The 285,572-nt window shown below is 37.1% G+C and overlaps 26 protein-coding genes, 3 long non-coding RNA genes and 1 other non-coding gene across 41 annotated transcripts; 15 read left to right on the top strand and 15 right to left on the bottom strand.

Annotated features, from left to right (window-relative positions):
- The first annotated feature begins 7,460 nt into the window (after window positions 1-7,460).
- On the top strand, window positions 7,461-10,508 carry LOC110855618. The gene is made up of 6 exons (XM_022104027.2): window positions 7,461-7,654; window positions 7,728-7,864; window positions 8,018-8,803; window positions 9,155-9,638; window positions 9,716-9,857; window positions 9,938-10,508. Exons 2-5 carry the CDS (start codon window positions 7,772-7,774, stop codon window positions 9,850-9,852), a joined length of 1,500 nt encoding a protein of 499 aa, XP_021959719.1. The 5' UTR covers window positions 7,461-7,654; window positions 7,728-7,771; the 3' UTR covers window positions 9,853-9,857; window positions 9,938-10,508.
- A 370-nt stretch (window positions 10,509-10,878) lies between these two features.
- Window positions 10,879-11,606, bottom strand: LOC110855728. Its single transcript, XM_022104137.2, has 2 exons — window positions 11,457-11,606; window positions 10,879-11,257 (listed from the first exon to the last, which is right to left on the bottom strand). Exons 1-2 carry the CDS (start codon window positions 11,512-11,514, stop codon window positions 11,013-11,015), a joined length of 303 nt encoding a protein of 100 aa, XP_021959829.1. The 5' UTR covers window positions 11,515-11,606; the 3' UTR covers window positions 10,879-11,012.
- A 5,460-nt stretch (window positions 11,607-17,066) lies between these two features.
- LOC110855606 (glutamate receptor ionotropic, delta-1) lies at window positions 17,067-20,343 on the bottom strand. The gene is made up of 5 exons (XM_022104016.1): window positions 19,884-20,343; window positions 19,739-19,807; window positions 19,022-19,412; window positions 18,067-18,397; window positions 17,067-17,450 (listed from the first exon to the last, which is right to left on the bottom strand). The coding sequence occupies exons 1-5, from the start codon at window positions 20,341-20,343 to the stop codon at window positions 17,067-17,069; spliced, it is 1,635 nt and encodes a 544-aa protein (XP_021959708.1).
- A 59,394-nt stretch (window positions 20,344-79,737) lies between these two features.
- LOC110855764 (putative nuclease HARBI1) lies at window positions 79,738-82,972 on the bottom strand. The gene is made up of 7 exons (XM_035856484.1): window positions 82,786-82,972; window positions 82,212-82,308; window positions 81,937-82,053; window positions 80,797-81,872; window positions 80,522-80,732; window positions 80,238-80,441; window positions 79,738-80,166 (listed from the first exon to the last, which is right to left on the bottom strand). The coding sequence occupies exons 4-7, from the start codon at window positions 81,265-81,267 to the stop codon at window positions 79,859-79,861; spliced, it is 1,194 nt and encodes a 397-aa protein (XP_035712377.1). The 5' UTR covers window positions 81,268-81,872; window positions 81,937-82,053; window positions 82,212-82,308; window positions 82,786-82,972; the 3' UTR covers window positions 79,738-79,858.
- A 1,477-nt stretch (window positions 82,973-84,449) lies between these two features.
- Window positions 84,450-86,584, top strand: LOC118437523. The gene is made up of 4 exons (XM_035856580.1): window positions 84,450-84,525; window positions 84,861-84,941; window positions 85,025-85,477; window positions 85,625-86,584. Exons 3-4 carry the CDS (start codon window positions 85,028-85,030, stop codon window positions 86,468-86,470), a joined length of 1,296 nt encoding a protein of 431 aa, XP_035712473.1. The 5' UTR covers window positions 84,450-84,525; window positions 84,861-84,941; window positions 85,025-85,027; the 3' UTR covers window positions 86,471-86,584.
- A 3,694-nt stretch (window positions 86,585-90,278) lies between these two features.
- Window positions 90,279-93,295, top strand: LOC110855628. Its single transcript, XM_022104037.2, has 6 exons — window positions 90,279-90,541; window positions 90,693-90,795; window positions 90,912-91,697; window positions 91,771-92,299; window positions 92,373-92,512; window positions 92,588-93,295. The coding sequence occupies exons 2-6, from the start codon at window positions 90,694-90,696 to the stop codon at window positions 92,660-92,662; spliced, it is 1,632 nt and encodes a 543-aa protein (XP_021959729.1). The 5' UTR covers window positions 90,279-90,541; window position 90,693; the 3' UTR covers window positions 92,663-93,295.
- LOC110855607 (anaphase-promoting complex subunit 7) lies at window positions 93,021-103,289 on the bottom strand. Of its 3 annotated transcripts, XM_035856268.1 has the most exons (14): window positions 103,044-103,289; window positions 101,153-101,232; window positions 100,988-101,073; window positions 100,715-100,922; window positions 100,382-100,563; window positions 99,955-100,067; window positions 99,625-99,808; window positions 99,118-99,265; window positions 98,985-99,046; window positions 96,946-97,191; window positions 96,193-96,321; window positions 95,968-96,116; window positions 93,438-93,579; window positions 93,021-93,369 (listed from the first exon to the last, which is right to left on the bottom strand). In XM_035856268.1, the coding sequence occupies exons 2-14, from the start codon at window positions 101,157-101,159 to the stop codon at window positions 93,319-93,321; spliced, it is 1,707 nt and encodes a 568-aa protein (XP_035712161.1). In that variant the 5' UTR covers window positions 101,160-101,232; window positions 103,044-103,289; the 3' UTR covers window positions 93,021-93,318. The 3 variants fall into 3 exon arrangements, with proteins under 3 accessions (XP_035712161.1, XP_021959709.2, XP_035712162.1); XM_022104017.2 differs by lacking the exon at window positions 103,044-103,289 and having other exon boundaries at window positions 101,153-101,699; XM_035856269.1 differs by lacking the exons at window positions 96,946-97,191; window positions 103,044-103,289 and having other exon boundaries at window positions 101,153-101,703.
- On the top strand, window positions 101,811-107,004 carry LOC118437322. Of its 2 annotated transcripts, XM_035856271.1 has the most exons (3): window positions 101,811-102,059; window positions 103,586-104,144; window positions 105,923-107,004. In XM_035856271.1, exons 2-3 carry the CDS (start codon window positions 103,777-103,779, stop codon window positions 106,347-106,349), a joined length of 795 nt encoding a protein of 264 aa, XP_035712164.1. In that variant the 5' UTR covers window positions 101,811-102,059; window positions 103,586-103,776; the 3' UTR covers window positions 106,350-107,004. The 2 variants fall into 2 exon arrangements, with proteins under 2 accessions (XP_035712164.1, XP_035712165.1); XM_035856272.1 differs by lacking the exon at window positions 101,811-102,059 and having other exon boundaries at window positions 103,564-104,144.
- On the bottom strand, window positions 107,004-116,135 carry LOC110855547 (exportin-1). 2 transcript variants are annotated; one of them, XM_022103952.2, is made up of 12 exons: window positions 115,886-116,132; window positions 115,521-115,805; window positions 114,818-115,168; window positions 111,790-112,178; window positions 111,170-111,473; window positions 110,548-110,842; window positions 109,746-109,981; window positions 109,520-109,657; window positions 108,726-109,160; window positions 108,035-108,371; window positions 107,249-107,424; window positions 107,004-107,176 (listed from the first exon to the last, which is right to left on the bottom strand). In XM_022103952.2, exons 1-12 carry the CDS (start codon window positions 115,994-115,996, stop codon window positions 107,036-107,038), a joined length of 3,198 nt encoding a protein of 1,065 aa, XP_021959644.1. In that variant the 5' UTR covers window positions 115,997-116,132; the 3' UTR covers window positions 107,004-107,035. The 2 variants fall into 2 exon arrangements, with proteins under 2 accessions (XP_021959644.1, XP_035712160.1); XM_035856267.1 differs by lacking the exons at window positions 107,004-107,176; window positions 107,249-107,424 and adding exons at window positions 107,532-107,719; window positions 107,787-107,809 and having other exon boundaries at window positions 115,886-116,135.
- Window positions 116,136-116,528: 393 nt separating this feature from the next.
- LOC110855687 lies at window positions 116,529-119,694 on the bottom strand. 2 transcript variants are annotated; one of them, XM_022104100.2, is made up of 5 exons: window positions 119,531-119,694; window positions 119,316-119,398; window positions 119,097-119,146; window positions 118,492-119,003; window positions 116,529-118,061 (listed from the first exon to the last, which is right to left on the bottom strand). In XM_022104100.2, the coding sequence occupies exons 4-5, from the start codon at window positions 118,993-118,995 to the stop codon at window positions 117,087-117,089; spliced, it is 1,479 nt and encodes a 492-aa protein (XP_021959792.1). In that variant the 5' UTR covers window positions 118,996-119,003; window positions 119,097-119,146; window positions 119,316-119,398; window positions 119,531-119,694; the 3' UTR covers window positions 116,529-117,086. The 2 variants fall into 2 exon arrangements, with proteins under 2 accessions (XP_021959792.1, XP_035712319.1); XM_035856426.1 differs by having other exon boundaries at window positions 119,316-119,413.
- Window positions 119,695-119,841: 147 nt separating this feature from the next.
- LOC110855650 lies at window positions 119,842-122,188 on the bottom strand. The gene is made up of 5 exons (XM_022104061.2): window positions 122,028-122,188; window positions 121,837-121,934; window positions 121,610-121,682; window positions 121,029-121,516; window positions 119,842-120,780 (listed from the first exon to the last, which is right to left on the bottom strand). The coding sequence occupies exons 4-5, from the start codon at window positions 121,506-121,508 to the stop codon at window positions 120,019-120,021; spliced, it is 1,242 nt and encodes a 413-aa protein (XP_021959753.1). The 5' UTR covers window positions 121,509-121,516; window positions 121,610-121,682; window positions 121,837-121,934; window positions 122,028-122,188; the 3' UTR covers window positions 119,842-120,018.
- A 729-nt stretch (window positions 122,189-122,917) lies between these two features.
- Window positions 122,918-128,945, bottom strand: LOC118437308 (muscle M-line assembly protein unc-89-like). The gene is made up of 4 exons (XM_035856247.1): window positions 128,587-128,945; window positions 124,757-124,822; window positions 124,141-124,663; window positions 122,918-124,047 (listed from the first exon to the last, which is right to left on the bottom strand). Exon 4 carries the CDS (start codon window positions 124,041-124,043, stop codon window positions 123,003-123,005), a length of 1,041 nt encoding a protein of 346 aa, XP_035712140.1. The 5' UTR covers window positions 124,044-124,047; window positions 124,141-124,663; window positions 124,757-124,822; window positions 128,587-128,945; the 3' UTR covers window positions 122,918-123,002.
- A 7,681-nt stretch (window positions 128,946-136,626) lies between these two features.
- Window positions 136,627-138,828, bottom strand: LOC118437424. Its single transcript, XM_035856417.1, has 3 exons — window positions 138,110-138,828; window positions 136,910-137,420; window positions 136,627-136,849 (listed from the first exon to the last, which is right to left on the bottom strand). The coding sequence occupies exons 1-3, from the start codon at window positions 138,191-138,193 to the stop codon at window positions 136,782-136,784; spliced, it is 663 nt and encodes a 220-aa protein (XP_035712310.1). The 5' UTR covers window positions 138,194-138,828; the 3' UTR covers window positions 136,627-136,781.
- Window positions 138,829-141,499: 2,671 nt separating this feature from the next.
- On the top strand, window positions 141,500-144,992 carry LOC118437313 (zinc finger BED domain-containing protein RICESLEEPER 2-like). The gene is made up of 8 exons (XM_035856254.1): window positions 141,500-141,511; window positions 141,584-141,745; window positions 141,805-141,969; window positions 142,034-142,132; window positions 142,243-142,495; window positions 143,092-143,167; window positions 143,234-143,432; window positions 143,500-144,992. Exons 1-6 carry the CDS (start codon window positions 141,500-141,502, stop codon window positions 143,118-143,120), a joined length of 720 nt encoding a protein of 239 aa, XP_035712147.1. The 3' UTR covers window positions 143,121-143,167; window positions 143,234-143,432; window positions 143,500-144,992.
- A 5,605-nt stretch (window positions 144,993-150,597) lies between these two features.
- On the bottom strand, window positions 150,598-151,215 carry LOC118437513. The gene is made up of 3 exons (XR_004836139.1): window positions 151,076-151,215; window positions 150,875-150,955; window positions 150,598-150,757 (listed from the first exon to the last, which is right to left on the bottom strand). It is a non-coding gene; the product is annotated as an uncharacterized LOC118437513 (long non-coding RNA).
- A 5,571-nt stretch (window positions 151,216-156,786) lies between these two features.
- LOC118437427 lies at window positions 156,787-159,882 on the bottom strand. The gene is made up of 3 exons (XM_035856420.1): window positions 159,346-159,882; window positions 158,644-158,762; window positions 156,787-156,910 (listed from the first exon to the last, which is right to left on the bottom strand). The coding sequence occupies exons 1-3, from the start codon at window positions 159,809-159,811 to the stop codon at window positions 156,815-156,817; spliced, it is 681 nt and encodes a 226-aa protein (XP_035712313.1). The 5' UTR covers window positions 159,812-159,882; the 3' UTR covers window positions 156,787-156,814.
- A 2,892-nt stretch (window positions 159,883-162,774) lies between these two features.
- LOC118437398 lies at window positions 162,775-164,695 on the bottom strand. The gene is made up of 4 exons (XM_035856368.1): window positions 164,496-164,695; window positions 164,091-164,203; window positions 163,922-163,977; window positions 162,775-163,569 (listed from the first exon to the last, which is right to left on the bottom strand). The coding sequence occupies exons 2-4, from the start codon at window positions 164,173-164,175 to the stop codon at window positions 162,781-162,783; spliced, it is 930 nt and encodes a 309-aa protein (XP_035712261.1). The 5' UTR covers window positions 164,176-164,203; window positions 164,496-164,695; the 3' UTR covers window positions 162,775-162,780.
- A 5,783-nt stretch (window positions 164,696-170,478) lies between these two features.
- On the top strand, window positions 170,479-170,615 carry LOC118437529. The gene has a single exon (XR_004836149.1). It is a non-coding gene; the product is annotated as a U2 spliceosomal RNA (small nuclear RNA).
- A 9,845-nt stretch (window positions 170,616-180,460) lies between these two features.
- Window positions 180,461-182,469, top strand: LOC118437314. The gene is made up of 4 exons (XM_035856255.1): window positions 180,461-180,962; window positions 181,044-181,357; window positions 181,420-181,662; window positions 181,969-182,469. Exons 2-4 carry the CDS (start codon window positions 181,208-181,210, stop codon window positions 182,467-182,469), a joined length of 894 nt encoding a protein of 297 aa, XP_035712148.1. The 5' UTR covers window positions 180,461-180,962; window positions 181,044-181,207.
- A 13,951-nt stretch (window positions 182,470-196,420) lies between these two features.
- On the top strand, window positions 196,421-199,996 carry LOC118437356. 2 transcript variants are annotated; one of them, XM_035856308.1, is made up of 4 exons: window positions 196,421-196,558; window positions 198,253-198,317; window positions 198,420-198,871; window positions 198,951-199,996. In XM_035856308.1, exons 3-4 carry the CDS (start codon window positions 198,425-198,427, stop codon window positions 199,767-199,769), a joined length of 1,266 nt encoding a protein of 421 aa, XP_035712201.1. In that variant the 5' UTR covers window positions 196,421-196,558; window positions 198,253-198,317; window positions 198,420-198,424; the 3' UTR covers window positions 199,770-199,996. The 2 variants fall into 2 exon arrangements, with proteins under 2 accessions (XP_035712201.1, XP_035712200.1); XM_035856307.1 differs by lacking the exon at window positions 196,421-196,558 and adding an exon at window positions 197,561-198,117.
- Window positions 199,997-200,199: 203 nt separating this feature from the next.
- On the top strand, window positions 200,200-202,859 carry LOC118437353. The gene is made up of 6 exons (XM_035856303.1): window positions 200,200-200,317; window positions 200,453-200,580; window positions 200,700-201,467; window positions 201,529-202,039; window positions 202,097-202,227; window positions 202,298-202,859. Exons 2-6 carry the CDS (start codon window positions 200,479-200,481, stop codon window positions 202,370-202,372), a joined length of 1,587 nt encoding a protein of 528 aa, XP_035712196.1. The 5' UTR covers window positions 200,200-200,317; window positions 200,453-200,478; the 3' UTR covers window positions 202,373-202,859.
- Window positions 202,860-202,946: 87 nt separating this feature from the next.
- LOC118437354 lies at window positions 202,947-208,484 on the top strand. Its single transcript, XM_035856304.1, has 6 exons — window positions 202,947-203,124; window positions 204,468-204,559; window positions 204,738-204,793; window positions 204,899-205,143; window positions 205,348-205,532; window positions 205,652-208,484. The coding sequence occupies exons 4-6, from the start codon at window positions 204,906-204,908 to the stop codon at window positions 206,570-206,572; spliced, it is 1,344 nt and encodes a 447-aa protein (XP_035712197.1). The 5' UTR covers window positions 202,947-203,124; window positions 204,468-204,559; window positions 204,738-204,793; window positions 204,899-204,905; the 3' UTR covers window positions 206,573-208,484.
- On the bottom strand, window positions 208,479-212,371 carry LOC118437355. Of its 6 annotated transcripts, XR_004836047.1 has the most exons (8): window positions 212,198-212,370; window positions 211,968-212,060; window positions 211,595-211,898; window positions 210,984-211,490; window positions 209,222-209,772; window positions 209,118-209,150; window positions 208,889-209,013; window positions 208,746-208,757 (listed from the first exon to the last, which is right to left on the bottom strand). XR_004836047.1 is itself a non-coding variant. In XM_035856306.1 (7 exons), exons 3-7 carry the CDS (start codon window positions 211,754-211,756, stop codon window positions 208,689-208,691), a joined length of 1,335 nt encoding a protein of 444 aa, XP_035712199.1. In that variant the 5' UTR covers window positions 211,757-211,898; window positions 211,968-212,060; window positions 212,198-212,367; the 3' UTR covers window positions 208,479-208,688. The 6 variants fall into 6 exon arrangements, 1 of the variants encoding a protein (XP_035712199.1); XM_035856306.1 differs by lacking the exon at window positions 209,118-209,150 and having other exon boundaries at window positions 208,479-208,757; window positions 209,301-209,772; window positions 212,198-212,367; XR_004836045.1 differs by having other exon boundaries at window positions 209,118-209,772.
- Window positions 212,372-216,766: 4,395 nt separating this feature from the next.
- LOC110855608 lies at window positions 216,767-220,462 on the bottom strand. The gene is made up of 9 exons (XM_022104018.2): window positions 220,304-220,462; window positions 220,149-220,205; window positions 220,016-220,078; window positions 219,876-219,944; window positions 219,470-219,775; window positions 218,663-219,151; window positions 217,538-218,009; window positions 217,147-217,271; window positions 216,767-217,080 (listed from the first exon to the last, which is right to left on the bottom strand). Exons 2-9 carry the CDS (start codon window positions 220,194-220,196, stop codon window positions 217,012-217,014), a joined length of 1,641 nt encoding a protein of 546 aa, XP_021959710.1. The 5' UTR covers window positions 220,197-220,205; window positions 220,304-220,462; the 3' UTR covers window positions 216,767-217,011.
- Window positions 220,463-230,219: 9,757 nt separating this feature from the next.
- On the top strand, window positions 230,220-232,501 carry LOC110855609. The gene is made up of 7 exons (XM_022104019.2): window positions 230,220-230,357; window positions 230,429-230,461; window positions 230,532-230,551; window positions 230,618-230,812; window positions 231,285-231,408; window positions 231,494-231,840; window positions 232,288-232,501. The coding sequence occupies exons 1-7, from the start codon at window positions 230,306-230,308 to the stop codon at window positions 232,423-232,425; spliced, it is 909 nt and encodes a 302-aa protein (XP_021959711.1). The 5' UTR covers window positions 230,220-230,305; the 3' UTR covers window positions 232,426-232,501.
- An 871-nt stretch (window positions 232,502-233,372) lies between these two features.
- Window positions 233,373-234,062, top strand: LOC118437426. Its single transcript, XR_004836102.1, has 3 exons — window positions 233,373-233,442; window positions 233,547-233,867; window positions 233,937-234,062. It is a non-coding gene; the product is annotated as an uncharacterized LOC118437426 (long non-coding RNA).
- Window positions 234,063-248,992: 14,930 nt separating this feature from the next.
- On the top strand, window positions 248,993-258,328 carry LOC118437315. Its single transcript, XM_035856257.1, has 5 exons — window positions 248,993-249,107; window positions 255,785-255,962; window positions 256,482-256,964; window positions 257,301-257,601; window positions 258,131-258,328. The coding sequence occupies exons 1-5, from the start codon at window positions 248,993-248,995 to the stop codon at window positions 258,326-258,328; spliced, it is 1,275 nt and encodes a 424-aa protein (XP_035712150.1).
- A 1,444-nt stretch (window positions 258,329-259,772) lies between these two features.
- LOC118437417 lies at window positions 259,773-260,758 on the bottom strand. The gene is made up of 3 exons (XR_004836098.1): window positions 260,361-260,758; window positions 260,186-260,299; window positions 259,773-260,082 (listed from the first exon to the last, which is right to left on the bottom strand). It is a non-coding gene; the product is annotated as an uncharacterized LOC118437417 (long non-coding RNA).
- Window positions 260,759-260,997: 239 nt separating this feature from the next.
- LOC110855673 lies at window positions 260,998-262,971 on the top strand. The gene is made up of 5 exons (XM_022104084.2): window positions 260,998-261,150; window positions 261,221-261,438; window positions 261,501-261,681; window positions 262,003-262,189; window positions 262,259-262,971. Exons 1-5 carry the CDS (start codon window positions 261,064-261,066, stop codon window positions 262,720-262,722), a joined length of 1,137 nt encoding a protein of 378 aa, XP_021959776.1. The 5' UTR covers window positions 260,998-261,063; the 3' UTR covers window positions 262,723-262,971.
- Window positions 262,972-271,718: 8,747 nt separating this feature from the next.
- LOC118437350 lies at window positions 271,719-273,944 on the top strand. The gene is made up of 3 exons (XM_035856300.1): window positions 271,719-271,784; window positions 271,862-271,914; window positions 273,204-273,944. Exon 3 carries the CDS (start codon window positions 273,228-273,230, stop codon window positions 273,897-273,899), a length of 672 nt encoding a protein of 223 aa, XP_035712193.1. The 5' UTR covers window positions 271,719-271,784; window positions 271,862-271,914; window positions 273,204-273,227; the 3' UTR covers window positions 273,900-273,944.
- Window positions 273,945-285,572: the final 11,628 nt, after the last annotated feature.

Genomic DNA, 285,572 nt, shown 5'->3' on the forward strand with positions numbered 1-285,572 from the left:
GAAAATAAGCGGAAAAAATTGTTAGCCAATTTTGACATAGATTATTTCATACCAGTTGGGCTACTAATTTGGGTTAAACTGGTTTTGGGACTTATTAATTAGCATCAATTGATGCAAAAAACTCGTGAACACACGGACGGACAGGAGGAATTCAATAGCTCTCATGCTACGCAGGGTGAGCTAATAAGGATAATAATTGGATTATGAAAAACTTGAAGTTAAAAAATGCGTTTTTGGTTTTCACACGATCTTCTTGATATGGAATATATTTTCACCTATTAAACTTTTAGATTAACAAATATTTTTTTTTTAGCTACAACATTTTAAGTATTGACTGACTAACTACATTTTCGTTCGCGCTAAATGGGACTTACAGTAGTCTAATTTCACCTAGATCAGATGAATTATCAAAGACTACCAAAATTTGTTAATACGCACTTATTGAATTCAGTTAAAAATCATTTTATGGATCTAAATCTTCCAATCTCCACAAGCAATGATATGGTAGAGAGTATCAAACAAATCCCATAAATATAAAAACCTGGTGTTATTTTAGAATCAAAATCTAATCTTGAAACAGCCTCGAGTTTTGGGTGTGACCAATTAGCGTAGTAATTCAATAACTTTTTCGGCCTCCACAGATTGTAAATAAATTCCCAATGCGCGAAAATTCCTGACGATATCATCAGTTTAAGACGCTCTTCCACATAACTATATCGAGCGGGAAATATTGTCCAGCCTCTAATTTCATTAAATAAATCATCATCTCCTTTAACGTATGTTATCTTTTTCTGATTATCATTTAGGAAATTTGTGATTGTCGCAATATTCTCCTTCGAATCCATCAACGCTACTTTCCCACAAGTAGACAAACTTTTAATTATTTCGAACGTGTCCCCCTTGTCGTACTTTACTGGGTGAATGGGGTAATCCTGTAATGCACTTTGATTGTACGGAGGCGGGTTGCCTACTAAAGGTGCAAATATCCCGCGCTCGCCCTTCTTGCTTATTTCGAAGTGAGGCAGGAGCATATCATATAGCTTTCTAGCAGTAATCGCATGAGCTATTAGACGCTTATGTGCTACATTTTCCTGTGACTTTTCTAAACAGCGAAAATAAAGTCTAATATAAAAGTTTTTGTAGAGAAAATATTTTGCTCGATCTACCATTTGAGAATCATATTGGTCTTGAAGACTAAAAGGCATGAGGATTCGAATCCCTTCGACATCCGTTACACTCGTCCATGGTGACTCATAAATTCTGGGAACAATCATTTCTATCGTAAAGCAACTTTTATACCAATTGGTTAAAATCGTTCCTACCAAAATCATCCATAGGCCTACAATGGTGTAAAGTCCTATCGACTCGTGTTTATTCCCGAAAAATCTAGCCTCGAAAATCCTACGCGAAAGCAACACTGAGCTTTCCATTGTTAACCCAGCCACGAGAAATATACTATCAGAGAAAACTGAATTACTACAATTAGATACAACTGAGGTTAAAATTGCGACGACCGTAATGCAGCATATTCCTAGAAGTGTCCAACTGGCTCTATCGAACGGACTAGTAAGCGTATTCAGGATACCTGAATTCGAACTTACTTTGTAACACGAAACATAACTGTACGAATGAAGATCATAAATAATAAAATTTATTCCCCTATGGTTATCAGGGCTTAGTCGACGAATTGGTGTGAAGTAGTGGAGTGGCGTGTAATTTGTAAAGTTATGGTCTACCACATCCTGTAAGATCCAAAAGGAAAGGAAACCGTGAAACGAGGTTAAATTCGCTAAACGACGATACTCATCATGAGTAGAAAGCTGAATACTTCCGATATCAGTGTGACCAAATAAATCGCGGACGTTACGTGTGTTTCTACCATCAAAACTGCTGTAGGTATACCAGGAATATTTGTTCAGCCTGGAGACATTTTTTCCTATCTCAGTTAACTGCTTAAAGCAGTCGGATGGTAAGCAATCTATTTGGTACCATGGTTCAGAATAGTCTATTCCAACGGAGGGACTCATAGTGTAGTATATATTATAATAATTCATGTCTAACTTTTGTCCGTTGCCCACGAAGTGGGTGATATCAACAATGATGACTTCTTTTAGGCTGAGACGAGATAAAACGAATTCAGATTTTACATACTTCTGAATAGCACTCGGTACATTTGTAACCAGAATGAAATATTGTGACCATATATTAAAGTCAATGAAACACCGCTGGAGTCCAATGAAATCGGGGTGTTTTCTATTTTGAGTGAAGTATTCGTTTTCGGGAAGAATGGTAGAAGTTGCCCAACAATGCGGAGCGAAATTTCGTCGCCTTTGGAGTGAAAATTTGCGATAGATTATGCTTCCTAAGCGCGACGTTCTTCTCGTGTCGTAATTAAGGAATATAATTGGCGCGGATGAGGCTTTGTTGGTAACTTCCCAGACGAAATTTTTACTAGTGAAAAGCATCGTAGTACAGTTCTGAAATGGATATAGATACCTGAGATTATAAGTCTCAACACGAATTTGGTCTCTTTCAGTATGAAAAATCCTTTGCCTTTGTTCATCTGCTCCTCCATGTATTACAGCAAGTTGGATAAGAATATGGACGACAGGATCGAACAAATGGAGAGAAGTCATCTTAATGATCTTTGTAGTATGAACATGTATTATCTTATGAGCATTTGATTACTGACATTGATGTCTATTGACGTACATACATAAATAATCTATATTATAAGCTGGAAATGTTTGTCTGCAACGGAAGTGAAAGTAATTTTCTGTGACGGAAGTAAAAACGGAGAAAGTGTCACTTCCCTACCCAACAGGCATTTCTAGCTAATTATATAGTGAAAAATGATTTGCTGGAATTATGAACAATCCGACTTAATTTTCACGAAAATTAAATAAGCTCTCGCCCGGGCTTATACGCTAGTTATGTATATTAATAAATTATACTGCTATCTCGATAAATATTTATATCAATGTTACCCGTAAATATATAAACTCCGCATAGGTTTTTCATTACCTATCACAATCTGGTTTATTTATATTGGTATACAGATATCTATAACAATCGTTCTTTATAGAAAGCATTACAAGGGCCTCAATAACCAGTACTTTTTTTAAAAACTAACGCTATTATTGTAGATCAATGTGATAGATTTAATTCCAACAAATTTATCGGTGGATTGCGCGTTATTAAATTTCTGGACGTGGTTGTGTATGTACTATAACAAATTTAATACAGTTATGAGACAATAATTGCTCCGCGGATGAAGATAACAAGGATAATACTTGATTCATTTATTACTATTTAAATTTACTTTCCTTTTTCCCTCAATCAACGCACAATAAAACCATTTGGTCTGAGGAACTTGGCTAAGGTTTATACAACGTATCAAGTGTCCCCATAAAGAAAGTGTCAAGTTTCCCCTTATTTTTTCAACCATTTACAAATTAATTTTGGATATGTAAAAAATAAGCAAAATTGGCAAATTTTATAAGCTTTCTAAAACTGAAAGCAGAATTTGATTATCTCTGTTCGTTAAAAAATGACAGCATAAAATTTGGAGGAAGTGGAAAAATTATTTTGCCACTCGTGCGAAAAAGTGATTTTTTCGGATCGGAAAAAAACTCGTGACCACTTCATTCTTCGATGGATGCCCCGGACAAAATTAGTCATACATTCGACATATCTAAGGATCGTGAAAATGCAAAATGTAAAATTTTTCCTTGTCTACCTGTCCGCCAGGAGACCAATATACTCACGCGAAACGTGAAAAAAAATTTTTGATGCAACCCCAACATACCCGTGAGGGTTGCACTCAGACAACTAAAAATTTCAAAAATCTATCTTCGCAAGATCAAAGCCAATAAGATGGGCTTCAAAATCTACAACACTAAAACCGCGCCAAAATACAACGAAGATAGAAAATTAGGGACTAAAACAGTTTGCGGAAAACTTGTTGAGAAAATGTTAAAATCGACTCCCAGAAGTTTCTCGTCGTGGATCATGAAAACTACTGCTCCGTTGACCTCGAAGCGTCAATGGTGTAATGTTCTACTCATGTTGAAGTAAAACTGACGTTCGTTCGAATTATAAATTCAAAGCCAAGCTAAATTTCCAGTCATATACATAAAATGGCTGTGGACGGACGAAAATGAGAGCACCTGCAATACATTCGCTTCAACCATGAATATGAACTTTGCACTTTATTTGAAAGAGTGTATCATCAAGAGATTGACCCCATCTATCAAAAACCAACACGTTTTATTTTGACCTGACATGACTACGTGCCAGAATGCCAAAATAGTGACAGGGTACCATCGAGTCAAAAAAACTGATTTCGTCGAGAAAAAAGACATCGCTCCAAACGTACCTTAATGTCGGTCCATTGAAAGATTTTGGGCACTAATTGCGTAACAATATACTTAGAAAAAAAGCACACCAAGAAATTTCAAAAAACTTCCACGGGCTATGGAGAAAGTCATCATAGAAGTTGATGAAACGAGTGGCAAAGCGCTCATTAGAGGTGCTCGACAAAGTCGGCTCTCCACCGGCATCTAAGATGTATTTTGACCATTGAAAGACAAAAAAACTTCGGTATACTCATCATTAGTATAACACAAAAGTTTCATTAAATTTGATGCAAGCATTCATTTTTACTGGTCGAAAACGTTCTGACACTTTCTTTCTGGGGACACTTAATAGATCGTCGAAAAACAAAAATATTTGCCAAATTATTAGCTGCACGTGCAGCGCGTGGGCCAGATAATTATATACATGTTTACGTACATATAATCGCTTTATAAAATTTGCATTCTAAACAATTTATGCAAAATTGTTGTTGTTCGTTTCATACAAAATACGTAGGTTGACTATGGGGTATTAGGTATTATGGAAACAAATTTGTGTGAAGGTCAATATGTAAGAGCTAGGCATGTTTAAAAAAATAAAATTACACCAAAATAATTTACTTTGAGCTAAACAAAATTTACACATGTTCACGAAAATTTACACTGCATGAAGCAATTCAATGTGGAAGATGTTGAAATTTGAATTTCCTCCTGAATTAGTCTCGGACCAAATATGTATGTATGTAAGTAATAAATATGTTCGTAAGTAACATAAATGTGCAAAAATTAACCTACATGTAAATACGTATACATTTGCACATGTCTACACATCTTTACAATTCTGTAAAATTTCTACCTTTCCAAGGTATGCGTTCCACGGCAGTGTTTAACCAATTCGCCAAACCTGACGAATTTTTCTCCACAGAAGTAACACACGTGTTTCCCTGGACTGTGTCTTCACGTGAAGTGCTAAATAATCTTTCGAATGGCTCTCGTATTCGCACTTATCACAAGAATAAATTAATTTCTTGTTCTCGTATGTCTCGACGCTACGTGACGTGTCATGCAGTGTTTCGTGTCTTGCGGGTTTTTCTCATTTTTTGCACTGCAAACCAAGAAACGCAAGAAATGCAAGGTGCAAGAAATGGAAGAAAGTGCAAGAAACACAGCGCCATCTAGCGACGCGCCTACAGAACTATGGCGGCGGGAAGGAGTTTCTTGCACTTTGCATTTCTTGCGAGTAAAAACAGCTGCAAGAAACCAATTTCTTGCGGTTATTTCGTGCAGGTGGTTACTTGCACCCGAAACACTGGTTTCATGCTGGTCAATATGGAGAATCATTTGTCACAAAATGTGCATGCGTACTCGTTCAGATTTTCATGAATGAAGCGAACGTGCTTCTGTAGGCCGAATCGACTTACGAAAACCTGAGGACAAAGGTGACAGTCGAAAACTTTGCGGGAAGCTTTCTCCAATGCGTTCCCTGTAAGTATTCGTTAAATTATGGCGTAATTTACACACATATAATTTTGATTGTATTTAAAATAGTTGGCCAGACATTGCTTTTGCGTTGTATGTAAAAAATGATAGACTAGAAAACTCGAAACCGTTTTGGATAATTGTGAAATAATGTGAGAGATTGTCAGCAGGGTTTCGTTTTTCCCGTCAAAAACGTCCCGTATTGAAATTTGCATATGTTGTACTCAGATAGTCAAGGAACAGTTTGCAGTACAACGCGTAGTTCTGTGCACCAACATACCCCCACACCCCCCCCCCCCCCCAGATGAATTGTACCATAAAAAATTGTTAACAAACTGGCGAAGTGGCGAATTCAATGCCAGTCACACCCATATTTCCAGTGTATTAAATGACACTAGCATAAAGAGGCAGGGACCGCTGGCTGGAGTTCCACGTCCATTAAAGTGGCGTCTAAGATCAGCCAGGATCGAGGATGAGTTATACTAAATTGCAAATTTCATCAGTAAGGAACATCCGTCACCACAGAAAAGTATTCAAAATGTTGGGGGTGAGTCAGGCAAATAGGCAATAGTTTTTAGGGTCAGTCACTCTGACCTAAATAGACTAACGCGGAGGAGGCTATCCCTCTTACATCAAGAATTTCAACTTATCTTCGCGAAAACTTTATGAAAAATACTTTTCCAGAAATAAATTTTAAACTGAAATTACTCTTGACGAGTCGCCTGACATTATTAGGATAGCTTATTTCGGATTTGAGTACTTGCTACAGAGATTTTCAAGCGGATCGTTCCGGGGCTAAATGGGTTTTGGAAAACTTTTCACGGACGGGTGGAACAAAATCACTCCAAAAAAGTGTCTAACGTGATAATGGTGTGGAAAAAGCGATTGCACCTCGTTAGACAAACTAATAGGCTACACATTGAAGCAATTGACAAAATTTTCCAACGAAAAATAAAGCTTTAATAAAATAAATAAAAGTGAGTTTTGTATCTTGAAAAACCCTCTGTACATTACAAGTTGGTGTTATTTTATGTGCCCCTCTTTTGTTTGTATAAGAGATTCAAATAAAGGTTGACAAAATTTTACAAATTACTGTATTAAGTTCCATATGCTTTACGAATTTTCCCATCACTTTCCCTTGCTTCTTAAACTTACGTACATATTTATCTATTTAACATATGTACTTATACATAGATGCGTATGTACAAAACTTGTATTACAACTTGTAATTTACAAGTTTCCATCTCCTCATTATATAAATACCTCCCACCCCTATCCTATGTTAATGTCCCCAGATGTCCCCAAAACTTCCGCAGTTTGTTATTTAAATTAACATATTTGCAAACAAAAAGACAAAATGCATCATAAACTTGACAAATTTTACACTGTCAAAATTGTCTGCTCTTCATATGCAAATATCTCTCTCTGTCAAATCTTATCATTGGCAGATCTTATTTTTTGTAAATTTCATAAAATCATAAAATTCATCAAAATCATTTCATTTAATTAAATTTGTGATCGATTGAGACTAATTTGTCTTAAAAATCGGAGAGCTGAGCGACCTCCACCGGCAGATTCTCACCTGCCCCGTGCGTATGCGGAAACTTCATCCCTTTCTCTTCCCTTGTTTACGTACAGCACGAGGCAGGCAAGGGTGAAATCGCCAGAGTGTGATTATATTTTAGCTTGAAATTAATTAGAAAAGCCCAATTAATTGATATAATTAATTACAATCGGTTCCACCCACATGGCTGATTGTCTATTGGACTGAAAAAAAGTCGAATCCAGATCCACAGGTGACTTACAAAGGTAGAAATAAGGTGAGTTTAGTTTTCAATTTACAAATATTTAATTACTTATAATTTGTACTTTATTAATTATTAAACACTTTAGACAGCAGCTGGGCGTACAATTAATTATTGGAATTGTTGATTACGATGGAGGCTACTATGGCGACGACAAAAGTGGAGAATATCGATCTTATCGGCGACCTGGACAAATTGAGGATGCGGGCTTTAATGAACCCGTTCGTAAGTAGCTAAATTGCTATATTATTAGTAGTTATATTAATTTACGCATGATTTTATGACAATTTGTTTATAAAAAAGGTGTCAAAATTCGACACAAAATGACGAAACTAATTATTTCCATACAAATTCAAAATTTCAAAATATTGATTTCAGATCCTGGACAAAGTATTCTCCGCTTTAAAGGACACATCTTCTTTAAAAGCGTCCCGCCTCGTGTGCACCACGTGGTCCGACGTCGCGACCGGATATCTCGGAAGGCGCGGATCCCTCCTCTTTTCCTCCAAGCCGACCAAAGAGTTGGCCTCGTTCGACCACCAACTGGCCAAAAACGTCACATTATACATGAAATGCTGCTGCTATGAAGTATGTGCCTGCTCCTCCAACATCCATCTAGCCCTTCCCACCAATTTCGAACCCGTCCTGCCCAAAATCTGTGGGTCTCTCAAAACCATCCAGTTCATCGTCGGCATCGGATTCAAGCCCCGTCTTCACGACATGTGGCTGGACTATCAGTTTCCCAACTTGACTCGGATTTCCATTTTCGCGTCCCAAATCGGGAGCGAAGAAGATGACATCAAACTTGACAAATTCCATCCCCTCCCGAACCTCAAAATCATCTCGTTCAGGATTCTTCCGGGTTATAAGATGTTCTCCAGTACGAAAGCTGGACTTTCCTTGATTTGTCAGAAGCTGCTAAACGCCGCGACAAACTTGGACGAGCTCAGTCTTCAGACCAATTTCTATTTGGATTTGAACAAGTGTCGAAAGTTGAAGAAGTTTGGATTTGAATATCAAGAAAGTCGCGACGTCTTTACGAGGGATGTGGTGCAGTTCGATCACTTCGAGATGGACAGGATGTTGAAGAGTTGTAGAAATTCTTTGGAAAGGCTCAGCCTGAATTATTCTACGAGGAGGTGGCATGCGATCGAGTACATTAAGGTAACTATTAAAATTACTTAATTACTCGTTTAAAAAAATAGGGACAAAAGAATCTGAGAGGTTAAATGGCAGAATTTGTTTAGAAAACGTTAAGTTTAAAAAATTTGAGGACTCTACTTTTTTAAAGAACAATTTCCATTACAATTTTCGTTAAAAAAAGTAGTCCGAAGGTAAAATCTGCGATGTTATATGGCGTTCTGAGTTTAGTTTGTTTAGAAAAAAATAATTTAGAAAAGTTAATGACTTTTGTAAATTATTATCTATTTTTTTAACAAACCAGGTCAATTACGATTTTTTTAGTGTAAATTTAAATTTTCTAATTACAATTTTAATTAATTTATCCATAACCAGCTCAACTTCGACTTCCCGAATCTCACCGAACTCAAAATCGGAGCCTCCGACGTCTTCAAGGTCGACGATTGCCTAAACATAATTGATCTACCTAACTTGACCCATCTCTTCCTGGACACTTCGGATTCGACCGATCTTCCCGACATTGTAGGAACCCTGCATCTGCCCCACGACGGGATTACCTCGCTCCACGTGGTCACCATCCACGATGGGGAAGTTGGGGAAGAAGATGTTGCCAAACTGGGGAAATTGTACCCCTCCGTTACCCAATTCAAATTGGACCTGAGTGTCGAGTTCATCCCCCATTTGGACGAAAACTTTGACTCGTTAAAGAAAATGTTCGAGTCCTTTGGCCAGTGGGGATTGACGAGCGGACAGATCAGCGTGAGACACGCTTTGCCCCCAGTGATTGGAAGATATCGTGAGCGCGAGTTTGATTCCGATATTGTGTTCGCCGTGCTCGAGGGGATGAAGGAGTGGAAAGGTTCGAATTTAAGAAATAAAAACTCAGATTTGTATAAATTTTAGAATTGTATTTTCAAAATTGTATCGGTATTTTAGGACTGTCCAACACGTGTCTCGACTTCTTGGGGGATTATGACAACATTTCGTTCAAATTGTCAGACCGGTTACGAAATGCGGTGGAGTCTTGCAGTGCTATTCGAAACTTGGCGACACGTGGGTATTCCTGGTATTAATTAAGGTATTAATTAATTACATATTCACATTTTTATATTTTTGTACGGGATTGTTTTTGTAAAATGTATGATTTCCTTTTTTTAGATTGACGAAAAAACGACGAAATATTTGACGAACTTCAAGCGTTTATGGGGAGAGATTAAAAAATAATTGACGAAGTAGTGTCACTAATTAATGTTAGAATTGTTTTAGTTTTTGATTAGTAAAGTAGTTAATTATCTACTATATTTATGTATCTAATTGCAATACATACATACTTATCAAGTACAAATTTGAATGCCTTTCAGACAGGAATTAAGACTGACTTTGTTGTTATTAATTATATAACAAGCCTAATTATAGTTAACCTGACTTGGTAATTAACTTTGTTTAAAATGGTTGAGGTGTTAGTTAGTTGACAAATTTTGATTTGTTGTAGTAAGTAGTTTACTAATTAGTTTATCTAGTTTAGTTTAGTTTACTTAAATGACTACCATTTGCGTAATTAGACCCATTTAAACTATCCATGTATTGCTTTATTGATAGTTAATGCTTGTTTCTATGAAATATTTTTGTTACTACTTTTGATTGTTAGATTAAATTCTAACTTTAATGTGACCTACTTAATTAAATTTACCTGTGATTAAAAGTAAGAGAAAATGTTTTAATTCTAAAATTACAAGGTTCACTGAACATAAAATGTGTTAAAATTACTACAAACAATTAAGTACAATGATTTACAATTTAGTCATCCTTACAATTTTCCATCCTTAAGGAATAAATCCATATTTTTGTAGTTCTCTTAATTTTTGGACTGTCTGGACTTCCTAACTTTCGCCGAGATGCACTGCGCACTGGTTTTTAAGTAGAAATTTATCAAATTTCTGGAACCGTTGAAAAAAATTCTGTACTGAATATTAAATTTCCAATATGCACTTAAGACAATTCAAATTTTTAAAATTTCCTAGTATAGAAATTAAAGTTTCTGGTAATTTTATACATAGCTGAGGATGGCACCCAATTACGCTAAGATTGTCTACACATAATTTTGCTGAGATAAATAATTACTTTTTTATTACTGATTAGTACAATTTGGTAGAAAGAATTTGCAAATTTGAAATTTTGAAACCAATTTTTTATCTACTTAGGTGGGTGGCCCTTTTACAAAGTTTTGCTGAATTTAAATGGTGCAGGATGACTTCTGTTTGGGGAGGGTGGCGATGCACTGGTCGGCTTTGGCGATGTCGGCAATTTCTGAAGCGGTGTACATGGGGTCGTAAGTCCAGAGCGTGGTTTTGGTGCTCTCGTACGCCGTACAGAGCGACACCGGAATCGGCTTCCCTTGGGAGCACAGCTCCAAAATGTTCCGGATCGCGTTGGACTGGTACTTCACTTGCATGTTGGTCGTATAATCGGTGGACAAGTCTGGAATGAAATTTTAAATAAATTATATTTTTCAGAAACTTAATTTTGAAAAGAAAGTATCTGTAAAAAGCGTAAAATGATTTAGGATTGCGGCTAATGCAATGGCACAAAAATTTTTGATTAGATTGCAAAATTATGAATTTTAAAAATTTCTAAAGTCACGTTACTAAAAATACTTAAATTAAGAAATATAACTTACTTGCACTTGCGAAACCAACGAAGACCAAGATTGCCAGAGCAAGAGACAAGTTTGCCATTATGTTGGTTTGAAGAAGGTTGGATTTTTGCAAATTACTTCGTAAAAGGTTAATTTGATCGAGTTATGAATGAAATCTGACTCCAATTAGGCATCTTTTTATACCCAAAGATTGAATAATTACTCCAAAAACATGAATGAAAGTTTAATTTGAAAGTCAATTTGGTAACCTTGTCCATCATTGTGCAAAATTTTTGACATATGGTGGCCAGAATGGGGTGCTCAAATTAGCTTTTCGTACCGGACGAATATGTAATGTTACCAAAAAATCCTAACAATAAAGTGTGACAACTTCATAAACATTTTATGTCCACCTGTCATTTAAATATTTATGAAACATAATTTGTTAAGACGATTAATTCACAAAAAATTATTTGCACAATTCGGTGACAATTAATGTGCACAAAATAAAATCTTTCATTTCATGCAAATTGCAGACGCGATTTCCAGGGAAAACCAGTCCAAACTAAATTTGGTCGTTATGCGTTCACAAATTTATGAATGGATAACCTAATCGACTTTAAAATCAGGATTTCATTCATAAACTCGCAAAGCTATGTACATATGTAGGTATTGCTAGGATTTCGCAAAAAGATGAAAAAAAATCTGCTTAGTATATGTTTTAGCATTTTGCATTATAAATTATTCATAAGGTGATGAGCCAATCTGCGCAGATATCCATTCATTTTTTGGATGAAATAAATTTGGATGCATTCCATCTAATTTTACAATTGAGACAAACTTTAACTTTTATTTATTTGTCCTGAATTTCTTTCTTTCTTTATTACGAGACCTTTAATTTTGCACTTTCACACAAATATTATTACGAAAATGACTCCAATTTATTTTCTCGACGAATACAAATCGTGCCTTATTTCACCTTCCGACTTAAATTTCACTTAAATTTGGCCGTGGAAGGGTGGGCCCATGCGTTGTTATAAAGTCCCTATCATCTCCCCATGTTAAAAATAAAATCCGTCCCTCCCATCTCCTACAATGCTAATGTCCCCACAACTCCGGCGGCCACTGACTGCATAAAACAAGCGTCACACAAATTATCTATATCTTCTCCAAGGTATGAATGAGACCGCAGTGACTGACCAAACTATGGAAAAAGGTGAATTTCTTCGCACAAAAGTAACATTCATGATTCTGAGCACCGTGCCGTCTTCTATGCATGGCAAAATTGCGCTTTGAGTGACTCCTGTACTCGCATCTGTCGCAGGAATGGATCTTCTCCTTGCTCGCGGGGTGTACCGCGTCGACGTGGCGATTCAAGTGATTCGAGGTCGAGAACCCTTTGCCACAATGTGAACAGTCGTACTTTTTAAGATTTTCATGAAAAAACCGGACATGCCGGTGTAACCCGTTACTAGTAAAGAAAGTCAGGGGACAAAGTTTGCACTTGGAAAGTTTTCGCCCACATTTTTGCAAATGGGTCAACTGAAAATTAAAAAGATAAACTTGCATAAATACATAAATATCTAAATCAGGGGCAGTTCATAAATTATGTAAGGCAAAAATCGCGATTTTCTTAAGTCACGTAGGCACGATTCATACTTATTTATCAACGAAGCCTGAGCCCATTTCCTTTTTTGTACATAATTTGTGAACAGCCCCAATATTCCATTGAATATATTTACATATTTATGTACCTCGTGTAGTTTCAAGGGTTGCAAAAGTGCGAATCGCTTCCCACAAGTGGCACAATTGTGCGGCTTCTCGGTCGTGTGAGTGAAAATGTGACGTTCAAGGTCTGTCCTGCGTTTAAATTCTTTGTCGCAAAGTGTACACGGAAATCGGACCGGGTTTTCGGAATGTTCGGATTTTACATGTCGCGAAACATGGCCCTGAGTCAGGTAGGTTTTTTCACAGCTGGGAAAAGTACATAGGAAACGGGGTCGTTCCCTCGACCCGTGTACGACGTCCATGTGTCTCCGCAAAGTGCCGGAAGTGGAAAACGTCCAGTGACAAACATCGCAAGTGGGGCGTTCTCGATGGGTGTGAATTCTTGCCATGTGGGTGGCCATGGTGCCCGGGTTTTTTAAAACTTTCCTGCACATCTACATTTGTAAACTTTGAATTTTAATAGTAGACTTTGTATGTAAGTTCAGGGCCCGTGAGAGGGGCGGGCAAGCCGGGCAGTTGCCCGGGGCGCTGAGGCGCAGAGGGGCGCCGAAGGGCGCCAACAATTATATGATATGATGCGAAGTAATTTATTAGCAATTTATTAGAAATTTATAAGCGTAGTAAATAAATTTTTGGACCTGATTGATGTAAAATTCACCTTTCGAATATTCTCTACAGCAATAAGTAATATTTTTCAGTTGCCTTTGAGTAAGTCATCACTGGTTTTTGTGACTTAGATTTCTGTGGTTCTTGTTATCAGATCCCTGAAAACCCCTAAAGCTTATTCGGGATTTTGCTTTTGTGGGATTTGTGTATGGTTTGAGGCAAATTAAAATAAACTTCTTTAAACTATTACTTTAATCTTAATCAGTGATAATTAAACGTTCGGACTCAGTATGGAATTTTGAACATTTTCATGCGTGACTTGAATTTTTTATACCATTAACATGTTCTCAAATCCTAAATTCTTGAATAAATTCTTGAATAAATCATCAAATTTATTAACCCTGGGGTAGTGGTTTTTAGAAAAACCCCGATTCTTTACGAATGTTGCCTTTCAGTTTAATATAGAAATAGTCTCGACACTAGGGCTGCCAAATCCGTTCTGAATTTTCAAATCCGGATTTCGGATTATCCGGTTTTGTCTGGCCCAAATCCGGATTTAATTCCGGATTTGAATTATTTATTGATATTATTCACTTCATTGATATTTGAACGAGTTTGATAGATGTCCAATACTTCATTACCATATTTAACCGGAATTTAAGCTTTTCACTATGGTTTTTAATTTTTGAATATGTAGATAATTTCTGGGTATATTTTTAAGTTGATGTACTAAAAAAATGTGAAATTTTAAAAAGGTGAGGTTGATGTTGAAAATGACACATAAACTATCTGGAATGAATGGCACGTACGCATTTTAAAAAACTCACGCTTTTCCCAACAATTTGTATGTTAATTTGCATAATAAATGAAAATTAGTTTTAAAATTAAGGAAATCCGGATTCATTCCAAAATGAAACCCGGATTTCGGATACTTCGAAATCCGAAAATCCGGATTTTTCGAATTCGAAGTATCCGGATTTGGCAGCCCTACTCGACACCTTTCTACGAAAGTGTGTGTGCGGAAATTTAAATTTTTTCCCCACTCACAATGCGACACTTTAAAATATAAAATTCAGATTTACATTGGATGAATTTTATTTTATCGAGGTACGAATTTTAAAAGGGTTTCCAGTCAACACCTCGGGGTTTTCAAAAGCCTTGAACTTTTCGAATATTACTGCGTGTTGAAAAGTTAAAACATATTTTTGTAAGTTTATGAAATCTCTAAAAGCAAACTCCAGTGAACTTTTAAATTTCCAAATAATATTGCTGATGAATTTCTAGTACCAAAGTCAAGTAACCAATCAACATTTTTCGAAATTTTCAAACTGGAAAAGTTCCAAAATTTAAAAAGGCGCATTTTTTTGGCTAGAAAACAATTTAAAATGAAAGTATTGGCCTCAAATTAGTGAATTCTGAACGGCAAACAAATTGGAAATGCTTACTTTTCTTGTGAAAAAAGTAAAATTGGTCCCATGTGCTTCTGGATTTTAATATATAAAAGCGTACATTTTAATTTCTATCGATGTGCTCGTTAAAAATCGAATTATTAGTTCTTGGATAATTTTAAAATATGATTACAGCTTTTCACGCCTCGGAAAATTATTTGCATAAAATATAAGAACCATATGAGAAAAATGTGAGAAAAATATGAGGAAAATGTGAGAAAAATATGCGGAAAATGTGAGAAAAACATGAGAAAAATAGGGAAAAAATATGAGAAAAGTTAGGGGCGCTCAAATATATTTTGCCCAGGTAAATATTTGGGGTCGCACGGGCACTGTGTAAGTTACATAATGCAAATCTTGTAAAGTTACAATGGAGGTCTCCCAACGTATTTATGCTCACAGATTTGGACCAAACTAGAGTCAATCGATCACAAATATAAGTAGTACAAAATTTGCAAATGGCACTATCTGCCAATGCTTATAAGTTTAGCGGAGATATTTGCATAAAAAGAGGAGAAAGGCTAACAAATTTGTCATTTTCCAAATTTGCTGCACATTTTTCTCGCTTTGGATGCAATGCAAATATCTCCGCCAAACCTGCGCATTAGCAGATAGTACCATTTGCAAATTTCATACTAATTATATTTATGATGCATTGACGCTAGTTTGGTCCAAATCCGTGAGCATACGTTGGGACTATTTGTAGCGAATTTATTGTTCAAATTTTCACTCGCTAAAAATCCTTTCTCTCAACAAAAATTCGAACCGTACCTCTCGTCGTGCATTACACTGATTTACAACTAATAAGAGTTTTCCTAATGAGTAGCGAATTTACCTGGCTTTTTTTCTTAAAATAACCAGCCAAATTTTGTACGTCGAGGGACCGTTCAAAAATTACGTAACATGAAAATTGCGATTTTCCCAACAGCCCGTCATGCACAATATCATTGGAACGTCCCCATTCTCCCGTTAAATAATTTATGAAGGGTCCCCCAGTTTAAGTGGGCTGTCCACTTTTGGAAGAATTTAGACCCTCACCCCAGGCGGTGAACGGTTTGCTTGACGGTAAAATTTACATGGAAAGGGTTTAATCCTTCATTCTATGCGACCACACATCGCATCCTTTTTTCTGGATTCATTTATACATAGTTTAGAAATTATATTTCATGTTTTATATCACGCGAGTTTATTCACATTTGGCAAATACACATGCATGTACCTAACGTAAAGGGATAAATTTATGCATTAAATATTAGTACGAAAGTGCAGTTCATGGCATTTTTGAGTACATACACTTCATAATAAAACATAAACTGAAACAAGACTGGTAGATTTCGAACAAAATAAACCTGTTTACCCTCATTCATTTCACAGATTATGATAGTGAATGATAACGAATGAAAATGAGTTTGCTGTCATTTGATTTAACATGACTGAAAACTATTCCGTCATTTTTTCAGTTGCATGACTGTGAATCAAAGATTTTTTCACTGCTTTCTTTCTCCATCATCTGCTTAATATATGGGGCCAAGTAAGAAATGACGTAAAATAAACTGAATTTGAACGAAAATTACTGAGTGTGAATGAAAATCTTCACTTCGAAATCGGGATAACTGACTTTTGAATGTAAGGTAAATTTTTGAACGGGTACATATGGAAGGAATATGAGTCTTTTTCCAATTGCATATCTTTCCCGTCCCTAATTCCACAAGAAATGAATTTTTAAAATACTTTTTTCGCTAGCTTCATAATTTTGCTATGGGAATGTTCATAAATTATGTAACGCGAGACTTCAAAGACCTCCCTGTAATTTCGCGAACCCTTACTGAATACCCCCATTTTTCCACAAAGATTAAAAAAAACATTGTTCTCAAATTATAAAAGATTCTTGACGTTCCGGAATTATTATTCGAATCAGCGGAACAATTTTCCTCTTCATTCTTGCCATGTAGTGGAACGCGACTAATTCCTGGATGAAGACGACACCCGAAAAGACGAGACATGCGCCTAGAGCGTAAAAAGCGCCGGAAATATGCTTCAGGGTTAGGTCATCGCTCTCACCGGGGTCGGAACGTTCCAATTTGTCCGTTTGATTCGTCGATAGCCACCAAGCTCTTTTTGGAAGGCGGACGTTGTAATGCATGTCGTACGCCTCCCAGAAATCCGCGAGATGAAATGGTCTCACCCAGGACAGCCAGAAATCAAAGGATTCCTTGTAGATAGACCCTGGTTCGAGGGCGGCACCCAAAAAGACCTAAATTTCAGAGATAAAAAAGGAAGTCCGAGAATTTAGGAAATTCATGAAAACAGGATAATAAATATTCTTAAAAAGAAATTCGACCAATTATCATCGACCAACTATTCGATCAACGGACTCAAATTTAAGGAGTGTTAACCAGAGTTGGTAAAACTCCGGATTAAACATTGTTGATTATTAATATTGGGATGAAGAATTAGCGATTATTAATTGGTATTATGGATTACTGATTATCAGTTCGGATTAAAAATTGGCGATTATTAATTGGGATTACGGATTGCCGATTATTAGTCCAGATTAGAACTATCTACTTAATCCTAAAGCTTTAATCCGATGAAGTCAAAATTTTAGCCTATTCCTTAATCCTCAATTTAATCCTTTCCAAACTAATACAATGTACATGCTAAACGTAAATATTTATTATCAAGGAAATGGAATATGTACATATCAATAATTGTTATGAATTTTAATGAATGAATATGTAAATTTGAATAATGAATGAATAAATGAATGAATATGTAAATTTGAATAATGAATGAATAAATGAATGAAAATGCAAAAAATGAATGAAATATGAAAAATGAATGAATAATATGAATAAATTTTGGCTAACCACATAGGTTTTCTCCGGAGAATACATCAATTTCCTCGTGTCCGAATCTGACAGGTTTCCATACAGCAGATAAAGCGTTGAAATAGTGAAGGCAAGGCAGGCATATTTCTTTTCAACGACGTTTTCCAGACATTCCAATCCGACTCCGGTGATGATTTCCATGTCCTTCACGAGCTTCACGTACACCGGATCAGTGGATGCTTTCATCGTGTTGTACGCTCCATCGCCATGCTTTATAAACCCCACGGTGTAGTCGGATTCCACCAATTCTTCAAAAGTTGTCGGAATTTTTTCCAAAACGGGGAAAGCTAGAAGGCTGACCATCTTCGATCTGTAAGCGAAACACGGTCAGCAGATGTAAATATCTGTCACGGGAGGTTATGGCACACTTAAAAAGAGGGTTATACTTTTGAAAAGTAAATACAGTCTAAACTCTAAATTAAGTAACTTACTAAACCCAGATTAACTTTAACTTAATAAAGAGCAAAGTTTGCTCTGGCTTTAGTGTACCTTACTTAAGAATATGGGGTGTATTTTCTTTTTCCAAAAGGGTAGCCTTGTCTGCAACACAGCCCGCAATAAAATGGTCCATGGTCCATCGATGGATCTTTTTTTTTGTGGTCCATGATCCATAATGGACCATTTTGGTCCAGCGGACCATGGACCATTGCGAGCTATAATCTGCAACAGGGCATGGCTAAATACTGAGGAATTTCGAAAACGCAGGAATCGAATGTTATTTTTTTGCACCAAGGTCACATTTGGTGCATTTTGGTGCAAGAAATTGCCATAAGCGTGGTAAAATCCATGCAAGAAATGTGATTCAAAAAATGGGATTCACCCTTTGTATTACATATATCGTATTGTAGGGATTATACGCTCTGTTGGACTTATTTTGCAAATTTCTGAATAAACTAATATACCGTGTCTCATAGCTTCTTCTTTTGATCCTCACCTGTACACTGTTGTCACAATCAGTACGAAAAACAACCACATTGCAACGAAACATCGGAGCGGGGTGTACGTCGGGAGGACGCAGTCCTGATCCAGGTAACTGTTGATGACGAAAAATATCTGGTGCTCGATCCTCCAACTTTCCTTGCTGATGATCCCCCTATGAGCAAAAGTCATCCTTTCGCCGCCATCCATTCCAAGCACGGTCATAGATTTTGTGATCAGTTTGAAGACGATGAACGCTCCCAGAGTGGAGGCCCCAATGCAGGTCCACATAAGGAGATCGAACGACCAAAGGAGCGTCGCAGGGGAGAAGATTCGGACCCCGTTGGTTGTTATAAAGTGTAAGTAGCTCACGTCGAAGAAGGATTTGGTGAAAGAAACTTGTTGATCTAGGAGAATAATAAGTTGAAAAGATTAAGATGTTGAGGATTAGAGATGAAAAAGTAAGGGTGCATACTATGTATTCTAAATTTTGGAATCTTTCAAAATGTTCCGTCGAAAAAGGGGTACTAAAAATGCGGTAAATGCCAAGAAAGAATGACGGTTAATGTCAATAAATGACGATGAACACAATAAATTTCAGAAAATGCCACTCTAATTTCGCACTAAAAAAGGTTTGATTGCTTATATTCTAAAATGTTCTCTGTTACAAAAATGATACATTTTGACCTGAAACCCCCAAATGAATCTTGATTTAGGTAAGTGGATAAATTACTTCGTTTATTAGTATTTCCCGTCATGATGGCCATGTCCGCTTTACCAGAGACAACGTCCCCTACAGTGCCTAAGATACAAAATTTCCATCTTAATTTTGTTTAAAAACTACAATAACTCTCGCACATATATGTTTTTAAAATTACCTATCCAAGTCCCATTCGGAAGTTCCAACCCGGTCCCTCCCCCACCCGTGGAGAGGAACATGTTATACGTAAAATTCAGCTTTACCATTAAATACTGATCAAAAAGAGTCTTCAGCATGCCCCGATTAGCGTTATTGACCCCTTTGTACGGCGGGGTCGCTTCGATTCTCGCCTTCACGGCGGGAAACGATATCCGCAACGTTTTGCCCATCAGGTTCAGAACAAAGTTGGGAAAATAGTTAAAACTGGGGGGTCCTTCGGGAGGGAAATCGACGATCTGAGGCAGCCCTTCGGCACAGAAGAAGCAAACTGATCGGACCACGAGGTCACTGGATGGGGTGAAACTGAGACCAAGCTTGTACTTGGTCTTGGCTGGGAAGAAGTCAGACAAGAGGAGGCGTTCCAGTTGGGATGGTTGTGGCGTTATCCAGATCCAGAAGTCAGACTCTTTCTTAACCATGGGGAGATAGATGGGGGATATGGAGCTGAATGGGAAAAATATTAAGGTTTCATTGTGGTCTCCTTTTCATACAGTAAATTATGAATTGCTAATTTAAATGCGCTCAAAAATAAATGTACGGCACCAAAAATTAGTAAAATCTTCACCACATGACTATTATGGTGAAGTTTCAATTTTTAAATTCAAATTCTAGGGGAAACACGGTGAGCTTTCCGTCATAGGACACCTTTAAATTAAATAGTCCCTTCCCAATTTATGTGGATAAATTCGCAATATTTTCCCAAAAGAAAATTTTGTCCACTCGAATCTCGATATCATGTACCCCACTGTGCAAATCTGGAAAAAATGCTTTGCTTCTATGCGGATATTTTGTAAATGGCGTCCTATTTAAAAGCTACCACGATAAGTAAAAACTGCCAATTTCATACCGTTTAATCCACTCGAAAAACTCCGACCGGAAATGATCCACCACGACCACGGAAATCTTACACCCTTTACTCTTCCTGTTCCAATTTGCCACTGAGGAAGAGTCAAATCTAATCCTGGTCAAATTCCCCCCATTTGACAAACTTTCATGAAAGACAGCATTATAATGTGCCGTCACTTTAACTCCTTTCACAACATTTGACACCAAATTATTCCCCGTCTCACTTTCCCCACTTTGTCTCACGAAGAACAGGGCGCAGTCTGGATACCGATTAACGACAAGGTCAACAAGGAATACTTCTTCCGCCTTTTTAGTTAAGACGCTTCCTTCCCCCATGAATGGGTGGAAACACGTCAAAATCAAGATACCCCAACCCTTACACGGCTCCATTTATTGGAGATTCACGTGTCCAGACATGCGAACAATTTTGGGACAAATAGCACCAGAAATATCGTCGCAGTAAGAATTTATCGTGTTATCTGTACACTCTTAGAAAACTGCTGGTACATAAATCCGTACCAACCGGATAACATATGTACATACTTATCTGACTCTACCAACCCTGGTAATAACTTTCAGCAATGTCGTGGTAATGAAAATTTTACCACTCATAATGGAGGTCTCCTCACGTGTGCTCACAGATTTGGACCTAATCCATCACAAATTTGATTAGCATAAAATTTGAAAATGACACTATCTGCAAATTCCCATATTTGCATCCGAGGAGGAGAAAACGCCCAGTGAATTTGGAAAGTGTAAAATTTGTCAACCTTGGGACCCTTTTTTCCTCCTTTTTGCAAATATCCCAAACCTATGAATTTGCAGAAAGTGACATTTTCAAATTTCATACTAATTATAGTTATGATCGATTGACACCGGTTTCGTCCAAATCCGTGAGCACGCGTTGGGAGACCTCCATTGTCAAACTATTACCAATCCGGTAGGAAGTTATTACCAAATCAGGAGTGTGTATTACTTCCCCACATTTTTCAGTGCACATGACACCATAATCGTTCCCAATCAAGTCACCCTCAATAATTTTTAAAAATTCATGAGAGATTTCTGCAATTCCGCATCGCATAACAGAGTTAACGAACACGCGATGCCAATCTTTGGTGTTGTCTGTTGTAAATAAGTGAAAGTTAGTGCTATCCTGTTGAAGGTTGGAAATTTTAAATAGTAAAAACCATTACACTTCGGGTTAGCAGGTTCCTTGCACAATTTGTTATATATGTAAGACGAATTGAATGTGCCTAAATCAGTGTAATTTTTGGGGGTCGTTCATAAATTATGTAATGCGAGAGTGGGTCTAAGGCTCCAACAATATCGTGCCATGTGACACATCTTAAACGGGGGAGTCCTTTAGAAAACGGGGATTTTTGCGTTACATAATTTCTGAACGGCCCCTCCGCCAGGTGTAAATCTTGCATATTTCAAGTTACGTTGCGTCCGTGGCCGTTGCGACGTTGGAGAATAAATTGTAAATAAGTCACGTCCCGACTATTGACGGAATTTTAGACACACATTGTCTGTCTGCATATTGGAATGGCTGGTGAAGCGTTAAAGAAATCAACAACTTTCCCCGGAAAAGCTTGACGATAAGGGTTGCATACGTATAAATAAGTAAGCATGCACACAAGTTACATATGTGGGTTACGTAAGACTACCGAATACATAAATTAAACAGGCACGAGACACGCACGTACACAGAAAGTTTACTAGGCGGTTGAGAATGGGTGAATTTGTGTATGTATTCCGAGGTGACTGAGTACATCGTTACTACAATTATTTGGTAAAGGAAGGAATGATGGACTCATTACCCCCACTTTCCTTTGACAAGCTGCTGGCGCAAAATGCACTGCTTATATAACAAAAATGATGAAATTGAGCAGTATTAATACAGATAAATATTTTCCACTATGAATTGTGAACTATCGCTAATTTATGTGTGTTAGGAACCTTTATTCAAAATATTTTGCGAACATTCACACATGGAATAGGTACAAGTCCGACCTAAATTTTAGTGTTATGCATACAACTTTTATATATGTGTCCAAGTATTTATGATTGCATATCTTGCTTTCATGAAATTATAAAACTAGGCATGTTTCTGAAAATTTTTGAAACTATGAATAGAATACTTGTAAATAAATTACAAACGAGCAAGAAATGAAATACATAAAGTGCATGAGGTATTTGAATTCAATAAATGAAGTTCTAAAACCATGGGAAAAAATGGTAAATTTTTAAATACCTATTTTTTAATTGTTTATTAGATTTTGAAAAAAAAAACTGTTCAAAAAGCTTGTATTTTAATTTTACATTTTAATCATTTTAAGCAACAAACTTGTTATACATTTTTGTATAAATACTATCAGCGAAATAATTGACAACAAAATAATCCCACCTCCTCCCACTACCGGGAGTAGTGAAATTGCGAAATGAAAAATTTCCACATTCCCAGCTCCAAGGTTAAGACAATTTAATTTAACAATTCAATTTAACAGGGGAAACGTTATTACCAAATCAATACCAGCTTGGCGACTTCAGCACATTTTTAACTGTGCATAATAAATGATCAATTGCATCTTATCAATTCAAGTTGCCAAAATTTCATGAACCTTAACTTTCTTCCGATCCTGCGCTATCATACATAATTATCATCACTTTCTCATCACTTATTCCTCCGGACATAAATTCTACTTTGAATTTTTTTATCACACCAGAATTGTATTTTAGTGAATCGTACCCAAATTAATGTCCCCCTCTTGACGATATTTGCCCACTTATATTTCACATACTCGAATACCAAGAAGCTGAAACATGCCGCCAGACACGTGACAAGTAGAATGAAAACAGTTTGAATACTCCCGCCTAGCTTGACCACTTGGAATGAGCTCGTTTCATACCGCAATTTCCAATTTTCCCCACTTTTAAGCTCCCTTTCGCGTAACACTGTGTCATTCAGGCTAACCTGATTAGACACGTGATTGTAAATCCCTGAGCTCATAAACAGCCTAAAATATTGCAGCATCCGTGATTCCCGCCAAACACGAAAGATAAATCCGACCTGCCTTGTAAAAATTGTTTTCTCTCCGCGGTACCATTTTTTAGCGGGGTAATTTCTCTTCAAATGTTCATAATAAGTGTTAACCTCGCCTGAAGGTCCACCATAAGCGGATCTCTCACACTGCAAGATTTCCTCCTCAATCATCTGATTGAATTCCTTGTTGGTTATATTTCCCTCTAAAAGTCCAAATTTCTCCGGCCACCAGCGAATCCTTGGATCGACCATGAAATAAAGTAATCGAAGTAAATGCTGTGAATAATTAAAAAGATGAAAAAAATCGCGAACATTGTCATGAAAGAATTCGGGAAATTTATAATTTAGATGGCAATTCTTTCTTCCCCAGGCTGCTGTGAAGCGAGATAAAATTGTGTAGCAGGGTCCCCCCAAATCCTTCTCAATCGAGCTAAACCCCGCGGTGTGGTCGCGGTCAGTTTGAACCAACCCAGTCATTCTGGCCACGACTCTCCAAGGGTCTAACTTTGCTTTAATGGTCTCCAGACATGAAATTGCTTCATATGTGTCGCGTCTCTCCCCGGGAAGGGGTGAGTTTAAATTGGTGATTAACAGACTCAGGTAGCAATTAGTGATCACTATGGAGACAAGTAGCCATGCAATACTTAGAACTTCAAAGGGAAGGAAAGTACTCAGTTTTTTCGTCAGCTTGTCCACCTCGTCGATGAGGAGACCGAAAAAGTATAAGAATAGTTTAAGCGGGTAGAATTCTTTGTTCAAACAGTAAAATCCTAGCGAAACGAGGAAACTTGTTAAGATCAACGTGATAACTGTGACGATCCATACGATTGTATCGTACGGAGCTAAATACAGGGAAAATGAAAGCCCCCTCGAGAAATGGGAGCAAGAAAAAAATGAGAAGCCGGGGCATTTTGTGATAACAATTTGGAAATTATAGTAATGTTCGGTAAGAAAATCTCGACTTTCGTAAAAATACACCGGGTAGAAGCAAGCTTCCGTGAGAATCGGGTAGCAAGGGTCGGTCGTTCTACTCAAGGTGTGTCGTGTTGCGTTAAGTTTACTTAATCCCGTGGTAAACAGGATTTCTGAGATTTTATGTTTTAAAACAGAATTCTCGATGCAATGCTGTTCCAATTTTGCCGGGTAGTTTAATGGAGTCAATAAAATTGTTTTATCATCACTTAAAGTTGTGCAAACAAAATTTTGAAGAGTTGGAACAGTACCCTTTTGGTAACAGATTTTCACCCTATTTTTAGGGAGAAATAGTAAGACTGCCATTTTCACGGGTAGTTGAAGGGTAAACTTTAATGGTTGCGAGTATAAGGGGAAATCCAGATAGGATTCCAATATTTTGGGACTATTTGGAATTAAGATAAAGTTAAAAAAATCTGGGTAAACTTGATTCATATTAATTTGCTCGTTTACGCTGATATAATATCGGCTGTGAACAGAAATCCAATATCCTAACGATTTTTGATGATCTTTTGTATAATTTGGCGAATTTAAGGTGACAAAGAGAATGACAATTTCGCAAAGCCAGTCTTTGTTGCGGAGAATGCTGAGTGTTGGGCGGACAGTGGTTGGGTCGAGGTAAGGAATGAAATCGTCCGAGAAGGATCTTTTGGTCAGTGTAAGGGGGACATCAGTGGTAGTTGGAAGGTCTGAAGTGGACATATTGTTAAAGATGAGGTGATATCGACAAAACGTGTTGAGCGATAGAACAGATGGTAAATTTATGACAGCCACGGAAGCTGAACATGCGGTGAATAACGTTACGAACGCTGTTGCGTAGAAATAATTTGGGTTGGTCATGTTTCCGATGTCAAAAATTGTTCGGAAGTTTATGGTGGCATTGTATACGGGTTTTTAGTTTTAATTGTTGTATCTCAACTTTCCTTTCTTCCATATATGCAAATGGCGACTTTAAAACCTATTCATCGCGATGCGTTTTTAGCCCGAACCAGGGCTTATGTAATCATCATGTCCGTCCGTCTGTCCGTCCTTAAATACTTAAAAATATTACCATATGAATTTCTCCTGGTTCGGGCTAAGCAAAGCTGTATTGATAGGTTTTTACAATATGAAAATTTTAATGAACCTAAATTTCTATAATTTTTAGTTCTACAAAGTTAGGAGGGTAGAACCTTGTTTTTTTTTACTCCACGAGAATATAAATGCAGAATGGACGAAAAATAGGAATTAAAAATTCAGTATTTTCTCATTCATGCTCATTTTCAATATAACCATTTAATTAAGAAAGGAAATTTGAGACTCGACAATTTAAAGTCAAAACCCGCGTACAATGTAAAGTTAAGAGAAGGATTCGGTAGGAAATCTATTGAAATTGATTAATTGATGTACGACAGAAGAAGATCAAATCGAAAGGTGAAATTTACTAAATTTGATGAGAAATGTCGAAATAAATACATACATATTTAGAAGTATGTATGAAAATTTTCCACTAATTCACTAGTTTCTCACCTCACATATATTGAACATTCAGTATTGAGAGCATAGTCCACATCGTGCAGGTATTCAGTTGCGGAACAAATGATGAAGTCCCACCTACATACATAAATCAACTGTGTGTAATTAATGCAAATATTACATTCATGGATTGTGTACGTCACAAAACTCTGTTATCAGAACAAAATTTTCTTGATGTGCCATTTGCCAAAATTAAGGATGTGAACGTTTATGTTTGTCGGTCCGAAATGTATGCCAGCACATAAATATGGGGATATTATCATGTTGTCGCAAGCGCTAAAATTGAGGATGTAAAAGTAATTATCTACATAAAATATGTCATAAGTAAATACTTATTTATTTATCAAACTTGGAAACATAACTCATTCCACCTGTAATCTACATAATTACATATCTACCTACATATGCATGTGTACATACATCTTCTACATACATATTTCTCCCGTTTCAAAAATTTACCTGAAGAAACTCCACTCGATAAATGTGTTTCATTTGTTCAGGGTGTTCCTAGTTTTAGAAAATAACAATGCAGATTCAACGGGCCAACTGAAATTGGTACATAGATATCACCTGGGTGGAAAACAACCTGGTTTTTATTAAGGGGTGAAAGCCCTTTATAAGATCGTTATGTCCGTCCGTCCGTCTGTCTGTCCGTCTGTCCGTCTGTCCGTTGGTCCGATAACTTTTGAACGAAAAGACATAGAGACTTGAAATTTTGAACGTTAACTCCTAACGTCAAAAGACAGGACGAGTTCGAAGATGGATACTGTGACATCGTCACCTGCGACGATGACGTCGTCACAGTGACGAAAAAGTGTCACTTTTCAGTTTTGACATGTAACACATCATTTTTAACTCTTTTTCAACGTCGAATTCAATGGCGACCTCCATTTTGACCTCAAAGGTCATGTAAAGGTCACATAAGGGTTATCAACTGTTAAATTTGACACAAATAAGACAAAACACGTCAGAAGTGTCAATCTTAACAAATTTTCGAACAATTTGATATTCACTTGACGTATGACACACTCCTTTCACCCCTTGGTTACATGCGTTGTAACGGTTTATTCCATATTAGCTCACACATAAATACATATGGACATACATGTACATCAAAACATTCAGCTGCGAATTATATTTTTGAATATTATTTACATATTTTCGTGAAAAATTTGCCACGACATAATTTATTAAATAATAGCAAACATAAGCCCAACAATTCGAATATTTGCTTTAATAAGAAATTCGCTACTCACTATCAGACACAAACTGCTATAGAATGTACAAATCGGGTAGCAGGTTATTACCAAATCAATACCAGTGTGGAGTATGTACATGACCTCAGATTTTTAACAGTTTAAAATTAGGGAAGCGTCTGCAAGAAATTAAACTTCTATAAGTATATATGTACACATGAAATTTATTCATAAATTGTAACTTGTAGGCACAGAATCTTAAACTTGGTCAAATTTGGCGAATTTAAATCTTGTTTTCTCCTATTCAGATGCAAATATCTTTTTCATGACGCAAACTGTTTACAAACTTTACACACACAAATTTAATACTAAAATATTTAATTATAAACAAACTAGTATCAGTTATTTCTAGTAGTAACATCACGAAAAAATGCGTAGACACTCCTGGCCCCCCCAAGAACAAGATAAACAAGACCAACAGCCAAAAAGCGACCGCCACTGGTAAAAGCATTGGCGACAGGCCCACTCCAACTACCCACTTCAAGTTTACAACATTTTTCACATTTTGTTCTTCAGTAAATATAAATCTTAGAAATATAGCGAAGCACAGGGCTACGTGTAATTGTAAAATGACAAATAAAATTAACCACGCGAAGACATCATTGCTCAAGAAAAGCTCTTCCGTCCAAAACTTGGTCGGGTAGAGGGCTCTCGAACCCATCATTTTGATCATGACCGCCCCCACGAGGCACATAACTAAGCACCAGCTCGACAAAAATAGGAGCCCTGTCACGTAACAGAGATTGCTGTTAATTCCGTTAAACCCGAATGCCCACGTGGCGCAGCGGCCCATCCAAATAAATATGACGACACAAACGGTCACTTTAAGCCACTCGTCGTCCACTTTAGGCCGAGTGAAAATGACGTAGACGAACGAGGAAATGGAAACCAGGGTGAAGATGAGGTACAATCCGATAGGGATACGTGTTTTGCATGGGGGAAGGTGCGATTCTGAATCGATGATGTCGGTCTTCGAGGCTTGATTCTCAATATCCATTTTAGCGCCGGAGTTATGCTAAAAGAAAATAGTAATATTTTAGTAGCATGGCCAACATACTGAAATAAATTATGGACATTATTACTTTATTTCTTACAAATCAATGAATGGACATTATGCACGAGAGTACGAATAATCACAGTTCCAGAAACACAAAGATCCGATTCTGTTAAAACTTGCACCGTTTGCAGACTGATTTATATGAGTGCAACGGTGCCAATAATTCGGCTCTAAATACACCGCTGCTTTCCCGAGGGGGCAGAAAGTGGGAGAAACCGAAATCGGGGCAGCGGATTTCTCGATGATTAACGAAATGGTACAAAAACCAAAAGATTCGCTATTCGTGATTCGCGTTTTTGGAAATTCTAAAAACTAAACACATAAAAACTATACTCATACATAGAAATTGTACACAACTTAACCTGGAGGCGTAAACTAACTACACAATTTTGAGCACGGGTTAAGATACATATAGTTAATTTCAAGTTTAGTGAAGTTTCCTAATTTGTGCATAATGTTGGGGCTTATTCTTTCGTGCAGACAACTCGTAACCAACTAAATGTTAATGCGTATTTATTAAGCAAGTAGAGAACCATTAGTCAGACTGGATCATTAACACCCAAAGACTTTGATATTTAATTACCAGACTGACCAGGATACCGACTTGACTTTATCCAATTAAATAGGTTACGTATTTATATTTGCGTATGTATGTATGTAAATATTTATTTACCTAAGCATATTCTTAAGCATGCATGGTAATTATGTATGCAGATATACATACACATAAAGATCTGGTTGAGTCACATATTTACAAAGTATGTACTCCTTACTGGTATTGATATCATAATAATTTCTACCGCATTTGGTAGTACATAGTTTGCTTCTGCTTGGCAAACTCTTCAAAACATGCTCAACGGTAATGCCCGTTATTTCTAGTCTTCGCAGAGCCAAATATTTACTCCAATTAGTAATGGATTAAGTACCAGTTTTCCACCAGTGTACACAAGTGGTGACTACATGCATCATGCAAAAGATTAGAGGTGAATAATCTTGACATTATTTTAGCACAAATCTGCAACGGAATCTGCAAAAAAATTATATGCAGTAGTGGCCAAATACAGATAGATTCCCTGGAAAGAGCAACCATTTTAGCTTCACAAATTATTAAATGTTTACAGTAAAGGTTGTGCAGGTTACAAATTTGTCATAGCAAATATGTAAATCATTAACGAGTGAGTATATACATAAATAATCAACTTTTTAGCCTGTGCATGTATGCCATGCTAAAAATGCTTAGTTGCTTATAAGTTTAAATGTGACATCACACATTTTATAAAGAAGTTGCGTCATATTGTAGATACAAACTGTAAATTTTCGGTACGGTATCGTAAAAAAAATTATCCCCACATTGTGGTCGTCGCCTTAATTAACACGGCATATGTTGAATGTAACCAACGGTTTGAGCTGCTTCAGTGTTCAATTAAGACTGCAGGCTGTTTAACGTAATAATACCGTGAGTAATGGAACGTTCGTTAACTTCGTAACCAAAATTATTGCATTTTTTTGACAGCAACCCCCCCTCCCCCGTTTAACATGTGCCACATAGGCACGATCTTATTGGGCCCCTTACCGCCCTTCCACCACTCCTCGCACAAACGTCCCCTAACTTACGAACCATAAATTTAAATATGTAATAAATACGTAAGTCTAACCGGTTGGCACGACCACGACGTAACCGGTGTGCTTACTTGCGAGATACATATCTATTAATGAAAGCATATTTTTCTGACAGTCTCCTTGTACAAGGGCAATTAATTTATTCCGAACATAAAAAAGTACCCGTATAGGAAGATATGTATGTCGTTGATAGGTTATGTATGCATGTATGTGTACAAGTTTTGCAGTTAAGGAAATCCATACGAGTATCGGCAGGGGCCTTTGAGATTGTAATAATCAAACCGATAAAATTTACGTCGCTGACCAGCTCATCTTAATCTTACACTCTTAGAAAATGGTATTCAATCATTACTGACCGGAGAACATATTTATGTATGAATTTTCGAAATATGCACACGGTGCACATGTTTTTTTATTAGAAAAAATATTCTAAAATTTGAATGATGATTTAAATTTATGTATGTAGCTCGTATGTATTTAAATTTCGTCATGAAAAACTAGTTCCTGCGAGGACTCTAACTGAACCACAGTTAGAGTTCCTGGAAAGTGTATTTGAAAAAAAGCACACGTAAAACAGATGAAAAAGTGAGATTTTGGGAGCATACACGATTTCGTGTTTTCTGCCAAACGTGGTGGCTGCAACTCTCACCACCACTACCGCTCATCCCCACATATCCTGGCATCAAAAAATGACGTTGGAATCACATAGATGGCGTCGGCACCCCTATTTCTGAGTCGCGTCTCCCCAAATTTTAGGTTCTACGATCGTGTGCGCTGTTCAGAAATGGCGGTGCAGACGCCACCTAGGTGCTTCCAACGTAACTTTTTTGATGCCAAGGATATGTGGGGATTGGTGGTGGTGGGGGTGAGGCAGGGTGGTGCACCATCGTCGTGGAGTGAAGCACACACTGCTTGGGCGTGCAGCAGCCACCACGCGCTGCGTGAATACTACTGATTAAGGGGGAAAAATGAACCCTCTATCGATGCGTTTTTCCTTATGCACTTTCCGCGAACCTTTTCTCCAAACCCGCACCCGCACCCGCACCCGAACCCGCACCTCCAAATCTCAAATGCCAGTTGGGTTCGCCGCGTGAACTAATGAAAAACCACACGACAAATATTTTCTGACAAACCATCTTTGTTCATATATATACGCATTGTATAATTACACGAGAAAGTACACATGTATGTACGTACCCATTGCAGCCCAACCTAGGTTACCTGGTTAAAAACGGAAGTTGAGGATACCATCTGTTCCCTTTGTTCGTCACCATGGCATATTTTCATCAGCATCACAAACCCTGCGAGATCCGCTTTTTGTCCGTTTCATCTCGCATTACTACTTCACCCTCTCCCCTGGGAAAGGAGGTTGGGAGAGGGTTAAATTTACATATTTAAACCTGTTCTCCGAGTGAAGTATTTTGACATATTTTTGTTCCCTTGTTTCTGTGTTACAAATACATATGTAAGTACGTCGTTCCAGTAAAGATTCGTGTTATTATTGTGAACACTAATTTTGGACAGGACGAATAAGAGTTGTTTAAATTGGCTAATTGTAAATCTGAAAATCTTTTGGAACACACGTAACTTTGTTTGTACGTAAGTAAATATTTTCTACATTAGTAACTCCTATTATTTTAATGCGACGACGGATCATCTGTCTCGCTCCGATTTTGATGAAACCACGATAATTATGAAGCCTTTGATAAATAAATATGCACGTGTTTCAGGATGTTTCCTAAATTTGGAATTTAAAATAAATTGAAAATATTGTTTCAGAATTCAAATTCCAGGAATCCATACCAATTGGCACTGCAAACATGGGAATGAACTAATTTCATGAGGGTAAGCAGATTTTTAGTTATAACAGGGGCCGCGGAAGCCTAGGTACAGATGGACAATAATGTCCTCATGGTTTTTCGATGTCCACATCATCTGCTAACCCGTCCCTCCCTTATCCTTCAATATTTATGTCCCCAAATGTCCCCACGGCTTCCGCGGCTACTCAGTTTAAACCCAACTATGAAATAAATATATGTATGTACATGCATACATATGTACATTCGTAATGACTTGATATTTACCACCTGGAAGATAATTTAAGGCATGTCCCAGGTTTGGTTTGACAGTTGGATTATATAGTATACTGAGCAAATCGTCGGGATTGTTGCTAAGCTATCCTCATTTTTCGAAACGCAATTTCAAGGGCTTCCAGCAGATGTAAAGCATTTTTTATTAAAACGACGAAATTCAATAGAAATAGGGGTCAAAGTGAGAGCTTTGCAAATCGAGTTTTTCACAATTAAAGAATTGTCCCTTGACGTGACTCGAACATGACGTGGCAGTACTTCAACGCTGAAAGGTGTCACAAAACGGCAAGCTACTTTTATATTTCGAAGTATGAGGATGCCAAAAAGTGCAATTTTTAAAAATTTCCAGGCCACCTCCTTTGATAGCCAGCGATCAAATCTCAAAAGACGTAAAGACACTTTTCGGCACTAACTCTTCCACGTAAATTCGTCGCGCTGCTCGGTTACTGCTATTTTCAAAATCTTTGTTCCACAACATTTAAGTTCATAAACTGAGGATTACGAAAAAAATAAACAAAGTCTCCCAAAGAACGTTAAAGACCACAAAAGCAAAGTACAAAAAAATTATTAAAAATATTGTCGATAAATGTCATTAAAAATTATCGATATTTATGACGGACACTACGGCAAAGTTGATCACTCAGAGACTCCGGGATTGAAATCTTTCGCTCCGCCAACCCCTCGGATGTGGAATATCAACGTGAGTTTAAAGTGAAAACCAAATTCCTTGTGAAATTCCAAGTTTGGCTACGGCCTAGCAGTTTTGGCAACATTTTGCCAGCTTATATTTGAAAAGGTACCATAAATACAAAAGTTAACAAAAACGAATTTTTGAATCGGTCACAGCTCTGGATAAGGAAACTTCATAATCGGAATGAAATTTGATTTTTTCCGGACCTCGTAACCGCCTATTACGGCAAAATTTGAACCGCGTACTTCGGGGCTCAAAGAGTCGATTTTGTGCTTTAAAAAGATTACCCCTCAAATGTCCCTCAATTGTAACCAGTCGAAAACTTTTATGCCTTTTGCAAAACAACATACTCTAACCTAAACTCCAATGCAGAAAAGCTGGAAGAATTCAAACGCTAACGGCGAAAAATCAGCAAGACCATTTGGAAAGCGAGGGAAAATTGCAAATTTGAGGGTTGTTGCGGAAATTCGGATTGGTGGCTAGGAATGGATTAAGAAAAATCCTCCGGTACAAAAACTGGTTCGTAGGATTCCCACCTACACCACCCCAAAGGTTTTATAAAAATATTTTAATCACGTCAAATTTCACAGCTCATGGATCATTGTCTAACCTACCCTGGGACACGGTATATATAACTGAAGAAATAAAAGTTGTAAAGGGGTATGTTTTCATAATATGAACTGAAAACAATTAGAAAATTTGTGAGTTGCACTTTTTCAGAGTTTTTTCATAATGACTTGAATTGTTACAGATTGTAACATTGTAGCAACTTATTTCAACTCAAAATTTTCGAATCATTTTCAGTTTCATACATACATACAGTCAGGTGCAAATCTTTACAGCCACCCTAATTTTCGTCATCAATTTTGATCGCGTCATCAAAAAATTACCAAATTGGGATAAAATATGTAGAATACTATCCTATACAATTGACAGGAGCCATGAAGTCGAAATATACCGCGCACTATGTTTTTCCTAGTAAATGTAAAAAAATAGGTGGTGCAAAACTTTACAGCCACCTGGAAAATTTGGCTATTAAATACATTTATCAGTTTAGGACAGATTACAACACGAAGGTTTGATATCTAGAACTTCGTTACACTTCAGTTCTTTGATATAAATCCACAGATTCCATTCAGCATGAAGTCAGCACACTTTTTTCACCTCTTTCCCAACACAACAAGAAATTTCATGTTTCAAGTGGTTCTCGACGTCGGGTCAGCTTAACTTCAATTTAGATTATCTTAGCAATTCCGTGTAATGACTGTGGATTGAATTGAAGCCAGTCGACGTTCTCACACAGCCCCCTAAATGGGTTTTATTGTCATCGAAACGTTTTTTGTCTTTAATGGACAAATAATATTGCGCTATATTGTTGCAAAACAAGATTCGTTAACCAATTTTGCTATGATTCGTCACAATTTGAGCTTGGCAAACTTTGTTACCACCTTCCGATACCACTATACCCCAAACAAGCTTCACATACCTTGTAATATATGTTGCCCGCGACACTCAAATCCTTATATAATCCTCCACCGCTCTGTTCTATTAGAAACCAGTGGTATCGCACTAAAATCGTGATAAAATAGAAGCAGACCGTCGCAGGCATCTATTCAGAAGTATTTCCTATTTTTGCAGAAGACTGGTTGGACGAAACCCTATACCCATTAGCGCACTCTGGGACATTGCTTTGTCAATGTTGGTTAATCGAGGTTTGTTACCTTATCTTCGTGAACTCGAGGGAAGGCGTTAGTTTCCAAACTTCTGCAGCAATCTTCTTAGAGTGTGGAAGTTGAATTGTGTACTTGTGAGACAATCTTGTTGATTGCTGCTATGAAATATATTAATTACCCATGTGGTTCGAGCTTAGACCTCATCCACCCCCTACTGTTTTACCATAATCTTGTCTAAACGTTCCACAATTCTGCATATACTAGGAATTCTGAACCATTTGTTATGAAATCTGGTGTGCGAGAGTACCAGGTGACTTTAAACCCGATATTTGGGTCGCATCATATTGAGTTAGTCATCATTGCGCTCCAGTGTTGACATTATTGCGGGAAAAAATTTAGTTCTCCCAAAATGCATGCCAGTAGGCTTAGAAACTCGTACTATACTAGTTAAAAATGCCAACTCATCAATCTCGTTCCCATATTACAAAACAAAGAATAAATCTGAAATATAAACCAGGTGGCTGTAAAGGTTTGCACCGCCTATGTTTTACATTTTGTACGAAAAAAATTGTGTGCGGTGTATTTCGACTTTATGGCTTCTGTCAATTGTGTATGATAGCGGTTTACATATTACATCTCAATATGGTAATTTTTTGATGACGCGATCAAAATGGAGGATGAAAATTAGGGTGGCTGTAAAGATTTGCACCTGACTGTACATGCGTACACTTTTTCAGAGTTTTTTCGTAATGACGTGACTTGTTAAAGATTTTAACATTTCACGTCACTATGAAAATTTTGTGTCGATATTGAATACTCGCTAAAATGTATGTAAATAGGTGCAAATTAAGATGTACCGAATAATACTCGATTTCTGTAGTTAAGAAATTTAAAATTTGACAAATTTCATATTACAAATTTTTGGGAAATAAATAATTAAAAGTTTTTCCCTCATGCAAAAAGTTTCAAACGGTTTACTCAATTTTTTTTAAACTGCTCTGAAGGAATTTTTTTGTAACTATATGCATTTCCCAAAAATGAAATTTGAAATATAATCTCACGAAAAATGTTAGCCAATTTATGAATTTATAATTTCCTACTTTTCTTTTAGGAACGAAGGCTTATTTGCAATTGGAGTTGTCTGATGTCAAGAAGAATCCTGACATCCTGGCAAAGATATGTACATACGTAGGTGTTTTATTATTAATTTTCAAAAGGTATGTTCGGCACTGTTTCTGACCAAAATTGTGATGAAATAACAAACTTCAAATACATTTAGGAGGCTGTGATTTTTTTCAGTTCTTAAGGTTAGCGTCAACACTAGCAATAAATCGGCAAACTTTACCTCGACGGAAAAAATGCTAGATTTGCAAATTAAATATCGTAGTGTAATTTAATTTTTAATGCTGGATGGGCAATACGTGTCGCAGATTTATGGTTGAATGCTTAAAATGTACAATGAAAACTGCCCAACACAAAACACAAATTCAATTGGGTCAATAATTTTTAATGATGGCGAAACGAGGTCTCGGGCAAAAAGTCGCCACGACGCTCAAAATCCGCTTCTTCCACAGAAAGGCTCCGGAAACTAGAGGAACCAAGAATGAGAGATCCGCGATTGAAACTGTCCTATATAGCAGATGAGATGGGTGTTCCAAAACCAGCAATTTGTTCCATGTTAACTGAAGACTTAGGTATGAAAATGGTTTCCGTCCGTTGGGTACCAAAATTGCTTTCGGCATCTCAAAAACATGATCGAGTCGACTTTTGCAATGCCAATTTTAATCTATTAAATGAAGACTTGAACCTGCTCAATATTTTATTAGCTGCATATGGTACTTGGGTTTACTATTATGACCCGGTGACCAAATAATAATTCCCTCATTGGAAGCACGAGGGGTTGCCACCGCCCGTGAATTGAAAAGTGCAAAAATCTGACAAAAAAATTGATGATGACCATTTTCAAGGATACCAAAGGTCCCCTCCTTATAAAATTTATTGCTGGTAATACTGCAATAAATGGGGCCGTGTATGCAGGAACCCCGAAGGAGCTGCGTCCTCCGGTTGAAAAGAAACGTGGGGTCAAAATAAAGAGTTGGCCTTTTTTTAGACGACAACGCGCCACCTAATACCTGGCTTTTTGCGAGGGTTAGTGCAGACGAAAATCGCTTTACCTGCACAAACCACGCCCCGTGCAGTCCAGACTTGTCCCTTAGTGATTATTATTCGTTTCGAAACTTAAAGAAAAACATCAGGGGAAAACGGTTTTCGGATGATAATGAAATCAAGTCGTAAATTTTGGCATATTTTCGAGGTAAATTTTAATGAGTTATTGCTAGTGTTAATGTTAACCTACAGAACTGAAAAAAATCACAGCATCCTAAAAGTATTTGAAGTTTGTTATTTCATCAAAAGTTTGGTCAGAAACAGTGCGGAACATACCTTTTGAAAATTAATAATAAAACACCCACGTAATAACATTACGGATAAAGGATGTTTTGGCGATAACCGGAAATGCGTCGCGGAAATATGTATTTTACACCGGAGGAAGTCAAAGCCTCGGATGTTACGCCGACGCACTCTATATTAAATAAACTAGGTATATCTACTAAACCTCAAGGAAAATTACTTTTCTAAATATTTTTAAGGTTAGACATACCAATTTTCATAAAATGTAAGAACCCGTCCATAAATTATGTCACGGAAAAATACCGATTGTTTAGACCCTCTCCCCCAGTCTTATGCGTTACACACAAGTTTATTCAGGTGTGGCACAAGTCGAACTGTCGAGCAGAACTTTTACCCATTCACCCCCCTCCGCCGTGACATAATTTATGGATGTCCCTTAGATAGAGTTTATTTTTGCTTTTCCTTACCCTAGCTTAAAATAACATGGCGCATTACAGTTTTAAGAAGTTGACTATTGTTGGATAAAATGATCTAATACTAGGTATTTAGGTTAGCTATTTCAAGTAGCTTTTCATAACGGATGTTTATGGCACCGACTTTATTGGACCTCTGTACAGTGTCAGCTCATTCTTAGCATTCCCATTCTTGGGAGTAGGATTTAGCACTTCCTTTCTATTTAGGTCAGACCCTTTGGAAAGCGTCGTGAGGAACAGTTTCATACATTTATTAATACATATTTTATTACTCATGATGTCTATATAATCATGTTGCATGTTGACAATAAATAATCAGTCGATTGGCAACCGTCGTGTTGTATCGTTGTTCATTATTTACCACAACTATGATTTGCATATGCTTAAAAACTAATGACGTGAAAGAAACTAAATACTTGATTTCATGAAAATGCTTACCTATATGGTTTCTGAGACATTAGTCTTGTCTTTTTTACGTATCTTTATGTATTTCTTGTATCTCATGCCGACAAGTATTATTCCTTACCTGTTGTAGAGACTGATATAAAGCTATCTGTGATGATATGAATAATTTCAACTTCGATTGGATTTATGATTGTTTATTAAAACAACTTTCACTCCAATTTTACGTAATTCCTAAGATATGGTTAGAATTTCAACCTTTGCAATTGTAACGCCAAGGGTGAATAGATTTCAATAATCGTAAGCGTAATTCCAATATCGTCGATTGAGGTACTGAGTGCAGTCGAATCGTGTTTTTTCACCACTAACGCAAGATATACAAAGCATGACGACGGGTCGAGATAATCGGTTGAACCCGACACAGTAAACGATATATTTGAGAATGTATCTCGAAATGCATTTTTTGGCAAAATCTGATATAATTTAAATTTACGGTGCCTACGTTTGTTGAGGGTAAACTAAAAATACCTACATTGCTGTTATAGCCAAATAGAGAGGAGGAGTTATCCATTGTGAAAACTATCAACGTTTTTTACCACTTTCTTTGGTTGTTTTATTCCTCCTTCTCTTCTGCCCGACGACTTGAGATTTAGTTTTGGGTTTCTTGCTCCTCTTCCGCCTACTTCGTAATTGGATCAACTTTCTCTGGACACTGGTCTTCTTTCTCTTACAGACACTTCTTGTCTTTATTGTCCCTATGACAATTTGACCACCACAACCACCTGATTTTTTGATAGTGTTGGCTGAAGGGAGCTTCCTAGGTGGCTTTATTATTCTTCTATTTTTCTTGGGGGAAATGGATTGACGTTTACTTGCGAATTATCAATTACGTACGCCTTCTCGTTTCCCATGGCTACATGTAATTGCTCTGATAATATTATACCTTTATATCTTGGGTGTCCATGTAGACGCGGACAATTTGTCCATGCCAACTAAATAGGGAAAGCACCTCATAGCCAGCAGCTTCTAGTGATCGGGTGGCTGCCTCAGGCAAGTATGTAATGTATGTAATGCAATGTATGCTATTTTTCATATACGACATATGGGGCCGTGGGCGCACCCCCAGCTGTGGTAGGTGGTAAGTGGTGCGTGATTAGTAGTGGGTAGTTTATGGTAAGTGGTTGCTCTCCAAGAGGAAGTGGGTGACGCAATCCACCCATATGTAATGTATGCATGAAATTTATGCAATGTATGCAATATTGTATATGGGGGCGATAGCCGCACCCTCTGGTGCCCCCAGCCAGCCGCGGTGGCTCTCTTCCCAGAGAAAATTACGTCACCCAATCAACGAAGTGGATCAATTCTGATCAGGCCGTTTTCTACGTACACCTATCTATAGACTTCTTTCTGTCATACATTTCAGGGTAGTCATCTGATTGCATGGTTGTCATCTAAAATTTCCAGTAAACTGGCTCCCCATCTTTCTACCCACATTTTGATTCTCATTGTAACCAATAAATTACTTAATTATTAATTTAATTTCAAAATGATTACAATGATTGTTGTATTGTAACATTTGTATGATGTAATTAATACTATAATAATTAATATAGGTAATTAATAATTTAGATAAGTAGTTAATACAGATAAATATATACGTAAATCTGTGCAACATACATATTCACAGGAATAAATCAAGAATGTAAATATGATTATCTAGAAACAAATATTATAACAATTAAGAAATTATGCAGCCAATAAAAATCAACCTGACCAATAGTTTTCACTTTTATTTGGATTAATCTCGTTCACCGCAAAAAGAGTATCTAGCCCAATCACCTGGCGGAGCGCTGTAAATTTAAGCAAATAAGAATGGGCTACTCTCTGTAATCATAACGAAAACTTGTCGCAATAATAAACTTGTCTACACATAGTTGAGACCACACTCTAAATTAAAGGTGTGCTAAATTTATCGAGGGTCGAGTAAAAAAAGAGAATAACCCAATTTGGTAAAATTGGTCCAAACATTTCATGAATTTTACCCAATTGTTGTGTCATCCTATTTTTTACCTACCTTGCATAAATTTAGCACAACTTTTATTTAGAGTGCATGAATAGTAACTAGTGCAATGCGATAGAGGGGCATATATAAGTACATATTTACGCTCTCGTTGTAAACTAATTAATAGTAGGTGAGCATTCCGCGCGTTTAATTTTAATATAGCATAGCTTAATAATTTATTTTAAATCCTAAATTCATTTCACAAAAATAAATTTATAAAGAAAATGAGTCCGCTATTGTAATAAATATCGTCTTTATAGTTTTTGAATTCTACTCTTCATAACCGTTTGACGGTCATTTTAAATTTCAACATTAAAGGATAGAATGTCATAACAGAAATAAATATAGTAAAAATAATTACATAAATAAAGTCAAAATTACTCAGTAACGCCAAGTAAAATGGTATGCATTTAAAGCCTCTCCAATTAAATGGGGAGTACCCTCCAAATATTTCAGAGCTACCCTTCATGGACACCCGCCTTTTAAAGTTATATTGGAATTAGGATTTTGGTGGCAAACGACCTCTTAAAATAATGTACTTATCCATAAGCCTTAATTTTAGCATTTTATATTAAAAGCGTATCATTCTGGCCAGTAAATATATTAAGTTTAATTTTATTTGAATTTTAAGGGTTCACATTACATTAGAACTAAATCCATGGAATAATCCAACATAGACTTGAAAACAAAAATTTCCCTATCTCTGCTCATTGAGAAGAGAGTTATCTCCCCAATTCCAACAGCTAGCGTAAATATCTGCAAACTTTTAGCACGTCTCACCATTTCCTTCCTCTTCCTCACATTTTCAACCGTTGCCAGCCCTTCTTTATATTTTTGCAACAGCATTTTACCCTTGTCATCAATGTATGCGCTGTAATTGCAAGTTACCAACTGAACGTAGCCAGTAATGAAGATTCCCAATACGCACAGTAGCACGAAAGTGGTCGGCATTATGGAACGCATTCGTACCACGACATACACAAAACCGACAAAGAATGCACCAACAATCGTAATCCCGATACAAGAGCCCAATCTGTTTATCTCGGCGGCAAGTCGGCACAGAATCATGACGTGCTGATGGACTTTGAAATGTTGCATGTCACCTTGTTTACCGTGCGATTGCACGCGGTCGCAGTACGCGTCCGCCAAGTCGATAATGTTTGTGTAGAATTGGACCGCCATGATGGCCACAATCGCGAGGAAGATGAAACAACGGAATAGATCCATTTCGAGAATACTTGCAAGACATAACTGACAAGAAATCCAGCTAGTCTAATGCCCGCGATACAGATAGATGGTAACCAGGTGTACATCCAAGAGAATTTCGAATCTATGAAGCTAGCCAGGATCATATTTGGTCCTGTTCCGAGTAGGGATAAGATCATAATTACTGGAGGAGGAACTACATAGCCAACCCAGACGAGCAGTCGGAGGGTGTAGTTGAGCAGGTCGGGACGACGGATTATCTTTCGTTGGGCGGGTACAGCTGGAAATATTAAATTTTCAGCTTTGGTGAGTAAGTTCGTATTATGTTGTTGCGGCAATGCATAAGAATATTAGTGACTATTATGCTTCAAATAGTTAAATTTATATGAAATGAAATCCAAAATTTTTGAAGGGTAATAAAATAAAACCGCCAGTTGATAACGCACAATAGAAATATCAATTTAGCATGTTAGAAATATAATAGTTGTAAGAAAAACAAAATAAATAACTCACATTCCCCCAATTGTTCTACGTACTGGTCGGTCAAGTTACAAATTGACATCATTATGTCGTTATATCCCAAAAGTTGCATTAAAAACAAGAAGAAATAAATCCCATACATGACAATGCTCCACCGTAAGCCCATAATCATGAACAGATCGAAAGCAGTGAGTACGGGATTTCGCATTATCACTAATATTGCAAACCCGAGAAGCATCACTCCCACGAATGAGTGGACAAACGGAATCATCGTGTGAGCAAGTTTTCCCGATTTTTTTATATGGAGATTGTTCCCATTTGTGATGAGTTGCATTGGGAGTCCATACCAGAAAAACAGCTTCGAATTATATAAGCGGTTAAATAATCGAACAGTTTCTGTCTGATAAGGTTTCATTTTGAATTTGGGTTAAGAAATTATCAAAATACGAATTTGTGGGGGCTATGGCACCTTCCAAAAATATGGTTAAACGAAGTGCTTAATGTCAAACAATAAAGTTTGTATTAACGGCTTCTATGGAATATATTTTAAAAAACTCAATTTCAATATCGCGATAAATTTAATTTTGATAAATTTTCTACGATACGCACATATGTACGGAAATTATGGAAAATATATACTTACTTCTACAATAATTTTAACTAAATATGCTGCTTGGTTAAGGTATTTCTTAAATTTAATTAAGTATGAATTGAACAACAAACAGGCAGGCCAACTTGGTCAGAATATATACCTTAAAAACTCTAGTATTTGTCGTTGTTCAAACAGTAGCCTTGCGTTATTTCATAATTTAATAAATAGTGACCTTGCTCAAAGAGTAGCCCTATATAATAAATAGTACCCTTATTCGAATTATAACCTTGCGCTAACTTACAATGCACAACCACAAATCTCTTCGCTCATTCAAGTAATTCAAGTATTTACAATCCAATTATGAAATTGAGCTGATCGAATAAATTGATTAAGAGCAGGCCTAAGGGATTCTAGGGGAGAAATTTGTGCTCTTAATATTACAATTTAATTTGGGCTTGATTCTGGAATAAAAAGTTCATATGTTCATAGGTGCAAATAGGAGCCGCCCATCGATTCTTAATTTTATACCTAGTGACCTCCCCCAAATAGTAGCCTTGCTCAAATACTAGCCTGGTCCCAGCCACCGATTTTGTAAATAGTAGCCCCGGCTACTATTTGAGTTTTTACGGTATCTAAATACGCTGAGACAATTGAAGACAAATATTGTGGAGAAAATACTTTGCCCTAACGAAATTAAAGGAATTACTAAATAGAATTACGGAATATGTAGAACCTTCTACATGAAAATGGAGGGTCCTCAAAACTTAAATTTATTCATTTGAAGCTTTTAAATATCATTTTATCCAATAAAACTACATTATCTAGCAAAGTCTTGATTTTTATAAATTCTTTCGCTTGGTCGTCATTTAATGTTAAATTATTCATGCCGTCTACCTCTATAATTACTAATTCCTCTAATACACGAATTTTTCCTAAACAAATATTTCGATGAAGATTTCCACATTGGGACATGCTTTCATCCCAACTTGCCAAATTATTGTATATTTACATCTACATATTTATAATATACATAAATATGTTCACAGAAGGGCGAAATGCTTAAAAATGTGCGGATTTTTAGACCTGTGACGTCACAGGCGCTGAGTCACCTAATCAAGCGTTAAGGAGAGGAGATAGTTGAAAAAATATGTGGTTAACGTCCCGGTAAATATGGAACACCCCCACAACCAATTCATACTGAGTTAAAACCCGCCGCCCTTTACATTGATAAATACCTTGAAATTCGTGAACAACTAGATCAAAATCCATATTTCTGACTTCATTTTCACTTTAAGTTTGACCTGGGATTTTCGAACCGAAATCGATATCACCCAAAATACTGATTAAAGTGAAGGAAAAGGTCCGTTCTTAGCCCCATATAATCGTCAGGGTCACAAGACATTTCTTACCCTGGAATGGCCCATTCCGAATGGGACACTTTGTCAATAAATGTTGTTTGTGCCGGGGTGGGTGCTTGTCGTTCGCGGCATCAAAAATTTATTGGCACTAGGGGATCAAATTTTGAAGTGTGACACATGTGACAAGGATATCATCGTCGTAACATACCTAAAATAAGTATACTTATTGCTATTTATTATGAAAAAGCAGGAATTCCAGTGCATCCCCATGCACACGTCCAACCATAATTTAAGGCTCGCGACCCCTCGTTCAATAAAAATTTCGAAAATATATATAGTACTTCGCAAGGGTTTTATTTGTTATGACTGTACTGTACTGAACAATTTATTCAAATTGAATAATTTCGATAATTAACCTCTCTCTCCGCCTGGCATCAGTGGCATCCCTCCTATCAGCCCATACGGTCCACTTAAGTCATTAACACCCCTGTTCCCGCTATTGTACCAATTTTGTCCATATTTACTGTAAGGGGAGCTGTACAAAAGAACAAAGATTTTATAAAATGCTTACAGTTTTTCTATATTTGTATGCTCATCTGTTTTTGCCATAACTACCTACATAATTACGTAATTAAGATAAATACGTAAATACGTAATTATGGCGAGGGGAAAACTATTCTTGAAGTGAAATTAATCTTATAAAGAACATATATTACGTCATCAAAAACCGCAGATTTTTACACCATTCACCCAACCCTTCCACATCCTACTCTTGTTAAGATGAGTAAGATAAGCGACACAAATTACCCACCCACCTTTTTGATGACATAATATGTGAACGTTACCTACGTATGTGCATATTTATATTTGCTTCGCACATGTGTCGGTGGGGTTAAGGGTGTGACTAAAATTTACGTGTTTACTCACCACCCGCCATAAATGATGAAGGGCATGTTGTCCATTTGTCGACCCTTCCTCGCTGTTGGCAACGATTTCAGCTTCCCTTCGCTTGACTGTGACATAAAACAAGAATAATTTGGAAAGGATTACACTACTAATCAGATAAAGAATAGCCACTTGATGTGTGTGTATGTGTGTGTGTGTATCTGCTTTTTTGACTCCCACACAACTGGGGGCAGGTTGAGATTGGCCGACGGGCTTATAAAAATGGTTCGCAAATGCGAGCTAAACTACTCGTTTGGGGATAAAGTCTAGTTGTCATGATGGGGTTTTCACGAGAAAAAGTTTGTGGCTATCCATATATTACAGTAAGCAAAAGAATAGATCGTACCTTTACCGTGGCGAAATTCATAGAATTGAAATATACAAAAACATATAAACATCAAATATATGTGTTTGTATAAATATTTAAATTCTTTTAATTTTGCCACGGTCACGATTTTAGCCGTCAAAAGTGTCCATGGCGAAAAATTCCGGTGGGCGTCAAAAAAATCGTACACGGTCGTAGGATAGCTCATTTTCTTCGTGAGGCCTTGCCACATTCAAGAAAAAATGTTGGAAAGTCCAAAAAAAATTATCCATGAAGTTTTTATTTTGGCCTCTCATTTTTAATTGCTGAAAAAATTCTGACCTTTGACCGTGAGGTGACCTTAAAAATCGGCAACGAGGAATTAATCGCCTATGAGTTTATACAACAGCGTGCAGAGCACCGAAGCTCTAACAAGGGAACATACCGAGGTGTCCAACGAGTTAAGGGTCGACACCTATACGAAAATGACCACGATACATGACTTGTTAGACAAACTGAAGGAATTTCCGTGTAAAATTCACTTTTCGTCACGTTGTGACGATATTTGTGACGAGCGCATGACCATCGGGCTGTTAGCGGGAGAGGTCGGCCGCTGAACGATCAGGTGGACCACAGACCAGAGAAGCGTCGTCGTCTTCCCGTCGTCTTCAGAGATTTCGAATTCTTTGAAATTTTTAAGAAATTTTGAAAACATTTTGAAATTGTGAAAAACTTTTTTGAAATTTTGAAGAAAATTCGAAATTTCGAAAAATTTTGAAATTTTTCGAAATTGACGACGCTTCTCTGTGATCGACCTGACCGTTCAGCGGCCGACCTCTCCCGCTGGCAACCCGATGGTCATGCGCTCGTCACAAATATCGTCACAACGTGACGAAAAGTGAATTTTACACGGAAATTCCTTCAGTTTGTCTAACAAGTCATGTATCGTGGTCATTTTGGTATAGGTGTCGACCCTTAACTCGTTGGACACCTCGGTATGTTCCCTTGTAAGTGCGTTGTTTCATATAGCAATTAAAAATACGTAAAGGTACAATCTATTCTTTTGCTTACTGTATGTCATCAAAAATTCTTGATTTTAGTATGAGTACACTCAATGTACGCTCAAAACAAAACGGTGTCAATATATGACTTAACCGCCTTGGTTACAATTGTGATTCCGAGTAGAAATGAATTTTTTCCGTCCGGTCATAACATTATAACTATCGGTATCAAAATCTTCATAACTCGGATTCAACATTTTAACCAAGGCGGTTAAGTCATATATTAACACCGGCGGTGTTGATTCGACAAATTTTTGTTTTGAGTGTATAGATGAAGGGGACAGGGAATGTTAACCTGGGAAAGATAAAACCTAATCGACCCACTCACTAAAATTATGACGCAATATATGGACGTTCCCTTTAGCAGAAACGAGACTATGAAACTTATAAGTATGTATCATTTTGCAATTGATTTAAATTTCTATGAATTCACGTATTCCGTTACAGGCGTAATTTAAAACAAAGCGAAAAATCCGTCCTGACTACCAGAGTTAAACGTACCAAGTTGGTTTCCGTGATTGGTGGAGCGACAAAGTTTTTGGGTGGCCTTATCAAATCTGGAATCTAGCAGAAATACAGATAAATCATAAATATTTACTGTATCAATCGCAACCCTATGAATTCACTATTTTTAAAAAATATCCTGCGATTACTATGTAAGGAATTTAGAGAATCCCCGATTCCGGCGGATGGCTTCCCGTCCAGGTAATCCGTTCCGGGAAGGAGTGGAGATCCCAAATTGCATGGGACCAATGTTACGAGCCAAATTTGCAGAATGATCTGAATTAAGGGAGAAAATGAGAGCAAATTAAATTAAAAAGGTTGATTAAATTGCAATCCGCACAAGCTATTTTTGATTGTGTAAAATCAATCGAGTGCTACAGTTTGAGTTTTCCAAATTTGTACTATTTTGAAAAATTATTTTAAGAAGTTTGTGTATGCGTATAATATGTATGAACACAATCACAACTACGATTAGTGCATACTGATCCGTAAAAGCGCAAAAAAATTGTTATCGGGTAGACTTTCCTGGTTAACGCGTAAAATCCGATGGATAGGAGAAAAGTGGATAAGAGAAGTAGGATAACGATCAAAATCCACATAAGGCTTGGGAATGGTGATAAATACAAAGAGAACGAAACCCTACCCGAACTCTCGTAACACGAGAAGAAATAAATGCCGGGAAAATGTGTGACAACGTGTTGGTTATCGAGCACCACAGCGATAAGGTCTTCATGCTTAAACTCCGGGTAGAGACAGGCTTCCGTGAGAACTGGATCTTCGCATTCGTCGTAAAGTTTGATACGGGTGGTTGCATTAAGCTTTTGTAATGCGATGGAAATTACCATTTTGGATAGTTGAGTCTTTGTAGCAAAGCCGAAAGTCGTATCTGCCCAGTTAAATTCTGGAGTTGACGGGTAGTTGGATGGGTCGAGTTTAGGCGTATCTACCCCAAAAGTGGTCGAGATGCAGGAAAACTTTTGTAGCACTGGGAGACTCACGATACTTCTTTGGCGACAAAACATCAATTTTTCTTCAGTGTGGAATAAAATCACGGAGAATTTGACGGGTAGTATTTTCTCCCGAAGGTAAGGTTGCGTGTAAAGAGGCAAATTAACATTTGACAATAATAGGTCTGCGTCACTAGGAATTAAGAGGAAGTAAAAGTTATCGGGATAAACGCTCAAATTGTCGTCATAATTAACTCTGAAGTAATATCTGCTTTGTGTCGTGATCCAATATCCTAATTGAGCTTGGTCAGATTCCGTAAAATTTGAGTTGACGAATAGAATCACAATTTCGCAGAGCCACCCTTTATTGTGGAGAATGTCGAGTTGGAATGATTTCACGGATTTGGGAGTTGCTAAATAGAAATACTGACTATAAGATTGTGGATAAGACAAGGGACGCTTATGCAGTGTGATTGGGATATCGCGGGTAGTTGGAAGGTCGGAGGTGGAAATATTGTTGAAAACGAGGTTATACCGACAGGAAGTGTGCGGTGTTAAAACGGAGGCTAAATTTATGGCAGATTCTGCTAAGACAAGAGTCCAATAAAACAGAAGCAAAGTCGACGTGTAGATTGATTTATGCATTTTTTAGTAAGTAAATTTTTGGATATACATACATATATTGGTGAGTTGTTTCAGTAGGAAAATGAGATTTGGTTCTAGTTATTCAAATTAGTTAGGAGGAAATATACAGGAATTTGGCACATGTTTAAATAACTTTAAATTAAAGCTTATTGGCTCGGTTTACCCACCAGGTTATATACCTAAATGCGTGTCGATTTGCGAAATTGTTGGATTCCTTTTTCCTTCACGTATGTAGGGCCTACCTTACAGTTTTAAACTTTTGTTAAAACCACCCTGGACATGCCCTATCTTCCGTTTTCCTTAATAAAATAAAAATTTTACCAAATACGATTATGTATGTACATGATGTTTTCGGGAAAATCGATTCACACAAAGTAGGAAAAACTAGATTTGTTTTTGTTTAGAGGAAACACAAAGCTTTTAATCCCCCCATCATAAAACTAATAATAACAAATCGAATGATTTCAAATGCCAGTTTAACTGAAGTACATAACCATAGTATTTCCAGTAACTGGAATCCAGTTGGTCAGATAAAATTGAATTATATGGATTAGATAACCTGCATGTCTCCATACGCACTAAAATTGTACGAAGGTAAGCCAGGGAATGGGTCGCTTCGGAAAACGAAAGGTTTAGCACAATATCCATGCAGCAGGAAGAAGGTTAGGTTATAATTGTAATTAATGCAAGGCCCGCAATTTATTCAAGTCTATATATGTATAACAATACTCAATTTTACACGTGTGCTTATTTATGCTAATTACCCATGTATGTATCCACGTGTAGTGTATAGAATGAAATTTTGTGTTCGACTCTTTTGTTAGGCATTATATTTATTTAAATTAATGATAATCGGCGTCCGAAACTTTCCTGCGAAATGATGACATATCCGTTCCAAACTTTACTACTTTTTAATGGGACAGATATACTGGTATTTCATGTAATTAGGGTCATAATTTAAGGGGTACTTGTTTTCATCACATGGGCTGACGCACAACTTTTTCTCGAACATCTCGACTGTTGGCAGAAATTCAAAAATTTAAATGTAAAATTCTCGATTTCTTTAAAACATATTTTTTAAATGACAAAATTATGCTAACTGTCAATTCGTAATCCGACTTACTAACAAACTCTCACAATTCCATGTTTTTGCAGAAAATGAAGCATGGAATCCAACATTCTGTGCATATTTCACATGTTCAAAAACCGCCACACAAAAACATCCCACCAGAGATGTGACTGGCATGACGAAAACTGTTTGAACACTGTCGCCAAGCTGGACTTCCTTAATGGGCGTTGTGTACTAAAATTTCCTCCCCTTTGGTTTGGCCTTCCTTTTGCGAGACAAGGTCGAATTTAGGTTAGTCCGATTAGGCCGCCTTGTGCATCACCTTAGTTTCAATTCTTTCATAAATCTTAGCAACTGCCACCATTTCATGGGGCAATTCTACAGAACCAGTTCATGCATAAAATATTTTACATTTAGCAACGCCGATCGCATCGTTTCATACCTTGATTTCCATTCTTTCACAAATCTTGCCCAAATTATTCCAACAGTCAACGCAATGTTTATCCAATTGTATCTTAGATTTTCAAAAACTGCTACACAAAAACATCCCGCCAGGCATATGCCTAACGCGATGAAAACTGTTTGAATGCTGTCACAAAGTCGCACCGCTTTAAAATACATTTTATAACGAAATTTCTCACTTTCCTCTCTCGCCTTGACCTTCCTTTCGCGAAACAACGTCGCATTCCTATTAATCTGATCAGAAACGTGGCGATAAATCCCCGACTCCAAAAATTACTTGATATACCGAATCATCCTCGATTCCTGCCAAACTTTGAAAGAAAATCCGATCGACCAATGAAGCATGGTTTTCTGGACGCGATACCACCTCTTGGTGGGATAATGTCTCTTCAGATATTCGTAGTATGAATCGGTCTCCCTCGACGCTCCGATATAGGCGGATCTGTCACACTGTAAAATTTCTTCCTCGATAAGATCGTTTACTTCACGGGTAGTTGTATTCTGCCACAAAAATCTCAGCCTTTCCGGATACCACCGTATCCTTGGGTTAAAGTGGGTATACGTGAAATATTCTTTTTCTGCAGGAAACTTGATAGTTTGATATAAAAAATTGGAGTAAACCTTTGAAAATTTGTAACTATTGAGGGAAAACTCTTTTGAATGAAATGGTACGAATTCAGACAAAAGTGTGTAACAGAATCCCCCAGACGTTGCAGGACAGGGTGAGCGGCAAAGTTTGAAATATTTTTGGTAATCTCAAGCATCCCTAGATCATATCTGTGCATCAGGTGTGCCACATTCAATTTTAGGCTTATCTTGACAAGATATTTTCTGAAATGTATCGAATCTTTCACCGGGAAATGGTGAGTTTAAATTTCTAATAAGGATACTCAGGTAGCAATTACTTAGCAGCATTCCGACCAGAAGCCAGGGAATACTTAAGACTTCGAATGAAAGCAAAGTGCGCAATTTTGCTGGGACTCTGCTCACTTCGTCGATCAGTGATCCATAAAAGTACAAACAAATTCTTATCGGGTAGAGTTTTCTGGTCAACGTGTAAAATCCGAGTGATAAGACGAACGTCGATAAGAGTAGCATGATAACTTCAAAAATCCACACGCTACTTTGGAAGGGTTGTAAATACAAGGAGAACGTCACTCTACCCGACACCTCGTAGCACGAGAAGAAATAAATGTCAGGAAAAGTGGTGACAACGATTTGATTTCCACGAATCGCATCGATCAGATCTTCATGACTAACCTTCGGGTAGAGACAAGCTTCCATCCTGATAGGAGGTCGGCATTCACGGTTAGACTCGGTGCGACTGGTGGCATTATGTGTATCTAATGCCATGCTAATTAAAGTTTGTGATAACTGCGACTTTGTAGTAAAGCTGAAAGTTTCCTCTATCCAATTAAGTTCTGAAGATGGCGGATAGTTGGATGGGTTGAATAGTGGTTTATCTCGCAGAGATTGGGTAGAGGAACAGGAAAACTTTTGTAAAATTGGCGAAGTCACTATACTTTTTTGGTGACACAGTAGCATTCCATCTTCCGGGAGGGCTAAGAGGACAGAAAATTTGACGGGTAGTAGCTTCTGAATTGTGTAGGGTTGCGTATACAGGGGTAAGTTAGGATTTGACAATAATAAGTCTAACAATGCGATGGTGTGAAGTGTAACCCTCCGATTTGGCTGACATTTTGAAATTAGGTGGTCCAAGTCAATACAACCAACGTTTCTTCAGCCAGTTTGTGCGATGGTTGTAGTTACTCAAAATATTTGAGGTCAAAGTTGAAAAAACGGCCGACTTTTTTAGGCGGAGTGAGAAAACTCCACTTCCATTCTCTTCTCCTCGCATTGATTTTCACTCCGAAAAATAATTCATTTCATCACTTTTAAGTTTAATTTGTTATAGAAAAATATTAATGATTCATTGAACCTGGGTCTTCGACTTTGTTTTCAAATGAATTGGAAATCAGAATAACCAACGGTTTCGAAATGGAAAGTAAGTTAAGTTTTTCCATGTTTATTTGCCTTTAATGAATTTATAAATTAATATTTGTATGAATTTTTAATGCAAAGAAGTAAAAATCTCACTTATTCAATTATGAATTAAATTAAGTGAGTACTAGGCGTGTTAATTCCTATTTAATAATGTTTTATTTTGGTTATTTTGCATCACTGCTTACGCTTGTGTATGAAGGCGTATTTGTGAGAAACCTGAATAAAATCAATGCGATTATAACTTCAAATAAACATGGAAAAACTTAACTTATTTTCCATTTAGAAAATGGAAAAATGGTTATTCTAATTTTCAATTCATTTGAAAACAACGACCAAGACCCAGGTGCAGTGAATAATTAATGCTTTTCTATAATAAATTAAATTTAAAAGTGATGAAAGGAATTATTTTTCGGAGTGAAAATCAACGCGAGAAGAGAATGGAAGTGGAGTTTTCTCACTCCGCCTGAAAAAGTCGGCCGTTTTTTCAACTTTGACCTCAAATATTTTGAGTAACTCCAACCATCGCACAAACTGGCTGAAGAAACGTTAGTTGTATTGACTTGGACCACCTAATTTCAAAATTTCAGCCAAATCGGAGGGTTACACTTCACAGCATCGCATTGTAAGTTAGTAGGAATTAGGAGGAAGTGAAAGTTATCTGGATAAACGTCCAAATTTTCTTTGTAATTCACTCGGAAATAATATCTGCTTTGTGTCATGATCCAATATCCTAACTGTGCTTTGTCAGATTTTGAAAAATTTGAGGTGACGAATAGAACCACAATTTCGCAGAGCCACCCTTTATTGTGTAGAATGTCGAGTTGGAATGATTTAACGGATTTGACATTTGCTACGTAGTTATGTTTAGAAAATTTTTCTGATAAGGAACGTTTATGCAGTGTGAGGGGAATATCACGGGTAGTTGGGAGGTCGGAGGTGGAAAGTTTATTGAAGACGAGGTTGTATCGACAAGCAGTTCGCGGTGTTAAGACGGAGGCTAAATTTATGCTACATTGTACAACATGTGCGGCGACAAAAGTGTAATACAACACGAGAAAGGTATAGTTGTAGATTGATTTTGGCATTGTTGAGGTGCCTATGTAAAAATTGTTCAGAGTTACACGGATGAGATTTTGCGGTAGAAAATTTAGTTTGGCATCTAATTGTTGAAGATATTCAAAATTCTTACGAGGAAATGTACAAGAATTGTGAATTTGTATAACTGTAAAGGTTATCGGCGCGATTTACCTACCACGTTATAAATATTCGTATCACTTTGTGATATTACGAGTACCTTGTGCATGGAATACCTGCCTTTTAGTTTTAAACTGTTCAGACCTGCCCTATCTACAATTTTAAAAACATGATTTAGATGCATAATGTTTTGCGCAAAATCGATTCACACAAAGTATAGCAAAGTATACATATATAGCAAAAACTAGATTTGAATTTGTGTGGTATTTATGTACACTCACACGGCAAAAAATAAGTTAGTATGCATCCGTACTAAAATGTTAACAGATACATCCGCACTGTTTGTTAGTATAGTATAGTATTTATTGATATATGGCCAGCAGCCCTCATCAACATTAAATATTACAGAGTTAGATATGTAAATGTGAATATAATCGTAAATGTAATGTAGAGAGTAGTCAGAGGAATAGTGGGAAAACCTAGCTAGGATGGAGAGCTAGGAAAACCACTATCACCTCTGGGAATGTGGCCCAGAGGTCCATTCGGCTCTGACTACAAAGACACCCAGGCAGGACAAATGAGTGATAGAGATCATAGGTAGATCTCACGGGAGAGTGGTGATATCCAAATGAGGACGGCACCGTGAAGGCGGAAGCAAGACGAATGAAGGTTGTTGGGCGGGGCGTCCACCGACCACAAAATACCCTAGCGCCCTTTCGGGCTCGGGCTAAGTGTCCCCATATGGCCTCAGCCGGGGCCGATCGACACTACCCACTTGCCCCTTCATCCCTTACAGCACAACCGGGTCATGGGACCCCCGTAGCCCCGACTACGCTGCCCACCGCCATGCACGACCCCGCTCCCACTCTTCCACCAACCACCCCCCCCATGGTCACCACCCCGACATATCAAACAATGACCTACCTGGGGGAGTCCTCCTGGCGTAGATCCTCCCGTGCACTGAGTCCGGCGAGATCCGTCTTCGCCTGATGGCTCAGCTTGTCGTTGCTGGGACGGGTGTGGCAGGGGGTGTTACCAGGCACGCAGGTGGGAGGTGTGAGTGGACGAGGCTCACATGGCGAAATGGCCTTGGGACACACTTTACTAGCCCTGGCACACCCGCGACCCAGATGGAAGAGGATTCAGTTGCAGAGCGAGAGAGAGACACGTCGTGCACGGTTGGATGCCAAAGAGGAACTCACTGTTTGTACATCCGCACTGTTTGTTAGTAATAGTGCAGCATTCTATGTATTCAAATTAAATTAACGTTGCGTATTGAAATTCATGTTTCCAAAATATTGCATTCCCACTTAATTTAAGTACGCATACGCGACACATCTTATTGTTGCTGTATGTATTTATTCTCAATGACAAGGTTGAGTGCCCGTACTGCCCATCCGTACTAAAACTAAATGAGAAATACCCAAATAAGAAGTGGCGGTTTGGATTTACTTGCCACTCTCTTTTTGTTGAAGCAAGCCTTTCATTGTCCCTCTCACTTTAATCATTTTTTAAAAATTGTCTTAAAAATGGAACTGCAAAATTTCAACGTAATAGATAACGTGCTCGAGGGATTAAACCTAGGACAGTACAAGGAAGTGCTAAAAGGTGAGCAACTATTTAATTATTACATTTTCATGCATAAAATTTTTCTAAACATTTCATTCCTAATTTCCTATAGAAAATTCTATTGATCACTCCCTTCTCAAAATATTACATCAGTCGGGGACATTAGTTGCCAATTTGATTGAAATAATTCCGTCTTTTGGACATCGCCTCCAGATACTAGGGGCTCTGAACAACCAATTTGTCGACCCACAATTTGAAATTATTCTTGACCCTGAAACCTTGCCAGCAACTAATTCTGCGTCAGAAAATAATTCGGTAAAGTGCACTATTTGCTTTTCTGAATGAACTAAGGATTGGGATTCCATTTGGAATCATTTAAAATATAAACATTTACTTTTGCAAAAATATACTAATTGGAAATGCCCAATTTGTGATTCAATTCTGTACAGATTTTTAAATTTTAGAGATCATGTTAGGAAACACTTACAAAAAGATTTTAAGTGGCAGGTTGAAGTGAAACATCTTCAGGATGAAAATAAGTCAACTTTAGAATCAACGCATGACAGCGAAAAGGAGTCAAATTTAGAATCAATTCATGATAATGGAAATGAGCCAACTTTAGAACATGACATTAAAACAATGAACAATTTAGATCCAAATAACCAGATCCCTAACGACAATTTCGACATTTCTAGTCAAGAAATGTATGAATTCAGAAAAAAAGTGCCGAGTTTGTAGTAAAACTAAAAAGTAATGGAAAGTTATCTTTAGCTACATGTAATGAGATTATTAATTCAGTCTCAAAGCTTTTCAATGAAGCTTTAGACTTGATAGCTAAGATTGTGAAACAGCCGGATCCAAAGTCAAGTATTTTTGAGGAACAAATCAATCAACTCAAAGATCCATTTGCTATTGTTAAGACTGATTATTTATTAAAGAAATATTTAACAGAGATGGATTTTTATATCCCCCCTAAGGAAATTATCTTGGGTTCCCAAGTCATTAGCAGGCCAGGGTCAGTTCTGCAGTTTGATAAATTTTATTACGTTCCCATTAAACGTGTTCTGGAGAAAGTATTATGTCTCCCAGGAGTTATGGAACACATCTTGGAAGTAAATCAGAACATTCCAAATAAACTATTTGTTTCGCCAGCATGTGGAAACTTATTTAAATCGCAAATTCAAAATAGTAACATCCCTATTGTGTTCATTCTTTTTTACTATGATGAAGTCGAAGTTTGTAATCCTTTAGGCTCAAGACATGGGGTACATAAATTGGGAAATTGTTATTATTCAATTTTAAATGCTGGTTCTAACTTTGGATCTAAATTGGAAAATATTTTTCTTTGTTGCTCGTTTGAGACTTATTTGCTTAAAAGATATACCATATCTGAATTATTAAGGCCTGCAATTTCAGAGTTGTCTGATTTGTCCCATAATACTCTTTTTATTGAATCTCCGTCATATACAGGGGAAACAAAAATTGTATTGGGTCAAGTTACCGGTGATAATCTCGGACTTCACCAGCTTTTTGGTTTTACTGAATCGTTTGTGTCAAATTTTCCTTGCCGTTTTTGCAAGTTGCCTCGATACCGTTGTTTGATTGAATCAAGAGAAAACCCATTAATGAGAAGGACTAGAACCAATTATGAGTCAGACCTTGTACTTCCAAATTTAGCAGCGACCGGAGTAAAAGCCCAATCTGTTTTCAATGATATTCCAAATTATCACATTACTCAAAATTATTGTCCGGATATAATGCATGACATTTTAGAAGGGGTTGGACCCATCAATCTTAAAGTCATGCTAAATTACTTAGTGAAGGAAAAACAAATGTCTGTTGAACAAATAAATTTCAAAATATCTTCCTTCAACTACCGTCACATAAAAAAAGACCGACCATCTTTTATTTCATTAAAGTCCATTGAAAATTTTGATACTTTGTTGGGACAGTCTGCAGGTCAAACTTTCTGTCTTATACAAAGCTTCGCCTTGATTTTTGCCAATGAGTTTCAAGAGAAAGATTCGCACTGGGAACTATTTTTAGTGTTTTTAAAGATAATGGACATTATTATGAGCCCAATTGTTTCTGATAGTGAGATTAATCAATTAAAATATTTAATTGAAGATCATCATATTTTGTATCAGAAATTAACGAAAAAAGGCTTACGTCCTAAGCATCATCACATGCTCCATTATCCGGAAGCATTAAGACAGGTTGGGCCTCTCCATAATTATTGGGCGATGCGATTCGAAGCTCGTCACAAATTTTTCAAACACGTTGCTAAAATTGGTTCCAACTATAAAAATGTCACAAAGTTTGTAGCTACCAGATATCAATTGCTATTAAGTTACAGATTTATTTCTAATGTTGGAATTATTGATATAAGCCCCTCGTCTGATTGTCGTGATGTTAAAATTGACATTGCAGGCATACATAATTCCAGTTCAATATTTTTTAAATTTATCAAATGCTGTAGAATTCACATCAGTAAGTTTTAAAGGTACGAAGCTTGTCGTTGGAGACATTTTAATGGTAAATTCTAATGAAGGCGAACTTCCAAATTTTGGTAAAATTAAGCAAGTTTTAAAAGTTGAGGATGAGTTTTATTTTTTATTCCAAATGTTCACAACGATGTCATTCTGTAATCATTTTCATGCATATAGTGTTAAGAAAGCAAGTGTAGTTAACCTCATCAAACTTGATTACGTCGATTTACTTAAACCATTGCTATACACTGAAAATCCAAACCTGTACATAGTCCTCCCGTTGATTTAAATTATTTTATGAGATCAATATTTGGCTTGATGTTTCATTTATTTTCAGCCACCATACAACCCAGCTTTCAATCTGACCGACTTCACGACTCCATCTACTTCGCTTCCCGTCGAGAAGAGGTCGCGAAAAAGGAAACTAATCCAAGACACAGATCCTCATATCTTAGTAATTAATATATATTTTGATTTGTAATACTAATTGAAAATTTGAATCAATTTTAATTTGACCCCTATTTTTATTTAAAGGATATCAAATCCATCCTGAAAAAGTCCGACATTGACAGCCACACTACCTACGGTCACCAAATTATTAATGCCACAGACTCTCGGCAGCCAATTTCATATTCTCTTCGTAAAAAATTAGTGTCAGTTTCCTGTACGTCGCTGATGAATAAAATAAATTCTGCGCGACCAAGCACAGATCACAGACGTCAGTTAGCGGAATGCGTCATCGATCAACTATTTCACTTCATGCCAGAAGCCGAAAGTAACAATTTAAAGGTACTTCCAAGTAGTAATAAAGTATTAATCTCTCATATTGAATATGAATTATAAATTCAATTTTACTTTAGGACGCATATTTTACGCCTTCTTCAACCTATCTTGGCCCGGAAAAAAATTAGCAAAAGGCCATCTGGATATATACAATCGTATTTTGTTAATTTTTGGGCGTCAAATAAGCCAATCAACCAGAAATCGACGAATGACGAGGATTATCACGATTTGATAGGTAATTATGATGCAAAGAATAAGTCTATCACAGCAAATGTTATATCATTTTTTGTTTCAATTTCTGGTGATCATTTATTGTAGATGAGATTGGAGAAGAGGAAATCAAGGCCATAAAAGAGTGGCTGAAATCTAATCGTGGGCCGCCGTCAAAAGTATTTGAAAAATTAAATCAATCAGCCACCGCCCGCTTGAAATATGCACGTTCCGGAGTAGCGTTTTCTGAAATCATAAGCAATTGGCCTAGATTGTTTGATGTTCATGGAGCCGTAAGTATTATTGCTTCTTGTAATTGAGTTCAACAACTGGTAAATAATTCAAGTAATTAATTTAAATGCGTTCTAGATACAGAATGATTTTAATCATTTGTACCCACTAGCCGCTGACAATTTGTTTTCAAAGTGGGACAATATCTCGGAGAAAATGATGCAATATGGTCAACTAATTAAAAGGACGGTTGAGGGACTAAATATTTCTTCCACGGAAGCTGAGTGTGAGAAATTTAAATTAATATATTAAAACAACCATAAACCATTTATGATCCCGATTTACAGCGAAGCCAATGATTGCTGCTTTCTTTCTACTTTCATTTTTGATTCGACCTAAAAATCGACGAGCATCGCTACTGGATTCAGTGGATTCGTTTATTAAAGTAATTGTCAACTAATTTCAAAAGAATTTATCATAGTTTTCTTATATATTTAATTAATGTATTTTTATTAATAGGTTAGAAAGGAGCATGAGTATCAAGACTTTATGTAACAGAAGGAGGACGATTATCCCCAAATATATTTAGTAGGTAGACGAGAAGATCTACATTTTACAGATTTCTTAGTTATTTTTACTGGCAGAATTGTCAAATGCTCGAGTCTATTAGAAGCAGTTGATATTGCGTTCAAATCGTTTTATATTTTCAACATTGAATTCCCAAAATCTTGTTTCGGAGCTTGGCAGTTTTTGGATTTTGTCATCTATAAGATGAAACCAACGTGTCCAATCATGTCCACAGTCAAAGAGTTAGCAGCATTTATGTAGATCATTAGCTTAGTTTGAATTAAATATTGTAACTACTCCAATTAAGAGTTCAAAATATGTTATCCATAAAGGCTTTTATATGAATTAATAAATGTATTTGATTTACCTGGATTTAATTGTAGTACAATCAATACCACCAATTAAATATATATGCATATTAAAATTCAGTACGCATGATAATTAAGCTTACTACGTAGTGTGCTCAGAATTAGTGAGCATACAGGCAATGGGCATCAGTATGTGATGAACCTTTATTTATGACGCATACGTACCGCTTCCTAGTGGGAATTTCATTATTCCGTTTTAGTACGCATTATGTACTTTAATTAAATGGGGACCGCTCGCAATGTTAAATTTGATACGTACGTACTCAAATTTGAGTACGTCCGCACTGGTTTACCGACGGGAGTTTTTGCCGTGCAGAACAAAACGGTGTCAATATATGACTTAACCGCCTTGGTTACAATTGTGATTCCGAGTATTGCAGAATAACTGGCTGAATAGGATAAAAAATCTTCCGCTCTACTCAACCTGCTGATCACGTGACAGAGCCGAGAAACCAGCGCCGTAATGATGCCGAATTATCCTATTATTTTACGCTCGTTTATTTTGTTTTGGCATTTAAATTATTCAATTCTTGTCAAGAATTTAGGTAATTGAATGATTTTTACGCCAAAATAAAATAAACTGGTGTTAAATGGTGCAAAAAATTTTATTTGTGATAACGTGCGCTACGGCGCTGTTCTGAAAATCTCATAATCACCCGTAATAAAGTTGAAAGCGGTCAGATTTTGAATTTAAGTCTATTTTAGTTTAATATTTTGAGTGTAGTTTAGAGGAAAAACAAAACTCTTAATGAAAAAGTGAATGATTTCCCCTGTAAGATGAAATAAAGTAACTATTTCAAGTTGGAAGGATTGAATGTTTTGATGTTGTCGATTCGGATCAACCTGCATACACATCAAAATCGAGCGAAGGTACATATGTACATACATATGTACGACAGGGAATGGTTCGTTTCGAAAACAAAACATTTATCATGTTAGGTACATAGATATGTGATAGAAAGTAGGTTAGTTCGTATTCTAATTAATGCAGGGTCTGCAATTTATTTAATTATATGTTTTAAAATACCCAAATTTATACGTGCTCCTATGTTGCTAATTTCATACATGCTTACAACTTATGCATATATGTAGTAGCAGCTTTTTATGTTCCATTTTTTCGATTGGCATTTTCATTAAATTATTGATAATCGGCGTCCCAAACTTTCCTGCGAAATGATGACATGTCCGTTCCCAATTTTTCTACTTTTTAATGGGACATACACCTACTGATATTTTTCTGTATCTAATTTCAGTAATGATTGTCTTAACCACATTGGATGACGCGCAACTTGTTCCCTCATTTTCCCACAGGGAATGCCTGTCCTCGTTCTGCGTCATGAGGGTAAAATACTTATGTACATAAATGACAACAATAATTACGGGTTTAACATGCAGGCGGCGGCGGCGCGCCACAGCTCGGCGGCGGCGCGCCACAGCTCGGCGGCGGCGCGCCACAGCGCGCCGATGTTTCTGCCTCAGTTTACCAGTCAGTGATCATAACTGACCTCTTTATTTAGCTTTCTAATACATAGTAATGTATTTCGCTTGCTAATTTTAATTGGTTCAGCGAAAAAATAAGCCGACCATTTTTTAATTCGTGTTAATTCGAGTTATCTGCATCACATAATTTCAAAAATATTTCTCGACTAAACCCATCAGCCTTATGTAATAGTCATGTAACTCGATTCTTGACGGAAATTCGAAAATTTAAAAGTTTGCTTGATTTTTTAATAAAATGGAATGTTTGAAATCTTTCTAATTGATGGTGTCCGTACCAAATAGGTAAGCTTCAGCAGCCGGATTTTTGATTTTCGAATTTCTATCAAAAATAGTTCGTAGGGCATGAAATTAGTGTAATGGAGTCAAAATTTTGAAAAGAGGTTTCCCCAACCATCCGCTATAGCCATTTTTGTGAGTTTTGGAAGGGGTTCGTAGTACAAAGATTTCTTCGTCATCTTTTGAGTTAGGAAGCTGAAATTTCGGATTCTGCACCACCTTGAGTGTCTCTAGGCGGCGTTTTTCGGCCTTAAGGTCTCATGTCGCAAATGACCTTAAAACAGGTCACTTTTCGCCATCCTGATTTTCTCATGTTGTAATAAGTATAACGTCAAGTCTCACATCCATAGTGGGGTCATAAGTTCTCGTGAATGCCTTTCCGTTGATAAATCCCAAAGTATTAGAGCTATCTGTTCGAAATTTTTATGGATTAAGAAGGTGTTAATATTGTTTAGAAATCATAACTTCTTTCTCAAGATTTCGTCCAAGGGCTTTTAGACCAGACATAACTCGTGACGCCCACTACTCGATTGTGGTACGCGCCAATTGTCGTGCCAAAAGTATTTCAGACTTTTCACCGTTGGCGAAAAATTTAATAGAAAAAACGGCCAGATATTTGTTCTACGAAAGTCTGACATCCGTTTAAGTATGCCGAAGTCAATACGAAGTCACCACCGAGGTGTGAATGGGAGCAAGTTGGCCGGAAAAACCAAATCTCTGTTTTTTACCGCAAAGGGTAAAAGTTGGAGCCAAGAATTATTTTCAAAGTGTCCTAGAGCTAAACGTTAATAATCTGAACCCTGGACCCTCCGAAAATCAACATTGGACCTTTCAACAAGACTCTGCTCCTGCGCAAGGTGCAAAATTGTCCAAAACTGGCTTTAGACGAATTTTCATGACCTTTTTTTATCCATAGAACGGCGCTCAGCATTTGCAGACCTTAATCCCCTAAATTATGACTGGTGGTCAAAATTATAGGTGCAAGTACGCTCTAAATCTCACCCCAGTGTGGAAGGACTGAGGTCACACTTACTAAAGATCTGGGCGCTTTTCCCTCGAAATCCGTGCGTGCCGCGATCGAGCAGTTTCCGCCATGACTTATGTCTTGTGTACAAGCCCGTGGAGGAAATTGTGAAAAAGAAGTTATGATTTCTAAACAAGATTAATACCTTGTTCATCCACAAAAATTTCTATCAGATAGCTCTAATACTTTGCGATTTATCACTGGAAATGCATTCACGGGAACTTATGGTCGGACTATGTAGCCCCATAAATGGTACATATATATATCGTTGGAATAAAAATATATCGTTGGAAAGTCCTTGATGAAAAGATTCAGAAAATATATACTTTATGGCATCTGGGACCACCCCCTGATTAGTTAGAGGCCGATGATTATTGTGGAGTTTTCGTGGGTAGTTTGATATGTTAGCTATCAATCTACTGCTGTGTTAAATTTTGTATACCAAAACTCATAACATTCTTTGATTTATGGAAAATCAGGGGGTGGTCTCAGACCCTACAAAGTATATATTTTCTGAATCTACTTGCCGAGACCTTTCTCATGATACCCCATTCATGGGGCTATGTGAGATTTGGCATTGTACTTATTATAACATTGGAAAATTGGTGTGGCGAAAAGAGACCAGTTTAAGGTTATTTACCACCTAAGACCTTAACGCCGGAAAATGCCGCCAAGAGAAACTCACGACGGTGTCGAATCCTAAATTTCAGCTTCCTAACTCAAAAAACGACGAAGAAATCTCTGTACTACGAACCCTATCTTAAACTCACAAAAATGGCCATAGCGGATGGTTCGGGCAACTTTTTTTCAAAATTGTTCCTCCATTACACTAATTTCATGGTCTAGGACCTATTTTTGATGGATATTGAAAAATCAAAAATCCAGCTGCCGAAGCTTACCTATTTGGTACGGACACCGTCAATTGTAAGTTTTAAAAAACCACAGGACTAATCAAAATGTCAGATTCTCAAAAAACAGCGATTTCGAAAAGTTAGGCTATTTATGTACTCAATTTGTATTGCCTAAAATATCATATTTTATATACGTTATCGATTCTTTAAGTGGCGTCAAAATTTGAACTGATCTCTAATTAAAAATGCATATCGGGAAAAAACTATTCATTTTCTCAATGTCAATCACAATCACAAACGAAACCGTTAAAACCCCAAATTTCGACATTTTTTCTCGTTTTAACTGGTTTTAATTGTACGAAATATCTTTTTACTCGGCGGCGCGCCGGCACTTATGTGGCGGCGGCGCGCCGATGAATTTCCTCCGCGGCGGCGGCGTGTCAAATCGGGTCTGCGTCGGCGGCGGGTCGGCGTCGGCGGCGCGCCGGCGAAAAATCGGCGGCGTGGAGCTCTGCTTGGAAATTGCATATCTTCGATACCTTGTATTTCACATGTTCAAAAACCGCCACACAAAAGCATCCAGCTAGACATATGGCCAACATTATGAAAACTGTCTGAACACTATCGCCAAGCTGGACTTGCTTAAAGGTCGTTGTATACCGAAATTTCTCATTACCCCCTCTTGCTTTGTCCTTCCTTTCACGGGATAGCGTTGCATTAAGGTTAACCAGATCAGAAACGTAGCGATAAATCCCCGCCTCCATAAACAATTTGGTGTAGAGAACCATCCTTGATTTCCGCCAAACCTTGAAGGTAAACCCTATCGGCCTTTCTAGAATGTTTTTCCGCACGCGATACCAATTTTTGGTGGGATAATGCCTTCTCAGATACTCGTAGTAGGAATCGATCTCCCTCGATGCTCCGATGTAGGCGGATCTGTCACACTGCAAAATTTCCTCCTCGATAAGCTCGTTTACTTGGGGGATAGTTATATTCATATCTATTCAGATAAAATTTTTTCATTAAAAATACATTCAACTCAAAAATTTAAACAAATTATTCATTCATTACATTCATTATTTCTCAAAATTAAAAAAATAATAATTATTTCTTATATGTTATTCATTTCATGTATTTAATAAATTTCTCAATATACCCCCGGTATTAACTTTAGGGTAAAAAATGAATAACGGATACAATTGTTCATTAAGTCTTCATCAATAATCTGACATAGGCGAGTATTTGTTAATTCATTAATAACTTTGAACACAAATATTCAATAATTAATTTATCGAGTAATGTATGAATGAATAATTTATTCATTGTCCATTGAATAAATGAAGATGAACACGTATGCTTCCATTACCCCACAAATGTCTCAACTTGTCCGGATACCACCGAATCCTTGGGTTGAAGTACCTATGCCACATGTATTCTTTGCCGACCGGAAATTTTATAGTCTGATACAAAAAATTGGCATAAACCTTTGAAAATTTGTAGCTACGTAGGTAAAACTTTTCTCCATAAAACGGTTCGAATTCAGACAATACTGTGTAACAGAATCCTCCCAGACGTTTCATGGTAGGATGTGACGTAAAATTTCCAATGTTCTGTTGTAGAGCCAGGTTTCCGAGCTCAGATCTGCCCATGAGTTTCGTCGTATCTAGTTCACTTTTGGGTTTGTCTTGACAAGAAATTTTTTGATAGGTATCGAACCGCTCCCCGGGAAGCGGTGAGTTTAAATTTGTAATGAAAATACTCAGGTAACAATTACTCAGCAACATTCCGACCAAAAGCCAGGGAACACTTAAGAGCTTGAATGAAAGCAAAGTGCTCAATTCTTCCGGGACAGTGCCCACCTCGTCGACCAGAGATCCGTAGAAGTGTAGGAGGATTGTCATCAAGGAGATGTTTTTAGTCAACGCGTAGTACCCGAGAGATAAGATAGAAGTCGATAAGAGAAGCATGATAATTGTTGCAATCCACACTATGGGTTGGAAGGGAGGCAGATACAGGGAAAACGTGACACCGCCCGATACCTCGAAACACGAAAAGAAATAAATGTCCGGAAAAGTTGTGACGACATTTTGATTCCCGAGAATCGCAGCGATTAGAACCTCATGATTAAACTCAGGGTACAGACAGGTTTCCGTCAAGACGGGATTTTCACACTCATCGTACCGTTGGACACGGCTGGTTGCATTCATTTTTCTTAATGCTATGGCAATTAAAGTTTGTGCTAATTGAGTCTTTTTATCACCGCTATAAGTTGTATCTGCCCAGTTAGTTTCTGGGGTTGACGGGTAGTTGGATGGGTCGAAAATCGGTGAATCCCCTCCCAAAGGGGAAGAAGTGCAGGAAAACTTTTCTAAAATTGGAAGACTCACTATATTTTTTTGCAAACACAATAACACCCTATTTTCTGGGAGAAATAAAAGAATAGATAATTTGACGGGTAGTAGTTTCTCGCGGGTGTATGGTTGCGTGTACAGGGGTGAGTTAGGATTTGACAGCAATATGTTTGGACTATGCGGAATTAAGAGGAAGAAAAAGTTATCTGGATAAACGTTCAAATTGTCGTCATAATTCACTCTGAAATAATATCTGCTCTGTGTCGTGATCCAGTATCCTAGCTGAGCTTTGTCATATTCCTTAAAATTTGAGGTGACGAATAGAATCACAATTTCGCAGAGCCACCCTTTATTGTGGAGAATGTCGAGTTGGAACGATTTCACGGATTTGGCAGTATTTAGGTAGAAATACTTATTATAAGAGTTAGGATAAGCCAAGGGACGTTTGTGCAGTGTGACGGGGATATCACGGGTAGTTGGGAGGTCCGAGGTGGAAATATTGTTGAAGACAAGGTTATATCGACAAGAAGTGTGTGGTGTTAAAACGGAGGCTAAATTGATAGTAGATTCCGCTACGACTAATGTGTAATAAAACGCGAGTGAGGCCAAGGGTAGGATAGATTTGAACATTTTTCTGCTGTCCATGGATTTACGAGGACACAAAGATTAATTATTTGTTGGTACTATAAGATACTGAGATATAAGATATTGAGATTTGTTGGTATTATATTTACAGATAAAAGATTACAATTACAAGAAAGTTATTAAGTTTACAGGAAAATGCAACAATTTTCAAGTTTGACGTATCTGTTACATGGTTGGGGGAAAAGTCAAAAATCTTAAGTTTCGCCGATATCCCAGTGTGTTGGTTCAGATTAAGCTGCATGTTTTCCAGGCACACTAAAACTTAATGAAATTACGACACTGAATTAATCGTTTCGAAAAACAAAACGATTATCATATGTAACACATATCGGACGTAGTAGATGAGAAGTATGTATTTATACATCTACATAAGAAGAGTACGTACTTTATAATTCCAATTCATGCAATTTATTTAATTACGTGTTTAAGAATACTCAATTTTACACGTGTACGATTTTTTTGATTACCTGAATGAATATGCAAGTAGAAAGAAATTTGTGCTTCATTCATTCGGATAAGCGTTTAATTTAAATTGATGATAATCGATGTCCAAAACTTCGATGCGAGGGCGAAGAAAATACATCCGTCCCGAAGTTTGCTTATTTTTTGTTATGTGGGGCATACGTGGGTTTAAGCAATTTTAAAGAAATGCCATACTTACCACATAAACAATGCATGATTATGGCAAGAAATATATGTATTTATATAATTGGATCGCTTCCTCTTAAGAAATACGTACATGAATAAGACTCTACTTTTAGGTCACAAACCAGGGCTGTTCAATTACCGATGGATGTAATTAATTCTTAATTCTTAATTACTCCGTCTGCGAAAATTGGAATTAAGTACTAATTACAAATACTTCTTTGTCCAGTAATTGAACTTAATTATCAATTACAATTACTTCGCAAGCATGTAATTGATTTTCAATTACCAATTACTTATTAGTAATTGAAAGTCAATTACTTAATTACTAATTACTTAATCCTCATACTTAAAATTAATTATAGGCTAACTTTCGACCAAAAAATTCATTTCCGAATAGGATAGAACTTTTATTAATATCTTGGTACAGCAAACAGTTCACCTACTTATATGATCCAGAAGTTTAAAATTGCTGTAAGTCTTTACTCCAGATAGATAATGGCCTTTTCTTCCCACAATTACAACATTAAAATTGCTAAGGCGTACATTTCTATCTATTGTATTTTACCTAACTCTGACTATCGAGATTGCGTAGGTAATTTTTGCAATCCATGGAACACAGCCAGTTGAAACAATTGTAATATAAAATTGCAATAAGCTTGCAAAAGCGGAATGGGAATGAAGACCAAACCGTTCAGAACAAAGATATTTACATAATTCGAGTTCTTCGGGAGAGGGAGACTTGTCATATTTCATTTTAAGTATGTTCGATTAAGTAATTGATCAAAGTAATTGAGTATTCAATTACTAATTACTACTTGGCCAAGTAATTAAGTACTTCCAATTTTAATTACTCCAGGTCCTTCAAGTACTTAAGTACTTAATTACTTTGACAAATACCGGAGTAATTGAAATCAATTATCAATTACTAATTACTTCAAGTTCGGTAATTAAGTAAGTAATTAAGTACAAAAGTAATTAAGTACCACAGCCCTGTCACAAACCATAAAAACCTATCTACACAGACTCCCACCTCAAATGATAACAATGTTCAAAATTTATTTCTCTATTATGGAGGCATAAATTTAAATCTGTATTTAAACTCTGTAATATATTTTATGAATATTCATAACATCTAAATAGTTATACAACGACACTTTTTGCATAATTAACGTACATTTGGTGCTTCCCACTGGAAAGTTTCCATCCATTAAAATGAAATGTTGCAAACCAAACGAACGTGGAATATACTATCCATATTTCTTGTGAGATATTTAGATCCAAGACAAATTCGGAGATTTCGGAAGATAGATCCGTATTTCGGATTTTCGATATTTTCTTCCCTACACTGAATTTGATATGCTCAAAAACCATCACACAAGAACATAACGCCAGACATGTGACTAACATGATGAAAATCGTTTGAATACTGTCGCCAAGCTCAACTTCCTTAAAGGGCGTTGTATATCGAAATTTATCATTTTCCCCTCTTGCTTTAGCCTTCCTTTCGCGAAATATCGTTGCATTACGGTTAACCAGGTCAGAAACATGGCGATAAATTCCCGCCTGCATAAGCAATTTAATATATAGAACCAGTCTTGATTCCCGCCAAACTCTGAACGTAAATCCGATCGGCCTTTCAAGCATGGTTTTCTGGACCTGATACCACTTTTTGGCGGGATAATTTCTCTTCAGATACTCGTAGTAGGAATCAATCTCTCTCGACGCCCCGATATAGGCGGATCTTTCACACTGCAAAAGTTCCTCTTCGATAAGCCCATTTACTTCTAGGGTAGTTACGTCCATATCTATTCAGAAAATATTTCTTCATTCAAATTTCATTCTTCTTAACAATTAAAAACTGCATTCATTTATCAAAATTTGAAAATATCTATTCATTGTTCATCTCTATAATTTCAAATTCGCTGTATTAGAAGGGTTTCTCAATCCACCCTATGTATTAGGCTTACCCTAAATAATTAGTAAGGAATTAAATTATTTTATAATCATTACATAACTATTCATTCAAAAATTTTGAGAAGATTCTCTCATTCACTCATTATTAAAGACTTTATTGAATAAAAAATGAATAATTTATGCACTGAATATGAACGGGTCATTATTTATGAACAATTATTATATTATGGTCACATTACCCCACAAAGACCTCAGCTTTTCCGGATACCACCGAATCCTCGGGTTAAACAAGCCATACCAAATGCGCCTTTCCTCCGCAGGAAATTTAACCGTCTGATATAAAAAGCCGGTGTTAAGCTTCATAAATTTATAACTTTCCAGGTAAAACTTTTGTTTACTGAATGGTACAAATTCGGACAATATTGTATAACAGAATCCTCCCAGACGTTTCACGGTCGGGTGTGCCGTATAATTTCAAACGTTCTCATTTGCAGTTAGAATCCCCATGTAAGCATTATCCAACAGGTTTGTCTTGTTTAGTTCAATTTTAGGTTTGTCTTGCCAAGAAATTTTTTGATAGGTATCAAACCGTTCCCCGGGAAGCGGAGAGTTTAAATTTGTAATGAAAATACTCAGGTAACAATTACTCAGCAACATTCCGACCAAAAGCCAGGGAACACTTAAGAGCTTGAATGAAAGCAAACTGCTCAATTTTGTCGGGACAGTGCCCACCTCGTCGACCAGAGATCCATAGAAGTGTAGGAAAATTGTTATCAAGTAGTTTTTTGTAGTCAACGCGTAAAATCCGAGTGATAATATAAAAGTCGATAAGAGCAGCATGATAACCGTAACAATCCACACCATGGGTTCGAGGGGTAATAAATACAAGGAAAACGTGACCCCACCCGATACTTCGTAACAAGAGAAGAAATAAATGTCCGGGAAAGTTGTGACAACGATTTGAGTTCCGAGAATCTCAGCGATCAGATTTTCCTGAATAATCTGCGGGTAGAGACAAATTTCTGTAAGGACGGGGTTTCTGCACTCATCGTAAAGTTCAATACGGCTGGTTGCATTAAGCTTTTTCAATGCGATGGAGATTAAAATTTGGGACAATTGAGTCTCTGGAAAACCGGTGAAGGTGGTATCTGCCCAGTTAATTTCTGAAGTTGGCGGGTAGTTGCATGGGTCGAATATTGGTGAATCTTCCGTAGCAAGGGTAGAAGTGCAGGAAAACTTTTGTAAAACTGGGGGACTCACTATACTATTTTGCAGACACAATAACACTTTATCTTCCGGAAGGAATAAGAGTACGGACAATTTGACGGGTAGTAGTTTCTCGCGGGTGTAAGGTTTCGTATAAAGTGGTGAGGTAGTTTTTGATAATAAAACTTCTGACTTTGCAGGAATTAAGAGAAAGTAAAAATTGTCTGGGTAAATGTTCAAATTGTCGTCATAATTTACTCTGAAGTAATATCTGCTCTGTGTCGAGATCCAATATCCTAATTGAGCTTGGTCAGATTACGTAAAATTTGAGGTGACGAATAGAATCACAATTTCACAGAACCACCCTTTATTGTGGAGAATGTCGAGTTGGAACGATTTCACGGATTTGGCAGATGCCAAGTAGAAATATTCATTATAAGACTTAGGATAAGACAAGGGACGTTTGTGAAGTGTGAGGGGAATATTGTGGGTAGTTGACAGGTCGGTGGTGGAAATATTGTTGAATACGAGGTTATATCGACAAGGATTGTGCGGTGTTAAAACGGAGGCTAAATTTATGGCAGACTCTGCTACGTCGAATGTGTAATAAAACACGAATAACCATGAAGTGTAGATAAATTTCGACATTTTTCAAGTGCCCAAAAATTTACGGGAACGTTAAAATTAGTTTTTATAGTACGAAGGTTTAAAGATTACAATGAACGCGTTATTATAAATTATTAGGAACGTTTTTTAGCTTTACATAAAAATGCAATAGGTCTCAATTTTGACGTTGAGTTGTGAGGAAAGATAAGAAATCTTAGGTTAATAACTTTTGCGGTTAGAGGAACTTATGTGCGTAAGTATCCTTTTCCTGTAATTAGATGGTTTGTGAAAAGTTGGATATCCCAAGTTAGTAAATTCTGATTAACCTGCATGTTTTCCAGATGCACTGAAATTGAGTTAAGTTACGACAACAAATTACTCGTTTTGAAAAATAAAACGATTATCATACTTAATAGCAGATATCGTAGATGAGCAGTTAAGTAAGTGGATTAGTTTTAAATCTAATTCATGCAATTTATTCAATTATATGTTTACGAATACTTAATTTTACACTGGTACGAATTTTTACTGATGACATAAATATGCAGATGTATTATGTATTTAAGTAGAAAGAAATTTCTGTATCATTCATTCGGATAAGCGTTTAACTTAAATTCATGGTAATCGCTGTCCGAAACTTAAATATATACGAGGGCCAAGAAAATGATTCCACTTCCGTTCAAACTTTTCTTTTTTTGTGACATACATGTATTTTTCTCTGCAATTTTACGTAATGATCGCATTTACCACATAAGACGGGAGAGCCTTGATACATATCCATACATAAGAACTCATATTAAGTATCTAACTAAATATGTATATACTGTAAGGGTAGCAAGAAAATTCGACCATCGAGTACCAACTAATTACCAACCTATAACCGATAGCAGGGTTATTTGGTCGTGGAAATAATCCTGCAATTCTTTGCACATGTATTCTTCCCCCATGATCGGATTTGAATATCTTGATATTTTTTGCTACTTTGGTTCTTGACCATTTTCAAAAAGCTGATGATGTTAGCAGCGACATGAGTCTTCTTTTTCAGGAAACACACCTGCCGAAATCCTGTCTTTCATCCAAAGTAGTTCGACCCCTGTAGAGACGTGGTAGAATCCTTGCCCGAGAGATCTGCGTGGATGGAATCCCTCAACTGCAGGTTTTTATTTCTATTCCCCTCTGGATACAGCTGTCGTGTCTCTTTCTCCAGGTGAAAGTACGAGCAGTGAAAGTCCGACGTAAGATCTTCCCCCTTAATCCTTTCATCTGCCCCAACTTCCACTGCATTTTTGATGCACGTTTACATTTTTACGTGGGCCAGTCGCTCATGCCACAATTTCTCCTTATTGATGGTGGACGAGTATGCAGTTTTTCGGGATGCGGAAACCCATGACATAGTTTCTATGTATCCACCAAGCTTGAGGTCCTTGCTGTCTCTTCAAATAGTAGGTAGTTTTCCCGTTTTCTGTTACGATCTTGAACACTTTCTGGTCCAATCCTTGGGGAAGTTGCTCCTGATGCTGACAGGGCTGTTTGAACTCTTTGTAGTCCGTGAGCCAATCCTTATCCCAATCTTTATTCCCGTTATATGGAACGATGTACACTGTCACTGATCTGTCGGGTATTCCTGATGCAACAGAATGGATCATGACATGAAGATTTATTCATAATTTGCATATTATTTCCTTATACATATTTCCTCATTCCGGGTTTCGGTATCATTATTATTTGCTGTACATAATATATCATCTACGCATGAAATCACAGCACTGATTTCATCCCCTTACCACATAAACATAATTATAGGTAAATATTTACTTGTATTATTTCCGGGTGTGTATGTATATAAAGGCACCAAATTTGATAAATAGATCAGTAACAAACTACTCATCCGTGTACACATTTCTCATACATTCCTCTCATCGCTAGTGCAACCTCTGACTCCGGTAGTGCTGCGTGATGGATCAGAGTGGGTCACAAGCAACCCGTGCACTGTTGCGTACATACGTCCGCAGTATCTTCCACCACCACCATCCGCACAGATAGCCAATTATCTGTACATGTGACACATACACATACACAGGACAGTAACCCATTAGTGTCCAGTTCCCCTCTTCTGTTTCTTGTCAACCAAGGAATGCTTGACAACCTCTGGAACCCTCATTTTGGTTTTTGTTATTTTCCAGGTTCTGCTTGCGGTTAGAGTTATTGTTGTTGTTCTTCTTAACATCATCCCCCTTTTCTTTCTTGGATTTACGACACTTCCTCGACCAATGGCCGTCAATACCGCAGTTGCGACACGTTCTCTGTCGCTTTTGGGTTGCTGCTGCTGGTTAGACTTTCCTTTTTGGAATTATTGGTTGCGACGCTGCCCCAGACCCTTTCCAATGTTTAAAATTTTGACTCAGGGAGAGACGATATGTATAGTATAGTACCAACGAGCTATCGCCAGCTCCTCCAGTTAACCTCAGGCTTCCACCGCAGATTGATTTTCCGAAATCTTAAACTTGTAGAACCTAGTGATTTGTGAATCGGGAGATTTTAGGGAGTTTAAAAGCTTCTTCCATAGCTGCAATGTCAAACATTTTAAATTTAAATTGATGCAAAAATGCACAATTTGTTCGGAAATACATATCTTAGTGATTTACTTAGGGATTAAAATGAAGATAATAAGATGTTCAAGACCACTTAGGAGGGGAGCTTCACCACCTGCCCCTCTCAGATCTTGATGTGCTTTGGATATGTGTTAGGGTCGTATGAGTGTACTAAAACCCTGAAGTGGTTTGACTCCATGGCCACAGTTACGCCCGCCACACCCACTCAAAGGCGGCAAAAATATGAAAAAAGCCCTGTTTTCACTTGTTCAAACCCTCGCCAAAAATCCAATTTTGCTCGGATTTTAGTAAAATTTACATTTTTGTAATCCCAGATACTTGTTTGATCATATCCAGTAGCAATCTCAACTTTTTTGAAATTTTGAATTTTTTCGAATAATTCATCAGCCCGAAAATGCCCGAAAATTTCGAGAATTTCAAAAAACTTGAGATTGCTACTGGATATGATCAAGCAAGTATCTGGGAGTACAAAAATGTAAATTTGACCAACATCCGAGCAAAATTGGATTTTTGGTGGATTTTTGAAGTTGGTAACTTTAGTGGTTTTCATCCCTTTGAGTGGATGTGGCGGGCGTAAATGTGGCCATGGAGTCAAACCACTTCAGGGTTCTTGTTCATTCATGGGACACTACAACATATCCAAAGGACATCGAGATCCGGGAGTTGATAGTACACAACCTCCCCTCCTAAGAATCCTCCCCTCCTAAGGGCATCGAAATCTGTGAAGGGCAGGTGGTGAAGCTCTCGTCCTTAGGGTATCGAAATAAAAGTAAGACCATCGACAAACATTTAATACATTTGAAACTGATGAGAACTCAAACTTATCTGTTAATTTTTATAGGGGAGTTTTTAGACCAACAGAAAGAGAATAAAATGATAAAGGTCCCTTTATCATTATTTGATAAATTATTTTGCATGCATTTTAGAAATTTTGTGGCTCCATGTACAATATTGTGAAAGCTATTACAGTAATCAATATATTGGTCTGATTTTTGAAATTCTCATTGAATTAGCATTAGGCTCGATATGTTCTATAATTATGACAAATTTCCAGAATGCACGCTACGATTTATGTGGTGACTGCGAAAGGCCCACTCAATAATTTTGCTAGCTATACATACATATATAGGCGGAGTGCCGACGTAAAACAAGTATGTTAATGGTTTTATTTTATTTCGATTAGTTTATTTATTTAAATCTAGATATGTGCTTACCGATATACATTCTGTAAATAATTCACAAATTTTATTGAAGAGGCTACAGAGGTACGTTTTTTGTACTTGTGATTTTGAACCTAACTAACTCAAGCACACAAAAAAAATATTGCGCAACCTCTCTGTTATTATTTTTTACCAAATCCTTAAAAACTAAGCAATACATGAATCGTAAAATCCACCATGATTTTATTCACAGTCACTCTTTCCTTATCCAGCATGTGAAAAGCTCCACACTGAATTCCAGTTCTCCTCAGGGAACGAAACAGTTTCCTCTCATACCTCGAAACGCACCTTCCTCCAAGAAAACGCATAAAATCCTTCCCCGTTTCATACACATTGCCCGCCGCGGGTAACACGATTAAGATAAAAGCCCCCCCAACCAAATTTTCCAGGGGCAGGATGAAATAAACCGAGAAAGGTAGCACGTCGTGGAGACGAATGGTCCCATAATTCGCCAAAATAAAAATACCCAGCCCAAAAAAGATTAGTGGGGGGACCACAAAATAGAAGAGGACCTCGTTCCCGTACTCGTTCCAAATTTGCACCTGTCTGTAAAATCTGATTATACAGATTCCCTTCGTTCCTTGAACTCTGATTAGTTGCCGCATTGCGGGCGTGCATTCTCCAAGCACGATTAACATCAGGGTTAAGATGCAGGCAACGGATTTCAGAAGTTCGACCCATAAAGAGGCTAATGTTCCAGTTCTAAGGAAAATTGTGATAACGTTTGATACCCTGTTTTTAGGGCTGAATCCGATAAGATGGATCGGTATTCGCATTGGGTCGAGGTTAAGAAATATTAATCCTGGAATCAGGACGGGCAGGATTAGTATAATGTACTTAACGAAACTGATGACGAAAAATTCTAGGATTTTGTTCCGCTCTTGATTTCTGGTAGTTTGGCGAGGGCTAGAATTATAAAGATGTATATGTATTTACGTATGTAATTTTTAAATACTTCCATGGGGGGAATGTCCATGGTCTTCGTATCTTTCCCATGTTATAATTCCTTATCTCGTAATGTATACGTTGGGTGGGTGGTTAATAAGATCAAGACTGGTAGTGATAAGTTTTAGCTCAATTTTTGCAATAGTCAACTTTCCCATAGGACTTGCTGTCCTTCTTTGACACTTTTTAACATACATGTACAAATCTGAGAATCACAGTTTGTGAGAAGAAAACAAAGGTTTCAAAATTAAGATTTTCTCTGCAGTTAAAGAAATATTTTGAGGGACATATAATTGCTTTAAAATTTCCTTGCATAGGCGTTGGGGTTATTATCCACTAGATGGACAGAAAATGCATGCGATCAAAGCTATTTTTCAGAAGCTGTTAATTGATTATACAAACTTAATTTATTATGGTAAACGTCTTGTGAATATTTGTGTAATCCTTTAATTTTAATTGGGTGTAATTTAGATAAATGTGTCGGCCTAATGGCAAAATCAGACAAAACCTACAAAAGCTTTCCTCAGTTCCACTCTTCTAAAGTATGACGACGACAGTGTGTCACCAAACTTGAAAAGTAGCCAAACTGCTTCTGGCAGAAGTAGCACTCTCGTCGATTCGCAGGATTGTGACGCCTCGCGTGATTGGCTAAATTCCCTTTCGAGTGGCTCCTGTACTCGCATTTGTCGCAGGAATAATTTTTCTCCTTATTCGTGGGATGTTTTGCCTCCTGGTGAGTTCTCATATTTGTAGGTGTCAAAAACCTTTTGTCACAAGATGGACACGGATGATTCTTCAGATTTTCATGTAAAGCTTTGACATGCGTTAGCAAGTTGGATTTACTTAAAAAAATCCGAACACAAAGTCCACATTTGACAATCCTCCGGGTAGACTTTTCTAAATGGGTGGCCTGTAAAATCAGCAAATATTCGAGTCGCTAAATTTCATTTTATCCAACAATAATGCGATGGTGTGAAATGTAACCCTCCGATTTGGTTGAAATTTCGAAATTATGTGGTCCATGTAAATACAACCAACGTTTCTTCAACGGTTTGTGCGTTGGTCAAAATTTGCAAAAATATTTAAATTTTGCAATTTTTTGCACGGGAAGAGCATTGAAGTTGAGTTTGCTTCCTCCGCCTGGTAAAAAGCGCCTGTTTTCACCTTTGACCTCAAATATTTTGCCAAATTCTGACCATCGCACAAACTGCCTCAAGAAACGTTGGTTGTCTTGACATGCACCGCATAATTTCGAAATTTCAACCAAATCGGAGATTTACACTTCACACCATCGCATTGTAAGTAAATTGATTCGTACCTCATGTACTTTCATTCCCGTTTGTTGAGCGAAGCTCCTCCCACAAGTGGAACAAGTGTAGGCCTTCTCCGTCGTGTGGGTGGAAATGTGCGATTCGAGGTCTCGTCTGGTCCTAAATTCCTTACCGCAAAGTATGCAAGGAAATCGGGTCGGGTTCTCGGTATGTTCAGTTTTTACGTGTTTCGATACAGTTTCAGGGTTTAAGTAGGTTTTTCCGCATCCGGGAAATCCGCATGGAAAACGAGGTCGTTCCATCGTGTTATGAGCCGTATAAATGTGTCCCTGCAAAGTTCTCTGCGTGAAAAATACACGGTGACAGGTGTCACACGTGGGTCGGTCCCGGATTGTGTGAAGCATTTTTATGTGTATGGATAAGGTTTTCGGATTTTTCGAAATTTTCCCACAGATCTAAAGAGTTATGTATGTATTCAAAACTAAAAACTAATTTACATACTCTCTATTCGCACACAGTAGAACTATTACAGAAATTGAGATTTCTGAGAAACTACGGCACTGTGAGTCTCAAATTCCCTCAAATTATGCTGACGGGGTACTTTGAGATTGGCAGTGCCGTAGTTTCTCAGAAATCTCAATTTCTGTAATAGTTCTAATGTGTGCGAATGGAGAGTATGTGGTTTGTCAAGGTGTAAAATAAGTTCCTAATGTCATAAATAAATTTAGAGGATTACCTCACATTTCACCTTTGCATCGGGGTCATGCGTGAACATGTGATACCTTAAATTGTCCTTTGTGCTGAACGTTTTTAAGCACGTGGAACATGTCATTCCACATCCTAGCAATGGATCCATTTCGAAATTTTGTTTGAAAAAATAGCTTAAACGTTATTTCACACTGGATAAAATGTTAAACAAGTAAATATTTTTGCGTCAAAAATTAAGAAATAACATTTTGTGAAATCGAATTTAGTAACTAAACCCACACTACACTTTTCCGTAATGGTTTGTTTAAAATTCTTGCAGGGAATCGGAAATACGTATACGGATTTCCGTATTTCTCTACCTAAATAAGTTTCTGTTGCCTCAAAGCCAACCTTATTGTTCTCACAGAATTTCAAAACTGGAGAGAAAGTAGGTCGAATTGGCTGGTTTTATTTTATGTAGAATGGAATGGTGACTTATAAATATATATATTCATATGTACTTAACACAAACTCTCTCCACTCACACAATAAATATACTGTATTTTCATTCAGAGAAGGGTCACTGACTACGAAATTAACTGGGCACTGGGCCTGGCAAAATTCCTGCGAGGCTATGAATATATGTATTTAGTTCGGTTTAAATCAAGGGCACACTCTAAGAAACCCGGTAACTAAGTTATTACCAGACGGAGTATCTATGTGACTCTACCGCATGGTAATTAATTTATTATTGAGTGGTAGACATTTTGTTACCAAACCGGTAATAACCCCGGTCGCGAAGTTTAAAAATATTACCAGTTGGTAACTAATTTTCTACCACTCAATAATAAATTAATTACCATGCGGTAGAGTCACATATGTGACTCTACCGCATTCTTAGAGTGCACCGTCTCCTAAAAACCTTTCTGTCAACTATCACATTTTTACCACCAGTCAACCTGTGGACAAAAATAACTGCACTCTAAATAAAAATGAGTAAAATTTACCCAAGGTTGGGTAAAAAAGAGGATGACACAACAAAATGGTAAAATTTACCCAACATTGGGCAAATTTTACACAACTTTGGATAAATTTTGCACAACGTTGGACAAATTTTACCTTCTAGTTGTGTCATCCCCTTTTTTACCCAACCTTGAGTAAATTTTACTCATTTTTGTTTAGAGTGTGTTGAAGAGGGTCATTCAAATCTATTAGTGTATTCTGTAAACTCTTTTTACCCTCTTATTTCCTCAATTAAAATAGGTATGTATTTATGTGGATCATTTCAAGTATTGCTTAGATAGATACTTCTACTTCATTCGCAGGGTTTCTGATGATGCCCACGTAATTATTGGAAGCTCCTTGTGTGTGCTTGCATCGTTCTAAAAATAACTACCTATGTACATATGCACATGCACAATTTGTTAGTGTGGCCATAAAACAAAATTGTGCTTTCCTTAAAGAAAATAACGATCTACATGATCGTAGGCAAATATTTATTTGCTTTAATCCTACCCAGTTTTTTTATTAAACATACAAAATATTTGCATCAACCGATTTTTCCTCAAATATTGGGGGACCTCAGACATCGCTAAAAAATTTCGCTTACTTCGCTCGCTTAAAAATTTCGCTTGCGTTAACTACGGTGCGCATGAAACAGCCAATCAAAGTGGTGGATTTTAAGCGAACCCAAATTCTTGTAAGCGACGGTTCAGAGTAGGGTTAGAGTCGCTCATTCGTGGGTTTATTGCTCAGCTGATGTTATTTCTCACTTACAAATCTCGTTCAAATTTTATAAAATTTGAATTTTTCATTTACAAATAATTAAATAATGCCTCCAAAGGCAAATAAAAGTAAAAACGTAGTAGGTGACGGTCGACGAGAATGGCCAGACCACGAAAAAAAAGTAACTCTACAGTACCTCATTGACAGTATTCAATCGGGATTAATAATTGAAGTGAGCACTTTCACCAAATAAATTTCATTTAAACTCAGAATTTCTAACTAATTTCTAAATCATAAATTATATTTTAGAAACCAACTGCATCCATTTACTACGCAAAACTGCAAGATAAAATTGGGTTAAAAGATGTAACACCAACACAAATCAAAAATGTTGTGAAAAACTTGAAGAAATCGTATGATTCGATAATTGCCTGGCGGAATAAGACTGGAGAAGGAATCGTGGACGAGTCCTATGTTAGAGGTATACCAATCTTTAAAGTTTTATTATTTTAGATAAGATAATTGTTAACTCGACAAATGCTTTATATTTCAGAGTATATTTTGAAAAAGTGCCCATTGTTCGATCTTTTGGATGAAATTTATGGAACCCGAGCCAGCGTATCGCCGCCATTTCTTCACGAAACAAATGATGAAGATAATAGTGAAAGGACGGTAACTGAGGATGATTCAGTAATCATTACAGAGGAGGATCTTCTGGATGTCAATGGAGGGATTTCGAGCAGATCCGTAATAGAAGAGAGTGAATCACCTCCTCCAAGAGACGAAGTTATGACTCCAACGCTCCCATCGACCACTAAAATTGCAAAACGTGAACCAGTAATTTTAAAACGGAAGGCTCCAATTACTACAAGTATGGGACTAATTGCGGCTGCATCTAAACAACGATCGGATCTAGCTGTGCAGCGATTAGAATTTGAACGAGAAGCTTTTGACCGAAAGGAGAAAATGGACTTGCAATCATTGGACCTGCAGAAAGAAGAGATGCAGCTGAAAAAAGAAATTGAGTTGGGAAAATTGGACATCGAACGAGAGAAAAATAAAAGTCAACACGAAGTCAACATGAAGCAGCTATCAATTCAGGAACAGAAATTGAAAAATGAAGAAATGAAGTTGCAACTAGAACTTCTGAAATATTCAAATATCAATAAGTAATGTAATGTTCTAAAACTTCAATTCCTTAATAGTAAGAAGTCATAAAGGTTTTCATACAAATTTGTTGTGGTATTTTATTTAGTTCGTTAAATTTATTTAAAGTTTGATACATGTTGGTCTAAAAAATGGAAAATATAAGTATTTCCAGTATTTCCTAATAGGAACAAAAACATCCTGTTGGCATTAATTATTTACAACAAAATTGAATATTTCATCTCGTTTTTCTATCGCTGACGCTGGGACATGATTAGTTGAATTAATACCACTATCATCATCAAGCATGTCTTCTGAAATAGGATACTCTTCTAAAGATTCTAAAATAATATTGTAAAGAATACAACACGAAGTTATCCACTGCACTGCATATTCATGTCCAGACTGGAAATTTACTCTCATTCTTAGCTCTTTTAAACTTGAGAATGTTTCCTTAAGGTTGCCGAACACCTGCTCAATTTTCACTCTAAAATTACAGAAGACTTTGTTGAACTTTTCTGAAACAACCGTAAAAATAATAAGTTGGCATATTAATTAAAATTCATAAAAACTTAAAAACCAGTAGTACCTCTTTGACATTGTGTTCCAATAGTTGAATTTGTTCTTAGAGTTGTTAGCATAAATGGGGTTAACTTGTAAGCTGAGTCACCTGCGATCCACTGATTTAAGTTAAAATAATTTTGCGGGTTTTTTGCAACTTCTGAATTTGAAAAAACTTTAGCATCGTGGACAGATCCGGGGTAGCCTACTAAAATGTGGCGAAGACGAAATTCTACGAAAGCAAAGTATTTAGGTTTGCATACTTTAAACATTTTAGAAATATTTATATACTTATTATGTAACTAGACCCACCGGCGTCACAAATTCCCTGTAAATGAATTGCATATCGCATTTTCCTTGAAAAGTATGACTGTGGGTCATCAATTGGAGCTTCTTCCAGGTTGATATGAGATCCATCCACAATTGCAATGCACCCTGGGAGTTGTGGACAAAGTTTTGCTAAGCGGCTTCGTTCAATTTCACCAGGCCAATAAATCCATTCTTTCTCTATCGATAATATAGCCTGCGAGAAGAAGATAATCAGCATTTACTGTTTAATTTGTATGTTAACATGTATTTCATATTACCCGTATAACTCGTTTGGTGATGGCGTCTACTGTACCGTTTCCAATACCAAATTTCTGAGCTAATTTGGAGTGAGATGACCCTGTACCGTTTACACCAAATCGAAAAAGTGTAAGGGCTAATTGAACAGGTATGGGGAACTGTTTTCCTTCTCCAACATGGTTAAACTCGGAGCTCGTCGAAATGATGTTCAGAATTCTTCCAAAATCTACACGACTCACTCGCAAATTTTCTTTAAATTCTCGTTCACCATAATTAGGCAACACATTGTAGAACCAGTCCTTAGATTTTGGAGTTTTAATTATTCTCGAGGTCGCATACCGCCGACTTAATACTTCAAAAATATCGTTTTCAAAATTGTCAAAAACTCTTTCAATTTCTGCGTCGTCGTCACTTTCTATATAATCAATTGCAATGACTGCGTTAATTGCCAATGTGTCTATTAAATCCGTCTTTGTTGACTTCTTAGGCATTTTAACAATAGAATTATCAATTTGAGTCAAAGTCTTTGACTACTCAAGTAGAGGTAAATGAAGTGAAAGTAAATGTAAACAACTCCATATGAAATTCCCGCGATGTCTGGGAGTATCAGCTTAATTAAGCAAAATTTGTGGGCGAAAGGACTTCAGACAAATTTATGTCGCTTGCTCGCTTAAGGGAGCGAAATTTTTAAGCGAGCGAAGTAAGCGAAATTTTTTAGCGATGTCTGAGGTCCCCCATTAATAAAAACAAATTCACCCATCTAACAAATTATATGTGCATACGCTCACGCGCCCATAATTCTTGATCATTCGCAGAAACGTTATACATACATATATTACGTATCCACTCGTCGGTAACGAAACTAAAAAAACTCCTGCACCACCATGTAAATAGTTAAATATTTACGTGGTGATATAATATTATTAAATAAATATTTAAATATTTATTTAAATATTACGTATTTGATTTCTAGTTAAATATGTATTAATCATTTACAACATAAATACAAGCGATTCTTAATCATAATTTAAAAAATCCTGATACATATGTAACATCGTGAAGCTTGGGATCAATTTCCTCAGAGTTGTTACGCGATCTAAAAAATATATTAATTAACTACTTGAATTGTTGAAAGTACGATAAATAATTACGCAACTCACAGTTTCAAAAATTATTAGCGAACCCGATTCAAATATTTTCATGGAAATGTGACGCAACCATGGTACGCTGAAACCATGCCGGGGGGACAAAGGTGTGGCAGGATGCGGGGGACTTGACTGGAATAGAGGAAGCGAAATCTTTTTTGAAAATTATGAAAACAATTCCTTCGCTGTACGTATTTTTAAGTGTGCAAAATGGACATTTCGCAAATGCTTTCTCCCATCGTATTTGTAGAACTTTGCACAGTTTACAGAGTGTGAGGTTATCAACTTACTAGTAATTTTGTCTCCGTCCAGTACTCCAGTCCCACGCGGAGGGTTGGGTTTCTTCCGTCTGGCCGGGAAGAGGAAGTTGGACGTAGTGACGACGCCCTAGTCGAAATCATGAAAACAGATGCACATAAATTATTCCGGGTATTTTTAACTTTTTTTATTTGCAATTTTTTTTTGCAAAAGTCGTTGCATAATTGCAACCTACAATTTATTTGTGAATGTTTGACAAACATAATTAAGACTAAATAAATGCGAAAAACTTATCGTGCTAAAAAAATATCGTGTTCAGGATAGATTTTCCGGTTAAAAATCTATAAAATTCTTAAAATTCGTAAACTTATAAACTTTAACAAAACTTTTCAAATACTTCCAATCAAACTTAGCTCAAAAATTTCCCTCAGCTCGAAGGCGTCTTTTTTTGTTTTGTTTGTAAAATTATTTTACAAAATGTACGCATTCTACAAAGTCACCAAGGGACTGTGTGAATTACCTCAATATTTCTCATTTCTTGATTAGAAATCAAGATTAAAATTTGAAATAAGGAAATCGTTCTAATAAAAAATTCATCCGACTTACCCGAGCTAAAAGCTTCACTGCGCCCAAACCAGCAAAACACCACCACCAAAACCGAGATAATAACGAACTTTGTCATGATGTCTCCCTTGTCCAAATGTAGGAATAAGATTGAGCAGAAAATTGCCTTTATTTTATAAGTATTTAGATTGCACTCTGTCCTTGTCAAAGTGTGCATAAAATATGTGCACAACTTTAATATCAATAACGAGCGTTCATACAAATACAACTTCGCACTGCCCGAGCGATTCTGTACAACGTACTGCAAACCTATAGGAAAAAATGTGCTTTACTATTTTCTCATACTGCAGCCTAGATTCCCGAGCTTACATATTTAATTCAGGTAAAATTTCCCAATTCACAAGTTTAAAATCCGACTCGTACATACATTCATATATTTTGCTGAAAAGACAGACGAACGTGAAGTATAGGTGCACAAGCCTCATCTCCGGCTAGAGATTATGTATGTACAACCTTTATGTACTTCACAAGGCAGCACGATTATGCATAAGTAATAAAAAAAAGTGAGTGAATTTTTTGAGAATTTGCTTTTCTATTGTCTCAACTGAACCACGATGAATTAGCGAAATCCCATCTGCATAACTCAACCGCATCTCAATCAAGTCAAGTCAAGTCAAAGTAAATTGTGAGTTGTGGTATCAGTCTCACTTTCATGACGGTCCGTGCATGAGGCATGTCGTAGAATTGAGTATTTAAGCATGTCACCCTTCCACATTATTATTACAAAAGTACACTCTTAATAATCTGGCGTGGTATTTATTTCTCGGTGTTAAATAATTTGCTACCGCTTGGTATTAAAATTATATACCGGTCCGTAAAAATTTGCTCTACCAATATGGTAAAACTTTAATACCGAGGAGCTATAGCTATTACTACGCGATGTTGCTTGTCCACTTTGGTAGAGTCAAACACATATCAATACCGCGGTTTATATTATTTTATTACCAGATTTTACGAGTGTATGAGATGAGACACCTTAAATAAATTGCATGAGTCAAAACTTCAAAAAAATTCCATCACATTCTTCACGCAGGGTCTCCCTCTCTCTAATTTGCAACATTGATCCGTACATGTAGCACTTTAAAACGTGACGAGAATTCACAAAAAATTGGATTAAATGCAACAATTTACAAGTTTAGTCAACCTTATGAATAAATTATGTGTGCATGTTATTCTTATTGTGATACAAGATTTAAAAAGGTCACGTGCATACTTATAAACAAACTTGGGGCTGGAAGTTATGACTTTTACCTTACATTTTTATTTAAGTAAGGCTGAACAAAATTCGTTTAATTGTTGTGCTGTTTATTTACTATCTGACTGACGAGCAGTGGCCGCGGAAGGTTTGGGGACATTTGGGGACGTTAACCTTGTAGGATAGGGGAGGGAGGGGTTTATATAACATGGAGAGAAGATGAGGACATGAACAACCGTGGGGACATGACATACATATTGCCCCCCTGTCTCCACGCTTCCGCGGACACTGTTGACGAGTAAATTTTCAGGTACCGAGATTATGTACTTAAACAAAGCCAGCACTGCATAGTTATTTACATCAAGAGCGTATTAGTTTGTAACCTTCGCAAAAAATTTGGGCTTTATGTGCGAAAAAATTGCACATCCCCCCCCCCTATGCACAGGCTACAATGGGGACGCAAATCATGCTCAACCCAGATTACAAGTTGTAATTTACAACGTTGCATAAAATGTAAATTTCATCGGGTAAGTTTTACACAAAATTTTACACACGTATGTAAATTTTCATCAAATATACAAGAGTGCATATTAATTTTAACTGCCAATTAATAATTGGGAACTAGAGAAAGAGTAACACGATCTTTTTTCTTAGAATACCCCTGATGCTGTGGCAAACTTAGTTTTTTTTTAACTGACAACACGCAACTACAAACTGACATTTTGGAGTAAATAAAAAAAACTTGAAAATTTGAAATTACTAATTTTGAATCTTACTCTGCTCCATTTCTAAAAAAAGGTAGATCACGATCTGCTCGAGACCAAAATTCTATCTAACAATATATTTTTTCCCATTTTTTCAGGTAAATCCTTTCGACTCGAGGGGATCGAATTCTAAAATACTTAAACCCCGCCTGACAATTCGTCACCTCGACTTAAATAAGGTAAAATTAACTACTTAAATAAATTATTCGCATATTTTTCTCCTAAGAATTTCTTGATTAATTCACACCTTTACTTTTCCTAGAAGATGGACCATTCCAACCCATATTTGGCCTTTATGAAGACCTTAAACGACCTGATGGCTCCGCCAACACCGTCGTCACCACCAAATGACGCCAAATCAAACTTCCAAACCTTTATCTTCTTGCGACGAGATTTTCGAGACGCCTTCGCCACCCGTGTTCTTCAACCGGTCCATGTCGCCCCCCGAATTGACGTCATGGTCACCGCGGCGACCAATGCTGTGTTGGAGGACACGAAAAAACGAAATATTACTTCGATTCTGGGCCCACTTTGCAATGATGGTAGTGGGCAGCCGCAGCTGTTAGATGCCGCTGAAGCGCTGGCTTTCCTTTGGGTCTATGTCGGCACGGCGGAGGCGGTGACGAGGAGGAGTGGACCAATTTGGGTCACCCAGTCGCTCGACGGCCATTTAGGGTTCCTATTCAAACAAGCAGTCTCCCTAGATAAGGAAAAGGTACATGTATGGTTGCACTCTTAAAATGGTTGCACTCATGATTTTTAAGAGTGTGCATGCATAAATTATTATTGTAAGAATCCTATATATAGGTACTTGATGATAAATTATCAAATTACGAGAAACTTTTTTCATATTTTCTTAAAGAACTTACCTCACGTGGCCCACTTGTGGAGGAAAGTACGACAATGTCATCCCCCCAAGGGAAAGTTTCCTTCCGTCACCAACATTTTTAAGGTGGCTTATGGTGACCTGGATTTGGACATGGTGCCGACCCTGGAGGCAGGAATGGAACTGCTTTTTGAAGAAATGTCGTCATTTTATGGCAACTTGAAGAATCCATCCATGAATGCAGAGATGAATGACAAATCAATTCAGCAGGAAATTGACAATTGTTTCCTGAAGATACCGCAATACCGAGGTCAACAATCGGACAAAGATCTTCCTCCAAAAGCAATTATGACACCATCTTCATCAACTTTTGGTTCTGCTCATTCTCCACAAAAAGCTGTCCCCGTCGGCAAAGCAGAAGAAAAGTCGATCGTCGTCCCTGCCTTTAAACTGGAAACGTCATCATCATCTGAACAAACACATCGTCCAAGAAGTGGATCCTATTTTGTCCAGCAAATTAGACAACTATTGAACAATAATGATGCTCCTGTCCCCCTGGATAACCAGTTTCTCCGCTTCCTCACAAATCCGGGTGAGTACGTCAGACTGAATCCGTCCGTGTTTCCTGAGGATAATGTCAATTGGTCCGCTAGAAAATTACTCTCCGACCAACCAAATGAAATTCCGGAAGTCGTTCCTCAAACTCCGGTCGACTGTACGGAAACGCTGCTGAGGGTGGATTTTACGGCGGAGGAGTACATCGACCAGACCACGGCGTCCAATTATTATGCTCAAGGGGTCAAAATTGTCGATGGGGTGAGAAGGGTCGTCTTATTCCATGAGAAGATAAATTTTTTCGGCATTAATAAGGACCAGGTTTAAATTAATGTGGAGTTATCTATATAAATGTGATGGTCAACTTATCATTATACGTACCAATTAATTATTGATGAATTATACCATAAAAATTTCACTAAAACTTGTCCAATTCTCAAAGATTGTTTTTTAAAATGTGTCACCCCGTTTATTTATTCGCATCAACATCAATCTATATTATAAGCTGGAAATGTCTTTCTGCAACGGAAGTGAAAGTGGAGAAAGTGATTTGCATATCAGCTGCGTTGGTACGAGCGGTTGGAAAGTCGATAAGTCAGTTATCCTTGGTTTTATCGTTTTGAAGGGAAGATAACGCAAACTCATAATTGTGGTTATCTGGTCGCTGGGGGGAGTGGGAGGGCGTGCCCCCCTCGGATATGGTTATCGCTCTGCTGGGGGGAGTGGGAGGGCGTGCCCCCCTCGGATATGGTTATCGCTCTGCTGGGGGGAGTGGGAGGGCGTGCCCCCCTCGGATATGGTTATCGCTCTGCTGGGGGGAGTGGGAGGGCGTGCCCCCCTCGGATATGGTTATCGCTCTGCTGGGGGGAGTGGGAGGGCGTGCCCCCTCGGATATGGTTATCGCTCTGCTGGGGGGAGTGGGAGGGCGTGCCCCCTCGGATATGGTTATCGCTCTGCTGGGGGGAGTGGGAGGGCGTGCCCCCTCGGATATGGTTATCGCTCTGCTGGGGGGAGTGGGAGGGCGTGTCCCTCTGGGATATCGTTATCGCTCTGCTGGGGGAACTGGGAGGGGTGCCCCCCTGGAATATGGTTACCGACGTTCCGTTCAGTTCCATTCATTCAGGCCCGTTTCCAAACCAGTGATATGCCTGAATGATGGGAGGGAGAACGGATTCCGTTCCCTTCATGGGTACCCCATATTTACATTGGATTGTTTAAATTACAAGATAGATTTACTTAGCTTACACATAAGGGAATGGGATTCCCTTCCTCTTCCATTCCCTTTGGATATACTTCAGGCGAAGTAGGGAATCTTCACATCAAGGGAAGGGAAAGGGAATGGATTTCCCTTCCCTTTGGATATACTTCAGATGAAGTGTGAAATCTTCGCATCAAGGGAAGGGAAGGGGAATGGATTTCACTTCCCTTTGGATATACTTCAGATGAAGTGTGAAATCTTCGCATCAAGGGAAGGGAAGGGGAATGGATTTCACTTCCCTTTGGATATACTTCAGATGAAGTGTGAAATCTTCGCATCAAGGGAAGGGAAGGGGAATGGATTTCACTTCCCTTTGGATATACTTCAGGCGAAGTAGGGAATCTTCACATCAAGGGAAGGGAAAGGGAATGGATTTCCCTTCCCTTTGGATATACTTCAGATGAAGTAGTGAAATCTTCGCATCAAGGGAAGGGAAGGGGAATGGATTTCACTTCCCTTTGGATATACTTCTGGCGAAGTAGGGAATCTTCACATCAAGGGAAGGGAAAGGGAATGGATTTCCCTTCCCTTTGGATATACTTCAGATGAAGTGTGAAATCTTCGCATCAAGGGAAGGGAAGGGGAATGGATTCCGTTCCCTTCATGTGTGGAATAAAGTTACCGCTATGCTGGAAGTAATAGAGGGGTGCCCGACATTGGCTGGGGTTTGTCTATCGAAAGTTGTTACACCCCCAGTGTTGCGTGGTGTTGCGATCTGTTGGTGGGGTCACTCACCAATAAATGACCTCAGCTATTTAATATTTTTTCAAGACTGTTTTGCAGGTCTCACTGCAGTTTCACATAAAGAGCATGTCCGCCCCCAACACCAGAAAAAATATACATTAGCCGCGGAAGGGTGGGTGGGGACAGAGGGACAATGTCCTCATGGTTATTCGATGTTCCTATCGGCTGCCCATGTTATACACATTCCATTCCCTTCATGTGCAGACAACGTAGATTAAAGAAATGGAATCGATTTCCTTCATGCAGACCTCCGATGAATTAGTCAAATCTTCTATTGAACAGATTTTGAACGCTGCGTATGAATATGTATGATATCATATGTACTTTCACATGCCACACACCAGTGACCGTGTGGACCAAGTCAAAGGTCATATATGAACACACGTCAAATATATCTATGTCAGATTTTGAACCGGGTATAGCAATATGATACTCATTTTGCTTTAATTCATAGTATCCATTCGTTGTGACCGTATATTTACGACCACATAGTATGGCGTGAAAATTGTTTAGATTTCTTAAATATTTTAGTTTTCCTACTATTGAGGTTCAGCGAGGTCAACTGAATTGATTTGATTTCAATTTCAGCCCGCCTCCAATGTTAATAAAGTGGGCATGTGATTTTGTCGCGTAGAAATTCTGTGCGGTTGACTTCGATGCACTGTAACATTAATCTCAATCAACTAATATCATCACTTTCACGTTCATTACAAATTCCTTTGACTTACGTCGACGACAGAGAATTTCAGCTTATAATATAGATTAAAATATTTAATTGGTTAGAGTTTTGCAAAATTCCACTCAATTTTCATGAAAATCAAATAAGCTCTCGCCCGGCGGGTGACGGGCTTATACGCTAGTATAAAATACTTTGTTAACTCAAATATTTCGTCAGCCAATTTCGACTTCCATTGCATTAGTAAATTTAAGCAAGCTAATCCCAAGTATATTTAGTTATATTGTATGTCAATTAAAAAGTTATAGCAAGTCAATTAACCCTTCAAACATTTCAGATTTTAAAAATTATTTCGCACTATTTCATTCAAGGGGCCGTCCATAAATTACGTAACGCAAAAATCGTCATTTTTTAGACCCCCCTCCCCCCTCGTAACGGCATCGTAACGCTTCTCGACTACCCCCCCTCCCCCTTCGTAACGTAACATAAATTTGATTTCACCGCAGATGATTTACTTAGCACTCGCAATGCATTGTGCGGAATTTTGGGGCGGCACCGATGAAAGGAAAGGGGGTATCGCTCATTCTGTTACCACAAAATAGAGCCAAAAATCCAGTTTATTTTTACTTATACAACCAGATCATTTCGGTTACTCCATTTTGAGATATTTAAGGTCAAAGTTTGACCGCAAACTTTTGCAAATGAATTGATCTGGTTGTACATATCTATGTAAAAATAAAAATAAACTAGATTTTTTCGTATATTTCTTGGTAACAGAACGAACGATGGACTCGTTACCCCCCCCCCCCTTCCTTGACCGGTTCCGCCCTAAAATTCCCCACTGTAATGCAACCTTTTCTCAATTTACACTAATGAAAACTAATGAAAAATGTATATTTACTACATGCGTACACTGAAACCTTTTGGATGACATGAATTCAATATGCTCGGCGTATCATATTTGGCGAATTTTAGTCCAGTTTATAAAATGTGTTACGTAACAAATTTTTTATACCCCCCACCCCCTTCATAACAATTCGTAACGCACTTCCCATGACCCCCCCTCCCCCCTCTTGTGTTACGTAATTTATGGACGGCCCCCAAACAAAGTGTTCAAGTCAATTTAAACCAGAGTTTATTAATTATAAATGTGTCAAAACTTAAAATTGGTCAATTATCTAAGTAAGCACACATTAATAAACAAGGGGTTGTTTTAAATACAAAAAATTGACGCATTTTTTGAAGAAAATAAATTTTACTTGAATAAGTATACGAATATTCTTTTTCTACATGAATTTAGAGACGTTCAAGCAGGCAAGAAGTGTTCATTTAATTCGTAAAATTACTAAAAAATTAGGAAAGTTATTTTTTTATAAAATGTACCCGTTTATCTACATTTTTTCATGAATTATGAAAAAAAACAATAATTTCATTCAGGACAAGTGAGTGAGACGTAGAAGAAAAACCGGGAGAATATGCGTATTTATTTAATCAGCCGGTAGAATTTCATATTTCGTAAATTTTTCCTCTCCTGGTTTATAATTTTTAAATTATAAATATTTAACAGTTTTGAATTAGGTTGAACAATTATCATTGGTCGTAGTACATTTTCGTTAGTTAGAATTAATTACCAATTTTGAAATTCACTTCAATCCCTGTCTAAAAAAAGGTGAACCAAGATCTGTTCGTAGTTCGTGGTTTACGGATAAAAATTAATAAGGTCTGGCTTGGAATTGATTTTCATTATTTGTTTTGTTCTTGCAATGAATTACTGTCAATATTATGGCTTAACATTGAATACTTGTTTTCTATTCACTATTAAACAATCTCTGAGAATTTGTAATTAATAGCTTGTTATAATTGGTGGACAGAATGCAGACCGAGGTTGATCAAGCGGCCACACAATTGGAGAATTTTGACCTTGTCGATGACATCGATGTTGACGTGGCGACGAAGGCTTTGCTCAATCCGCTGGTATTTAATTAACTACTTCAAAATTTATCCAACGTTGAATAGTTTGTCCATTTAATTGATTCAACTTATAATTTTCCATATTGGAAATCAACTTCAGACACAATTTGTTATTCCAGATCCTGCACAAGGTCTTGCGCTCCTTGGACGTCCCTACTTTAAAGTCCGTTCGGCTCGTGTGCACCCTTTGGGCCGACGTGGGCGCCACTTATCTCGGGAAGAAGGGTTGCCTCGCAATTGTGTCATGTAGGGATGTGTCAACGCCAGTATCCATAAAATGTGAACAGCAGTTGATTTTATCCAATCATGACCTGGCCAAAAGCATACGATTAATATACAACAGATACTGTGACTGCATCGTTATTTGCACATGTTCTTATTTGACCTGTCTACCCTCCAACCTGGTCCGAATTTTGCCCGAGATATCTGACAAGTTGGAAACATTCGAATTCTGCGGTGTCATGGCGTTTGGACCCCTACAAGAACTTTGGAGTACTTACGATTTCCCAAACCTGACTCACATCTATATCGACGCCGAGGGAGATGAGTTCGATAAAATGGCAACGCCATCGAAAATGCCTCAATTTCTACTCCTCCCAAATCTCAAAGTATTTACATTGCATATGTCGCCCAACTGTAGCAATGATCTGCCGAGGGCCATGATGTCCATCATGTGCCAAAACCTGGTCAACTTGGCCCCCAACTTGGAAGAAGTCGACCTTACCGCAGGTTTCTACTTGGATTTGGCGATATGCGAAAAACTGAAAAAGTTAAGATTCCATTATTATCCTTGGGGTTTTGAAATCGACATCTCTAAGGTTGAGAAAATGCTGGAAAGTTGTCGAAATTCTGTGGAAAATTTGTCCTTGGAATATCTTGGCTGGAGTTATGATTACCCGGTCGAGGTACATAAAATCCGTACATAAAATTTGTTTTTAATTTTATCCAAGTCTAACAAATTATCACCTTTATTTTTAGCTGAATTTCCACTTCCCCAATCTCACCCACCTCGGACTTCTTGCTGCCGACGTGTATTTCATCAAGAACTCGCTGAACATCACCAATCTCCCAAAATTGACACGTTTATCCATAGAGACCAACAGCACTGAATTCCACGATGACGTTGATCTTGACTCCGTGCGTGACATTTCTGCACTGCTTGAGGGCTACCATTCGCGCCACGGTGGGATAACATCGCTCGATATTCGTTGCGCCCATCATCCCCAATTTAACAACGTGGATGAACAGGCTCCCCGCATACTGGTGTATCTCTTCCCAGCCGTGAAGGAATTGAAATTAAACTTGAGGGTTGAATTCCAAAGCGATTACGACCAATATTTTTTGTCGCTGGTGGAAACGATGCGATCGTTCAACGATTGGGAGTTGACCTGTGGGCAGGTTCAGTTTGACATTGCGACGTCTTATCGGACTCCTGCAACAATTTATGACCATGAATTTGGTTCCTTACTGGTCATTGCGGTATTGGGAGGAGTGACGGGATGGAGAGGTTATAATTCCACACAATTTAATAATGATGATTAATATAATGTGATAATGATGATTAAAAATTAAATGTGTAGGTTTGTCGAATACGTCACTTCAATTTACTGGACATCGGCGTGACCGGCATCGTCACGCAGAGTTTAGACTGTTGGACGAGATGCGAGATGCCCTTCTGTCATGCAGGGCGGCTCGAAGCGTGACTATTGCTGGATTTCTGGTACGATTTTGTAAACTTGGGGTTGAAAAGGTGTAAAAGTATGTACATAAGTTTTTATTTTACTAATTTGCACAGATGGATCAGGAGACGAAGGACAATTTTCAGACGTTTATTCGGGAGAATAATTTGCCAATTAGTGTCAGGGATTAAATAATGCTGCAAGTATGTATTAAGCGGGTAGATTACTTGAATTGTAAAAATATCGTCACTTCTTTATCAGTCCACTTTTGTTTGTTCATTTATTGCGTTAAAATATGTCCTAAACATTACTAAAATGTGGAATTTAATTAGCCGTGTATTACGTAAAGTTTTTTCCATGTTTTAATTAATAATTCACGTTTTTTGTGTATTTAATATTTTATGCAAGAAAGAACTTCTTTGTGCCTTTGCTTACTTATTAATAAGCTTATGTCATCCTACGATTTTTAAAAATATGTGTCACTGTCACGACGTTTATTTATTCGCATCAGAATCAATATAAAATTCTTTGTTAACTCAAACACTTCTATTTTGTCAAGCTATTAAGTTTAGTTATATTGTTTGTTAATCAAAAAACATACAAAGTTATTTACCAAGCCTATAAAAATTTCAGATGTTGCAAATTATTTCGCACTCTTTCAAACAACAAGTCAATTTAAACCAGAGTTTATTAATTATAAATGTGTCGAAACTTAAAATTTGTCAATTATCTAAGTAAGCACAAATTAATAGACAATGTATTCTTTAAAGTATGAAAATGTGACGTATATTTTTTTTGACAAATAAATTGTACTTGAATAAATATACGATTATTTTTCCTCACTAATTTAGAGACGTTCGCCGACAGCAAATTGGTTTAGTGGAACCCACCCTGGCTCCTAGAAAAAATTAATAAAGTCGTTTCTCACTTATAAAAAATCTAGTTCGTAGATAATTAATTAATTACCTCTTGGTAATCGTCATCGATGTTGAAGGGACTCACGCCGATATCGCGTGAGGTCACTTCAGTCTCCTCCTCTTTCACCATGATGGTCCTAAAGTCGAGACGGTCGAGACCTTCGAGAGCGTCGCGATTGTTCGGATCCAGTCTGTTTATTAAATAAAAAAAACAATGGTGTGAAATGGATTCAGAAGTAATACTAACAAGGGAACCACTTCTACTGTCCTATCTCGATTTCCTTCTGAATAGCCTTAATCGACAGATAATTTAATGAAACAAAAACTTTGTCATAGAACATGCGGTGCAAAATCGCGTTTTCGCGAAATATTTGGCTAGAGCTGCACCAAAACCTGCCATTTTCCTAATGTTTTTAGCATAGCCACCAGCCTTTCGAACGATGAAATGAACTTAATGGAATATTGAAAAATTATATACGTACATGTCCGCGTAATTTCAGCCCGATCACGAATATTCAAAAAGTGATGCAAGCTTTTGCCAATTTTTTGCAAATTGCGAAAATCGGAAAAATTTCGCAAATTGAATTCTTCGTTCCTTTAAATTCAACAAAATTTACAAGTTTAACTAATGTAAAATACGATTTTCTTATTGCAAAAAATTTGCAAAAATTGAAGTTCGCAATTTTTCAATTTTTCATTGTCATTTTATAAAAACTAAACAAGTATCATTTACATACATATGTACGAATCAAGGAGCAGCTAATTTGTAGAACAACTAAAAAATCACGACATAAATTGCAATTTTATTGCAATTTGCAAAAATAAATATTGCAAATAATTTCGAAAAATGAGTAAAAATAGACTAGAATTAGTTATTTTAACTAATTTTCATGAAAAATTGCGAATTTCAATATTTGCAAATTTTTGCAAATTTTTTGCAATAACAAAAGGTATTTTATATTAGTCAAACTTTGCAACTTATGTTGAATTTAAAGGAACGAAAAATTCAAATTTGCGAAATTTTTCCGATTTTCGCGATTTGCAAAAAATTGGCAAAAGCTTGCATCACTTTTTGTATATTCGTGATCGTGCTGAAATTACGCGGACATGTACATATATAATTTTTCAATATTCCATAAAGTTCATTTCATCGTTCGAAAGGCTGGTGGCTATGTTAAAAGCATTGGGAAAATGGCAGGTTTTGGTGAAGCTCTCGCCAAATATTTCGCGAAAACGCGATTTTGCACCGCATGTTCTATGACAAAGTTTTAGTTTCACTAAATTATCTGTCGATTATGGCTATTCCGAAGGAAATCGAGATGGGACAGTAGAAGTGGTTCCCTTGTAAGATTGAAAAAGGGTTAATTTTGGACTTACAATGCGATGGTGTGAAGTGTAACCTTCCGATTTGGCTTAAATTTTAAAATTAGGTGGTCCAAGCCAATACAACTAACGTTTCTTCAGGCAGTTTGTGCGATGGTGAGAGTTACTCAAAATATTTGAGGTCAAAGTTCAAAAAACGGCCGACTTTTTTCAGGCGGAGTGAGAAAACTCCACTTCCAGTCTCTTCCCTTCGCTTTGATTTTCACTCCGAAAAATAATTCATTTCAACAATTTTAAATTTAATTTTTTTTGTAGAAAAATATTAATTATTCATTGTACATGTGACCATATGATTATTTTCATAAAAGTCCACAAAACAATACGATAAACTGCACCAGCTGAATTTGATGAATGTGGGATTGCCACAATTCAGGTCGCAACTAATATTTTTTTTCTCTAAAACAAACGTCGTTTACATTTTTAAACTCGGGCTTTTCGTCATCACCCCATAATCCGCTCGAGTACCAACAATATCGAATCATTGGAACAAACACAGGAGCACTTAAAATACAAATTAATTGGAATAACCAACGCGTTCGAAATGGAAAGCAAGTTACGTTTTTCCATGTTTATTTGCCGTTGGCGAATTTATAAATTAACTTTATGTAAATTTGTACTAGAAATAAGTAAAAATCGCACTTATTTAATTATGAATTAAATTATGTAGAATGCGTATTAATTGCTTTTTAAGCTGTAGTTAATAATTTTTATTTTTTATTATTTTGCATCAAAGCCTGTGCTTGTGCATGAAGGCGTATGCGTGAGCGAGACACCTGCAAATCAAAGCGAGGGGAAGAGACTGGAAGTGGAGTTTTCTCACTCCGCCTGAAAAAAGTCGGCCGTTTTTTGAACTTTGACCTCAAATATTTTGAGTAACTCTCACCATCGCACAAACTGCCTGAAGAAACGTTAGTTGTATTGGCTTGGACCACCTAATTTTAAAATTTAAGCCAAATCGGAGGGTTACACTTCACACCATCGCATTGTGAGATACGTAAAATGATAAGGATTACGACAAAGATAAAGGACTCAAAGAAATGATCTGCAGGTAAAACTACCGCGTAAAATATACCTGACTAAACCAAATGTTTCCACATTTTTAGGACTTTTTTAGGACCAATTTTTGAAAATTTCCACACAGTTAAAACTTAGGATTAGTTCCTTATTAATTTTTACATCTGTAATGACCAACTTACCTTAAAGTGATTGCGTAATGGTCAGCAGCCTCGTCGTTGGAACGCATTTTGCTTAAAAGGTGAGCCATTCTGAGATGAAATCGCACCCGGGTCGGTCCACCGTCCGCGTATTCTTGCAGTTTCTGAACCGCGACATCGTAGTGGCCCTCCTGCCAGGAAAAATTAAATAATTGTGTTAAAATTTAACTGGACCTATTTCAAATTTTAAAGATGGCTTTGTTTTACCTCTTCCAAAATCTGGGTCAGAGTGAGCACCGCGGGCCAATGGCGCTTATTCAATTGGAGCGCTTTATCCAGACAAGATTTGGCTTTGGAGAAATTCAGCGGCTCTTTACTCAACGGTTGGGCACACATCTGTAGGAATAATAAAATTGTCATAATTTGTAAAACTGGAAAATCAACCTTCATCTTCACCGTAATTTTAAAAACAGTGCAAATTTCATGACCTAATTAAAGGACGCAAGGCTTGCAAAATTTACTTTGTATTCAATAGTGAGTCTTTCTGAATGAAGATGTTCCTTCACATTCGTTAAACTTCATTTTATAAAATTCCAGACTTTCTTGACTCTTTCTCAAAATTTTGTGATATCTGAATCGCCACGAAGTAGATATTGTGGACAATTTTTTAGCCTAAAATGTCCCGGTTTAAGTCACCCTAAAATTTTTAGGTCCCTTCATTTGACTTCATTTCTTACTGCACCCCATGTATTCAACATAGCGTGAAAAATTCATTCATTCCCAATCATTCATCTGAAATGACTTTTAATCTTTCACTCATTTCCATTCAAATGACAAGAAACTCATTGTCGTTCGTCATCATTCACTATCATAATCAGTCAAATGAATGAAAGTGAACAGGAATGAAATGAAAATGTATCTCCTTTGAAGTTCCCTTGTTTTATGGTCTATTTAACACTTTTCTTTATCAATCTTTACTTTACACGGCTACAAGTTTTGGTGTTAAATATTATGCCATACCGTCAACACGCGTGGCGTCTGTCCTAATTTTTTCATAGCACCGTTTGCCACCGTGGAGGCATCTCGATACCGCTGGAGCTCCAAGTAACACCTCACAAGACCGTTGTGTGGTTCAAAGCGGTTGCCACAAAGTTGGCTCGCCTCTCTAAAACATTCCAGAGCCTCTTGGGCTTTCTTATTTCCCAGGAGGAGATAACCCTTGCAGACGAGGGCTTCATATGACTTGGTCCCCGTGCAAGTTAGCGCCTAAACATGTCAAAATATTGAATGTCATGCACTAGCGGAACTATAAATTTGGGGCCGGTAGGCACAGGTTCGCTGGGGGCCCCTGTCCCTGACAGATTTGACGAGACTTTTGAAAATAGAAAAATTTTGTGGTTTTTTGGCAACCATAAATTTGATTCAATGCAAGGTAATTGTGTGCTATCTGGTTAAACGACAAGGGCTTAATTAAAATATCGTTTCAACAATATCACGATTTCAACAATTGAATATAGAACTGGCAGATTACACCCACAATGAGAAGATTCAAGCGGTCTCGCTCCAATTTTGACGAAACCTTGCTAGTTAGGGAACCCTGGGTAAATAATTAAACACGTGTTTCAGGATTTTTCATAGTGCTCAATTTACGGAATCAATGAGCGAGAATTTCCGTTTTTATCCCGAATTATTTCTCGGGAGGGACAAAAATACAGATTCTCGCTTACAGAGTTCATCATAATTAAGTGGACATGAATCGTTTTTTTTCCGGTTTTAAATTTTCTCGCACACTGAAACTAGCGTTCTTTAGCCTTTTCATAAAGGCGGGTGTTTTCTGAATTTTTAATACATTTTCAATCAAAATTAGGATTTCTCATAACGTTATAAATTTTGCTGTTTTGATGCTATTTTAAACGCGAAAGAACATAAAAATGATTCCATAAAACTTCCACGATGCTTCCAAGAACTCAAAATTACTTCCATAAAAGTGTAGAAATAGTTTTCTAAAAACTTTTAAAGTAACAAACAATCAATTTTGAAAAATTTTTGGTAAGTACCGATTTAACATAAATTAATTTAATTCTGCGCAAAAACGTTTTTCCATTTTTGAAATCGGATAAAAATTAGAAAATTTACAATATTTTGGAAATTCATTATTTTTGATGACAATTTTTTCAAAATTCCGCCACGGGAAAACATGGTGAAAATACGTTGAGGAAAATGGAAAAATACGGCGTATTTCCTTGTGTGAACAATTTCAAATTTGTCTGGTCAAAATCGAAAAAACACTTCATGTTAGGTTACACGAAAAAACCATGCATTTTAAGTTTAAGCAAAATCATGATGGATTACATAAGCGAGAATCTGTATTTTTCTCGCGAGGGAGAAAAATATCATGGCAAACATGGAAATTTCACGCATAGATTCTGTCATAATTTCGTTTAAACTGAGCACTATGAAAAATTCTTAAGCATGTGTTTAATTATTTATCTAAGGTTATCTAATTATCATTGTTTCTTCAAAATCGGAGCGAGGCCCCTGGCGTCATTGCATTGAGTTTCAGGTTTTGCAATTTCTTTACGACTAATTGAGTTAAATGACCAAAGTAAATTTATCATTTTTAAACCAGCTATAATCAACGCCAGGATCATCCTGATATGTGTCATTTCCTCGTCGTATCGGGTTGAATTTGCTACATTTAAAATATTTAAAACTATTGATAAAGTTCGGAGATGCGCGCAAAGCCTGTAGAAAAATAATTAGCTAATTTCATAGTAGTGAACCCCATCTCAGCATTTTTAAACTGAAAATTATAAAATAAAATTTGGCAGAATTTCTTCACATAATTTGAACTAGTTAAGATTTTTTTAATGATCTTCTGCAACGCTTGCCCCTAGCTTCGTTACTGCTTGACACGTAAAAAATTTTAAAAAATTCGGGGCAGCAGCTGGGCCCCCACGGAGTGGGGGCCCCTAGGCAATGCCTACCCTGCCTACCCCTAGTTTCGCTAGTGATGTCATGCTATTCATTCTTTAGCTAGTTGTATTTTCAAAACTCACCCTCTCCGCAAAACTGAGTCCCTTCTGTGTCGGTTCCATTAGCAGTGAATAGTAGCCAAGCGCTGTTATATTCATGTTTGAAAATTAGTAATAATTTACCAACCACAGTTATCACAAATCAAGATAACCATACCGATCCAAGCTTCGGGACGATTTTCGTTATAGTTCACGTCTGATAAACGGTTCGCTAAACTTTGCAATGTGAGTAGTTTCTTCTTCGACCATAGAAGAAAAGCCAGCAGGTCCATGCCGTACATGTTGCCGGGTTCTAGGCGATGGCACTGGGAAGAAGCAATAAGTACTCACAATGTAACCTTTTTCACGCTGATTGTCTAACGAGTTATATTAAAAAATTAAGCCAAAAATTGGGAATAACGTGAAGCTTAACTTTCCATTGAATGACTCCTTTTAAGAAAAATATTGGGGGTAAAGTACCCACGAGCGCCTTGGTTATGGAGGGAAAGGGACAGAAAATTTACTAAAAAATTAAACTTTGCTGCCAATATTTTTCTTAAAAGGGGCCATTCAACGGAATGATAAGTGCCTCGTGACCCCTAATTTTTGGCTTGATTCGTTGGTATAACTCGTTGGACAATCCCGGTGTAGTTTGAATTAATTAAGTTTGTTTATTATCAAGTACCAGTAACAATGGTCCGATCGCCTCCTCATAATTCCCTTCCAGCGTATACGCCAAGGATAAGGTGTGAAGCATGTAGCGGTTATGTTTCAGGGGAGTGTGGTCCGTCAGGGTATTCAGGGTTTGCAGCGCGCTCGGATAATCGCGCAAAAACAGCTGTTGCAGAGCTCGAATCCAGTTGTGGAACCTGGATGGAAATTGGCAGATACATATGTTTCAAATTAAAAATTTCTGTCATTAATTATAATCTGTAATTTTCGTATCGCGACAAAATTATGGGAAATTTAATCCATCCAACGGAATATTTCTTGAAATGCTGCAAACTTTACTCACCACTCAGAATATGGCATCTTGTTCAACTTGTGATTGAAAAATACTTGTAAATCGGTATCCCCAAGCCCCAAAGAGATTAATGATTCGATAGCTTCCATAGAAGTGGGACATTCCTAAATTATATTGGTAATATAAAGATAAATGAATTTCGTATGAATTTTGAATGAAAATGAATTAAGGATTCCTTCATTTCATTTATGAAATGAAAGGATTTTTCACTCATTTCATCTTTTCACCCTATACTTAATACATGAGGCGAAGTAAGAAATGAAGTCCGATGAAGTAAAATGAAATTAATTTGAACGAAACTAATTGAATGTGAATGAAAATCTTCAGTCAGCAGAAAGCAGGATGACTGACTTTTGAATGAAGTTTGAACAGGAACACATGCTTAAAAAATATCAATTTCGCCAATATTCCTTCTCACCTTGAGTACTTCTTTGAAAGCCGTGATGGCGGCGCGCTCCATCCCATTTTGCTTGTACAACTTGCCTAACGCCATATTCGTCCGGACCGCGCGCCCCTTTGCTGGGATACTTTGGAGCATGTTGAGCGCTTCTTCTGGCTTTTTACACTGCATCAGACAAAGGTACAGCTTGTACTTGATGTCTGCAAATAAATATAACAAAAACATGGCATAAATCATCACGAGACTTTTGCGAAAACATCATAAAAGTAAGATTCACAGAAAAATTTGCAAGTTTCCTTCAAGAATTTCGCAAATTCTCCCACCCTGACAACAATAATCAAATCAACGAACCATTGTTGTCTTCTGGGACGCACTCCTTCGACGTTGACCCTTTCGACAAGGACTTGCCAAGTTGGAGGGCCTTCCGATAAAAGGATTCCGCCTGGACGTAGTCATGCGTGAAATAGGCGGAATCACCGCACATGATCAGGATCGTGACCTGCTGCGCCTCGCTGACATGTTCGGGATACCGTTCTCCCAAATTCAAGGCCACACTTCCCTACAAATTTAAGTACGACATTAATTAAAACAAACAAAAAACAAATATGCCCCCGACCGACTCACAAATGAAAGAACGCTGGAGTAAAGCTGTTCCTTAAACATGACCGTGATCTGATCCAAATAAAACGTTTTCGACGATTTTAGGAACGCTGGAGTCACCATGGAAAAAGAATAATTAGTCTTCCTAAAATTATTACGATGATAATTATAATTTTAAGAAACTCTCACCCATCATTATTCCAGAAAGATTCCGACTTATCAGATTACTTTAGACTGCAAATTTGTCACTTTTTCTATCCCCAATCCCCCTGGTTAAAGATAATGTCAAAATAACTTATAAAATTTTAAGTAGTTGTCCAAAATAATTAAAACGTAAAATTTGCAACGTCAAATGGAGAGTGTTGAGAGAAAAATGTCAACCAGCGCGGTCCGCGAGCAGAATGACGGGCAGGAGAGAACTTGGATGAAATTTTATGTTTTTTCATGAAAAATAAAAATTTTCATAATTTCTATCAAAAATTGTTTTTATGATGTGGTTTCATTTCATCGTGATCAGTATGGATTAAATGAGTATCGTGGCTACATTATTTTAAAAACGAGTCTAGTTTTAGATTATATTTCCAATTCATTAACTTATTAACTAGCTTATCTATCTCACATCCTGAGTCAGTTGAGGACAGTTGAGGTATGTAGATAAGCAAAATATGCAGACTGTCCACCTCACTTCATCTCAAACTTGCCTTTCGTTCTGTTCAACTTTGTGTATCCGGCTTAGGATTAGTGAAAGGCATTATTTAATGGATTACTTATTTACTGGATGATGAATGAATGATATCTAATTCCACTAAGACTTGTCCAATTCTCAAGAATTTTATTTTTCAGTCTGTTCAGTTCATTCTTCCTCTCAAATTCTTTTACCTTAATTTTTTTGGGGACAAAATTTCCCCTAAAATCTACCAAGTTTTACTATAAATTTACTAAAACCGAGTCGGATTTTTACCTCAAGTTCAAAATTTGGGACACAATTTATCCCTAAATTTACAATTTAGTCTTGTCAATTGAATCTATAGAGCTTTTTTCCTTGCCTAGATATATTCTTATTAATAAGCTTATCTCTCATCCTGGGTCAGTTCAGGTATGTCAGTCTGGTTCAAGTGCCGGGGGATTGGAACTTAGTACCTGGGAAACGTCACCCAAAAGTTCCGATCCCCTGGACATTTTAGTTATGCAAGTTACAGGGAAACGTAACCCACTTGTCGCAGGATTTAGCGGGCTTCGATTCCCCGGTACCCTCTTACGCAAAAGTTACGATTCCCCGGAACCCAACATTTTTCTTTAATTTTTCATAAATTGGATATATTTCCAAGAAAAAATTTTATTGTCTCAAATTAACCTCCCACCAATGAAGAACATTGGATAAAAAAATTAGAATTTTTTATAGTGGCGTTTTTCCTAAAATCGCAAATATCTGACAAATTTGAGGAGCGGCAAGTCCAAAAAGGTACGGGGAATCGTCACCCAACAATTATTTTCAAGGAAAAATACAATTATTTTACTGTTATTGTTACAATTATTACGTTATAATTGTGTCACAATTATCTTTCTCTCAAAATAATTGTATTTTTCCTTGAAAATAATTGTTGGGTGACGATTCCCCGTACCTTTTTGGACTTGCCGCTCCTCAAATTTGTCAGATATTTGCGATTTTAGGAAAAACGCCACTATAAAAAATTCTAATTTTTTTATCCAATGTTCTTCATTGGTGGGAGGTTAATTTGAGACAATAAAATTTTTTCTTGGAAATATATCCAATTTATGAAAAATTAAAGAAAAATGTTGGGTACCGGGGAATCGAAGCCCGCTAAATCCTGCGACAAGTGGGTTCCGTTTCCCTGTAACCTACATAACTAAAATGTCCAGGGGATCGGAACTTTTGGGTGACGTTTCCCAGGTACTAAGTTCCAATCCCCCGGCACTTGAACCAGACTGTATGTAAATAGATATGCAAATTATGCAGACTGTCCTCCTCACGATATCTCAACCTTCCCTTTCATTCTGTTCACCTTTGTGTTATGGATCCGGCTGAGGATGAGCGAGAGGCATTATGATAAGTACTTACCTATGATTGACTAAATATGTCGATGCGACGAACGAATGATATGTAAAAATTCCACTCTAACTTGTCAAATTCTTAAAAATTTCAAGATTTCGGACAGAATTTCTAAAAAAAATCGCCCAAACTTGCCTATTTTACCCACACGGAGTCGAATTCTTACCTCAAGTTCAAAATTTGGGACACAACTTCTCCCCAAATTTACAATTGTATAAATTCTATACCAAGTTTTTTCTCGCTTGTATCCTTATCAAACTTATTAACAGACTTATTTATCTCTTATCCTTCCAGTCAGTTCAGGTATGTAGACATGCAAATTAGGCAGACTGTCCTCCTCCGCACGTTATCTCGATCTTGCCTTTCATTCTCTTCGCCTTTGTGTCATGCATCCGGCTGAGAATGAGTGAGAGTCTCTCTCATTGTGAGACGCATTATGAATGATATGTGCATATCTATCTATTTACTTATTATTGACTAGATGATAATAAACGATATCTAAAAATTCCATTAAAATTTGTCCAATTCTTAAAGATTTTATTTTCTTTCAGTTCAGTTCATTCTTCCTGGCGAGTTCTCAAATTCTTCCCTGAACTTACCTTTGGGACACAATTTCTCCTAAAATCGTCCAAATTAAGTTATCACCACCGAGTCGAATTCTTACCTCAAGTTTAAAATTTTGGACATAATTTTTCGAAAAAGTTTTCCATCTTTGTTTTTATAAATTTACAAAAGTGTGATCATGTCCCTCAACGGCGCAATTTCCGTCCTCCAAGACTTTAACTACATGGCGGAACTGTTAATAAATCTATGGGTAGTTTTCTTCCTTTGGGTTGCCTTCTTGACCTTCATGTACTTCAAAGTGGTTCGAGTCCTGGTCCGATATGGTTTTTGTTTCGGGCCGGATGTGAATCCTGCCGGGGTGGGGGAGCACGTGGCGCCCGCGTGGGTCCGAGTCTACCTCCCCTCGCCCACCGACCAACCCAATTTCGGCAGGGACATGGCCATCGTCCGGGACAAGTTTGGCATCAAGTGGAGAAACGACTTTGACCGGTTGCAAGAGACGGGAATCTTGTCGGAAACGACGACGCCGGGGTCGGAGGATGAGAGGTAAATTATGCATATTTATTTAAAGATAAGATGAGAGGGTGGGGTAGATTTTTTGGAGATTTTAGGCATTTTTAAGGGGGTTTTCAAACTTTTCGTATTTTCATGATCTTATTAGCCGGACCACGTAAGAGCAGGACAGCGAGCAGACAAATGTGCAGTAGAAACCGCTTACCTCCCGTAAGAAATACATGGGAAGCCGATGGCGGTGGTGCACCACTGGCCTCCCATGTCTTTCTTACGGACGGTTAATATATAGAAAATATTAATTTTTGCATGCGAAAAGATAAGACGAGGTGGATTACATATTTTACATTTTAGTTCTCAAAATAATTTTGCTGAATTTTCATGACTTTAGAAAATACCAATTTATGCGAAAAGATGAGGTGGATGGATTTTTGTGGATTATGTTTTTTTTAATTTTGGGGATTTTTCAAATTTTTCGTATGCATTTTCATCACCCTACTTTCAAAGAGGAATTTTGTTAGGTTTTTCATCGACTTTTAAAGTGAAATTAATTTATGTACAGAGCTGAACCAGCCCAACCGTTTCACAAACGCAGTTTCCATTATTTAGCGAAAGGCAGAGTGAGACTCGGATTCTGGTGGACCACCACCGCTGACTGTCGTTGCCAGTGCCGTATGGTGGTCCGTCTCACTTCTCACTCTCTTCAAATTGTTTACCGGGATTATGAACCAACTCGTGTTGAGATGCTTTTCATCTCTTACACGAGTTGGTTCAGTTGATAAATCGTTGAGCTTAAGTTTTAAATTTGGGGCGAATTGGACAAACTAAATTTGCTTATCTTAAAAACTGATAAGCGCAGTGATAAGCCCGATAGCGTTTATTTTCGAGTGGATACTACCATTATATATTCAGATAAGCTTAAGTTTTAAATTTGGGGAGATTTGGACAAACTAAATTTGCTTATCTTAAAAACTGATAAGCGCAGTGATAAGCCCGATAGCGTTTATTTTCGAATGCATATCATCATTATAAATTCAGAAAAGCTTAAGTTTTAAGTTTGGGGCGATTTGGATAAACTAAATTTGCTTATCTGAAAAATTGATAACTTCGTTGATAAGCCTCATAGCGTTAATTTTCGAATGCATATCATCATTATAAATTCAGAAAAGCTTAAGTTTTAAATTTGGGGCGATTTGAGGCTGTTTTAATAGCTTCTATGTAATTACCTTTATGTATATCATAAATACCTATACATTGTTACGGCTCCTGCCGTATAAGCCCCTCCCTCAGAAACTTTGACCCCAAAAAAGTCATGGTAGCGGTCATTTCGCAGCGGACAACAAAAGCGGAAAATGTGGCACTTCTGACGAAGAAAAATCTGGCATCAGGTTGTCAGCCGCGAAATGACCGCTAAGGTCACTTTTTTAACGATTTATATGTAGGTCGAAAAACCGCCAATTTTCGAATTTTGAAAGTCTTGATGCATCAAAATGTTCATATTCATGAGGGAAGTCAAATGTCAAATGCAAGTTGGTATCTACTTCCGAGTGTACATTGACCTTCTCATTTTTCCCAATTTTCTTCCCCAATTTTTGAAGGGGGTGTGGTTGAATATAATTCAAAAACAGCTATGCTATATTAATCCCCCCACCCAAAACTGAATTTGTAATTTTTTATGTGCAATTTGGTGAAATCGATGCGAAAAAGACTTGCACTTTTGGCTCATTTTGTACCTACATATTTATTATTTATTATTTATTATAAAATACTACCGATTTTTTTTCAAAAATGTACCCTTATTTTATTTTTTATAGGAGGATTTTTGCCCAAACAAATCCTTCAGCTAGCGACATTCCTCAATCCGCTTACAGTGGCGCGACCCTCCTGAAACTTCCGGACTGTCCGCCGTGGTCATTCCCATCCAGACTCGATATTGATAAGCGATGGCCTGCTTATCACCACACCTACGACATGACCCTCCCCCCGACCGTCAGACAGCAACTCTTCGCTCCGCCAAGCTCCATGCGAAACAGGAGCAGCTATCTCATCCACCGAATCAACGTGACGGGCGGACTGAGGAGACCACCCCGACCGCCCCCACCACCCCCCAAACTGTCGTGGGCTGCCTCCGCCTGGAAATGGGCTACCACGCCGAATAGGGGACTTGAAATTCAAGATAAAATGTTGGCGAAGCTAATTTCCTTGTGCGAATATATGCTTGATTTGCCGAACAAAATTTAGAATTTTTTCATAAGGGTCGATTTCCTACATATTTTTTTTTAAGTTTACTTACAAAATGTTCCAAAGTTGTGTACCTATTATTTCTATTTGTTTTATATTTATAAGCTGGTAAATTTTAGTCAAATAAGGTAAAGTTTACTGAATTAAAATGTTCCATAAATCAAAAATTTTAGGTATTATTTTCAATTTATTGTGTATTTATAAGTTGCTAAAATTTAGTCAAACTAGGTCAAAATTAACTAGGAAACATTTATCTTTAACGAACTACCTTAATTTATACGAATTTGGGATATAGTATTAAGTAAAAAAAAAAATAACAACGAAGGGTCAAAAATATCGTGAATTCAATGTTTTAGGTATTACTTAAATTTTGTAAATTAGTCAAACGAGGTCAAAATTAACTAGGAAACATTTATCTTTAACGAACTACCTTAATTTGTACGAATTTGGGATATATTATTAAGTAAAAAAAATAGTAACGAGGGGTCAAAAAGTTTTGTGAATTCAAAATTTTAACTATTACTTAAATTTTGTATATTAGTCAAACGAGGTCAAAATTAACTAGGAAACATTTAGTTTTAAGTAACATAACTAATTCGATATAACTTGTCATACATTTAGTAAAAAACAAATAAACTAATAAAGGGTCAAAAAGTAAATATTATGTAAATTGTCAAATATGTAAATTAATTAGGAACGTCTTCCCCTTCCGGATTCAAACAGCCATTCTCGGCCATGTAAAATGGACCCTTTTCCGCCTCAATTTTCTGCAATGTGGCTTCACGCTCCTCCAAATAAAGGTCTGATTCGTCGTTGCCAGTAATTTCCTAAAATAAGAAACAAAATTGGTTACGAAATTTGTATACATTTTCAGAATTTGAATAAATAAATAAACTCACTTTAATCTGTACTAAAAAGTCGCTCAAATGGTCCCTAAATCTGGTCACGTCCTGGTTAAGCGAGAACATGCCGAGCACCGTGACCTTGACCTGGTTGTCCGTCAAGTGGGGAAACTCACGCTTAAGGAGATCCATCACGTGGGTCTGCACCAACACCGCCACGCCGCCACTGACCCCTGTAGCAATTAAGTGATTCGCAATTAGCAAATAATTAACAAATGTAATTGCAGTTTTAAAAATGATGCTACCATTTTGAAAAGTAAATGCACTCTTATATATTTATATTGACGTAGAGTTCGATGTTCGATGTTATCGCCAAAATCAGCACATTTTTAAATTCTTTTTTCGGTTCTTGGAATTTATTTAATTCTGCCCTACAAATTTGAACAAGAAGTCATTTTCAATCTTTTTTTTAAATATGCACTCCAGATGTTGACCGTTCTTGAAGGAAGAGATCTCAAATTTTAGAAGCTTTCAGAAAAATTGGAATTCATTAAAACTGGCTAAAACATCACCGACATTCTATTAATCAACTTACTGACTGAGTCACAAAGTTGTCGCCTAAAATTTTCAAATAAATTATCAGTGTCAAGAAGTGATTAAAAATGTTTCGATTTTGACGATTCATCGAGTCCTACGTAAAGTAAACTATACTAAATCCAGAGCAAACTTTATCAAGTCAGCGTTACCCAGGATTTAGTTTAGTTTACTGAATTTTGAATGCATTTACTTTTCAAAAGGATAACATTATTTTTAAGTGGGTACGCATTTATTAATTTAATTTACCCTCAGCCCCTGGTAGCTGAACAAGTCCCATTTCCACGATGGAGAAGAGGTACGCCAAGATGGTGGCATGCATGGAGAGAGCGCCCACGTGGGAGGAGTCCGTCACGATGGATAGCACGTGCTCGAGAATATCGAGGAAATAGGTTTCATGAAAGGATCGGGAAATCTCTACGGGTTGAACGGATATCTTCTGCAGAAGGGTATACAAAATATCCAGTCCGATATCCGCCACGGCGCGCATGGTATGTTTTAGCGCCCAAATTATCGAGTCCAGGACCAGTTTGAATTGAGGAGGTGGGATGGTCAAGTAGGCTGAGAAACAGTGGGTCGTCACGGCCTAAAAATAGTGGAATAATGATTAAATTAGAACACATAAAAGCGAAGGATGTTTGAAAAATGTGGTTTTTAAAATTTTGGTAAAACCGGTTTCGATTTACTCTAAAAAACTGATGTTTAAAATTTTACCGAAGCCGAATTACAACATTTTGAAAAACCGATTTCCAACATTTTAGCCAAACCGGTTTTCGATTAGTAGAATTTACAATGCAACAAAGATTTGACCTTATTTTAAGCTAAGAAATATTTTACAACAAATCGTAAATCCGAAACAATTTTAGTTATTAAATAAAATCAAAACTTGGGTTTTACGATAATATTTAATGACATCCACAACCCCTCTAAATTTCAATACCTTAACCAATTCAAAAAATCCAACTCGATGTTCAGGAAACTCTTGAAAGTCTTTCGTAATCATGCCGAGCGTGCATTCGAACACGGCATCAAATATTTTGGGCACTTGGGGTGTTATCCTGGCCTCCAATTTATTGACAATTGTCGCCATGGTGGTCAGCACTTCCGGTTCGCGGGCCGATGGGACGGAGCAGATTTGATAGTCGAGCAGGACTGCGTTCAGCAAGGCGGGGATTAAGTGGTCGAGAACCATTTCTGGATTCTCAGAGCGCTTGATCCAGGTCGAAATTAATTTTAGACTTTCCTTCTTCACGACGCGCATCCCTTTAATGACCGGCTGCTTCGTGACGGACTCGCCGTACGTGCCGATGGCGGACGTGATGTTGTCTGACGTGACTTTGTAAACGTTCAGCATGTCGAGATAGATCCGACCGAGCTGGAAATTAGATAATATAAATGCAAATAATTATTTACTGATCTATTTGAGCAGAAATTATGAATTTATACCGATTACAATTTATTGAATAAAAGAAGAACAATTAATTAATTAATTAATGCAAATTTACAACTTTGCAAGCTCAGAGTGTCCAATTTATGGCGATAAAGATTGCGAATTTTACAAAGCTTACATACGTTTAAAAACTTGCGATGCTTATTCGATAATCAATTAAAATTAGAACGGCTTGCAAAATTTAAGCACATTTAAAAAGCACATTTAAAAATCTCAGTTCATGGAAATTATGCACCCAATAAAATTTACACAATTACAAAAAAATCACCGACAGCTAAATTTACCTGTCCCACATAAACATGTCCCAAAGACTTGGCCGCTCGTACATTCGTCTTTAAAATACACGCCAATTGATGCACGCAATCGATCTCTTTGAGGACCTCCACATTCCGAGCGGCCTGACTCATAATGGCATCCCAAGCCTGGAACCCCACAATTCAAATTATATGATCCAAATCCTCATTTACTATTTACATACCTCAATTATAAATCTATTAATTAGTTAATTACCCTATTCGGCAACGTCATCAACCTCTCGATCAAATTATCTCGCAGTAAGTTATCCTCCTCTACCGCGATCATGTAGCCAACGGCTTCATAAAATGTTTGCACCTGCCCCGGCGTCAGGTCGGAAATTATGGTCGGCAATCTTGTCAAAATCTCCTCGATGAAGGGATGATTCCCTCCGTTTTGAACAGTGAACCGTGAACATTGAACAGTCACGAAGAGGTGTGAACAATGCTGACCTGTATAATTAATTAATTATACATTCAATCAAGCAATTCACGCCTAACATCGTAAAACCGTAAATTTTGCAAAATTTTACAAAAATTCCTACGGAAAATTAGCTTATAATTTTTTGTAAATTTGCTCAGATCGCGGGCGTCTTTTTATTTTGTAAAAGTAACAAACTATTGAGGAAGGAATATGTTTTCCAAAAATCCAATCTACATTTTTGTTTAGTTAAAAATTTAGAATCCTTTGTAAAAGCTTGTCAAATTATTATAAAGGTTGACGCATTTTACAAGTTACTAATGACTGCGTGAATTTCCTAAGTATTTATCACTTAAACTTATTCAGTTTTGAAAACCTGTCTCAAAAATGTTCTTTTTTGAAATTTCTTTCCAAAGAAATTTCTCCCTCTGTTTTTTTTTCTTTACAAAAATTTGCAAGCTAATTTTTCTTGGAAATATTTGCAAAATTTTGGAATAGTTTACCAGTTTTCGGATTGTACAAGTAACCAATGACTGCGTTAATTTCCTCATTAATTACTTACACGTTAAATTAATAATTAATTATTCAGAACAATTACCAATCTTCACTAAAGTATCGCACGCCATGTCTTGTACTCCTTCCTGGGTCAGGTGCATATTGTCGAAGAGGAGTCTGACGAAAATTTTCAGAAATTCTGGATGTGCCCGGAGGAACTGGGGGTATTGGGCGACCAGGTACATGAAGGATATTTTAAACGTGATCACCCCCTTTTCGTCATTTTCCTTCTTTTTCTGGGATGACAACACGAACAAATCTTCCATCACGGTCAGGATAAAGGGCAACTCGTCATCGTCACCCATGGCGCCGGAAATGGAGCCGATTGCCCAGCAGAGCTGGAAATACAGTAATAAAATTAGTTAAGTTAATGCTAGTTAATTTTGTTATTAAATAAACTTCAGCAACAGATTTAACGAAATAAGGGAAGCTAATTGCTGAAAATTTGGCGTTTACACTTCAATTGCCACGAAATGCAAAATTTTGACCTCGCGCTGTGACCTTTTGACCTACGAGACCAGTTAACTAACGTAGTCCGTCTTAACTTTAAAATTAGATATCAATATCTAAAAACAGAGCTCAAAAAGTCGAGATTTATCATCTTTAGCGACGGACAAATCGATCGCATTAAATTATTCACTGCCTACCGCTACTTAATTACTCACCGTGTTCAAATTTTGACAGCTCCACTCGCTCCCATCCACCTGATTCTTTAGTCTTTCCTTCATAATCTTAACCGTGCTCTGGCAGTCCAAGTGGGTCAATGAGATCAGTGTTTCCTTCATAGTTCTGTACAAATTAATAGAATCCGTGTCCCGCATGAATTCACGGACCACTTCTCCATTCTCGTTTTCCACGACGAGGATTTCTTCCGGTTTCACCATCCGGGTGATCAGAACGAATCGCACCATGGAGAGGAGTGGGCCGTAGAAGAGGTTCCGGTTGGAGTGAGAGTAGAAGAAGATTTCACTGCAAGATAAAAATTAGCGTCATAATTTTCAGTAAAATTATATATTTACGAGGTTTATGTACAAATTATGCAAAAATTATGAGACATAACTTTTTAATAAAAAGTTATCAACAGTTATAAAGGGTTATTTGCATATAAATCCTACCAACTTTATTAAAAAACACGTAATAAAATTGTCCTGAGAAATAACTTTTTTAACTGCAAATAAATAGGGGAAATTGTCTCCTAATTGTTCCTGAATTCATCTTAAATTTTCCAACTTTACAAAATTTGCAGTTAGGTATTAATAAAATCTCCACAAAAATATTGTCTTACCTCTGAAGGCTATAAGCTAGGTCGTTCCAATATTCTAGGCAAATCTTCAAAATTTCCACATCCTCCACCTCCGAAATAAGGGCGAGGTATTGTAACCCTTTGAAAAGCAGGTGTGGCACGTGTCGGGCCACGAGACTTTCATGTTTCCTCAGAAACGTGGATAAAAACATGGCCAGATTTTGGATGAACTGCTGTTCGTCGTCCCCACCGCGGGAGTAGGCATCGCGGAGGTCGATCGGAAGGGGGATCATCACCTCCAGCTGGGACAGGGTTTGGCTGAACAGCTGGAGGAATTTGGTGGGGTAGTATTTTGTAAAGGGCGTCGTGAGGGGGGCGATTTCCGTGAGACATTTCAAAGTCGCGTTGCGAAACGGGGGAACGGCGAGGAACTGAAAATTAATTATTTATTAGTTTTGGATAGTTACAAGGGGATTACGGATTAATTGATTAGTTAATTAACAAGGGAGTAGATTGACTAGTTAGTTAACAAAGACATTAATTGAGCAGATTCATTAATTAATTAACCAGTTGCCTCCCAAGCACATGAATGTCATGTGCTGCACAAAACGTCGCTAAGGGCCCAAGTACATCAAAGTCATGTAATTCTTGTACGGTAACCATGCGCCCAAGTACATCAATGTCGTGTGATTTCAAAAACAAAATCTATCGCCCGAGCACATCAAAGTCGTGTAATTCCAAAAACCTACAGTGCAGCTTTGCTTAGCCCGAGCCAGGGTGGGTACAACTAGAATTTGTTTACCAATCTTTACGCCAAAATTCAGCTTAATTGAGTGATTTTGCAAAATCAGTATGGGTCACCCCACCGGGTTCCTCTGGGTCAAAATTTTCAAAATTGTACATCATAAACTCCCATTATAAGCTGCTATCGACTTCCATACCAAATTTCAGCTTAATTGGACGATTTTGAAAAATCAGTTTGAGTGACCCCATAGGGTCCCTCCAGATAAAAATTTTCGCAAATTCACTTCATATCTTTTCATTAGAAGCCATTAGTTACATATTTACCAAATTTCAGCTTTCTACAACAATTTTGAAAATTTGATGCATAATAACCCCACCACCCATATGGCCCCCACCGGCCAACCACTTGACCGATTCGGCTCATCTTCGAACTTGATTTGTCTTTTGGGTAGATATAGATGTGGTAAAAATTTCAAGTCGATCGGTTGAGTTTGAAGAGAGTTATCGCGAAGACAGACGGACGGACGGACAGACAGACAGACATAACGGGTACATAAGCCCGGGCTAAAACACAATTTTCCGCCCGAGCACATCAAAGTCGTGTAAATTTTTTTAGCCCGAAAAAGGGCTTATGAGATCGTCATGTCCGTCATGTCCGTTTGTCTTTCGGTAACTTTCGAACGAGTTGGCCGATTTTAACCAAATTTGGTGCAGACATGTATATGCAACGACCGAGTTCGAAGATGGGGTTCGATGAGAAAAGATTTGGACCGGTGGGGTATTATGCACCTAAATTTCAAAATTGTGATAGAAAACTGAAATTTGGCATGGAGCGTGCTAATGGTTCCTAATGAAAGAATGTAACGTGAAATTGGAAAATTTGTCAACCGGAGGGACCCGAGATGGTGACCCATACCGATATTTCCAAATTATCCAATCCAGCTGAAATTTTGTATAAAGGCTCCTTATGGTCCCTAATGGAAGAATATGAAGTGAAATTGGTAAAATTTTCATAGTCCAGGATCCGTTGGGGTGACCCATACCGATTTTCAGAAATTGTCGTAACAAGCTAAAATTCGGCACAGTGATACGTAATGGCTTCTCATGAAATAATATAAAGTCAAATACGAACAAAAAGTAACCATAAATAAAAGTCACCCCAGCGAGGGTGACCCATACCGATTTTTATGAGTTTATATATTCAGGTGAAATTTGGTATGTAGTTGAAAAATAAGTTAGGGTTAGAATTCAGCAGGGTTGAATTTCGAAATTTCTGGTCATACTAATTGGAAGTAGTTAGGGAGAAGGAACAGGATTTTTAGAATTAGAAGTATGTAATACTAAGAACATATGCTCGTTACTGTAAGAATTAGTGCAAAATAGTAGCACAATTTTATAGAAAATTCTGACAAGCATGAGTTTGCTAATCAATCCTGGTTCGGGCAAACAGATAGTTTTTAATTTCCGTAAATAATCTCTATAAAGCTGGAGTTTTTTGGGGGCTAGTATATTACGATAAAGTATTTATTATCAATAGCAAATATTTGACCTAAACTTTTCTCAAACTTATAAACATGTGCAGATAGTGAAGAAGTCAAGCGTTCTCTGGGCCAGTGTAGTGTTTTATTGTGAAATAAACCTACAGTGCAGACTCCATATAGCCCGAGTCACCCACTCCGATGACCACATCGGTCAACCACTTGACCGATTTCGCCCATCTTCGAACTCGTTTCCTAACTTTGTCCAATATGCATATGGTAAAAATTTCAAGTCAATCGGTTCAGCCTTTTTGGCTCTATCGTGCCGGACAGACAGACAGACAGACGGACGGACATGATGGTTCCATAAGCCCTGACTCGGGCTAAAAATTGCTTTGGTAAATAAGCAATGATAAGTAAAATAATTTGTATATGTCAAATTATCAGTATCAACTCTGCATTAATTTGGGCGCTAGCGTACGTGTCAGCATTGCATATCCTGGGCCGCATTGGAAATGATTGTCCAAGAAAAATGGTACCAGGATCGCGAAATTCGAAGTGTTATATTGGGGGCTTAGCAACTATCTTATGCCTTTTAATGTGGCAGGCAACTGGTTAATGAACGAGGAGATTAATCGATTAGTTAATTCGCAAGAAAATTAGCTGGTTTTATAAATTCAGTAGTTAAATAATGATAATTAATTAAAAAAGGGATTAATTGATTCCTTAATTAACGAGGGGATGAAAAGTAGTTTATTAAATGATACGGTTAATTAGTAAGTGAGCGGATAAATTACCTGATTAATTAATTATTAATGATGGGATTAATTAACTAATTAATTACCCACCTTCCCCGTCAGTACGTTGATTAACTCCGTTTCGAACACATACTCCAAAGGGATCCAGTTCAGAAATCTTAACAAGGTTTCCAACGTGGCCAAAATAAGGTGGGGACTGGTCGTGTTTTCCATGACGAATTGACAGAGGTTGAAAATTTCCGAGAATTCTGTGTGCATCGTCTCCTTCAGTTTGTCCACCTTCACCTGAACCATTTGACCCGATGAGAAGTCAAACACTTCTTCGGAGAGGAGTTTCAAAATCGTCATGTTATTTTGACACATAGATTCGTTGGTTTTCGAGGCACCGACAATATCGGGAATGAAGGTAGACCAGTTCTTGGGCCATTCACGCTTCAGTATCTGGACAAAGTTAATCAGCAATTAATTAACTTATTAGTAAAATTGAAACACTGCCTCCAGAATTCAGACTGATTTGGACATTTGTCAAAATCAGCGTTAATTTAAATTAATCAGGAATTAATTACGTGTATAATTATTAATCAGTTTACAAATTTGTGAATAAAACTTTGCTTCCAGGATTTTGATTGTTAAATTATGCAAGTAATTAATAGACAAATTGGCAAGAAATTAATTATTTAGCGAAATTTAGTGCAATTTTGGAGACAAAATGACAAACTGCATAAATTATTCCTCCGTAATTTTCCCAACTAACCAAATATTAGCCTAATTAAGTAATTAATTGCTTCCTTACCTGAACTAATATCACATTTAGCTTGTTAATATACACCTTCTCATCGCCTTGCAGCGCGCCCGGCGCCGAACTCGTCTTGATGATGAGGGCGACGATAAACTTCTTAATTCCGTCGCACTGCGCCCTCGGGAGCGCCTTCCACCTCTTTTTGATAACCTGCTCCAGGATCTGCAGTCCAAAATACTTTGTCTCCTTGTGATTTGAAAATTCTAAAATAGCGTCGACGCGAGTCCAGGATTCGGCGTGATTTGTTAACATTGATAATATTTCTTGGGCTAGTTTTTGCTAGAATAAAACACAAAATACAATTAATTAATTAAAGTGTTATTTAACTAATTAACGACTGATTAAATTAATTGACTCACCTGTTCCCCCGTCTCCTTGTACACGACGGATACGACCCGGTCTAACAAATCAATGTCGAAACGTGTCGAAAAATCGAGCAATCTCGCCCCCGCGTCGGAAGGGATGCTCATCTTGGGGGTGGAGTCAATTAGAGAATTTGCAATTTGTAAATTTGCGAAATTTTGTGCAAAAATATTACGTTCCTCATCAGAGTAAAAACTGACTGCAAATCACACATGCTGCGTAGTGAGTGAATTTGTTAAAATGAATGAAACGTATTTTTGTGTAAAAAGTGAGTTCGTGTCTTGACGTGAATCGACCGGACGAATCTTGTTTCGGGGTAGGCAGGGAAAGATTGTGAGACTTTTGTGAAGGTGAGACATGAATTTTTGGGGTATTTGAGATTATGAGACGAAAGTTGTGAATTTGTGTAAATAACCTTCAGTAATTAATGTAATTTCCCTATAATTATGGAAATATAGTAGAATTATAAATTACCATGTAGGTGTTTACTATTTACGAAATATGTAAGAAAAAACTAAGCATTTTCGTCAAATTTGTAGTTTTCAACATAATGCAAAATTTTACTCAATTAAAACTTTACGGTACAGCATTATCTGCAAAATTGGGTTTGAACAAAGCAAAATATGCACAAAAATATCACTAATAATTTATCAGTCACTTTATTATTATAGCTTGAGTCAAAATATATTTGTAACAAAATATACAGATAAATATTTTCAATACGTCATTATAAATACATAATAATGATCCAAATCATATTTATTATGAATCGTAATTAAATAGATAATTACTTTAAGCGATAAATTGACCACCACATTTACCTTGATAACTTGAGTTATCAAGGTACACATTTAAATTAATGTTGAGCAACATTAATTTAAATGTGTTCTTTCTTCATATACCTATTCTGTCATCTATGATAGAATATGACCCTTCTCACCCTATCGATTACTTTATTAATCACCTACGTAAATATTCCTTTACATACGTTTCCTTAATATTTATTACTAAATCATGTATCGTAATTAATAACTTAATAACGTTCGATATAAATTCGTAATAAGTGAAAAATTGACAATCACACCACATCACATTTACATCAGTGACAAATTGTCACTGCCAATCACATTTAATCGTTACAGCGATAAGTTGAAAACCACATTTACATACATAGTTCATAGATAAGTCAAGATTAATTTAAACTGGTTCTTTCTTAATGGCCGAGGGATTTATCATCTTATGATAGAAGACGACCCTTTTCACCCCGTCGACAATTTTGACCCCTTGAGCATAATAATTGGACGCCGTGGTCTGATCGACGTACTCATCCGGCGTAAAATCCACGCTGAGCAACGTTTCCGTACAGTCGGCAGGAGTTTGAGTGACTTCCGGTTCCGGGACGGGATCATTCACCGGATTTGGTTTCTTCCGTTTTGGGGGTTGATCCGGAAGTAACTTCCTGGCAGACCAAGTGGCATCACTTGATGGAAACAAGGACGGATTCAATCTGATGTACTCCCTCGGATTTGTGAGGAAGAGAAGAAAATCGTTATCCATAGTTTCCGGGGCGAGATTCTTTTTCTTTTTCGAAGGTTTTCTAACTTCCTGGACTGATGGACCTGATTTTGATGCCGACGCCGTCTCAACGTTCCCCTGCTTGATTGATTTGCCATCATCCCTTTCTCGATAAGATTTTACCTTGACGGGGGCAACTTTTTGTTGAGCATGGACAGAACTAAAGGTCGATGAGGATGGTTTCATAATCGCTTTTGGAGTAAGATCTTGGACTAACTTTTGACTAATTTTTTGAAGATCACTTCGGAATTGGTGCGGTTTCTTGAGGAAAGAAGTGTCAATTTCTTGCTGGACTGGAGGACGATTTGGTTTGTCCTTTATCTCTGTTTTCACGGATGCAACTGGTATTTCCTTGACAGGGGGTGTGTCGACTTCCCAACCTTCATCTTCCTCGTGCAAGAAGGAGAACGGATTCCCCGATTTGTCGGATATTTCCAAAAAAAGCTTTTCCATTCTTGTCTCCGGAGTGGGCACCATGTCCAAATCCTCGCGACCATAAGCGTTCTTAAAAATTTGCGCATATGAATGGAACTCAGACGACGGTGGTGGGTGACATTTTTGCACCTTCTTCCACAAAAGGGCGACGTGTAGCATGTTCTTCAAAAAAGAAAAATTGCAAAGTTGAGACATGATTTTATAATTTGACAACTCATCAATGACAAGTGCGATTAATTAGAATAAATCAATAATGAGGATATTCACGTCATTTGGTTAGCAACTTTGCCGTGATTTCGAAATCGGTGTCGTTGTTTTAATCAAAATACATAGGTACATACAAAAACTGAAAATTAGAGAAGAAATGCAACCACCGCTTGGCGAGTTTGCTAAAAATATGCGATCGACGTAATTAATTACGTCGATCGCATATTTCGAAAAAATTATGGATTCTGATTGATCGTCGCATCACAGCTTTTCACAAACGTTGCAAAATTGTGAATAGTTTTTCGAAGCGAGGTTTATGAAGTTGGCGTGAATACCCACCCACCATAATAATTTACGCACTCCACATACATATTTATGTACATACCTTCTTCTTATCGAGGGAGACTGCTTGTTTAAACAAAAACACTAATTGGCCGTTGAGCCCCCCGGTGCAAGGGGTTGGTCCATTTCTCGCCGTCACCGCCTCCATCATGCCGACATAGACCCAAATGAAAGCCAGCGCTTCCGCGGTACTGAACGGTTTTAATCTACCGTCTTTGCAAAGTTCACTTAAAATCGCGTTAATATTTCGTTTTTTCGCGTCTTCTAAGATAGCATTTGTCGCCGCGGTGACCATGGCGTGAATTCGGGGGGCAAAATGGCCAGGTTTGAGAACACCGGAGGCGAAGGCGTTTCGAAAATTTTTTCGCAAGTCGATAAAGGATTGAAAGTTGTTTCGCTTTGGTTTTTGCTTCGATGGCTGATTTTGACCCGTCGACGCCTGTTTTGGTTGACTAGGACACGATTGTTTCGGAGTGACCGGTTTCTTCAAACCTTGGACGAAGGCCAAATATGCTGGGCTGAAACGTTGCTGCTGACTGTAGTTCATCTTAACAACTAAATTAGTGAAGAAATTTCTATTAATTTAGCATAAAATTGGAATATTTCGTAAATAATAAATGTTATCAGGAGAATGTCTATAAGCGAAACCTTAATTTTATTTGACGAGTCGTCTGGCCTTAAGTATTTTAGAATTCGACCTGGAACAAAAATTGGGAAAATATTATTCATGAGATTATTTAGCATATTTCAAATTATTTAATAACGAGTAGACAATTGATTTCAAAATCTTGTTAGTAAATTGTCCAGAAACGGCTTATGAATTAATGTAAATGATATGAAGGAAAATTTTTATACTTTCAGACTTACTGCTTTCTAGAGCTGAAAAATCTTCCAAACGACTAGATTTGCAAACGTTCCGCTGGTTTAAATTACTCGAATATTAAAAGGGCCTGGAATGTAATGATCTGACAAAATTAATTAATTAACCAGAAATATCAAATTAAAAATTTTATTAGTTAATATAATTAAAAAAACGAAGTCAGGTTACATTATTCATCCGTACAAAATTACGTTTTTCTCACCTTTTTGACTAAACAGATAATGCGTGACTACTTTATAACGATAATCACCTTATTTAGTTCAAAACTTTAAACTTGGAAATATTTATTAACGAAACAGAGACGAAAAAATTGACGAAATTCCACCTGTTGATTGCTGATTACAGGTGACTCTCGCGGTTTTTCTTCCTGAGACAAACTCATGGATGTATAAGACAAACTTCGATTTACGTTTACATGCAGTTTTTATTCTTTTCATTTTATACGCTCCGATTTGCTTCATATTCACAGAGCTGGGTAATTAATATGCATGAAAATGAATATACCAACTTTAATATACTTTGCTATTTTATGTAGTTTATTTCAATTATAACAAAGATGAATAAATATTTCCAGGAGGTCATAATAATTCATAAAAGTATTCATACTTTTGTTAATCTATAAGTATAAATTCACACTTGTTTTAACTGATGTGTATGTAAATTGACCATTATCATTGCAGACTCATTAATTTAAATCGGTTCTTTCTTAATGTACGAGGAATTTATCATCTTATGATAGAAGACGACCCTTCTCACCCCATCGACAATTTTGACCCCTTGAGCATAATAATTGGGCGCCGTGGTCTGATCGACGTACTCCTCCGGCGTAAAATCCACCCTCAGCAAAGTTTCCGTACAGTCGGCCGGAGTTTGAGCGACTTCCGGTTCCGGAACGGGATCATTCACAGGGTTTGGTTTGTTCCGTTTTGTCGGTGGTTCCGGAAGTAATTTTCTGGCAGACCAAGTGACATCTTTACTGGATGGAAACAAGGACGGGTTTAGTCCGATGTACTCAGCCGGATTTGTGAGGAAGAGTAGAGCATCGCTATCCGTAGTTATCAGGGGGAGATTAGCAGCAGCAGGATTATTGCTGGTTAATTCTTGTATATTTTGCTGGACAAAATCTGATCTTGGACGCGGTTTCGATGTCGATGATCTTTCTAGGTTGACTGATTTATCGTCCTTCCTCGCTAAGGTTGGTTTCATAATCGTTTTTGGAGTAGCATCTTTGCCCGATTGTTGCTCGTTGTTCGAGGACGGATTTCTCCAGACCCCGTTAACTGACAATATCTCTCCAAAAAACTGTTCCATTCCTTTCTCCGGTGTCCACACCACGTCCAAATCCACGCCACCATAAGCGTTCTTAAAAGTGTTCCCATGTGAAGGAAACTCCTCCGAGGGGGGGTTGCATTTTCGAACCTTCTTCCACAAGTAGGCGACGTGCTGCATGTTCTTTAAGAAATACAAATATTTGTGAGCGTTATAAAGTTGTTGTAATTTCGTAAATACATTGTTAATTTGAAAGGTGCGATTAATAATCCCGGATTATGTAAATTTATTATGTAAATTTGACAGGTGGGAGGTGGGATTATTTACACTTTTGATGTAAATTTTAAAGGTTGGATTGTGTAAATTTGAAAATTGAGATTATGTAAATTATTACAAAGGTGGAATTATGTAAATTTATACACCCTACATACCTTTCCCTTATCTACGGCGACTGCTTGTCTAAACAAATACTCTAATTGATAGCTGAGCACTCCGCGGCAAAAAATTGGTCCACTTCGCCTCGTCACCTCCTCCACCGTGCCGACGTAGACCCAAAGGAAAGCCAGCGCTTCCGCCACACTGAACGGCTTTAGTTTACCGTCTTTACAAAGTTCGCCCAAAATCGCGTTAATATTTCGTTTTTTCGCATCCTCCAAGATAGCAATTGTCGCAGCAGTGACCATGGCTTGAATTCGATGGGCGAAATCGTCCGGTCGGAGAACACCGGATGCAAAGGCGTTTCGAAAATTTTGTCGCACGAGAATAAAAGTTTGAAAGTTGTTCTGTTTTGGTTGACCTTTCGACGACTGATTTTGTTGACCCGATGTCGACGACTGTTTTGGAGCCACGGGTTTGTTCAAGCCCTTCAGAAAGGCCAAAAGTGTGGGGCTCAAGAGTTGCCTGTTGTTCATCTTTAAAACTAAATTAGTGAAGAAATTCTTATTAAAAATTTAGCATAAAATTGAAACGTTTAAGGAAGAAGTTTTATTTTATGAATTTCCATAATCTAAACCTTTATTTGATGCAAAGAACCGCAAGTATTTTAGAATTCGTTCCCCCCGAGTCAAAACTTTAAAGGTTTTTACCTGAAAAAAAATGTAAAAATGGGGGCAATATATGTATTAGTTATTGATTACACTTAATAACTTTATATTTCAAAACCTTGCAAGCAAATTTACCGGAAAATGTTCTGCTAACTTATCAATTTATGTGAAGGATATATTTTTAATTTAAACTTACTGGTTTCAATAAAGACTTCTGAACTTAAAAAAATATTCCACGTGACTAGATTGGAAATCTTGTTAGTGAGTTGAAATTCGAGAATATTGAAGACGCGGCTGTAATGTAACGATAAGAAAATTAAACCAGAAACATAATAGGTTAATTTTATTTAAAACAATGAACAAAGCATGGTAAAAAAATTTTCTCACCTTTGTACTCGTCTTATCTACTTTGTAATGATAATCACTGCTTATTAATCAGTGTATTTAATTCAAAACTTCAAACTTGAAATATTTATTAACGAAACAGAGGCGAAAAAATTGACGAAATATGAAATTCCACCTGCTGATTGACGAAATAAAATAGCACTCGCGGTCTTTCTGAGTGATCTTGAGACTGCTTTCGGTCAGAAGGGAACGTCCATATATTACGTCATCAGAAAAATGAAATTTTTAGACCAACGAGCCACCCACCACTTCCCTCTCCTAGTCATGTCAAGCTTAACACAAGTAAGATAAGCGACCGATAACTACTCACCCACCTTTTTCAAGACGTAATATATGGTCGTCCGTAATTAATGGTCTTATAAGTCTTAACCTGATCAAAATTTTATTGCATGCAATTATAACATTATGATAGAACATTATCTGCAAATTGCTTAGTTATGAAGCAATATGCTCGAAAATATTAAGTATGCAGAATGATGCGAAATAAAAAGTATGAAAATCCGTCTCTCATCCTCAGAAGAAATAGGCCCAAAATGCGAAATCGGTATAAAAATTTAAAAATCATGTACAAATAAAGCTTCGAAAATAATTTAAACCCCCATTATATCACTACAATTTAGTTATGAGTCGTTGTATTATTTAATTACGTACTTATGTAGGAGGCAAAATACATTTGTAGAAAAAAATATTCAAGTATTTTAAACACATCGTTATACGTAGGCACTGTGTATAATGTACATAATAATGAACTAATTAATATTTATATTTATAAGTATTTATATGTAAGTATTAAATAAGACTTCTCAACTTTAAATACATATTTTATAATCATTAATAAACATTTACCAAGTACATATTTATTATTAAATCGTGACTCGTAATTACATTGATAAATAATTACTGTAAGTGATAAATTGAACATCACATTGATCTACCCTCATAACTCATAACATTAATTTAAACTGGTTCTTTCTTAATGGCTGAGAGATCAATCATTTTATGATAGAAGACGACCCTTCTCACCCCGTCGACAATTTTGACCCCTTGAGCATAATAATTGGGCGCCGTGGTCAGGTCGACGTACTCCTCCGGTGTAAAATCCACCCTCAACAGCGTTTCCGTACAGTCGGCCAGAGTTTGAGTGACTTCCGGTTCCGGAACGGGATCATTCACGGGATTTGGTTTCTTCCGCTTTGTCGGTTGATCCGGAAGTAATTTTTTAGCAGACCAGGTGGCATCACTCGAAGGAAATAAGGACGGATTCAGTCTGATGTACTCACTTGGATTTGTGAGGAAGAGAAGAAAATCTGTACCCATTGTTTCCGGGGGATTCTTTTTCTTTTTCGACGGTTGCCTAATTTCCTGGATGGATGGGCGAGATTTCGACATATCCTCATCCCTAGTTTTCAAGGGAGGCTTAGCCACGGGATTTTTCAATGGTTTGTGGACAAAATCTGATCTTGGACGCGGTTTCGATGTCGACGCCGCTTCATAGTTTCTCGGCTTGTTTGATTTGTCTTTAGTCCCATCTCGATAAGGTGCGTTGACAGGGGCAACTGTTACTTTACTTCTCGGCTTGATTGATTGGTCATCATCCCTCTCTCGATAAGGTGCCTTGACAGGGACAACTGTTACTTTTTGTTGAGCATGGGCTGAACCAAAAGTGGATGAAGAGGGTTTCATAATCACTTTGGGAATAACATATCTGCCCGATTTCTCACTAATTTTGTGAGGATCACCATCATTCATTTCTATTTTCTTGGCAGGGGGTGCTGTGTCTACCTCCCAATCCTCCTCCACTTCGTCCACGAATGGGGCATCCCCATAAAACGACGACATATTTCCAAAAAGCTGTTCCATTCTTGTCTCCGGAGTCGGCACCATGTCCAAATTCAAGCCATCATAAGCCTTCTTAAAAGTTTTCCCATGTGAACGAAACTTTTTCGGGGGGGGCTTACATTCTCGAACCTTTTTCCACAAGTAGGCGACGTGCTGCATGTTCCTTAGGAGGAAACAAAAATATGTGTGAGTGTCATAAATATGTCGTAATTATGTAAATTTGAAAGGTGAGATTATGTAAATTTATGCACCGTACCTTTTCCTTATCTACGGCGACGGCTTGTTTAAATAAATACACTAATTGGCCATGGACCTCCCCGTGGCAAGTAATTGGTCCACTTCGCCTCGTCACTTCCTCCACGGTGCCGACATAGACCCAAAGCCAAACCAGCGCTTCCGCCGGACTGAACGGCGTTGATTTTCCGCCACCTTTACAGAGATCGGTTAAGATCGAGTTAAGGTTTTGTTTATGCGCATCCTCCAAAATAGCATCTGCCGCAGCGGTGATCATCGAGTCGATGCGGGGGGCGATATAGGCCGGGCGGAGGACACGGGAGGCGAAGGCGGTTCGAAAATCTTCCCGTAAATTGCTAAAGATTTGAAAGTTCATGGTGGGGTTTGGTGGAACTTTTGACGACGGATTTGCTTGGCGTTTCGATAACGGGTTTCGTTTACGTTTCGACGGCTGATTCGGAACGACGGGTTTCTTCAAGCGGCGGTCGAGGAAGGCCAAATATTCGGGGCTGAAACGTTGCTCCGGACTGTAGTTCATGTTAAAACTAAATTAGTGAAGAGATTTGTATCAGAAATTTAGTATACAGACGGAATCTTTAATAAATACAGTTTATCACAAAAATTTCTATAATCCGAACCTTTACGAAGAGCCTTAAGTACTTTAGAATTCGCTGCCCCCGAGACAAAAACTTAGAAGGTTTTACCTGGAAAAAGAGTGTAAAAATGGGGGGAAATATTAGTTATTTATTATTGCTTACGTTATTTAAATTCAATAACAAGTTAACTTTACATCTGTCTTTCAAAACCTTGCTAGCAAATTTTCCAAAAAAAGTTAATTTAATAAAAACAACGAAGTCAGGTTGCTTTACATGGGAACCATGGGAGTGGGCTACGGCCCTGAGAGCATGTTGTTCTTGCTCCGCCATTTTGTAATTTTTAGAAATTTAATATTTTAACAATAATTAGTGACCCAATTTTATAAACTTTGGTCACAAGTTGACACTATACGCCCCTCTTATCATCTTATTGTAAATTAGTGTCCATCTCTCATCTCACGGTTAGATAAGAGACAGTGACGAAATCTTACATAATTGTGCCTTGTAACACATTACAAATTTAACACAGTACATTTCAAACTCAGTACATTTCAAACACACTACGTACTTTTTTAATTCTACTGAATGTTTACTACTACACACGGTGCTCGGGGGATTTTTGGATTAAGACAGATTTCAAACGACTCACTGGAACGGACCTGTCCTGGTCATGACGACTTTCTAGTTTCTTCCCAATCCCAGTCTCTTCCATTGGATAAAAAAGTCTTGCCTCTTTGAGGGCCAAATCTCGAGCATTCGAGATTTTACGAGGTCTATTTTTCCAATTTTCATCATTGTATTATTCTTTATTAATGGAATAATGCCTGTGCAGACACGGCGACAAAAACGACTCATCACTGATAGTGGAGCACCTGACAATTCCATTCACTTCTCAGGGAATCTTGCTCTTCAACAACTTCCATTTACTGGTCTTTCGACACAAAATGAAGACACATTATCACTACAAGACGACGACGACTCAAGACTTTTACATTCGTCGCACCATCGTCCGGATCATCTTCAACTTCAACTTCCGGATCGTCCTCAACTTGCCAAATTAAGTAAAGCTAAAGGTCTAAAATTTTGCCATCAGAATCTAAATAGTTTGAATAACAAATTTGATGATGTGGTTAGTTTTATGTCACATTGTAACCCAGATTTGTACGGAGTCACAGAATCAAAACTGAAACCTAGTAGGAATAAGGACGGTATGTATGTTATCGATGGTTATAATTTTGTAAGGTCAGATCGTACTTATAATGAAGGTGGAGGTATTATTATCTACATCAAGTCAAGTCTAGTGTTCGAACAGATAGACTGTCCAATCCAACCTTATCGTAACTCAGAATTTCAAGTAATCAAAATTGGGTTGAAAAGTTCAAAGCCAATTTTAGTTACAATCCTATATAGCCACCCTTCCACTCCAATTAATAAGTTAGTTGATTTCTTTCATGAACTTAATACTTTTCTTTTATCCTTTGACACTGAATATTATACTTTAGGAGATTTTAATGTTGACTTATTAAAACACAAAGAGTCTTCTCCACTTTTTAATGTTTGTAGAGAATTTCGTTTGAGTCAACATATGGTAGGTCCCACTCGCAATGGGAAAACTTTGCTGGATCACATTTATTCCAGTAATAAAATTAATGTTAGTTTAACTGGTCACTTTCCCTTAACCAGCTCTGACCATGACTTGACATTTATAGTAAGGAAATGTAATTCACTCAAATTCCAGCCAAAAATTATAGAATATAGATGTTATAGAACCTGCGATTTCAAGATTTTCAATGAAAAACTCTCAAAATTCACATTTAATCCGGATTCAGATCCTGATCATGAATTTTATAGATATAACAGCTTCTTTATGTCGTTACTGGACATACACGCTCCACTTAAGAGAAGGCAGATTAGACCGAAGTTAAACAAATGGTATACCTCTAATTTAGCCTTATTACGTAAGAACAGGGATAAGTTAAGAGTGCGTGCAGATAAGACGCAATTTCCCTCGGATAATGTAAATTATACTAAAGCTGGAAACAAATACAACACCTGTTTATCAAACGCGAAAAAATACTATTTTAAGAAATCCTTTGTAGAGTCCATCAGTAATACGAGTAATTTGTGGCAAAATGTAAAACTTCTGACAGGCTATCGCAAATGTAATAGAACTCCGATCACAAGACTAAATAATACAGTAACAAATGAAATATATGACACAGAACTCACAATTAATGATACATTAGCTTCTCAATTTGTAATTAATACTGATAATGTAATACCAATTGATTCATTAGCAGATAGTATTTCAAAATACGAAATAGAGTACTCATCTCTTGACACAGCAGAAGATTTTCAATTAGTCACAGTGGAAGAAGTCAACACAGCGATTAATGATGTAAAAAAAGATTGTTCGTCACTATTTTATGTACCACTTGTTATTTTAAAACGTTGTGTTGATATTGTGGCTTTTCAACTTGCAATTTTTGTTTAATCTAATATTAGTTAATTGTGTAGTTCCGCAGCCTTTTAAGATCACAAATGTAACCCCATTGTTTAAGGGAAAAGGATCAAGATTTAATCCGACAAATTATAGACCGATTAGTGGTATTATTGTTTACTGCAAAATATTTGAACGGGTATTATACCATAGATTACAAACTAGAATAGATGCAAAATTATGTAATGAACAGCATGGTTTTAGGAATAATCGGTCTTGTCACACTGCAATAGTGGAATTATCCAATTATATTTATAAAGCCTTGGACCAGACGAAAGGCAAATGTGTAGTTGTATATTTTGACGCAAAGTCAGCGTTCAATAGTATAGATCGATCGTTATTAATTAAAAAACTAATGGATCAGTATAAGTTACACCCTATTTATGTTAAAACTTTGTATTTTGAAAGCCCAGATAAAATTAATACAAGAATGGTATGAAAAAAATAATATGGTCATTAATTATACAAAAACCAAATATCAAATATTCCACAAAGCTAATGATAAAATCCCAGAAGAGTATGTACATGTACCTCTGTTACTTGAAAATGGTTATGCAATTGAGCAAGTTTCTACATTTAAGTATTTAGGTATTGAGCTTGATTCCACGCTAAGTTTCAAGGATCACTTTGAACAAGTCCAAAAAAAGGTTTCTAATAGTATTGGTTTTTTGTATGGTATAAAACGTTATTTAACAGATAAGGTTATGATTTTATTACTTAATTGTTATGTACATTCAATAATCGATTATGGTATAACTATATGGGCCACTCTCTCAGACTCGCAACTTGGTAGATTACAACGTAAAATAGATCAATATCTTGTAAACTTCTACCTTCCAATAATTGCCAAAAAACAACGTGCGCGGAAGGCAAGTAGATATAAAGAGTTAAGAAATAAGATAGATGCAGTCCAACTAAGAGAAAAGTGTGGTATTCTCCCAATTTTAGAACGTAGAGATTTATATTTACTTAAATATGCTTTTAAATATCTGAGAGAAAGTGAGAGTTCTTCGAGGTCACAGCGTAGTTTCCCACTCCTTAAAGTGCCAAGTGTTCGCACTTCTATAGCAAAAAATTCAATTAATTTTTGTGCCATAAAATTATGGAACTCTCTTCCACGTAATTGGGAAAGTAATTTAACTTTTCCTAAATTCGTACAGCATTGTAAAGAATTGCTTTTGTCAAGAAACAAGAATTGTTACATTTATTATTAATTTATAGATGATTAGATTAGTGCTTTTAAATTATAGCATTTCTGTCATGAATTGGAAACCAGCTTATATTAGCTGATATTTGTTGACAGTTGAATAAAGGTTTACAATACAATACAATACAACAATTTACATATCACGTACAATTACAGTTTTCTCACCTTTTTAATAAAATACACAGATACTGTGTGTCCTCTTTGTAATGATAATCAGTGTATTTAATTCAAAACTTCAAACCTGGAAATATTTATTAACGAAACGGGGAAAAAGTTGACAAAGTGTTAATTTCCACTTGCTGATTGAGTAAACAAAATAAATACCATGTGTTCGAAACGCTCGCGGTTTTTCTTCTACGTCTCACTTTTGTCCAAGATTCTCATGCAAAATTTTGATTTACGCACATTACACAAGTCGTATTTTCATTTTTCATTGGTTCCATTTGAGTTTTTTTACCAATACAAAGTTGCATGCAAAAAAATTTTCTTAATTTGCTAAAAAATTGCTGAAAGCTTGCAAAGTGGTCAGGAAGAAATTACATAACTCAGTTTATGCAATCTTGCATGGAAACTGTGATAGAAGGGATTGGTGTACATTGCATTTACAAGGTAAAAAAAACTCAAGTTGAATTATAAATCCTTAATTTACTTACATATTTACATATGTAGATACATATTTATATGGACAATCATGTGCAATAATTTAAAACAAAATGTAAATACGCATCCGTTTTTAAAATGTGGCAAGAAAAAATACATATGTACTCTCCATTCGCACACAGTTGAACTTTTGCAGAAATTGAGAAATCTGAGAAACTACGCCACTGTCAGTCGCAAATTACCCCATCATCACTATTTGAGGGAATATGGGAGTGACAGTGCCGTAGTTTCTCAGATTTCTCAATTTCTGTAAAAGTTCAACTGTATGCGAATGGAGAGTATGTACGTAATTTAAAGTGGAAGATATGCAAAAATTCCGTGTGATGCATCACTCATCACAACATCTCGATGTCGTGTCCAAAGTGTGTGACCAGACTGGCGATGTGAAGTATGTATGTATGTAGGGCGTAGGCATTTAATGGCACTCCGGCCTGATGAAATTCAGTGACCACGGAAAAAGTCACGAGGACATGAAAATTAGATTTAAAAGGACAGACCTACTTATGTACATATTTATTTAAAGGGTGGGGATATTAATGGATTTAATGTTTTCCTCGGCGAATGCTCAAGTGGACGTTTGTTTGCATGTCACAAAATTACATAAATAAGCGTGTCTCGCGTCTTATCACACGATAAGAAATGTAGCTTTGTTAGATAGATAGCCCGATTTGCCAAAACTAGAGGCGGTGCACCGCCCTTTCCAACACTTAACACCAGAGCGTCCACACAGAAAAGTGTGCATCATATTACAATACAACAAATGATCTGAACGAAAATCATTCATTTTATGGGTTATAATTTAATCAAAATAGCGGAAATAAGTTTTCAATTTTTTCACGGCGGTCTCGAAAAATAAAAAAGTTGTCAATTTTTGAAATTTGGTATAGAAATTATGGTAAAATTGCAGTATAGCGGCCTATCTCGGATTTGACTGAAATTTTTTGTGTGAATACCCTAAGGTCCCATATGCATAAAAATATCTATTTTCGCGGCGGTTTAAAAAAACAAAATTTCTAGAAATTTTTGAAATTTTTTATAAAAATTATTTTTCTCTAGATTTTCATGAAAATGGCTTTTGAAAAATGAGAGCTAGCTAGTAGTGCTACCTAGGAGAGCTAGCTAGTAGTGCTGCCTAGGAGAGCTAGCTAGTAGTGCTACCTAGGAGAGCTAGCTAGTAGTGCTGCCTAGGAGAGCTAGCAAGTAGTGCTACCTAGGAGAGCTAGCTAGTAGTGCTACCTAGGAGAGCTAGCTAGTAGTGCTACCTAGGAGAGCTGGAAACTAGAAATCTCATCTTACCCCGAAAATCTGATTTTACCACAAAATATTCCCATTGTGGGGGAAACTGAGACAAAGTTTTGAAATTCTCTGGAACATCCAAGAAAAATTTCTATACAAAATTTCAATAATTTATAACCTTTTTACTATTGAATGTTTTTAAAAAAAATCCTTCATATTCTTGTTCAGCATAGTTTAATTAGTCTATAAAATCATTTTCATGAAAATCTGAGGCAAAAAATAATTTTTGTACAAAATTTCGAAGCTTTCTAGAAATTTTCATTTTCGAGACCACCGCAAAAAGTATTTTCTTGCTTAGGGGACCACAATAGGGTTACTCCACCAGTTATGGTAATGGACCTGATGTGGAAATCGATTTTTTTGAAATCCTTCAAGTATGTGATAGAGGACCTTAAACTATGCAGAAAAATCATTTTCCCCGAATTTTTGAGGTTTCGATGTGGCTGCTAGGAGGGGGTGTGGCTTCCGTTGAGATACCACCTTTTCGCAGCCGCTATTGCACGCACGGACTCCAAATTTCACACCAAGTTACCATTGGCCACTTGCGGGTCTTTTTCTCTTTTTTGGAAATTTGGTCATGGTAACCGTTTTTAGGTCAAAATGTGCGTTATGTCGAATTTTTTCGTAAATCATCTCACATAACCCCATAAATTGGGCATCGTTAGATAGGTCTAGGCAAGAGGATTCAGAATATATATACTTTGTCCGGCATACAGCTGCCCCCTGACCTTCCAGAAGCAGTAGAATGAGAATTTTCATTGCTTCCAGATTTTAACACAGTAGCAGATTGGCGAGCTAACATAGAAACAGATGGGACAAACTTAAAAATATTTCTCAGCCTCAGGAAGACTGGGGACTGGTCGTACACCCTACAAAGTATATATATTCTTAATCCTCTTGCCGAGACCTTTCCAACGATACCCTAGTTATGGGGTGATTTGAGACTTTGGCTTTTCAGAGAAATTTGACGTGTTGTGAATCTTGACCTAAAAACGGTCACCGTGACCTAATTTCCAAAAAAGAGAAAAAGACCCGCAATTGTATTGGCCCATGGTAGCTTGATGTGAAATTTGGAGTCCCTGCGTGCAATAGCGGCTGCGAAAAGGTGGTACCTCAACGGAAGCCACACCCCCTCCTAGCAGCCACATTGAAACCTCAAAAATTCGGGGAAAATGATTTTTCTGCATATTTTAAGGTCCTCTAACACATGCTTGAAGGATTTCAAAAAAATCGATTTTTGACATCAGGTCCATTACCATAACTCATGGAGTAACCCAATAGGTATTTACACAAAAAATATCAGCCAAATCCACTAGCCCTCCGGAGGAAATCAGAGTAGTCCACTGAAATAAATCCGAGCTAGGCCGTGATAATGCAATTTTACCAAAAATAATTTACAAAATTCACTTCCAAATCACTACTGAAGAGAATAAGAACCCGTTCAAAATAATAAATTAGAGAAGGAAGGTTGAAGTTTATTAATTATTTGGAACATTTTTTATAGTTTATAATTAATTCAATAGTATAATTATTCGACTTGAGTAAACAAGAGGAGAGAAAAACAGAACGAGAGTGGGCATGGATGAGTGTTCAAAAGTTGTTTCCCTATTCCAAAAAACATCCTCACGAAATGAGCAGTCTAAGGAGAGGCCATGGAGTCAAACTACTTCAGGGTTTTAGTACACTCATGGGTCCCTACCACATATCCAAAGGGCACCAAGATCTGTTATTATCAACCTCGCAAGCTCCCCTCCTAAGGGAAGGTATATCTCTTGTCGTGTGGCGTCTTATAACTTTACGTGGTGGTTGGGTTTGCTAAATTATTAAGAAATTTTTACACTTTAAAAAGTAATGTTATACCCTTTTGAAATGTAAATTACTCTGAAATCTATACGATGTTCCTATACGATGTCCCATACGAAGTACACATATGTATTTGCATAGTATTTTATTTTCCGTTACTGCATAATTTTCCCCCGAAATTGTAAAATCTCTCTTAAAAATTAACATGAAAAAGTAATAATATTTAACAAATGACTATACATATTTTTACAATTAAACTAAATGAGCTGCCTAATTTGTGACACTAATTAGAAAATTATGCTCTCGAATAAATGCCTGAAAATTGCCTTTCGTCTCGTCGTCCATCTGTGCAAAATATTTAAAAACTCATACAAGCAGTGCTATAATGACCGTGGACATTTTGAATTGGCCACGCCACGGGGTCAGACGTTGTCGTTTAGCGACTGGGGTGTGGCATGGTCGGAGACGGGGAAACGGGTGGTGTGCTCGTTGTCGGAATGACGATACGATCTGAACCGTGTCGGTTTAAAATATATAAATTTGATCTGCTTATCGTTATCTGCGAATTAACGTGTCGATTTAAAAATATAGGTTTATGCAGGTGGTGCATGCACTCAATAAAATTCAGTTTGCAGGTGTGCTCCAGCAAAGTAGTGGTTTAAATCAAAGCAATTATGTTTAGATACAGAGCTTGTGGGTTGCATTGACAAAAAGTTGAGGGCCATGTCAGGACTAGAATTAAAAGTAAAATTGACTGGCTTTGATTTAAATCAAAATGAGATGCAGTTATTCTATCCTTGTGTAATTAACATGCACCCTAGTTCTCATCAGTGCACATAACAAACAAAACCTTACAAAACGCACTGAGCCTGCTGAGCACCTGGCTCAAGCGAGCAGGGGTGAGGTGGTCAATCTTTCGAATCAATCTTGCCCGTTGGTAAATGTATGGAGTGATTTGGCGTCCTTCCTCCCCACTGGCTACCTACTTCAATACCAGAGAAAGGGTTAAGTCCTTGACTTCTAACCGCCGGTATAAAATGCATGGACGGCGAGACTCGGCGTCACTTTTCTCTTAACGTCCAAAGTTGTTGTTTGTTCAATGGAGACCAGGTCTAAGAAGAGCTTGTCTAACAAACCTTTCCGGCCTCTTAATTAAAAAAACAGTCAAATACACGAAAAAACCTTAATTATTTACTAAAGACTTCAAATTAAATCAGAGCACAAGTGCTCCTGTACGTGTAGACACTTTTCCTGGAATTTTCATTTTTAGTCGTGCACATCTTCTGGTCCCACACTCACCGTAACTAAATTAAACGAAAAATTTGTGTACTTTTTAAATTACTACGACAAAAGTTTAAAAACCTCTGTTGGACCTCGCTGGAAGTTTTGTGAACCTCCCGAAGTTCTTCAGACAATAGAATATGAAGAGGAGGATGGATATGAATAAGATACAACTACATATATTCCGCCACTACCAAGTAGCCCAGTCACCCATCAGTGAAAGTGGGTATGAAAGTGACAACGATGATGGCGAAACAACAACCAGAGCAGCTCATAAATTAGTCACCACTTCTTCGCCTCCCCCATCCTCTCGCCGCCGACCCGAACTGTTCCTGTTCCATTTCCTCCTCCAGAACGCAAACCCCCTTGAAACTGCACCTCAGTTGCACACTGCTACGCGCAAACCATCTTCCGCCGCAGAATTTTTGGAACTTTCTCCATTAATAGCTCACCATCTACCACAACTACTACAACCACGACTACAAAGTCGACCACTACGACGGCCACTACTAAACCAATAAACCACCCCCACTTTCTCCCAGTTACAATTGACACACCACTTTTTACAGCTGGAATCGACCGCAGACAATTCATCTGTACAGAATCCTCCTCTTTCCACAATTAGGACAACGATTCACGAGACACGACACAATTCGATAACTACTAATTCTACAACTGCACATTCTCCACCAGTTTTGCCAACTTTTTCACCTTCCCCAATTGACATTTTGCATGGGTTTATCTGTGAATTTGAGAATGGCAAATTTTTGGAGATGGAGTAGGAAAAGCTTGAACGAATACTATTTAGATCGTACTCTGTTACTCACAAGCTTACGCTGATGTTCAAAAATATTCCTCTTCGAAATTGGAATAACTTCTCGCCGATGAAAATGAGGTTTTTAATGAAGATGTTCAAATTCTGCAAAAAACAACAGCACTTCGTACATCGTGAACGTTGAAATCTTTACAAATTTGTACATATACATACACAGATTTCTTATTTCGTATCATTCTGAATCTCCTGTCCGCACACGTCGTAACCTTGGTCAAACTGGTATTCTGGCAATTCTTTATCTATAAATTTTGCAAATTTTGTATTTTGATTTGACGAATTTTATAATTTGATTATAAATAAATAACAATATGTAATAAACTTACCAAAAGTTTTTTCGCTCTGTTATAATGCTGTGCTTCAATTTCTTTTGATTTATCCTTTAGAACTCGTACAAGGTCCTTCACAATTAAGGCGGGAAGACTTATTAACGACGGACCAATCGAAGGCCTTCCACCACGTGTGACCTTTTTGGGGCTACAAATTCGGATAAAGTACGCTCTCCATTGTCCCGATATTGCATAATTTTTAGATTATAAATTTCGAGGCAATGCTGGCTTGACCAAAACAACTCGCCGTCCTTGTCCGCTATCCCATCATATGGCGATGAAGCTAGCCGAGAAACTAATTCTCGGAATGGTGTATTTTCGATTTCTTCAACTAACAATTCAAAAATGAATATGAAACTATACAGTTCAAAGTCGCTTACATGAATGTATGAAGGTTCTTGTTCCATGTCCCCAAAAGGGTTTTGCATCATGATCAACACACATTTTTGAGATTTTGACTTAGCGTGATTGGTGCTACTTCTCGTCAACTTTGATAACAATTTATTCCTGCTAGTTCCATTTTGGAAGCAAACAGTGCAAGACTCTTACTGAATCATAATAACACGACTCCGAAAGAAAGTTGATCATGAACTACATATCCTCCCAGTCCACAGTAGGCTATGGAGTGGCGGCATAGGACAAAGGAAAGGGGGGGTAACGAGTCCAGCGCCGATTCCTGTACCAAAAGATAGTTCAGAGAATCTAGATTATTTTAAATATAACAACTTGATAATTTCGTGTGCCCAATTCCGAGATATTTGAGTTCAAAGCTTTTACAATTTTTCCAAGGCGAGCCAAATAAGTGTTCACGATGCCCCATATCATATGGTGGAAGTTGAAATAAAACTTTTTTGGCTAGCCTTGGAAAAATTATAAAAGCTTTGAACTCAAATATCTCGGAATGGGGCAGACGAAATTACCAAGTTGTTATATTTAAAATAATCTAGATTTTCTGAACTATCTTTTCGTACAGGAATCAGCGCTGGACTCGTTACCCCTCATTTCCTTTGTCCTATACCGCCGCTCCATAGCCTACTGTGGCGCTCGCGGTTTTATGGACCCCAACGTCTCACTCTTATCCAAGTCGGATTCTCAGGATTCATGAGAATCATAAAAAAGTTTGATTTATTTACATGTACATGATTTTCATTAGAAAGTTGTATTTTCATGAAAATTCGGACTTCATTAAAAAATTTCACTGCGGATTTTCATTTAAATTAAACATTGAAATGGAATTAAAAACTTGCAAGCATATTATCGGTAGTGGCGCAAAAATTCCCACTGTTCAGTGGAAATTAAAAAATAATAATCAGTTCTACCCAGGAAAATAGGTAAATTAAAGTGGATAGTGATATGCAGAAATTCCTTATGATACATCACTCATCACAACATCTCAATGTCATGTCCATGAGTTGTGACCAGCCTGACGATGTGAAGTACATACATATTTAGGCATTTAATGTCACTCCGGCCAAATGAAATTCAGTGACCACGGAAGAAGTCGTGAGGACATGAGAATGATTAAAGAAGACAGACCTACTTATGTATGTACATATTTATTTAAAGGGTGGGGATATTAATGCATATTTTCCTCGGCGAATGTTCAAGTAGAGGTTTTTTTGCATGTGGCAAAATTATATAAATAAAGAAGCGTGTCACGTCCACGTCCTTACTTTGCGTGGTGGTTGGGTTTGCTAAATTATTAGCAAGAAATTTTTACACTTTAAAAAATAATGTACCCTTTTGTAAAGTAAATTCACTCTGAACTTTATAAGTTTTAACCTATGTTCAACCCATGTCAAAAGTTAGTTATAAGGAAAACCAGAACTCCGTAACCAAATTAATGATTAAAATTGTAATCCTTATATCTTACGTGGGATCATGGCCCGAGGAAAGATTAGTTTCAATAAATAAGTCAAAATCAAATCAAATCAATGTAAACTACATTAAATTCAGAGTAAACTTTATTTACTAAATAGAATTCAGAGTGCATTTGCTGTTTAAACGGGTGGGGTCATTTTTAAGAGTGTATTCCTTGTTGTGTTAGGACGCAAATAGTATTCAAGGTCACATTCACTTGTCTTTACAACGTAGAATAATATTTGTCTAGTCCTCAAGCTTAAGTTTGGGTGGTCTCGAAAAATTCAGTTGGGCTTTATTTATTTGTTGTTGTTATTTGTTGTGTTTATCTGATGACCAATAAATTTCAGTGACGTCTTCGCCAAACCTATAAATTTGTATTCTTCAATGTTTATAATTACAATAATTAATTGCGTGAAATGATAACCTCTCCAATTCGCCATTCCTGCTAATACGGCAATGACCAGTGCCGAGCCAAAGTCGAGATCGCGAGGGCCCTTGTACTCGGATGCAAAGAAATGTGGGACCATCTCGACGTCTATCTCCCCACATGTCAAATCCCAGCCGCCCAAAGATGCCATCATTTCCGTCAAGGCCACAAATTTGTGAGCATAATCGGAGAGGAATGAAGTCTTAAACGTCAATTTAAATTTATTGACGCCCGAGAAACAACTGACCAAGGTTAAGGCGGGTTCTTCTTCGTCGGCTACGTCATCCCGAATAGGGGAGCAACACAGATCCACCGACCTTACCCCACCGTGCCGCACATTGTGGTTTTCCATAAATTTAGAAATCCTGTTAACGGCGGTAAGGTTGATGAAGGAGATTGAGAACTGCGCCAATTTTGGTAGGTTTGTTTCCTTGACCAAGTCCTTGAAAATTTTCATGTCGCAAGCATATAGAATTAGCTGCGTGAGATTCGGCAGGTGCAAGTCCAGCTTGAAATAAAATACGGTATGACATTTTTAATCTTGAATAAACCGTTACAACGAATGTAACCAAGGGGTGAAAGAAGTGTTTCGTACGTTAAAATGATTATCATATTGTTTTTGCCCGTTCAAAATTTTTAAAACGGTCACTGAGGTCTCACACGTCAAAAATTTCAGCGTTCAAAATCTGTTAAATTGATACATATCTAACGTCTTTTCGACATTTTTGGCAGTTTAACATTTGTTAACCGTTTTGTGACCTTTAGAGGTCAAAACGGAGGTCACCATTGAATTCACCGCGGCAAATTAAAAACTGACACGCGACACTTTTTCGTCACTTTTCGTCACTGGGACGACGTCATCGTCACAGGTGACGTCCAATCGCAAAATGACATGAATTTTGGAATTCGTCGTTGAAAAATAGTTAAAAATGATGTGTCACTGCCAAAACTGACACGCGACACTTTTTCACCACTTTTCGTCACTGTGACGACGTCGACGTCATTGTCAATGTCACAGTGCCCATCTTCGAACTCATCCTGTCCATTGACGTTAGGAGTTTGCGTTTAAAATTTAAAGTCTCCATGTCTTTCCATTCAAAAGTTATCGGAGCTACGGACAGACGGACGGACGGACGGATATAACGATCTTATAAAGTGCTTTCATCCCTTAATAAAAATTGAGAGAATTGTTTTTACCTGTCTGGGGTTCGTATTGCAGGCAAAATGTTCTAAGGACAAACTTTCCAAGGAATTTCGACAACTATCTAGCATCCTCGTCATCTCTAAAATTTCCAATTGTGAACCACATCGACTCTTAGACCCCAACTTTTTAATTTTTTCACACGCCGTCAAGTCCAAATAGGAATTTTGATCCAGGTCCACTTCTTCAGGTTGGAGGCCGACTTGACCAGGTTGTCGCAAATGGCAGCCATCCAAGCCTTTGACTGCGAATTTATATTTGAAGGCGACATTTCTAAGCAGAATGACTTCAGACTTGGGAGTGGTCGAAATTGAGCAATTTCCTGTGGTGGTGGCGCCTGCCTATCGCCAGGGTTAATATTGGCGATGATCGAGATCTTGGTGAGGCGTGGGAAATCATAAGTGGTCCAAATGTCCTGTAGTGGCTTAGACGCTTTGACCCCAGAGAACTCGAGTGTTTCCAACTTGTCGTGAATATGGGGCAAAATGTTTTCAAAATTTTTGGGCATATTTGTTGAACATGAACAAGCATCGATGCACGAACAAGACGGGTCTCTTAAAAACTCTATTTTCACGTTCCTAGCTAGGTGGAGATCGAATGAGGCCAACTCTTCACGATTTGCGCGGTTTGGCGGTTGCGAAAAAGTTATCCGAACTAGCTTGCCGAGGAAATTGGCACCCATTTTCGCCCAATCTTGACACACGCCGCGAGCTAACTTCAGTGGCGCGATTTCCAAATAGTGTAGGACTTTTTCCAGCACCTGAAATAATATTTGCACCCATTTTATACATATTTATTTATTTTGCCCATAATATCCAAGATTGAAAGTTATATATAAGTTGGGTAAAATTAGTTCCTGCGAGGACTCTAACTGAACCACAGTTAGAGTTCCTGGAAAGTGTATTTGAAAAAAAGCACACGTAAAACAGATGAAAAAGTGAGATTTTTGGAGCACACACGATTTCGTTCCAGCTGCCAAACGTGGTGGCTGCAACTCTCACCGCCACCACCACCAATCCCCACATATTCTGGCATCAAAAATGACGTTGAAGTCACATAGGTGGCGTCGGCACCGCCATTTAGAGCATCGAATTTGGGGAGACGCGACTCCGACATTCGAGAGAATATGCTCAAATTGGGGTGTCCACGCCACCTATGTGGCTTCAACGTCATTTTTTGAAGCCAGGATATGTGGGGATTGGTGGTGGTGGCGGTGAGACACGGTGGTGCACCACCGTCGTGGGCCGAAGCACGCACTGCTTGGCCGGGCATCAGCCATCACGCGCTGCGTGAATACTATCGATTAAGCAGAGGGTATCCGTCCATAAGGCTAGGTGTGGAGGTGTCCACAGGCCGGACCGCAGGTCCGGCCGTACCAGGATCCGGTTAAATAGTAGCGTCGCCGGACAATAGAAATATCGAAGAAACTTAAAATACCTAGAGGTGCCACTTCAACTCAGCTTGACTCGGCTTATTGAGTGAGTCGAGTCAAGCCGAGTCGAGTTGACCGTAAGTAAGCCGTCAACTCAATAAGCCGGCTTATTGAGTTGTGAGTTCTGAGTGAGTTGAACTCGGCTTGACTCGACTCACTCAGTAAGCCGGCTGGCTCAGCCTCCTCGTACTTACATATATTTATTCACTTCGTTCCACACCACTTTTTTTAAATTTTATCCATATTTGCAATTGTGGAGAACATTATGATGATGTGTCTCACTCATGAAGGCCCGGGTAACGTAAACCGCTAATATTCGCGTACAACATTAAGTCAGCTGCTGATTATTTTCATCCTGGTGAAAAATTTAATTAAAATGGGTGACTTGTTACACTAAATTTAGCTATAAATATTTTAAATCGACAGTATAATCCTCATAATTATTAACCCATTTGATATTTTGCAAACAGAGCATGACGATGCGTCCCGATCGTCTAACGAGTCCAGTCCGGCTTCAAATTCTGTCGGTGATCGAGAATCGGATTTTGGAAATCGGAGGCAAAGGTCGGAGATGTATGATCACTTTTTTTTAACGTCGAACAAAACCCAATATTCATGCAAATATTGCTTGTAAGTCTATATAGAATTTAAGCTGAATATGTAAATCATGTGTTCAACATCAAGTTTCCATGATTGTTTTTCTATTTTTATGCAGGAAACCTTTATACAAAAACAGCGATGGAGTAACCTCAAATATGAAAAGGCACATGTTATCGGATCACCCATCAGAGCTACAAAAATCAGAGAGTCTAAATTCGATTAAACGACCTCGTAATTCCTCTCCTTCCAACCGACCAGTAAAATAATTACACAATATTAGATTGTGGCATTTCAAATAAAACTGACTTCCGTTTAATTATCTTGGTTAGGAATTAACTCAAGAAATTCTTGTCAACGCCTTAACCGAATTTGTTCTGGAGACGGACCAAGCATTTAGCATTGTGGAAGAACCATCATTTCGACGACTTTTGGATTTGCTGAAGCCCGAAATAAAAATTCCTGGTCGGACTACTATACGTTCAAAAATATCGAAGAGATATCAGAAGGAAAAACAGCGGATCGCGTCCAAACTACATGTAAATTTTGCAAATTGTTATATATCTTTTAACATCCAATTTATTAATTGACAATAGTCTTGAAAACTAATTCCTGAATGGTTAATGGAGATCACATTTATATCACACAAAGATTTAACCCTTTAACTCGTAGCTAAGGCAATTGTCGTTTTGTCAGAAATGGTTTAATTCGGGAGAAAGACAAAAGTCTTCCTGAAAAATCGTGGTCATGGCGCGGTAGGAAGACAATTGTCGTTTTAAGGAGGTCATTGATTTTCACCATTTTCTCTCCGCGACATAAGATTTGTTGGAATTTTGAGGGATTTCTCCTATACCAACACAATGCTAAATTTGAAAATTTTCTTACCAAAAATTTGGATATTTCCCAATCAAATGCAATGTTAGATTTTTGATTTTTTAGTTTTTTCGAGTTTTATCAAAACTCGTGAATTCCTCCTCCCGCACCATGACCACAACATACTTACAACGTCCCCGAATTAATGTATTTTCTTGTAGTAAATCATACTCGTTAAAGGGTTAAACATTTTTCCACTCGTTCCAGGAGATTCCAGGAAGGCTTTCCTTCGTCCTTGATTGCTGGACATCTTCCAATCAATATGCATTCCAGGGGATAATTGTTCAAGGCATATCAAAAGATTGGCAACTCTTGTCGCTGCCCCTTGATTTAACAATCCTCCATGGGTCTCACACCGGCGAAAATTTAGCCACCCAATTTTTTAAAGTCCTGGAGGAATTTGACTTATTAAATAGGAGTGCACTCCATAACAAGCGACAACGCTTCCAATATGACAACTTTTTTTACCCATTTTAAGAGACTTATGTTGGAAAAGGTACGAATAATGTAATCTCATTTTTAGTTGAATAGAAGTAATTACATGTTCTAATTAATTTCATTTCCTTAGAATATTGACTTCAGTGTCGAAGATTTCCGTGTCCGCTGCCTCGCACATATTCTAAATCTTGTTTGCCAAACTGCGCTGGATAGTTTACGGGACATATCTGGCACAAATATTGATGACATTGACCCCGCATCAGATGGGACCATGGTTCCTGTTCTCACTAAGGTAGATCCGCAAAATTCAAGAATTGGGCAATTATTTATATTCGAATTTTCATATTTTAGCTTGACAAATGTGTCGCATTCGTTCGAGCTTCGCCTCAGCGACGTGAACAATTTAGAAGTCAATGCAAAATTTTCGGACTTGAAGAGAAGGAATTACTTTTGGATGTTCGTACCAGATGGAACTCTACTCTTTTAATGATGGAGAGAGCATTTGAATATCAAAAGGTAGAAATGCCAAATTATTAGAAATGGAAAATATGCAGATAAATAATTACGGATATAATTCTAGCCGTTAGAGTGCACTCTTCGGATGGAGTCAAAATTAATCGGTTGGATTCTTACTCAAGAACAGTGGAAAATGGTCCATAATATGACCTGTTTCTTGCAGGTTTGGCTAGAAATTTGTGCATTGAATTTGACCCAGTTACTGGGTACATGTATGTATGTGTATATGCATGGGAACATAGTTCTAAATGCATTTTATAAATTAATATTTAGCCCTTCAAAGCCATGACAGAACTTATGTCAAAACAGGATTTCCCGACTATCTCCTTCTGCTCACTGGTTTACTCCAAAATTTTCTTACATTTGGAAAAATACCGCGTGGACGCCAAACGTAAGTTAAAAGCGATTGATCCAAAAACCGGGAGACCATTTCCCACGTGGGTCCGGATCGCGGCAAAGGAAGTTCATGAAAAACTGGACAAATATTATCCATCATCAGATGGACTGGCTTACGTAGTTGGGACAGGTTATGATTAGCTTTTCGGCGAATTTAATTACTTTTATGTTCAAATCACTTAAAATGGAACCTTTTTTTTAAAGCCACGAGAGATTGTCTTTAAAGGGCCATTCAACGAAATAATGAGCGCCATGTAATTCCTAATTTTTGATTTCATTTTTTGATACAACTATTTGGACAACCCCAGTGTAGGTTAAAAAGGTTCCATTAGAAGTTAGAAGTTCCGTTAGAAGTTCCCGACTGCTCATCTAGTCCAGGGTATCTCCTGTTTTTTCTATATTCATTTTGTTCCCTAGATCAAGGATTTTTCATACTTCCGTAGACATATCTGGCGCAGCGCCATACTTTAAAACCTGAATCTTCCACCTCATTAATTTTTGCTAGTCACGTGGGATTTACAGCAAAAAGAAATAAAATTATGAATCTTTACCTTTTTCAATTTGCTTAGAATTTTCCTCCGAAACCCCATTTTCATGAAAATTAAGAAATTTTGGAAATAATTTAAAACTATTTGCAAAATTAAATAATTACATACATAATTAATTACGTACATACATAATTAAATTCTTTAATAAATTTGGTTTTAAAAACTTTGTCTCCCATAGTGCTGGACCCGCGATGCAAAACTGAGTGATTTTCATCAGTTGGATTCTGTTCTAGTGCTATTGAGAAATACAGGAGGTAAGTTCAACACAAAATATTTTAATGTGCACCTACATTGTAATTTATTATGTAATTTGATAATAGTCGAATCAAAAGTTATTGGACATCCTCATACGCAAATGAACAGGAGATTAGCTCGGAGCCGTTAGATGAATCGGATGAGAACGATTTGTTTATGCAACTGCATAGACGTCATAATTCTAATGATGAGATTACAAGATACCTATTGCAGCCAACGATAAGCCCGAACGCACTGGACACCGGTGCGCTAGGATGGTGGAAGGTAAATATTAACCAGTTACATAAGTTAAAATACAATGTGGTGAAAATCTAACTTTTTATATTTTTAGAACCACGAGTCAGATTTCCCAACACTCTCAAAAATTGCAAGGGATTTCTTGACTGCAGCCGGGGCAGGAGTTCCAGTAGAGCGTTTAGTTTCCTCTGGATCAACTCTATTAACCCCCAAGAGGCAAAAAATGTCGCCATCAACAATACAGGAGTGTATTTGTACGAAGGGCTGGATAAAAGCCAATTACCAAGAAATATTTAAACATGATCTTTGTGTCGCAGTGGCTAACAAAATGGGAGGAGGGGAATAATATTAATATGTGGCAACATCATTTATTAACTTACTCTCCAATATCCAAATAAGACAACTTTCCAATTTGTCGTTTATTTCAATTGAATAATTATTTCATTAAAAGTCAAGAAAGGTGTTAGTTTTTTGTGCTCAACGAAACACACAAGTTAACATATTTTATATAAATTTATTGTAAGAAATAGTTTGACCTATTTAATCACTTAAATTGAGGATGTATTAAAATTAGAAGCTTAATTTGATCATTAAAAATGTTAAATGGCAAATAACTAAACACCAATATATGTAAATAACCAAATAATCCTAAATGAAAAATACTTCACACATTTTTTCTTCCGAAGCGCACACAAAAATGCAAATTTAACGCAGAATATTTAACCGTGTCAAGCTACACTGGTGGATGTCAAGGGTTTTTTTTGGCCAGAAATGGCTTAGAATCTCACAGCTGAAAATGTGAAAGGTAATGAACCCAAGAAAATTAAATGGTTTCGTTTTATGTTCAATTTTCAGAGCTTACAAGGTTTATGTAAAAATCGAGAAAATTTATTGAGCTAATTCACGCATTTTCATTCGTCATTTTCGACAGTCGTGTAAAATCCGTAATTTCTTAAAATAATTTTACAAACGTTTAAAAAATAAAAAGACAAGCTAGATTTGACTACGTTTACAAAAGTTTGAAACCTAATTTTCCCTAGAAATAGTTACACACATTGGCAAGTTTACAGAAATTACGTATTAAAATACATTATTAAAATACATTGCTACCAAGGCCATAATTGGTCTTCATTCTAAAATCCAAATTAATTTAAATTGACAAATTGAGAAAAAGGTTGGATAAAAAAGTGGAAACTTAACAAATTGTCCAAGTGTCAAATATTACTACGTGCGTAAAAACATTTGCATTAGCCCTTAGTAAACTCGGCAGTAATAATTAGTTACGAACTTTAATTTAAGAATCGTTACTATAAGCACACTTAATGCACGCGCATACTTATCCGCGTATTAATAAGCAGACTTGACTCACTCGACTCACTCGGCTTGGCTTGGTTCTTAATGAGTCGAGTCAAGCCAAGCCGGCTTGCTTCTAACTCGGCTTGCTTGGACTCACAACTCAATAAGCCGGCTTGGATTGACTCACAACTCAATAAGCCGGCTTGCTGGCAACTCTAAAAATACCTATGCATTTTCTGTTCCAAAGTGGTTACACGTGTATATTTAACGTGTGTATTTAAACGCATATATGCAAACGTATATTTCAGTTTTCGATTTTTCACGGCGGAAGCGACTTCAAACATTGTTATATGTCTTTTGCCCTCCAAAATTTTTTCAGAAGAAAATGTTCTGAATCTTGGCCTATCGGTTACATTAAAAATCCCCTGGAAATTGAAGGAAAGAAATTGTCCGCACATACTTTTGGCTTATGTGGCTAAAAAATTGCGGTTAAAAAATTGCAGTTACAAAATTGCGGGATCATGTATAAACAAAAATTGTGTCCTCGTAGAATTCAATTAGCCGCACTAACAATTCATGAAGTTGTATTCACCTATTTTGATTTGACCAATTTTAAATTTTTCATAAAGAAATAAACTGAATCGAATTTTTGCATTTTCTTAATTGCGCGTGATTTCGCCTGTCGGAATTTTTACATAAATTGTAGGCCAAATTAGAATTTTTCACAACGGCTTAACGTTTCAAAGTCTAAACTGATGTCAAGCATCAAAGAACACGTTTCCTCAGAATTACATTTATCTTATTTACAGAACAATTAAAACATGTACTTTAGAAATTATTTTATTAAAAATTCTTTTTTGCATTATTTAGTTGTTATCAAAATTTCGCGATAGCGTCAAATGTTAAAGTTTGAAAATTTTCGGAACCGTATGTTTATAATTCTATAGAAGTAGCTCAGGGACTCACGTTAGTTGATAAGTGTAAAAGCTATAGACGGTGTCCATACCAAACCTTGAAGCCTTGGCAGCTGGATTTTTTATTTTTGAATTTCCATCAAAAATAGGTCACAGCCTATGAAATTAGTGTAACAAGAAAAATTTTGGAAAAAAGTTGCTACAACCCTCCGTAATGACCATTTTTGTGATCTAGAGTAGGGTTCGTAGTCGATTTTTTCGCCATTGTTTGACCTAGAAAGCTGAAATTTCGGATTCTACACCGTCTTGACTGTCCCCAGGCGAGACTTTTTCGTTTTTAGGGCTAATGTCGAAAATGACCTCAAAACCGGTCACTTTTCGACATGCACATTTTCCCATGGTTTTATAAATATGATGTCAAGTCTCACATAACCCCATAAATGGGGTATCGTGAGAAAGATCTCGGCAAGTGGATTCAGAATATATATACTTTGTAGGGTCTGCGACCACCCCCTGATTAGAGGCCAATGAGTAATGTTGAGTTTTCGTCGGTCTTTTGCTATGTTGGCTCTCAATCTACTGCTGTGTTAAATGCTGTATGCCCAAATTCGTAACATTCTTTGATTTTTAGAAAATCAGGGGGTGGTCCCAGACCCCACAAAGTATATATATTCTGAATGTTGTAGCAACTTTTTTCCAAAATTTTTCTTCTCTTGCACTAATTTCATGGACTGTGACCTATTTTTGATGGAAATTCAAAAATAAAAAATCCAGCTGCCAAGGCTTCAAGGTTTGGTGTGGACACCGTCTATAGCGTTTTGAAAAATCCTGATTTATACTGAAAATTTATTAAAGGGTTTCGCTTTCACAAAAATAAACACATTCCAGAAACAAAATATGGTCTGGCTACTTTCTTTGTGTGAGAAATTTTAAATTAGTCCCGTTAGAAATCGGAGAAAATAACTTCATGCGTAAATAAGCATTGGAACACCTTAATAGAAAATCCAATTTTCCTCGGATTTTCACAATTTTTGTAATTTCTTTAAATGCTTGTGAAACTGGCCTCGAAATTGGAGTAGACAAAGATTAGTTTAAAATTATTTTAAAAATTATTTGGTCCAATTTGGGTAAAAATTTCTCAAAATTTTCAAAAAAAATTGCACCATTGGGCCTTTAGCTCAGACACTGGTCAGGTGGTTCTTAAATATTAATACGGGTTATTTATCTACTAAAATGACACATTTGAAGCTGTCATTGATCATAATCGCAATTGCGAAAATCTCACTGACTATTTTTTTCCGCCTGGGACCCCCTTTTGGACTTTATTTTTTAATTTGAATGAAACCTCGAAAATCGTGTTCAGCATACTTGAATTAGTGGGTTTAGACCAATTTTGGGTCTCAAAAATTTTTTATTTGGCGCAAATGGGCGGTAGTTAGTTCGTGAAGGGGGTTGACATCTCCCTGTTTTCTGAGATAACCACTGGACCGATTTTGTCCAAAATCGTATATAATTTTGAATTCCAGCCTGAAACAATTTGTTTGGTGCAAATTACATCTAACTATGACCTTTGTAATGCAAACAGCAGCATGTCGAAGGTCAAGAAAAACTTCAAGTTTTTATGCATAAATATCACAATACTTGTGCACATCATCATAACTTGAGCTTAGTGTGACGAAATTTTGCTCGTGTGCATTTTACCCCATTTGGCAAGAAAATTAAACACTTCAAACGCGCATTCGATGAATTTAAAGATTTTTCAATATTTTAAAAATTGGCCGGGAATGGGATCAGCGTAACGGTTCTTTTTGTATTCACACTAAGACAATGAAAATATCTAAGGTAGTAATAACCGAATATCATCAAAAGGATTATGTTGGTGCGAAAGCACATGTTTATCTGCTGCTTAATTTTATCACCGTCGAAAGGACGCACACTTTTGAACCTTTCGTCAAAACTTCACAAACTTTTTAGCCTAATCCTTCCCGAATACTCCCTATTTGTTTATTCAATGATGTAATGCGAATTTACAAGATCAATATCAACTGTTCCAACTTCGGGTGGTTGAATTTCGTAGCACACGAATTGTTATTTATTTGTTTAAAACGGCGTCAGACGACATATTCATTGAGAAATATTTATTATATTGCGCCTATCCGGATGAAGTAAAGGTTTTCCCGACCTACAACATGAGTCAACTCCCCAAACCAACTAACTAGGGATACCCTTTTTATGATAGTTGAAAAATTAGTTCTAATTCAACTTTTTGCATGCACCAAGATATGTTTTGATTGCAAAGTGCAAAAATTTTTCTGCAAAACCAATTTGCTAATTTTTTAATAGCCTTCAAAGTTGGCGAAAATGGGGGGGGGGAATAGGTGGAGTGGGAGCGGGTGGAGATGGGGGCGGTCGTGCCCCCCACTATACACTAACCACCTGTGACGGTCATTATTATCTGTGTGACCCAAGGAAATCCATCAGTAACTTATGTTTGATAAATTTAGTAACTTATGTATGTTTACTTGAAATTTAATTAATTGTAAGAAAATTTAGTTAAGTGAATGAAAAAAATTGATGCATGTTGAAGGCATTGTGCGCAGTGGTAAGATCAGTTTGCCCAGTTTGCGCACCAAATACTTAAATCCTATTGTTATTTTAGTCATCTGCTCTTTCTCTTTTGTTAAAAATTCTCTGAAAATTGTTCAATTAAGTAATCATATTAGCAATTACCACTCTAAATATGGCGAAAATCATTAAAGTGTGCCAATTGTTACTAGAATTAGTAAAACTAAAATATGACACCGCTGGAGTACCCGCTGGATAATTGACAGTGGCTTAAATCTTAACGACTTAGCAAGTGAAGGACTGATTTTAATCAAAAATTTACTTAATTTTTCAACCAGTACATGTGAAACGCTCGATGCATTGGAAATTTCCAGTGACGATGAAATTGACATTTACGGTGACAGTGCAGCTCAAACCGACGCAATTTCCGAAGAATCGTCATCGCAGGAATGGGAGGTTGAAAGTATCGAACATAATAATTATAATCTCGAAGAAATGATAAAGATTTAAAGTTTTACGACAGTGTTAAGTCAAATAAATTGTTTAAAACTAGACGACGTTTCCCTAAAATATCAACTTATGCAACAATTTCTCGGATGAACACGTACATCGACCAGAATGGCAACAAACTGAAGAAGTTAAAAGATATAGAAGATTTTGTGTTCGAAAGATTTAATTTTGCAAGAGAATCTGTAATACACATTGGTGAAGTGGATTTAAAACGCTGGGGAATTATAAAATCTAAAGAATTATCTTTGCCATTCAAACCTAGTTCAACTTGGGTCCATAATTTTAAGATTAAACATTGAATTGTGTCGCGAAAAATAACCAGATCATAATGACCGTAACAGGTGGTGGTAGTGTATAGCGAGGGATACGACCGCCCCCATCTCCACACACTCCCACTCTGCCTATTCCACCCCCACTTTCGCCAACTTTGAAGGCTATTAAAAAATTAGCAAATTGGTTTTGCAGAAAAATTTTTGCACTTTGTAATCAAAACATATCATGGTGCATACGAAAAGTTAAATTAGAACTCATTTTTCAACTATCATAGAAAAGGTATCCCTAGTAAGTGTATTTCATATTTATCAATTTTTATGTTAACAAAGTCTCCGTGTTATTATCAAATTGCAAGCTTTCGACTATACATGCAGTTATTCATTATCATCAGGTCAAGTATAGTCGACAAACTAAACATCATGCCAAGTTCTGAATTCATTGTTGAAAATGTGGAAAATTGTATATTGTTACATGGTTATAATGATGGTTAATATAATTTTAATTTGTCGTTGAGGACTACTGATGTGGATATTGTTGTAAAAATCAAAATCAAAATTATTGCAAAAGCAGATAACCAAATGGGACTGACTCCAACTCATTTTTTAAGAGCTTATTTTGCTATCAATGCGTCTGATGTATAATATATTTCCTTGTGAAGAATTGCTTAGGTTCATATTGTCCTGAACAATGGGCGTTTGTGTGAGCGTTTGGTTCGAATTTTGGGTTTGAAGTGTTTAATTTTCTTGCCAAATGGGGTAAAATGCACACGAGCAAAATTTCGTCACACTAAGCTCAAGTTATGATGATGTGCACAAGTATTGTGATATTTATGCATAAAAACTTAAAGTTTTTCTTGACCTTCGACATGCTGCTGTTTGCATTACAAAGGTCATAGTTAGATGTAATTTGCACCAAACAAATTGTTTCAGGCTGGAATTCAAAATTATATACGATTTTAACGTGATTTGCAACAAATTCAAAATAGGTCAAAATTAGGTCATCTAGGTCACGGATCAGTACCATCTCCAGGACCACTCAGGAGGAAGTATTTGTGATCATTTTAAGCCCCAGTTGGACAAAATCGGTCCAGTGGTTATCTCAGAAAACAGGGAGATGTCAACCCCCTTCACGAACTAACTACCGCCCATTTGCGCCAAATAAAAAATTTTTGAGACCCAAAATTGGTCTAAACCCACTAATTCAAGTATGCTGAACACGATTTTCGAGGTTTCATTCAAATTAAAAAATAAAGTCCAAAAGGGGGTCCCAGGCGGAAAAAAATAGTCCATTACATATATCATTATGTACTTCTGTACTAATAACTTTGTAAATACACATACTCATACATATGCATATATGTAGCACTGTAAAGACATATGTACACTCGAAGAAACTCGGTAACTAAGTTATTACCAGGCGGAGTATCTACGTGACTCGACCCCATCGTAATTAATTTGATATTGAGTGGTAGACATTTTGTTACCAAACCCGTAACAACCTCGGTCGCGAAATTTGAAAATATTACCAGTTGGTAACTAATTTTCTACCACTCAATAATAAATTAATTACCATGCATAAAATGAATGTATATACACCATACTTAAAATATCACCTATATGTAAAACACACCGGCCGTACTTTTGGAAATTCCACAGGCCGTACAAATCCTAGGATACCCACTGCGATTAAGGGGGAAAAATGAACCCTCTATCCATGCGTTTTTCCTTATGCACTTTCCGCGAACCCTTTCTGGCTCACTCCAATAAAAAAAGCCAGTTGGGTTCGCCGCGTGAACTAGGGTAAAATGGTGGGAATTTCGCATTGCAAAATTATGTACTAACTTTGCAATGTGAAATTAAATTAATAATTAAATACCACAGTAGTGAGCAAAACATGTGTCGTCACTGCGACCTTGGCGTCGTCATCGTCATTATTTTCTAATCGGGTGTCGGCTTGGTCAACTTCGGCCTTCATCGTGGTGTCCCCGCTTGGCTGTTCACAAAACATGACAAATTATTAGGAATAAATTGAACGAGTTTGTTCATAAAAAAGAAATGCTATAAAACTTCGTATGCATTTTTATTGGAGAGAAAACAATTTTCCAGGTCAGACCTTGTGAATAATTCCTCCTTAAATCGCGAGCAGGTCTCGATTAAACTGTTTTTAGACATAAGCTAAAGTTTCAAAATTGGTACTTAATTTCGCTTTAAATTAAAAAAAATAAAATAAACATTTACTGGCAGCTGTGCGAAACGAAACAAAAGAAAGGACGAAATTGAGTTGGCCGCATGTGCCCTATGTATGTTTTGAGATGAAGTTCAGCTACTTAAATACATACAAATTTCATGATACATAAATATGCCAGTAAAGTAATTTATCAATCGTGATAAGTCAAACCCACGAGTTGTAGAAAAATATTTTTCATATCGGCATAGAAATTTAGATAACTGACTCTTACCATCGGTTGGCATGGTAGGAAAATATAAAATTTCTTAAAAACATGAGATTTTCTGCATGGATTCCATTTCCTTCATTTGTATGCATTTTTGTGGATTTCCATGCAACTATTTGCCGACAAATTGCAACTAAATGATGCCACATTGCTTTTAAGTTTCTGAAAAAATTTTCTGAAAGTTTCTGAAAAAATCGTAGGTAACGCACACGGTACGGTCACACGGTACGGTTACACAGTACGGTCATAAGTTTCCGCACAATGGCTTATGCTTTGAATTCTGGCGCCAAATCTTGCAGACAGCGCCCGATCTTGGAAATTTGCTCCCGGGGCAAGTTCTCGACGGCGCCCCTATGGTGGAATTTTTCACGTGGTATCCACTTTAAATGCATTTTTCGCCAACACTTTGTTAAAGCGATTTAAGTTTTCCACGCTAATGCAGAGTTAATTTTTTAAAACGATTTGTATATTGCTACATATATTTATTAAAACGAAGGTGCCTTTTCGGGGATCTAGCAGTAATTATGGTTGTGCCGTTCCCTGCTCCCAGGGAATGTTGGGAATTTTGGAATTCCCAAAATTACCAATTTTCCGGGAATTTATTTTCCTGGGAACTTTGGAAATTCTTTTTTTCGGGCAATTTTGAGAAATTAATTGCGAGATTTGAATTTTCAAATGCACATTTTCACAACTGTACAAGTCTCTCACTTTCACAGAATGTTTGCTTTTAAACGGAAACTGCTCTAAGATCGTTTCAATGTGCTCCAATTTCAGAATTTTATGTAAATTTCTGTTATAGTAAAATTATTCCACCTCATAAAAGTAAGCATTAGTATGTTAAGGATTAAGTTAGTTAGCTATTATTTTTCAGCAATCCGCTGTGAATGTATTCTCATTAAATCCAGTAAATATATAGCCTTTGAGTATTTGTCCGATATAAGAGTTTTCGGAGAACGATGGACGTGGCTTGAATAATGACTCTCCAGATTGTTTGTAACAATATCTCCCGTCGCTGCTTGTTGAAAATGCTTTTTAATGGGATAAAAATTTGGAAGTAATGTGACAATCCCACAATCCAGAGCAACAATTTTCGAGTCGTCATATTTTAATCACCACGGCTTGAGTTTTGCTTCCAGTTGGCTATCCGAAACGTTAGATGGGCATTCCGAACTTGTGCCAAAAGGAATTGCCTGAAATTGGTTTTGGCTAAATTGTAAATTGGAACAGTGTGCATAAGTGGAACGTCAGGATAATTTTGCCTCCTTTGGTTGCCGGAAGTTTCGACGGCGAAACTTTTTAGCAAGTTTTGCAATTCTCTTTAGCCTGGGAACATGTTTTGAAGTATTCTTCCAAAAATTGTTATCGTTTATAGAAAATAACTCCTCAATTAAAAGATTATTTGCAAGGTTGCTTGACACTTTATCATAATACAAAATAATACTAAAGTAATACTAAAGTTGTCAAGCAACCTTGGATTATTTGTAACCAAGTAAGTATAACATGAGCGCATTTATTTATAGTGCGAATAATATTCTCAATTTGCCTCAAAACTCCCAATATTCCCTCCAAAATTCAGGGAATATAATTGTTTGGGAATATATGTATGTATGTATGTATGCATGTATAATTTATTTACTGAACTTTTTCGGGCGCATCGCCCATAAAGTTACATGAAAAAATAAAAGTTTGGCTTATCAATAAATTATTGAATATACTATTGGAGTCCGGGTAACCTAAAAATTTTGCATGCGTATATTTAAAAATTATATATAGTTTTTAACCTACAATACATTAAAGTAATAAAATAAATGCCACTTCTTTCATTCATCCTGTGTAGATTTTTTTTAAAGCATGACATTATTGAACTACATATGTTTGGGAATATATGTAGTGAACAGGGAATTTATTGGGACGATTGGGAGCGAGGCAAAGTACGGGAATTTATTCGGAGGGAGCGGGAATTGTACAACCATAGCAGTAATTGCTTCTTTCAGAAGTCAAACTATGAGGAATTAACTACAGTGTCGGACACAATTGAATGTCCAGTTTATAATGCCGCGCCAACATTAGCAACTGAAGTTACCACCATGTTTAATAAAAAAGTTAGTCCCCGTACCATCCAAAGAGCCCTAAACACGGAAAATCTTCGGTCGCATCCTGCAGTTCTGAAGCCCCTCATCTCAAAACGGAACGCCACCAAGAGAGTCAAGTTCGCCCGGGAGCATATTTCGAAGGACAATGCCTTCTGGAACTCTATTTTATGGAGCGATGAGTCAAAATTTAACGTATTTGGATCTGATGGACGATGTCGAGTATGGAGATATCCAAATGAAGCCTTGAAACCAAAAAATTTAAATCCAACTGTAAAGCATGGAGGTGGCTCGGTCATGGTGTGGGGTTGCATGGCTTCGAATTCCATGGTTGGTACCATGGAATTTGTCGAAGGAATAATCGACCAATATAAGTACCAGGGAATACTTGACCGCAACGTGAAGGAATCAGCCAGAAAATTGGGACTCGGTCGAAGATATACCTTCCAACAAGATAATGATCCAAAGCACTCTGCAAAATCCACCATGGAATATTTCAAGAAAAATAAAATTGTGAAGCTAGATTGGCCCCCACAGAGCCCCGACCCGAATCCCATTGAGCATCTGTGGGAGCGTATTGAGAGAGAAATTCGAAAAGTAGGATTTTCTGGAAAAAATGGCCTCAAAAGTCGGATTCTAAAAGTTTGGAACGAGATCCCGACAAACGTGACAAAAAATTTAGTAAACTCAATGCACCGACGTCTTGAAGCAGTGTTATCGGCTAAAGGAGGCCCAACAAAGTATTAGAATATACATTTGTTTATAAGATTGCTAGAGTTGTCAAATAAATCGTTGGTTTGCATAAATGGACGTACAATTTTGACGCGATAATTTGCACCTTACACTGTTCATGATTTGTTTTCTCATATTTCCCCAGTGGAAATATAATAACTAATTATTGATTTCGAAAGAATATTAAAGGAGCTACAATTTGATATCAAATATAGTTTGATTGTGTGAACAGTTCAGATACTATGCAAATTTTGGTGCGGCATCATAAGCTGGACGTTCATTTCTGTCCGACACTGTAAATCAATATTAGAAAGAAAACTTCGGGTTACATATAAAGCTTCAAGCTCAGTAAGGCTAAAAATTTAAAATGAGGACATAATAAATTTGTGTCTTGTTTTAGTCTAGTGTCATTTTTCGATTCCAAAATATCCTTGTACATCTGTATTTATGTATGTATCCAGAAATGCATGTTTTCGAGCTAATTGAATTGTTTTTATAATTTCTAAATTTGTAAATTTGGGCAACTACATTAACATCAATGATTTAAAACTGACAAGCTTTCAGTCAAATTACAGAGAATAATGATAAAATACATATTTGCATTAAGGGTCGCATTTAATGGCGACCCTAAGTGACTGAATGGGATACCCTAAGAACTAAACCCTACGGTGGACTGAATGGCCTTCCCTAACAGGTCGAAAATAATAGCTAATAACTGAATCTCGACCCTAAAGTTCTCGGGGTTAAAAATCGTTTTATTTATTTTTGTTTAGTGTGTATAATTTAGTTAAATAAAATATATTGGGAAATTAGGGGAAAGTTTAAGATAACTAGGGATGGTTATTGGCCAGTTAGGGAAGGCCATTCAGTCCACCATAGGGTTTAGTTCTTAGGAGGGGAGGTTGTGTACTATCAACTCCCGGATCTCGATGTCCTTTGGATATGTTGTAGTGTCCCATGAATGAACAAGAACCCTGAAGTGGTTTGATTCCATGGCCACATTTGCGCCCGCCACACCCACTCAAAGGTGCCCAAAAATCGCTTTCACTCCAGCTTTCACTCATTCAAAACCACGCCAAAAATCCAATTTTAATCGGATTTTCAAATTTCTTTCACCATTATATTCCCAGATAGTTGCTTTCTTATTTCCAACATCGTCATGTCCGTCTGTCCGTCTACCTTTCGATAACTCTCGAACGAGTTGACCGATTTTTACCAAATTTGGTACAGACATGTATCTGGGCAATGCAACGACCGAGTTCGAAGATGGGTTCAATCAAACAAGTTTTGGACCGGTGGGGGTCATATAAGTGGGTGGGGTATTATTCAATAAAATTTCAAACTTGTGATAGAAAGTTGAAATTTGGCATGGAGCGTGCTAATGGGTCCTAATGAAAGAATATGAAGCAAAATTGGAAAATTTTTGAACCGGAGGTACCCTATGGGGGTGACCCATGCCGATTTTTCAAAATCATCCAATCTGGCGATCATCCAACGATTTCCTCCATTTATGGAATTGATGCGGATGTTAGAATTAATTAAATCCAAAATGAGAAAACCGACGACATGTAGAACCACTTTGCATGATAAAAGGAGTAGGGTCTTTTTTTGGGTGCTGGGGGGCCACGGGTTTTTATTTTTAAAATTTGAAGGTTAGGATATAGTAATAATAAATAACTTACCAAAAGTTACTTCCAACCACTTTTGGGGCTTGAAAACCGAAGATCTCGACACCTGGATTTTGTTAGGGCTTCTGGGGCTAATATTTCCACAACGGTTACAAATCGCTGAATACAACCAATTTGAAAAATGAAGGTACTTGCATACGGTTGATAAAAAACCCAATCCGAATCCATCATCTCATTGGGGAAGCAAAATATTTAAACATATGCCAAATTTATTTGGTTATTTTAACTTGTTTATTGATTTACTTTGAGATTTATGGTTCAAAAACTGTGGAACCCCCCATTTGGGTTATTATTTTACTCGACGTACACGGGTAGTAGGTGCGCCAGGAAGTCAATAGTTAAGCCCGAATCGAGTGCAAAAAGATTCGTGGCCCACCAGCCCCCAAAAAGGACTCTACTCCTTCTCACACGTTATTTCATACAGGCCCAGAAGGGGTCCTGTCGACCTGTGCGTCCGTATCTGACTCGACTCGGTTCACCACCCAATAAGCAGTCATTATTTTTTATATATTCGGAGTTCAGATTAATTCATATTTAAATTACTCCAGATATGTACAAAATGACATGGGTTTTACCCGAAGTTGCAACAATGCATCGAAGTTACACATTATGACTTGTCATTGAAAGATATGCACTTCAAAGTAAAACAATGTTTTCGGGAAAATACTTATTAGTGTTGGAGCTGGAAATCGCTTTAAGCACTTTTGCAAAGTTTATCCTTTCGTAAATGCGTGCATGAAAATTTTATAATTTTAATTTTACGAAGGTTTTATTCGTGTGTTACACAATGTGGTTATGACAGAGTTACAGATAGTAGAAAAATTAAGTGAAATGAAATGGTTGTATTATAGAATCCCCACTTAGTTTTTATGTATCTAATCTCATCCTCTCATCCTCTCACCTTGTGAACCACGCCTCCCGTAAAATGAATGGGTGCACCACTCGCTTCAAAAATGGGTCGTATTCGCTCCACGATTTCCGGTTCCTGAATTATTAGAAAAGAGAAGAACTTACACAGTATACCCCGTTTGAGTCTAAGGTACCCCCTATGTTTTTTTGTAATCTAGGGTCATCTAGGGTCCACTGGGACCGTAGATGAAGGATCCATTCGTTTCTCCGTGTAAAACTGATAAGTGACGCTGTGACGTGGCGTCAAACCTAAAAATCTTAGGTTGAGATGTCTTTACGAATTTTACGGGAACCCCGATGAATATGTATAAGAAAATTGTAATGTCTGGCAAAAAATTAAGAACTTAAATATTTTGAAAATTTTTTTAACTACGAAAGTTTAACTCCTTGCCTTCATATTCGAAAAAACTTGGTCTAGAATTTCAAAGGTTATGGCGGTTTTAAAACTATTTATAAACATTCAAGTTTAGCGAATGTGGCGCCACCTCATAGAGGCTATGAGTTTTACACGGAAATATAAATGAATCCTTTATCTAAGGTTCCCGTAGATTTTTAAAAAATAGTGGGTACCCTGGACTTAAATGACAGGTCGTGAGAATACTTTGTCAGCAGGGATGGTCAAAATACATTTTTTTCATAAACAAGGCCCCAAAAAATGGGAAATCTTAGTGAGTCAGTGCAATCACAGGTAATAAATAAAATTAGATTGAATAACTTTTGCATCGCCGCTCTCGGTTTCATCTTTCCTGGAAGCATTAATTAATCATTGAGAATAATTGCCCCCCCTCAAAGGGTCTGGAGATTTCATCAGAATAGGAATTAATAGGATATCCAAATTTATATATCGAAATTGTAGACCTGTAACTCTTTCTAAATTTAAAATTCCCAGTTCCCAATTATATTTCATATCGATTAATTTAGCAAACTTCTCGTTCAATAGTAAAACGTCATCTTGTAATCTCAATTAATTTAATGAATGCAAGAGTTCATGCGTATGCAAAACTAAATTTACAGTGGACCCAGTAAAAATGAAACCGAGAGCGGTGATGCAAAAGTTATTCAATCTAATTTTATTTATTACCTGTGATTGCACTGACTCACTAAGATTTCCCATTTTTTTGGGGCCTTGTTTATTTAAAACTTGTGATTGGTTGTCCATGACATTATTTTTACTGCACAACCGCCGTTATTATCGGCACCCTGAATATTTTTATTAAATTTTTGATTTTCAAACTTGAATAACGCCGTTATTTCTCAACCGATTTAGGTCATTTTGCGTTTAAAATGTCCGGAATGACTTTGACTAAAATATTTGCGATAAGCGAGCATGCTGGGATACACCAGTTATGTATGAATCATAAAAATAAATATGTTTTCAGGGGAAAATTTTTGCACATTTTGGCACATAACTTGGGTAAAAATCAAAAATTCGCCAAGTCGACTAGCACATCTTTTCTAAATTACCTAACAATGATCTGTGCAAAATTTCATCAAAATCGGTTGAGAAATGGCCGAGAAATCGACTTATGTCACTTTTTTTGGTTGGGGTAAATGCATGCTTAGCAAATTTTTTTCGTTGTCAGGTATTTGCCTCACTAAGAAAAATACAAAATAAAAAATACACCTTAGAGCACAAAATACATTTGTATAGTATTTTCAAAATACTTTGATTATTTTGTATTTAAATACAGAATACAAAGTACGTATTTTGTATTTTCCAAATAAAATTGTATTTAAAATACACATATTTTGACCATCCCTGCCTGTTACGAAGACACAAAATGTATGGCTGAAAGTTATTTTGCTCACCTCCCGTCCCGAGATTTCTACGCTCTTAAATCCTTCACAGTGCAAGATGAGATTTTGAATGTAGGGGAAAAAGTCATCCTCCGTCACGCAAAGGTACGAGAAATGGACAGTTTTAAAGCCTGAAATCATTTATTAAATAATATTATCAATATAGGGCCGTCAATACATTATGGCGGGTAAAAAATCGCCAATTCCTAGACCCGCTCCTCCCCCATTAACATGTGTCACATCATATCATTGGATCCTTGGACGCTACCCCCTCATCCTCTCGTGTGACACAATTTATGGACTTCCCTAAGGTACAAAATGAGCCAAAAGTGTAACCCCTTTTCCCATCGATGTCACGGAATTCTACATAAACAGTCGCAACTTTATTTTTGCATAGAAGGATCAATATAGCATAGCCATTTTTGAATTATATGCAACCACACCAGCTTCAAAAATTGGGGAAAATGAGAAAGTAAATGTACACTCGGTAAAAAAAGAATCATACCCAAAGTTGCATTTGACACTTGACTTCCCCTTGAATACGGACATTTTGATGCATCAAGAGTTTCAAAATTCGAAAATTGGCGGTTTCTTACGTAAACATAAATCATTAAAAAAGTCATCGTAGCGGCCATTTCTGATTTTTCTTCGTGAGAAGAGCTATATTTTCAGCTTTGGTTGTCCGACTCAAAATGAGCTGAGTGTATTATTTACCTTTCCAAACCAAAATAGGTGTCAGGACTTGAATCATCGTGGAGGATTGTCCCACATTTTTCGCGAGAACGTTGGCCCGTTTCAAACGCCACATTCCGAACGGGCTCAGCATCCGGCTTAAATCGGGAGTGTAATTAAACTCCATAACGAAATCGAATTCCTTAACCGCAGGAAATAAGCGGATGATTGTGTCACTGAATTCCATGTCCACCTCCTCTCTGAAATCCATGGTCAACGCGAGAGATTGAACTCCTCTGTGGCGCCTCCAGAAAATAAGATGGGTTATCAAGCGCGACTCTAGCATTCCGTTGTGGAAAGAGAGGGTTTTTAATTTTGGAAAGTGGTCCTCATCAAAGCAGCCACGAATTCGGTACGCGTCCATGGGATAGATGGAGAGCCTGGTTAGTTTCGACATGATAGGAAGCTCCTCCACAGTAAACTGTGATACGTACATGTAGAAATACATTTTTTAAATTATTTACTGAACTCATCATCTTCAAAAAAATCGGAAAGAGTGTAAAGACCCCACCCGATCTGTTTTTTGGAATCTCAAGAAGATTTGATCCAATCCGTTTTTTTAATTAACAGAGGGTGTGGGTCTGACGTTTTTTTTATTTATTTTCAAAAAAGTCGGAAAATTAGAAACATCACATCCAGCCCATTGACTTAGGGATATACATATTACTAGCGTATAAGCCCGTCTTCCGCCAGGTGAGAGTTGACTTAATACTCGAAATTCCACCAATTATAGTTTGTTCTAGATGTTAATTAAATGAAAGTCTTTGTCGCCACTCGCCAACGGAAGGAAAGCAATTGTGCACATATGGAAGTAGCTTCAGCGAGGTATTTGATAAGATAATTCTCGTTATATGTAAGTATTTAATTTCCACAAAAAATTAACTCGACCCCAGCAATATTCAATTCTACTATTACTATTCAATATTCAATTTATTAGCATTTGATATGGCCATGAGCCCTCATCAATAGAAATTACAGAGCTAGATATGTAAATGTAAATAAAGTAAAGTAAAGTAGTCAGAGGAATAGTGGGAAAACCTGGCTATGGTGTAGAGCCAGGAAAACCACTATCACCTCTGGGAATGTGGCCCAGAGGTCCATTCGGCTCTGACTACATCACCCAGGCAGGACAAATGAGTGATAGGGATCATAGGCAGATTCCGCGAGGAACTGCTGATATCCAAATGAGGACGGCGTCGTGACGGCGGAAGCAAGGTGAGTGAAGGTTGTTGGGCGGGGCGTCCACGGACCACGAAATACCTTAGCGCCCTCACGGGCACGGGCTACGTGTCCCCTTCACGGTCACACAGTGTGACCAGGGCCGAGCGACACTACCCACTTGCCCCTTCACCCCTCACAGCACAACCGGGCCATGGGACCCCCGTAGGCCCGACTACACTGCCCACCGCCATGCACGACCCCGTCCCCACTCTTCTACCAACCGCCCCCACGGTCACCACCCCGATATACCAAACAATGACCTACCTGGGGGGAGTCCTCCATGGCGTAGATCCTCCCGTGCACTTGGTCCGGCGACTCCATCTTCGCCTGATGGCTCGGCTTGTCGTTGCTGGGACGGGTGTGGCAGGGGGTGTCACCAGGCACGCAGTTGGGGGGTGTGAGTGGACGAGGCTCATAGGGCGAAAAGCCTGGGACACACTTCACTTGCCCTGGCACACCCGCGACCCAGATGGAAGAGAGAAAATCCAGTTGCAGAGCGAGAGAGAGACACGTCGTGCACGGTTGGAAGCCAAAGAGGATCTCCAACTCGACCCCAGCAATCGAGATTTATTCTACTATCTAATTTCTCGCCAGCCATCGATTTTACTTTGTCTCACTTCCTCTAGCAATCGACTTCTTTTATCTATGTACCTTCTCCACAGTAATCAATTTTATTTTATCTCAATTCACTTCTGTCATCGATTTTGTTTTATCTCATTTCCCCATAGCCCTCGATTTGTCACATGTTGCTTCTCAGCGATCAATTTAATTTTATCTCATTTCACCCCTGACATCGGTTTTGTTTTATCTCATTTCACCCCAACCACGAGTATGACAGCGTGGGTACACTTAATTTAACTGTATTTCATATACTCTAAATCCACGCAGGATTGAAAATTTACAGAAATTGAGAAATCTGAGAAACTACGCCACTGCTAGTCTCAAAGTTCCCCGACAACATGATTTGAGGGTATTTGAGACTGACAGTGGCGTAGTTTCTCAAATTTATCAATTTCTGTAAATGTTCAATTTTGCGTGGATTTAGAGTATATATTCAATTGTTATAAAAATCTCAGGTTACCCCGGCCACACCCCTGACGCCCAGGGGTGACGTCCGGCTTCCCCAAAAAGTTGATATGATCCTCCCTGTATGATGCCGCAAACCTATTTCGATTATCTCCATCCGTGCACTGCACCCGATCATATATAGTTCGTATTTGTGTCATAGCATGTACATACATATACATCTACATATGTACATCCCTTATAGATACATATTGATTCCTCGTTGTACCCTGAGTGTGCAAGGGCAAAAAGGCATGCCGTGCCTAAAATGCCTTTTTGCCTATTAGGCACGTGAATTTTGGCCATGCCCGATTGCCCGAAATGCCTTTTTGCCTTTTTGGTAAAATCGGGGCAATGTGATAATACGATTCCATGATTAGTTAGTTTTAATCTTTCACAATTCGCAATTCACTTTCACTTTGATAATTCACTATTAATCCGATTTGGATGATCGTCGACACCACAAAAAAAATTATGCACATCTTTAGGTGTACAATTACTCACAAATACTCTAAATTATCATGACCATAACTGCGTATATAAGGAAGTAATGTTGTGGATTAATTGTGCAGAACTGTAAGGTTGGTAACATTTAGAACAACCGAAATGTAAAGCCAATTACATTGTTGTCACACTTTTTTGTCCATAGAAAAATTTGTAAAATGGTTCAGGCAATACCAAATAGAAACACACGCAAAAAGGCAAAAAGGCATCAAACGGGCAAAAAGGCATTGAAACGGGCAAACCGGCAAAAAGGCATGAATTTTTTCCCAAAAAGGCGCCTTTTTGCATACTATGGTTGTACCCGTAGCCATTGAAACGATGGGAGTGTAGGGCAAAGAGGACCTGTCCCTTATCAAGGAAATCGGATCAAGAACCACGATCGCCACGGAGGAGAAGAGGACATCTTTTCTCCTGCAAAGGATGATGAGAATTGTAGTGCAACGTGGAAATGTTTATGCAATTTTGGGATCTCATCCAGCCGGACGAGAGCTGCATCAGATATTTTTACTTTAGTGTACACTGTACACGAAACTATAGGTTATGGCTTTTTTAAATTTCAGGTATATCCCTTTATCCACTTGAAAAAGGTAACCTTATTTTTAAAAGCGTGCTTACATATATTCCATACTAAACCTTTACCTGGCCCATGGATTCGTACTGAGGCAACCAATTTCCCAATTCCAGCTCGATCAAGGAATCCTTCACCTGTCCAAGCATCTTGGTCACGTTCCTCAAATAGAGGCTGCCCAAATCCCCAAAGTGTGTCATTAATCTAAATTTCAGCACTTTGAGATTTTTGCACCCCTCCAAATTTGGATAAAGAAACGCCATGGCGTCCAAAGTGGTTAAATTGGGGGCAGAATCGATCCAGATTTGGAGTAGGGGTTGAATGTCGGGAGACCTCGGGGATCTCCGACAGCTTGAATGAATAATGCACTTGAGCGAGGTCAAGCCGGGTTGGGGCGGGAGTTTTTGAAACGCCTCGGCTGGAATTGTGTTTAGCTTAGTTTGGTCACAGTGGATGCTTATTTTTTCGATTTTCGTGCACCTCAACGCCCTAAATCCTTCCAGGTAAATGGGGACAAGTTCAGTCTGCCGGGTGACAAAATTAATTTCCTGAATTAATCGAGACACTTTAGTTAGTTGGGAAAACGTTTTTGTAAAAACTTCAGCCTTCTTATCGAGTGACGGAATGGACGAGTGGCAATTATCCGAGAGGAGGACACGTCGCATCAGTTTGTCGTTGATGGGGGGCATCTCATCGAAGTTGGGCTCCGTGTAGGTAAAAATCTCGTTGAGCCGGAAGATCGTCCGTTTTCCTAGAAAAGTCGCACCCACGTCGGCCCAGTCTTGGCAGACGGGGCGACACGTTTTCAAATCAGGGACATCGAGCTTGGCAAAGATGACGTCGAGAATCTAGTGGAAAATTCAAACTTGTGGGATTATATAAATATGTACATATATATATGTAGATAATTGAATATCTAAATTTCTAAAAGAGAATAAGAGCATTTCTTTGATATGTACATATGTTATGCAAAATTCGAGGGTAGAAGGATGATTTTTTGACATTTTTCTTTTCAGGTATTACAATTTTCCCAACCAATCCAAAAAAGTGGTTTTGTAAACCACCGAAAATGACCAATATTGATCTTTTGTCGGAAATCATTAACATTTTAGTTGATTGAAAACATATGTAGTTATGAAAGAGGGCACCGGAGAGAAATTTTATAACAAGAATCAGTAGTAATGAGTTAAGTTAACTGACCAACGTATTCCTGAAAATTTTCGACATAGCTTCGTTCACATTTTTCGAGTCTGGAACTACATAAACGGAGTGAATTTGAAAAATTAATACTTATGTATCTCACGTAATAAAGAAAAGTTTTCGATAAGCATATGCTTATCGATTAATATGTATTAATTGCGGCATTTACTAAAATTTGGAGAACTCATCTCCTCTGGGGAAAAAGTTGACCGCAACTCCACGTTGTGTCGATTTTTGTCGCTGAAATTCTCCATGTTGTCGGCAAATTTTCAGTATCTGAACCTAGAATTAACAGTGTCAACACCAAATATGAAAATTAAAATCTGATTCTTAATAAAAAATACGTAGTTAAATTATGGAAGAGTAAAAACTTAAAATACTTGTAATTTAGTTAAATAGACAAGTAATCATTTATTCATCGAAACCATATAAAATTGCACAAGTTTTTAAAATGATAATGATTGCAGGCTTTTAGCCGCTGTCGACTTTACGATGAAATCCAAATTAAATATGAGTCAAGCTTCGTAAAAATCGTAACCTTTGTATAATGCGATTTTTAGTGATAAAATATTACCACGCTTGCAAAATCTCGTAACCGTCGTAACTTAAGTTTCGATTACTAAGGATACGAAGGAATAATGAACTCCCTCATTATTTGATTATTCGATTATTTGCACATACACATAATTACACTTACAAGTGTAATTATCTAAAACGTTGTTTCAAAGATATTTCAGTAACTATTATTTATTTTCGACACACACCCAAATACGTTTGTCCTCATTTAGAAAGGGTTAAGCAAGGACAGAAAAAGTGTATATAAATATGTATGTCTATGCAAATATGTAGGACTGGCAGCGTCCCTTTCTATTTAGTAGGACATCCAGGTATTTCGTGGCTTATGCTTCTCAGTTTATCTTCTTGGCAGTATCTTGGTTTTTCTGGAATACTTATATTCCTGTATTATTTATTTCCTTATGCAATTCCGATTATCAGATACGATTACTAGTGAAAATGATATATTAATAACATGTTCCTTGCACGATGTCACATTTTACTTGTTTTTAGGCCGGAATTTGGCCTCAGGTTATAAGATGAGAATAGAATATGGAGGATTATTTAATATTGGGCAGGAAAGGGTTTGTGCAAGTCTCCTTAGGTCATTCCTTATGTAAGTATCACAACTTCATGGTACTCCGTATGTACACAGACAGATATGTAAATATACATATGTACATACAGTCAATGGAAAAAGTATTGGCAACCCCCACGCCAGCTAAATAAAATTGGCTGTAGCCATGGAATGCATTATACAATTGGCATGAAAATTTGTACGCATTTAGCAAATATAATGTAGTTTTCGATTATAGTCATGTTTTATTGATTAAAATTAGATTAACACAGTTTTTAAACAATTTGTTGGAAAATTTGCAAAATTAACCCGCAAAAAGTATTGGCAACCCTTACCTTAAAAAATTATAAATCAATAAAACGCAAATTTTATTGCGACAAACTGCTTCTAGTAATACATATCACCTCCCCTCGACACAATAAGAGCAGAAATACGCATTGTAATTGATTGGAAAAATCTTTTTGTAACGCTTTTTAACATGTCTGCCTAATCTTCGTTTGAAATTTTGTCCAGCTCGTTTTTTGACGAGTGGTTTTCCATCAGTCTCTCCTTTCTCAACCCAGACAATCAGATTCACATCGGTAGACTGTGCAACCAACGAGAGAAGCTTAACCTCGTAGATCCCCAAAAACTTGCATTGCTAATTTGGCTACATGTTTGGGGTCACTGCATTTTTGGAACATTAAATTCCTTCTTAGGTCAGGTTTTTGCAAAATAATTTTAAATTATCGCTTGGAATGCAAGGTTGCTAGACAACTTTAGTAATAATAATTACAAGGTTGCGACAATTGCTTCGACGATGAAAAAACTTCAATTTTCGAAAACCCTGGTACCTTTGGCACCAGTGTGCGTCGCACAAACTGTCGCCCAGAAACAAACCGCACAAAAATTCTCAACACTTTGAGAAGTTCAGGGTTTCCCTGCGCGACACTAATTTTTACTTTGCATCATCGCAGCAATTTTTTAGGCAATTTCACCAGCAATCAAGAACAAGTATTGTGTTTGTTTCCTCTCATAGCAGTGAAAGCAGTTATCTCACATCAGTTGCAATGGTTCAGTGCGCAGTGGTTGGATGCAAGAATCGCCCGGAAGTACAACGGAACCTGAAGTTTCACCGCTTTCCTTTGAGGAATCTCCCTTTAGCCTTGAAGTGGAACTCAATTTGTGTCCCCAATACCCCAAGCAATTTGAGCGGAGCCAAAAATCGTAGAATCTGTAGCAGGCATTTTCGGGATGAGGATTATCGAACCATCTCTGGGATAAGAAGCCTTATCGCGACAGCGGTCCCATCGCTTCATTTTTCTGCCGGTTTGCAAACAAATATTAATATTTAGGCCAAACTTATATTTAAGTAATACGGCTTAAACTAGATGTCAACAATCCTCTTCTCACTCCATCACACGTTGTAAACGTCGAGGTCAAGCTTGGAAGTGCTCCGTTTGTGTTCGTTGCTGTGAACCATTTTATCATAAGGGTCAAGTAATTGTAAAACATATGAGTAACTATTTCACATGCGGTCATAAATTACTAATCATACTAATAATTGCAGCTTTACAAATACCCAAAATGACGTTAACGATCGAATCTTCAGAGCCACAGCAATTGTTAGCCACCAGGAGACCCCACCTCTACAGGATATCCAAGCTCAGCGTGATCTCCAGGAGGAAAAAATAAAGAACCTGCGTGGACAAGTAATGTACTGGAAGGGAAGATCTTCAATAAATCGAAATAAGAAGATGAATGTTGCAAAAACCTACAAGTCCGCAATTGCAACGAATCGACGGAGGACTCAGATGGCGAAGAAAACATGGCGAGCTAAATACATAAAGACTCTATTCGCTGCAAATGGTTACCGTAAAGCACTGGAGAAACTCTTCGCCCAAAATCAAATCCAAATGCTGGTGTCTGGACGAAAACACATTTTGTGGAACAATGAAGAAATAGGAAAATGTATAACTCTACGGTATCGGGCCAACATGTACGAGTCTCTCCGTTCTATGATCTACCCGTTTCCTTCGACAAGAACTCTTCAGAGGCAGACTCACAAAATTCAGTTTCGGCCAGGAATCATCATGCCTGTCATTAATCTATTAAAGAACTACTTTCAGAATGAACCTGAATTCAAACGCCAATGCGCCTTCGTATTCGACGAAATGTCGTTGGATGGATCCTACGCCTATTGCCCAGACGAGGACAAAGTTTATGCTCCAACTGTAAACATTAATGTTTATTTTGTCAGAGGACTCTTCTCAGAGTGGAAACAGCCTATCGGGTACGAGTTTGACGACGAATTCAAAGTCGAGAAAATATTGGAAATGATTAAAGTGGTCCAAGGTGCCGGTTTGAAGGTGCGAACGGTGACGAGTGACTTAGGAGGGAAGAACCGTGGACTAATGAACAAGTTTGGGGTGATGGTACGGAAGAATCAGTGCTCAATATATAAGACAAGCTCGTCATTCCAGAATCCTATGTTTGAAGATGACAAGATCTGGTGGTTTGCTTATGCGCCACATTTAATCAAACTTCTGAGAAATAATGTTTTGAAGCACGGCGTAACTATATCCGGTGGTTTCAAGATAACTAAGCAGGATTGTTGGTGATGGATAATGGAGAGCTCAGGTCAAACTGCAAATTAACCCCTCACCTTTTAAACCTTAGTGGACAAGAAAAAATGAAAGTTAGATATGCAGTAGTACTCTTTTCTACAACCACGGCCGCGCTCTGGCGCAAAGTTTACCTCAATCGCCCAAAAGAAGCGGAATTCATTTTGCTGATCAATGACTGGTTTGACCTCTTCAATTCAAGAACAGTCAAGGAAGCCAAAAAAACTAAGGTACCCTTTGGACTAAACTTAGCTCAACAACTAGACCTGCTAGATAGGACAGAGTCGGCGATTTTGGAGTTACGAGTAGGAGACGCCAAATATCTGTATCCTTTCCAGCGAGGCTTCTTGATCTCCATCAGCTCAATGAGAGGCCTTTTCCAGGAGCTTTCTGGAAGTCATCTGCGGATAAGCTACATACTGACTCATCGTGTGAATCAAGATTTGGCCGAAAACGCCTTCAGCGTAATCAGAAAACTCGGAGCCGGACATGTCAAGCCTTCTGCCGTAGACGCAAAAAGGAGGCTCAAATTGCTGTGCCTAACGTGGGGAGCAAATACATTCAAGACCTCTTCCGTGGAAGCTGAAGATAATGAGCCATGCTTGTCAGCCAGGATGATACATTCTCTAACCACTGTGCAATCAAATGATGCTGATAATTCGTCACCAAGAATAATTCTCCCTGAGGTGGAGATTAACATCAAGGACCTGAATGAAACCAATGCCGACGAAGTACTTCAATCAATGGGGATGCCAGAAAGTTGTGAACATGGAGGGAAAGAGTTTATTGCTGGATTTGTTGCCTCCAAGTTGTGCAATATTCTGCCTGGTTTGAAAGCATCACCGGAAGAAGTGGACATGCTGAATCAGAACAGCTGGGTCAAATCCTTGGGTAAAGAGCATCTCACAGTACCATCGTTGAAGTGGCTAAATTGGGTGGAATTATTAGAACAAGAGTTTAGAACATACCATCGTACTGGAGATAAATACAAGATCAACGGAAACCCTGGCGTACTGAAAGGATTCTGCGAAGCCCTATCGAACAAGTACCAAGAAATACCTGTCAAAGCTCTGGAAAAGTACATCAAGACGAGACTTTTCATTAGGATCAAGAACAGGAACAAATTAATTGTGGAGGAAAGAAGGCAAGCTGCCAAGTTGAGAGCCGATCGTTGGACTCAGTACCAGGTTCGCATCAGTACGTCTACGCCACGCGAAGACGAGACGGATGAAGAATCATACTCTGATGACGACGACGAGTTTGAAAGGGAAGAATTTGAAAGGGAATAAGGTGGAAGATGTATTTTGTTGTCTTTTTTATTGCATCAATTTAAATAAAATGCTTTTAAATCGTTACGTCACTTCTTGTGTTAGCGTTACAAAATCTTCCAATTTTACTTTTAACATTGTGTTAGCATTACAAAATCTTCCCACTTGACTTTTAACGTTGTGTTAGCATTACAAAATCTTCCAATTTTACTTTTAACATTGTGTTAGCATTACAAAATCTTCCCACTTCACTTTTAACATTGTGTTAGCGTTACAATATCTTCCCACTTCACTTTTAGCATTGTGTTAGCATTGCAAAATCTTCCCACTTTACTTTTAACATTGTGTTAGCGTTACAATATCTTCCCACTTCACTTTTAGCATTGTGTTAGCATTGCAAAATCTTCCCACTTTACTATTAACATTGTGTTAGCATTGCAAAATCTTCCCACTTGACTTTTAACATTGTGTTAGCGTTACAAAATCTTCCCACTTGACTTTTAACGTTGTGTTAGCATTACAAAATCTTCCAATTTTACTTTTAACATTGTGTTAGCATTACAAAATCTTCCAATTTTACTTTTAACATTGTGTTAGCATTACAAAATCTTCCCACTTCACTTTTAACATTGTGTTAGCATTGCAAAATCTTCCCACTTTACTTTTAACATTGTGTTAGCATTGCAAAATCTTCCCACTTTACTTTTAACATTGTGTTAGCGTTACAAAATCTTTCAACTTTACTTTTAACATTGTGTTAGCGTTACAATCTCAACCTGCCTCCAGTGTAGAGTGCACGATCCGCGAATCAAAAAAGCACACATCAAGTTGCAATTATTGAGATTCTACTACCATGGAATATTTTGCCGAATTAGGAGTCAAAGCTGGAGCCACACCCACTCATATTTACAAGGTGTTCAGGAAGCTGGCCCTCAAATACCACCCCGATAAGAACAAGGACCCTGCAGCAGGAGATATTTTTAAATTAATTAACCAGGCGAAGGAGTTTTTGTTGTGTCCCACCCCTGCAACGGCGAAGAAGAAGAATAAGGTTCCTCCATGTGAGATCTGCGGAAAACTGTTCTACAGCTACGCTGCGAAGTCGCAACACCGTTTCAAGCATTTACCGAAACCGAAATGTCCTGGTTGTTCGTGTCTCTTCGCAAGACCTGATTCACTGGACCGGCATCAAAGGACTTGCCGTGGTAATTCAGAATCATTGTTAATGTTTATGTTAATAAACACGTATTTAAAATTTTAAAATAATTGTTTCTTATTCTTTTATTTAAATAAAATTTATCTTATTATTTTAGGCTATAAGAATTTCCTCATGTGTCCTCTGACTTGCTTTGTGAAATTGGAAAGACTAGTGGCGACCAATTTACCAACTGCGCCACAAAAAATGATTGCAATCGCGGTGAATAGGCCAACGATTCGACGACGACTGGCCCGTAAAAAGCTGCCCAGAAAACGTCTCCTTGCAATCAAAGCTCGGATCTCCACGAGCCCAATACGACCGTGGAACCGACTTAAGATTAGGATACAAAAAAAATAATCCCTTCTACGCCTTTTGGCTAAAATCAAAGTGTAGTATCTGTTCTTATCAGCTTATTTCTATGTATTTTTATATGTTTAACTGATCTTGTCGTCCGATAAATCCAATACAAAATTAAATTTGTCAGTTAATCGATCAAATAAAAAAACATTTATAACGGATCATTTTGTAAATGTGTCGGCTATTTCGGCGTGGTAGCAGAAATTTTTGTGCTTTAATTACCGTTAGCGACAGCCCAAATAATTAACCCTTCAAAAATGAAGGTTTTTGAGGCTCTCGAAGCAATTGTCGTAACCTTGTATTATGATAAATTGTCAAGCAACCTTGCTTGGAATGATTATTTAGACCTCATTGGTCATAACTTCATCGATAATTACCAGCTAACTACGCAACGACCTAGTCATTCAACCCCAAACCATAATCGATCCTATTCCGAGCTTGACTCCCAGACGGCATCATTCATATTTGAGGGCCTCATTTTGCATCCTCCAAACTCTAACCATCGAACCCGCACCGAATAAGTTAAATTTACTTATGTGAGACCACTAGACCCTTCTTCATCCGTTGGAAGTCTATTTAGGGTGGTATTTAGCTGATTTAAATACCTTGAGTTGGTTCGTTTCGGGGGCCTTCTCTTCTATGGGGCTACTGGACCCTAAAACCCCTTGGTAGGATTTTTGATTGATCACCATATTGTATGAAATATTGACTCCACAGTTGGTTCTCAAATTCTAATTGGTTTTGGATGTTGAAATCTTCCGATTTCAAGTAATTTGTTGCTTGATTCATCATTTGCCTTTGGGCGAAGGTGACTTTTTTCTTCCGCAACCATGGAAAAGCAGAAATATAAAATTGCCATTTTATATTTCTTGGCTACATTTCCAATAGTAAATATGAAAAAGTATGTTTTCCATTGATTTTTAGATATCCAGGTTTTTTTTTGCGAAAAATAAATGAATATTTCTTGCCGCGCCAAATATAACACAACTGCTGACTTAAAATGTAGCTATCGTCATATTTTGTCACCTAATTAACTTACCGTAATGAAATGGGGTCGGTGATTAAGAATATTGTTCCGCGTAATTAATTTGGCCACATGTTGCCAATACTTTTTGCGGGTTAATTTTGCAAATTTTCCAACAAATTATTTAAAAACTGTGTTAATCTAATTTTAATCAATAAAACATGATTATAATCGAAAACTACATTATATTTGCTAAATGCGAACATATTTTCACGCCAATTGTATAATGCACTCCAAGGCTACAGCCAATTTTATTTAGCTGGCGTGGGGGTTGCCAATACTTTTTCCATTGACTGTATATACATATGCATGTACTTCAACATGTATACTCTCCATTCACCAAGGTTTAAACTTTTAGAAAAATTTTAATTTCTCTAAAAGAGAAGGTCGATAAATTATGTCACGAGGGAAGACGGGGTCCAAGGCTCCAATAATATCGTGCATACATATGTGACACATGTTAACGGAGGGAGGAGGGGTGGCAGGAAATCGCGATTTGTAATTTTTCACTGGCCCAAACCTGCTTAGAAAAGAGTGGAAATGGATATATCCATATAGAAACAGCACTTATAGTCCCACCACCACTCAAATTGTTTTACTCTAAAAATGTACAATAAATCGAAATTGAGAAAAATCTAACTGACCAACGCCACACTGCGCGGTAACGCTTGGGGAATTTTTGAAAAACTAAATTTCGAGTCAATGCGTAGAACCCCTAAAACCTGCAATTTCAATCCAATTCGAAAAACCCCTGCCGGTATTGATCCCGCGAATGTAACAAAAAAACAAATTTTGTAATTTGATGAACCCATTCGATTGATATCCTGTGCCCTCTGACGATCAGATTAAACCCCAATTATTTTCATTACCTCGCAGTGAAAATTTCGCTCAAAAATTTACTTAATTCTTATGCTTTCTATGTGGAGAAGTTATTCTGTTTTGAAATACTTTGCGCACACAATGTATATTTCATGAACCCCAGTCTCGACATTCCCACGGCACAATTTAAAAAACGGAGGCTCAACCTTGTCCGATGTAATTAGCGCGGTCACCGTGTAGTTCACCATGGCAGAAAAATATTCCGACCTGTTCCTCTTTTGCACTTAAACACCTTAAACCCCCATCAATTCCCCGTTCAACGTTACTGGCGCCTTAGCTTAAGGCTTACCCTCACGCGAGGAAGAGAATTTCGGAGCAGGAGTATTCTCCTAGTCTCATCCTTCTCTCTCGGTTTGCAGAATACATGGAATCACACATCTCGGAACTTCGCATCGACCCTGTGGGGGGGAGGAGTCCACCTCAGGGAAATGCATTCTTCGGTGTTTAGAATTTGGTTTTCTGCGTCTGATGGTATTTTTTCAAATTTTTTGGACTGGCGCAAGGTACTCTTACCACCCTTACCATCAAGTGATGTAACCTTATGTAGACTGGTTGAGTCTAGTCTTCTAGACTCTTCTTACTCAATATTAAATTACAGATTCCAGTGTTTACATAAGTCGCTGACACATTTCCATAAGAGAGTATACATAACTACATATGAATGAATACCCCCGTCTTTTATTTCTATGTAGTAATCCCCAGAGCTGGGTGATTATTGGTTTTTGAGGGTGGATTAAGGATTATGGATTAACCACAAAACAATGTGGATTGTGATTAAATTATTTTCGTGAGATTAATTCATGTCAGGATTAATCCGGATTAATCCATAAATTCTTAAAATTTCGGGATTATGGATTATGGATTAATAACCCGGATTAATTTGGTGATTAATGATTTTTCACTATATCTAGCGCAAAAAATTTCAACTACGTGGTTTTATATAAAAATGACGCCAGTTTCAATTGCTATATGTATGTAGCACAGGGCAGCGAGAACATGTTGATTCTTCAAATGGTAGCTGACAGAACAACATTATGAGAACTTGAGACTTCAAGCTACACTGTGGGATTAGGAGTGGCAATCCGATCCGATCCGAAATCCGCGGATCAATCCGAATCGGATCGGATTGACTGTTTGATCCGAGCACCTGCTTAATCCGAACCGGATCAATCCCATGGCGTCATAATCCGATCCGATCCGACGGATTGCCACTCCTATGTGGGATGAATGGAACTATGGGAATTGAACTGAGTAATCCAGATTGAGAATTAATCATGAATACGTAATCATGATTAGTAATCATGATTGGGATTAATCAGGATTAGTAATCCGTAATCACGATTATGGATTAATGAAATCAAATGGGATTATTCCCGGATTAATTCTAATTCCAGAAAAATCGGGATTATGGATTGGGATTAATCTACAAAAATCTCACATTGCCGGATTAGGGATTATGGATTAATAATCCATAATCCTTAATCAGGATTATCCCAGCTCTGGTAATCCCCTTCACAATGTAACTAAACCTGATAAGAGTTTGTCTTTTCTCTTGTATTTTATAGTCAGGTCGAAGTCTAAAAACCTAACACTAAACCAGATACTTAGACATCTTCCTCCTACCTCCCCTCTCCCACCTAAAATTAAAAATGCTAAGCAGTTGCAAGCTTAAATGAATTGGTAGTAGTTATATTAAAACGTGTCTACCTTTTTATTTGACTCGGCCATTGTGATAATTAATGTCCAAGATTTAAGCAAGAACAAGGGTGCACGTTTTATTAATTTGTTGCAAGAATTATCCAAGTGTCTGTCCACGAGTATTGTTCACTTTTTATACAAGCTTTCTCACACGCTTAAAATATATCAAGTATGCACTTTTTTAGTAGTTTTTACTGAAAATATTTCGATTGTTGTTTACCTTTTGTTCGAGTTTTTTCCACTATTAAAAATAATTCGAGTGTTTTTTTCACATATTTTGTATTAAGTTTTTAAAGGTCTGAAGAAAACACTTTCAACTGATTGATAAAAAATCTGATTTATTCACCAGCTGCGACAATTACAGGCTGCTGTGTGACTTGTTTGAGTTTGGTTTAAATATTGATGAATACCACGTCAAGTGTTTCACAAAACCGTTTTCCATATTTCGCATGGGAATGTGAGACAGAGTGAGAAAAGTGGTTCGCGGTGGGTATCCATCATCATTTCGAGTCAGGGTCGTATGAAATCCATTTCTCTTCGTCTCACTTTTTCCATGCAAACTTTTCATCCAACCAGGCGCCTCATTTTATTATATATGTAACCCGAAATTACCGTTCAGTGTCTAGTATACACCATACCTCCTATTATCGTCATCATAAATTCAAGAGTTTTATATTTGGGGCGATTTGGATAAACTAAATTTGCTTATCTGAAAAATTGATAAGTCTGGAGATAAGCCCTATAGCGTTAATTTTTCAGTGAATATCACCATCATAAATTCATAAAAGCTTAAGTTTTAAATTTGGGGCGATATGGATAAACTAAGTTTGCTTATCTGAAAAATTGATAACTTAATTGATAAGCCTCAAAGCATTAATTTTTGAGTGAATATCACCATCATAAATTCAGAAAAGCTTAAGTTTTAAATTTGGGGCGATATGGATAAACTAAGTTTGCTTATCTGAAAAATTGATAACTTAATTGATAAGCCTCAAAGCATTAATTTTTGAGCGAATATCACCATCATAAATTCAGAAAAGCTTAAGTTTTAAATTTGGGGCGATTTAGATAAACTAAGTTTGCTTATCTGAAAAATTGATAAGTCTGTAGGTAAGCCCTATAGCGTTAATTTTTGAGTGAATATCACCATTATAAATTCAGAAAAGCTTAATTTTAACAATTAGATCGATTTGAGGCTACTTTAATAACTTTATTCTTTATCATTATTTTTATGGGTAGTATTTCACAAGCAGCCATACTATGTATGTATGTATGTTACGGCTCTTGCAAAATAAGCCCCTCCCTCAGAAACTTTGACCCCAAATTTCTCGTGGTACCATCGATTCCCTTCGGGCAACAAAAGCTGAAAATGTAGCTCTTCCCAAGGAGAAAAATCTGGCATCGGGTTGTCCGAAGTAAATGGGTGGTACCATGCGTTTTTTAAGGATTTCTGTGTACGTAAAAAAACCGCCAATTTTCGAATTTTGAAACTCTTGATGCATTAAAATGTTCGTATTTCAAGGGGAAGTCAAATTGCAAATGCAAGTATAGGTCTAACTCTTATTCTACACGATGTACATTGACTTTCTCATTTTTCCGAACTTTGTTCCTTTATTTTTATAGGGGGTGTGGTTGCACAGAATTCAAAAAATGTTGTGGTACATTTGTCCTTGTACCCACAATTGCATTTACAATTAATTTTATTTGATTCAATGAAATCGATGCGAAAAGCTATGGAACGTATCCGTCATTTTATCTCTATTTATAAGTTGTTTACAAGTTTACAATATTTTTTCATATGTTACGCCTTAAGTTGAGTTAAAATTGATACTCTACGATTGATACTCTACGCTTGGATGGGATGATAGTTTTTTTCGAAATTTTTGTATTCTCTGGTCAAAGAATTAGAAAAATTGTAACCACAGTTTAATAATTTTTCGAATAGTACATGATGAATGGCTCTCGCAGCCAGATATGCATAGCGTAATGCTATGCAGCGAAAATCCTCATTGTTTTTTATACTTTCGGTAAATAAAAATAAAATATATTTTTAGTGAAAACTAGGGCACAACACACCAATATTAGGATCGAAACCAATGTTCTCGACAGCGTCGGCAGGCAGCATAACGGTGACACACATCACATGACGTAGGTAGAGGCATCACATTGCTACTCATTTAGCACTTTTAGTTGACTAATTCCTGGCTGAATAGAATTATATTCACTCTCTTCCGGCGTATGATTATGTCCAACTTTCTCACATTTTACAATCTCACCTGCGTTATTCAATGTCTTCAAGATTCTGCTTCTCAGTTTGTCGTAAGGTTTATTATATTTCACGCTCACTTGCGGAGAGAACGAAACGCTGTTTTTCACTTTCATGGTTTTACAGGTCAAGTAGAAATATTAACTCATTCCCCATCGGGTGATGATAAATGGTAGTTTCACGATCATGAGACAATATGCATTACGCCGTTTTGCGAAAAAAATAAAGTCACACTAGGAGTAAAGGACTCGGTAATACGAATTAGAGTATTCTGTTTCACAGAGATCATCTTCAAACTGAAGATGTCTATTTGAGTTTGGAGGTATCAAATTTCGACCTGTCAGACGTAATGGTCTTATTCTCATCAAGATCTTGACCTTGAGAGAGAGTTCTGAGGGGTGGGTCGAGTCGTAATAACAACCTCGGTTGGGGTCTTCGTAAAATTGTAGAAAAACTGCAGAAATAAGATAACGAGATTGAACTCGAAGATGAGCGACGGCTGGAGACCATTTCTGCGCCTTCTGAAGGTGTTTCCTTCAAAGAAGGAAACACACTAAAATCCAACTCTCCACCACCAAAGTTTATCGTTCTACCGTACCTTTTCACAACATTGTATATCAATACTTTACTTAATTCCTTAATAATAATCAACAATGGACATTCAATCATCACTGGTTTCAACTTCCTCTGCTACTGCTCTTGCTGCTGCTGCGGTTGCTGCTGCTGCTACTACTATGGGAACTGATACTGAGGGAGAAGCAGAAACCCAATTTGCGTTTATCTCTGAAAAAATCAATTCCCAGATTTTTTGGCTATAAACGATGTCCAGACAAGAGTTAGACAAGAAAATGAAGACCGCCACAGCGAGATATCAGCACCAAATTCTCCTGCAGAAGATGCAGCCTTGCTGAAAGACAAAATTTCTGGATTGCACGAAATTCTTGCCGAGTCCAGGCGAAGCCATGATTTCATCTTCGCAACCCTTCAACATTTCCGTGTGGAACTAGTGAAATCGAAGAAAGCCATGTGCTTTCCTACTATAGTGCGGAGGAGGCTGCAGCACAGCTCAACACTTATGTTACACAAGTAGTGGACTTGCTTTTAAAAACTCAATCAAAACAGATAGAAAACTACATAGAAAACTGTGGACCTGATGCTATTCGTCGTCAAGGCACTAGTGGCTCGCGACAGAAAAGATATCTAGAAATTGCAATTTCTCTAAAACAGAAGGTCGACAAATTATGTCACGACGGGGATAGGGGATCCGGGGTCCAAGGCTCAAGTAATATCGTGCCTATGTGACACATGTTTAAGGCGGGAGGCGAGGGGTTCTAGGAATTCGCGATTTTTGCGTGCCATGATTTAAATACGGCCTCATATTGACAATATTACTTAATAAATGATTTCAGCCGTTAAAACTGTCAATTTCTCGGACGTTTACGTGACTTTACGCCGTTCGTTGAAAATCTAATCTTGCACAGTGAAGGATTTAAGAGCGTAGAAATCTCGGGGCGGGTGGTGGGTAAAATAACTTTAAACATAAATTTGGTGTCGAAGTTCCTCAGTTTTCTACTGATTCAGGTACCGGAACGAGTGCGACCCATTTTTGAAGCGAGTGGTGCACCCATTCATTTTACGGGCGCCGTGGTTCACAAGCAAGTCAGAGGAGTGTTTAATTAGTGGGGATTCAATACCTCAAAGTTTTACTCGTAATTTTCTATCAATTCTGCCACATTGTGTAAGACACGGATAAAACGTTCCCATAATGTAAATGTTCCCATGATTTGCATGCATGTATTTACAAAAAGTATAGTTTGCAAAATTGCTTAGCTCGATTTCCAGCTCCAACACTAATAATTATTTTAATGAAAAAAGTCTTACTTCGAAATGCATATATGTTTGTTGTTGGTCATAATGTATAATTTCGATGCGTTGCTGCAACTTCGTGTCTGTGTTTGTCTTTTTTGTACATACATATACATATAACTGGAGTGGTTTAAATATGGAATAATTTGAATTCCGGAAATGTAAGACAGAATGGCTGTATGTTTCTTTTTCTTGGCGTGGGGTGAATCGACCCCTGTCAGAGAAGGATGCATAGAGTCGAAAGGATACCTTCCGGGCCTGGATGAACTAACGTGTGCGACTTTTTGGAAAAAAGTATTTATGCAAAATTAATTCTAAATACAACCTAGTCTACATATGTACATACTGTCGGTTTTCTCATTTTAGATTTAATTAATTCGAAAATATGTTAAATACGTTAATGTAGGACACTTACCCCATTTTGTACATACGGTGGAATTTTTGTGCGTAACACCCACAGAATTATACTATTATATCTCATTCTGCCCTAATTTCACCACATTTGGCATTTACGTAGTTGATTTATCTTTGCTTGACAAACTTTGTTGCATAGTAAATGTCGTATTATACCAAGAATCGTATGTTTGAGGGAAGTTCAGCTCAGGTAGCAATAATGTGTGAGTATACACATATATTTGTATACGCGTTTAACGTTCACTTGATTTTTAGTGGCAAGACGCATTTTAGGTTCTAGGTGAAAGGGAAGATTTATCTGTTTTACAATCAATTTTCGCCAGAAACAGGGTTTATAGAGCTGTAAGTGTACATGTTTCTCTGTTTCTAGATTTTTTCGTAAATGAATATTTTTTTAAGACAATTCTCATATGTACATGTCCCGTCTCTGGTTACCAACTAGACTCTTTCACTTTCACTCAGTCGCTTAATTTGATTTGATTTGATATCCTTTATTCATGTGTCATTAAATATCAGTTAAATACAAACTGGTTTACAACCCGTGACACTTTGAGCTAATTCTCTGTATAAGCATGTTTCTAATTATTATTGACTAAAATTAATAGTAAATATGCCGCTTGCTTATGTATATGCTCATGATGAAGGTACTTGAATAATAATACAGCAGGAAGTAGTAGTTGTTGTAAGATGATGTTATTTACGTAACTTTTTTGTCAAAATGTTTCAAAATACATATTACACATATTGGAAAGAGTTTTGTTACAAGACTTGCTTATTCTTTACTTTATAAACATAGGAAATACATAAATTCTCCTTTGAAGAAGTCATAGTGCTCTGGGAAAGCTTTTCTTATCTTATCTAGCTTCCTCCTGAAGAAGCTATATTCATGAGATATTTATTGTGACTTCGGGTAATCTCTAATTAAATTATAAAACCTAAATATGTTTTCAATGAAAGATACCCCTGCCCTCTAATTATTAATTGCCCAAAATTTGAATTACAACCCTTTGGGTATTCCACCTGATATCTATTCTTTAGTTCCGATATAGCTTGACCTACCTGGCAAGCAAATTTCTTATGCTTGCGGTCTAACCCAATATATTTGTATCAAATTCTAAAAGAGCCTGGGCTACCTCCGCCTAGTCTTTTATAGATTTACCTTGTACAGTCCACTGAATAGCCTCCAAATTGCAGTCTACATGTCTAATGTACGAGGACTTTAGACTTTCAACAAATAGCTAAAATAATATACTTAATCGAATATTCGACAAATGTGGTGGAGAGAGATTTCTCTCTCCCCAAAATAACCCTCTTGACTGGGAAGCCAAGATTCCACGCCAAGATAAATGTGAAGATGAATAAAACCCCACGACCAAAGAAGAAAAGGGGCTCTCTCACCATCCGAGAACATAGGTGCGCAGCTTCCGACTTCCGGAAGTCGGAAGCAGCTTCCGGACGCCGGAAGCGGCGATTTTTGGTCGGAAGCGGAAGCCCTGGAAGCTGGAAGCGAAAATTTTGCTCGGAAGCGGAAGCACTGGAAGCTGGAAGCGAAAATTTTGCTCGGAAGCGGAAGCACTGGAAGCTGGAAGCACAAATTTGGTCGGAAGCTGGAAGCACAAATTTGTTCGGAAGCTGGAAGCACAAATTTGGTCGGAAGCTGGAAGCACAAATTTGGTCGGAAGCACTGGAAGCACAAATTTGGTCGGAAGCGGAGGCACAAAAATTTGGAGCAAGTAAGAGTTGAGTTTGAGTTCTATGTGAATTTGGGACTCATGCGACAATTGCACCGCGTACATTTGAAGGAATCATCTGACCGAAACCAAAACAAGTTTGGACATTTGCAATATTAAGTTTAAATTAAGTAACTCAATATTGTGTAGTATTTATTTCGGCAACACTTTTACAGCCAAACTAATTGCTACTAATTGTATTATTAATCAATTTTTTTCTCAGGGAGGTACAACTTTGCTCGGTTTCAATGTAAGGGTCACGAAAGCATCCCGCCAACACTGATTATGTCGTCGAATAAAAAACTAAAACAAAGACGACTGCAGTTTGCTTGGCAACCGGAAACTCAGGGGGCATCAAGATCATTGATTCTCGTTAATGACGCCGAGACAGAAACCGAAGCTGGAGATCAAGATTCAAGTCGTAAAAAATGGATAAAGGAATTAGAACCTTACTTTAACTATGAGAGTGGCAAAAAGAATTCTGAAGGTTGCACAGTCATTACAATGGTATGCAAACTATGTTCTCAAGATGACGCCAAGTCGCCTCAAGACAAATCGACTTCTATTGCGGATAAAACAAAAAGTAATTTTGTACGACATTTGAAGGTATATTTATAAGCAGTTTGACAATATTTTAAAAAAATTGGTAAAGTCACGAAGATTTTCATTATGATTATTTATTTTTAGCGACTTCATGCAACCCAGCACACAATGTATGAAGAGGAGTTAATTCGCGACTCGTCTGCCTCCAACGCAGGTGCGCTTTCTGTGGTATCCGGACTGACAAAATCAAAAGCCCAATCGATTGACTTATATCCCCCCAAACATTCAGTCCAAAAAGATTTTGAGAAATGCTCTTAGAATTCTTCTTGTTGGATTCCGTCCATTTTGATCTGGTTGGTAGATTAGGTTTTAAGCGACTGTTGCATCACCTGAATCCAAAACTTCGTATCCCACACCGACGAACTCTCGCCCGACACCTAGATGTTTTGAATTCCCAGGTTTTTAATTATTAAATTTACGGCTCACCGAAATTAGCTAATTATATTTTCTTAATGTGTAGATTTCAGATCTGACCCAGGGTTTATTGAAGTCGTTGCAGCCACGATCATTAAACGTAATTTTAGACATATGGTCATCTCGTCAAAAAAAATCCGTCATGGGGGTTAAAGTGCAGTTCATTCATGGGTGGAGGATGCACCAGCTAGTTATTGGATTTCAACATTTCCCTGAATCGCATACTGGCGATAATATCAAACGGTGTTTGCAGTCGATTCTTGAGAAATATGGCATTACTAATGATAAGGTAATTTTACTTAAATCGGTCATGGGTCACTACGCTTTGTTAGAATTTATTAGGTAGGTACAGTGGGTACCAAAATAAATTGTACGATAGGGAAATCGCTCTCTCACACACTGACTATGGACGCAGCTTGAAAATTTGCAGAATTGTGGTAGAATGTTGGTCCTGCATTTCAAAAATGGCAATAAGGTCAAAGGTTGCAATTTTGACCCAAAAGTTTATCCATCACACAATTTATTTTGCACCCCACTGTATAATGTAATAAGGGCGACCATAATATACTAAATATAACGATTGCTTATTTTACAGGTTGGAACGGTCACGGCGGATAATGCATCAAATGTTCTCGCAGCCTTCAAAATTGCAAAAATTGATGTTGATAATAATGAAGACCTAATTTATGAAGACGAACTAGAAATATCGGACAATGAGGAGTATGGTGATTCGGATTTGGAAGATTTTGACAATACGGCTGAAGAGACTGTCCTCCAAGTAGATATGACCACGGAACGAAATGGCTGCCTTCTCCAATTAGCTATTAAGGATGCATTTTCCGAATGTGAATTTGCATCACAGTTATTACGCAAAGTGAACCAGGTGGTTAACTACTTTCACAGGAGCAATTTCTGGTACACTCGACTTAGGGAGACAGTAGGCGACTTGTCGTTATTAAAGCCATGTACTACAAGGTGGAATTCCCAATTTCATTGTTTAAAGCGAATTTTCGGCGAAAATCGACAGGAGGTCCATTTATTTTATCGTTTATCATTTACTGATTTAACTTGGTGTTGTGTTTTCCGAGATATATAATTATAATTCATTTAATCCCTTAGATTGATTTTGTCGGTAAGATTAATATTATCTTAAACGAAGCCCGATCCAAAGCGCCGTGCCCTCGTGCCAAGAAAACATTGCCAGCAAAGAAAATGGTAACTCCAAGTAAAATTATATATAACTAGCCTATAAGCCCGTCCTAAAGACGGGCCACATGAAACTTTTTAACGCTGCTAAGGAATTTTTTCGTCTTGCGAAGGAATTTTGTCGACATGCTAAGCAATTTTCTTGAAGTTATTAAGGAAGTTTTTTTATGTTGCTAGGGAATTTTTTTAACGTTGCTAGGGAAATTTTTTTATGTTGCTAAGGTAATTTTTTTATGTTGCCAAGGAAATTTTTTTTTTGTTGCTAAGGAAACTTTTTTTTATGTCGCTAGGGAAATTATTTAACGTTGCTAAGGAAAGTTTTTTATGTTGCCAAGGAAATTTTTTAACGTTGCTAAGGAAATTTTTTTCAGTTGCTAAGGAAATTTGTTAACGTTGCTAGGGAAATTTTTTTACGTTGCTAAGAAAATTTTTTTGTGTTGCTAAGGAATTTATAATCATAATGGTAATCATAATCATAATCATAATCATAATGGTAATCATAATCATAATCATAATCATAATTATAATCATAATCATAATCATAATCATAATCATAATCATAATGGTAATCATAATCATAATCATAATCATAATTATAATCATAATCATAATCATAATTATAATCATAATCATAATCATAATTATAATCATAATCATAATCATAATCATTATCATAATCATAATCATAATCATAATCATAATTATAACCATAATCATAATGGTAATCATAATCATAATCATAATCATAATCATAATTATAATCATAATCATAATCATAATTATAATCTTAATCATAAGTATAATCAAAATCATAATCATAATTATAATTATAATCACAATCAAAATTATAAGTATAATCATAATTATAATCACAATCATAATTATAATCATAATCATAATCATAATTATAATCATAATCATAATCATAATTATAATTATAATCATAATCATAATCATAATCATAATCATAATTCGTATCTGTTCCCTGATTGGTGGAGCAGGAAAACCAACAGCCAATCAGAATGCAGGAATGTCACGGAAACTTCCACGGGACGGACTTTTCGAAATTATAATATAGATAAATCGAACGAGCGATAATAGCGGCCATTATGTATACATTTATAGGGACCGACCAGCAGGGTTAATATTCCCCCAGTAGAACCTGCAACTCCAAGGAAAGGCAAAGTTCCAGGAAACTTTACCGACGATGACGTCATCACATTAAAGACAATTATGGAGTTATTGGAACCCTTTGCTGAGCTGACGGATAAATTCCAAGGCGATGGCGTAACGTCATCATTAGTAATTCTTGGGACTATTCACGCTTTAAAATGTGATACAGCTTTTAACCCTTCACTTAAACAAATTTATATGCCTCATAATAACGTTTAATATTGTATTAACAGGTGCTAAGGAGGTCAAAATTGATGAGGATCTCGAGCCTGAATTGATTAAAAATTTGTGGGATTTCAAAAATGCTTTGTGTGAATCTTTTATTACAAGATTCTCACATGACATGGAGAGCGACGAACCAATTATTAACAAGGCCACTGGGAAACCACGTCGAATTGTTACATATAATGTAATGCGGAATAAAAATTTCATATTGGCTGCTCTATTGGACCCACGCATTAAGAGTGTACCGTTCAATAGTAAAATCATAACTTTATTAAATATACCATAATAATTATTATTAAGGCTTGCTTTGATACTAAACTGAGTCTTGTTTACATATGTAGATACCAGCATGCACGAGATTGAATTTGCAAAGTATCTGCCCACAGCAACTGAAGCCATTGCATACTTGAGAGAAGCAGTGACTTCTTTGAAACCGAACCCGATTTGTGATGAACTTGTCGAATTGGATAATGCTGCATCGTCCGAAGAAGAGCCGCTAATAAAAAAGAAGCGAAGTATGTTTGATCTTGTTGTAGTTCCTCAAACTGAATTTGAGCACACCATTGATGAAGTGGACGATTACTTCAAAACGCCCCTACTCAAGGAAACTGATTCGCCCTTGTACTTCTGGGAAAGAAACGAAGACAAATATCCGTCGCTATCTGTCTAAGCCAAGCTATATTTGTCAATACCCACCTCGTCCGGATCTATGGAGAGAACATTTTCCATCGCTGGATCAATTGGACGAGCACGCAGAGCACGATTAACGATAGACAACATAGAGAAAATGTTATGCTGCCAACAATACTTACTAAATACCATTAAAATTGAGTAGATATTATATGTAGACTAGCAAATAGTATTCGGACAGAAATAACTAATCTGTTACGCCTAATGCTAATGACTGCTAATGATACACTGTTATGCAAATGGAATAAATTTTTATTGCAATTTGTAATTAAATTATTATTCATAGTACAATTTCTAATTATTTCAATAGTAAATGGTTATCACAACGTCAATTACGTTTGCATATGAAATAAAAAATATTGAAGATAACTAATTGCATTTGTTGTAGCCCGATGAAGCCTCCGGGGCTGATCGCACACTACTAGTCCGCAGAGGAAAATTTTTCTAAGGGTGTGTGCTGACAGTGACAAGCGCAGTTTTGCTAATTATTATTAGCATACTTTAAGTTTGTATCAAATACAAATCTGGACCCGAGCGGAAGTGCTGGAAGCGGAAGAACCAGAACCGAACATTTTGGTCGGAAGCGGAAGCACTGGAAGCTGGAAGCGAAAATTTTGGTCGGAAGCGGAAGCGCTGGAAGCGAAAACTCTGGTCGGAAGCGGAAGCACTGGAAGCTGGAAGCGAAAATCTTGGTTGGAAGCGGAAGCACTGGAAGCTGGAAGCGAAAATTTTGGTCGGAAGCGGAAGCCGGAAGCGGAAGCTGTTGGAAGCTGCGCATCTATGTCCGAGAACCGAAGGAGGAAACAAGAAGGAAGATTAGATTAGGTTAGATTAGGAGTAGTGTATAAGTTAGCAAGTAAGTTAAGATAAGCTTCGGAAAGAATGATCGAATGAAAGAATAAACTCGAAGTAAAAATACAAATAAGTTCAGCATTAAAAAGGATTCTCCTTTAATACATACACACATCCACGTCAAGGGACATCCAGCTTGACAATGCTGTAACAAAAGTGGTGGACCCTGGCAATCGTTCTCTTATACCTCTTACAAGAAAAATAATATAAACCCAAGTGACCAATACTGTTTAAAAAACTATAACTCTACATCTGGACATATTTTCCTTTCTTTAATTTATGGTTTTGTTTGGAGCAAACAACTGCTGGCCCAGAAACCCTAGCTTCTGAAAAAATGTGGAGACATTTTGGTGAGATAGTATAGCGTCAAGTGTACCTTCCTCCACAACTCGTCTGTTCATCTCAATGTGCCTCGAGACTTATTTACATCTCAGTGTGTCTAACGCTGTCTTCTGTCTCAACGTGCCTCACGACCTCGTTTCGTCCTAATAACTGTTCGGAAAAAATAACTCAATTATTCGGTAATATCAAACAAATTCGTTTTTTCCTTTCTCCTCTTGTGGTGTGTTGCTAGAAGGCTTTTTATTTTTGTTACAAATTATGCCAAAAGACCGTAATTCACTTCCAGCGTGACCTGTTGGCCATTCTGACTCGCTACCCCTTAATGCTGACAGATTCGCCGTTATCAATTGTGAAATATACTGGTCAGCAGCAACGTCGCTTTTTACGACTCAAATTTCGTCCTGCTTCCTTGGAAAAACATGCAGTGCTGCTTGTTCTAAACCAATTGCAAGCAAATTCGAATCATCCATTTTTAACTTTCTTCCCGTTCCACGTTGAACCAACCACTTTTATTTCTTTGTTAACTGTGATGCATCAGGCTATTAGTGAGCAATTGATTGCCAATTTTTCTCGTCTTTGTGCTCCTAAAAACAACTGAAATTTTTGGTTTTAACTCATTTCATTTTACATGTGGAGAAAGGTATTCATACGGGTTTATTTGAGAGCAAAATTTTTACTCTAAACAAAAATTTATCACTACTCAACCATTGTGTTTCCTCTTCACAGCATTTCAATTCTGGAATTTTCAATATTTTTTCCAACATTTTTATCCAACAGAACTTGTTCTCTTGTTTTTAAATGTTCACGGGACACAACATTTAAAAATTTTGGGGTGAAATTTATCCTCAAATTTATCCTACATAGCTGTCAATATCTTTCTATAAGGTATCTTTTAGTTAAGCTATATTTAGCTCTTCTGACATCACTGAGTTAAAAATATCCTTAAAATATCCATAATTAATCGCCTTTGATAGTTCGAGGAAAGGGTGCCCATTTTGTTAGCAACACTCTTTCATCAGGGGTACTTATGTACATAATATGAACTCATGGTTTTAAAAATACTTCCTTTTTGCTTGCCTTTATTTGGTCTTCGATATTTTGGTTTCACGGGTCTTTACTTTCATCCTTAAATATTTGTAGCACCTCGAGGGGGCAATCCATTCTATATTTAGGTACTTTTGGCTCTCACCCAAACACTCGGAGAGTTGTTGTGTACAGATGCATTTTTAAATCTGGGTCTTGCTTCATGTGCGATTTGTTCATTAAATACATTAAAGCAAAACTTCATACAATATTCTTTTAACATCCGGCTTTAACTGCATGTTCTAAAGAGCCTTTTGCATGCCTTTTCCAAATTTGAGAGTTTTGTTGTTCTTCACCCTTCCTACCACCGGTGTTTTTTTGGTGCTGTGATGCTGATACACACGGTTTCCTTTTCTTACAGTGGTTATCAGTTCATCTGGAAGTTTCAAGTCTATCTTTTTCTCATAGTTGGGTGTCACATATCTTCAATTTTTTTAAATTTCATAGCAGTTTCATTTATATATTAAAGCAAAATAGGTAGTTTGAAATTTGTACCAGGGTTGTCCATTTTATAACGAACACCCAATTATCTTTCTTTTGATCCTACGTATGGTAAACATCAGGATTTCGTATACACTTGCCAATTTCTCCTTAACTTAACAGTTTTGAGGACAACCGATTTCATCATTTAATGCAGAATTCGAATTTTACCGTATAAAATATGCGCTGATGGTGTGGTGGTGGTGGGTTTTCTTTCACGGATATGATTACTGGTTTCATAAGACGTGTCAAATTTTCACTTTTGAAGGACGCTGCTTTAGATCTTCTAACTTATTATGTTGCGGGGGTAAATTATGGTAGGCTCAAACCAAAAATTAACTAAATGGTTATTTTCTTTTTCGGGGTATTCACTTTCCGATTTTAATTCTCATCCTTCTAAATAAATAAATTTTGTTCCTCACTTGGTTAGGGGTGTTCGAGTTAATCCATACAATTTCAATCCGAATTTTTTTTTGCCTAATCCCCACTTTAGGTGTCAAAGGTTATGGCGCACTTTATTAATTACCGTTTATTGGGTTTTCGCGTCAATACATTAGCGTGAAAATTTTTTGTCTAATACAGGATTCGACTTTCCCTTAACAGCAATCACGTATAATAACGGTGACATATTGTGGTTTTCATCAGATATTTATTGCTGACATAGTCACCACAACACCTCCAGAATTTAGAATTTATCTTTAAGGACGAAGATTTGAAGGTTATTCAAGCTAAATTATTGATCAGGGTTTGCAACCCTGGTTTATTTCCAACTTTTTGACAACTACATAGAGAGACTGGTCATGTATCAGTCTATCAAAAAAATTACATTTATCTAAAATATTGACAATAGTTTTGACATTAGCTATCACGGACAACTATAATTGCAGTGTCCGCACAAAAGGGTTCCATTGAATAAAGAATCCATACAAATAGGTCTTTCGATGAAATATCGGCATTTGTTCATTTTCACCCTCGACATAGGATGAAATGACCAATTTAACTGTGATTTACTGAAAAATCATAGTGTGATTAGCAACTGTGTATCATTTCGGACTACTTTACCCCTCGCGTTTAGTCCTCTTCTACATCGCATCTCTGTTAATCAGGGAGAAGGTCACTGTTTTAAGGGTACTAAACAGACATTCACTAGAAGGGAAAGTAACTTTCTACCGCATCAGAATATTCTCTATCTCTCTTTCAGTTTGCTTAGACCAAAATTCTTATGAAAAATCAATCTAGCAATTCAACCGGGAGAGTCAGTTACAAAGAATATTTATAATATTTAATAGTTACAAATAAGTTGTACTGGTTATTCTTATTACACCATACCGAGTGGTTCTGCATAGACCATACCGGGTGGTTCTGATTACACATACCGACTGGTTCTGATGAGCACCAAATCCGAATGGTTGTAAAATTTCCAATTGGATTGGTAAAAATACCACAAATTATGAATTATATCTGATAACTAAAATATTAAGGAATATATTAGTATTAAGTATAAAAATATCATCCTTGTGCGCTCATAAGGTAGGACAGAACGTATCAACATTTAACACACTTTCTCCAGTTTGTGACACATCAATCAAAACTGATGGGACTGTGAAAAAAATGATCATCATGAATTCATAATACTTCTAAAATAAAAATCTTGCCATTATTGTAGAGGTGAGTCGGGCCTAAGATTTTCAAAGCCCGGCCCGCCCAAGCCCGACTGAAAAACCCTATTCAAAAGCCCGACCCGCCCAAGCCCTATTCAAAGCCCAACTCAAAAGCCCGGGCCCGCCCAAGTCCACATTTTCTAAAGCCCGAGCCCGCCCAAGCCCTATAGGGCTTGGCGTTGAGAAAGCCCGCCCAGGCCCGAGCCCATCGGGCTTTGAGCCCGGGCCCATAGGGCTTAATCGGGCTTTTTTGTTATGGCGTGACAAATTATTTATACAATTAAAAATAAGATTTGTAGAGCGTTCTAAGTTACGCATAGCGAAACACGAATTGATAAATAAAGAAGTTCAAATTATTTAACAAACACATTTCAAAGGATTAGTATTCAAAATTTAGTATTCAATAAATTATTTTCACAGGGTACAAAAATAAATAAACACAAAACTGTTAGTGTCAATGATGTTTAGTAAACAAAAAACGTAGTTTTTATGAACGAATGTCAGGTTGGATAAACTACTGCCACTAATCCAAAGTTCAGTGCGACTGGCGGTCAACGTTAAATCGGTGCTTTAAAACACTCTCTCATCACTAGCCTGTGATGCGGGGATTGACAATATCCTTGGAGTAATTTTCTGTATCACTGGAAATTGTGTGGCGCCACACAAAAATTTCAGGATATGCTGACCTCGCTTGATCCAATAGCCTCACCTTCTTTGAATATGTATCCTCTTGCACAGTAAGCTTATTTTGTATTCTCTACCCTTTCAACCCTGCTAGTACATTTCTTCACACCAATAACAACAATCATTTCCATTTTGAAAATTTTTGATATTGGAATTACTTTTTAATGAAAATCCTATGAGAATACACTAATGAATTGTGAATTGCAAGTATAAAACACAAATGGTGCGCTTTTGGCCAAACTTTTGACTCTCATATTACTCCTAACTCCACGAAAAATACTAGTCGGGCTTTTGAGTAAAGCCCGAGCCCGACTCAAGAAAAGCCCGCCCAGGCCCGGCCCGACTCATGGGCTCAACTCAAAAGCCCGGGCCCGCCCAAGCCCTACTCAAGTAAAGCCCGCCCAGGCCCGGCCCGACTCAAAGGCCAAACTCAAAAGCCCGGCCCGCCCAAAGCCCGTTGGGCCTGGGCGGGCTCGGGCTAGCCCGATTAAAGCCCAAGCCCGACTCACCTCTACATTATTGCAACAAAGAATAATCTAATTTATTAAAGAAAACTTTCATGAACGTTGATTTAGTCTGAGCTGATCTTGAAATTGAAGCAGCCTATGCTATCACAGAAACAAAAAAATATTGCAATACGGCTAATAAATTGCTAAAACAAAATTCAATATTCCGAAAAAAAAAATTACGCAATTCTCCTTTAATACATACACACATCCACGTCAAGGGAGACCCCCTTGACAATGCTGTAACACAAGATATTTAAGCAATGGGTTTATGCAAACCATATATAAAGTTATTACGTTTTGCTCTTGGTCCTCCTTCCTTCTTTTATCTTCCAGGTCTATACTAGTGGCGTGTTTTGATTTCTGATCAAATGTGGAATTTTAAAAATGCCCTTATAAAACAAGATTTCCAGTTATAAAACCAGCCTACTTTTTTATGGGTCTCCTTATTGCCATCTTCATCCTCTTCGCCACCACCATTTTCATCGTGAGACGAGAAAACTCGCTGATAACAAAGAGCATATAATGAGAAATGCGCATAAATACAAGGCAAATCTCATAAATTCAGTGCCTTGCACATACCTTTCTAGTTTGAATGTCCTTTGCATTCGCATGCACTGCCTCTGAATCAAGAAAGTCTCGACCGGTCAACTGAAGTTGCATTAATTTTCAAATCAGTGCGTAAATTAAATAGCTCATAATTTATTTAAATTTACTCACCTGTCTCCCACAACTTGTCGTCGTCGGTGTCTAAAAACAGGATGGCATACATACTTCAATAAACGAAACACAAAAAGTAAACTGTTTAGTTAGCTTATATTTTCTCCATCCACGGATTCGTCATTGTCCTCGTCGGTCGTTTCTATGCCGCTGCTGTTGCCAAAGTCGTTTTCCCTGGGCGAACTGGTTTCACCATAAATTTCGTTTTTAATCTCCTCTTTGAGCAATCCCGATGTAGCAATAATATATCGATAATTAAATGGTACGCAAACTATGTAAACTACTAATCCTCAAACTACTTATGGAACCTTATGTAAATGCAAACAAATGCAAATTACTTACGTTATGGTTTAAGATTGCTAGAAAATTACTGACTTCCATTTCCCACTGCTTTGAGGGTCCTATGTTTCTCTGTAAAACTCGTTGACTTCCTGCGCGGTTAAATAAAGTTTATCCATCCTAAAAGAAAAGCACAACTCCACTTAAAAAACAAACACAGAGACTGAAAATTTTTAAAAATGCACCCACTTTCACTGTAAATATCTCGAACTCATGAATTGTGGTGACACTAGGTTAAGTTTCATAAAGCTTATGTACATTTTCTCTTTTTCTTGAAGAAAGTTTCTTGAGGTGATATCACCTAATGTTTAAAAAGTGCTACTCGTATTACATACTTAGGATTAGCATCGCTCACATATCGATATAAGCAACGCATCATGATTAAAAAAGGTGTAACTTTCACTTTCATCCTGCATCTCTGTTTTATATGCATGTACATACTTATGTGTATTTGAGAACAAAATCAGGACACCACTTTGATTTCAGGGCAGGAGGGAAGAAATATTATGACTAGATACCGAGAGAAAGTAATAGAATTGTGAAGAGCGGATAAAAGTCATAAAAATTCAATCAAACGGACGCCAGGTCAACCTTTCTTATCCTATTTCAGGATCATACATCAGCTTTTCCTTCCATTGTTCCCCTCTCTCTATTCTATTCATAACAATCGTATGCATATACATGTGTTAGATAAGAGAATTAAGCGTTATTACAATACTAAATTAAAAATAGCTAACTATCTGACATGATCAATGGGGGCGCGAAAAAAAATGAAGCTTTAATAATCTAGTTTAATATTCAATTTACTAGTTAGCGTAGATTTCAAAATTCGTATGCCTACAGGTTTTTGATCAGAACAAGATCATCATTACTCGAGGTAATAAATTTCATAATTGTCAAAAGAAAACACTGCGCACTTTTCTTTGATAAAATTCATAAAAATTGGAGCATGACTCCCATGATTCACATGTGTTATAATGTTTCTGAAGCTCATAGTTCAAAGTACTAAGTCTTACTTTTAATTGAAGAAGAAATAGAGAAATGTCACACTGACTTCTTAGGGGACGAGTATATACGTGTAATAGTTGGAAGACGACTACTTTCTTCCAACCTATCTATATAAAATCACGTTTAAAGAGCCAATTCGGTGGTTCAGTTCGTGGTATAACTTTGTCTCTGAATAAAGATCTCCTTCCTTAACAAATCTTCCACTGTCTCATATACATTTATTCATCCAAGTTTCTCCCCGAGGGCCTCAACCCTACTTCCTGCATAATAACTTTCACTCCAACAGTCCTCGCCTTACCCACTCATTCCGCTGAGGTCTGATAAATATGCAAATGAGATCTTATCTATACCTGATCATGTCTTATGGATTTTATGCGTACATCGGAAAGAACACGGAAGTCGGACAGGTCAAGTTTGGAGGGATCAGACGAATTCTTGCGGAGCTCCCTAAGCTTTGAAAAAATGTCATCCTTTGTTAACATTGCAATTTTAGTAGTTGAAAGTAAATTGTGTCAAAAGTTGTGTAAAAAGTTTTTCTCGTGTTTTTTGTGTTAATTCATTTATTTAGGTTAGGGGAGCAAGGAATTTTTGAATTTAAAGCTAAATTTGGAATTAATTTAATCTGTCAGGTCCCATACAGCATCAGGTACGAGCTGACTACGAGTACATCGATTAATGTGTTCTCGAAATAGCGATACCTGATAAATGAACATTTGGATTCCCCGGGTCACTTACGGGAAATGGAGCAGCCTATCATCGCTGAAATGAAAGCCATCAAAGCTGCAAAGACCAGGCCTGTCAGGAGGTGGGTGTTCAGACGAATTCGGCTATCTGCTGCAGCTCCTGTGTTTGCTGCTGCCTGCCTATCCAATTCCATCCCAGTTTGTGAACAAACCAATTGTATCTAAATGTGCCTAAAGACTTCAGCATTTAATTTTCACCATCCTCCAAGTGCTACGCATAAGCCACAAGAGTGGGGTCGGTAAAGTGAACCCCCATTTTTGGTTCATTTCACGTGAGAACTAAACTCGTGGTGCAGGTTCTGCCTTTATATGACATAAAATTTAATCTGCAAGTGATCCCCCAGTAATTTGGGACCAATACGTACTTTAGCGAATTAGAGAGTACAATATAAAATTTAAATTTCATTGCATAAATCAAAATCTCAGTTTGGCTAGGAAATTTCACCTTTCCCATTACAATAAACTTCAATTACAATACCCCCTGAATATTTTAAACATTGCAGTACTGTGCAAATCGGAAATGAAATCTCACTTTTCCCCAGACCACATCGCTTGGGTGCGATAGGGTGCGGCACATCGATGGAACATATGTACGAATGGAGGTATGTAGATAGACGTCGTTATAAATAAACCCTCTCGAACACATAACGAAGTAGCCTCAGTCTTATTTCACCTCTACCACGCCCACGACAGCCTGGAAACACCGAATTTCACGGCATAGTCTACAGGCTGATTAAGCCATCAGGTCGGTGATTTTCATGATAAGGTTAATTATCGAGCTTGTATGACATTTGATCAGCCTACAGGAACCACAAAGTGTCCCGTTCACACTTTGATACAAAAGGGTCACAGTAATTCAATCAAACTCTAGAAACAAAAGATGTATTTCCTTACCAGAAACTTTACACATCAATTATTTTCTAGTAACCTTCAAGAACTTGTTAAAAATATCTTCGTTCTATGAGGTGTATCCTTTGTTCAAGTTATGAATGGAGTTGTCACAACACTTGTCAAGCTTTAAACGAACGGTCCTATGGACGGCTACAGCTCAGTCCTGCAGACGGCGTCAATCAAGCAAAGTTCAGCGAAATTCTATTTCAATCCACCGAAAATTAAACTCGTGGTGTTCAACTTCGTGGAACAATTTTGCCAAATTCCGTAAGTTTTTATTTTATTTTGTATATTTTCAAAATTTGAGACCTCGTCTCAAAAATAAAAGTGGAAGAAAGTGGCTAGATTCGGATGTTGTGCATACTTATGTTTGTGGTATGACCAGCTTCTCCTTTGTTATCCTTCGTCCCTTTGACTGCGTCTTGTCCATTCTCGTACGTTACTATTCAACCTCACTTTATAGGTCCTTGTTGAGACATATACAACCTATAAAATTAAGAATTAATTTGTGAATTTTGTTTAAAGAAAAGTCACAACGACAACAATACGCATACGAATACTACAACGAGAACAATACTCTTACCAATATCGAAGTTTCTTGCATAGAAGCTGAAGTAAATGCAACACCACTCTCTCTGGATTTGTAATACACGAGCTATTGTTCTTATTAAGTGTTTAAAAAAATCGGAAAATATCTGCAAGTGATTCGAGGTACACCTGTTACACTTCATCTAGGTCCTTTGAAAGTATAATCGAATTGTTAGTCGAATTAATGAAATAACTGAGATTATTTAATTAGTTGTAGGTACCCCATGATCTGCCTCCATGGAAGAAACTTGGTCTGGAACAATGTTTAAATAACGATTATACATAAAGTGAACGAGTTATGTACTGTGCGGGTGGAGCTTAAACCTACGGCCTCCTGAAGTACCTTGTGCTGAGACTAGGGTTTCTCGTGAGTTTAGCTCCATTCGCACAGCACATAACTAACTCACTTCAAGTATAGTTATGTTAAGGTTGCATGTTATCTCGAACAGGTTGAGGAGAAGGGTCGTGGTCGTCATTGCGCACCGCCAAATTTAGATGTGTTCATTAAAATAAAGAACATAATTAAAACATACTTAATATAAAGAAAATCATGGGTATTTTGTCTGAGTCACATTTAGCGTAGAATGGATTTATTTCTTTCGTCATCATTTCAGTGCCAGCCATCAATGTTTTGGGGTTACAAGATGTAGTCCTTAAAGTCTGATTCACCCGATCGAGTGTAACTTAAAAACAAACATATTATGCTTTAGTTTATAACGTGTACTAAAAAGCTACCAGGAATATAGTCTTACACTGGGCAACATGTGCATAGTTAATGCTAAATATTAAACTTATTTCGACTGGATTGTAGTGCTCTTCGACAGACCAGCCAAATGCTGGTGCAACCCTGAAATTTTAAATATATTTAGCACGTTACTTAAAGATATAACTTTTTCCTTACCTACATGCATGAGGAGAAACTGAGCACCGTAATTCAGAAGATTATTCTGGTTAGATTTCCCATGTTTCGTTAAATAAATAGTGTGTATTCAAGATCTAATTCATAAAGAATCAATAAAATTAATTAACAGTAAAACTCTGAGTTACAATTGCACTCACATCTTACCAAATTTAACTGAATTTCTTGTACATCCATATCCTGTTCTTCTATTGCACCATTCATCGATATTTCATAAATTTCTGACAACTATACCAATCTTGCCCTTGTGAAGTTTTGGTTAAGAAATTAAACCTTTGGGTATCTGTTATTGAAGGACCCATTGATTTCGCACGACCTGAACTAAGGAACCTAAGTCCTAACCCTCGAGGTTAGTTAATTCGAGGGAACTTCCTATGTAAGTCCCCTAAGCAACTGGATATTGGCTAGAATTTTTGAAACTTCAAGTTCATACTCTTCCATCTTTGCATCTAACAATTGAATCCTCACACCGTAATGCTTAGATAAATTCAAAAAACCAGTGAATATTTAAAATAACTGATTGTCATGTTTAATGATTTTGGGGAAATGTGAGATTACAAATTTGGAGAGATTTGAGATTTTTAAAAATTTGGGGAGATTTGAGATTAAGAATTTGGGGAGATTTCAGATTTTCAAAAGTTTGGGGAGATTTGAGATTAAAAATTTGGGGAGATTTGAGATTTTTTTAAATTTGGGGAGATTAGAGATTTTCTAAAATTTGGGGAAATTTTAGATTTTTTAATTTGGGGAAATTTAAGATTTTTTAAAATTTGGGGAAATTTGAGATTTTTAGTTGGGAAAATTTGATAATTTTTTGCTGGCATCTGGCTGCCAAATTGAGGGATGAGCGGCTGGCTGCTATTTTGAGTTCGGCTGGCGGCAATCTTGGCGTCTAAATAGCTGCACATGTCTCAAGACGGGACCTGAAAAAAACCGCGAGCGATATTTATTTAATCAGCCGGTAGGATTTCTCGTTTAATATGTCATCTCTGCGTTAAGAAATACTTCCAGGTTTGAATTAAATACGCTGATTATCTTGACAAAATAGACGAGCATTATCTATTCTTTAAAAAAGGTTAGAAAACTCAGTTATTTTGTGCTTGATAAAGACACTTGACATTGGTTAAATTAATTTAATGGTGGATTTTATTTCTGGTTAAAATTATCTTTACATTATGCATTACAGCCTGTACAGGGGCTATCCCACACGATAAGAAATGTAGCTCTGTTAGATAGATAGCTCAACTTGCCTCAACTTGGTGCGGTGCACGGGCCTTTCCACACTTAGCACCAGAGCACGTCCACACAGAAAAGTGTGCATCATATTACAATACAACAAATGATCTGAACGAAAATCATTCATTTTATGGGTTATAATTTAATCAAAATAGCGGAAATAAGTTTTCAATTTTTTCACGGCGGTCTCGAAAAACAAAAACGTTGTCAATTTTTGAAATTTGGTATAGAAATTATGGTAAAATTGCAGTATAGCGGCCTAGCTCGGATTTGACTGAAATTTTTTGTGTGAATACCCTAAGGTCCCATATGCATAAAAATACCTTTTTTCGCGGCGGTTTCAAAAAATAAAATTTCTAAAAATTTTTGAAATTTTGTATAAAAATAATTTTTCTCTTAGATTTTCATGAAAATGGCTTTTGAAAAAGGAGAGCTAGCTAGTATTGCTACCTAGGAGAGCTAGCTAGTAGTGCTACCTAGGAGAGCTATCTGGGAGAGCTAGCTAGTAGTGCTACCTAGGAGTGCTGGAAACTAGAAATCTCATCTTACCCCGAAAATCTGATTTTACTACAAAATATTCCTATCGTGTGGGAAACTGAGACAAAGTCTTGAAATTCTCTGGAACATCCAAGAAAAATTTGTATACAAAATTCAATAATTTATAACTTTTTTACTACTGAATGTTTTTCAAAAAATCCTTCATATTCTTGTTCAGCATAGTTTAATTAGTCTATAAAATCATTTTCAGGAAAATCTGAGGCAAAAAATAATTTTTATACAAAATTTCGAAGCTTTCTAGAAATTTTAATTTTCGAGACCGCCGCAAAAAAAAAGTATTTTCTTGCTCAGGGGACCATAATAGGTATTTACACAAAAATTATCAGCCAAATCCGAGCTAGTCCACTGAAATAAATCCGAGCTAGGCCGTAATAATGCAATTTTACCAAAAATAATTTACAAAATTCACTCCCCAATCACTACAGAAGAGAATAAGAACCAGTTCAAAATAATAAATTAAAGAAGGAAGGTTGAAGTTTATTAATTATTTGGAACATTTGTTATAATTTATAATTAATTCTCCAGTATAATTATTCGACTTGAGTAAACAAGAGGAGAGAAAAACAGAACGAGAGTGGGCATGGATGAGTGTTCAAAAGTTGTTTTCCCACGTCCAAAAAGCATCCTCGCGAAAGAAACAGTCTATTCCAAGATATATTTTGTCGTATGGGGCTATCCAATCTTCGCGAATTGTAACCCAGTGGAAAGTTTGCAAATCTAGGCACGTGGACAATTTTTCAATTTTCTTCCCGACAATATAAATTTTATCCTTCACACCAATTTTAGTTGTGCATTAATTTATTGATACAAAAGTCGTCAATACACTTCCTGGAAAATTTGGTAACAGGATTTTGAAATACAAAGTCTATTTCTCATTTAGCAACATAATAATACACAAATATTACGGAACACAATCAAATAAATAAATTTTATCAGAGAAATATGAAATAAACAAAACTGTCCCCATTTTTCCAGGCAAAACTTTTTGATTCGAGACGAGTAAATTCCAAAATACGCAAGATTCGTCAAATCAAATAAAGGTTTCAATTGTCTTTAAATTCTTTCGAAGAAATTTATTTATTTAAATTCTAATTGTAAATATGCCAAATTTTTTATAGCAATTTCGTTCATTTAATTTTTAGGGAACATGCTGCCACGTTTCAAATTCGCCGATATTGCATTCACCGACCCTTCATTAAACGCACCGGTCGCTCCGAAAAAGTCGTCGCGGGTAGCAAATCGGGCCAACTTTCTTACCTTTATGAACTTGCGGCAAGATTTTCGAAATGCTTTCGCCTCCCGTGTTCTCCGACCCGTCGATCTTGCCCCCCGAATTGAAGCCATGGTCACGGCAGCGACAAGGGCAATTTTTGAGGACAAAAAGAAACGATATATATACTCAATTATGGGCGAACTTTTCATGGAGGGTAGAATAAAGCCGTTCAGTACCGCGGAGGCGCTGGCTTTCATTTGGGTCTATGTCGGCACGGCGGAGGCGGTGGCGAGAAGAAGTGGATTAATTGATCCCCACTACTTGCTCGATAGCCAATTAGGGTACTTATTTAAACGAGCCGTCTCCCACGATAAGGAAAAGGTAAAAAAACAAGTTACAAAATTTCTTGTATTTCCTAATCATAAAATTACGATAAGTTTATAATCCTCTTTTCTTAAAGAACATGCCACACGTCGCCCATTTGTGGAGGAAGCTGCGACGTTGTCATCTCCCGTCGGCAGAGTTCTGTTGTCACGAGAGAATTTTGAGGGGAATTTATGGAGGTGTGGATTTGGACAAGCTGCCGGCTCCGGAGGCAGGAATGGATCAGCTTTTTCAAGAGATGTCGTCACTTTACGGCGACAACGTGGAGGAAAACACGGCTTTCTTGAAGAAGAAATTGCGACACAAATTGCGTCAAAAAGTTAGCCAACAGTTGGACAAAGATCTTACTCCAGGGGAGATTATGAAACCATCTTCATCGACTTTTGGCTCTGTGAATTCGCCAGAAATAGTTGGAGAGTTGAATAGCAAAACAATCGGCAACATGAAACCGGAAAATGTTGAAATGACGTCGCCGGATTTTGTCCACGAGCCATCCAACAATAATGATTCTGATCTCCCCCTGAAAACTACGGATAACGAATCTCTTCTATTTCTCACAAATCCGGGGAAGTACATCGAAATGAATCCGTCCTTATTTCCATCCAGTAAGGATAACGTAAATTGGTCCGCCAGAAAATTACTTCCGGACCCACCGACAAAACGCAAGAAAGCAAATCAGGTGGATGATCCCGTCCCGGAACAGGAAGTCGCTCAAACTCCGGCCGACTGTACGGAAACTCTGCTGAGGGTGGATTTTACGCCGGAGGAGTACATCGACCACACCACGGCGTCCAATTATTATGCTCAAGGGGTCAAAATTGTCGATGGGGTGAGAAGGGTCGTCTTCTATCATAAGATCATAAATCTCTCGGGTATTAAGGAAGAACCAATTTAAATTATATGTGATTGTCATGTTTGTACTTATTATGAATTTATATCCAACATTAATAAGCAACTAATTGCGATACATGATTTATTTAATAATAAATATTAAGCAAACTTATGTACATAAATGAAATGACATTTCAGACATATGTTTAACAAGAAAGTGCTATTAAAGTAATACTTTGTTTGGTTAATTTTAACTAGGATTTATATCATGATTGATTATAAAAGTATGGGCTACATGCGTAATTAAATAGATCATGAAATGTCAATTATAAGTGATACAGTGTTTTAATCACATTTTTAATCACATATTTATGCAAATATAATAGTTTATGCGAAACTTTGAAGTTGAGAAAGGGTAACTTCTTCTCAAAATACCCCTGCATCAAATGCGGCGAATTTAACTCCCTTTCGTATTTATAACACACAGCTGAGACCACAAAATGAAGTACATTTGTTTTAGTTTTAATTGGAATTAATTCCCAATTTTGAAACTAACTTCGCTCCTGGTCTAAAACAAGATCTGCTCGTGATTTACTGAGGAAAATTAATAAGGTCTGCCTTCGAACTTATGTATTTAGAATAATTGTTTCTTTATATGTAATAAATAATGATGCTACGTACTCAATACTCAATTTTTAATGAACAACCAATCTGCCAATTTTGTAATTGCTAATTTATCGGTTTTAGTTAGCAGACAGTGGCAGGACACCACCATGCTGGTCGAGATTGACCAAGGGGCCACCCAATTGGAGAGTGTTGACCTCGACGACGACCTTGATGTCGCAGCGACTACGATGGCTTTGCTCAATCCTCTGGTATTTAATTAATTACTTCATATTTGGCAATATATAATTTCTCATATTTCATTCGACATACAATTTGCGATACTACACAAATTAAACGTATCCTATAATTTACGCAAATATTTTTTCAGATCCTTCAAAAGGTCTTGTCCTCCTTGGACGTCCCCACGTTGAAGTCAGTTCGCCTCGTGTGCACCCTTTGGGCCGACGTGGGCGCTGCTTATCTCGGGAAGAAGGGTTGCCTCGTCTTTTGGACTCCACGAAACCGCATAAACTATGACGCCCTGGCCTGCTTTAATCCCGAACTTGGCAGAAACGTAGAATTACTATTCTACACGTACAAGTTTTGTTGCTTCTCAACAATTTGTACCTGTTGTACCCATCTGCCTGCCAACTTTGTCATAATTTTACCCGAGATTTCTGACAAGTTGGAAACCCTCAAGTTCGTCCGGATCAAAGCGTTCGAACCCCTGCAGGAACTTTGGAGCACTTATCAGTTCCCAAACCTGACTCAAATCTGGATCACCGCGGACGGAGATTATCTCGATAAAAAAGCCCCACCACCCGACATGGCTCAGTTTCGACCCCTCCCAAATCTGAAAGTGGTCTTCTTAAGGATCCCGAGCAGTCCTAGAAAATACTTGTCGAGGGCGCTGATATCCGCCATTTGTCAAAATCTGGTCAACGCTGCCCCCAACCTGGAAGAATTCGATCTCGATACCATTTTCTGCCTGGATTTGACGCCATGCCGAAAACTGAAAAGGTTCATGTTCCAATATTATGCTTGGGGCAGTTTGGAGTCCGAAATTTCTGGGATGACGAAAATGCTGAAAAGTTGTCCAAATTCTTTGGAAACTTTAAGCTGGGAATATTTCGGTTGGGATGCTGACGCCATTGAGGTAACTCTATAAAATACCTTATTTTCTGAAGTTTTTATTTTTATTTATTTTTTATTTTAAGCTGAATTTCCGCTTCCCGAACCTCACCCACCTCAGACTTACTGCTGCCGACGGGTTTATCCTTAAGGACTCCCTGAGCGTCGCTCATCTCCCAAAATTAACGCATTTCTCCCTCCTGGCCTACGATACTACGTTCGAGCATGAAATTTCTGCCATGCTAGAGAACTACCGTTTGCCCCATGATGGGATAACCTCGCTCGATATTTCGGTCACCCATTACCCCGAAATTGACAACGAGGATGGAGAAACTGCCAGAAAACTGGTGAATTTCTTCCCGTCTGTGAAGGAATTTAAGTTCAAGCTTGGGGTTAAACTCGTCCAGGATTTTGATCAATATTTTGCCTCTTTGATGGAAACGTTGAGATCTTTCGGTGACTGGGGGTTGACCTGCGGGGATGTCGAGGTTGAGATTCCGTACTTTTATCAACAGCACGAGATAGATGGCCCTTACGACCACGATTTTGGGTCGCTCCTGGTCATTGCCGTACTAGGAGGAATGACGGGGTGGAGAGGTTATTAATTTGCATATCGTAATAATAAACATTTAAGAAATGCCATGAAATGTGTAGGTTTGACCAACACGACACTTCAATTTACTGCTAATCATCGTCGTCACGCAGAGTTTAGACTGTTGGACGAGATGCTAGATGCCCTTTTGTCGTGCAGGACGATTCGAAGCGTGACTATTACTGGATTTCTGGTACATTTTTATACTTTACGGTTGCCAAAATGTGGAAAGAGATGAATTTTTACTTTACAAATTTGCACAGATGGACGAGGAGACTAATGACAATTTGCGGACGTTTATTGGAGAGCATAATTTGCCAATTAGCGTTGCATATTAAATAATGATTGCATTTACTAATGACTTCACTTATAAAAATATCGTTATTTCCTCATTATTACCATACCACTTTTACATTTTTACGTTAAAAACATTCTTGTTAATGTATAGTTTAATTAGCCATGTGTAGACACATAGATATAAATTTATATAAACATTTAGGAGCGATCCATAAATTATGTCACGCTGAAGATGGGGGGGAGGGGGTCCAAGCATCCGTGACAAAGTGTGACATATGGGGAGGGGGGGTTCGGCCGATTCGTGACATAACGTTTTCCAGGCCTAACTTAATGCAAATTTTAACTCACATTTTAATTCTCCGACTATGACCAAACTACAGTTTCGCAATTATTTCGAAACGTATGTCCAACCGAATATCAAATGATCCAAAGCATGTTTTAAAAATTAACTTAAACGTTCAAAAATTCGTAATTTCGTAAATTTCCATACATACTTATAGAAATTTTTTCTCTGAAATAAATTCAAAAAACTTTCACGTCATTGTAAACTTAAATCGAATGTAAATTGAATTTACTAAATTCATTGTAAACTTTCACGTCTTAAGTTTTGTTTGGACAAAAGTTGAGACATGAACGAAATGCCGCGAGAGTACGCAGCACAATTTATCAGCCTGTAGAATTTCATATTTCATCACTCTTTTCGTCTGCGAGTTAATAAATATTTCCAGGTTTGAATTAAATACGCTGATTATCATCACAAACTAGGTTCCCACTTATCTATTCATTAAAAAAGGTGAGAAAACTAATTTTGTAGTGATAATAAATAGTGGCGGAACTATAGATTGGGGGCCGGTACGTGACCAAGATTTGGGGGCCTATCTAAATTTAGTTTTGCCAATGGATACGTGATCCTTTTATTTAACATAAATACGTTGCGTTATTTGGTTTTAGTTAGCAAAATATGAATGAAAATAGGAAATGACTTGTTTCAAATAACAAATTACGTATTTATGAAAGTATGTAGTTTTGGGTTTTTCCGATTTTAGTAATTTCTCCACAATCCGGCTTTAAATTGTTTTTAAAATTTTGGAAAAAGACCAGTTTTAATCATTCAGATTTTTTGGAAAATTGCAATAAGCGGGTTTCACACTCTTCACAAAACCGGCCATAAACCGGTTTTTAATTTTAAATCTGTGTATTGTAGTGAGAATTTAAAAAAAGTTTAGAAATATATATAGACGACTAAATTTTAAAACATTAAAATTAAATATAAACGTGATACTAAGGTATTTCAGAACTACTATTTCTTATTTCTAAGAATTATTTTATATTTGCTCCATCCCAGCTTGTGACATAACTTATAGATCGCCCCTCACTTATTTATCTGAAATTTGCACCTTAATAAGATGGGCCCCCACTAGCTGAGCATTCCACTATTTGTGATTTCACGGCCAGCTAGTGGTCAACAGTGTCAACTTGACACCTATTAGATAAGGCCCCAATTAACCTTTTTGTAAATACAAATCATAATATTAAATCGTTATTCCCATGCCAAATTTCGGGAAAATTATTCACAATTTATTCAAACAAATCTTCAAACAAATGAATTATGTCAAAAATTAGAGAATCTCAAAGCAATTATTGCATGACTTAAAAAATTCTGCACATTACATAGTTTTTACAATTCCTAAAATTTTATCGAATTAAAACAATTTGCACATTTAAAAAAATGTGAACAAATTAAAGATATTTCAATAATTCCAGACATTTGTGCATTAAAACTTAGGGGCCCAAAGTTTAACAGATTTACCAGTTAAATACAGTTAGTTATAATTATTAAACTGGTCATGAGTCATGACGTTATTTTTTAGTTTTTTTAAAAATTTATTATTGAATAAGTTCGAATAATATATTTATAACGAAGTCGAGGGGCCGGGGCCCCGGCCCCTCGACGTAAGGGCCCCGCTGGGGCCGTTATTAAGCGGGGGCCGATACGTGGGACGTACCCTGCGTACCCCTATTTCCGCCAGTGATAATAAAGCTACCTGAGTTTTCTTAAATTTAATTAATTGTACATATTTTGTTGCTGGTTAATCTATGTATATTGATTGATATTGTCATTATATTAAATTACAGGTCGTAGAATTTTTAACCAGTGGATAGTTTGCCAATTTAGTCACGTGGAATAATATTTTTCAACTTTCATGAAACTTGAGAACAATACGTTTGTAAGTCTGACAATGTGAAGTTTATCTTTTACATATTTTTTCCAAATTTTACATTAATTAATACAAAAGCCATCGGTACATTTTCTGGAAAGTTTGATATTACCAAATTAGTTTGGTTAATCAATTAATATGGTTTAACGAGATTTTGAAATATACAATATTTTCCCCATTTTTCCAGCTAAAACCTAGGGGGAAGCGAATTCTAAAACTGAATTTTCGTCCAATCAAATAAAGGTTTCAATTGCAGAAATTCTTTTCATAAAATTTATTTCTTAGACATTCTAATTTAATGTCAATTTTTAATACGCATTTCTTAATTTAATTGGTTTGAATTTTTAGCAACAACATGCAGCAAGGTTCCGCACAAGATGTGACCTCGAACGAACCGGTCGTTCCGAATAAGTCAGCCAAGGAATTAAATCGAGCCAACTCTCTGACCTTTATGAATTTGCGTCAAGATTTTAGAAATGATTTCGCCTCCCGTGTTCTCCAACCGGTCGATGTCGCCCCCCGCATCGAGGCCATGGTCACCGCTGCGACAAACGCCATCTTCGAGGAAGGACGGAACATTAATTGGATTTTATGTAAGGATTTATAGATTTTGCCCGTGTCAAGCCCAAATTTGTCAATTACAATTTGTCATAATTCCAATATCACCGACATTTATGCAAATATGGACATTTATGAGAATTTAACCTTGTCATACTTGTCAGAAATTTTAAAATTCTGATAAATTAGACATTTCTGACACCTGTTTGTAAATTACATGTCATTCCTAATTATTATAGATGAACTTGTCCGTGCCGTTAAATCAAAGCCGTTGAGTACCGCGGAAGCGCTGACTTTCATCTGGATCTATGTCGGCACGGCGGAGACCGTGGCGAAGAGAAATGGACCATTCGATCTCCCCCGCGTGCTCGATAGTCAATTGGGATGCTTATTTACACGAGCAGTCTCCCACGATAAGGAAAAGGTAAACAAATTATTCTTTGTAAATATTTCCGACAATTTTGTGATCCAACTGTTTGTTTTCCATTCGTCAAATTATAAATTACGACACTCTTGCAATCTATGCCTTTGTTTTTCTTAAAGAATATGCCACACGTCGCCCATTTGTGGAGGACGGCGCGTCATTTTCATCGCCCAATGGCAGAGTTTCCTTTACATGAGAGAATTCTTAAGAAAGCTTACGGTCGTGGCGTGGATTTGGACAATGTGCCGACTCCGGAGGCAGGAGTGGTACAGCTTTTTGAAGAGATGTCACTTTATGGCGACAACGTGGAAGAAGACTGCGTAGGAACATTTCCTGGAAAGAAAATACAAGTTGCAAAATCCGTGAAACCAGAGGCGAATGACAACTCAACTCAAGAAATTGGCACTTCTTCCTTGAAGAAGTGGAAACCGCGATACCGAAATCGTCAAAAAGTTAGCCAACAATTGGACCAAGATATCACTCCAATTGCGATTATGGAGCCATGGACTTTTTGCTGCTGTGTCGATTCTCCAGAAAACGTTGTCCCCGGCAAAGAATCTTCTCAAGAGACTGAGGACAAATCAATCAAGCCGGGAAACGTAGAAATGCCATCAACATCGAAATCACGTCTTTTAGATTTTTTCCAGCAACAAACATCGAACAGTCCTGCTGCCAATGCCCCCAAGAATAAATCGGATTATTATTTTCGTCTCTTCCTCACAAATCCGGGTGAGTACATCAGACTGAATCCGACCTTGTTTCCACCCAGTGATGCCGCTTGGTCAGCTAAAAAATTACTTCCGGATCAAGAGACGAAATCAAATCCTGTGGATGATGACCCCATTTCGGAAGTCGCTCAAACTCCGGCCGACTGTACGGAAACTCTGCTGAGTGTGGATTTTACGCCGGACGAGTACATCGCCCAGCTCAAGGCGTCCAATTATTATGCTCATGGCGTTAGAATTGTCGATGGGGAGAGAAGGCTCGTCGTCTATCATAAGATCATAAATCCTTCGGGCATTAAGAAAGAGCCGATTTAAATTAACGAGGGTGCAATGATTGTCACTGATGTAAATTTGATGTGGTGTGATGGCCAATTTTTATTTTTCACTTAAGAAGTAAGTAATTATGCTACATGATCGATGGGGTGAGAAGGGCCGTTAGGTTGAGCAAATTTATATTAATGTAAAATCATGACTCGTGATTTATGAGCAAGGAGTATGTATGTAAATGCAGTGCCCTTACTAGCCTATCCCGGCCCTGGGAAGTTTTCCAGGCCCGGCCCCATTTAATAATTGGCATTTATGTACCATATATAAACCATATGATGATGATCAAATGCCTTTCCAATTAGTTAAGCTATAACTTTGGCGGTTTCTCTCGGATTTTCAAAATTTGGTGCTGAAAATGTTCACAAAAGTCGAAATTATAGGGGAAAATCAAATAATCGCAAAATTTTTGAGGTATTTTTACGATTTTTCCGACAAACTAAATTTTTTGAAAATTTTATTATATACGAAAGTTGACTTACTTGTCATGATTTTAGTCAAGAATTATGAAAATCCGTCTAGGATTTCCAAGTTATGGCGGTTTTAAAATTAAAACCCATCAAATTTGTCGAATTTGTCGGTACGCCACGGCGCCAAATATGAGTTTCACACGGAAATATGAATAGATCGTTCATCTGGGGTCCTAGTAGATTTAAAAAAAAACATAGTCAGTACCCTGGGCTCAAACGACAGGTCGTGTGGGTCCCTTGTTAGTATTGATATAATGTTGCACCAATATGTTGGATTAAGGCGACAAAATAAATATCTAATTTTGATATGATTTCGGTTTTTCAGGAAAAATTGAAAATTATGTAATTACTTACTTATTCCTGAAATTCTGCACCTTTAGTGAATTGATTTTTCCAATGGTTTCGCAGCATTTTTAATAACCGATAGTTCGATCTCATCGGTGCTTCTACGTAATTCCAAAATTTCAGTCCTCTTTTGATCGATTTTCCCAAGTCATTCGCACCGTTTGCATTACGGATTGTTCGATACCAATGGCTAGACCGCTATTGTCCATAATTAAAGTGTTTTTTCTTAGAATGAATTTAAATTCACTAAAAAATTCGTAAACTCACAGATGGACAGGCGAAAACTCAATAGCTCTTATTCTATGCAAATCAAGCTAATAATTGCAACATGAATAGATATTTTGATCTCTTCGGTGGGGCCAAAATGGTGGAGAAATATTTGATCATAAATAATACCAAGATTGAATTTTGGCTCATCGTTATCATTGCATAATTTCTTGACTTACTTGTTAGTAATTTTAAAATATAAGGCATGACCTACATACTTCCTTCTTACAAAATGAGAAATAGGGTTATACACAAAATTTTCTGATTTCACAAATAAAGTAGCAAATTCTAGAGTTTATTTCAAAGCAACTATTCCAAATTATTGTTCATTTTGGATGGACAATGTCGATAGCATATGGCTCATTTGTCTATGCGACAATGCTGTATGATTTCTAAAAATTTTGACACAACTATATACGTGTGATAATCAACATGTCCGTGTTGTTAAATTATTTATCAATGTCCTGGCAAATTTCGGAGGGTAAAACAGCTTATAGCTTTCAATGCACAATTTCTAGAATTAATAATTTAGGCAAATCAACTAATTACTACTTTTGGCTCACGCTACAGCGAACGTAATATTTCGCCAAATTCTACGTAATATTTCGCCAAATTTCAGATTTTTGACTTAACTTATAGATTTCATTTGAGAGTAAGATTTAATAATAAAGATTAAAGAAAGTGGGTATGATTTTAATGCACGTACCTTAATTTTAATGTTAATTTTAATATGACAGGTCTTTAATAGGTTAAGGAGTGTACTGCTTCTGGTGTCGAACCTTTCAACAATGCTTAATAAAAACTTAATCAATCGGTTCAAATTTCAATAGACAAACAATTTATTTTCCATTGTTCTCTTACATATTATAATACAAAATAATTATAACATATTATAAACAAGGTTCCACGGATGGTAAACTTTTTAGACCCCAAATACCAAAGGATTTCACATTTTTAACAAAAATCTATACATAAAACTTATATCGTTAATTAATACATAAAACCAGTCCTTCGTTGTGATGAATTTACTCTGATAAAGTAATCGGGAGATGGTTAGCTTCAATAAATCCTTGAAATTTATTCTTCCCCTTGATCTAGATTTGAAAAAGAAAAGCACAAAAGTAAAAAAAAAACGGACCCTACAAAAAGAGGGTCTCACCCCCCGCTTTCCCAGCAAACGAGGTTCAAATCGAACCACGCCAAATTATGTATTTATCAAGCTTACCACAAATCCCGACATTTTGACCAATTTCACCGCCTTGCAGGTCAAAAGAACCGCTTTTACGGCATCCCCCGGAATAAAAATTGTCCCAGCTGCAGCACAAAGTCGAACCTCGGTGTGTGCTAAGCCTAAACAAGTTAAATTCAAAATTAGAAATCAGTTAGAAAGGCAATTCATCCAGGAATTTATAACTTGTAAAATCCGTGCGTTTTATACAATAATTTTACTTTACATATTTTTTCAAGGGAAAAGAGACGCCCTGGAGCTGAGTACAAAACTTTGCGTGAAGTTTCCTCAGAAATATTTGTAAAACTTAACTAAAGTTTGTAAGTTTACAGAATTCATGGATTTTCCAATGTTTCCAAGGGCTCCGAATATTCAAAATTCAAACCACTTCAATTATGACGTTTCATACTCTTCCACCCCATCAAACCCTTCGTCGTGGCCAACACATCTCCCGAACTTTCGACATTCTTCATCTCCACCAACGCCGAGGTCAATTCCCAAGCCGCAAAGTTTCGCAGGGTGTCCGTCAAGCCGGAATCCATGTCGTCGTCGTCATCGTCGTCCTCACTCTGCAGGTTGGTCAGCTTTAACTGGAATTTCGTCACGGCGGGGAAAAGGCGGACGATCTTGGCCGCAGTGGTAACATTATCTTCATCCCCGTCATACATGGCGGACAGATCGAGTGATGTAATTCCGACGTGAGGTTGGCGGAAGTGTTCAAACATGTCGGATAACGTGATATACTGTTTGTTGGAGGGGACGAGAGTGACGTGGGTCAGATTTGGGAGGTTCGTCATGTGCAGGCAGTCACCCAAGCGGTAAGCTTCCATGGCAGAGAGGGACAATCGGGTCAAGCTTGGGAGCGATGGGAGCGATAAGATCTGCAATAAAGATGATAAATTATAAGGAATCCTTAATTTTGCAAAGATTGACTGATTTATAAAAGTAACGTATGCAATCAACGCGTCTCCTAAAAAATGGTAAAATGTCTCATAAGTAATATACAAGTTGCCTACATGCAAAACGTCCCCTAATATTATTTTTGCGGTCTCATATAAATCCATAAGTAACTCCTAAATTGTTTTATACAAAAACTCCTTTATTTCATATAATTATCAGATTTACTGTTTTAACAAAGCCTTGTTTGATTTTTTTTCTTTCTTAAAGTGCAATATACTATTTGTTTGTACCTTGGACAAACACAACATTTGGTATTTTTAACATCAAAGTCGTAAAATATTGGGGCCTAAAAAGTGGATAAGTTGTGCGCACGAGCGCCTTCCATTCGGACTTCAAATTTACTTCCTAAAAGTAATTAGATATTTTCCCCACTAAGAAAAAGGGTTTGGAGAAAAATTCTATACCCTAATACCATTTATGAAGGATTCGATTCGATTAGAATCGATTTAGTTAATTTGGATAACTGTAATTTTCTAAAACCCGTTAAAATTAAAGAAGCCGTTTTCAAATCCAGTTTTTCTCTTAAATTCCTATTTTTTTCTAAATGTATTCCAGCCTATATTTTCCCGACGACGACGAGAAGCGAAAAGTCGTCCAAAAAGGCAAAACTATGCAATGAATGATCCATGACTCTAAAAATTCCATTTTGAACAGTACATAAATGCTCTTTTAAGTAAACTACATATACAAAATCCAGGCAAAGTTTGCTCAGCGAACTTTATCAAGGCAACGTTACTCTGGATTTGGAAATGTTTATTTAATTTAGAATTAAGAGGAAGAGGGCCTTATCTTTTCAGAAGGTGCCATCACTTCTAACAGTGTTGTCTGGCGTGGGTATGATTTCCCCATAGCGAAGCTTTCCAAAACCCACTAAAAAGAAATAAACCATTTTTCTTTTCCCCTCCTGTTTTTGTCAAGTTTAAATAAAATCCTGGCTTTCTAAAAGTGTAAGGGCCCGTTCATATATTACGTCATCCAAAAATCGGATTTTCAGACCCCCCCTACCCCCTTTAACATGGGCAAGATAGGCACGATATCATTAGTGGTCAGACCCCCTCCCCCCTCTCTTGTTGACGTAATATATGAACGGGCCCTAATTAGTCCAACCTATATATCAGTATTTTCGCCCTACCTCTGGTATGTCGCCGTCGTCGTCTTCCTCGTCGCCATTAAGCTCTGCCACATGGGAGAGCTTTAATTCAGCCAAAGATTCCCCACAACAAGTCGCCAACATTTCCGTCACTCGATCCATATCCATAAAACTGACGGGCTCATCTGTCTCAACATCCAAGAATTTCACGAATGTGTACGAAAACTTGGCCAGTTTCTTGGAGGGGCTAAAATCCAGGTAGAAACTCGCCTTCACCTCCACCTCGGCCACGTTGGGGGCAGCATTGAGCAGTTTTTGACAAATGGAGGCTGCCATATCGTCCTGGTCGGGTAGGTACTGGTCCGCCATCGTAAACGAGATCTCCTTAACGTTTTCCATCTTTGGATACGTCTCCGTCACAATAGTGAATTCATTTTCGTCATACGAGGCGCAAATGATGATGGAAATTTTCGTCAAGTTCTGGAAACGGTAACGACGTGCTTGCCAAACTTTGTGCAGACCGGGTAAAAATGAAGAGTTAATCTTGACCTGAAAAAGATATTATAAATTATTCACTATTCCTTGACATGCAACTTGCGCCATAGTTGAAAAACAATAATACTGGCGTAAGTTAGAAGTATAAACAAACCCACCTCAAATTCCTCCACGTGGCGTGCAAACTTGGGCAGGGTTTTGACAAAGTTTTCCGGTAAGTCTTCGGACCAATCACAGGGGCACGTGGATGCCGCAAGTTTGACCTTCTTGGCCAATTTTGGGTGAAACTTGGCCAGTCCGATAATTTCTGAGGTTGACATGCCGCATTGTGCGTCTTCCGAGAACGTCAGTGGTCTTACCCCCGAGAAAGGGGGCGCCAAGGTCGGCCCACAGGGTACAGACGGGTCGGACAGATTTCTTCAGGGTGGGGGCGTCCAAATAAGAGAAGATCACGTTCAGTAACTGCGGGAGATGGCGATATTAATTAAATACTTAGTTAATTTAATATTTAACTTGGATTTATTTAAATACCAATGGATTCATCAGAGGACTGGGGGCGACATCCATTTCGTCCATTTCTTGGGTCGATAAGGCACTCTCAGTCTCAGCCTGCATCGTGTCACCCTGCAAAATTTGGGAACAAATTAATGTTTTTCATTATCCTTATGACGATTGTCTTTGAATTTTGAAGTTCAACTAAAAAAAGTTGAGCTTGTTTAACATATCTGTAGTAATTAAATTGTGGCAACTTTTTAAAGCACCTGGTTTGATAAATTCTTCTCAGCTTTCAGCAATTTTTACTTGGTGTTGAAATTATATAAATTTCTTAATTCGGCTCTTCAGAAATTAAAAGTTCGTGTCCCGTCGCTGTGAACATGTGGCGAGTAAACATTCGTCGTCGTGGACAAATTGGACTCGCCGCATGTTTTAAGGGAAATGTGAGACAATGATGAGACGATTCTTTATAGTAAAGAATCTATGTCGATGAGATGAGGCTTAGGAGTAGAAGGTCACTACTTGTCGGGCCCCGATTTCGATCTCCTTTGGATATGTTGTAGTACTACATGAGTGTAGAAAAAGTGAAGGAGGGTTAGACTCCATGAGCCCATTTACGCCCGCCACACCCCCTCAAGGCGACCAAACCCCCAGAGTTGCCGCACTAAAATCATCGCCAAAAATCGAGTTTTGGTCAGATTTTCAAAAAATTTGCATTTTTGTGATCCCAGATAGTTGCTCTATCATATCCAATAGCAAACTCAACTTTTTTGAAATTTCGAATTTTTTCAATACATACCCTTGGTCAGAAAATCTTCGAAAATATTGAAAATTTTAAAAAGTTGAGTTTGCTATTGGATATGATAGAGCAACTATCTGGGATCACAAAAATGCAAATTTTTTGAAAATCTGACCAAAACTCGATGTTTGGCGATGATTTTAGTGCGGCAACTCTGGGGGTTTGGTCGCCTTGAGGGGGTGTGGCGGGCGTAAATGGGCTCATGGAGTCTAACCCTCCTTCACTTTTTCTACACTCATGTAGTACTACAACATATCCAAAGGAGATCGAAATCGGGGCCCGACAAGTAGTGACCTTCTACTCCTTAATCCTCCTCATTTATTCGAGCGAGTGTAACTATGCATAAAGTGAACGAGTGTGCGGGTGGAGCTTAAACCTACGGCCTCCTGAAGTACCTTGTGCTGAGACTAGGGTTTCTCGTGAGTTTAGCTCCATTCGCACAGCACATAACTAACTCACTTCAAGTATAGTGCACAGTAAAAATCACTGTGAGACAGAGAAATACAAACTTTGGCCTCTTTCAGCATGTTCTGAGAATCATTAAAAAGTGGGAAATTTTCCGTCCCACAGAGATTTTTACTTTGCAATACGCCTGATAAAAAATCCATTCCTTGCCTTCCTCCTCAAAATTAATGTGCATACTAAACATTCGCGGACAGTTGAACTTTTACAGAAATTGAGAATTCTCAGAAACTACGCCACTGCCAGTCTCAAATTGCCTCAAGTTATACGAACCGGAGACTTGTAGACTGGCAGTGGCGTAGTTTCTGAGAATTCTCAATTTCCGTAAAAGTTCAACTGTCCGCGAATGGAGAGTATGCATCAGAGTTTGTTGGTGATTAAATGTTTTTTTTGTTCCGGATTATGGATTAAGGATTAGTTTCTACCCATTGTTGGATTAGGGCTAGAATTTTTGGGATTAGATTTTTAAGGATTTTCTTGAAGAACAGCTTGGATTACGGATTAGGATTAAATTGTCCGGATCTTTCCAACTATCTTACAAAAACTGATTTTTTGTATGAGTACATATTTACCCAGCGGATATATAAACTTGGAAAACTTCGTCCACATGTTAATAGCGAACATTCCGGTTCAGTTATTTTGTAGAAATGAAACAATTACCATTCAGAAGCTAACAACTTCCAATCCGTTAGGAATTTATTACCCAATCAATACCAGTATATATGAAACTCTACAACATTGTTAACAGTGTATTAATAGAGTCGATTATCCTAAGTAATCTAAATACTATGAGTTCAAGAAATAGGAAAACTATACAAAATAGTAAACAAATTCCACAAATATAAAATGCGGTCGTAATCTTCGAATTGAAATCCAATTGTGATACGGCATCAAATCTAGGATGCTTCCAATTTTCGTAATGATGAAACAATTTGTCGGGTTTCCATAATTTAAATAAGCGATCCCATCGAGCAAAAATTCCCGAAGATATCATCACTTTGAGACGGTACAAAGCATAACTGTTACGAACAGGCTGCATCATCTGCCAGCCACGGGTAGTAGTGGCAAAGGAGTTATCCTCACGCTGGAAAAATTTAATCCGGTTCGGATTGTCGTTTAGAAAAGTGAGAAGTGCGTCAATATTGTCTTTCGTGTCCATCAAGGCCACTTTACCGCAGGTTTGTAACGTTTGTAAGTTTATCTTTTCCTTATAGGTGATTGGAAGTACCGGAGATTCGTGCAAAAAGCTTAAATTACCATAATTTGCACCCCTAGATTCAATAAGATATATGTCGGTCACATTTAGCAGGCGTTTTCCAAACTTACTTGATGAGAGTTGTCCTGAATTGAATACTCGCATATTCAGGGTTTCAAAGAAATGCCAATATCTACTTTGGATATCATCGGTAACGGTAGGTTGATGCTCATACAGGAGATCAAATGGCATCAAAATCTGTATCTTATCAACTTCGAGTATGTTCTTCCATGAAGAAGCATACGTGATCGGAACAATCATTTCCATCGTGAACGACGTTTTATACCAATTCGTCAACACGGTTCCCACAAAAATTGTCGAAACTGTGATAAGGGAGCGTATTCCAAACAAGTATTGCATAGACTTGTGTCCATCTAATCGCCCTGGCAATGAGTTTTCAAGACATACTCCAATAGCAAGGAGTGCACCGTTTGAAACCGTTTCGTCCAACAAGCTGGACAAAACTATACTAAGCGTCAGTGACATTACTAGCAATAAAAGCCAGGTTAAATGGTCGAATGGGGAACTTAATGAGGAGAAAATTCCAGTATTTTTTGGCTTCACTTGATAGCAAGATACATAACTGAACTGACGAAGGTCATGGGGAATAAAAATTAAACTATGCCGGTTAAGGTTAAAACGACTCAGTTTCTTAATTACAGGAATGGCATAAAGCCGTTCATATTTTTTTGTAAAATTATGTTGAATCACATCTTCTAACACCCAGTAACTCACGAACCCCTGAAGGGTATGTAAACTTGGGAGTAGGCTATACCACTTTCTCCAGGGTGGGATCACTCCTTGGTCTCGCGTACTGAATGAGTGATCAATCCTATGCAATGTATTATTTATAATTATATCAGCACCCCAAAAGTATTTGTTTCGCCGAGAAACATCTCTCCCCACGGATTCCAGTTGCATGGGACACTCGCTTGGCAGACATTCTATAAAGTACCACTGCTGAGAATGGTCCCTTTCTATGCTGGGCCCTTCTATGTGATACACATTTAGGTAGTGCATCCGTAAAAATGAGTCGTTTACGGGGGCCTTTGTTGCCACATTTTTATCCGCCTTAGCGCTTATAATTAAAACTTCTCTGAGACCCAACCGACTGATTGCCAAATAACCTACCGTGCCGAAATACTCCGCGATATCTCTCCTTGGAATTGCAGTGGCCCAAATACAAAACTGATTTTGCCAGGATGGATGTATAAAGTTCAATTCAAAGTCTGAGCGTTCAGCTTTCAAGTTCAATGTAGGTTCTGTTTCTGGAAAGATAGCGAAAGATGCCCAACAGTGGTTTGAAGGATTGCGTCTTGTCACCAAAGAAAATTTTGTTTCAATTAGTACCCCATTCTTGGAGTTGAATGTATATAGGATAAAGGGTACTTCTGCTTGGATAGGTTGACTAGCATTAACTGGGTAAATGGCAATCAACGTACAGTTTTTAAATACATTGAAGTAATCGATAAGTTGAATGTGGTTATTTTCTAAGATGGTAGCAAGCCTGTGGGGGTCAATGGTAAGTGTCGGATGCAGAAATACCGCAAGGATAGCCCATGCGCGTAGAAGCTGCATTTTCGCGTAACCTTTCAATCCCATTTTATTCTCTAAGGAAGATGTTAAGGCAAAGCCTCTGTAGCTTGTTTGTTTTAGAAGAAAGACATTTCCAACTAGGATGTAAAATTTGGATTATTTGGTGGCACTGTTATTTCAGCTTCATCAGGCGTAGTGGTTTGTGAGAAGTATTGGGATTTTTAGTGGTCGGCTACGTTTTTATTTGACTGTTACAATAAAACTGGGTCGTTTTTTATTTGGCTTTCATAACAAAACTTGGTTGTCTTTAAGTTGTTTGCATACTTGTTTTGAGTACCTTAAGAACTTTTATAACATCTCGATAAAACTAGTGGCAGGTAAACATTTCCGATTATAATGAATAGTTTGGAATACTTTGGATTCAACTTGAGCTTCCATAAGCGTAATTCAACGGGTAATCAACACCCTGTGTCGCCAACTTTGTTTCTTTCAATTGTTTGTTTTTAAATACGTGGTGTAATATTATAGAGCGGTTGATTTGAGCAATATTTAAACTTCGTAACACTAGTTACAAAAGTGAAACATTACAAAAAACGATTGCCTACTGAGGACATCCTTACCATAACTGGTTGATTCGTTCCAACACATGCACATGGTTTAATTATAATGCAGACATATGTACTTGTATGAACATACATACATACACTTGTGAAATCCCCTTTATAAAATTGCTAGTGTCTGTTTGTTGGTTATTTATCAATGCAAGGACGGGACCATTATATATACGTATGTACACACAATTTATCTATCTATTGTACAAGCTTAACAATTTATTTACCATTGTTCACTTACATTTTATAATGCAAATTAAATTGAAACCAATTATGAACAAGGTTCGAAACAGATGGTACCAAAACACCACGAGGTTTCATCCTTTACAAAATCCCAAACTTACATACTCCCATCCCATCCAACTGTACATACATTGCTACTTAAAACATAAAAACGAGTCCTTTCTTGCGATGAATTTACTCTGACAAAGTAATAGGGAGACGGTTGGCGTCAATAAATCCTTGAAATTTATCCCTCCCCTTGATCTAGATTTGAACCACAAATCAGTAAAAGCACAAACTTAAAACTACCAAATTATTCATCAAGCTTACCAAAAATCCCGACATTTTAACCAACTTCACCTCCCTGCAGGTTAAAAGAATCGCTTTCACGGCATCCCCCGGGACCAAAACTGCTCCCACTTTTCCGCAAAGTCGAACTTCCGTGTGTGCTAAGCCTACACAAATCAAAATCGAAATTAGCAATCAATCCGGTACGTTATTCACGCAATCTTTGCTAACTCGCAAAATCTTAAAACTTTTGTTTTAAAAAAGTCATTTTTCATTCATATCCGACGTATGGACATTAGCAAGTTGACATTAGCAAACAAAATTGTGAGCTAACTTTCCTTGGAAACTTGTGAAATTTTGTTAGTAAAAGTTTACAGAATTTACGGATTTTACAAAGTTACGCGTGAACAACCCCAATGCTGACGATGCATACCCTTCCATCTCGCCAAACCTTGCATCGTGGCTAATACGACGCCCGAACTTTTCACGTTTTGCACCTCCACCAAGGCCGAGGTTAGCTCCCAGGGCGCCAAGTTTCGCAGGGTTTCCTTCAGGCGTCGGAGGGCGACGGAATTCAGGTCCTCGGAAATGGTCAGCTTTAACTGCAACTTTGTCACGGCGGGGAAAAGGCGGACCATCACGGCGGCAGCGGCAACATTCTCTGCCTCCCCGTCATACGCGGCATCCACGTCAAGCGACACTATTCCGACGTGAGGTTGGCGGAAATGTTCAAACATTTCGGGTAGGGTTAGGGTGAGACTTTCTTTGTCGGAAGCGGCGAGCTTGACATGGGTCAGAGCTGGGAGGTGCGTCGTGTACAGACAATCACCCAAGTGGCGGAAGTAACCATCCATGCAAGAGATTGTGAGACGCGTCAAATTTGGGAAGGATGGGAGCGACAAAGTCTGCAATAAAGATGATAAATTCAAGGAACCCTTAATTTTGCAAAGATTGGCAGAAGTAAAAAGGTCTCATCGAAATTATACTTTTCGGTTTGGTTCGGATACCGCAATTTCCCAAAACCTCGTTAAAATTAAAGAAACCGTTTTTTAAGCCAAGAAAAACTCGATTGAAAAAGGTCCATTTCATTACGCAAAAAGTAATCGGCGTGAATCGTCTCGAAGAAGAGTTAGATAAAATGAATCTTCAGCCGATTTGAATATTATCATATTTCCCAAAACCCGTTAAAAATTAAAAAGGAAACATTTTTTCTTATTGTTTTTCACCCATATAAATTCCTCTTTTCGTATTTCAAAAATTAGTTCAATTCAAAATGTGTTATTTAATTCATCCCGATTTTTTTGGCGAACCTGACACAAGTTTACTAAAATGAGGACAAAGTCAAAGCAAAGAACTAAGCGAGTGCTTAGTACAAACTGCCGAAAGACCAATTGTGTAGCAATGTACATACATAAATATCTAACAAGTATCATAAGTATCATAAGTTACATAAGTATCTCCGATAAAAAAATCGACCCCCTAGTTTCCACCGTTTTTGAGGTACTGGCAGGAAAAATCGGGACGAATTAAATCAGCACCCTTCATATTTTCGCCCTACCTGTGGCACATCGTCGTCGTGCCCACCATCCGGACCCACATAGTACAGACTCAACTCGGCCAGGGAATCCCGACACGGGGTCAACATCTCAGCAATTTTGCCCAAGTCCATGACCTCGGTGGGCTCGTGCGTGGCAAAGTCCACGAATTGAACGAACTTGTACGTCAGCCTGGTCAGTTTCTTGCAGGGGGCGAAATCCAGGTAAAAATTGGCCTTCACCTCCACCTCGACCAAGTTGGGGGCAGCATTGAGCAGCTTTTGACAAATGGAGGCTGCCATACCGTCCGTATTGGGGTTGTATTGGTCCCCCATGATGACTGAAATCATCGTAACGTTTCCCATCGTCGGATACGACGACCCGGCAAGAATCCATCTACCATTTTCGTCATACGAGGACAAAACGGTGATCGAAATCCTGGCGAGGTTGGTGAAACGGTGTGATTCCCACATTTTGTGCAGCCCGTGTAAAAATGAGGAGCCAATTTTGACCTGAAATGAAAGAGAGCCTAATTAATAAATTAATAAATATCTAAATACTTGATATCTTACAGCACTCTTCTCAAAAATGATGTTACTCTTTTGAGAAGAAAGTGCACCCTGAATTCTAAATTAAGTAAACTACACTAAATCCACGGCTCTATATCAAGTTAACTTTAGTATAGTGTAGTTAATTTAGAATTGAGGCTCTCAATTCAATTTGGGGGTACATTTATTTTTCAAAAGGGCAACAGTATTCTTAAAATCCCTTGCACCATAGTTAAATTTATAATATTGGTGCAAGTTAAACGTATAAATATGTAAATCCACCTCAATTTCCTCCAAATGACGCGCAATATTTGGCAGGACCGCGACAAAATTTTCCGGCAATCTTTCCGACCATTCGCAGGGACACGTGGACGCGACAAGTTTGACGTTCCTGACCAATTTTGAGTGAAATGAGGCAACTCCAGTAATTTCAGGGGTGTACATGCCGCAACCCAATTGTTCCGAGTACGTCTGTGTGGTCTTACCCCCGAGGAAGGGTGCACCAAGGTCGGCCCACAGGGTGCAGACGGGTCGGACAGATTTCTTCAGGGTGGGGGCATCCATGTAGGAGAAGATCAGGTTCAGTAACTGCGATAGACGATAGTAATTAATTAATTATTTACGAATCGAAAAGTACAAAATTAATTGAATTATAATAAATATTTCACATTGTAAATATTTAATTTACCAAAGGATTCATTAACGCACTGGTGGCGACATCCGTTTGTTGGGTCGATAAGTCACTCTCACTGTCATCCTGTAAAATTTACAATTTTTCACTCTGAAAGTTTCCTTTTAAGTTTGAGGTACTTTTTAAATTGTTATTACCCAATGACTTATCAGCGTAGTGGTGGAAACATCCATTTGTTGGGAGGATAAGTCACTCACGGCCTGCAACATTGATATTTTTCAAGCTGAAAATTCCATTTGAAGTTTAAAAATCGGCCAAATTTGTTCTTACCAAACGATTCATTTCCATTTGGGTGGGTAAGTCATTGTCCGTCTGCATCGTGTCGACCTGCAAGGAAGAAATTAATTCGAAGCTTTATTTAATTGTTTAAAAATACAGCACGTCGCTTTAATTGACCAAGTTTGATAAAATGTAAATGACGACACCTTTTAGTAATTTAGGCTTCAAAAATAGTCTTGCTTAGTTTGGGTGAAGGTTATTATATTGAAATTATTTTAAATTTCTTGGTTTGGCTACTCAGAAATTAAAAGTTCGTGTCCCGTCGCTGTGTGGCGAGTATAAAAATATTCGTCGTTGTGGACAAATTGAACTCGCCTCACGTTGTAAGGGAAATGTGAGACAAGGATGAGACGATTCTTTATAGTTAGGCAGAGCTGGGAAATTAATGAGTTTCCAGATTAAAAATTAAGATTTGAGATTAAAAATCCCTGAATCAGAGATTAAGATTAAGATTAAAATGATTCTTCAGCTACTAAATTAAATTAGTTAAGATTAAATTAATCTATTTTATGACGCAGATTAAAGATTGAAGATTAATTAATCTAGATTAATTATATTAATTAAGAATAATTTTATTTTTTCGTCGTTTCTTATAGTTTACATCGATATCTATATTATAATTTCGAAAAGTCCGTCCCGTGAAATTTTCCGTGACATTCCTGCATTTTGATTGGCTGCCGGCTTGCTGGCTCCACCAATCACAGCACGGCTATAATTATGGTTAAAATTTGAGATACAACATCTGGAACCACATCTGTTACAACATCTGGTACAACAATTGGTACAACAATTGGTACAACAATTGGTACAACAATTGGTACAACAACTGGTACAACAATTGGTACAACAATTGGTACAACAATTCGTACAACAACTGATACATCAATTGGTACAACAATTCGTACAACAATTGGTACAACAATTGGTACAACAATTCGTACAACAATTGGTACAACAATTGGTACAACAATTCGTACAACAATTGGTACAACAATTCGTACAACAATTGGTACAACAATTCGTACAACAATTCGTACAACAATTGGTACAACAATTGGTACAACAATTCGTACAACAATTGGTACAACAATTGATACAACAATTGGTACAACAACTGGTACAACAATTGATACAACAATTGATACAACAATTGGTACAACAACTGGTACAACAATTGATACAACAATTGATACAACAATTGGTACAACAACTGATACATCAATTGGTACAACAATTGGTACAACAATTCGTACAACAATTGGTACAACAATTGGTACAACAACTGATACATCAATTGGTACAACAATTGGTACAACAATTGATACAACAATTGGTACAACAATTCGTACAACAATTTTTTTTTTTTTTTCAACAAAACACTTGAATTTATTCTAATTTATCATTATCATGATTTATAATAATCAATTACATATCAGATTTTAGTAAAATGAGACGACGTCTTCTTGACAGGGCTTTACTTTTATTGGCCGTCAAGGTAGAAACTAAGCCAGGGCCTGTCTCCTATAATCTTCTTGTCTCTTAAATTTGTAAATATTTTTGCTACATAATCTTAAGTAAGTCTAAAAATTATTTTATAAAATTACAAAATTTGACTAATTAAATTAATTTATGATGCTAATGTCAGTAATCCTAGTAAAAAAAATACGTGAAACGCGTATTATCACATCGTATCACATTGCATAAAATGATTACTTTAACTAATTTAACCTTACTGCTATATTTCAGTCAAAAATTAGTTCATGCAGAATAAGAAAGTTAGTGGCGCATCAAAAACCTAATTTAATATTTATTTTATTATTTGAAATTTGGTAAATATCGAATCTATTCCAATTAGTATGAAATTTCGGCAGAAGGTTTGCATTTAATGAGCATGCATAAAAATCAGTGAGAATCCGCCCATATAAAATGTGACGGTATGAGGAAATCTGGTCAAATTCACCAGAATATTTATTCAATTTATGAATGAAAGCTTTGTATATAATATTATAAGCGTAAAAGATCAAAATATTCCCTCCCGCATGCGATACCCCATGAAGGAACGCCTCATCGAAGGCTCGTGTGTCAATTCCTATTTTAAACAGAACAACAATTCGTACAACAATTCGTACAACAATTCGTACAACAATTCGTACAACAATTCGTACAACAATTGGTACAACAATTGATACAACAATTGATACAACAATTGGTACAACAACTGGTACAACAATTGATACAACAATTGATACAACAATTGGTACAACAACTGGTACAACAATTGATACAACAATTGATACAACAATTGGTACAACAATTGATACAACAATTGGTACAACAATTAGTACAACAATTAGTACAACAATTGGTACAACAATTGGTACAACAATTGGTACAACATCTGATACAACATCTGGTACAACGTTAAAAACCTACAGTGCAGACTCCATATAGCCCGAGTCAGGGACATAGACCCTGACTCAATAAGTCATACTCAGAGCCCGCTTCTAAATTTTTTTCCGAATTGACCAACAAAATATCACCAACTTCCGTGTTGTGGATGGTTAAAAGTCTAGTTTCTATTATTTGGTTCCAAATTTTTGAACTAGTTACAATATCATGTGCCTTGACCACCATGACCAGTGGGCTTCTTTAACATCCTGAAGCTCTAAGCTATACATATGTATGTGCTATCCAGAAGTGGTTTTCAGCCTCCATATCAAATTTCAGCTCGATATAATGATTTTGAAAAATCAGCATGGGTCACCCCATAGGATCCCTCAAGACGAAAGTTTTTCTAATTTGAACTCATTTTTATCTAGTAGGAGCCATTAGCAACCTCTGTACCAAATTTCAGCTCTCTACAACAATTTTGAAATTTTGGTGCATAATACTCCACCCACTCCGATAACCCCCACCGGTCAACCACTGGACCGATTTCGCCCATCTTCGAACTCGTTTCCTAACTTTGCCCAATATGCATATGGTAAAAATTTCAAGTCAATCGGTTCAGCCGTTTTGGCTCTATCGTGCCGGACAGACAGACGGACAGACAGACAGACGGACAGACAGACAGACGGACGGACATGACGGTTCCATAAGCCCTGACTCGGGCTAAAAATTCATATCCAACATTAAAAAAATTGCTTAGCAACGTTAAAAGAATCCTTTGCAACGTTAAAAAATGTCCTTCGCAGTGTTAAAAATATTCCTTAGCAAAGTTAAAAAATCCTTAGCAACGATAAAAAAACTCCGTAGAAAGCTGGCAACCAATCACAGTGCAGGATTGTCGTGGAAGGTTGAACGAGACTTTTCGTAGTTTTAATATATTTAGATGTATATTTACTCTCGAATTATAATTTCGATACAGGCTAATATATCTCTCCCATTATGTAATGCTTTCATCTAATGATTAGTTTGTTAACTTAAAAGTTTAACCGTGGACCGTCTTTAAGATGGGCTTATAGGCTAGTTATATCATAAATTCTAAAATTTGAGAAAAGCATGAAGTATCAGCGCTTTATAATTGTTGTTCAAAATTATTAAAGTTTTATCTGGTAAATTAAGGTGAATATAATAACTTGTAATACGAGTAAAAATCAGTAACGCGTTTTTAAATTTCAAAAAATAATAACTCTTAATTTTTTTAATTAAATTAATTTTTTTAATGGCAACAAATTTTTTGATCTGTTTAAGGAATACAATTTTAAATAACGTTCCTTTCAAAAGAGAACCTGTCAATTTAGAATTGTTTTGATTTTTTAAAATGGTTCCAGTGTTGAGAGATGATCGCGCGTTGAAATTTAGAGATTTACAAGGACTCGAGTAACAGATGGCGTAATTTTAATCATAATATTAATCCTGATTAAAATTAAAGTCGAAGATTCAAAGATTGAAAATTAAATTAAATTGACGTGAGATTAAGATTAAAATTATTGATTAATACGAACAAATTTCTTGATTAAGATTATGGATTAAGATTAATTATTCTTAATCTTAATCTTGATTATTTTAATCTAGATTTTCCCAGCTCTGTAGTTAGGAATAATTAATTTACATAGATGAGATAAGAAATTATTGCAAATTGAGATGCAAATTATTTTCATGCAGGACAATGCCACGCGCAGAGGCTAAAGTGCTCTGAAGGACCACAGGCTGAAGTGCACACAGGGTCTGGTGCACTTTTCTCTTTAGTTTGAACTCCAAACTAAAGAGAAAAGTGCACGACTTTTTTTCTACAAGTATGTCCCCGTGGTTAAAATTATCTTCCGCGGCCACTGGCAAAAGGTAAAGACCTGTGGAATTTCATTCCAAAATCAACCTGGAAAAAAATGAGCACAGATTCTAAGCTAAAGAGTTGAGGGCATTATTGAAGTGCGTGGTGAAAGACTAAATACCTACATAGGTATGTATCTATCTCTGAAAAAAGATTGGCTTTTATCACACCATTGCTTTTGAACAAGACGCATTTTCTTTTTACAGAAATAAAGGTTACCGAAAAAAATCAACACCCTTTATAGTGAACATACATTAGGGGAGATCCATAAATTATGTTAGGAAAAAATCCTGAATTTATTGACCACCCTTCCCCTTCTCCCTTTAACATGTGGCACATGGGCACGATACCATGGCAGCGTTGGACCCCCCCTCTTGCGTGACATAATTTATGGATCGTCCCAAGTGCCGGGGATAATAACCCTTCCTTTCCTATTTGTCAATAAAGAATGCAGACACTGCAGTATGTCCGCTGGAGGTAAATAATGCTAACAAATTATTTTAAGGTCTGTAATTGTCCAATGGGGGTAGGAGAACATAAAAATGTGGTTCATTTTGATTTTCGAAAAGGGGTGTGGTCAGGAGGGGTTTTTTATGTGATTTCAAAAAAGTCTCAGATCGCCCCTAAAACCGCACCCACATTGTTCAGAATTTAATACTGATTAAAATGAGGTATCATACATACCCCTAGCTCTTATCATTGTCTCGCAAAAAAATAAAACGTAACGGAAGATCGGTGTTTTTGTCAAAAATCGTCAACAACGCCATCTTTGAAGGGCTCTCAAATCCTTCAAACCGAAAATGCGCAGGAAATTATTTCTGCATTTTGAAGTACTAACATAGGACTAACTTAGGTCACGGGCTCGGTCAAATCCCAGGTAATACTTTTGTGCAAATTGAGGTCAAAGTTGACGAAAATAGCGTCGACGCGACCAAGTACGGATTTTGTTTTTTGTGGTTTTGGGGGGAACAATTTTTTATTGTGGATTTGCACGAATCATGACCTCTAGGTCACGGAAAACATATTTTCTCACTTCGCCCCAAAAATCGCACTTTTCCCCAAAATGACCTAGAGGTCATGATTCGTGCAAATCCACAATTAAAAAAATTTCCTCTAGAGCCGAAAAACTTGGAAAAAATCCGGACGTGGTCACGTCGACGGTATTTTCGTTAACTTTGACCTCAATTTGCACAAAAGTATGACCTGGGATTTGACCGAGCCCGTGGCCTAAGTTAGTCCTATGTTAGTACCTCAAAATGCAGAAATAATTTCTTGCGGATTTTCAGTTTGAAGGATTTGAGAGCCCTTCAAAGTTGGCCATCTTCAGGAATTTTTGCAACGCTCAGGTGAGCCATTTTTGATCTCCATTTATAACAACACTTGCTTATATTGGGGCAAAGGTCACGCTATTACAGAGTAGTATGACCGTAGCCTAGGATGCATATGTCAGTTTTTGATAATGTTTATCCTTAAGGCTTTAGGAGCCCTTCAAAAGTCCCTTTATATCCACATTTTTCAGGACGTTTTTTTCGTCAACTTTGACCTCGATTATCTCAAAAGTATGACCTGGGATTTGACCGAGCTCGTGACCTAAGTTAGTCCTATGTTAGTACTTCAAAATGCAGAAATAATTTCCTGCGCATTTTCAGTTTGAAGGATTTGAGAGCCCTTCAAAGATGGCGTTATTGACGATTTTTGACAAAAACACCGATCTTCCGTTACGTTTTATTTTTTTGCGAGACAATGATAAGAGCTAGGGGTATGTATGATACCTCATTTTAATCAGTATTAAATTCTGAACAATGTGGGTGCGGTTTTAGGGGCGATCTAAGACTATTTTGAAATCACATAAAAACCCCCCTCCTGACCACACCCCTTTTCGAAAATCAAAATGAACCACATTTTTATGTTCTCCTACCCCCATTGGACAATTACAGACCTTAAAATAATTTGTTCGCATTATTTACCTCCAGCGGACATAGTGCACTGACGATGAGACACGTCTGCATTTTAGATGTGTCTAAATTTATCCAAAAAGGGTTAAATGTTTAACAGCACTTTAATCTTACTCCCTAAAATGCTTTAAACGTGTAGCAGTTTCTCATTTGTAATGCACATCACAAGGCAATAACATAATTTACAAATTTTTGACTGAATTTACATATGCACATTCTTGATTTAAATAATTTCGACAGTAATTGATTTCCGAGACATTTTGTATAGAAAAAAAGATATTGTCATATACATAAAAGCTGACAAAATATATCATTAATCGTCTAGTAATTATTTAACACTGGATATAAGGACCTTAAAAATTCATCGACATGGAATTTAGCAGTGACGTTTGGACGAAATCGCATTTTGCTGTTACTTTGCCTGAGGTACTTTGTCAATTTTTACTAAATACATAGTAAGTAAAAACAATGCTTCTAAAAAGATTTCTATTTACATGTATGTATGATTACATAGAAATTATGTTATGTATGTATGTAAATATACGTATAGTAATTTTTTTTTAATTTTTCCTCTCAATCATCTTGACACGTGATTGCACAATTAAATAAATCTGAGTAAGATCTGCTCAAATTTTAGTAAATATCTGTATGTATTGGACGTGGAAACTGGTTGAATTAAATTTGTCACATGTTAGCTCAAAAATTCTGGAAAAAAATGGATAATTTTCAGGCAGGAAGTTATGAAATTATAGTAAACCATAAAAATTTACTACCGATATGGTAAAACTTTAATATCGTGCTATTATTGCACATTTCAATACCACTTTAGTAGACTTATACGTACATGAATACCGCTTGGTATAATTTTAATACCGGATTTTTAAGAGTGTTTATATTTCCACAGATTTTGGCCAAAATACTGTCCTTTCTCCCCCCATCTGACCTCATCTCTTGCACCTTTATCAACGCGGGATGGGAAATTGAAGCTCGAAAACGTCTCCTCGCTCAAAAGCGGGTTACCCTCACCCCCCAAAATATAACCAACTCCCACAACATGATCACCGCCCGAGGAAATCGCCCCAGAAATTTGTACGTTACCACCTTCACAAATTCCTGCGAACCCGAATTAACCCATTTTCTTTCGAACCATGGCCACCACGTGACCAACCTGAAAATACACGTGTGTCCTATGGTTGATCCGAAATGGCTCCAATTTTTGCACTACCTGGCAACCCACCTCCCCAACCTGACCACTTTCAAAATAGTCGTAGTCACATGGGGGGAAACAACCTACACTAATTTTTCCCCTCCCCCTGAAAAAGCATGTGTCTTTTGGAAGGTTCGTAAACTCGGAATTGCTTCCGCCACGTGGAAAAATTGGGAAAAATTGGTGGAAATTATACCCCTTTTGCCAAATGTGGGCGCCTTATCGTCCGAAGGAGTTGCTCCCACCGTGCTAGATAAATTTTTACGCGGGGGAAATATAAATTTAAACGTTCCCGGGCCCATCCAGCCCTCGCCCATCACCCGGCTGGATTTGAGCAACGCCAATTCTAACATTGGCTATTTTTCCGGCATTCTCAAAACCGTCGCGGGCACTTTGGAGCGTATAAAATTCTTCAGGCTATATAACGCGTCACCTCTCTGGTGTGTCAATGAGCTCCCCATCGTGTTTCCCGCCATGCCCAAGTTGAAGGTTTTCACCATCGTGCAGAGTGACATGGCTTGCCGAAGCCCGCGTAATACAGTTCCCGTTTTTGTGGTGGGGCTGAAGGTGAACCTTGGAGGGGAAACTGGTACGTTCATATACACCTGTTCATATTCATTCATTTAATAAAAGAATGAATAAATTATTCATGCATTACTCCAAAAATTCATGAATAATGAGGGAAAATTTTTGAATGAATTAATACTAAACAAGGATTTGTTACTCTTGAAATGTATAATATTATTCATTTTAAACTTTTCACTAAATGCTTAAAATATGGAGAGTATTGAGAAACTAATAAGTCAAATTGATGAGTTGAATAAGTCAAATTTTAAATAAATGAGAAATGAATGATTTTTCATTTTTAAATTGAATGAGTTTTGACCTAAAGCATGTTTTTGAACAGGTGTGAACAAGCTGGTTTATCCGGATCAGTTCCTCGTCCTGGAGAACATTGTGATTTCCCGGGATGACACAGTATTTACCCGCATCAAGGAGAACATTCTAACCGAACAGGAGTATTTTGAGACGAGCGCGGCATTTTTGTACGATACCTTTCTCCGTGAGGGAAATTCAGTTGGGGTAACGGTGACCGAGTTGAACGTTCCTTTCCCCCCGGGGGATGCGTATAGGAAGATTGGGCCTATGGAGTCGACCTCTGAGGTCGAGGGGACTGTGGTACCTGTCGAGGTCAAGATGTCATCCGAATTTTGTGACAGGGTGGTCGCCATTTTTCCAAATGTGGTGAGATACCGGGTCATGGAGGAGATTTGTGAGAAGGCGAGGACGGCAAAGGTTAAGGAGTAGGTCGCGTTGGGAGAAGAATTGTGCCACATATGTAAAAAGGGGGACGTTAGTGGGGGACGAGGGGGGCAGAGGCGGATGGTTGCATCGAGGTGGGAATGGGGGTCAAAATTGTAAATTAAGACGAGGGGAAATTAATATTCGTAATTCGTGAAAAATTTTTAAGGTTGAATGGATAAAAGGAGATATGAACCATATTTAAGAAGTAGCTAAAATAAGAATGCGGGTAGGATATACATGCATATTATGTATATCCTACTCGCATTCTATTTAAAATATTTTTTTGCACGTGCAAAATAATATTTTAAATTTTAATAGGCATTCTAAGGAAATATTTTTAAAAAATCGATGAAATTAATGTTATTCTACATGCTAAACATACTCTCTAGTATGATTCGGTATTGAAGCATATTTATTTTATTTGAACAAGGAGACATGCACATTCATACGAATATATATTATTATATATATAATATATTATTCTAAGATTGTTATGAGTATATGTATGTGAGTCATTGTTTTCTATGGAAATTAAATATTAGAGCCTGTACCGAAGTTGGGATCAAATCGCATTCACATGCATGGCAACAATAATTATTTTCTTAACATCTGAGTTTTTAAAGAAATTCCGTCCAGATTATTGTAGTTGGAATTAAATTCATGGTAACAAAATAATCTTCTCATAACTTTTTGAATGGTCAGGAACACAAAGTCTTAGAAAAAATTTTATGTATGTATTTGCACACATGCTTTCTGGCAAATAATTGTTAGCTTCTGAATAAAAAAATATCATGACCTTCCTGCCTGACTTCCTGCATTGACCTAAGGCATCTGCAAGATACTTATGGTAGTAGTAAATAGTAAATACAATGTTCATATATTGATGAGATCAACAATATACATATTTCGTTGACCTACATCTTTAACATCTGACAGCCTTTGATCCCGTACAAACAAGAAAAACATGACAAGGCGATCAGAAAAAAAGGCATAAAATGTTTACCATCTTAATACAATTGTTTTTTAACTTCAATTTTTAAATGGCCAGTTGATACATTAAATAGTTTTGAGACATATTGGAGTAGTACCACCATTGTACTCAAAGCTGGTTCATAGTCAAGGGCGCAGAGTTCAGTAATCCATTCTGATCCGTATGTAAATATGTATTGCATGAAGATGCCACAACATTAAAGCAAATATGCACCTAAATACATACATATGGCGATAAAGAAATTTCCAGCCCCAGCATTTAAACAATATGTAACCATCCTTTAGGATTCATCTCTAAATAAATACTTATAAAGCTGAATCATTCACTGTATCCCTTGCAGTAGCAACTTGACCTTACCAAAGGACGAGAATCTTAAATTTTGCTATTTTTTTTACATACATCCTACTACAAGTCTACATGTTAAAATCATTTATTTTCCATTTAACACTTTTTGTGATTCTTCCAAACCGTAAGTTTTTTTAGAAGAAAAAAAATATATATTTGTAAATAATTCCTTTTCGAACTATTTATAATTTACAGAAATATCTGCTATACTCTGGGATGGGTTGAGAGGTTAGAAAATGTGTAATATTTTTGTTTCCTTTTGTGAATTAACTAACATTTTTTTCTTTCAAAATTTCAGTAAAGTTTGGCGTGCCCTCTGTAAGAAATTATGCAAAATTATGCAAAATTAACAATGTTTAATTTTTTACTAATTAAACCCACCAGCTTCGCAACGAGACCAACTCATTCATCAAAATGCCAACCCTTGTCAGTCATGCTGTTCAGGACGGAATGGTCAATATCAGCCCGGAGTGTACGAACGGGGGGAAGTACTTCGGATTTCGGTACAAAACCAGGAACGTGGATGGAATTTATTTACTCTTTGATAGGAACGGCATTATTGCAGGGATACAAGTTTGGGTACATGTTTCATGCATAATTTTGTAAATACAGGGTGGTTAAAATGTCACGCTGCAATGGATAATTTTTCGCTGGGAAAAATTCTTAACTTTCCAGTATTTACCCAAATCCTGTCTCTGAAATTCTTGAAAGAATTTTGCCATCAGTTTTGATAATAATTAATAAAAATCTCAATCCTAAGTCCCGTAACTAATAAAAATTTAGGGGTTTTTCCCATTGGAAAATTTTCCATTGTAGCGTGACATTTTGACCACCCTGTATACCAGACAAAATAATCTGAAAAAAATTCTAAATCCGAATCTATAAAATAATGGGAATTACATATTTACAGAAAATATGGGAACTAAGTTTCCCAATAAATAAGATATTAGGGCAGTAAATTACAGTTTTCTTCTAGTTTCTCATTAATTCATTTTCTGGAAAACAGTTACCTTACCACAATACTAAAATTCTAAAATCTCTATGTATTTAGATGGATAAATCGGACACAACCCGGGCTAACAATCCATTTCGCTACGACTTAATCCCGATGTTCCGAGATGAGATAATTGGTGGAAAATGGTACACAGTCCTTACGGCATATTTCGTTAATCCGGGTAAAACTCCAGAATCTTTCTCAGAAATTTATAGGCATGAAATAAAACAGAAACAGTGGCAATAACCTAAATTATTTTGATACAGCTTCGATTTGCTCTACCGGACGGAACGAAACCAGTCTACACAGCCAAGGTACCGGGACGGGGCTCTACTTTCAAAATGGGGCCACCCCACACCCCTCCAATCTCGTGAATGTTCCAACCTATCGTCCCGACGCGGCCAAGGAGGGCTACACCAATTGCGAATGCCTCGAAGGAATGGGATTACACAATTTTTGGCAGGTCGAGAAATGGCAGGATTCCAACTGTAGGGAAGTCCAGCCAATCCAGCTGCTCTACAATTTGGATGGTGCAATGGTCGGTTTTGTGTTCCAAATTTTCGCGAAATTGTCCCACCGAATGTTTGAGTTTCCGCCAACCCAAGGGTTGAAGGTATGTATGTGGATCCAGGAAATTTAAATTGAGCGTACTAACGTCAACCTTCGCATATCTCGCAAATTGAGCATAGCAATGTAACTTGCGAAGTTTTGCGAGATTTCGCAAAATTGTTGCTGGAAAAATATGGGATTTTTTTCGCAAATTTACCAGAACTTGGGCATGCTCTTATTTCGTAAAATTACTTCGCGAATTCATCCTCACCATTACCAGCAAGAGAAATTAACGAAATCCATGGAAACAAGGTGTTTTTCAATACATTTGCGAGATTAAAGAGATTTGCGAAGTCATATTTTGCGAATCTTACATATCACGACAGAAATATTTTGATCTCCGCAAGTTTGCTAAATGAGTTGCCATGTGAAATAAGAAGTTGTCGTGAGTACGCCCATAGTTTATAAGTGTGAATATGATTTTAACCCCGAATTTATTTTTATCCTCTAGGTCATCCTTGGACCCGACAGGACACCGAATTGCATCCTAGAGGTTAACGAAAAATTTGGAACTACCGCCCTTCACGTGTACTTTATTGATAACCCGTGGGAATTAAAGTGTCCCGTTCCCGTAGTTGTTAAAGAATGAGAAAATTTCTAAAATTTTATTTTACTGTTTAAGAATGTTTAATATATCAAAAACAATAAAGTATTTGGCTCTTTTACTGTCGAAGTTTGTTTCATGCTACGGGGTGAAAATTTCGGGGTTCGGTATAATGTTATAATAGATTTTAGATATTTTCTTCATAACCATTCAACCTATTTCCCTGCCAGGTCAGCACAATCGGTCCTGATGAGTAGCAAAAACTCTAACATGGTTTTACATATGTATTTATAAACGGTTGAATCACATTAAAAGCAGTGGCGGCGGAAGATGACGTCATCGGGGGTACATTGGTATCCTGTCAATGTTAAGAAGTCCCGCCTTCTTATATCCTGCAACGCTAATGTCCCCACGATGACGTCATCTTCCGCCGCCACTGATTAAAAGGGATTTCACCCCTTAATAAACAAGGTTCACCATATATGTACATACATATTTAGTACACTTTCATCAGTTATTAAATAGGAACCCAATATACATAGGTACCAGAGGACTTCACCTTCTTAATATGTATGTAAGTAAGTCTATTGGATGTACATTAATAAGGAAACCGAGTGTTTAGGATACTAACCCTTCCTTTCCTACATATTGGTCCGGCAAGAATGTAGACGTCTAAATTTATCCAAAAAGGGTCAAATAAACAGTTAGCAGGACTTGAATCTAACTCCACAAAGTGATTTAAACGTGTAAGGATTCCTTATTTGTAATGCGCATCACGATCCGATTAGTTTACTTATGTACATGCACATTTTTAACTGAAGTTGCATATGTATATTCTTGGTTTAAACGTTGGAATATGTAAATACTTTTGACAATAATTAATTTCCGAGAGACATTCTGCATGTAATTACGCGTCATAAAAGCTGACAAATATATAATATTACATCGTTTAGTAATTATTTAACACTGGATATACATATTTCCAGAAATCGGGAATTGGTCGACATGGAATTTAACAGTGATGTTTGGACGAAACCTCATTTTGCTGTTACTTTGCCAGAGGTATGTATTTTCTCATTCTTTACTCATTAGATCCCCTCCCCCCTTTGGCGATTCGTAATGTATTTATATTGCTCCCTACACATAGTCTATAAATCTGCATTTAGCATTCTGCTCACTTCACTCCACTCGCGCTTCTTCTGAGGGGATTCCGACTTACTTACGGAGCGTCCTCTACGCCCCCAAGTGCTCGGTCGGAGTTTGAGACCGTGCGGTTGTCTGCGGGCTGGCCGCTCTGTTGCACGTAAAGTGCCTTCACAAGGCGAGATCATTTCTTTTAAAATAAAGGTTCATGTTTGTGTATTTTACACTATCTCTCTGATTAATGTATGATTTTTTTGTTGGGCCTCTCCATATGATCTGATCTGATTCTCTTTGGACCTCTTCCCACAATGCTCTATCCACAATTTGAACGAGTCATCCAGCTTGTAAATTCTGAAACCAACGTTATTATTGATAGTGGAGATAATGACGACCTCTGTGATGATGTTATTCAGGACCTATTGGTTTTTATGGATTGGGGCGAAAATGCGGCTGGACCGGATTGTCATCTCTGTGGACAGGAGATAATTGATGATACGTTCCACTTAACTCTTAATGAAACGCTCTACTCTGTAACAGTTACCGACAACATCATAGGATCTGAATGGAATTGTGGATTCCTACAATGCGTATATTGTTTTAATTATTTTCACAAAAATAGATGCAATATTATATTATCCGATCAATCGTATTTTAACATTGTATATTCTAAAAACTGGGCTTGTCCCACCTGTGTACCAATTTTTAAGATCAAGATGAATGCTATTGTATTATGTAAGCCTTTTGGTTCTGAAAAATTAATACGCAAATTGGTGAAAGTATTGAACCCGTTACGAGATCATTTTGCAGATATGTATTATACATCTATGGTTTTTAAGTGTAAGTATGAGAAGTGTATTAGTATGTTGGAAAACCGTGGTATTGGATAATCTAAATAATTTTTTGTCAAGGATTGTTCTTTTTGGTTATAATTCGGTTCACTAAGAAATTTTTTGTTTTTCAACTGTTTTAATGGCACATGTTTCCAGAATCAATATTCTAATTCATGAGGGGATTTTAATTTTATTTAGTGTAGACAGAGTTTTTATTTTGTAATGTGTTATAACTTGTAAACCAGTCTTATCGACTGAATGTGACTAACACTTGAATAAAGGTGAATTGAATTGAACCTGGAGTAGTCAGGCAGGTATTTCTTTCTCGGTATTAAAGTCTCTTCAGTAAAATTATGTATATATCTAGAACCCTAAAATTTACTACCGCTATGGTAAAACTTTAAATGCAGACCTTTAATGTTCCTACACAGTATTACTCTGCCACTTTTGTATACATTAATCCCACTTGGTCCAATTTTATTATTGGATTTCTAAGAGTTTTTATGTACATATGTTTATTCCCTCCAGATTTTGGCCAAAGTAATGCCCTTTCTCCCCCCATCTGACCTCGTCACCTGCACCTTTATCAATACTGGCTGGGAAATTGAAGCTCGAAACCGCCTCCTTACTCAAAAATGGATTACCCTCACCCCCCAAAATATAACCGACTCCCTAAACATTATCAACGTCCGAAATAACCGCCCCAGAAATTTGTACGTCACTACCTTCGAATATTCTTGCGGACCCGAAGTAACCCATTTTCTTTCGAACCATGGCCACCACTTGATCAACCTGAAGATACACGTGTCCACCCATTTTGATCCCAAATGGCCCCAATATTTGGAATACCTGTCAACCCACCTCCCCAATCTGACCAAGCTCCGCATAGTCCTGATCACATGGGGGGAAATAACCTTCACTAATTTTTCTCCTCCCCCCGGAAAATCATGTGTCTTTTGGAAGGTTCGTAAACTCGGAATGGAGTCCCCCACGTGGGCATCTTCTGCCCATCTGGTCAAAATTTTGCCCCTCTTTCCAAATCTGGGAGCCTTATCGGCCGAGGGAATTGACCCAACCGTCCTGGATAAGTTTCTCACCGGGGGAAATTCAAATTTGAATCTTCCCGGGCCTATCCAGCGGACGCCGTCTATCACCCGGCTGGAATTGAGTAAATTGTCCGATAACATTAGCCATTATTCCGGCATTCTTAAAACAGTCTCAGAGACGTTGGAGGGCATCAAATTGTTCCGATTGTTTAACGCGTCGCCTTCCTGGGGTGTCAATGAGGCCCCATCGTGTTTCCAGCCATGCCACAGTGGGCCAGATTTAATAAATTGTGGCCAAAAATATATTTGAGCCGAAATTGAAGAAATTAAAATTAGATTTTGGTGTGCAACAATAACCTAAAGCATATATTATACCAGGAAATTTTTAACAGTCACCTGCCACACCCCCAGTGGGTGTGGCCCTCGGCGACTTTTCGATTTTAATGAAACCATGTGATATGATATATAATTTTTCTCAGCTCGACGAGGGGATCTCAACAGAATCATTAAAATATTGAAACCACACCCCCAGTGGGTGTGGCTCTAAGCAAATTGTCGATTTTAACGAAACCATGTCATGTAATATATCATTTTTCTCAGCTCGACCAGGGGGTTTCGACGGAATACCTAAAACTGGGAAACCGCACCCGCAGTGGGTGGGGTTCTCAAAAAACTTTCGATTTTAATAAAACCATGCCATGTGTTATATCATTTTTCTCAGCTATACAAGGGGTTTTCGACGATATACCTAAAATCAACATTCAGCGACTTTTCGATTTTAATTAAACCATGTCATGTCCTGTAATACATCATTTCTTTTAACTAAATGAGGGGACTTTTACAAAATAACTAGAATAGCATTACGTAAATTAAGAAATTCCACTTTCAAAAAATTTAGTTTTTCACAATTGCTTGTCGCATTAGTCAAAATTCCGAAATAGCATATAAAGTTTTAAATTTTTAGAAGCGCATTTTTATAATTTTATTTTTAGTAATTTTTGAGAAAAAATGTTTTAGTTCTTTCGATTTTGATATAGCGTTAAAATTACAAAACATACAACTTTTTGACAAATTTAAATTTTAGCTGAAAATGTACTCAAAACCGCCACAACCGAAAACACGAGCGTTCATGGAAACGCAAACACACATGTTGTGCTATTTCGGTGTGGTAGAAATTTAAAATCGGAAAAAACAACTTTAATTCGCTGAACGCCACACCCACTGGGGGCATGGTTTCAAAAGTCTAACAATTCTGTCGAGATCCTCTAGTTGAGCTGACAAAATACTATATAACGTGACATGGGTTGTTTAAAATTGAAAAATCGCAGAAAGTGGGTCACGCCCACTAAGGGCGTGGTTTTTAAAGTTTAATTATTCTGTCGAGATCCTGTCGTCGAGCTGATAAACATGACATAACACATCGCATGGTTTTATTAAAATCGAAAATTTTCTGAGAACCACACCCACTAGGGGAGCGGTTTCACAATTTTAGGTATTCCGTAGAAACCCCCTTGTCGAGCTGAGAAAAATGATATATCACATGACATGGCTCCATTAAAATCAAAAAGTCGCCGAGGGCCACACCCACTGGGGGTGTGGAATATGACCATTCAAACATTGCTGGCAGTGCCCAGGGTGTCGAGGTATTTTTTAGACATGTAGTTCGGTTTTTATTGTTTTAAATTTTGCAGCATTCATTAATTATATTTTACAATTTGTTTGACCTTGTAACCTTAATGTCGAGGGGGTGTGGTCGAATTTAAAAAATCTAGAAATGTATATTTCGCCCATTGACATAAGGTTTCCAAAACAGTCAACAATTTGAAAATCGGTCAACAATTGGAAAAGTAATCCGAATTTCAATTGTTAATGTTGTTAAGCATGACAAGATCGGTCATTAAGCCTCTCAGCAAGAAATGTTTTTAATTTAAATTTTTCTACCATAGAGGGTGTGGTTTTTAAAGCAAAGATACTTTCCTGCTACCACCTCAGTTTGCTGATCAAGTCCAATGGTTGAGTATACTTAAAACATACTTGAGTAAAATTAATTCAACTTAAATTTGACTTTTTTAAGTTTAATGAATAAAAGTGGGTGTGGTCGGAATAAAGCTTGATGGTCGCAGCTGGTCGCAGCAGTGTATCATCCCACCACTATTACCTAATTAATGACGCCAGTAGTTAGTCATACATGCACGGCGTTGGGCGGCAAAGTAAGAAGATGTAAAATCCCTATCTCCGTAATGTATTATAAATATTTTAACCCCTTCGTTTATCTGATTGGCTTGAACCTGTGCCTTAATATTTTACACCAAGGTCAAATTGGTTACAAAGGGTAAGATGTCATACTAGTTAAGCCAAATCGCGACACTGCCTTAACGGCCACTTTTTGAAATTCCTGGCCCACTGTGCATGCCCAAGTTGAAGGTTTTCACCATCGTGCAGAGTGACATGGCTTCGCGGTACTCGCGGAGTCTAATTCCGATGCAGGGGCTGAGGGTGAAATTTGGAGGGGAAAATGGTACGCTTCAACCTGTTCATCATTCAATAATAAGTTATTCATTCATTCATTTACTAAAGAATGAATACATTATTCGTTGATTCATTTACTAAAGACTGAATAAATTATTCATTCATTCATTAACTAAAGAATGAATAAACTATTCATTCACTCATTTACTAAAGAATGAATAAATTATTCATTCACTATAACAGTATAACTCTTTTGCTTAATAAATGTGTAATTAAGTAATTATGCTTAATTTAAATATTTTATTGCATATTATTTTGCAACCACAGACCACATTCAAGTAATACACACTCTAAATAATGCTGTGTAAAATTGACGCAAAATTATTGTGTCACCCACATTGCTTGTGTTTTTTTACTCAAGCTTGGTAAATTTTTCACAAATTTAATTAGAATGTAAATGTATATCAGGTCCGCACAGAAGGCAATATTATGCGGTTTGATCATCATTTGAAATCTCTCGACACGACCGTAAATTTGTCCACCCCATTCGGTTTGTACTTTGTGGATTAAACAATATATCTTTCGGGAAAAGACTGTTTGACCAATTTCTACCTAAGCATTCATAAGCGTTATTTCCAACATTATAGTTAATAATTCTTTTCACTTCCCAGTTACGAATCTCAGTATAAAAATGATTAGTACCCAATCGTAGTAGATAATTATCGGTTTGTAACTAACCATACATATTTTATGTTGGAATAGTAATGAACATTGAATTTCAGCGTAATTAGGCAAACTTTTTAGCTGATAAATAATGGTATTCGACAATTCGGAATTATAGTGCATCGTAGGGTCTAAAATCGATTTAGTCTTTGTAATCCTTAGCAACATTGTGTCTACATAAATTACAAAATTTGGTAAACCCCGTTTTTACTAATTAATGAGGAAAACCTCGCCTTCTAAAAAAACTAATTGCCTAATATGTACTAATGTCATATTAAATCGATTTATAATCACCCCGAAACAATCCAGATTTATCCCCACAGTTCAATACAAAAAGGGAATAAACTTTGCTATGACAATCATTTCTACAACTCCTTCAACAACATAAACTCCTAAATTTGTCTCAAGTCGTAATAATTTCACAAAAATCTGAGAAAATGAAGGCTATTCTGATCGCCCTTGTGTTGAGTGCCACCGTCGCCTACATTGGTGCCAAACCAGCTCCTCCAGATGATCTTGCTGCTTCTGAGAACAATTTTGGAGAACTTTTTGTTGCACATCCGAGGGTAAGTTCTTGATATTTTTTGCCAACGCTTTATTTTGCAGAGATTTATTTAATTAGTTAACATCGCACTTATTTATGTTATCACAATTTATTAATTACATTCATTTATTAGGAGCAACGAACTGCGGGTCTGGAAGCTGCTCCTTCACATGGAAACGCCTTCAACCAATTCAGCGCAGGGGAATCCCGTCAATTCTCTCAGTGTTATGTTCCCCCTTACTGTAACTGGTGATAGATATGACGATGTGCTTCCAGGTCATGGCTGTATGTGCTCTGGTCTTTGGACATTTTTTATAACATTTCTGAAAATTAGACTTTCCGAGTTTCAAATTAAACTATCGCAAATTGTTCAACACGTCTTATTCTTTTGACCTGATTCTGTCCAGCTACGGATATATCGGGTACTTAATAAAATTTCAAAGCATGCAAACCTATACACCAGAATTCATAATTTACCATCATTTCATTGAAACTTTATGTATGTACACTGTAAATAATTTTGAGACAAATCGTCTCCCACGAAGGCACTATACTGCTCTATTTTTTGGTAACGATTATGGAGACGTTCTGTCACCAACGGGAAATAAGTCAAAAATGTGTGCACGAAACACATGTGACGTCGTAATTAAAAAAAAGCTGTGAGTATTTTTATTTGACCATATGATTTTTTTACATGAAAGTATTGCATTTTTTTAATGGCGACGTCATGCGTGTTTGGTACACGAGTTTTTGACTTATATCCCATTGGTGACAAAACGTCTCCGTAATCGTTACCCAAAAATAGAGCAGTATAGTACCTCCGTCGGGTGACGATTTGTCTCCAAATTATTTAGAGTGTATGTACATATATACATGTCTTTTGGTCCTTAATTCAAAAGTTTATAAATATATATATAGTATGCATAACTATACTAAATTGCAATTTCGCAATTCCATAATTATGGTTGAAACTTATCCGTCAAAAATAAATGCATGAATTGTGGATACTTCTCAAAATACTCGATGCAGTTTTTCATCGATAAACACATCTTGCTTGTTTCTGAAATACTGTACATATAAATACACACACTAAAAAATAAATTTTCAAAAACAGATATGGTAATTTGAAGTACTTTATAATAACGGAGACAGCCTTATCCACGACGGCAGTGTCCTGATAAACTTTCCCCAAAAGATATATTTCTAAACTAGTCTCGACCTTAGGGAAGTGCGCCTAGCGGATGAGACTGGCATAAAAATGTGAATATCTCTAAATATAACAGACTGGGTTTACTAAAAATTTACGATGATAAAGTAGTGACCCTACCCTACAATCACCCTAAACCATAGTTGGCTAAGTTTCGTGTGTGGCTTCCACAACCACTTTCTTCCTGAAAACTCCCAAAATATTTTTCTCACCCGCTTGGAGCTAGTTTGCTACCACATTCTGTTGAATGATTTTACAATGCTACCAAAACCTGCGTGAATATTGCGTTATTTCTCTTGTATGTACGTACTTACATATGTATGCATGTATGTACACTGTAAATACAAATCGTATTTGTCCCTTAAGAATCTGAACGATGATATACTCTTAAAATTAAAGTTCTCATTTTTAAAAGTAAACGCACGAGCTGAACCACATCAAATGTTCCACAAAACACGTTTCCATATTTGGCAAGAGGCAGAGTGAGACTCGGATTCTGGTGGGTATCCACTACCCTCGCGCGTCAGGGCCGTAGGAGAATCATGTCTCAGTTTGTTTCTTAATCTAAAAAATTGATATCCCCAGTGATAAGTCCCTTAGTGCTAATTTTCGAATGGACATCATTATCATAAGCTTAAGTTTTAAATTTGGGGCGATTTGAAAGAACTGAATTTGCTTATTATAAAAATTGATAAGTACTCTGATAAGTTCTTAGCTCCAATTTTCGAATGGATATCATTATTATAAATTCTGATAAGCTTAAATTTCTCATTTTGGGCGATTTGGCAAAACTAATTTGCTTATCATCGAAATCTAAATGCTCTGATAAGCTCCGTTGCGCTAATTTTCGAATGGATATCATAATTATAAATTCAGATACACTAAAGTTTCTAACTTGGGGGGATTTGAGGCTATTTTAAGAACTTCAAAAATTACAATTACCTATATCATTATTTCATAAGCTGCCATAGGTTTGCTACGGCACTTGCGATATAAGATGGCCCCCACAGCAACTTTGACCCCAAAAAACTCGTGGTGGCGGTCATTTTGAATCGGGCAACAAAAGCTCAAAATGTAGCTTTTCTCACGGAGAAAATTCTGGCATCAGGTTGTCAGACTCAAAATGACCGCCACCACGAGTTTTTTAACGATTTATATGTAGGACAAAAAACTGCCAATTTTCGAATTTTGAAACTTTTGATGCATCAAAATGTTCCTATTCATAGGACAAGTCAAATGTCAAATGCAAGTTATGGTCTAATTCTTGTGTTACCGAGTGTACATTGGGTTTCTCATTTTTTCAAGTTTCCTTCCTCAATTTTTTAAAGGGGGGTGGTTGCATATAATTCTAAAATAGCTATGCTACATTGACGGTTGCACCCGAAATTTTGTTCGCAAATTTTTATATTTAATTAGAAGAAATCGATGCAACGTGAAATGCACCATATCACAAAATATGCCTCGCACTCTGAATTGTACATTAAGTAAACTATATTTAATAAACCCAAAGAAAACTTTTCAAGTTAGCGTCACTCTGGATTTCGTATAGTCTACTTAATATTGCATTGGGAGTGCATTTAGCGTCCAAAAGAGTAATATATTGCTTTTAGGAGTGTAAACAGTTGTAGTTCAACTGCTCCGTTGCTCATTCATTGGAGTTTGATTGTATTCACAGAGAATGTATAATTTACAGTTTACATTTCCATGCATGTGTACATCTCGATATTTACATATGTATGTACATATCTACATATGCAATTATGAACAGTTCAAATTTGCTAATTGTTCGAAGTCAAGTAAAAGAATACTGCATACATCAAGCGTACTGACTTTTAGCCACATACATAGTTAAGTTTATGTACATCTACATATACTTATGACAAATTGTAGAGTAAAAATTTTGCACACATTTTGCACAAATTGTGCACAAATTTTGCGTACTAAAACATTCGGAAACATTCGAAATATAACATGGAATAACCTACTGCCAAGCAGAACGAGGTTCAAATGTTATTTTCACCATAAAACCATACAGCAAGCATCATTTTTTATACACTATCCTATATGCATTCATACATATGTAGTACATAGACCGAATAGTTTCGAATATCTATTTAGTAAGGTGTCTTAAAAAAATTATTAACTAAACATTGTTTAACTAATATTTAAAAAAAATTATTTATTAAACATTGTTTCGTTCATGTTAAAAAAATAGAGAAATGGGCTATCAGTCTAAATATTTCTTATTTTTTTAATTTTTATCCACAGGTTGCATAGATTATACACTTGTTCAAAACTTCATACTTAATTCCACAAAGTCTACTCAAATTAATAAAGGTGGATCTATTTACTGTCCACAAATAAGTCAAAAATAGATGGGAATCGTTGACTAGAAAATTCCTGGTATTCCTGTCTTTCTTCACAGCAATCATTCTAAATAATTGGTCATCAAATGCTACCCATGCTATGTTTGCTGATGTGAGACATATATAATTAACAATCGATTGTCCTAATAATTAACTAAGTTTAAGCAGAATTTTATGTGGCTACCTGTTATAAATCGCCACAAACGGAAAGAAACGTCATACATTTATCATTCATTTTGTCAACACTGATTCAAGCTATATTTAAATATTTTACACTATAAATATGACATATGTGCAACTGTCAAACTTGAACACCCACAAACGTTACCCCGTTCAGTTCCGTTTCAGTACTCGTGCGGTTTGCTAATGTTTGCTGCAGCAAAGTTTTTTTCTCATATCCTTCCCGTTTTGAAGGCCCACCTCACACTCTGCAACCGGCTTACCGGAAGCTGTCCCCTCAGCTGGAATAAGATATTGCAGAGATTGGTATCCGACACTGAATCCGCATCCTTCAAACTGCAGCAAACCCTCCATTTTTGGTACATGAACCTATATCTTGTCGCCCAGCTCCTGGCACTACCCACGTATATGGAAACCCTTACTTTTCCTCGCCTAATGATTTGCATATTTTTCATTTGGGCACTTTTCCTGGGCAACTTATTTCGATGGAGTGTGACATTATATGCTTCAGACTTTGCAAAACTTCTGAATGCAATTCCTCTCTTGGAAATTGGACAAAATCAAGTTATCAAAGCTTTGCCGGCATTATCACACAAACAAGTGCGTTATGAAGTCATTCTACAATGGCTGATGATCTTTGGGACGCAGACATCTTTGGCTTTCCCAATGATCATGTTTGGTTATCTGATCAACCCATGTTTTCCGCCGTACTGGGGAGCAATTATTTTCCTGGATAAGACTGGAGTTTGTCATATCACAAACAGCCTCGTCCCCATTGCTCTGATGGTGTTCCTATGGCTGCAGTTTACAGCTTCATCGCTAACATTCTACTTTCCAGACTCGCATCCAAGGTGTTTCTAAATTCTGGGGGAATATTGGACGATCTAAGACTTTCGTGCAAGGGACGCTACTCAAGAAGGTTAATTCAATCGCTACATCCTGTCAAAATTTATTTCAGTTCTAATTTCGTGGATAACGAGACTCCCCTGGTGATTCTTAATTTTTGTATAAATCAAACTGTCAGTCTCCTTCTTATGTCGGGATAGACATGTCAAACCAGAAATGTTTTTTTTGTAATTGAGACAATTCTAATTTTAATTAATGATGGATAGTTACCATTAAGCCTTAGTAGTCTGGGTCTTGCCTAAAATTGGTTATAGATTAATAAATTTACAAGAGTTTTGGTGATAATCTACAATATTAGATATTTTTTGTTACCAGTTGGTAATAATTTTCATCGGGGAATCTGTGAACAGCTAGAATATAGTAAGTTAATTGACGACGTCGTAAACATTTATGAAATTAGATAGATCACATATTTTTATTCGAAGGACTTGCAATAAATCTTGTCGTTTATTGTAAACAAATTCTCAATGCGGAAATGGAATGGAGAAATGGGAAAATGCAATGACAATCATACAAATAAACGAAAAAAATGGAATCAATATATGAGATGAAAATATGTAATAAAAGTTTGAACTATAAGTAATACTCTGTCTAATTTTGCATGAGTGAGCATATAAATAATGCACATCAAGTATTTAATGCATACAAAATAAAGAAAAGCAAGAAAAATATGCAAAAATTAATGTACGCAAATAGTATGGAAGGTATGTAAGTTCGTCGAGGCTGAAGCCGGGCAAAATGTAAGCATGTAAATAGGCTAGCCAACTTGAGCATTGGTCTTTCCCCGCACTTGTATTGTGACGGGTGTCTCCGACTCGTCAAAGGATGTCTCGTTTCTTACGCCTCTATCATAAACCCAACACTCGTTCGTCAACCGAGTCAGTTTGGTTGGTCGCATCAAGAACTCGTAGCTGGGTTTCCATTGACATTTAAATCATCGGCATTCTTACATAGCTTTATCAATAACTATTTGTGTAGGTTTAAATGTACAGAGTTTAGCGGTGTCTCTTGAATAAATTATATGATGTGCAGAAGGAAAATCAAGATTACCCAAATGGAGTTTCTGAATTGAAACAAACTGGAGAAATTATTGAATATGTCGATTATTTATCTTGGACAATCAAGTCCGCTTAATTTGTCGATGGTTATAAGTCCAGTTTCTGTGATTCCGTCTTTACTGCAGATGCATGTTTAATGGTTTCTCTGTATAGGTTGCAAATCAAATTATATAGTGTCGTATTAGTTTAATTCGACAATCGACCTCCATTATATTTATACATCCATAAGGTTACGGATAATTCGCAATAAATCGACTTATCAATATAATGGATTTCCTGGTATTATCGATTTTGAGCATAGTTATCCAATCCATCTAAAATAAACGAGTACCCACTAAAATCCTTCATTCTGTCAAAAATCTTGACAGGCGAGGGAATAATACTAGCAGAAAATGCTGATCTCCTCTATCGTGCCGGAAACTGTATATCAACTAAATTTCATTTCATTTTTTATCAAAGCCCCGATTTCCGTTTGCAAGTCATCGACTATCCGCAACAATCAGAAACATTTAAATTTCTTCCATTACAAATTAACTTGTCCCCGGAAGCATAAAACACTAATGACATACTTACGAAAAAACCGGAAATTTCTACCCCTCCTAATCTACACAATTTTCCTCCTTTTCAACGGAATTCATGCAGCTTCCCTGTCTCACGTGGATATCAATGTGAAAATCTCATCCACAATATTTTCCATAATTTTCCCAATTGCCGTTTTCTTCGTAATTATTCCTTGGTTTTACAATCCCTCAGATTTTGTCCGGCTTCTAAACATGTTTCTGGTTTATGAAAGCAACTCAGATGTTGCCAAATCTGATTCAGTCAAATTCTGGAAAACCATACTAAAATATTTTTTATGGATTTTCGGATTTGGATTTTCCCTAATCGCACCGCTGGGCATGGGATGCCTCAATGTGATTGAATTGCACCGGCCGCCCTTCTTGGGATCAGTTCTCCCTTTCATGGAAATTTCAAAAATTTCAGAGACAGGAATCCTCATCTGTTTTCTACACTTGTTCTCTATATTGTTTCAAGTTTGGCAATACTATTTGATGTTCCTGTCATATTTTTTGATTATGGGAAATATATTTGTTCCATCAATATTGTCTATGGGCGTTTATCTTGGAGAAATTCTAAGGTAATTGTATACAAATTTATGTAGTTAACTGTACATAAATTATATGTAGCATGTTAAAATCCGGTGAATTATACATTCTGCCTAAGATACATTAGCTCAGCTAATGTACCTTCTTCACTCATTCATAATTTGTAAAAAATATTCATTAATTATTCAAAATTTATTCGTTATTCACAACTCCTTCATTATTCATTTTATTAAAAATGAACTGCATTAGATTAATTTCTCAACTTTCCCTATATTTTAAGCATTGAGTTAGAAATGAATGATGAAATAATTTCATTCACACGAATTGAATAGATATTCACTCAAGATTCATTTAAATATGTATTCAAAAATCAGAATAAAATATTCATTCAATATGCATTCAATATGTGAATATTTAATGAATAATTTATTCATAAATTAAATATGAGTGAATGTTATTAAATGAATGAATGTGAACATGTATGTTGATTAGTTGCACTGTAAAAGAAAATGCATTTGCAAAGAACTAAACTGATTTCAATTTTTTAGACGGATCCGTAAAATGGATTGCTACTCATCCCACAAAATTATCCTCTTAACGAAGCAACTACAGGAATTGAGACACCTAAAAATCATAGAATCACAAATTAATGCCACTTTCCGAAAGAGAATACTACCCACGGCATTTTTCCAGTTCTGCTTTGCCAATGTTGTGACAACCTACCTCTGCATATCGTATCGCTCCACATTGTTCCAACACTTGGGTCATCTCACCTTCTTGGCAATGTGTGTGGAGTCCTTCGTAGGAATTTTGTGTCTTGGAACGCTGTCCGGAATGGTGAACAAAAGGTCAAAACTAATCCAAATAAAATTGAGAAAACATTGCAGTAAACTGTGTAAATTTAAGGACCAAGGAGTAGTTTGTAAACAAATTATGGCCTTTGCCCCAATGAAGATAAGATTTGCGAGTAATTTCGTCAGTATTTTGACTCCGTTGGTAATGATGAATTTCTGTTTAAGATTGACTGTTAGACTATTCTTGTTGCAATAGATTCGTGGCTACGGCAGTATATTAGAATATTAATTAAATTTAACCTAGATACATAGACCGGTCATTCCTCATGTACAAGGTTTTTTTCGAATTTCGAAATTGATACTTAAGATGTTAGTAAAGCATTGCATAAATATTGTAACATTTTGACAATTTTAAACCAGATTATTCATAACCTGTCGTACATTAAGGAACAACTTGTGTCACGTGGTAAATCGTATTTGTTTAATTAAAATATATCTTTCAGACCAATCCGTGCAATTATTATCCGTGCAATTATTAATTATGCAATTATGCAATTAGAACAAAACTAATAAAATTAATGAACGTGTTAAATATTTGTCTTGGATAATCAAGCTATGTAGCTTACATTATTCTCTGATATGAATTTAATTTGTGTGATTCCTTGTTCAGATACATATTTAATGGTCCACTTGATTTCAAGTGCACACATAACGGCATAATTCTTAATTGAGATAGGACTTATAAATATAAATGATTTACTGATATTATCGATTTCTACGGCAATTAATACTTTCTCGAAATAAATAGATATCAAGTTGGCATGAATTGAATAAATTGGTATGAAGTTGAGTAATTCATCATTTGACAAAAAATTGTAGAGTGTGAACCGATTACTAAAGAATTTTTATTGGCGCCTTTATTTAATATATTTAATAAGTGTCAAGTTTCAAACTGAATCAGAAATAATTATGCATCGCTATACATAAATAAATATGTTCTGAGAGGGCTTTTATGAAACAATGTTACAATATTTATGGGGTACGTGATTCTCAGCCCACACAACTTATCGTGTCCATGCACACATATCACACAATTTTATAAAGTAAGAACCATAGTAGTAAATGATATTATATTAATTTGTATCCTAATAATTATTACATATGTACATAGCAACAATGTACTTAATTTATTAATTTACCATATAAGTTGTACATACATACATACTAATATACATACATATAAGTAACTTATATGTAAAAACTTATATGATATAAGTTTTTACCAATTTTTATTAAGAATCGTGGTCTCTAATTCAAGTAAAATTGTCCAAATAGAATTGGAAAATCACCCTTGTACATATTTCTTTCTCATATTCATTTTTGGTACATTTTAGAAACCGTTTTCATGTACAAAACTACTTAATTCCAACACTATGATGATGTGAGCATACAATTACATTAATTCCACGATTTATCCATCTCATGCAAAAAAACGAGTCTCGTTCTGAGAAGCCCATTAATAGATATTAGAGAAATAAAATGCATACAAAAATGTCCTTCACTCCGTTACCCGGGTAGTAAAGGGGGCGATCGATTCCTTGGAATTTTCCCGTGTATGCATTGCACTTAAGAGCTCCTGTTGCTAGAGTTACGCGTTCCCGACATTCTGGAGCCAACGAGAGCAAAACAACGCAAAAATATACTTTTCCAGCTGCAAACGCATACTATGATAATACGGAATTGCATTTGATCCTCATAATTATATTTTTACGACTACGTAGAGAAACAAACCGCGAATAAAATTCTGTGCCGTATTTCAAACAAAACGACGGAGGAATCACCATGATCTGTAAAACAGGAATAATGATATTTTGTTTGGCTGTCTTTTCCACTGATGTCGTATTCTCCAGAGTTGTCTTCGTTTCCAAGAAGGGTTTGCCCTAGTTCACGCGGCGAACCCAACTGCCATTTGAGATTTGGAGGTGCCAGAAAGGGTTCGCGGAAAGTGCATAAGGAAAAACGCATCGATAGAGGGTTCATTTTTCCCCCTTAATCGGTAGTATTCACGCAGCGCGTGGTGGCCGCTGCACGGCACAGCAATGTGTGCTTCGCCCCACGACGGTGGTGCACCACCGTGTCTCACCCCCACCACCACCAATCCCCACATATCCTGGCATCAAAAAATTACTTTGAAGTCACATAGGTGGCGTGGGCACCCCAATTTGAGCATATTCTCTCGAATGTCGGAATCGCGTCTCCCCAAATTTGATGCTCTAAATGGCGGTGCCGACGCCACCTATGTGACTTCAACATCATTTTTGACGCCAGGACCTGTGGGGATTGGTGGCGGTGGCGGTGAGAGTTGCAGCCACCACGTTTGGCAGCTGGCACGAAATCGTGTGTGCTCCCAAAATCTCACTTTTTCATCTGTTTTGCGGTGGCTTTTTTTCAAATACACTTTCCAGGAACTCTAACTGGTTCAGTTAGAGTCCTCGCAGGAACTAGGTTTGCCCGATCTCGTGCAAAACTATCTCTTCGTGTTCGTCGCAAATTGTAAGTTATTTAACTCAATTTTCATGAAAAAGGTTATGTACAAATAATAAAACATTGCATTAATTAAGTTCAGTTAAATTTAAGACGGCAGTTAAAACCATTACCAAAGATATAATAATTTATTGATACATACTTTATTTTTATTTTATTTTATTTTATTTACTCCACTTTTGCTCAAACGTAATTAACAGAGTACGAATAAATATGTTCTTAAAACCCCAGAAATATTTATGTAAAATATTTAATCAAATTGCCAAAATATTCATATATGTAAGACGTTTTTTAATTCATTTTAAATTGCTTCAAATTTAAATTATTTGATTCAAGAACATGTATTTTTGAAAAAAAATCCCTGAAATAAGTAAAAACATATATAAATAGGTATGTGTATCCAAAAATATATATTTTTGGCAAAATCCGCGAAATATCTTGGGGAACTGCAACCCCCTCTATCAACACGTACGATCAGTGCGTCTACTTTTTCGAAGGGCCGGGTTGTGACTCCACTAAAAAACGGTTTCGACTAGACATTGAGGAGTCAAGTGATCACTGGGACATCACAGACCTCAAGCCAGTCGGAGGGTTTCAATCGATAGAATTGTGCGAAAAAGATGACATCGGTTTTGCGTCGGGAGGATGTAAAATGCCTATTAATCTGGCTACGATAGGGATAATTATTATTTCAAAGTATACAGTCTACCTGTTTGATGCATATGGTTCATCTATTTAAGACGCATCACTTTCCTGTTAATTTTCCTGTCGATGTGTGTGGATGTTAAACTTCGAATTTTCTGTCTATACTAGACTCCTGTGGGCAACAAATTCATATTTCAGTTCACCGTAAAGTTTTTGAATAGCTAATTGACTCTTTATAATTTTGGAATTGCAGTTAGTTCTTTTTAGAATTTTTTTGTGTAGTTAGGTCTTTATAAAATTAAACATCCACTACACCTCGGTCTTTTTAGAATTAGTGCGACGATATGGAAGATTGGCAATGACAAATAAGTGTATGTACCCAGCAGCACCCATTTTTTATGTTGTTTCTTATTTTCCGGGGGAGGGGGCGGACAGGCAAGACACCCTGCGCGCTGACGACCCTTGACACATACACCCACTTCAGGGGATCAAAGCGGTGTAAATCACTATGTATCTTCAATGAAATCCAAGCTAAAAATCATAAGTTGATCTGTTTTTAGTACATTATTGTACCCTCCATATCGTTGGTACATAATATACGTTTGTACGAGACCAAGGCATAATAAGTTTATTTTTTCAAATATAGTTGAAAATTTTCTGACCTACGCTTATTCGGCAGATGTAGATTACCAACTTCAGTAAAGCTGTCTGTAAAAACAATTCGTCGAAATAATAATTTACTTACATACTTATACATATATAAGTATAAATCTATAGATTTACATATTATAACATAAAATGGTAGAAGTTAACACTTAAAATAAAAAGGAGGTTTGTAATGAAATATGTATGCATTGAATATTCAAAACAAATATTTCAACAATTTCTAGATAGATTTATTAGTATTTACAATTTCTATTTAGTATACACTGCACCGTGCTAGGTAACCTACATAGTCGCCAAGTCGCCGGATGAAAACTCTTGCGATTGCTAAAACCCTCATGATAACCAACTTGCACTCAACCAATAAACTTACGACTGCCACAGCGATAACCGTTGCACATAAACCGAAAACATAAAACAATGCGGGAAACGCTTCCCCTTCAGAATTATACATTTGGACGTTTGACTCCCTAAAATTGGAAGTGAATTTTAAAAATAATTTTCTCGAAAACCCTTCACCCAACTCATGCACGAAAAGTAATTTTATCCTCATAGTTTCGAGTAGTTCCCATCGCCCGTAAATGCCCGATCCCATCAATCTCGCAAATACTGTCGCGATTGTTGTAGAAATATAGTTATGGCTGGAATCTGTAAAAGTGTTGAACTGGAATGGGGCATTTTGCAAGTTGTCGATAACTAACCGCTTTCCAAGGGTTTTTATTAACGCGGTGAATGTGACAAGATCGCTGGCTTGGTCCACAATTGCAAACGTGTCGCTTGTCCGAAATTCGGAATTATTTGAACGGATAATTCCAGAGTTTGAAATTATACGAGCAAACTCAACCCAATCGTTCTTGAAAGGAGGAATGTAGACCATCCGTTGTATAAAGTTTGACAGATATGAGCCAAATTTATTGTCACCGCTGGTCCTAATCGAGTGAAGGAGTGGCAATAGGAGAAATTTTATAAACGACTTATGCTCACCCGATGGGCTTGAAATTGTGCTTGACGTAATTATTGTAAGATTAGATTTTGCTAAACCTTCGAAGCTTTTGGGAACTGCGGGAAAGGGCGTAACCGTCAAGTCGGACGTGATTGATCCCTGATACAAATTTTCCATGAGGACGTAGCCTCCGAAAAACCAGACGGCCAGGATCGGAACAGCTTTTCTCTGCTTTTGCAGCGATTTCACGATATCTCCGCCATTTTGATTGAGCAAGATTGATATAAATGTTATTAAATCACGGACGAATATTACGCCATATTCTGCCTTGTTATTAGGGAGATTGTAAATAAATTGAATGACAAGAGTTATTACAACACAAAAAGTCAACATTAATGTCCACGTTGAGGCATCGAATGGGGTAAAAACGTTTCCAAAGCTACTCTCTGCTCGAGGAAATTTGGTGACTACAGAAAACCCAAACTTGCCAAAATCTAAATTGAGAAATACAAAGTCTCCAACATTATGATACCACTCTATCGTACTAGCGAGTAAGATTTTACGGAAAGCGATTTTAGCGTCGTAGGTTTCGTGTTTAGAGACATATTTCATTAATCGTCTACTGTCTACTGTGGTGAAATTAAGTTGCGTTCCTATCGTATAACTCAAGCAATGTATTAAAAACTCTGCGGCGGGGAATTTGCTTAGGCTCGGGCCACAAAAAGCTGGTTTGCGAAAATGACCATAAACTTAATACTCAAGAAATGCCCTTGCATGTTGATTTCGTTTTGTTAGTGCCAAATTGAGTTCACCAGATCTAAAGAGAAACTGTGTCCATTGATAAAGATAAAATTGCGACAGGGAAAGCAGGGAATGAAAATGCCATATTCGCCTAAAAATATTATCTTGGAAGTCGTAATTACACGTGTAAGGTTATTGTCGTAGTGTAATGAGTGAGACGTGAATACCAAGATATAATCCGTTTTTAGGTTGGGATAAACATTGGAGAATAATAATGACATGTTTGAAATTAATAATATTTCTGAGCGGGGAGATCGTTTAACATGGTTTTGATTTTGCAAAATGAAAATATTACTTGTGGGAGGATTACAATTTTGTATTGTTTTAGGACTGTGAAGGTACGAAAGGGATAAAAGATCTCTTAGTCTATGTTCCCAATTATGTTCCGCGTTGTCCAGGATGACATGGAAATCAAACATGCCGTCGGCTAGGGTGTTCCTCATTCCTATAATGAATATAGTAAGTAATGTCCAGAAGGGATACATTTTGAAATTAGGCAGATAGATAAACACAATTTTTGGACAGCTAGATAAACGCAAGTTTTGTTCAGGTTGATAAGTTGAATTCTTTTAATTGTCGATTTTTTTTCTATATGAGTCGAATGCGACTTATGTTAGTTTACTTCAGACCAACCCGAGAAAACCTACGCAAATAAATTTAGGATGAGATTACTGGATAAAATTTTCACTCCCGGTAGTAGCACTTTGCCACATAGTGAAAATTGTTTAGACTTTACCTCCGAGCAACATATTTATTATGTATAAGTACTGTAAGGTTTGAAATACATATTTATACTTATTATTACTGTAGAAGAGTATGTAATTCGGATCGTATATGGAGAAGACACAATTTTTATATATTAGCAGATTTATTAGACTGCTTATGGGTGGACTAGGAATATAAATACACTCCCTGGTCTTATATACGTAGAAACTAATTAATTTTTCATATCCATGTTGGTAGAAAAACTGGTAAATTGCGAGGAAAGTAGGCGTTAACTAATCATTCAAAAGTATACGTTTCGTGATAACCACTAAACGCGAATTCAAACCATTTTACCATTTGCGTGTGATGGTGTGATGTAGTGAAATTTAATCATGCAAAAAATAACATACTATAAACTAAATCTTAAAAAATAGCTTAGGTGAGACTGCAGGAGGAAAACAAGTTGTTGCTAAACAATATGTTAGGTCCCTATTAATCTCACGGTTGACGGTGTATAATTTTAGGTAAATAACCCAATAATAATATATATTTGGAATAATTTAGCCCCACAATCAATTGTTCGTTCGAAATATACGTTTTCGATGGTTATACTACGTATGCAAATTTTGAAAATTTATAAGGAACACTAATATAGCTCAAGAATTTACTTTGGTCAGACTTCTAAAATCCAGTTGTCTGAAACGTGGTGTTTTGTATTAGAAATTAGCGAACCCATATTGATTGATTCATCATCACCAATCGACTACAGATTGTATACAGATTTTATATAATAACGTTTCGCCGTAACCATGTAATTTTCTTTCATCTAAGAAAAACAATTGTCCTCGCGAGAACTGCGGCGCTTACTGTTTGTAATATTTACCCTAGTTTAGTCCTTGGCGTGTTAATGTCTAGATGTATCATCCATTTATTTATTATTCATAAATATGCTGAAATAGTGCGATGTAACGACGGATATAAATTTTCCATGGTATGTTTTCTACCAAGTAAAAAGATTACACGTGCATATTTCATTAAAATAGGCACGCGAAGAAAGTTCCTATTTATAACTTGGTCGTACTTGTAGATATCTAAATATTTGTAACCTTTAAAATTTTAAAATTTTCACTGTTAAACATAAGTCTTAAAAACCAATGTGATTAAGTTTTTGTTCATGCAAATACTCAAAGTTACGCTGATCAAATGATTTATGGATCCTTAAAACTTTTGAGCATTGTATTTATGAGGCATAAATTATGACTTGCGTAAGCTTTCCTCTAAAGGGGCATTCATAATGAATTTTTGAAACATTGGTCATTGAGCATCATTCTCTAGACACAATAATTTTGCTCCATTCCATTTATCATGGATGGACGGTTATGCTATTCGTATATTTTATTCTCGATTTGTTGTACATACATAAGCATATTATGTATGTGAACATATCATAATTTGTCACATTGAGATTTTGGTGGAGGTGGGGGTGTAATTATAAATGCCGCTTTTTTACCCAATGTCGGACAAAATATTACACAACCGTGTAGAAACTTTCTTTAGAGTGTATAGTAAATTCGACACGTCAGAAATTTGCACTTAATATTATTGATCACCGTATTACCTGTTTATTCTAAATTTTTTAAATTCACATAAAACATATACAACGTTAAATTGTGATTTGCATATCATCTTCTCGTAATAATTAGTTATCGTCCTAGTCCATAAGCCATCAGGAAAATATGTATGAAAAAACGAAACAACAGAGAAATTGGGTTCGCTAATTTTAGAATATTTAACCTTAAAAAATTACCCAAAATAGCATTGGGAATCATTATTGCAAATATTCGTATTAATTTATGGTTAGTCATTATACATGAATGCAGGAACAACAGTTCATCACCACGTTATTTGCCGTCTTTGTTGTTGGAGAATGTGTTTAAAAACATTGTTAAGCCTATATAGGATTAATGCAATTCTTGGTTTAGATTAGCTGCATGTACTTAATTGAGAAACAAAATATAATCAGAAAGCTACACGTGGAGGACAAATTTCCCATTTTCTATATCAATTTTGTCCTCCAAAATGAAATTTGGTTTGCAGCTGGTAAATAAATAGTCAAATAAAATTGGTTCCGTGCCTGGATAAACAACTGCGATATCCGTCTCAAAACTATTTATGAACGTACATCCTCCAACTGACCAGTTTTTCTATACTAAATAATTCTCATTATTTCAAGATCAATCGAAATTTCCTAGCTCAAATTTCCTGTTTCCTGATATTATTTGGTGTTTGTAAGCGTACGAAATCATGAAATATGTTCTTATCACATTTCGTTTCATTTTTATTTCCTCAGTATCTTGTGGATCACATTTTTCTACAAGATTAGCACAAATCCAGCGAGAAGTTGATGTTGATTCGACTTGCTTGTCTACTCTATGGGGTCAAGATTTCAGTGAGGTTGATACCCCTAAAAACTACCAGGTTCAAATTATCTCAAGTCCCCAATCCCGGCCTACCTTCTTAACAACCAAATTTCTTCAAAAATATGGTACAATCTGCAATTTTATCCGATACAAACGCGTAACAGCTGCCCTATCGAGGAGAAATAGGCCTTGGAACTTTGTCCAGTTTAACAGCAGGAGTTCCAACTATCATCTCGTTATTTGTTCGAATTTCCAAGAAGCTAAATCATACCCGTTTTCTGGTTATGCAAATATTCTCTTTGTCATCTCAGGAGTAGGCGGGGAATTCAAGATTTATGATCTTGATGTGTATGGGGAAAACTTTTTAGAGCTCAGTAGGGCTAGTAGCTACTTTCGTAAACGGTCAGACTTTCGTGGTCATCAGCTCAAATGGGGTTATCCGTGGGCGGGGAGGAATGTTATTACGGAGGAGGCAATTCGATCCTTCAGGTAAGTTTTTGATTCCTTCTAAGGTAAATCACAGGATTTAATTATAAAAGACGTATCTTCACGCATAATTTGTAATTGAAATAAGATAAACTTCAAACTAAAATTAAAATTGCACAGCTAAAAGATAAAGTACTGGCTGTGGTTTAGTACAACTTGTCGATATGGGGTGATATGATACATCAATGTTTAGCTTGACAGCTCGAAATCTCATCTTACCCCAAAAATCTCACGATACTCCAAAAAACTTCCCGCTTTGGGGTAAAGTGAAACAAAGTCTTAAAATTCTCTGAAACGTCCAAAAATCCAATAAAAATTTCAAGCTTTGTCCCGCCATAACCTTTGAACGGGCGTGTCCGCGCTTTCGCGCTTGGATATTCTTGTTCCGCTCGTTAAACTGAACAATTCGACGTATCACATGACCCCATATCGAAAAGTTTTTGTTCTAAACTTTCCAAGGTACTGCTTTAATCTAATAAAAATATAACAAATTGATATAGAGACAAAATGCTATTTTTCAAGGGAAGGCCCATCTCCTCCAAACAGTTATGTTGCTGCTGTCATGGCCTTTACCAAATATTTAAATGCAACCTTAGCCCCATCTCGATTTTATCGTATCCACGGAGTTCCAGATCCCACCACCAAATCATTCAACGGATTGTACGGCGGCCTTGAAAGCGGTGAGGTTCACATCGCCTTGTGGATGCTTAACCAAGGCTTTTACGAAGAAATCTTGTCCACCACGTCTGACGGAATTCAGGACGGTCTCGTATTTTTTACAAGTCTCAAAAAGAACTTGGGCAATGCCGACCCCATCGTGACACTATTTGAACAGCTCGACCTCACCATAATAGCCTATCACGTGGGCTGCATAGCCCTAATTGTGGTTACCATTGTGATCGCAAAACCGCGGGAGAAATGGATCCAGGCAGAGATTTGGTTCTCCACGTTGGCCGGGATTTGTCGCCTAATTCCTCAACAGAACATTAACCAGGAAATTGAAAAGTATTTAATTAGATATATGTATGTATAAAGTGGTTTAAATGTTAGGTTACAATGGAAAATTTTTCAATAGGTAAAATTCGTAAATTTCCATTAGTTACGGATTTAGGATTGAGATTTTTACTAATTTTTAACAAAACGCATGAAACACTGCCTATGACAAAATTCTTAAAATATTGAATTTCAGAGGCAAAATTTCGCTAACTAATGGAGATTTGCGAATTTTTTCCATTGAAAAATTTTCCATTGAGACCTGACATTTAAACCACCTTGTATACAAGTTGTTACCAGGTGATTAACAAAAATGTAACCAAATATTCTAAAACCTTGACCTTTTAGGCAATTAGCTCACGGAAAGATAAAGCTCGTCCTCGGACCGTGGCTTCTCTCCTTGATTCTTTTAAGCTCCGACATGCAATCTGTCATCGTTTCCTCCTTGTCCACCACTGACTTTGCCTTTGCCCCGAGGTCATTTGAAGAATTGGTTTCGTCCAAATTTAAAATCTCCTTTTTCGGAAATGACACCGTGGCGGACAAAGCAATACGAAACCTTGCTCGGGAGGAAGGGAGGGAATCTTTTTTTGGGAAAATTTCAGCCAAAATTGAGTCAACTTATAATTATGTAGATGTCTATCTTCAGGTTAGTGGAATAGATTTTTTTTATTGCACCCAAATTCAAAGAATGGGTGCTCGTAAAAGTGAAACCTTGCTTACTCTTTATTCTCTTTTTAAGCCATCCTGTAATGGCGAGCATAAATACTTTGTAATTAATTGCTAGTACATATGTGAAAAGCGACGTTTTAGCTTTTTAGATCTGATTAACACCGCAAAGGATCAGATTACAGAAGAAATTTATTTATAATCTTTGGAGGTGGGCAAGCTTAAAGTTTTCGGAGATCGAGATAAAAGATCAAAATCAGTTTTTGTGTCCCATAAGATATTGATGAAGATAAATCTGCCAAAGACTAAAGACAAAAGCTTAAGATCAAATACCAGATCAAGATCATAAGATCAAATAAATTGCAGCTACATATATACTTATCTTGATTTTTTATTTTGATCTGGTATCTGAGATAATGATCTTGCCCACCTCTGACAATCTTTCATCTTGTCATAAAAAATATTTATTAAATATTTGCATATGAGATCTTTATTTTTTTTACTCTCAGAGGAATTGTTTCTCGAGAATGAGGATATGGGGAATTGTTTGTATGGGAACGATGCAACCCGGCTTGCAGAATGCGTATCAATCCTTAGTTTCAAAATCTGGCGAGATCTTATTTCTCCAATCTACCGATGTCGTGTTTCCAGTTATCACAGTGTTGCACTTTTCCAAGCTCATGGATCACTTACAAGGTAAAATATGAAATTTGCTTTACTAATTACTTTCTCTTGGAAGTGTTATTGTAATTTCACCGATTGGGTAATATTCACACATGTTTACATTCATTCATTTAATGATAAATGAATCAATTATTCGTTCAATAAATATTAAAAAATTGAATGAATATTTTATTCTGATTTTTTAATAAATGAATATTGAATGAATATCTATTCAATTTATGTGAATGAATAATGAATGAATATTTTTTATCATTAATTTGTTGCTCAATGCTTAATACATAGGGAAAGTTTAGAAATTAATCTAATGCTGTCAATTTTGAATAATGAATTAATGGTGAATAATTAATAAATGTTGAATAATTAATGAATATTGTTTTTACAAATTATGAATGAGTGTATAAGAAATAAATATATTTTACAAGCTATGAATGAATTAACTTTGAATGAACAAATATATTTTGAACACGTATGATTATAATCAGGTATAACAGACAGGTCGGGCCTGCTCAGGCAAGCTTATAATCAGGCAGCTCGACATGTCTAATTTGTTACCAGCCCTTGCTAAATTTCTAAATCTACAAATTTTTGAATAAATAAATTTCGGTCAAAATGTATTTTTCTAATAGTTACATTGGACAGAGGTGTTCGATCCTATGTGGGAGCTGGCATCCTTCGGAGATGGTTTTCATGGGAAAATAACAGAATTAAGGGTCAGCGCAATGCTAAGGCAGGATTGAACCCACACTTAACCAAGCAATATGAAACTGCTCCTGACCAGTCGTCAACATTGAGCTATTTTTTAATTGTCTGTGCCGGAAATGGAATTGCTCTCCTTATCTTCCTTTGGGAAGTTGGTAAAGTACGTATTTGTAAACTCGTCGATCCCCCATAATTTATTTATTTAATTCATGATAAACAAACTTACCAATTTATTACCAAGTACATTTGTTCAGTACCTAGTTCATGGCCAATAATATTAATTAATACATAGATAATAATTGTCAATCAGCCACAATTTGACTCATTATTCGGGATAGTTCTTTCGTAATCTAATTTTAATTGGGGAATACACTCTAAATAAAATCATTACCAAATCATTACCAAAATGCACACTTATATGACTCTGCAGAAACGGTAATAATAACCACCGGCTGGTAAAGAAATTGATTGAACCCGAAGTGGTAATAAAGAACACTTTTCGGGATAAAATGAATATCATGATGTTTGACAGATGTACTACAATATGTAGTAAAATGTCTACCGCCCGGTAATAAACCGTACCACTTTGTACACGGTGTGCTATTCATACCGGTATTAATGCTTTGTTTTAGTATACCCCATTGTTACCAAATCTTGTGCAGATTTCCACCGAAAAGAATAATTTTTTTGCTTTTCTTTACAATAATCTTTCAATCAATTATATTTATTTGAAAATAATTTTGAAACATACTTACATAGTTATAAAATTTAAGTATAATGCAAACTATCTAGTTACCACATACATACACATATATACATATTTACCTGAAACTTAAATCGAACTAAATATTTCAGAGTTTTTGCCGTACACTTATATAATTACCGACTGTTTTACAATTTTGCATTATCTCAAAGCAAACGAATGCATATGTATATCAATCTTACGCGTTAGCAATACTAAACATTGGATCCGAGTATTTAACTTTAAATAAACATTAATGTCGATCTCATCCCCCTGGTCACTGGTCGTCTTGCAGAAAAATCTCTGCTCCGATTTCCAACTCAAATTATTGTTTCACTGAAAAAATAAACGCATAAAATTGTTATTAACTCTTTCCTATTATGATGGTTTTCGATCATCATCTTAATAAGGCGCCTACATATGATAATTTGATACTTACCTATTTCCAAAAATGTAATTTCCAGAAGTTTTTATCAGTTTTTTCCCACGGGCAACACTGGACACTGGATAATTTCGCCATGTTGACTTGATTTGAGCTGAGCGGAAACTAAAACTGACAAATGCGCCACTGTTTAGCGTCTCGCAATTAACACCAAATGTATTAAAATTCTTACCTCCATGGTAATAAACTACACCGAAATGTAGATCTCATTAGCACCACAACGGAAACAATTTGTTCTGCACTTTACTAAAATTATGGTAAAGAGTGTTATCTAAATTTGTAGGATATAATTACCGGCTCGTAGGAGTTTATTACCAAAATTATAAAGATAACTTAGAACATTGCGGTGGAGGGCCAGTTACCCGTTTGGTATTGATACGGTAATAACCCCGTATAATTTTTGTAGGACGCGTAATTACCAAGAGCTCGGTAAAGACGCTTATTAAGAATTATTTACCAAGTTGCTAAGAGTGTAGGCCTTGAAATATAATTTGTCATATAAGCATATAAACGAGTTCCACTAAATCAATAAATTACAACGTCAATTAAAATGAATTCACGACATACCTTTTTTACCATTTCCAGATAAATTACTGTAATAAAACATATATGTAGAAATTATGTAAGGACAGATAATCGATACAATAATTTGCTAATGCAGCACATGTTTTGTCCTAATCCATCAAGTTAATCTCTCTCACTTCTTGGAAAACATCTCATAAATTAACACAAAATTGCCAGTTGTTCACTCTAATTACTTAATTGCCATTGCAAGGTGAAGCATGTTAATATAAAAATTTAAATATTTACGACATTTTTTAATTCTCTTCCACGACCTCCTACTCACCTGAGCTCAGCAGGCTCTACGGAACAAAATGCACATCGCATCTTATCTTTTCCTTCTTCTCTTATCCACCCCATTACTTATCGCGGGTGCCAATGAGTACTACAATTTTACCCGGGTAACATTTACATATAAATATTACTGAAATAGTCAACTTCTTATACGCTTGTTCCAACCAATTATTTTAGGACCAACGATCCCTGATCGGATATGTGTGGGAAGGTGGGATCATTCCCTACGAATTCAAACCCGATTTCCCATCCCGGGATAGAGCAATGTTTGTCCAAACCGCGCGCTTCATTGAGCAACGGACCTGCATTCAATTCCGCGAGAAATTGGCGAGTGATAGATTTTGGTTAATTTTGGTTCTCGGCGGGTGTTGCGGAACACACGGGGGACGACGGCCGTAAGAATTAATTTTAATTGCGACTAATTAATTACACAACTAACGTGTTCCATCTCCTCTAGCGAATTAGAGGGAAAAGGTCAAGAAGCCACGTTCAGCAGCGGTCTCCCCATGCCGTTCTACCTACACGAACTTGGACACACCTTTGGCTTCCCGCACGAGCAGGACCGACCCGACTGGCCTGAGTATGCCTGGTGGGACGACAATAAGCAGGATACGTGTAAAGGTGGAGAAGGGGGAAAGGTGAGACTAATCGTTGAAAGTAATTAAACTTATACCTCTACTTCCGGGTGAAAAATTAACGGGATTTTATGCAGAAATTTGGGTGGATTTTATGCAGAAAAATTTATGCGGGAACAATTTGTCCACAAAATATGCAGAATTATGCATAATTATCCTAAACTTTTCTGCAGATTTTACCTGTGAGAAGTTTTATGCAGAATCGTTCATAGTTTTTCTGCATATTAAAAAATTTTCTTTCTGCATGAACCATTGTTTCGGCCACTTTTCTAGAATTATATCAAATTCGATAAAGGATTTTCACCCGGGTTTCTTCAATTCCAGGCAAAAGTTGAACAAGCCGCGCTCGATATCCCCTTCGATTACGTCAGCCTAATGGCCGACTGGACAGAATGTTGGTGGCCGAAACCCCCCACTCCAAAAAATATTCCGCTCGGTGGTGGTGGAAGTGATGATAGGACCTACAGTGTCTTGGATATAGAGCGCATCAACGCGGTGCACGGTTGCGGGAGTGAGTTTCAACGATTTTTTGGGGACATTACGAGATTTACGTAACGTTTCATTACATTTCTCCCCGCAGAATGTTATGGATATCGCTTCCGGAAAATTACACAACTTTCCTATAACCAACGCCCTGTCCAGGCCGGATATGAACTTGACAAAAAAATATTTTACATTTGCCGTGTCTACCATGAGGGTCACCTCCTGATTGGAAAATCCCGCCCGGACGACGACAAATGTTGGGTTGGTTGGGACAATGGGGAGACCGAGTATAAGGAAAGGTTCTCGGTTTTGACGAACCCGGGAAATGAGGCGAATTTTAGGTGGATCCGGTCAACCGGAAGTATTCCAAGTGGGGCGATTAAAGGAGGGAGAACCAAGGACAGGGAAACAATTTATGTTGGAAGGTGTAAGATAAATGTGGACAATAGGGATACACTTATTCCCGGCTTCTATCTGGAAAGTAAACCTGGCGAATTACGAGTTCCGTTTGGTGGTGGGGTACGGAGATGTAATGATTTTGAGGCCTTGGTGTGCCAATAAGTCAAGAATTTTTGGCGATATGTGTAAAATAGATTGGAACAATCTAAAAATTTCTTATTCGATTATATCGATAAAGAGACAATTGAAAGATGTATTTTTGTGCAACCAATTTTTTTATTCAATCAATAACACAGCATAATACACTTAAACATGGTGAAAACAATTAATTGTCATTGACGATAATTGTCAATTACAGCATTTAATCCAATTGAATATTTGACAATAAAATAAATCATTCATAATTTGCGAGCCTCGGTTACACAAGTTCTTACATTTTTTATAATTTCTATTTTTGATGCATGAATCAGTTTCTCATATTGTATAGCCATATCTTATCTTAAGAGTAGTAGTGAAGTTGTCTGCTGAACACAAAATTCTTGTACCACCAACGGCGTTAAAGCTTCTACGAAGTTCATGCCAAACTGAATCCTAAGCGAGACCAGAGACTTTAGTGTTTTCCTATCAACTTTGATTTTGCATTTCGCTCTGGTGGACATAATCCATATTTGCGTAATCTGGCTAACTTTAGCAGCCGCAGAGAAACTGATCAGAGTTACTGACAACACGACACAATAAAGCATTCCGCACACCACAAGGATAGAAAAATTTCCCGAATTTGCAGCAACAATTGAGGCAAAGCCTGCCAAAACTTGAAATAATGGACAGAGTAGAGCCATCAGCAAGAAAATTCTGTCCCTTATGCTAGAATTAAGAGTTTTCTCATATATCTGAATCTTTCGATAGACAGAAAACTGATTTTCGACAATGTCAGGACTTTCTATCAAAGTTTTGCAGTCTAACCACAACCGTGATATGGCTGGGGGTTGGAAAAATACTCCATAGTAAGCTCCTGCAATAGTACCCATGCTATACAGAACGAATTCTATAATGGCAAACCCAAGCTTTATTTTTTTGTCAAAAATCCATTCCATGTTGTCAGGACGACAGAATAGAGAGGATAGGAATGGTGGTAGGCATGGGGAAATCGCTACCACAGCGGCCAGCAGAAGCGGGACGACAATCGAAACTACTAAAATGCCATTGAACATAAGAGCCAAGCAGATGAAGATGATTGTTTCACGTTGCGGCGTAGTTGTAATTCCTGGGCAAAAATTCGCACAAAAGTTAAGGTTAAGCAGGGTTCAGAAAAAATCATTAATTGGTAAATTTTAGACAAGAATGTAATTTGATTTTCTAGTTCAGGCTGTAAACAAGCTACTTCTGTCACATAAGCTCACCCTCAAAACCTTCACGTTACATAATTCCTAAAAAAAACTTTGCGGTCGTCACGTTTCAACCGGCCACTGCTTACCTTTTCTATCCGCAATGGAGTTCCAAATCTGGGCAGGAACATTATCCCTCCTAAGGTCAAGGTGCCACATGAAGCCAATAAAGCAACCAAACGTTAACGTAATTCCCATTGCTAGCTGAGCCAGAGAGGCCGCCCTCGTCGCCATTGAGATCACCTGGCAAACTACTTGGAATAATTGAACTAACATCCAACAATAATTTATACCCTGGTTTAATTTACTTGCGGGAACGATCTGATTTTTCTTTGAATCATATGTTACAAAGAGGCATTTATAAAAGTCTGCCATTTTGAACAATTTCTTGGTGATTGGAACTATTTTGTCCATCTTGCTGGCAGTTTTAGTATAGTTGCAAAGAAGTTTGATTGCAAAGTGTGACTAAATGCCGATGCTGTCAAATTTATTGTAATAACTATCCTGCCGATTTCCCGGATGGAGTCCTTAAAATATTAATTGATGTTTGCTTATTTACATTTCTTACTTTACAAGCTTTGTGCATTGATCCTATCCACGTGAAGTAACAAAATGAAAGAAAAATATCGATCGATTTATTATTTAATCTAAGGGCGTATATTTTCACTCACATACAGGAGAATCAAGCATGTAAAAGATATCAAGATACGTGGAGGATCTCTCTCCATAAATACGTAATTTCGTCGCATGAATATATAAAACGAAAGTCGTGCAAGCTTGATCTGGAATGTTCTAGAAAGGTTCGAAGTGAGAATAAACTAAAATTCCATAGCATTTCTACGTCAAAGTCCGCCGACCATATAGTCAGCGGTGGCGTACTCAACTTAAGCGGCTGTGGCGGTGTGACACGGCGTCACATAAAAAATGTTCGCTGGCGGAGAACTCTGTAAACATACTTAATACAATGAATTTTTCTTAAAAAACAGTTAACAAAATTGTTTACTGATCTGAATAAGGCGAGAACTTTAAAGAATGGAAGGAAAGCATAATTTAAAATAATGAATTTCATTATAGAGGCATTGTAAGATTATGTTCTCCTTGTTAAAATTATTAAGCAAAGAATCTGATAGTTAGTTTATGGTTCCAGCGGCAAATATTGAATTTAGCGGCGCGCCAGAAATTTTCGTCGGCGGCGGCGGGGTGGTTTTTATTGTCGGCGTTGGGGACGACGGTAGTGGCAAAAGATGTATTTTCATAAGTTATTCACCTTAAATTTGATTAAATTTATTTAAAGCGATTGACTGGTGACTTATTGATTTAAGGTTACACTTTCCACCTTAACTTCGTTATGTAACGTATTTGTAAATTTTTCGAAATACAGTAAACTGGATCTGCGTTTGACTTCTAATTCTTGTCTAATTTTCCAAATAAAATTCTATTAAATTCAAATATACGTATGAATAGATTACCATTAATGACCTTATCAATTGGGACGATTTTAGATCGATATCAGCAACAAACTCACAACATGATCTATCACAAACTGAAAAATAACCAATGGTGTCATTTGATCCAAAAAGTTTCCGGAGTTTCGTACTAGTAATTCCCAAATTTTCTTAAACGCCACTTGAGTATTTCTAGATAGGCTTGTGTTGTCAATAACAAAGTAAAGTTTTTTATTTCCTGCACAGAATATTCTTCTCCAATTGACAAGTTTGAAACCCGTTATTAAGTATTTAAGTTGGAGTTAGAAACGTGGAGGAAATTTAAATATGTCGGAATTATGTAGACTTAATTATTGGTCATATTCATGGTACTCCTACGTAAAATAATTTTTACACATTAGGCTAAATTTCATTTGGCTACATTTCGAAATGTATGTATAACAAATCTATAGTCTGGGCAAACAGATTATAACCTGCTAACAAAAACCCCTCTTCAGTACCTGTAGAAAATGAAATATCAACTTATTCTCATAATTTCCCTGTTTAACCAATCGATTCAAGCTATTTTACAAATTGGTAACATATTTAATTCTTGTGATCTTCACTTCGTCACAACTAATGATAAATGTCAAATCTCCCCATCGCTATAAGAAGTGCTCACCCGCCATACCAATTACTCGCCAAAACTAGTCGGTGCGATAAATCATCCTGTTAATACTTCTATCCCACATTTCTACAGATTTCGAACCCTCCTCGTCTTCGTGGATCTTACCGAATTGGCAAATATGGTGAAAACTGCCTATTTTCTATGGGCCGTATTACGACGATCTCCCGCCCCTGACTACATATTCGCACATGTCGACAATCCTCATAACCCCAAAATTATTTACAAGCAATACTTTGTAGGACGAAGCCCTTCAAAATTAGTCCTTTTCAGCCTCAACTACCCCCAATCGGTGTTTATACCATGCTTACTCCGTCCTTCAGAGGGAGGTACGTTCATTGAAGAAAAACTAACCCTGCAGTTCACTCCCCGTCAAATTGATGTAGCATGGGACGCGCAAAATTTAAATCTTCAGGGGAACACAGTGAAATACCGGAGTTCCAAACTTCTCCAACAAGAGGGTGACTGCACCCCAGTGTTAAGAAATTTCCTTACCATTTATTCATACGAGTTTTGTCCGCTGTTCATTCTCCGGCAAAAATTTAACTTCACTTATTCCCATTGGAGAGTACCTAACAAGATTGAGGCCAGAGACACGATCGGGACTATAAGCTTCAATTCGCTTCTTTCCAATGGAACCCTGGACCACATTCTAAAACAGAATTATGGTCTGTATGGAGTGCATTTTGAGAAATTCGAATTTTCCGTCGTAACCGTATTTCCTTCTGTGACCAACGACTTTGGCAAATTTCTGTCGCCCTTTGACACAACGACGTGGATTCTTTTAGTAGCTTCGTGCATCACAGTTTCAGGTTTAGTTCCCATTTCGGTTTTTACTTGTGGATTCAGTTATTCAGTTATTAGTTGGAAGGAATACGTTACAAACGCCCTTTTCAAGGTTTCCGTCATGCTCTTGGGGCAAAGTGAGAATGGGCGTGGTGCAAAGTGTAAAGAACAGGTTTCATCTCGCCTCCCAATTATTACGCACACACCACAACAACGACGACGATCGTCTCATCTTCCTCATCACCACCATCAATGCAGTCAACCCCCCATAAACGGAACTTCACAAAAGATATTTGCGAATAGACGTGTAGCAATGATTATATCGACCATTTGGTTGTTTGCATGTTACATTCTTATGGAAAACCTGTACCAAGGAGCAATGTTTTCATTTCTGAATCGTTCCTGAATTTCCCAAGGTCCCGCGAACCATGGAAGAGCTCATGTCCTCCAAACTTCCCGTTTTAACGACTAGCCCGTTCGGATTTTATAGCGATGGCAAGAACGGATCGGTGCTAACCACATATGATTCCACCCTGAAGGGAATTATAATCCCACAGTTGAAGATTAATGCAAGTCGTGCTTATCGAAGGTCACTCGATTCCTTGGATAAGAGAATTTCCTATATCAGCCACATAAAAAACTCGGCTGAAGAAATAATTCGAAATATTTCAGATTCAAAATCTCTCCGGAAACATTTTAAAACTAGTGAAACCTTTGCAATAATGAATTCTGCAGATGATTTAGGATATTTTATGGAGCCGATAAGATTTTTGGGTAAGCGGTTTGTCATCGATGGTCGTGGTGGTGAGTTAGGGTTTCGAACTACCACTGTAATGAACGGATATAGAAATTTCATATTTCCCCCGTTTTACTCGACCTACATGAGACTGGTGGAGTCGGGGTTGGTTGAGACATGGCATTATTTAGTCAGGTTATCAAGTCAACTTAAAAAAATGGGGAAGCGTGGGACTGAAACGTTTAAAAAGTATTATGCTCAAATTAATAGTGGTGTTAAGTTTCAGCCAGAATTTGATGAGTTCGCCCTGGTCTCCTTGGATGCTTTGAAGAACGCGTTTGCCTTGTGTGGGGCAGTTTTGCTGGTGGGTGTGGTCAGTTTTATGCTCGAGTGCAGGGGGAAAATTGCCAAGATTTCTGGCAGGGTGAAGGGAATTGTGGGCGATTTTATGACAAGGGGAGTGGAAGGGTTTCGTAAAGTGGTTAAAGATTTGAGAGTGAATATCGGTCATAGGATTGCCTAGGTTCAAATTCAAACTTACGTGTCTTTATTGTTATTGGTTTAGTTGATTTCGAATTTCAAGGATGTAAAGAACGATAGTGCGATTAGCCTCACAATCAAGTCAATATAAATATATATTTTCCTACGAGTTTTGTAAGATGTGGATGAGATATGTATGTATATACTTAATTTACATTTACTTTATTTCTATTTTGTCATGAAAGATAAAAATGCTAGTCTCTTAACTTTGTAGATAAACCTAAAACTTTCGACTTTTAGTTCCAATAAAATCTTCATTAAAAAACCCTCGGGGATGACAGATTTCCAACTCGCCATTTGAATACACAGAAAACCGAGGTTGAGATGCAATAATTTAAATTACAGGGTCGCATACAATAGCACCGTGCTATTAGCACGTTATATATAATATATACTAGCCTATAAGCCCGTCCTAAAGACGGGCCACATGAAATTTTCTTGTTGCTAAGCAATTTTTTTATGTTGCTAAGGATTTTTTTTATGTTGCTAAGGAAATTGTTTTATATTGCTTTTTTTTTTTTTTTTTTTTTTTTTTTACATATATGATATTTCGGGTATTCCAACCCTTTATTTCACCAAAATAAAAATGTTTGTACATGAGACGATTCACTAACTAAAATTAAACTAAAAACATTTAGAATCGTACCACGCACTTAATTAATTATGGGATGCGTTTAAAGCTATTACTGATTTATTGACAAAAAAAAGAAAAAAGAAAGTGATTATCACAGAAAATATCACATTAAATAATTTTTAAGAAATTATTTAATTTCATAGACATGACAAGCCCACGAGGCGACTTTCCCCTGAAAAGATATCAGGAGCCGGTGTACCTCACCCCCGGAGTTTAATGGAGTTGGGACTCCTCCGGAGGAAGGCTTGTCATCCTAGACCCTAACCTGACCGAGCCAAAATGACAAGGAAAGCTGAAACGAAAGAGCCTCCCAACCCCGTATTTGCGCATTTTTAGAAATTCTTAGCTCTTTTAAATAGTATAGAGACAGGAACGAAGCCATCGTTTAAAATTAGAAGAAAATGTCAAAAATTATATATTTAAATTAAAATATTTTGATGGTGGTTTCTTCATGGGGAGGACTTTTCAATTATGCCGTCAGGGTTGGAACTAAGCATGTGCCTACACCCCTTCTGCTTGAGGACCACGGGTTTTTGGTGTTTAAAATAATTACAAATAGCCCGAGAATATTGAGAGGAGAAAGTTTATGCAACATTTATGTGAAAATTAAAATTAACCTATCCTTATGATAAAAGTATAAATCATGCAATAAGTCATGCAAGAATAAATCAGTGGCAGAGTTTTGTGCATGGAGTAAAGAAAACATACATAATTGAAACGAAGTTAAGCATACTTATAAGCTAGATTATGCAAAATTGAGATTAATTAAAATTTTGTTATTATCAACCTTGTACATTTTGTATTTTTTCCATTTACGATGGAAATTATTTACAAAAACTCTGCCACTTCTCATGCTGACATGATATTCAGTCAATAAACGACCGAAGATCATATGCCGAAGATGAGCCAGAAAATCAAACTGATCATCAAAATTATTTAGAAAGAGGACATACGACTTGTAGGTAGTGCAAAGACCATAAAAAATTAAAATATTGCCCACTCTGTCTTTGCACCCGTTTAACACATACAACTTGAGACTCGAGGCAGTTAGATTGTTACCTAAAATCTTAAAGATAAAGCGCCACATTGGCTCAAAATGTTCGCAAAATGGATAATGACTTGAGTTAATATTTTTAAAATTACAGAAGGGGCAATCCCTTCCCTCTCTCAAGTTCATAGCGTCCGCCAATTTGGGAGTCAAACCAGTCTTGTGCCAGATCTTGTACACTATGTCTTTTTCTGGATTGGTGACCTCCGCCCTTTTTAACTGTTCCCATCGATCAGCATTTATGATCTCAGGGTCAGCCATAGGCCAAGATATTTTTGAAGCCACAGGGGTACACACCAGGTAAAGTGTTGCTTTGGTAATTACTTGATAATTTTCAGAACTGCCAAAATTGCGACACTGTAAAGTCGCCAAGTCAGATATTATTTGCGCATCAAGTACTTGACGCAAAGTTCTCGACTCTGCATCAGTGAGACGCTTTGATGGAGGTCTGGTTTGACTAAGGCGAGGATTATGGGTCAGAAAATCACCAACAGTAACGTAACCCGATTTTACCAAGTTTGGGAAAGTTACATTGTTGAAAAAAGTGGTATTTGAAAGGGAGATTGAGTGTAGTAGGTCCTCAGTTACATTTTCAAACCTAAGCCCCACAGTTTTAACAACATTACTCAGGTTATCATAAAAAGGGGAGGAGTCATCGGGCTTATTATCGGTCAAAATATTTAAAATATTTCTATGCCCATACGCACAGAAATATAAATCTTGAAAATTTATCAATTTATATTGCTAAGAGATTTTTTTATGTTGCTAAGGATTTTTTTATGTTGCTAAGGAAATTTTTTTATGTTGCTAAGGAAATTTTTTTATGTTGCTAAGGATTTTTTATGTTGCTAAGGAAGTATCATTTGGAGTTAATCTAAAAAATACAATTGCCAGAATCCATAAGTTTATCGACAGCATAGGTGCGCAGCCTCCGACTTCCGGAGGTCGGAAGCAGCTTCCGGACGTCGGAAGCAGCTTCGGGACGTCGAAAGCGGCGATTTTTAGTCGGAAGCACAAACTTTGGTCGGAAGCGGACGCCGGAGGCGGAAGCTGTTGGAAGCTGCGCACCTATGATCGACAGGAGGTACGTTTAGTCAAATCAAATTGTAACTGACTAATAACAAATTTATTTCCATTCCACTCATGGTCCATTTTATTACCATTTTATTGCAAATGCATGTTTTATATATTATTGTGGATAATTTCTGTCATCCTAATGTATATTTTCATCTATATTCATATATATTCGGGTAAAGCATTATCTTATTTACAACTTAAAATAAATTTCCTAAGTACTTAAGTTATTTTTTCAAGGAAAATTTTAAAATTTCATGGATTATTAAATTCTCGTATTTCATAACTAGATTGACAAAGATCTCCACCCGAATTTGGCATTGATACCAAATTTTTTAGTTTGGGATATTACATGTCCGAAATCGGATCGGATTAGACCATTGTTTCACAAAACTATGCAAAACATTGAGTCAAATTGAGTGAACAAAGTTCCTGAAGCATATACCTAGTTATTTAAATTCTGATAGTAAACACATTGTTAATTGTGTTTATAATGTGCTTTATCATATGGTTTTTATAATTCATCCATAAAAAACCACGAAGTACTGCTGGTTGTTATGCACATCCGGTCCGATTCTATGAATTCGATTCTCCGATTCTAGGAATTACAAGTTAAGACATTTTTACGTCAAAAGAACTGTGCACTTGGTTAGTATTACAGGGGAGTTGAAATTTAGTATGAATCGGTCACTCGCATTTCTATAACGGGCAATATACAAACAAACAATAAAACAGCCTACACACCAAGAATCCGGTCAGGAAGTCTGTATATGTGTATACGCAACGAAGCCAGTAACCAGAGAGGGTTGAATGTACCCTTCACGTGTTTCTGCTCGCAGGGGTATCCAACAACTAGACAAACGCAGCCAGTAGAAAATTCCCTCTCCTACCAGCCGGTTTGAGTCACAAAACGTAAGTTTTTTGTTTTTAAAGGCTGAAATAATTTCCACATTACCCTACTAAAATTTAGTTAATTAATTGCTACAAAGGGTTCAACGCCGACCCTACTGCATTAGATTACTCCTATCAACAAGCATTTCATGTAAGTATACATAGTAAATCGATTCCGCAATTCTATACTCAAAGTTTGTAACTTTTTATTAAGGGGTGAAAACCCTTTATACGATCGTTATGTCCGTCCGTCCGTTTGTCCGTCTGCCCGTTGGGCCAATAACTTTTGAACGAAACGACATAGAGACTTGATATTTTGAACGTAAACTTTTAACGGCAAGGGACAGGACGGGTTCGGATATGGACACTGTGACATCGTCATCTGTGAAGATGACGTCGTCACAGTGACGAAAAGTGATGAAAAAGTGTCACTTGTCAGTTTTGGCATGTGACACATCATTTATAGTTAATTTGCGGCGACGAATTCAATGGTGACCTCCATTTCGACCTCGGCGGTCACGAAAGGTAACTTGAAGGTCGCAGAAAGGTCACCAACTGTTAAATTTATTACATATATCAATTTGATCTGAAATTTAACCCTGAATTCAATCGTGGGTTTCATTTTGACCTGAAACGTCACAGACTGGTCATTAACAGTTAAAGTTGATAAATTTGTCAGAAGCGTTGGAAAAACATTAGGCATTTAAATTTTAACATATTTTGAATGGACAAACACAATAACATTTAGTACATCATATTATGATGTTCCGGTTGAAGGATAACAAGCTACTTTCACCCCTTGGTTACATTCGTTATAACGATTTATTTACTTTCCCTTTCTATTTTTGAATCCAGCGCTATGGCAAAGCTAATTGCACTATTTTTGAATTGCATTTCATTGCGATTTTATTTTATTTCATTGAAATTTTAATGCTTTAATTGAATCAGAGCCGTTGCTTAGATATGAGAACATTTTTTTATTGAAGCATAATTACTTATGCGCAACGACTGCTGAATGGCGAGGATATTTTGTAGGATGGTGACATGAAGGGATTATTAATATTGGAAAAAATAATTGTGCTTAATTTGTGACGGTCAATGTCCTCCCGCTTCTGCTGCCTGCCAATGATTGTATGCATAACACACAGTGTTTCGTTTCTTGCGGGGTTGCTTAATTTCTTGCACTACAAAGCAAGAAAGGCAAGAAATGCAAGGTGCACGAAACTGCAAGAAATGTAAGAAACACAGCGCCCTCTAGCGGCGCGCCCTAATAATTACAGCGGCGGGAAGGAGTTTCTTACACCTTGCATTTCTTGCCGGTAAAAAATAGCTGCAAGAAACCATTTTCTTGCAGTTATTTCTTGCAGGTGGTTACTTGCATGCGAAACACTTATAATACTATTCCCAAATTGGGGCTAACTCGTTTTTCTTTAATTATAGCCCATCACGTTTCGACTTGGCATCATGGGGAGCAAGAAAAATCTGATGAAGGAAGTTAATAAAAATCATTTACCCAAGTCAAAGCGATTAAAACTACAACAAGCAATTGAGGAATCGGCCCGACAAGAACACAAGAGACGTCCTCGCCTCAGAATATCGAGAGTAGTGGAACAGATCAACCAGACCAAAGGGGATTGGAGGCACGAAAAGTCAAAACTATTGTTCATGCTGGGCCTTGGACTAACGCCAATCCCGAACTCGATCGCAGTGATATTTCCGTCAATTCTGGTGCCGATGACGCTGCTCAAGTCTAAGTCGCTCTCTGCAGATAGTGAAAAAGCAAGATATTTCAAGGGGAAAAAGCTAATAAGCGCGCAAAGAGTTAGGCGGTTTGAAATATTGCGGGAATGGCGTTTACTAGTACCCCCAAAAATATATGGAGACGTCGAAGTAATTGATTTGACTGATGATGACGATGTTGATTTAATTGAAACGTTTCAGAGCGATAGCTTAGTTACATCGTGTTTCAAAAACGTACAACTTCAGGACCCACCACCACCACCGATATCAAATATATTAATTTCTAAAGTTAAAAAGTCTCGCGGTTTCTGTGATCGTTATCCTCTTATGCAGATTAATACAGTTTTGAAATGTCAAAAATTGAATGTCAAAAATTCAGAGAATGTTTGTAAATGAAGAGAAATTATGATTAAAATTATCAGATTGAGAGTAGGAGATCGATGCTGGACCTTATCTAGAGTTGTGTTTGGTTTTACTTCTAAATCCTAAACTTTATAAACATATAGATATATTTGACGCACATAACCTACGGTTGCCCGGCAGTATTAAAAAAGCATGAATAATTAAGAAAAAGTGAATATTTATGTACTCACTTCTAAAGTCTATGCATATTTCATCAGAGTAGTAAACAAGAATGAACATCAAAGGAAGGGACATGCCAGTCCGATATATATAAGATGGTCATGCGGCTGCTAATGCGGCAATATTTTTAACTTTGGCATTGCAGATAAACATGGAATGCAAAGAAAGTCGAAATATTTCCCCACTGGGAGCCGAATGCCCAAATCCTACTTCGGGTTTATCGGAAAAATAATCTTGACGTTTGACCTGTCTGTGATATCAAAAATCGACGACGAGGAAATTAACCCCAGATACTATCTAGATTTTTGGACGGAGTTTTAAATTTTTAAATTACGAGATCATGTCGATATAAAGAAAATACGATCGTATCATTAAATAAGTTACATACTGTACATAACAATACCAGGGTTTAAATTTAGTAAAGAGCTTTCTGAAGTCAAAATCAATCCTATGTTGAATAGCTTTGTGATAGATATCATCTTGCGCATCATTTAAAAAACGACAGAGGAGTACGCAAGTACTTGAGTACAAGTTTGTGTAACCGATCCTAAAGAAAGAGTTTTGGTAATAAACAAGTTGTTACCTGAACCAGAGGTCGACGCCGACAAATTTTCGGCGGCGGCGCCAGTTTTTGGTGATTTCTCGGCGGCGTCGGCGGCGCCAGTTTTTGGTGATTTCTCGGCGGCGTCGGCGGCGCGGCGAGGCGTCGCAATGTTAAAGGGATAGAAAATCAAATTTTTCGGCGGCGGCGGCGCATAAAATGTTACCGGCGTTCGATCGGCGGCGTCGACCTCTGACCTGAACTCTTTCCGTTTTATATTTTCGAAGGTTAGAAATTCGGCGAGTTTCTAACCTTATTTCTCGTTTTTGCAGGCCGGTATCTGTGCAGTCATTTGATAAAAATAAATCATCTGATAATCCAATTTAACTGACTTTAAAGATTTTCATTAAGCAGTCCGGCATTTCATAAATTATTCAAAGAGTCCAGAACGTCAACTTTTTAGTTTTTATAACACCCTTGGGTCTTACTAGGGATACCCTTTCTATGATAGTTGAAAAATGAGTTCTAATTTAACTTTTCGTATGCACCATGATATATTTCGATTACAAAGTGCAAAAATTTTTCTGCAAAACCAATTTGCTAATTTTTTAATAGCCTTCAAAGTTGGCGAAAGTGGGGGTGGAATAGGCAGAGTGGGAGTGTGTGGAGATGGGGGCGGTCGTATCCCTCGCTATACACTACCACCACCTGTTACGGTAATTATGATCTGGTTATTTTTCGCGACACAATTCTATGTTTAATCTTAAAATTATGGACCCAAGTTGAACTAGGTTTGAATGGCAAAGATAATTCTTTAGATTTTATAATTCTCCAGCGTTTTATATCCACTTCACCAATGTGTATTAGAGATTCTCTTGCAAAATTAAATCTTTCGAATACAAAATCTTCTATATCTTTTAACTTCTTCAGTTTGTTGCCATTCTAGTCGATGTACGTCTTCATCCGAGAAATTGTTGCATAAGTTGATATTTTAAGGAAACGTCGTCTAGTTTTAAACAATTTATTTGACTTAACACTGTCGTAAAACTTTAAATCTTTATCCTTTCTTCGAGATTATAATTATTATAAACTATTATTACTTTCAATCTCCCATGCGATGATGATTCTTCGGAAATTGTGTCGGTTTGAGCTGCACTGTCACCGTAAATGTCAATTTCATCGTCACTGGAAATTTCCAATGCATCGAGCGTTTCACATGTACTAGTTGAAAAATTAAGTAAATTTTTTAATAAAATCAGTCCTTCACTTGCTAAGTCGTTAAGATTTAAGCCACTGTCAATTATCCAGCGGGTACTCCAGCGGTGTCATATTTTAGTTTTACTAATTCTAGTAACAATTGGCACACTTTAATGATTTTCGCCATATTTAGAGTGGTAATTGCTAATATGATTACTTAATTGAACAATTTTCAGAGAATTTTTAACAAAAGAGAAAGAGCAGATGACTAAAATAACAATAGGATTTAAGTATTTGGTGCGCAAACTGGGCAAACTGATCTTACCACTTCGCACAATGCCATCAACATGCATCAATTTTTTTCATTCACTTAACTAAATTTTCTTACAATTAATTAAATTTCAAGTAAACATAAGTTACTAAATTTATCAAACATAAGTTACTGATGGATTTCCTTGTGTCACACAGATAATAATGACCGTCACAGGTGGTTAATGTATAGTGGGGGGCACGACCGCCCCCATCTCCACCCGCTCCCACTCTGCCTATTTCGCCCCCACTTTCGCCAACTTTGAAGGCTATTAAAAACTTAGCAAATTGGTTTTGCAGAAAAATTTTTGCACTTTGCAATCAAAACATGTCATGGTGCATGCAAAAAGTTAAATTAGAACTCATTTTTCAACTATCATAGAAAAGGTATCCCTAGTTAGCCGAATTCGATAGATCGATCTATTTTCATGTAGTATCAACGACATGCAATCATGCTAACTAAATCAAGAACATATGTACGTATTATATATGTCGGCATATATGTACCTATGTATCAACTTTAAATATTTTAAGCCTGGTGTTTTCTTACCTTTACATATATTAAGGCTAATATTTTTAATAGGTCTTTACTTACAAGGGGTGTGCTACCCTTGTAACCTCCTGATTTTATTGCACCATGTACATACAATTCCACACATTTATCTAGCACAAATAATTTTTAGTTAAAAACTCGGCCCAATAAGCACAAATCGCCACTTTTTTAAATTTAAGAATAAAACGGAGTCCATTCCCCTAACGGAGTAATTGTACAGATTGAATGACATGAATCCATCAACTTTCCAGTGGAAAAGGCAACGGTTTCTAATTCACAATTTAAAAGGTACTGGTCCGATTTTTGAAATTATGTGTATTTAGTAGATATGTTTGTGGGACAATATATTTTGCAAATAAATCTGACAAGAACAATCATGGTGCACTCGTTGTTAGTTGTCTTGGCTTTATTCTATTTTACATGAGTCGAATCCGACACCATAGACGATACATGGATATGTACATATTTATGTATTAATTTCTTACCCATTTTCTAGTTATACGCCAATATCAAACGGTCAACACTGCTCGGAAGTCGTACTTTTATTCAAATTTCCGCTTCATTCTTTCCTTACCAGCTTTGACATATATTTTTTCACCTTAAATCTTTGCAGTCTGAAACTTCATTTGATTATGTATGTGTCTTCTTGTACATAACTATTCTAGTTTCGTATTACCTATGTTTTCCATATATTTTTCGATCAAGTCGTGAAATCCAGAAATTTTTTATTACCTTAAACAATGGGGGGATTAAATCGTGTCTGTCTGACTTTTTTGTGTTGCACCGTGAATTTTACTTTTATCGAGACAAGTGTACTATTACCGATTATAAATCTGGCTCATGTTCTATCGCCCCACACGACTTGTCGATATCACCTCGTCTTCAACCTTATTTCTACGTCAAACTTACCAACTACCCGTGATGTCCCTCTTACGCTGACCAATAGACCCTTTCTACTGGATATTGTTCCACCTATCCCACCCTTCAATAACCCCACACAACTCGATATCCTCAAAAATAAAGGCTGGCTGTGCGAATTTGTCATTTTATTTGTCACCATAAAGTCCCAAGATTATACTCTTCATCACCAAAAATCGTTAGGATATTGGGTAACCGCTCAAGGTCAACACCATTTGACATTAAACAAAAACGAAATCTGGATGCCAGAAGTTTATCCAGACTGTTTTTATTTTTTCTTAATTCCAAGTCACCATAAAATTTTGGAAGTCCACATGCATTCCGCGCTATACAGAAGACCTTATCATGTGTACAAAATGCTACCGGTGAAATTTGCAGTGTTGCTATTTCTCGCAAAAAATAGGGTGAAATTCTGTTACCAGAAAATTATTCCAGTTCTACAAAGTTTTAAATGCACTGCTACAACTTTAAGTAAAGACGCAAATTTGGTCGGTCCCTTCAACTACCCGACTATATTTGACCAGCACTGGATCGCTATAAATGAAGATGATGGCTCATATCCCATCCCGAATGTATTGTTTGCTGCGGCACTGAAGAAACTTAATGCAACCTTACAAAGACGAAGTAATAAGGACCCACGTGGTTCCCACAGAATCTTGCTTCTACTTTAGGACGCCTATCCTAAATCCAGCGAGTATTAGAGTGCCTTACTATAATCGGCAAATGGTCATCACAGCGTATGACAGCTTTTTCTCTTGCTCGCATTATTCGAGGGGGGTTTCGTTCTCGCTGTATTTGGCTCCTTACGACACAATGTTTTGGATGGTTCTAATTTTCATGCTTTTACTCTCAGCGTGCAACGTTTCGTTAGGATTTTACTTGTTGAACAAAGAATTCCACCCGGTTAAAATATTCGTATACTTTTGCGGTCTCCTAATGGACGAGGTGGACCAGCTGCCAAACATTTTGAGTAATTTCCTTCCCCTTCGATGCATAAGTGTTCCATGGGTTTTGGTGTCTACAGTGATCATTAATTGCTACTTGGGTAGTGTTATCACAAATTTAAACGCACCCCTTCCAGGGGAACGATACGACACTTATGAGAAAATTACTTGTTCGGAAAAGTCAAAAATCAGTATTAATTACGATATGATCGAGAACCGAAAGGTGGCAATGGTTGGTAACTACAACGGAATGGGTTTTTCTACTTACCTGAGAAATTCGGTGGGATTCTGCTACACTTTTTTGTCAGAATTCGTACGAGACGAGAAAGATAATAATACCTTTTGGAAGTACAATTTCAGATTTATCAATTATTTTTACGGTATTAACGATAGATAAAGGGATACGAATTATCCATCACATTTACTACGATTGCTTTATTTCATTATGAGTCCAAGGATTCTTTTTTATCCGGTGAGATTTGCAGACGAATTAAATACCAATCAAGTAAATCAAATGATTGAAGAGGAACTTTTGCAGTGTGACCGATCAGCCTATGGCGGAATAACGAGTAAGGTTGAAACCTATTATGAGTATGTGAATAGAAATTTCCCCACTAAAAAATGGTATCGTGCAGAGAAAACAATTTTTCAAAGGCCGGACGGATTCATTTTTCAAGTTTGGAGGGAATCTCGCATGCTGAGCTATTTTAAATTGTTCTTGAGTTCAGGGATTTACAATCGCGTGTCGAAGCAATTTAGCCTGAATGAGATAATATTACGGGAAAGGGAGCTTAAAAAAAGGGAAAATTGGAAATTGCGATATGCTGTTACTTCATTTCAGGTGGTCAGACTAGGCGACAGTATTCAAACTATTTTCATTCTACTCATTACTTGTCTAGCGTCATGTGTCTGCCTCTTTGGAATTGAGCATCTGAAATACAATAGGGCAAATTTTGCAAAAAGGGTAAATTAATTTGGGCTGGATGTATGAAAATTGTGCAGTTCCGGCGGCACAAAAAATACTAAGAACAAAAAATTCTGTAAAAAAATACTAAAACATGTATGTATTCGACCATATAATTCAGAAAAGCATTAACCACTACAATAGGTTTGAGTACCATGATTGCATAGGTTTGAGTACCATGAATTTAAAATTGTGTTTGGTAACACGCCCACGATATGTCTGGTATATTGATATTGATATATTTATTTGCTTAGCAATACGTAGTTAATAACCACTATATACATATGAATGTATTCTAAACATAGAAGGAGTGAACATGACTGGGTCTGAGGAATACATGCTACTTAAAAAACTTAAATATTTACCATAATTTACAAAACTAAACACTAAACTTTAAACACTAAACTCTTAACACTAAACTAAACTTTACATTACTGAAAAACTTGGGGTCATGAGTCATCCCATCTCATATGATAATTACATAAGGCGGGATGAAATGCAACCCTAGGTCAGTAGGTAATATTGACCTATACATTAAATTGTACACTATGATGAGCACAAATTCTTTACAACATTAAATCCTAATGTTTTGGAAAATTTTGTAAAAAAACAGAATGTGCGAAAAGTCTGAAAAAATTCGTCGCATATTAATATTTTTATCACGCTTAGCTTTTTCAACGACATGTAAATCCTTCTTGTTATTAGTTCAGTACGGACAAGTATAACTAATATACTATGTAAGTATGTAGTATTAGTTTTGTGTTTCTGTCATTTTCTCTAATAAATTTTGGTCACGCAACACTATATATTTTGTCCTCGAATTATTAAAAACAATGATATGCACTGGCTCATAAACACGCAAAATTGAAGTATCATGAAAAGGTTTATGTGCTTGAAAGTTGAAATCAATTGATCAATTTACACGCAAGAAACAGGAAACAGAAGTATTCAGGAGATAAATTTTATGCATGAATAATTCCATGAATCTAAATTTTGCCTTTTGACATTCTGAGCTGACTGGAAACTTCGGCGTCCTGAATCTCTTCTTACACGCAAAATATAATAAAGTTGTGATATGTACGAAAAGTAGAGTTATAGAGGGCAGTAATTCATCAGTAATTAACCAGATCGAGATGGGTTGGCTGCAAAAATCCGTGTTTTTATAGGCATATCATTTCGGCTGTATTTGCCCTTCTCGGATTTTTTTTGAAAGGTAGGTGACTTATAATTGAAAAAATTGGAACGTCTCCATAAAATTCCTCTTAAAAATTTGGATTCAAAATTCTCCTAACGCATATGTAGAAACAGAGCTTATTAACCTTTGCTCAGTGTGTACTTATTTGCTACTATGTAGCGAGTAAACCCGGCGAAACGGGCGTAGATGAAGTTAGCAACCAATTCGAGTTTTTAGGCATACTTACTACTGCCAAAAGTTCTGACGACCGCCTTTCGCCTTCCAAAAAAGATAGCAGGGGTTATGTTTGACAGTTGAAACGAAACTTACAATTACGAATGAAACTAATATTCCTTGGAATAAGTGCGTACTACGAGTGAGATGTTGATACCTGGACTTCGGGCTCTTGCAGCTTCAAAAGAAGGAAATTTTGAAGAGTGCTTGGTATATTTTGTCGAAAAAATCGAAATAAACCGTAGTAACGTTAGAAGTAGCTCACCCTGTAATAATGATTTGGTTATAACTTGCCCCAAAGGTGCAGAAAAATGCAACAAAATAGATACGGAATTTTTATGCAATTATGCACCAATGGTGCAAAAAAATCCAACAAAGTAGATCAATAATTTTTATGCAATATTGCACCAATGGTGCAGAAAAATTAAACAAAATAGATCAATAATTATTATGCATCGAGTAACGTCCAAAAATTATGCATCACTGGTGCAGAATTACCTAACAACGAGCAATGATAATTTTGAAAAATTTATGTCAAAATTGTCTAATAAAATCCGCCGACTAGTATGCATTATTGGTGCGTTATGCATCAAAGCCCTCAATTCTTTCGCATCATTTGGTGTTTCCGATTGTCAGATACCAACGATGCTATTAATTTGTGAAAAAATGGACAAGGGACATATTAATTAGCATCAATTGATGCAAAAGGGTCGTTAACATACAGACGGACGGACAAGAGGAATTCAATAGCTCTCGTGCTTCGCAGGGTGAGCTAATAAGTCAAAAATAAAAAAGTTTTTGTGTTTCATTTTTTCTTAAAATTCCAACTTTTGTGATCATTTTAAGCGTAAAATTTTGAAAATCCCACGGAAACTGCAAAAGTTATGGAGGTTTGAAATTGGTCGAAAATCCAGATTTTTAAGTTTGGCGCGACGCTACGGCGCCAAATATGAGTTTTACACGGAAATACGAATGGATCCTTCATCTAGGGTCCTGGTAGATTCCAAAAAACATAGTGGAAACATAGTGAATCCAAGAACGTTGGATGGTCATGTCGATTTTATTAGTGCGTGGTTTAACCCTTTAAACTGTAACAACGACAATTGTCGTTTTATAATAAATGGTTTAATTCGGGAGTACGACTAAAGTCGTCCTAAAAAATCGTGGTCATGGCGCGGAAGGACGACAATTGTCGTTTCTATGAGGTCATTGATTTTCACCATTTTCTCTCCGCGACCTAAAATTTGTTGCAATTTTGAGGGATTTCTCCTATGCCAACACAATGCTAAATTTGAAGATTTTCTTCCCGAAAATTTGGATATTTCCCTATACAACGAAATGTTAAATTTTTGCTTTTTTTAGTTTTTCGAGTTTTATGAAAAATCCTGAATTTCTCCTCCCGCGCCATGACCACAACATACTTATTGGGTCCCCGATTTAATGCATTTTCTTGTTGTTAATCATACACGTTAAAGGGTTAAATTGGTACAAATATCTGTATTTGCTGCTGCATGCTTTCGCAAAACAAATTTTGTCGCTGTGAATGGCTCTAATTTTCCGTTAAATTTTAATTCCGGCCACGAAATAACGCGGACCTGAATTTTACACAAAATAATGATAGTATTTTGCCAATTGTAATATCAAATTTTTTAATTTTCTTGTATTTATCCTAGATTGTTTACCATATAATTTTAATAACTTGTAGCGTTTGGGGCAACTACAAATTAATGCAACCAGCTTTAAATATCTTTATGTATATGATAACACTAATTACCTCATCAATTTGGACCATTCTAAGCCGACATGAGCAACAAGCTCGCCACGTGATCCATCACAAACTGAAAAATGACCAAGGGTGTCATTTTATCCAAAAAGTTTCCCGAGTTCCCCAACCGGACCTTAAGGACGTTGCAGGAAGCTTTCATTCGCCTCAATGTCCGATTACGTAACATCGATGATCTATTCCGCCAACCATCTAGAATATCCTGCGACAATTCATATAGATTCGACCCAGCTTTATAGATGATGAAGGAGGTCATAACAGTACAATTCCACCCGAAGAGTACCGCGATCGAGAGGGCAGGTAAAGATAGTTTGGCATACTGCGCGATGACAGCGTAAACACATGTGATGCCGCAAAAGGTGAAGTCGGTGACAAATAGGGGAGTGCTTTCCAGGTTGATATTATTAACGGCGATTGTAAGAATCTGGGCCTGTTTGAATGCCATGATGGATTTCAGGTTTAGTGAATGACGCGTCCTGTAAAGAAAATTTCAATATGTCATCAGAATTTATGAAAGCTCCTTACATTTATCAAAACCTGACACTCTATAAACTTATATAGACCTTTTCAAGTGGTCTGCAACGCATAGAATGCCCAAATAGAATACCAGACAAGCCGCGACAAGTGAAAGGTTTAATCCATATCCTGCGCCCCACATATCCAGAAGACTCACAACCGATTTAAGCTTGAAAGGCACGCCTAAATCCCAGAGGAACTCGTTCCCATCTGCGGCACAATCTGGGAAGGTTGACCTGAGAAAGTGAGGCATTGCACAGGGTGCCATAGCGACCAAAAGGCATAACATAAGGGTTGGCATGATCTGTGAGAAAATTCCGAGGCAGAGGGTAAATCTGACCGTTTCACCGCGAGCAAGGTCACTGATCGCGTATTTTGCTGTAGAGATGATGTCCTCGAAGCAGAGTTTGGCCTGTCGTGAAGACTTCAATGGTTGAGGACTCATGACAAGTATGCAGTTAAAGTAGGCCGCGATTTCGTTCGTCTTTCTCTTACATGCCACACCCATCGCCCAGTGGCTAATGTTGGTGATGGAAAAGCAACAGGAAATGATATGGATGAGAAATGTATCCAGCTTACCATTTGCCAACAGAGATCGCATTCGGGCAAGAACGATTACGTACTGAATCACAACCATGACTATGGGTACCGTGTACTTTAAGTTTTTCCAAGGTGTTGGGACAAATTTTTGTAATTTACTCGACCACGTTACAAAGTTACAGAATAAAATACTCTTGCAAAAGAGGTGGACACGAATTAAGGGAAGATAGTCGTAAATTGTCGGCATTTTGGTGTCTAAAAATTTAAGTTAAGATGTCATAATGAAAATGGAGCTTAACTAAACTATTTGTTAGACGATGTAAATGTACGAGTCAGTAAGTCCAAATTTGTGTTAAATGTGCTCTAAGTTACTAATTTTTTGATTTGGTGTAGTTTTTTATTATGATAAATAGCAAGGTTTCGGTTAGAGTAAAATCTTGAAAATGAGGTTTAGTAAAACTCCATCTAGAAGAGGTAGATTTCTCGAAAAGCAATTCTTTGATAATTTTCTTCTTTGGCATATGATTAGATAAAACGATTAGCCTTAAGATAATGTAATCATATTTAATTACTGACTTGTTGTTTTGGAGAACTTTTAATTACAAAATTAGTAGTTTGAATTCCCCCGAGAATACATTGCTTACTGTTTGATCTGTGTAGACACCAAAAACGCGATTTCCCAGAGTTCAAGCAATTATTGATAAATAAGTAGTATGATATTAGTAGTATAAATATACTTCCAGCAATATTTAACATTTAAAGAGAGCTCTATAATTAAATGGTGAAATTTGACATTTTAGTTTGTATTTGGGTATGTATCTAATTTATCCAGTCGAACAGATCTCCCTACAGAAAAGTGGTAGGTAGAGAAAATGTGTTACGCTCACAAAATCATCTACATAAGCTTGTAGCATATTATTTGACAGTGAGAAAAACGGTAAAGGACGACTATGCCGTAGTTGTTGTGTGTTCTAATTCCTATTAAACCGAATGGTAGTATCTTGTGTATTGTTGTCCATATGAATTGTTAAAGTGTTTGTACTAATATGTACATAGTACCGGATAATCCCAGTGAGTGAAACAGAGTCGCTCTAACTACATACATACATCTTAAAATTTATTAGCAATTGAACATTCCAGTGTTTACACAAAAATCTATCAGCTTTTATACTGCGATTTTCGTTATGCATACAAAAATTATTGAAATGTTGGCGAGTTCTTCAATAAAGATTTTTCTGATGCGGAGGGATAATTGCTTCATAAGAAAATTATTTGATACTGCTGGAAAAAGTAAGTAATCGTCCACAAAAATTGTATGAGGATAGCAATTAACCTGCTCGGTTATTTTATCTCATACGGGAGGACAAGAGCCCAACAACTTTCTTAATTACTTATGGAAAGGTATGTTTTGTATATAACTAACTATCTATACATCCGACTGTTTATTTTCAATCGAGTAACTTAATTTACAGGTAGAAGTAAATTTCTGAAATCAAATTCGTTTTTAAGGAAAATTATAAAATTTCATGGATTATAAAATTTTCGTATGCATTCACAAAAACCAAAATTTTACCCCGAAATTACCCTGACGATTGTATTGCACCCTCGTGATAACACAAAAAATATCAGTCCAGCCTCGCGAAGCCCGACCCAAGATTTGTTTATACAAGGTCATGAATTTATTTACCAGAGGTAGTGGCGTACACAAATCAATATGAAGGGTTCGATAACCACATATAAATTTTTGATGTATTCAATATATACAACAGGATGTGTGACATAAAATTTTACGGTAAGACAACAGTATGTTTATT

Source organism: Folsomia candida, unplaced genomic scaffold (genome assembly GCF_002217175.1).
Source record: "Folsomia candida strain VU population unplaced genomic scaffold, ASM221717v1 Fcan01_Sc013, whole genome shotgun sequence".
In the NCBI taxonomy this organism is placed as follows: domain Eukaryota; kingdom Metazoa; phylum Arthropoda; class Collembola; order Entomobryomorpha; family Isotomidae; genus Folsomia; species Folsomia candida.

What these genes read in the sequence shown, in the direction of transcription:
- LOC118437398 (XM_035856368.1), bottom strand. Translation starts at nt 164,175, where the DNA reads ATGGAGAATTTCAGCGACAAAAATCGACACAACGTGGAGTTGCGGTCA. An exon ending in GATGAGTTCTCCAAATTTTA is followed by an intron (nt 163,978 to 164,090) that starts GTAAATGCCGCA and finishes CCGTTTATGTAG; the next exon opens with TTCCAGACTCGAAAAATGTG. An exon ending in AAATTTTCAGGAATACGTTG is followed by an intron (nt 163,570 to 163,921) that starts GTCAGTTAACTT and finishes ATTTTCCACTAG; the next exon opens with ATTCTCGACGTCATCTTTGC.
- LOC118437354 (XM_035856304.1), top strand. Translation starts at nt 204,906, where the DNA reads ATGCAGCAAGGTTCCGCACAAGATGTGACCTCGAACGAACCGGTCGTT. An exon ending in GAACATTAATTGGATTTTAT is followed by an intron (nt 205,144 to 205,347) that starts GTAAGGATTTAT and finishes TAATTATTATAG; the next exon opens with ATGAACTTGTCCGTGCCGTT. An exon ending in TCTCCCACGATAAGGAAAAG is followed by an intron (nt 205,533 to 205,651) that starts GTAAACAAATTA and finishes TTTTTCTTAAAG; the next exon opens with AATATGCCACACGTCGCCCA.
- LOC110855728 (XM_022104137.2), bottom strand. Translation starts at nt 11,514, where the DNA reads ATGGCAAACTTGTCTCTTGCTCTGGCAATCTTGGTCTTCGTTGGTTTC. An exon ending in CGTTGGTTTCGCAAGTGCAA is followed by an intron (nt 11,258 to 11,456) that starts GTAAGTTATATT and finishes ATTTCATTCCAG; the next exon opens with ACTTGTCCACCGATTATACG.
- LOC110855687 (XM_022104100.2), bottom strand. Translation starts at nt 118,995, where the DNA reads ATGAACTACAGTCAGCAGCAACGTTTCAGCCCAGCATATTTGGCCTTC. An exon ending in TCTCCCTCGATAAGAAGAAG is followed by an intron (nt 118,062 to 118,491) that starts GTATGTACATAA and finishes TCTTTTTTGAAG; the next exon opens with AACATGCTACACGTCGCCCT.
- LOC110855608 (XM_022104018.2), bottom strand. Translation starts at nt 220,196, where the DNA reads ATGCAGACGGACAATGACTTACCCACCCAAATGGAAATGAATCGTTTG. An exon ending in GTGCGTTAATGAATCCTTTG is followed by an intron (nt 219,776 to 219,875) that starts GTAAATTAAATA and finishes CGTCTATCGCAG; the next exon opens with TTACTGAACCTGATCTTCTC. An exon ending in GTCATTTGGAGGAAATTGAG is followed by an intron (nt 219,152 to 219,469) that starts GTGGATTTACAT and finishes CTTTCATTTCAG; the next exon opens with GTCAAAATTGGCTCCTCATT.
- LOC118437350 (XM_035856300.1), top strand. Translation starts at nt 273,228, where the DNA reads ATGGGGAGCAAGAAAAATCTGATGAAGGAAGTTAATAAAAATCATTTA.
- LOC118437313 (XM_035856254.1), top strand. An exon ending in GAGCATTTGAATATCAAAAG is followed by an intron (nt 141,970 to 142,033) that starts GTAGAAATGCCA and finishes ATATAATTCTAG; the next exon opens with CCGTTAGAGTGCACTCTTCG. An exon ending in GGCTTACGTAGTTGGGACAG is followed by an intron (nt 142,496 to 143,091) that starts GTTATGATTAGC and finishes TGTCTCCCATAG; the next exon opens with TGCTGGACCCGCGATGCAAA.
- LOC110855628 (XM_022104037.2), top strand. Translation starts at nt 90,694, where the DNA reads ATGCAGACCGAGGTTGATCAAGCGGCCACACAATTGGAGAATTTTGAC. An exon ending in AGGCTTTGCTCAATCCGCTG is followed by an intron (nt 90,796 to 90,911) that starts GTATTTAATTAA and finishes TTGTTATTCCAG; the next exon opens with ATCCTGCACAAGGTCTTGCG. An exon ending in AGGAGTGACGGGATGGAGAG is followed by an intron (nt 92,300 to 92,372) that starts GTTATAATTCCA and finishes TTAAATGTGTAG; the next exon opens with GTTTGTCGAATACGTCACTT.
- LOC118437427 (XM_035856420.1), bottom strand. Translation starts at nt 159,811, where the DNA reads ATGTATTTCTACATGTACGTATCACAGTTTACTGTGGAGGAGCTTCCT. An exon ending in ACCTATTTTGGTTTGGAAAG is followed by an intron (nt 158,763 to 159,345) that starts GTAAATAATACA and finishes AAATGATTTCAG; the next exon opens with GCTTTAAAACTGTCCATTTC. An exon ending in TAGAAATCTCGGGACGGGAG is followed by an intron (nt 156,911 to 158,643) that starts GTGAGCAAAATA and finishes CTAATAATTCAG; the next exon opens with GAACCGGAAATCGTGGAGCG.
- LOC118437355 (XM_035856306.1), bottom strand. Translation starts at nt 211,756, where the DNA reads ATGTCAACCTCAGAAATTATCGGACTGGCCAAGTTTCACCCAAAATTG. An exon ending in ACGACGGCGACATACCAGAG is followed by an intron (nt 209,773 to 210,983) that starts GTAGGGCGAAAA and finishes TCTTTATTGCAG; the next exon opens with ATCTTATCGCTCCCATCGCT. An exon ending in GGGTTTGATGGGGTGGAAGA is followed by an intron (nt 209,014 to 209,300) that starts GTATGAAACGTC and finishes TAACTTGTTTAG; the next exon opens with GCTTAGCACACACCGAGGTT.
- LOC110855606 (XM_022104016.1), bottom strand. Translation starts at nt 20,343, where the DNA reads ATGGTTAAGAAAGAGTCTGACTTCTGGATCTGGATAACGCCACAACCA. An exon ending in GGGAAATACTAATAAACGAA is followed by an intron (nt 19,413 to 19,738) that starts GTAATTTATCCA and finishes TTATTCTCCTAG; the next exon opens with ATCAACAAGTTTCTTTCACC. An exon ending in ATTGTGACAACAGTGTACAG is followed by an intron (nt 18,398 to 19,021) that starts GTGAGGATCAAA and finishes TTTCGCTTACAG; the next exon opens with ATCGAAGATGGTCAGCCTTC.
- LOC110855609 (XM_022104019.2), top strand. Translation starts at nt 230,306, where the DNA reads ATGTTAAAATCATTTATTTTCCATTTAACACTTTTTGTGATTCTTCCA. An exon ending in TTTTGTGATTCTTCCAAACC is followed by an intron (nt 230,358 to 230,428) that starts GTAAGTTTTTTT and finishes TATAATTTACAG; the next exon opens with AAATATCTGCTATACTCTGG. An exon ending in GGCATATTTCGTTAATCCGG is followed by an intron (nt 231,409 to 231,493) that starts GTAAAACTCCAG and finishes ATTTTGATACAG; the next exon opens with CTTCGATTTGCTCTACCGGA.
- LOC110855607 (XM_035856268.1), bottom strand. An exon ending in CGTCCCAGAAGACAACAATG is followed by an intron (nt 100,564 to 100,714) that starts GTTCGTTGATTT and finishes ATTTATTTGCAG; the next exon opens with ACATCAAGTACAAGCTGTAC. An exon ending in TCGATGACGATTACCAAGAG is followed by an intron (nt 93,370 to 93,437) that starts GTAATTAATTAA and finishes AATTTTTTCTAG; the next exon opens with GAGCCAGGGTGGGTTCCACT.
- LOC110855673 (XM_022104084.2), top strand. Translation starts at nt 261,064, where the DNA reads ATGCACATCGCATCTTATCTTTTCCTTCTTCTCTTATCCACCCCATTA. An exon ending in ACACACGGGGGACGACGGCC is followed by an intron (nt 261,439 to 261,500) that starts GTAAGAATTAAT and finishes CATCTCCTCTAG; the next exon opens with CGAATTAGAGGGAAAAGGTC. An exon ending in AAGGTGGAGAAGGGGGAAAG is followed by an intron (nt 261,682 to 262,002) that starts GTGAGACTAATC and finishes CTTCAATTCCAG; the next exon opens with GCAAAAGTTGAACAAGCCGC.
- LOC118437315 (XM_035856257.1), top strand. Translation starts at nt 248,993, where the DNA reads ATGTCGGAATCGCGTCTCCCCAAATTTGATGCTCTAAATGGCGGTGCC. An exon ending in GGGGATTGGTGGCGGTGGCG is followed by an intron (nt 249,108 to 255,784) that starts GTGAGAGTTGCA and finishes TTGTCATCTCAG; the next exon opens with GAGTAGGCGGGGAATTCAAG. An exon ending in ATTAACCAGGAAATTGAAAA is followed by an intron (nt 256,965 to 257,300) that starts GTATTTAATTAG and finishes TTGACCTTTTAG; the next exon opens with GCAATTAGCTCACGGAAAGA.
- LOC118437424 (XM_035856417.1), bottom strand. Translation starts at nt 138,193, where the DNA reads ATGACGAGGATGCTAGATAGTTGTCGAAATTCCTTGGAAAGTTTGTCC. An exon ending in GCAATACGAACCCCAGACAG is followed by an intron (nt 137,421 to 138,109) that starts GTAAAAACAATT and finishes TTTTATTTCAAG; the next exon opens with CTGGACTTGCACCTGCCGAA. An exon ending in AGGAATGGCGAATTGGAGAG is followed by an intron (nt 136,850 to 136,909) that starts GTTATCATTTCA and finishes ACAAATTTATAG; the next exon opens with GTTTGGCGAAGACGTCACTG.
- LOC118437523 (XM_035856580.1), top strand. Translation starts at nt 85,028, where the DNA reads ATGGACCATTCCAACCCATATTTGGCCTTTATGAAGACCTTAAACGAC. An exon ending in TCTCCCTAGATAAGGAAAAG is followed by an intron (nt 85,478 to 85,624) that starts GTACATGTATGG and finishes ATTTTCTTAAAG; the next exon opens with AACTTACCTCACGTGGCCCA.
- LOC118437356 (XM_035856308.1), top strand. Translation starts at nt 198,425, where the DNA reads ATGCTGCCACGTTTCAAATTCGCCGATATTGCATTCACCGACCCTTCA. An exon ending in TCTCCCACGATAAGGAAAAG is followed by an intron (nt 198,872 to 198,950) that starts GTAAAAAAACAA and finishes CTTTTCTTAAAG; the next exon opens with AACATGCCACACGTCGCCCA.
- LOC118437322 (XM_035856271.1), top strand. Translation starts at nt 103,777, where the DNA reads ATGTCCCTCAACGGCGCAATTTCCGTCCTCCAAGACTTTAACTACATG. An exon ending in CCGGGGTCGGAGGATGAGAG is followed by an intron (nt 104,145 to 105,922) that starts GTAAATTATGCA and finishes TATTTTTTATAG; the next exon opens with GAGGATTTTTGCCCAAACAA.
- LOC118437353 (XM_035856303.1), top strand. Translation starts at nt 200,479, where the DNA reads ATGCTGGTCGAGATTGACCAAGGGGCCACCCAATTGGAGAGTGTTGAC. An exon ending in GGGATGCTGACGCCATTGAG is followed by an intron (nt 201,468 to 201,528) that starts GTAACTCTATAA and finishes TTTTATTTTAAG; the next exon opens with CTGAATTTCCGCTTCCCGAA. An exon ending in AGGAATGACGGGGTGGAGAG is followed by an intron (nt 202,040 to 202,096) that starts GTTATTAATTTG and finishes TGAAATGTGTAG; the next exon opens with GTTTGACCAACACGACACTT.
- LOC110855547 (XM_022103952.2), bottom strand. Translation starts at nt 115,996, where the DNA reads ATGAGCATCCCTTCCGACGCGGGGGCGAGATTGCTCGATTTTTCGACA. An exon ending in ACAAGGAGACGGGGGAACAG is followed by an intron (nt 115,806 to 115,885) that starts GTGAGTCAATTA and finishes GTTTTATTCTAG; the next exon opens with CAAAAACTAGCCCAAGAAAT. An exon ending in CGATACTTTAGTGAAGATTG is followed by an intron (nt 109,982 to 110,547) that starts GTAATTGTTCTG and finishes TTAATTATACAG; the next exon opens with GTCAGCATTGTTCACACCTC.
- LOC110855764 (XM_035856484.1), bottom strand. Translation starts at nt 81,267, where the DNA reads ATGCCTAAGAAGTCAACAAAGACGGATTTAATAGACACATTGGCAATT. An exon ending in ACAGGGAATTTGTGACGCCG is followed by an intron (nt 80,442 to 80,521) that starts GTGGGTCTAGTT and finishes TTGCTTTCGTAG; the next exon opens with AATTTCGTCTTCGCCACATT. An exon ending in TGGAACACAATGTCAAAGAG is followed by an intron (nt 80,167 to 80,237) that starts GTACTACTGGTT and finishes CGGTTGTTTCAG; the next exon opens with AAAAGTTCAACAAAGTCTTC.
- LOC110855650 (XM_022104061.2), bottom strand. Translation starts at nt 121,508, where the DNA reads ATGAACAACAGGCAACTCTTGAGCCCCACACTTTTGGCCTTTCTGAAG. An exon ending in TCGCCGTAGATAAGGGAAAG is followed by an intron (nt 120,781 to 121,028) that starts GTATGTAGGGTG and finishes TATTTCTTAAAG; the next exon opens with AACATGCAGCACGTCGCCTA.
- LOC118437314 (XM_035856255.1), top strand. Translation starts at nt 181,208, where the DNA reads ATGCTCTTAGAATTCTTCTTGTTGGATTCCGTCCATTTTGATCTGGTT. An exon ending in TAGATGTTTTGAATTCCCAG is followed by an intron (nt 181,358 to 181,419) that starts GTTTTTAATTAT and finishes CTTAATGTGTAG; the next exon opens with ATTTCAGATCTGACCCAGGG. An exon ending in ATGGCATTACTAATGATAAG is followed by an intron (nt 181,663 to 181,968) that starts GTAATTTTACTT and finishes CTTATTTTACAG; the next exon opens with GTTGGAACGGTCACGGCGGA.
- LOC118437308 (XM_035856247.1), bottom strand. Translation starts at nt 124,043, where the DNA reads ATGCAGCACGTCGCCTACTTGTGGAAAAAGGTTCGAGAATGTAAGCCC.
- LOC110855618 (XM_022104027.2), top strand. Translation starts at nt 7,772, where the DNA reads ATGGAGGCTACTATGGCGACGACAAAAGTGGAGAATATCGATCTTATC. An exon ending in ATGCGATCGAGTACATTAAG is followed by an intron (nt 8,804 to 9,154) that starts GTAACTATTAAA and finishes ATCCATAACCAG; the next exon opens with CTCAACTTCGACTTCCCGAA. An exon ending in GGGGATGAAGGAGTGGAAAG is followed by an intron (nt 9,639 to 9,715) that starts GTTCGAATTTAA and finishes TCGGTATTTTAG; the next exon opens with GACTGTCCAACACGTGTCTC.